This window comes from Schistocerca cancellata, chromosome 4 (genome assembly GCF_023864275.1).
Source record: "Schistocerca cancellata isolate TAMUIC-IGC-003103 chromosome 4, iqSchCanc2.1, whole genome shotgun sequence".
Classification (NCBI taxonomy): domain Eukaryota; kingdom Metazoa; phylum Arthropoda; class Insecta; order Orthoptera; family Acrididae; genus Schistocerca; species Schistocerca cancellata.
The window spans coordinates 810,892,283-811,180,640 of record NC_064629.1 but is presented as its reverse complement, the minus strand read 5'-3'; the positions used below and the strand labels follow the sequence as shown (position 1 = coordinate 811,180,640).

Sequence of the window (288,358 nt, the reverse complement as noted above, 5' to 3'; positions counted from 1 at the left end):
GGTAGATGTTTTGCAATGTGCGGTACGTTGGATGCTCTCTGTCCGGGTACCGTTCTGCATACACCCTGCAGGCGTCAGCTGCTTTTCGCCGACACTCGCCATAGATGAGTATCATCTCCGCCTTTTCAGAGTTCGAATACACCATGGTCACAGTTCCTACAACACTACACTATCACAGACGTCTGGTAACACGGTGTACTACAGTTGGTCTGCGTGCGGAGACGAATGCAGACTAACAATAGCAGCAAGCGCTACATGCGGACACTGCGACAGCTAGACCAAACCACAACAGTGCAATACAGCCACACTCGTAAACACGGTCGTCATCGTAAACATGTCCCTGCAGATGCTGCTCGCCGACCGTGGCCCGTGTTTGTTACAACACACAACTGAACGTCGCAGGTTTCAAGCGTCAACTTTAGGTTACCATATCTCCGGATGTAATTAACATTTTACAATGCAACAAACGGCACTGATTACGTATTTGTTTATATGTTCAGATGTGCTAACAAAACTAACGTGGTTCCATTTTAAAAAACGCAGGTTTGTGTTAAAAAAATACTTCCGTGCATTTTTGTATGGTTTGTATTAAACAATTACACTATCCCCTCTCCTCACATTCGGTCTGTGGAATCGGTTCGTCAGTATTTGATGTGGTTTACGAAATATATCCAGCGGTAACGTTAGGTGACTCACCCTATATATCATCATCATCATTATCATCATCATCATTTAAGACTGATTATGCCTTTCAGCGTTCAGTCTGGAGCATAGCCCCCCTTATACAGTTCCTCCATGATCTCCTATTCAGGGCTAACATTGGTGCCTCTTCTGATGTTAAACCTATTACTTCAAAATCATTCTTAACCGAATCCAGGTACCTTCTCCTCGGTCTGCCCCGACTCCTCCTACCCTCTACTGCTGAATCCATGAGTCTCTTGGGTAACCTTGCTTCTCCCATGCGTGTAACATGACCCCACCATCTAAGCCTGTTCGCCCTGACTGCTACATCTATAGAGTTCATTCCCAGTTTTTCTTTGATTTCCTCATTGTGGACACCCTCCTGCCATTGTTCCCATCTACTAGTACCTGCAATCATCCTAGCTACTTTCATATCCGTAACCTCAACCTTGTTGATAAGGTAACCTGAATCCACCCAGCTTTCGCTCCCATACAACAAAGTTGGTCGAAAGATTGAACAGTGCACAGATAACTTAGTCTTGGTACTGACTTCCTTCTTGCAGAAGAGATTAGATCGTAGCTGAGCGCTCACTGCATTAGCTTTGCTACACCTCGCTTCCAGTTCTTTCACTATGTTGCCATCCTGTGAGAATATGCATCCTAAGTACTTGAAACCGTCCACCTGTTCTAACTTTGTTCCTCCTATTTGGCACTCAATCCGTTTATATTTCTTTCCCACTGACATTACTTTCGTTTTGGAGATGCTAATCTTCATACCATAGTCCTTACAGTTCTGATCTAGCTCTGAAATATTACTTTGCAAACTTTCAATCGAATCTGCCATCACAACTAAGTCATCCGCATATGCAAGACTGCTTATTTTGTGTTCACATATCTTAATCTCACCCAGCCAGTCTATTGTTTTCAACATATGATCCATAAATAATATGAACAACAGTGGAGACAGGTTGCAGCCTTGTCTTACCCCTGAAACTACTCTGAACCATGAACTCAATTTACCGTCAACTCTAACTGCTGCCTGACTATCCATGTAAAGACCTTTAATTGCTTGCAAAAGTTTGCCTCCTATTCCGTAATCTTGTAGAACAGACAATAACTTCCTCCTAGGAACCCGGTCATATGCCTTTTCTAGATCTATAAAGCATAGATACAATTCCCTGTTCCACTCATAACACTTCTCCATTATTTGCCGTAAGCTAAAGATCTGGTCCTGACAACCTCTAAGAGGCCTAAACCCACACTGATTTTCATCCAATTGGTCCTCAACTAATACTCGCACTTTCCTTTCAACAATACCTGCGAAGATTTTACCCACAACGCTGATTAAAGAGATACCTCTGTAGCTGTTACAATCTTTTCTGTTTCCATGTTTAAAGATTGGTGTGATTACTGCTTTTGTCCAGTCTGATGGAACCTGTCCCGACTCCCAGGCCATTTCAATTATCCTGTGTAGCCATTTAAGACCTGACATTCCACTGTATTTGATGAGTTCCGACTTAATTTCATCCACCCCAGCCGCTTTATTGCACTGCAATCTATTGCCCATTTTTCCCACTTCCTCAAATGTGGTCCTATTTCCATCATCATTCCTATCCCATTCTACCTCGAAATCTGAAACATTACTGATCGCATTTTCACTTACATTGAGCAACTCTTCAATATATATATATATATATATATATATATATATATATATATATATATATATATATATATATATATATAAAACTAAAGCAGAGGTACTAGAACGTAATTATAGTATCTTAAAAGGTAAATAATATCACTAGTGAAGTTCCACCGGAAACACTTTTTTAACTAATGGCAAACGTATTTTTAGTTCAAGATAATGGTTCAAATGGCTCTGAGCACTATGGGACTTAACTTCTAAGGTCATCAGTTCCCTAGAACTTAGAACTACTTAAACCTAGCTAACCTAAGGACATCACACACATCCATGCCCGAGGCAGGATTCGAACCTGCGACCATAGCGGCCGCGCGGTTCCAGACTGTAGCGCCTTTAACCGCTTGGCCACCACGGCCGGCTCAAGATAGTGGATCTAAAACATTTTCCACTAGCAATTTAAATTATATTTCATTGAAGTAAGTGGTTCTAGACATTTTCCACTACAACAAGCAGGTTAACACATATTTCTCGGTATAAAGATTTTTTTCCACAGTCAAGTGAATATATATTTGGTGTTTTGCCCTTAAAGAGCGCATTTGGACTAAACTACATGGCCAGTTCCTTTTGCTGCCTTCCTTGCTGCCCAAACTTCACTCATTCGCTCGCTGTGTTTCTGTTTCCAGGCCTCTGTCCATGCTTCTTGTTGGCTTTGTGTCTTCGGCTTCATCTTGATTGCGTTTTTGGTTGCCCATATTTCTTTCATCTTCCGGCTGTGATCTTGCTTGCGTTCTTCGGTCCATTTTACGCCTGTTCGTTTGTCACATTGTATCTCACGTAGTTTACTTTTCTTAATGATGTTTCTGAATTTTATTCTGTCGTTTATTGTGTCTGCTATTATGTTGAGTTGGTTCAGGTCGTTTTTTACCTATGCCACCCATTTGTTGTTTCTAGTGGTTACCCAGTCAATGACCTGTTTGGTCAGTCTGTGTGATGGCATTCTGTATAGTTGTCCATAGAATTGTATATAAAGAATTTAATTGGTGGAACTCACATTCTTAAAAAACTAGTTCTGACTGGATGACTAGTAGCAGGTGAAACTTACACCACAAGAATTGTCAGCAACATAAGAAGACGTGTCGAATTCATTGGCATGGTACCTAATTACTTCATATGGATCGCAGTTCTTCACCCAATAGATGAAACTATCTGTATCTATATAAAGTAATTTAGGATCTGCGAAATGAGTTTTCGCGAACTCATAATGAAAGCGGTGCATGTGGAGTTTGTATAGGTCTAGTATGCACATCCCCACATAGATAGGTTTAGTAAACTCTACTGCAATTTCAGCCATCTCCACAGCAACAAAATTCTTATTGAAAATGGTGACCCGCTCAAAATTTGGTCTGACAATGCATTTTGGTACGCCATAACGCCCATGCCATTGCGTTCTAATAAAAATTTCACGTTGTTCCCTCCAATTCTCCATAGTTTTTCCGAAAATTGAATTATTCATTAATTTATAAAAATCTTTCTCAAAGCCACACGACACGGAAGTTCTCTGTCTCGTCTTCAGATCAATATACTCCTTCAACCAGGGGGACTGCTTGAAGCCGGCCGGTGTGGTCATGCGGTTCTAGGCGCTACAGTCTGGAACCGCGCGACCACTACAGTTGCAGGTTCGAATCCTGCATCGGGCATGGATGTGTGTGATGTCCTTAGTTTAGTTAGGTTTAAGTAGTTCTAGGTTCTAGGGGACTGATGACCTAAGATGTTGAGTCCCATAGTGCTCAGAGCCATTTGAACCATTTTTTGACTGCTTGAAGGAGATGGCTCGGGTGATTTTAACCAGCTCCATACCCAAGCTGAGGCATTGCTGGAGGTTAAGATAGTGAATGATGAACCTCTGCTTGCCCCCAGCGTTGTCATCAGTTTCGGTGTGGAACCTCCTCGCGGAACTAATTGCTGTGGACACAGGGGCAAATCGGCATGCGCGTCATGCAAACTAATAGGGTATTTGAGTTCTGCCTCCACAACATACCGTACATCAGAATCGGCTGCCATACCCCCCCTGATTTTTCCACCTAATCCCTTGCATTCATCTTCGGGCAGCTACGTAAACTCGCCAATGGGCAGACATTGCTTCATAGCATATCCGTATAAGTTATTCACATCGAGATACAATATATAACTTGAATCAAGGGATGCGTTAAACCTGTCCGTGGGTTATTTGCTTTCGCGTGTCTATGAATACATTGGCAGAGCCCCCCACGGATCCCTCGCTCAAAGAAAAGAAGCATGTCAGGATCGGTCAATAATTTCGATACTGCACTTCGTTTTCTTGACATCGCGTCCCAAGACAACCCAGGTGCCGTGTAATAAAAGGCAGGGTTCAGAGAATATGTGGTCATACATAGACTCCGGAACTTCTCGAAAACGTCCGCAAGCATGCGCACACCTGTGTCCATGTAAAGACGTGCGCACTCCCCTAAATTAGAAATATTGAATTCCCGCCAGACATTCACGGCATGCTCATACTCTGCATTCGTTATTGTGTCGCCTGTGAGGTTGCTGGAGAATGCAGTTATGTTGGGTAGCCTGGTTTCGTCGAGTTTGGCCATACTATTCACATACTCGTATGGAAAAACCCCTTTCCTAGACACAAGTTGAAACTTAAACTTTTCCTCGTCGGGAAATGCAGCTCGAGTGATATGCATATCCGCCGGAGGTAGAGTTTCAACAAGTTTCTGTAGTGGTGCCTACATAAAACGTAGTGTATCGAGGAAGCGCAGTGTAATTCTTGGCGTCATTCGTTTGGAGAATGATATATACTTCTCGACGCTCTCAGGTAGGGCACTCACCTGATCTTTCTCCAAACCGAAATCTGACAAGCGCTCAACTAGAAAATGAGCGTCATACCCACTTAAATTATGAAAGAAAACTGGTATGTGCCTAGGTAATTGGTACTTCAAATTCCACGCAATGTGAGCAGCGCCACGGAATTTCCCTGTAAGATGACAGTGGTTCCTACGAGGAGTTTCTGCTTTTCTGTCCAACGGCAGCCCAAAAATATGACACTCGATGGCTTTATTATACAAATCTTCATTCTTCTTCGATTTGGTCATTGGAACGTTGCCGCTGTACAGGTTATCAACTTCCAGTGAAAATTTTTCAAGCTCAGAGAGCAACCAGATGGATTATCGCCGACGTAAGACTTGTATCGGTTAAGGTTGGTGTCATATGACGATACAATTTGGTACGCTGCCATATAAGGTACGTGTTTTTCTGTAAACGTGGTGTGGGTGGTCGTAGGATCACCTTCACAGTGGGTCACAGGAACGAGGAGGCACTCAAAGTCGGCGTACACAACAAACGGAAATCGCTCCTAGTGGTGAGCATTCCTAAACTTTATGAATTTGTTTTCCTGGGTAGGCATAATAACACGTACCGCATCTTTGGAGGTACAGTCTACTAGATGCGTAGATAATAACTGTTCAGAGGAGAAATAATTGAGACACCTTAAACAAATGTTTTTTGCACCGTTTGTCACTTAACTGGGAATAAAGGAGGCGGGACATGTCCTCGATCCAGACATAGTGATAATTATCACCTTCAGAGAAGAGCAGCATATTTACATGCAGCTCACGCTCACCGGCAGATTTGGAGAAATGGAGAGGTCATATAACAACATGCTTGTCTTGCTCGTCTGACTTGCTTTTCTTCATCTCCAGGCCATAAACGTGTACTGATATTCCGGTATTTTGTGCCTCAAATTTAGGTATGTCCTGGATCTTGACGGGGAACTCAATACCATCAAAGTTATAATATGTGTTAATATCACTGACTTTGTATGTACATGGACGACGAGGGCAATCTCTATAATTATACTTTCTTTCACAAGCCAGGATTGACCATGCAAAACAAGTCTGATCTTTTGTATTTTGGACATTAATGCACGCCCTCTTGTTAGCTATATATTTAGGGAGCTTGTTAAAGCTAGACCCTCCATTTAATGGATCGTGGACATGTATGTGGATGTCCAGGTGTAGAATTCTGCTGAGTGCCTTAGCTGAGCCGTTGAATTCCATCTCGGAAAACCGCCCCAATATGACACTCAAGGTGGATTTACGAAACCACTCAGCGATCGATGTGCTCCGCATTATCACACCATTATACTCCTAAAGATAATGGATGCTGGTCTCTCCATCACCAGACTGATCTTTGGGAGGGTGCGATAACTAAATGCAGAGCACTGCACTGCACTTGGGAACGGCGGGATAACGCGGATTATCGACTACCTTGAGGAGCTCGGTTTCTAGGACAGGGAGGCACACGTTAAAAAATCCAACAGGATCGCGGTACCCCCCTGCCACGCTTTCGATCCTAGTGACCGAGATACGCTCCTCGAAGGTGTCGGCAATCGCCGAGTACTGTAACTGTGGTATGGTGTCACCGACCTGACCTACTTCACTAAAAGGGCGGGAGAGAGAACTGCCACTAGCCACATGTTCACTAATACTAGAGCTATAAGTAGGTGAGACGCGCTGTACCTCACACAATGCCTTAAGTGATCTAGAAACAAAGAAAAAAAATAACAAGTACTAAATAAGAAAACAAATGTTTAAATGGTTAATATAAACGATGAACAAGCTAGAATTAAAATTATACTCATAGGGCAATTCCGGCTGTGGCTGGAGCACGGGGGCCTGTTGGACACCAGCCTGCCCCTCAGACTCGATGATAAAGTCCGCGAGTTCAGCTATAACAATGAGATATATAATTAATAAGGGGAATATATAAGATATAAAGGAAGAATGATAATGAAAAATAAAAATTAATCAAAATATCCACGGGTGTGCTGCCGGTCTATAGTGTCCAACGGGCACAATATTTCGGCGATCATAAATGTCGCCATCATCAGGTGAACTGACGGACTGAGCTCCTGTGAACGTGCCGGCACGGAGATCCGTACGCTATGGCTGCTCAGAGGGAACTGGGTTCGGTCGCGGCGGCGGCGATTTTAATACCCTCCGCCCGCGGCGCGCTTCCTCCGCCGTCCGCGCCCCGCGCCACGGTCGCGCGGTGGAACAGATTGCGACGGCGTCTGAGATGACGTCGGTGTGATGGCTCTGTCCGCCGTGGTCGTCACAACTATACGTTTGCTCGATTATTTACTTACTCGATAATGGCGAATCGTGGAGTCTAAGACTCTTCGCAGCAGACTCCTGGGTGTTGATAACGTGCTTCATCTTAACAAAACAGATACAGCACACACACACACACACACACACACACACACACACACACGAGAACAAACGCACGATGCGGCGGACAACTGAAGAGTGAGAAAGATGACCAGGGGGTGACTCCTTATATAAGTGTGATGACGTAGTATCACATGATCTTAGGATGAACGAATCGCTGTTGAGAATTCTGTGGGGGTGGCGAATGAGTTCACTAGCGCCCCTACTAGCTGAAAGCTGAACTAGTGAGTTGGTTCCTGGACATGGTGAAGGGCTGAGCATTTTATAAAATTATCGAAAAATAAGTGATCGTATTTAGACTGGAGAATGAATTGTGGGTTTGAGATAATAAAGTGTGTTAGGATGGGTGATTTATTATTAAAAGTATGTTATATAGGTGTAATTGGATGTTGATGGTATTAAGAATGGCGCTGAAGGAAATGTTTTGGAGATGAATATTGTTAGCTACTGTTAGCTGTTTTTTTTTTCTTGGTAAAGAGAAGGTTAAGTATTTGTGAGCAGATATATAGAATTTGGTTGAGTTCTTATTTTGTGCAGATGAGGATTTGAGTTGCGAACTTCGCATTAGATCGATTTGCAGAGGGGAGTAGCTACGAGCGCGCGATGGATTGCAGTAGTCGCGGTTAACTACATGTGGAGCGAGCGATGTTGTTGGCTTAGGTACTGGAAGGCGTGCTCTTCCATATCCTAGATGGCGTGGATTGAACAACCGTATTCGGTTCATAGTTAGAATATTTACAGAGGAGTATGTCGGACGAGAGTATAAAGGTGGAGACTCGAGCTCGTGGCAAGAGAGAGAGAGGCAAAGGTGACTTAGGTTAGCGTCTTGGTTTGCTAGAAGTGTAGTACACATTAGTACATGTTAGCGAATAAACATGGATCGGTAAGGGGATGTAGTGGTCAGTAGAGAGCTTAACTGTTTCATTCGAAGTCCAGGTAGACGAAAATTGATTCGAGATCGATGTGGACTTTGCATTTTCGTACAAGAGAGGTTAATTAATTGGTCGATTTAATTAAGTAGTGATGGGCAGTTTGTGTTAAATTAAATTGATTGCGCACTCGACTAGGGACGTGCGATCACTCATGTATACAGGAATGTTTTGGTAATGGAAGGATATCGTTTGGATAATAAGAATAGGGTGATCATTTAAGTTGGGGCAGAACACACTTGCTGTTGTGGAAGTTTTCAGTCTTAAGGAAATAGATTTTGGCGCGAAAAGCGTGGCAGTGCGTTCTTTGTCCGAGAAACACACGTGGTTGATGGTGAGCGGTTGGTTTTGGCAGGTACTAACTTGTTAGTGAAAAAGAATTTTGGCGGGAAACGTGTAGACAGCATCTGTGAGCAAAACAAGTTATTACAGGGGCGGTCGTGAGGTAGGTATGGACAGGGTGCAACGTGTCCTGCAGGACGAAAATTGGTGGGAAACGTGTGGGATGGCTTTCTTTCTTTCGTAGAGATGTGCAGGTTTCAACGTGCTGCTTTGGGGAGAGGGTAGACTCACCTGTCCGAGAAAATATGTTGTTGTTGTTGACGAGAACGCTGGACCGGCCGTGACGTGGGGGTATGCGGTCGCTCCCTTACCTGCGGCGACCGTGGCGGGTAGGAGTAGGTCCCTCCGCTGGCGACTAAACCAGTTCTTGTGTGAACATCGCGGTGAGTGCACTGGGTGTAGCTGCCATCTCCAACATGTGTGTACTAAGTGAGATGGAGAACAAGTGATGACCGTACTTATTTAAATAAAGACTTCCATCCTCTTTTCCTGCCAATTCACAGGAGGTGACTTGCGTTAGTACAAGTGCAGTTTATTATTATTTGACGCGATTTTGATAGGTTAGCAGTGAAAAAAAAAATAAGTGATGGGAATGTGGGCTATTTCGTACGTGTAATAGATTACGGTGTTGGAATTTGAAGTTGGGACAGATTTTTGTTGTGGGTGTAAAGGAAATGGTTTTCTGACCGTGGAAATCAGACATCTTGATTCTGTATTAGTGGAGGCAGGTGAATAATAATAATAATAATAATAATAATAAAGAATAGGCCTCCGGTATGTTCTGCCAGTCGTAAAAGGCGACGAAAAGAACAAACCACTAATAGGGCTAACCCCCCTTTTAGTGTGATTACTTGGTTCAGGACAGAACTAAAGAAGCCTCGGACAAGCGCCGTCATGGTCGGTGACGACGCTTGAACCCTATGCCCGCCCACAATGGTAACGACACTGCTAGCCAACTGGAAAATGATTTAAATCCAAATAGAGGTGTTTTGCAGGATATGCTTCCTGCAACCACCCTAGAAGGAAAACAAAGACAGAGGATGAGATGGTCAGATGAAGTTAATCGACACCTCATGTACTGTTATTACCAAGCAACAAACCTAGGAACCAACACAACTGGATACAGATCACAAGTATACACAACATTTATTACCAGATACCCGGAATTAAAATTTTTAACAGAACAACGACTAGCTGATCAGATCTGTGTAATAATAAAAAATAACAGGATACCCCAGTCAGAATTAGAAAACATCAAACAACAAGTACAACAAATACTGGAACAAAATAATGTGCAATCAGAAGAAGAAGAAAATACAGTAATGGACTCAAACATCCCAGAGCAAACAAACAAAGACCAACACGCATCAATTAAACAATCAGAGGAAAACGAAATCTTAAGACAGCCACCAGAACAAGCACAAATAGAACACGAAGAGACACACGTGTTAGATATAGAAGAGAAATTTCAGCTGACATATATAGAACACAAAGACACAAATACAGACATTAGACCATTCTTGCATGGACCACCAAATAACCCACAAGTCGAAACAACAATAAAAACTATCAACACAATCATACACAACAAAATAAATGAAAATACAACTATGGAAGAGTTACAACTACTGGTTTATATAGGAGCACTCACTACACTAAATATACACACTAGGCAGAGATCAGAACAAACCAACACACAGAAGAAACCCACAAAACCAGCATGGTAACACAGGCTACAGATCAGAATAGAAAAACTGAGAAAAGACATCAGACAGCTAACACAATTTATAAGAAATGAAATATCAGACAAAAAACGAAAAAGGTTAGGTAAAATCTCACAACAAGAAGCAATAGAGCAATTGGATGAAAAGAAGCAGAAATTACAAGCATTGGCCAAACGACTTAGAAGATACAAAAAAAGTGAAAATAGAAGGAAACAAAACCAAACATTCAACACAAACCAAAAGAGATTTTACCAAACAATAGATAACACACACATTAAAATAGACAATCCACCAAACATAACAGACATGGAACACTTCTGGAGCAACATATGGTCAAACCCGGTACAACATAACAGGCATGCATGGTGGATACAAGCAGAAACAGACTCATACAAGATGATACCACAAATGCCTGAAGTGATAATTTTGCAACATGAAGTCACCTGAGCAATTAATTCTACACACAATTGGAAAGCCCCTGGAAATGATAATATAGCAAATTACTGGCTAAAGAAGTTCACCTCAACACATTCACATCTAACTAAATTATTTAACAGTTACATTGCAGACCCATACACATTCCCTGATACACTTGCACATGGAATAACCTATCTGAAACCTAAAGATCAAGCAGACACAGCAAACCCAGCTAAATATCGTCCCATAACATGCCTACCAACAATCTACAAAATATTAACTTCAGTCATTACACAGAAATTAATGACACATACAACACAGAACAAAATTATAAATGAAGAACAAAAAGGCTGCTGCAAAGAAGCATGAGGATGTAAAGAGCAACTGATAATAGATACAGAGGTGACATATGAAGCTAAAACTAAACAAAGGTCGCTACACTACACATACATTGATTACCAAAAAGCCTTTGATAGTGTACCCCACTCATGTTTACTACAGATATTGGAAATATACAAAGTAGATCCTAAATTGATACAGTTTCTAAACATAGTAATGAAAAACTGGAAAACCACACTTAATATCCAAACAAATTCAGATAACATCAAATCACAGCCAATACAGATTAAGCGTGGAATATACCAAGGAGACTCATTAAGTCCTTTCTGGTTCTGTCTTGCTCTGAACCCACTATCCAACATGCTAAATAATACAAATTATGGATACAATATTACTGGAACATACCCACACAAAATCACACATTTGCTATACATGGATGATCTAAAACTACTGGCAGCAACAAATCAACAACTCAACCAATTACTAAAGATAACAGAAGTATTCAGCAATGATATAAATATGGCTTTTGGAACAGACAAATGTAAGAAAAATAGCATAGTCAAGGGAAAACACACTAAACATGAAGATTACATATTGGATAACCACAGCGATTGCATAGAAGCGATGGAAAAAAACAGATGCCTATAAATATCTAGGATACAGACAAAAAATAGGAATAGATAATACAAATATTAAAGAAGAACTAAAAGAAAGATATAGACAAAGACTAACAAAAATACTGAAAACAGAATTGACAGCAAGAAACAAGACAAAAGCTATAAATACTTATGCTATACCAGTATTGACCTACTCATTTGGAGTAGTGAAATGGAGTTACACAGACCTAGAAGCACTCAATACACTTACACGATCACAATGCCACAAATATAGAATACATCACATACATTCAGCAACAGAAAGATTCACATTAAGCAGAAAGGAAGGTGGAAGGGGATTTATAGATATAAAAAACCTACATTATGGACAGGTAGACAATTTAAAAAAATTCTTTCTAGAACGAGCAGAAACTAGCAAAATACACAAAGCAATCACTCATATAAATACATCAGCTACACCATTGCAATTTCATAACCACTTCTACAACCCTTTAGATCACATAACATCAACAGATACAAAGAAAGTAAATTGGAAAAAGAAAACACTACATGGGAAGTACCCGTATCATCTAACACAGCCACACATAGATCAAGACGCATCCAACACATGGCTAAGAACAGGCAATATATACAGTGAGATGGAAGGATTCATGATTGCAATACAGGATCAAACAATAAACACCAGATATTACAGCAAGCATATTATTAATGATCCCAATACCACAACAGATAAATGCAGACTTTGCAAACAACAAATAGAAACAGTAGATCACATCACAAGCGGATGTACAATACTAGCAAATACAGAATACCCCAGAAGACATGACAATGTAGCAAAAATAATACATCAACAACTTGCCATACAACATAAACTAATAAAACAACACGTTACCACATACAAGTACACACCACAAAATGTACTGGAGAATGATGAATACAAATTATACTGGAACAGAACCATTATAACAGATAAAACAACACCACATAACAAACCTGACATCATACTCACCAATAAAAAGAAGAAATTAACACAACTAATTGAAATATCCATACCCAACACAACAAATATACAGAAGAAAACAGGAAAAAAAATTGAAAAATACATTCAACTGGCTGAGGAAGTCAAGGACATGTGGCATCAGGATAAAGTTGCCATTATACCAATTATACTATCAACTACAGGAGTCATACCACACAATATCCACCAGTACATCAACGCAATACAGCTACATCCAAACATATATCTACAACTACAAAAATCTGTAATTATTGACACATGTTCAATCACCCGAAAGTTCCTAAATGCAATATAACATATACCGTACAGTTAAAAGGAAGTCACGCTTGATCAAGGTCCGCGTCACTGTCCATTTTTGACCAGACATAACGTCTGAGAATAGAAAGAAATAATAATAATAATAATAATAATAATAAATGATAAATAATAATAAATGACAAGTACGGTTTTGCATGCATTATCCTGTTGGAATTCAAACTTCCCGCCATTTTTTCTTCTGGAGGCGTAGGTTAGTGGAAGTAGCACAGTTGGCCTATTTTCCCGCCAAAATTCAAACTTCCCGCCATTTTTTCTTGAGGTTAGGTTTGTGGACATAGCACAATTGGCCATTTTCCCGCCAAAAGCCGCCATCTTGGATGACGTCATGCGTTGTTGCCAAGTCTACATGCCGCCATCTTGGATGACGTCATCGCCGCCTTCTTGAATAAATTTAGCAACAATGCAGAGTGGTCTGACACCCCCTTGTCCCCCTACTTATATAAGGGGATGCATTAAGCACCCGCCCATCAGTAGAGGCTCAGATGTGATGCCGTATACTCTGACTATAAAAGAACTATCGTCAGTGTCAAGTGTGAATTACTTGAATTACTTCCCACCAATTGATTTAAGCAATGGTGAATGAAGTATTGGACAGATTAGTCTGAAGACTTACAACAGCATTCAGAGTATCACAGAGGCTTCATCTGGAAATTAATGGTGGAAAAGAAATTGTGGAAATAGTACCTGGTGCATACATATGGACGATTTAAACGAATTTTTAAAACAGTCTGGACAAGGGCTTACACTTAAATCTAAAGTAAAGACAACCAGTTCAACGATTGACCTTAACCAGAAAGGCTCAATGAGAAGGCTATTCTGTTTCACAAAACAACAGGTTTTGAAGAAGGATCTTAATAAATTGTACAGATCCAACCAGTCAATGGATGTGCTCCCTGTCAGTGCAATCCGTGTCGATTGAAATATTGCAACAAATTCTTATCTCAGAAACAGATTGATTCATACAATTTACAGATTCTTCCCATCAGTGGGAACAGGGTATAAGGTCATTGAGACCCCTACCAACGCTATTTATCTCCCTATAACAGTTCAGGCTTTATACTATCTGGAGCTACGTATTGTCGATCAGGATAATCAACTTGTCGATTTTCTCGGCGAGGAAATCATTGTATGGCTACATCTAAAGCAGAACCAGCAGCGACTTTGAACGTGCAGAGATCCAGAAGCGGCGGCGGCCTTCAGCCAGCCAGGACCTGTTGAAGGCAGAGCCGACAGCGTTTAACTTGCTGGCCTGGAAGCGCCAGCAGTGAGCTTTCAACCAGTAAGAGATCGCAGTGTCCCCGTATTGTCAAAAAGATAGGATGAGTGTGAGGTATAAAACCATAGTGGACAATGTGCAGTGTGGCACTTTACAACAGAAGAGGAAGGTAATAACAAGTGCAAACTAGAAGTTTCTTAAATCAGTGGGTCTGAAGCCAATCAATGATGTCGTTCATTATAACTAGCCTGGTGGAATATAACTAGTGTATTATATGCCAGGAATACTTCCCACATAAACCCTATGCATCAACCACATTTAAGAAGAATGATGACATTATAATTGTCATCCAACACCAAGACGGTTTAACTCTCCCATGCAAGAGCTTCATATATCTTTATGGATCATTTACAAAAAGGCATGGTACTGCTATAGTGGCATTCATAAGATACGATATGAACTTAACAGGATCGAGGTTGAATGTACACAAAATGTAGGCGTAACATCAACTTTTAAAACATATGTCTCTGCTTCTCCCTCGGATTTGAACGAATTAGAAAATGCTGGATGGTTCATAGATGACCCAGTGGATAGAACAGTGGAAGAGTACAAGTGATTTACTGCGTGTATACCTTTCAAATTGTTTATGGGGTACTTTGAGGACATGCAGAGAATTGTTCTGAATGCTAAACAGGAACTTATTCTGGTACGAAATGCAACCGACTACAACTCATACATTGAAGGAGCTCAAAAGAAGAATAATAAAATCATGTGGAAAATGTCCCACGTCACAGTATCGGATCAACAGCATTTGAAGCTCTAAAACGTTCTGAATGCTGATATATTTCTACCGTTATCGTTCCATTCATGAGAGGTTTTCGAGTACCCAGTGCTACCGACTACAAGCAGACAGACGAGTTTGTTAAAACCTCTGCTCAACTGGACACCCCCGGGTCAATCATACTTGCATTTCACACCAATAGAAGAGGGAATATAGCAAATTTTCCCACCAGATTTGAAAATTGCAAGTTAACTAATGCCAGAGTGTACCTGAACTCTGAATTCTACCCGTATGACAATGTACACCTGCAGTGGATCTAGTCTAGCATATGACATGTATACTATGAAGAGGATAGATGTCTATTGAGAGCACAGAATTCAAGGAGCTATTACCGATCATCGTAATAGACTGCTCGAAACAGAACGAGGTAATTAAATCTGGACCTATAGATGTACGAACTGAGTTTGAATCTTCAGCAAATTTCCTGAAACACATTGCAACATATGCTCTAGTGACTGTGTGATTAACTACTACCTTCTCATTGGTATTGTGCAACGAGCTGTGTAAATGAACAGGTGCTTTGCCGTATTCAGAGCATTCCACAATGGCATCTCAAGGTGTGAACATCATAGCAGCCACTCGTGGTTTCTATGCTGATGAGCATAAACAGTTCATACTTAAAGTCGTTGCGTTCATAGAGAATAAGGAATTTTCTGGAAAAATAGAGACATTATCAGCAAACACTGCATCACTGAACTTTTTCAAGGATGTGAAGTGTGCTAAAACATTTTGGAGTGCAAAGTGATTAACACGTTTCGACCATGGAATTCACTGGGATGGTCCTGGCATACCCTATAAAGATGTGGCAACGTCGCTTCGATTATTCGACCACACGGATACTATCATCTACATAAAGGAGAAGGAGAAGATCTCATGGATGTTCAAGTTTTCCATTATTCAAGACCTGGAGTTCTACCCCAGAAGAAGATGTGTGAAAATAGTGTTGCTTTGTCTGCTTATGAAAATGTAAAATTACTTTTAAGTTCGATGAGAGATAAATAATCTTTTTTACCTCACAATATGTGTATGTTTGCTTTTATTGATTTCACCCTATTCCTCCCCTTTGACAATATACAGATTTGCCCAGATACTATGTCTGTGGTTTTCTTCAAGCACTGGAGATATAATTTTAGACATGTTTGCTATATGTCTTTGGAAGCAGACATGGTCATGCGCCTTCTCCTTCCATAAGCCAATTCGTGCTGCACGATAGGTGTAATCCCATGCAACAGTTCTATGTATTTTGTTGTCTTCCATCTTAAACTTCAACATCTTTATAGCACTCATCTTCAGAAACTTCCACCCCGATAGCTGAGTGGCCAGCATGACAGATTGCCGTCCTACGGACCCAGATTCAATTCCCAGCTGGGTTGGGGATTTTCCCCGCTCAGCGACTGGGTGTTGTGCTGTCTTCATCATTATTTCATCCCCATCCGGAGCGCAGGTCACCCATTGTGGCATCGAATGTAATAAGACCTGCACCAAGGTGGCCAGATCTGTCCCTTAAGGGGCCTCCCATCCAATGACGCCAAATGCTCATTACCATTTTTTTCCATCTTCAGAAAAACTAATGTCATTTGCTTCCTGCACGTCCTTTACATACATTTGTGAGGATAGGAATTTGTGAAGTAACAAAAAAGATATATGGTGACAAATTTCTTCATGTATTCAATTTTCTTCATGTATTCAATTTACACACATAAAATTTGATTTTTGAGACACAGTTCAGTTCTTGAGATACACTTCATTTCTTGAGGTACAGATGTTTGCTTGAGATACAATTAGACTCTGATATTTCAGTTCAAAGATACATTTAAACTACACACTATTACTAATAACTAGAAAAAAAGAATCTCTCAACAGTAACGCTGTTTGAGAACATTTTTACAATTTTCCAGTAGCCCTGGATGACAATATTTTACAATTGTTTATAAATTACGCTAAAAAGTAATGCAGAGATTCTTTTTCACTACAACTACATTCAAAAGACCCAATAGGGATGAAAGGGTACAGTACCACCTGACATTGAAAATAGGTACAACATACTTCATTATTCTTGTCAGTACAACATATTTTTTCTAATAATAACTCAATTTCAATTAATACAGCGAAGCCGGATACCAGTGTGGGAAAGAATGACAATTTATTTATTTAATTGATCACATGTGCATTCCCACAAAATAAATCCCTACATCCAGTTTGGTGAGATCTGTGAAATGAATGAATGATGTGAATATATGATCATCTTTGAGACGTTCTTTTGGTCACCTTTGGTGGAACCAAAGAGATGAAACTTACCGGAGCTTTGAGCACCTGAAATGTCGCTGACCAATACGGTAGCAAGGTGCTCCCCCACTTTGGCAGAGGTGCGAGAGGACCTGAAGAACGGCCATGTTCCAGCACTCTGCTGCTGGATCTAGTGTTGGTAAGACCTGTCTTAGGTGTGCTCCGTAAAGACAAAAGAGTGGAGACATGGTATGCATGTGAAATACTTAAGAGTAGTTTGGAATAATAATTTCTCTATTTCAGGAACTTTTGTGGGGAGAATTAAATGTCAGGCAGGTAATACACTCCTGGAAATGGAAAAAAGAACACATTGACACCGGTGTGTCAGACCCACCATACTTGCTCCGGACACTGCGAGAGGGCTGTACAAGCAATGATCACACGCACGGCACAGCGGACACACCAGGAACCGCGGTGTTGGCCGTCGAATGGCGCTAGCTGCGCAGCATTTGTGCACTGCCGCCGTCAGTGTCAGCCAGTTTGCCGTGGCATACGGAGCTCCATCGCAGTCTTTAACACTGGTAGCATGCCGCGACAGCGTGGACGTGAACCGTATGTGCAGCTGACGGACTTTGAGCGAGGGCGTATAGTGGGCATGCGGGAGGCCGGGTGGACGTACCGCCGAATTGCTCAACACGTGGGGCGTGAGGTCTCCACAGTACATCGATGTTGTCGCCAGTGGTCGGCGGAAGGTGCACGTGCCCGTCGACCTGGGACCGGACCGCAGCGACGCACGGATTCACGCCAAGACCGTAGGATCCTACGCAGTGCCGTAGGGGACCACACCGCCACTTCCCAGCAAATTAGGGACACTGTTGCTCCTGGGGTATCGGCGAGGACCATTCGCAACCGTCTCCATGAAGCTGGGCTACGGTCCCGCACACCGTTAGGCCGTCTTCCGCTCACGCCCCAACATCGTGCAGCCCGCCTCCAGTGGTGTCGCGACAGGCGTGAATGGAGGGACGAATGGAGACGTGTCGTCTTCAGCGATGAGAGTCGCTTCTGCCTTGGTGCCAATGATGGTCGTATGCGTGTTTGGCGCCGTGCAGGTGAGCGCCACAATCAGGACTGCATACGACCGAGGCACACAGGGCCAACACCCGGCATCATGGCGTGGGGAGCGATCTCCTACACTGGCCGTACACCACTGGTGATCGTCGAGGGGACACTGAATAGTGCACGGTACATCCAAACCGTCATCGAACCCATCGTTCTACCATTCCTAGACCGGCAAGGGAACTTGCTGTTCCAACAGGACAATGCACGTCCGCATGTATCCCGTGCCACCCAACGTGCTCTAGAAGGTGTAAGTCAACTACCCTGGCCAGCAAGATCTCCGGATCTGTCCCCCATTGAGCATGTTTGGGACTGGATGAAGCGTCGTCTCACGCGGTCTGCACGTCCAGCATGAACGCTGGTCCAACTGAGGCGCCAGGTGGAAATGGCATGGCAAGCTATTCCACAGGACTACATCCAGCATCTCTACGATCGTCTCCATGGGAGAATAGCAGCCTGCATTGCTGCGAAAGGTGGATATACACTGTACTAGTGCCGACATTGTGCATGCTCTGTTGCCTGTGCTTATGTGCCTGTGGTTCTGTCAGTGTGATCATGTGATGTATCTGACCCCAGGAATGTGTCAATAAAGTTTCCCCTTCCTGGGACAATGAATTCACGGTGTTCTTATTTCAATTTCCAGAAGTGTATTAAGGGGATCGTAGTAATCTTCGGAAGTGACCAACGGTCACAATGAAACCACGTGTAGCAATAAGTTGAAATACTTCAGAGTGCTTAAGTTAAGCTGAATTACTAGCGTGTGTACTATAAGTTGGAAATATTTAAGAAATGGCGTCTGCAGGACTTGAAATTAGAGACGAGTACTTCCACGTGGTGAGTACTGTGTGAGTCTCAATCTGTGTATGAGACAAAGGACAAAGAGAAGTACTCGGTCATAGTATCAGTTGAGGACTTGCGTGTGTGATGAATATGTTCTTAATATTACTTTGCGTGTTATGTTTCCGTGTGACGTTTGATTCAAACTATAATACTCTGAGAGAGAAGCAAGGTGAGTTAACCGTCTATCCAGCAACGCCACTTGGCTTGCATTGCACAGGAAGACGTGCATATATCCTCCAGAGTTCATAGTGGGAGAGAAAAATTACGAAGTGGGGCAGTGTCGTATGAAACTGGGATAAATACTAATTGAAGTGGGAAAGCTGAAAGTGATAATGTTGTGACTATTCCTTGTGTTGTATTCCATGTTGCAGTGTGGTGTATGTCATGTGATTTAAGTATGTGTGGTTTGCATGGGAGAGTAGCAAGGTAGTTTCAGAGGTAGTGGGTTATGCATGTTCCTTTTGTACCGCTCGGTCTGGAGGAAAGTTTCGTGATGATGGTTGTGAGAGTCGAAGTGTGAGATATAGCAAAAGATCCACCATCCTATCCAGAAAGTGCACTGTAGCGTTAAATAATTACGAGACCATAAGATAATCACCAATGTAAAGCCATGCCCACTGGGCGGAATTTCTCATGTGTTATTGTTGTAGGTTATCGAATTTGTGTATTTAGGTTATAGAATTTATCGGAATAAATAAGATAGTGAAAAGAAAAAGACTGGTGGCCTTTTCCTTCGAATAGTGTGTTGCCATGACACCCAGAATTTGTAATGTGTGCGCCATTCATATGCAGTGCGATGGCCACGTGTTGATCAAAGCCGTTGAATAAGAACGAAAATGTGGTATTGCCAGTGCGTAGTGAACAGTCAGAGTTGTGTAAATTACTAATAGTCAGATGTGCGTTTCCGTTGCGCAATATCCAAGCAGGAGAATAACTTTTAACTTAATTGTGAGTACTAGAGTTCATGTTACTTGATAAATAAAAAATGAATCCACTCGCTTGGCAGACCACTCATCTTGCAGGCCTGACCGCTTGATGCCACAGTATGAGCAAGGCATGCGGATGCCTCTCAGGGAGAACAGTAATTCTGATGGGCTGTGAGCTATATACACCAAAAAACTAATTGGTCTTAGACAGCTAGTGGCAGTTGAAAGCCAAAAACTATTCTGTTTACGTGACGCATATGGTGACTAGATATAGTGACATGTGTGTATACAGTACACATACGCTGTGTATGAATAAATAAATATTTCGATGAGATATATTTGTTTATGCAACTTCACAATTTTTTAAAACTTTTTTAAATATTATTTTCACAGCATACTCTCTCTCTCTCTTTCTGTCTCTCTCTCTCTCTATCTCTCTCTCTCACTCACTCATTCTCTCCCTCTCACTCAGTCATAGTCCCCCACCCATCCTCTCACTACAAGTGAATAGTGTGAGTGTGGGAGAGTTTCAAACCTGTCATCACAAATGACCCTTTTATCGTCATCAGCCGACTGGCTGATGTTAGACTGCAGCACAGTGTACACCTTGTGTCCTCTTGCTGGAATACTAGTTTGCCATACCATATGAGGCAACTGTGGTGCAGCATCACGAACACCACTGTCCAGGCACTGATCTCTCCGAAAGAGAGAGATCTCGATGCCACTCGGCACACACCCTTAGTCCATCTTCAGGTGGCACCTTCCAATGTGTGATACGCATGTATTTTTGATCGCAGATCTACAAATTCCACAATTGGCAGCTCGTCTTTCATAAGGCCGGTAACCCTCTCGTTCTGTGGAACAATACAATAAGGATTATTGGCCATGTATAACGATATGTCAAATTCATTACTGTGGTGCCCATTTCTTCATATGGATCGCAGTTCTTCACCCAATAGATGAAGCTATCTGTAACCATAAAAGTAATTTAGGTTCTCCAAAATAAGTTTTTGCAAACTCATAATGAAAGTAGTCAATGTGGAGGTTCGATAGGTCTCGTATGCATATCCCCACATAAATAGGCTTCGTAACTCTACTGCAGTATTCGCCATTTCCACAGCAACAATGTTCTTATTGGATATGGTGACCCATTTATAGTTTGGTCTGGCGTAACGCCTATCGCATTCGGTTCTAAGCAAAATTTCATGTCGTTTCTCAAATTCTCTATCGTTTTACCGAAAATTGAATTATTCATTAATTTATAAAAATCTTTCTCAGAAGTTACACATTATGGTAGCTCTCTGTCCCGTATTCAGATCAATGTAGTCCTTCAACCAGGCGCATTGCTTGAAGGAGATAGTTTTCGTGATTCTAGCTGTCTCCATCTCCAAGGTGAGACACTGCTGGAGATTACGGTAATGAATAATATATCTCAGCTTATTTCCCAGGGTTGTCATCAGTTTTATGTGGAACCTTCTCACGAAACTAGTTGCTTTGGACATAGCGACAAATCAGCGTGCACGTCATGCAAACTAATAGGGTATGTGAGTTTGGCCTCCACCACATACCCTGCATCAGTCAGCCGCCACACCCGCTTGATTTTTCCACCTAATCCCTTGAATTCGTCCTTGGTCACCCATCGAAACTCACCAGTCGGCAGTGATTCTTGCATGGCGTGCCCATATAAGTTATTCACATCCAGGAGCATGATGTACCTCGAATCAAGGGATTAAACCTGTCACCAATCCATAGGTATTTCCCTTGGTATCCCTATGGACACATTGGCAAAGTCCCCCACGGATCCCTTGCTCAAACAAAAGAAGCAGGTCAGCATCAATCAGTAATTCAATTCTGAACTTCGTTTTCTTGAGCATTGCGTCCCAAGACAACCTAGGTGAGATGTAATAAAAGGCAAGATCCAGAGATTATGTCGTCATACAAAGACTTCAGAATTTATCGAAAACATCATCAAGCAAGCGCATGTCTGAGTCCATGTAAAGCTGTGCATGCTCTCCTAAAGTGGCGATGCTGAATTTCAACCAGATATTCATGGCATGCTCATACTCTGCCTCCATTTTGGCATCGCCCGTAAGATTTCTGGAGAATGCAGTTATGTCGAGCAGCCTGGTTTCGTTGAGTTTTGCCATACTATTCAGATACCCGTATGGGAAAACCCCCTTTCTAGTTACAAGTTGAAACTTTTTCTCGTCGGGAAATGTGGCCTGAGTGATGAGCATATCTTCCTGAGGTAGAGTTTCAACGAGCTTCTGAAGTGGTGCCTGCATAGAACATAGCGAGTCGAGGAAGTGGCGCCATTCGTTTGGAGAATGAAAGATATTTCTCAATGCTCTCAAGCAGGACACTGATGTGATTTTTTTCCCATCTGAAATCAGTCAAACGAAAGTGAAAGTTATACCTGCTTAAACTACGGAAGAAAACGGTTATGTCTTGGTAACTGATACTTCAAATTGGACGTATTGTGAGGTAGCCAAAGAACTTCCCCGTAAGGTGACAGTGTTCCCTATGAGGAGTTTACGCTTTTCTGTCCAATGGCAGCCCACAAATATTACAGTGAACCACGTTATTCTCCAAATCTTCATTCTCTTTCGATTTGGTCATGGGAACGTTGTCGCTGTTAAGCTTATTGAACCTCCCATGAAAGTTTTGCAAGCTCAGTGAGAAGCCAAACCACAGGATCATCCTCGACATAAGATTTGTAGCAGTTAAGACTTGAATCGTAGAACGATACAATTTGGTTGGCTGCCGCATATGGTAGGTGTTTTTCTGTGAAAGTAGTGTGTGAGGCTGTGGGGATCACCTTCAGAGCGTGTCACAGGAGTGAGGAGCCATTCAAAGTCAGCGTACACCACAACCTGATGGTGAGCATTTTTAAACATCGTGAATTTTTTATTCCTCAGTAGGCATAATAACACATACCCGGTGCTTGGAAGTACAATCTACTAGATGTTCTGCTAAAAACTTGTCTGAGGAAAAATAATTCATACACCTTAAGCAAATATGCTTTACACAATGATTGTTTGACAGTTGTTAGGAAAGGAGTCGGGACAAGCCTTTGATCCAAACATAATGATAATTGCGTGTATCCTTGTTTTTCTCATCGCCAAATAAGAACATGTTTACATGCATTTTATGCTCACCAGTAAATTTTGAGAAATGGAAGGGGCCGACGATTATACGCCACTTCTAATCATCTGATTTGCGTTTCTCCAGCCCATAAATATGAACCGATTTTCTGGTACTCTGAGCCTCAGATTTAAGTACGTCCTGGGAACTCGATACTATCAAAGTTATAACACATGAATGTCAAGGTATTATACAGGGTGTTACAAAAAGGTACGGCCAAACTTTCAGGAAACATTCCTCACACACAGATAAAGAAAAGATGTTATGTGGACATGTGTCCGGAAACGCTTAATTTCCATGTTAGAGCTCATTTTAGTTTCGTCAGTATGTAAGCTCAATGGAGCACGTTATCATGGTTTCATACGGGATACTGTACCTGTGTTGCTAGAACATGTGCCTTTACAAGTACGACACAACATGTGGTTCATGCACGATGGAACTCCTGCACATTTCATTCGAAGTGGTCGTACGCTTCTCAACAACAGATTCGGTGACCGATGGATTGGTAGAGGTGGATCAATTCCATGGCCTCCACGCTCTCCTGACCTCAACCCTCTTGACTTTCATTTATGGGGGCATTTGAAAGCTCTTGTCTACGCAACCCCGGTACCAAATGTAGAGACTCTTCGTGCTTATATTGCGGGCGGCTGTGATACAATACGCCATTCTCCACGGCTGCATCAGCACATCAGGGATTCCATGCGACGGAGGGTGGATGCATGTATCCTCGCTAACGGAGGACATTTTGAACATTTCCTGTAACAAAGTGTTTGAAGTCACGCTGGTACGTTCTGTTGCTGTGTGTTTCCATTCAATGTTTAATGTGATTTGAAGAGAAGTAATAAAATGGTTCTAACATGGAAAGTAAGCGTTTCCGGACACATGTCCACATAACATCTTTTCTTTCTTTGTGTGTGAGGAATGTTTCCTGAAAGTTTGGCCGACCTTTTTGTAACACCCTGTATATATCGGTAATGACATGTTCTGCAAAGGAAGACGCTAGTTCGATCAATTGTAGAGTGCAATACAAACAGTATATCGAACGAAATCATAGATATCCTGTTAGGATCATAACATTCACGTATAGTCCAGACGAAAGTGTAGCGGTATGACGCAAAATTCACTTCTTTCAGTAAAATTTTCATCGATTTAAGCACAAAGTTGGATGATTTGGCTTGGATGCGTGCTGGACAAGCGAAGGAAGTTTGTGTTGCACATTGTTCTTGCTTCCTGCGTCGCTGTTATAGGTCAATTTGCGATTTTGGCAATTGTGAGGTAGCGTTACTTGTTTGCGGGTGTCAATAGTGTCAATTTAGTATCTAATCATTCTCAATAATGTCTGGCAATAGAGCACCGAACAAACCTCAACCACAGTTCTTTGTACTACTCCACAGGTACATACCAATGTGATAATTTAGTTGTCAAAATTTCCTGACTTCTTCCTAACTGATGGAAGTGGGGCAGTGCTGTGTTCTGGAAAGAGAATAGCGTAGAAAACGTTTTTGTGATCAATATTGTGTGTATGTCCCACACTGCTAGTAGAAATACCACTCCATGTAAATAGCTTATGAGCACAATTTCATAACCACGACTGGTTGTGAGCATGTAGGCGGCAGAAATTGGCCTCCTGCGCTCCATGCCATAGCGTGTGATGCACAGCCCCATTATGCCAGGAGAGTCATTCCCACTCCTTACATGGATGGATTGTAGGTTCCATTGACTTGCATCTCTGGGCCATACCAGGAGAATGTGCTGCAGTCTAGCGCTTGATACTAGCGACAGTTTTTCGAGTTCAGATGCCATGGATAAGAAATGTACCGATCATTACTCCCATAAGATGTCATTGTTTATTCATTAACTATAATTGCCGCATCTTTGATGGTTACAATTTGTGTTGTAAATATGTATCACCAAATACGTATTGGTCAAAAACTGAACAGCAGTCCCTTGGATGCAAAAGTACCATGAGATGAAAGAAAATTCGATCAGCTTACATATGGTGGTGATGCTGGTGGCCAGGCACAAATCTTCTGCACTACACACTGAAGTGTGTATATGAATCCTATAACTATAGTCTTTTTGTAGAAATGCAAAGCTTGCTCCTCATGCTGCGAGAGTGTGGTGGACGTTGTTGACTGCATATTACACTTACGTCATGGATGAGGACCCTGATGGTGACTGCGATTCAGTTTTGTGCCTTGAAATTTATCGTTATTCTCATAGAAAATATCGTATTTTCCTGTATGTGTCTGCCCCATTTTTTGGCTGCAATTCGAGATGTAGGTATGTGTAAACGTGTTTCAATCTCAAATGCTGTTGCTACATACCTGGTAACACATAAACTCATGTATCTGGTGGCTCCGTGATGTTGGTTATGTTATTTTTGATAAATAGTCATTGTCCATTCCACACACAATTTGTTTTTGCGGTCAATTTTGCAAGAATAGCGCATTGTTCTTGTTGTTGTGGTCTTCAGTCCAGAGACTGGTTTGATAGAGCTCTCCATGCTACTCTATCCTGTGCAAGCTTCTTCATCTCCCAGTACCTACTGCAACCTACATCCTTCTGAATCTGTTTAGTGTATTCATCTCTTGGTCTCCCTCTACGATTTTTACCCTCCACACTGCCCTCCAATACTAAATTGGTGATCCCTTGATGCCTCAGAATATGCCCTACCAACCGATCCCTTCTTCTAGTCAGGTTGTGCCACAAATTTTTGTTCTCCCCAATTCTATTCAATACCTCCTCATTAGTTATGTGATCTACCCATCAAATCTTCAGCATTCTTTTAGCACCACATTTCGAAAGCTTCTATTCTCTTCTTGTCTAAACTATTTATCGTCCACGTTTCACTTCCATACATGGGTCCACTCCATACAAATACTTTCAGAAACGACTTCCTGACACATAAATCTATACTCGATGTTAACAAATTTCTCTTCTTAAGAAACGCTTTCTTTGCCATTGCCAGTCTACATTTTATATCTTCTCTACTTCGACCATCATCAGTTATTTTGCTCCCCAAATAGCAAAACTCCTTTACTACTTTAAGCGTCTCATTTCCTATTCTAATTCCCGCGGCATCACCCGATTTAATTCGACTGCATTCCATTATCCTCGTTTTGCTTAATAGCACTTTTTTTTTCCTTCAGAGCCATCACACAAGTGTCCACCGAAGTGTTAGGCCTTCAAATTGGTAGTATGTGCACGATGTCCCTCTCAGCTGCCAGGGCTGTCACTGACAGATGGTGGGTTGGCGACCGGCTGCCGAACTCTTAGGTGACACAGCGATGCTGGTGATTGGCAGCTCTGCCCAACCTTCTGAGAGCATCAGTGGTGTGTGCTGGCGGACTTCTTGACCATAGAAAGGGAGCTCTCTCTGAAAAGGCATTTGTTCAAATAAAGATGCAAGTGTTCCCGCTAAATGGTGTACAGTTTTGACTTTAACGTAGGAGAATAAGTCGAGAAGGACCGTTTCTGGAAAGTCTGTCGCTCCTGGTGTTTGTTTAAATAAGGATATAAGAGGGAGACCCCCAGATTTGGAGTTAGGAGAAGCAGTGACCATACACCTCTGAGTGAATAGTAGCCGAGGAACATGTTTCAAGTAGGTCAGCAGACAGACCTGAACCTGTGCAAACATCCTTTGTCTCTGACATTATAGAGCCAGTGTTCCAGAATCTCAAGAGCCTGTTCCAGTATGCTCTGGTCGCTACGTGCGATCGCCATCTTGTATTCCAAGTTATCTATCTCGGATTTTGATATAGTAGAGTCATGCCAGTATCTCAAGTCAGGACTGGAGTGCCAGAATTCACACTCTTATAAGCAGTGCAACAGGTCTGAGCTAAATTGTGACATCTGAGCTGCACCAGTCACCATCTTGTATTCCAGGTCAGCCGCCTTGGATTTTGACATCCTAGTTAGGCTGGTGCTTGTATTCCAAGTCAGCCAGCGTGCCAACACACCATTTTGAATTTCCCACCAGTTTACACGTGGGAAAAGAACCTCCTTCCACATGAAACACACTAGTGCAAATGGGCTATTTTTTTAAATTTCCCACCAAAATTTCAATTTCCGCCATTTTATTCCTGGGGCAATTCGCATGTGTCATATGGGGTCAGGGTAGGGAAATCCAGTGACTGATCAATGATGCCCTCGGTGACACAAACTGTGCATCAACTCTCCTTACATACCTACTGGTATACTGGTATACTGAGATGCAGAGAGCTATTTACTGGAATTGTAGAGCTTTTTACAACTTCCCAACAAGTTGGTGAGGTGCTGTTACACATGATTTGCCTAGTTGATACTTGTGTTGGTTTACATGTAGAGGAATCTCAGACAACCTCTTTTCCCTAATGTACACATAATGTTTTTAGAAGAAAGGAGGATAGACTGATCGTTCTCATATCCTTAGCCTTGATATGGTCAATTGTCTCTGGCTTCAGAATGAAAGTCGGCCGGGGTGGCCGAGCGGTTCTGGGCGCTACAGTCTGGAACCGCGCGACCACTACGGACGCAGCTTCGCCCCTGCCTCGGGCATGGATGTGTGTGATGTCCTTAGGTTAGTCAGGTTTAAGTAGTTCTAAGTTCTAGGGGACTGATGACCTCAGAAGTTAAGTCTCATAGTGTTCAGAGCCATTTGAACCATTTTTTTTTCAGAATGAAAACAACCCTCACTGTTCTCCAAGCATTAGGAATGATTCCTGCTAATAGGCTGACCCTAAACAATCTACACAGGAATCTAATTAATCTCTCACCTTCTCATTGCAGTAGAGCTGGAAAGATTCCATCTGGGCCTGCTGACCTGAATAGTTGCAACATTGCCACTGCCCCCTGAATTTTTTTTGTAATCGACATATTCTCTAGTAGATTCCCAATTTTCCCTTTGATTACCTGTCAACCAGTGCCTCTCAGGAACTAACATCTGGTCTGTGTTATCTGCCAGAGTACATAAAGGGAAAAACAGTCTTTAGGAGCACATCCAGTATCTTATTCACTGCCCATGTGTACCCACCATCATCCTTCCTCATCTCACCTCTTGCATTAGTTGGTACGCTAGTGAATATTTGATGAAGTTTATAAAAAGTAGGTTTATCTACCACTTCATCACAGACTATCTTCCAGGCTTCATCAGAAGATGGTGTTTGGCAAGGAACTCCCAATACTTCGCCCATTGCCCTTCCTTACTTGCAAGGTCCAATAGTCTTCTTACTTGCTTCCTTTGCAATTCCAGAGTGTTGTTTCACGAAAGTATGTTTTTATTTGTGTACTTCTTGGGGGTTGGGCAGTTTTCTAAATACAAAGTCGTAATGGCAGGTGTCACTGCGTCTGTCATTTCCTCAAAATCTTCTGGGTTCCTCATCGAATTCCTGACTCTAGATAAGTTTGAGTTTAGTTCTTTCCCAACTGAGTCCCAGTCTGTTTTCCTAGGATTCCTATAGGTAATGGTTTGTTTAACACCCATTTTCATCCCAAACTTAATATATATGTGATCAGATAAGGATGGCTTCAAAGCCATATGCCATTGTCTGGCATAACTACCCATTAGAGAGGACTCTAAAGTTATGTCAGTTACTTCTTTCCTTCTATTCCTGAAGGGAGGCTGCCTACCCATATTCAAGATTTTCAAATTACTCTCTATTAGTTATTGGAATAGGTGCTGACCTCTGCTACTGGTGTTGCTGCTTCTCCACACCAGGTTGTGGGCATTGGCATCACAACCAACCAACAGGTGTTCACTCTGCTGTGACCGACTGCCTACCTGTCTCCTCACTTCCTGGGAAGGAGAAATACTGTCCTCATAAGGAAGGTAAGCTGATCCCAATAAAATTTCCCTCATGCTTGCTTCCTCACACTGTTTCATCATGGTGGTCACAAATGCTCATTGGTATTGGTCAGTCAGTCAGGTAGGACAGAAGGCCAAGACACAAGCAGCAGCAGGGAAGTAAACAATTTTTTTACTGTTACGAGTTCCTAACCAGGAGCGAGTTGTACAGTTTCATCTGTGTGCTTTGGTAGTTTAGCTTCTTGAATTTTTTCATGTTAATTTAATATTTAATACACAGTCTCATGTCTTCGTTTGTATCAGAAAATAAACGGGTTTTGTGACATATTAAAAGTTCCTAATCAGGAGCGAGTTATTTAGTCTCGCCAAGTGCATTGATAGTTCAGTTACTGAATCTCTGCATGTTAATCTTATTTACTAGACACAATTCTTACGTTTTTATCAGTGTCTCCAGTAGAGTTCCATAGTGAATGTCAATAGTCCTTTGTGTGTGGAGTTTTCCATGGTCTTTAGTATGGATAGGGATGGTGATTGCTGTGTGTGGATGTGAACTCAGTTGGTGACACGCCGCTTTCAGCTCCAGGCTGTGATGGCTTCGGTTACTCAGTTTGAAGCTGTAGTGGATGGGCATCACTGTTGTGAGATGGCCATGGGGATCCAATGGATGTCCAGCACATCTGGGTCTGCCAATGGATCTGCTCTGGTTGCCAGCCCAGTTACTGCTTGCACTGAGGTTAATCCCTCAGCTGTGGTCGATTGTGAGGTCGCCTCGGGGCATGGCAGGTGACAAATCACTTCCCGGGGGACCGAACATAAGGCCTCCCTGGTTCGTCTGACAAACAGGTTCCAAGTGTGTTTGTGGCTGACACTGTCACTCAGTTGGATGCAGTCGCTTTTCCTCTTTCAGAGAAAACCTCTCAGCGTGCAAGATCTGGGCAATCACAGAGGGTGGGACTATTGGTAGTTGGGAGCTCCAATGTTAGGCACATCTACCAAGGATGGAAAGAAAGCCAATGTGCATTCCATGTGCAGAATGGGTGGAGTTATTCCAGATATGGAATGGGTCCTTCCAGATGCCATGAAGAGCACAGGGTGCAGCCAGCTCACATTGGTACCGATGATGTGTGTCGCTCTGGATTGGAAGAGATTGTCTCTGGTTTTGAGTGGCTATCAGAAGTGGTAAAGGCTGCCAGTCTTGCTTGTGAGAGGAAAGTAGAGCTCACCACCTACAGCATAGTTGGCACGACCAATCTGTGGACCCCTGGTAAGAGCTGAGTGGAGGGTCTGAACAGAGGTTCAGATGGCTCTGCGAGCACGTAGGCTGCAGATTCCTTGACTTGCGCCATAGGATTGTTGGGTTTCGGGTTCCACTAAATAGGCCAGGAGTCCACTGCATACAGGAGGTGGCTACATGGGTAGCAGGGGCTGTGTGACGTGTGCTGGGAAGTTTTTTAGGTTAGAAGGTCTTGGGGAAACACAAAAAAGGGCTTCGGTCGACAGGGGTGCATGTCGAACACAGGAACCATCGGTACAACAGTTGTAAATTGTCGTAGCTGTGTTGGGAAAGTATCAGAGCTTCAAGCACTAATAGAAAGTACTAATGCTCAAATCGTTGTAGGAACTGAAACCTGGCTAAAACCGGAGATAAGTTCAACGGAAATTTTGGCGAAGGACCTAACGCTGTTCAGAAAGGATAGGCTAAACGCAGTTGGCGATGGCGTGTTTGTTGCTGTTAGAAGTAGTTTATCTTGTAGCGAAACTGAAGTAGATAGTTCCTGTGAGTTAGAATGGGTAGAGGTCATTCTTGGCAACCGGAATAAAGTAATAACTGGATCCTTTTACCGACCTCCCAACTCAGATGATACAGTTGCTGAAAGGTTGAAAGAAAACTTGAGTCTAATTTCAAATACATACCGGACTCCCACAATTATAATTGGTGGTGACTTCAATTTACCCTTGATATCTTGGCGAAAATACACGTTTAAATCAGGAGGTACATATAAAACATCGACCGAAATTGTGCTAAACGCATTCTCTGAAAATTATTTCGAGCAGTTAGTTCATGAGTCCTCTCGAATAGTAAAGTTTGTGAAAACACATTGATTTCTTAGCAATAAGTAGTCCTGAGCTAATAACGAGCATCAAAAACGATATAGCGATTAGGGAACACGGGATTGTCATAGCGAAAGTGAATATTGTAACTCCCAAATCCTCCAAAAATTAAACGAAAATATATCTATTCAAAAAAAAAGTAGATAAAAATTCGCTTGACGCCATCCTGTGAGACACGCTCCACTCCTAAATTAACATCGTACCGATAAGTGTAGACCAAATGTGGCTTAAATTATCGACAACAATTGAGATATTTATACCAAATAAAGTAACAAACGATGGAGTTTATCCCCCTTGGTACACAAAACGGGTGAGAATACTGTTGCAGAAACAACGAAAAACGCATGCCAGATTTAAAGGAACGCAAAATCACCTAGATTGGCAATCTTTTACAGAAGCTCGAAATTTAGCGCATGCATAAATGCCAGGCGATTACAATAGTTTCCACAACGGAACTTTATCTCGATCCTAGCAGAAAATCCGAAGAGATTCTGGTCGTATTAAGGTATGCAAGCGACAAGACAGAATCAATGCCTTTTCTGCGCTAAAGCAATGGAAATACTATCGATGACAGTGTTGCTAAAACGGAGTTACTAAACGCAGCCTTCCGAAATTCCTTCACCAAAGAAGACGAAGTAAATATTCTAGAAATCGCGAATTAAGAACAGTTGCCAACATGAGTAACTTGCAACTAGGTATCTTCGGAGTAGTGAAGCGGCTTAAATCACTTAATAAAAGTGTCTTCTGGCCCAGACAGTATACCAGCTAGGTTCCTTTCAGCGTATCCTGATACAATAGTTCCATGTTTAACAATCTCATTCAGCGAAAGATCCGTACCCTAAGACTGGAAAGTTGCACAGGTCACACGAATATTCAAAAAAAGGCTGTACGAGTAATCCACTAAATTACAGGCCAATATCATTAACGTCGATATGCAGCAGGAGTTTGGAACATATATTGTATTCGAACATTATGAATTACCCCAAACAGAACGGTCTACTGCCACACAGTCAACACGGATTCAGAAAAAATCGTTTTTGTGAAACTCAGCTAGCTCCTTAGTTATACGAAGTATTAAGCTCTATTGACAAGGGATTTCAAATTGACTCCGTATTCCTAGATTTCCAGAAGACTTTTTGACTCTGTGCTTCGCAAACGGCTTGCAGTCAGATTGCATGCTTATGGAATATCGTGTCAGTTATGTAACTGGATTTGTGATTTCCTGTCAAAGGGCTCACAGTTCGTAGTAATTGACGAGAAGCCATCGAGTAAAACAGAAGTGATTTCCGGCGTTCCCCAAGGTAATGGTATGGGCCCTATGCTGTTCCTTATCTACACTCCTGGAAATGGAAAAAAGAACACATTGACACCGGTGTGTCAGACCCACCATACTTGCTCCGGACACTGCGAGAGGGCTGTACAAGCAATGATCACACGCACGGCACAGCGGACACACCAGGAACCGCGGTGTTGGCCGTCGAATGGCGCTAGCTGCGCAGCATTTGTGCACCGCCGCCGTCAGTGTCAGCCAGTTTGCCGTGGCATACGGAGCTCCATCGCAGTCTTTAACACTGGTAGCATGCCGCGACAGTGTGGACGTGAACCGTATGTGCAGTTGACGGACTTTGAGCGAGGGCGTATAGTGGGCATGCGGCAGGCCGGGTGGACATACCGCCGAATTGCTCAACACGTGGGGCGTGAGGTCTCCACAGTACATCGATGTTGTCGCCAGTGGTCGGCGGAAGGTGCACGTGCCCGTCGACCTGGGACCGGACCGCAGCGACGCACGGATGCACGCCAAAACCGTAGGATCCTACGCAGTGCCGTAGGGGACCGCACCGCCACTTCCCAGCAAATTGGGGACACTGTTGCTCCTGGGGTATCGGCGAGGACCATTCGCAACCGTCTCCATGAAGCTGGGCTACGGTCCCGCACACCGTTAGGCCGTCTTCCGCTCACGCCCCAACATCGTGCAACCCGCCTCCAGTGGTGTCGCGACAGGCGTGAATGGAGGGACGAATGGAGACGTGTCGTCTTCAGCGATGAGAGTCGCTTCTGCCTTGGTGCCAATGATGGTCGTATGCGTGTTTGGCGCCGTGCAGGTGAGCGCCACAATCAGGACTGCATACGACCGAGGCACACAGGGCCAACACCCGGCATCATGGTGTGGGGAGCGATCTCCTACACTGGCCGTACACCACTGGTGATCGTCGAGGGGACACTGAATAGTGCGCGGTACATCCAAACCGTCATCGAACCCAGCGTTCTACCATTCCTAGACCGGCAAGGGAACTTGCTGTTCCAACAGGACAATGCACGTCCGCATGTATCCCGTGCCACCCAACGTGCTCTAGAAGGTGTAAGTCTACCCTGGCCAGCAAGATCTCCGGATCTGTCCCCCATTGAGCATGTTTGGGACTGGATGAAGCGTCGTCTCACGCGGTCTGCACGTCCAGCACGAACGCTGGTCCAACTGAGGCGCCAGGTGGAAATGGCATGGCAAGCCGTTCCACAGGACTACATCCAGCATCTCTACGATCGTCTCCATGGGAGAATAGCAGCCTGCATTGCTGCGAAAGGTGGATATACACTGTACTAGTGCCGACATTGTGCATGCTCTGTTGCCTGTGTCTATGTGCCTGTGGTTCTGTCAGTGTGATCATGTGATGTATCTGACCCCAGGAATGTGTCAATAAAGTTTCCCCTTCCTGGGACAATGAATTCACGGTGTTCTTATTTCAATTTCCAGGAGTGTATATAAACTTTTTAGGAAACATTCTGGGGAGCCCTCTTAGATTGTTTGCAGATGGTGCTGTCGTTTATCGTCTAGTAAACTAAGCAGAAGATCGAAATAAAATATTTAGAAAAGATATATGTATGGTGGGAAAATTGGCAATTGACCCTAAATAATTAAATAATTAAAAGTGTGACGTCATCCACATGAGTGCTAAAAGGAATTCGTTAAACTTCGATTACACGATAAATCAGTAAAATCTAAAGGCCATACATTCAACTAATTACCTAGGAATTACAATTACGAACAACTTAAACTGGAAAGAACACAGAAAATGTTGTGAGAGAGCGAACTAAAGACTGTGTGTTATTGGCAGAACACTTAGAAAATGTAACAGATCTACTAATGCGAGTGTGTACACTACGCTTGCCCATCTTATTTTGGAGCCCAAATAAATGGTTCAAATGGCTCTGAGCACTATGGGACTTAACATCTGTGGTCATCAGCCCCCTAGAACTTATAACTACTTAAACCTAACTAACCTAAGGACATCACACACATCCATGCCCGAGGCAGGATTCGAACCTGCGACCGTAACGGTCACGCGGCTCCAGACTGAAGTGCCGGCTTTTGGAGCCCAGCTGGACAGTGTAGGGTCCTTACCAGATACGATTAACTAAGTACATCGAGAAAGTTCAAAGAAGAGCAGCGCGTTTTGTATTATGGAGAAGTTAGGGAGAGTGTCACGGCCATGATACAGCATTTGACGCGGACATAATTAAAACAAAGGTTTTTTTGTCGCAACAGTGTCTTCTCATTTGCTTTCAATCACCAACTTTCTCCTTCGAATGCAAAAATATTTTGTTGGCGCCGACGTACACAGGGAGAAACGATCAACATCATAAAATACGGGAAATCAGAGCTTGCACAGAAAGATATAGATGTTTGTTTTATCCGTGCACTGTTCTCGATTGGAATAATAGAGAATTATTGCGAAGGTGGTTGATGCCATGGTCGCTTCTGACGTCTTTTATTACCCTGACAGTAACCTGCGAGAGCCCTAAATACAATTTCTGGTCCCGTTCTAGCATTCCCATTTGGGATTTTTCAGACTGGCACTACAAGTTCTAGGCTATCTACTCCAGTCCAGTCAAAACATTACCTCTCCCATCAAAAGTAGAGAGCTCTCTGTGGAACCCGTGATCTGCAAAGGTAAGCTGCAACCACTGTGCTGTGCTCTACATGGGCATGAGAACCAACAAGCTGTCTGCCCCATGAATGGCCACCGACAAACTGTGGCCAAGTAACAGCTGGGCCACCCAGTTGCTGTGCATGCTGCTCAACAAATCGTTCTTCATTTTAATGACTGCTTCACAGCCTGTGCCATCTGAATCCTTCCTACCAACACAAACTTTTCTGAACTGCACAGATAGGAACTCCCCCTGGAATATATCACATGTTCCCGTAGCCCTCCTGGCCTCTCCCTGTCATTGTCCTTCACCCACCTATCCCCTTTCCTGTTCCCACTCCAGCACTGCACAGCCCTCTGTTCCACCAATGCTCTCACAGTCCTTTTACTTCTCTCCTTTTCTGCGCTCCCCCCACATTCCATCTAAATTTCCCGGCTGCACCTAGCTGCCTTGCCCCGTCTCTATCTTGTTCCTGTATGCTGGCACAATTAGCACTTTACTGTCTCCCACCCCTACACTGCTATCCCTCACCCTCCCTGCCCCAGCTTTGTTATTAACCTCTCCACCCAGACTGCTGCTCCCATCATGCACAGCTGCTTGCAGTATGGCCTTGGCAGCCAGAGACAGTGCTCATGGGGTGTGGTTTGCATTTGTGTATGTGTGTTTTTTTTTGTCTAATTTGGAATAAGGCCTTTTGGCTGAAAGCTTACTTGTTTGACACTGTGACTCAGCATCTCCGCTACATGGTGAGTAGCATAATATTGTCATTATTCCATCCTAGATTTTCCATTGTTTGATACAACCTTTCGGTTGATTACTCTCCAGTATTCTGCCAAGACCACTTCATTCTGTCCCCATATTTTCTCAAAGAGTCTTACAAGGCGTATCCTTAAGAAGTTTCAGTACCCAAATTGAAATCTTAGTAGTCTTTAAGAGCTCACCTGCTGTCTTTACCAGCAACTTAGTCTCCTCACACAGAGACATTTTGGGCATCATCTCCTTGAGCCAATCCACTGTTCCCATCCCATCAAAGACAAAGGTGAGAGCACAGTTGCACAGTTGTCCAGATAGACCATCCTGAATTCAGGGCATGGACTAGCATCCTCCCCAATCTTCTCAAAGACAGCCATTTGAACAAGCTCCATCTGCTGCTATAATGTTGACCAGTGGTTATTCCTGTCGGTAACTGCTGTCCTAAAGGCTAAGCCAACATTACTACGCATCTGTTTTCCCATTTCTTGTCTCAACTTTTTCTCACTCTGTTTATCCCAAGAATTGGGAGTATTGGATCCCTCCCTTGTTCTCTTGTTCCCTGTCTTAGAAGTATAAGACATATGATAGTCTCTTCTTCGCAGGTCTTAGGTTCGAGGCCTTTTAGTTCCCTCCACTTATGTTCAGGAAGCCATACTTCTTTAACAGTATTTCATATTTCATCAAAGAAGAAGAATTCTGTATCATTGTATACATTGATAGTTACGTTATTCTATGTGAGCTACAGAGCTTTAATCGAAACCTGTTTGTTGTTGTCACAATATACGAGGGCTGTCCAAAGTAAGTTCTGATCGGTCGCGAAATGAAAACCACAGTGAAAACCAGAAACGTTTTATTTGCAGCAGTTAGGTACACCTTCCACCTACTTCTCTACATAGCCGCCGTTCCAACTTCAAGTGCTGTCATAGTGTTGTATCAACTTTCCAATATCCTCATCATAGAAAGCAGCCTGCACTTTCGGCCAGTTATCTGCACTGGTCTGCAGCTCGTTGTCTGTCGAAAAATTTTGTCTTCATAGCCAGCGACTCCTGTGAGTAGAGATGACACTCAGGGAGAGCCAATTATGGACTGTATTGTGGGTGATCAAACACTTCTCGTCGGAAACCCTGCAGGAGTATCTTCATTGCCCCTGCAGTGTGCAGCCGATAATTGGCATGAAGAAGCAACTGCTCGACAGTTGCGTTATGTGGGCTGCATGACACAGGCGAAATCTGTAACCAGGCCCTCATACTTGGCGGGAGACACTATTCCCTACGCATTTTTATGTGCTCACTCTTCACTCAAAACTGAAAAGAGCAACGCGACACAATCGACAGGCGTACTAGAGACACTGCCCAACACATCTGTGCAAAGCTTTACCGGATTTTCCCAGTAGTTTCCATTTCGCGACCGATCGGAACTTACTTTCTGGACAACCCTCGTATAACGATTAAGTAACTACATGTTTCAATCATATCAGTTTCCATTGAGACCTTTTGTTTATTTGTAGCCTTTAGGATGCTCTATAGTTACAAGTAATAATTAGCTTGCCAACTAATCCCCCTAGTAATGGTACTGAATTGGTCTTTATACAGAGGTGTCTGATACTCTACTCCAGTTTCCTTTATTGTGTGATACCAAGTACAAGGTATAAACTGCCTGCTACCATCTTCAGGATTCACACAGCACGTAAAACACTTACACCATACTGTACGAGTGTTCCCACTGATCAGTAGTTACATAGGGCCACAATCAGCTTTAATGTGGCCACATAAATTGTGAGGATACAACATTAGATTTGCCACTTGATTGCCAAAATACCAAATATACTTTAGATTAACCTGCATGCTCGAGACAGATAACTAAAAATTGTTTCACATGAAATTAGTGCCTCTTTTGATCAACCAGCATGTGGTTGCAGGATATTTCAAGACTGCAGAAAAAGCTTCTTTGGAGGAAATACTTTAATAGGACAGGAAAAGCCATAATAAATGGTACAATGGGACATACCCCCTGCCATGCACTTTGTAGTGGTTTGCTGGGTATAGATGTAGATGTACATGATGTTCTTGAACAGAATTGGTCAAAATTTCAGACACTGTAATCTGACACAAAAACCGCAAACTGCATCCTCTTAGCACGATAATATGAAATCATCAGAGTGTATCCACTTCGTCACATTGCAGAATGCCCCACACATGTGCACTCACATAGGAAAATTCAACCTCTGGCAGTTTAATATTATGGCATGGTCACCATATTGCATTTGCAACAATTTACTCATGTAGGATGACACGTAAGGTATTGTAGTAGGCACTGCATTGAGTTATCACATTTGCTGTTTCCAGCAATACCTTTTAAAAGTCATTTACCTGGGATATGGTGACATAGGATTCAGAGGAAAATGTTTCCCAACTAAATTTCTTAATAAAAACCTTGGCAGATCATCAGTGGGGCTTGAATGTGGTACTAATAAAATGAGTGGGTATTGGTCACTATCACAGATATTTTTGTGGTCATGTCATTGTATAACAGCATAAACTCTCTACAGTAAACTGTTACCACAATTAATTTAATTCCTGGACTATTTAATTAGTAGTAGAGCTTACATCAATTAGTCATACTTGTTTTTAATAACCATGACTATGTTCCCTAACCAATATGATAAATGTTAAAGTCATTAAAATTGGTATGTACTCTTACTGACTGCAAAAATATTTCATAACAACAGTTCAAGTTTTACAACACCTTTTAAATTTAGCTTTTAAATATCAGTCACTATAATTTCTTTGCTATTATATGCACCCTGTTGACATTATAATTCCACCTTCCACACACAAAAGTGCATTACCCATGATTGTTTTCCCATTGTATTAACTTCAGTAATTTCAACTTAACCATAGACTCACGTCCATGCTATGGCACCTGACTCCACAGACTCCCCTTGAACCTTCAGACTATGTCTACCAACAGTACTTGTCATGCTGTGGTCCCAAGAGAACCAGTGGTGGAATGAAGGGTACATCACTCCTGCCTAAGGTAAGCAGTACACTTTAAGAGATGAGAGATAAATATTGCAGGGCATAAAGTCAATTGCAGGGAAACTGGCACGGGTGTTAGTAAAAAGCATTGGCATCCCTGTATACATCAGACAAAGGTTAAAATCAATGTGCTGCTTGTCTAGTTGACACCTACAATTTATATTCTCGCTGCCCCACAGATAACTGTAGGTGTTGACATCTCCCAGCTGGATAAAGGGGAGGTGTAACTAATGTAATAATTCTTCTGTCTCCTGATAAGCTGTATCGCTACCTGGTGAGAGGTGTAAGTTGCAAATCATTACCAAGGCAGAGTGTTGGATTCGAATGGCAATGGCATAGAGTGTGATATCTACTAGCATGTGCTCACTAAATGGGGTTGACTATACCAGTCTGCAAACACTGCCTGATGTCGTCATAGTATTAGTTCAATTGTTACTAAAAATGTGGTAATTTTGAACTATAGACGGATGGGCTTGTAATGACTATGATTTCTGCAGTACAACACATATGGCAGAGAACAGAGAAATCAAGTGCTTGAGTTCAGACAGGAAGTGCAATAAGCATTAAAATTACACCATGACATCATTTAAGCAGGGGGCATTGGCACAGCAAAAGTGAAAGTTGTTTTGGTTAAGTCAACGGGTTCATGTGTGACTGGTGCAATATCCATACCAAAAGGTAACTATTTCTGCTGTAGGGGAAGATTCAAGGTCACACAGTACTGTCAGAGAGGTTTTTGATTTACATCTGTTCTTTTACTTCTCTCGTGTATTTTATTTTGAAGGTTTTAATTCTTGATGGGGCTTGTAGGGTTGTACATACAATTAAGAGACTTAGCTTACTTCTTTACCCCAATGACTGTTATTTATGTGTGGGTCAGTTAAAATACAAAAGAAAGTCCTAGGTGGGAGCAACCTCTTCTCCATAGACACTGTAGAAGGATAGAGGGCCTCCAGGGTGAGTCAGCATCGGGGTATTCATGTCATGGTACAAGTTATGATCAGAGGAGATGGTAACATCTCTCTGAAATGGTTTACTGAATTAGGAAGGTGTTCATGACTTTGAACAGTGGAGGTGGTAGCAGTAATCTTTGCAAAATATCCACTGAATGAAGCCATTCATATTGTTTCAGACTTTGAAGTATGACAGGCAGTCGAATATCTCATGTTGCTATATTTGCTTTTCCTTTTTAAAAATCGAGTAAACTTTCTGTCAGGAAAGGTAATGATCTGGGCAGTTTGTGAACAGTGGAGGTTCCTCACAAAGGGCAGTCACCGTGTGGAGTTCTGAAACAGTTTCAACACATGGTTTCTAAAGTACAGCAATACAATATGTGACCAGACTGGAAACAGTCAGAAGCACATCATTGGTGGTGGGAAGATGTCTTAACATCACATGTATACCCTATGATTTTCACATTTTACAGATGTGTCCTTAACGTGCCAATATGATGACACCTGAGTGAACTCAGTTTTCTTTTGGACCTCTCTGTATGTGCTCTACAAAATGAACGCCGTAACGTTTCATGTTTGCTCCAAGTTATTTGAAAGATTGTAATATAGGGCTTCTGGCTATCTTCTGCCTTGGTACAAGTTTGGAGTGCTTGCAGTTGTGTTTTAGTTGCTGCTTTGATCAATAAGGAACCCATTCTATATTTTTTCCAGTGTCACTACTTCACCAAACCTATCACTGATTTCACAAAAAACATAAGTTTTGTTGATGTGATGTGTTAGTGGAAACTAGATCTTGAGTAAATTGTTTGTTTCTTTGTTTCGTACACTGTCCCTCATCCAAAGGTATGGCTATGGAAGGGAAGACTTGAGGAATTATCAGTTTCTGCTTCAAATTTTCTTCTTCCTGTAACTAAGACAGCTGGCTCCACAATGCCATTATCTTGTGTAAGTTTGATTCTTTTTATTTAGCCAAGAGCATATATGATAAGCTCACAACAATGAATTGTTTTTTGGGCAGCAGTGGTAGTTGTCATTATACTGAGAATATGTAGCAGATTTTAAACTTCCTGGCAGATTAAAACTGTGTGCCCGACTGAGACTCGAACTCGGGACATTTGCCTTTCGTGGGCAAGTGCTCTACCATCTGAGCTACCAAAGCACGACTGTCCTGCACAGGAAAGCTTCTGTAAAGTTTGGAAGGTAGGAGACGAGATACTGGCAGAAGTGAAGCTGTAAGGACCGGGCGTGGGTCGTGCTTCGGTAGCTCAGATGGTAGAGCACTTGCCCGCGAAAGGCAAAGGTCCCGAGTTCGAGTCTCGATTGGGCACACAGTTTTAATCTGCCAGGAAGTTTCATATCAGCGCACACTCCACTGCAGAGTGAAAATCTCATTCTGGATGTAGCAGATTGTCATAGGCCAAGCATAGGGGGGCCATCTAAAGTCACCTTCTCCAAATAACCTGCACAACTCTCAAAAGTTTGAAAAAATGAAGAAGGTGAGTGAAACTCAGAAGTTGAGACTAAGAATTAATTTGTTGAAAGGCTGACTGTAGAAAGCAAAAGGCGGAATCTTACTCAGAACCTAGGAATTGTCTGAAAAGACATATATGGAAGAGTTGGGTCAGGGAACTGCAGCATGGGAAAGGGAGACAAAATGCTGCAATAGCTCAGGGCCCCATTGTCACCATATACTTACCGACAAAAGAGTTGGGGGAGGGCATGGGGCATCACAAACTGTTCTACAGTGTACACATCTACACAGAGCTTGGTAAACAATGACCAAGAGTTCCTCTACATACTCTTGTGCAGAGCTAAATGTTTCAAGTTTCTCCTTAAGCTTTGATACATACTACTGCCCCTTTATCTAGTTTAATGAGCAATTAAATCTTCCTGTTTGTTTTAGTTGCCCTTTGTGCTTTGGTATTCATTGTTTCTACAGCTGCCTCATGATCACTAACACCAGTTTCAACGTAGATATCCTCACAGATGTAATGTCTACTTTCCATTGGGCCTAATATATTTCTGTCATGACTGGGCTTCTGAACAATCAGTTCTTAGTAGTTTTTAGAAGCATTCAGCACTGCTTTGCATGATGTTTTGTCACACCTACCACTCATTAGACAGTATTTATTCCAATCAATTGTTTGGTTTTCTCCAAAGTTTTGGGTTGCATCTGGGGCGAGTCTCGCAGCTGATAGGACATAATTCTAAGTTTATGGCCACCCTTGATACTGAATTTTGCCCAAAGGATCTCACATACAGCTTCAGTTTCTGTCTCAGTGGATGAGAGTTTTCATGTCTATTACAGGGCTTTGGATTTGAAAAGAAGGTGATAAAAAAGACAAAATTTAGCAAAAAATTAACTAACTTTATTTAAGATGTGACAACATGCATTTCAAAATTAAATCTTTGACTTTTTGTTCACAAATGATGTTATTCAACACTTCTCTTTTATCAACTCTAGATTGGAGATCATCTGCCTCTTCTCTCTGATTCTGAACTTCTTTCTGGTCCTGAAGAGCACCTGTCAGCATTGTCTGGGCAAGCCTTGCTTCTTGAAAGTCTTTTTTCTGTAAGGCAACCTAAAATCTTTCAATAGCTTCAGAGGTCAGCTTAGCAGCTGTCATATTTTTTTCCGTCCCTGTTGTCTTTTTTCTTTAAGTATTTCTTTACATGATTTAATCTCCTTTCCTTCCACTGCAAGTTTTGTCAACTTTCTTCATCCTGAGCTGTTGCTTTTTCCTCTTCATATTTTAATTTTTTCTTCCTTCCTTCCTTCTTTCTTCTTCTAGGTAATTCTGACATTTCTTGTATGTACATTGCACCAAAGGAAGCAGCTCTTTTGGTGTAGTTACCTGTCACCACCACTTTACTTGCCTGGGAATATTTTAGTTCTCCTGTCCCACATTTCACACTGATAAATTGGGTCCAATAACTGTCAATTGGAGTTTGTGTTGTATTCCAACTTATGCTGGTTTCCAAATGGAGAAACTTCCAGTCATCCAATAAATAATCACAAGCAATATCAAGTGATAATGCTTTTGCAGTGCTTACAATATCACTGACACTGTCTGCTGGTATTCTGTTCCATGGATGAAGACACTGGAAATGCTGCAGATTCCTTGACCCTGCCAGGTTGGCTTTAAGAATAATGTATTTACAGAGCAAGATAACTCCTTTTGTTTTGACTTAAGCATTTTTTACATATGAAACATTGTAGTTTCTCATCAGAATTCTGTACTTAATCTCCCACTCCTCAGTGAAAACAAGGTTTTCTGGATTATTTCTTTTCGATATCCTTACTAACCATAGCAGAAAAATGGTAATAACTAGAATCAAAACCAGAATAATAGCCACAGTAATCAACAAAATGACAACCTGACCAATAGCACAATTTTACGGAAAGTAAATCTAAATAAAACATTGCAAGCAAGTTCACTACCGAAACAGCAATGCCTCTTGATGTCTTATGATGAGTGAAGGTGTGAGAGCCTATGCTGTGAGGAAACCATCAAAAAGATGCTGCCCCACTCGACTGCTGATAAACTAACAAACAGCAGGCAGTGCAAGGCAATGGTGACACTGTATGAGTACAGTTGCAGGGGAAGCGCTCATTGGAAGCCTGCAGTACGTTGTTGCAAGAACATAAAGACAACTAGGAAGCCTTATGTCCACTCTCACAAGACCCTGCAATGAAGATATAGCATGTGGTGATGTCTGAATCCACAGAAGTTCCACCTTGACACATTCTGAGTGAGTCTGACCTTCACACAAGAAATGAGTATTTATGGTACTCTGGTTTCAAGGCATCTGTGGAAATGTGGCAACTGGGTGATTAAACTAGTCATGATCAATTTTGACTCAATAATCCAGTAACTTGACTCTGTCCCTAATTGGCACTCAAAGAAAATATGAACAACAAAATGTTTACTACGATTTTGAATGGATAAACTCTGTTTTAATGCAATATGCAGTTCATAACAGACTTGGTGCTTTTCTGATCACCAGTGGCAGTTGTCAGATGTATATTGCATGCAAATCACACAGTTTATGAACATTGATGCACATAAAATTACTATATTAGCTCTGGTATAACCAGGACTACACCAAAAGCATGGCAAGATATGCTACTGGCCAAGGGCACAGCCCCAAACCACAGAACATGCAAAAATTGACCAGAAAAACAAACATGAAATACAATTTAAGAATTAACTGGGAAGGTGTATGAATTCAGCTACTCCTCATGTTTCTATTTTCTGTCTATGAGACGAAGCCTTTCCCTCAGCACGTGACTGTAAATTCAAGTTGCCACAGTGTCAATTTATTGAAGTAGCATTATAAAGAAACAACTACTGAAACAAATGTATTTCTAACATGGTTTACATGACAGGCTACCACCTTGATGTCTCGCTCATCTTCAACAACAGATTTCTTGTTGCTGCTTTGCTATGATATTGTAGCATCCCAACGGTCGGGGAGCGGGTGCTGAAGCACAAGTATCTGGATAGCCCTATGTAATGTGGAGCTGACAACTAGATGCACAAGAGGTGGACCTGCCAGTATAAAATGAGGTAGGAAGCATTGTACTGTACGTAGACAAGCATTACTAGCAGAATGGGTTGGTCAGGAGAGCTCAGTGACTTTGAATGTCGACTAGTCACTGAATGTTACCGGAGTAACAAATCCATCAGAGATATTTTAACCCATCTAAAACTATACAACTCAGCTGCTGCTGATGTGACTGGGAAATCAAAACATGAAGAAACAACCACAACAACCAAGAAGAGGAAGACCTCCATACTGATTGATAGGAACCATTCAACATGGCATTAAATCAATGAAAGGAACCACTTTTGAGTTCAAAAGTGCTATCACCAGTCTAACTAGCACAACGACTATGTGTATGGAGTTGAAAAGAATAGTGTACAATGGTTGAGCAGCTTCCCATAGGCCACACATTTCTGTAGTCAATACTTTGCGACACTTCAAGTGGCATAAAGAGCGATACCTACCACCGGGCAGTGAATGACTGGAAATGAATGATTTTGAGTGATGAACTACCCTATACCGGGGCAATTCAAAAGAAAGGTTTGGGTTTTATGAATGTGTGGAGAACATTACCTGCTATCATAAACAGTGCCAACAGTGAAGTATGGAGGAGGTGCTGTTATGGTATGGTGGTGGTTTTCATAGTTAATGTGTGGTCTCCTTATTGTGCTTAAGAAAACGCGAAATATGAAGGATAAGAATACATTTTATAGCATTTTGTACTGTAGAGGAACAGCTCACAGATAATGGGTGTTCATATCAACATGACAGTTGATCCCATCATTAAGCAGCATCTCTGAGGCAATGGTTGTGGACAACAGCATTCCTGAAATAGACTGGCATGCTCAGAGTCACTCCATGAACCTACAGAACACCTTCGCAATGAGTCAAAATGTTGACTTTGGTCCAGATCCCAGGCTGAACATCATTACCTTCTCTGGTTTCGGCTCTTGAGGAAGATCGGGTGATCATTCCTCCAGACATTCAGACACCTCATGGAAAGTATCCCCAGCAGAGCTCGAACCACTTTAAAGGCAAAGGATGCAAACGCCCCATACTAATGCTCAGTATTAGAAGTTCAAATACTTTTTATCAGATAGTGTACTGTTTGAACAGGCTTCCGATTTTTGCAGATTTCTGCTGACAAAAGACTGGAGCATAATGGTTCTTGCTAGTGTGTTACAAAGTACACTGAGGTGACAAAAATCATGGGATACTTCCCAATGTTGTGTTGGAACCCCTTTTGCCTGGAGCAGTGGAGTAACTCTACGCGGCATGGACTCAGCAAATCACTGGAAGTTCCCTAAACAAATACTACACCATGCTGCCTCTACAGCCATCCATACTTGTGAAATTGTTTCTGGTGCAGGATTTTGTGCACAAACTAAACTGACAATTATGTCCCATAAATAATCAATGGGATTCATGTCAAGTGACCTGGGTGGCCAAATAGTTTGCTCAAACTGTCCAGAATATTCTTCAAACCTATCACAAACAATTGCAGCCCATTGACATGGTGCAGCCTCATCCATAAAAATTCGATCATTGTTTGGGAACATGAAGTTCATGAAAGGCTGCAAATGGTATCTGTGTAGCTCAGCATAACCATTTCCAGTCAATCATCCATTCAGTTTGACCACAGGACCCAGTCAATTCCATGTAAACACAGTCCATGACATTACGGAGCCGCCACCAGCTTGCACAGTGCCTTGTTGACAACTTGTGTCCATGGCTGCATGGAACCTGCACCACACTTAAGCCCTATCACGAGCTCTTACCAACTTACCATTGTTTTCCAGTCATTCAGGATTCAACCAATATGATCATAAGCCTCGTAGAGATGCTATGGGTAACGTCGTACTGTTAGCAAAGGCACACGTCAGTAGTCTGCTGCCACAGCGTCCTAATGAATACAATCATCATACACTCCACATTCATTTCGGCACTTACTTCACAAAGTGTTGATTGTCTGTTTGTACTGAAAACTCCATGCAAACGTCGTCGCTCTCTGTCATTAAATGAAGACCGTCGGCGCTGAGTTGTCTATGGTAGGAGATAATGCCTGAAACGTAGTATTTTTGGCACTTTCTAGACACTGTGAATCTCAGAATATTGAATTCCTTAAGGTCCCGCGCATCTAGCTTCAAGTATCATTCTGTGTTCAAAGTCTCTTAATTGCCATCATGTCACCATAATCATGTAAGAAACCTTTTCACATGAATCACCTGAGTAAAAATGACAGCACTAACAATGCACTGCCCTTTTATACCCTGTGTACACAATACTACCACCATCTGTATATGAGCATATTGGTACCCCATGACTTTTGTCATCTCAGTGTATTTGGTAAAATAATAACAGAAGTGTAATACAGATCTCTCAAATATCGCACCAGTTCATCTGACTTCAGTTTCCTGTTAGGTAATGCATTAAAGGTCTTTATCTTATCCTGAAATGATAATTGTAATAAAATAAGAGAATTCAGAACTCACACTGAAATATTTAAGCGTTCATGTCTCCCCCCCCCCCCCCCCCCCCCACAACCCCCCTACCCACTCTTGATAGAGAATGGAATGGCAGAGAAATAGAGAGAAAGTGGTTTGATGAAGCCTCTGCCAGCCAATTAAGTGTGAATTTCACAGTAGTGATGTAGATGTAGATTCTTATTAGTAATTTATGCTCTGTAAATAAATAAAAGAAAAAGGACTGCAACTAAAACTTGAGTAAAATATCAGTTTCTAGGGACTTTGTTTTTATTATAATTTTACTATGTATATCCTTGCTTTGAGGAAAGCAAACTCATTAATTATAATTATACTGTTGTATCATATTATTGACAGTCTGCTTTCACCCATATGTGAAAGTACTTTTTATCACCTTTAATTAATTAAAACTATGCTCCCAAGATGCCACAGTCACTGGCATTGTCACAAATATTTTCAAAGCTATTTCAATGTTGGGATAAGCATTCTTAATTCATACTTAAAAATATCCAAATGAGAAGCCTAGGCAATACTTCTCATCAGCTCTTTCATCTGGAACTTGAAAACAGCTATTTTGTTAACTAGTTCTGCTGTATCAGATCCAATACCACACAGCAGTAATCTAGAAGAGGGTGGGCAAGTGTAGTATAGGCAGTGTCTTTAGTAGACCTTTCGCATCTTCTAAGTGTTCTGCTAATAAAACGAGGTGTTTGGTTTGCCTTCAACAGTACATTATCCCTGTGATCATTCCAGTTTAAGTTGTTTGTAATTGTAATTCCTACATATTTAGTTGAATTGACAGCCTTTAAATTTGTGTGATTTATGGCATAACCAGAATTTAATAGATTCCTTCTAGTACTTAGATGGATGACATCACATTTTTCATTATTTCGGGTCAATTTCCACTTTTTACACTGTAGAGATATCTTGTCTAAATCATTTTGCAAATTGGTTTTGATCTTCTGGAGACTTTACTAGACTGTGAATAAAAGCATCTGCAAGCTATCTAAGAGGGCTGCCTAGATTGTCTCCTAAATCATTTATATACATTAGGAAAAGCAGAGGGCACATCTACATCTACATCATACACTGAAAGCTACCTAACAGTGTGTGGCGGAGGGTAATTCTGATATCCCTCCTCCCAGTTCCACTTGCTTATGACATATGGGAAGAATGATTGCTAGTGAGCCTCTGTATTAGCTCTAATTTCTCAGATTTTCTTGTCATTGTCATTTTGCGAGATGTGTGTGGGGAACATAATATGTTGTCCAACTCTTCCCAGAAAGTGCTCTCTCAAACTGTCAAGAATAGCTCTCCATGAAGCACAATGCCTCGCTTGTGGTGTCTGCCTCTTCCTTGGGGAATGCCCGTAATAACTTCCATTTTTCTAGATTTTTTTCCATCAATTGCTATTACCTGTGACCTTCCTGACTGGAAATCATGAATTCAATTGCCCAACCAAGACAATACACCATTGACATGTAATTTGATTAGTAGACACTTGACGAACGTAGTTAAAAGCCTTTTGGAAATCTAAAAATATGAAATCAACTTGAGATCCTCTGACAATAGCACTCATAACTTTGTGTCAATAAAGAGTTAGTTTTGTTTCACAAGAACAATATTTTTGGAATCAACACTGTGTGTCAACAGATGGTTCTCCAGCAGTATTCAGAATGTTTGAACACAGTACATGCTCCAAACTCCCACTGCAAATTGAAGTCAGTGATATGGGTCTGTAATTCATTGGATTACTCTTACTTCCTTTCTTGAGTATTAGTGTGACATCTGTAACTTTCCAGTCTTTAGATATGGTTCTTTTGTTGAGTGAGCAGTTTTATGTGATGGTTAAGTACAGAGCTATTTTGTCAGTTTGGTCTGAAAGGAATATAATTGGTACACAGTCTGGACTGGACGACTTGCCTTCATTAAATGATTTAAACTAATTTGCTACACTGAGGAGATCTACTTTCAAGTCACTAACATTGGCAGCAGTTCCTGATTTAAATTCTAGGATATTTACTATGTCTTCTTCAGTAAAGAAATTTTGGAAAACTGTATTAGTAACATTATCATTGTTATCACACAATGAAGGTACTGATTCAGATTTTCTGCCAGATTTCATGACAGAATTTCATTGTGGAGACTATTAAAAGCGACTTGCATTGTGTTGAGTTTCTGTAAAACTTTGCCAATCTTGTGGATTTTGTATTCTTTTAAATGTGGCATACTTTTTTCATCGCTTCTCCAAAAGTGCTCTGACATGTTTTGTACACAATGGGGGAAAGGAGGGGTCGGGGTCAGTTTCTTCTCTTATTAATTTGTTTTGTATATATTTCTCCACCACTGTTGACACCATTTCTTTGAATTTAAGCCATCTCTAATCTACACTTACATAATTCTGAAGGAATGGTGGCAGTTTCCCAGGAAGGCATCAGGAGAATTTTTATCTGCTTTTTTTAAACAGATTTATTTTTGGTAGGTTTAGAATTTATGGTATTCAGTCTAGCTACAACAATCTTTGAAGTCAGTAACCCCTGTATCCATCACAATGCTCCCCATTTGCTCAAGATTATTTGTTGCTAAGAGGTGGAGTATGTTTTCACAACCATTTACAATTTGAGTGAGCTCCTGAACTTATTGTTCAAGATAATTTTCAAAGAAAGCATTTAGCACGATCTCAGACGATGTTTTATGCCTGCCATCAACTTTCAATGTGTGTTTTTTGTCAGCATCAAGGGTACATTGAAGCTACTGTCAAGTATAATTTACGAGTGAGGTACTTCTTTGAAATGATGCTCAAGTCATCTTTGAACTCTTCAGCAACTGTATCATCTAACTTGGGATGTCAGTAAAAAGGAACCAATTATTAATTTATTCTGGATTTCAACTATAACCTCTATCCTTTGTAACTCACAAGGAAATATCTACTTCGGTTTTGCTATAAGAAAGACTACTTCTAACAGTAGCAAATAAACCACCACCAACTGTATATAATGTATGCTTTCTGAACACCAACAGATCCTTTTTTTTTTTTAATTTTGGATGAACTTATTTCTGGCTTTAACCATCTTTCAGGACCTTTAAATGATTTGTGCTTCAGTGCTTCCCATTAGCACCTGGAGCTCTCTTAGTTTCCCACCACAAATATGACAATTTACTGTCATAATACCTATGGTTTCTAGGTCAAGCCTTGTCCTGTGTTTGACCTGCACACTTTGAGAATGAAACCCTTTCTGCTCTTACCCGACACCGTCTAACCTAAAAACTACCCAACCCACACCACACAGCCCCCACTATCCATTTAGCCACCATCTGTGTGTAGTGGACTCCTGACCTACCAAACGGGACTCAATACCCCACCACCCTGTGGCAAAAACGAGGCATCTGCAGCTCACATGGTCACAGAACCATCTGATCCTCTAGTTCAAACCCTCCACTTGGCTCTGTACCAATGGTCTACAATTGGTCCTGCCAAAAATGCTACAGATGATGAGCTCCGACTTCATCTTACAAACAAGACTGGCAGGCTTTACCAATTTGGATAGCCGCCAGAAACCAGAGAGAATCTCTCCTGATATGAAGCATCACCCATCATTAATAATGACAATTTATGAGGAACAAATAAAATTTAAAAAATTAATTTCATGCTAATAACAAACTGAGCGAGATGGCGGAGTAGTTAACATGCTTAACTCACATTCGGGGGAATGGCTGTTCAAACTTCCTCATGCCCATCCTGATTTCGGTTTTCTGTGATTTCCCTAAATTTTTTGAGGCAAATGCTGGGATGATTTATTTGAAATAGCATGGTTGATTTCCTTCCCCATGCTTTAAAAAGTCTGAGCTTGTACTTCACCTCTAATGACACTGATATCAATGGAATGTTCAACTTTTATCTTCATTCCTTCCTAAAACTAATCCACAACAAGATATTGACACGGTTTACTGTCAGTTTTGTTACAAAGCTTATACAACCTGTAATTTATTTATTAAAATGATACATTTAATTTGTTGTGTGCAATATATTAATATATTATAATATTTTATAATAATGCTTCATTTTTATTAAACCTAATTACAAAATTATAACACATGGTTAATCTGTGACGACAAAATCCAAGAAAAGTATTTTTATGGTCAGTGGAAGGAGAGGGGGAGGCCACGACTTTGGCAGTTCTGTTAAGGATGCTGGATCAACTCGGTACAGCTATGGTTACGATATTCATTTTCTCTCTTGTCCATGTGCTAGCCACATTGTTCCATCTGTAGTATACATAATAAAAACTTCAGTACCAATAAACATGGTACAGGGCAAATAAGAAAATCCGGATAAATAAGAAAATTCCATACCGTGTCAATAAGGACATCAGCCTTGAACTTTCATTTGCAATAGTCTTCCATATAAGGTATTTCATCATTCTCATATTTTCGCAACATCCTAAGGTCTTTCTTATGACTTCACTGCTTCTATTCAGCAGCAGAATTTTTAGAACATGTGAAATACAAGACTTCAAACAACAAAGTGCAAAATCTCCTACGTACAAACTGAATTTTTTTTTCCAGATGAGTAAATAAATACTGAACAGCAATTAAATTAAGCAGTGACTTAGGCAATCTGGTAATTCACTGGGCCATGTTCCACGGCATGTTCACAAAATCGAACTCACTCACTGCAGATAGTGAAATCGTATACAGGGATCTTCACAATTCCTGTTACAAACTTCTAGTGGTTGTACAGGTGACTAATTAGATATAGTTTTGATAAGAACCCATGACCAGAAATGTATCATTTGGGTGCAAAATAACTTGGATGATCAGATCACTTAAATCTCACACAGTGGAGACAATGATCACTGACCAGTATGCTCTACAGGAGCTGCTTCAAATGGTGAGCATTCTGGTCATTGTGCAAGGTGTATCTGTGATGTGTGCTTTCATACACATGCTCCACAAAACCCCCACACACGCCCGCGATGCACCACAGTCTACCCATCTAGTTGTTCTAGCAGTAGGGGACACCATAAGATCCTGAGGATAATCTGAGGAGAGGGGTCGAAACGTCAATCATTATAGTAGAAACATGATGTGGCCTCATAACCCAGAAGATTTTAACTTCAGTGACAATGACCACGAAAGCCTGCAGAATTACATAAGTATACAATATGTTTTGAAACAGCATTTATTCATAGGATGTAAGATACATTATAAAACTCACAAAATATAGGCTTCAGCTGTAAATGATATATCCAGTACGGTGGCTTCTAACTTCTGATTCTGATATACCAAGTGATCTTGCATCTCATTTACCACGTTAATCTCAATAAAGCAAAAATCTCACTTGCCTAATTCAGTCTTTCACATCTCAGAATGCTCTGGAATGTGAAATTTCATTTTGTGACATCACGAAACTCTCCCAGCTCCATGTTCACTAACATTATCATGTCCTGTGTGATGACAGCTGCTCAGTTGCCTGAGACCGCAGTCATGCATGTGAGTTGCATTAGAGAGAGAGAGAGAGAGAGAGAGAGAGAGAGAGAGAGAGAGAGAGAGAGAGTGTGTGTGTGTGTGTGTGTGTGTGTGTGTGTGTGTGTGTGTGTGTGTGTGTGTGTGTGTGTGTGTGTGTGTGTGTGTGTGTGTGTGTGTGTGTGCGCGCGCGCGCGCGCGCGCGCGCGCGCGCGCGTGCGTGCGTGCGGGGGGGGGGTGGCATCTTCGAGCACACATCTCTGTCTATTGTTGACGAAGGCCTTAATGGCTGAAAGCTATAATTGTGAGAGTCTTTTTGTTGTGCCTATCTGTGACTAAGCATCTCTGCTACATGGTGAGTAGCAACTTGCCTTCTCATAATACTGTTCACTTTAACTAGTCTTACGTGATTGTCCCATCTTATATTGCTCCAGACAAATACTTATAGATATTTTATGGTTGACATTGATCTCAAGAATTGAATGCCAACAATGGATACACACATAACAAGTCACACCTTTAAATAAATCACCAGCAGCAGCTTTAATATTGTATTGTATCTTTGACATCACAGGCTCACTACTAAGTATAAGAGCTCACTGCCAACTTTAAATCAGGAGGTTTTCAGGCAAACTGTGGACCACGAGTGATGGGGCATTACTCCTTACCATTTTCGGAGCTTGTAATTGTCATATAGTTCAGTTGTACTACTTTATTCCATCTGCCTCCAATATCACCTCAAGCTGCTGGTGTCAGCCTGTAAGGCTTCTTCAACAAAAGTTGTTTATGCATCTACAAGAAAGATAACATCAAAACCATGATCAGTTAAGATCAAACAATATGGAATTGTCCTATGGAGAAGCAGGGAGAGATTATTATGTCACATTGACTGGTACGAGTTGTCAATCAACTTTAGTTTGCTTAAACCAGAGGCAATTTTTAGATAGTTTTCCTCTACATGTCCCCTGTGCTATTAGTGGCAGCATTTCTCATCAATGCAAAATCTGCTATTGACATAAAAGGTTAAGTCGGTTTGGTTGGTCTCATTCATGTGATGCTGCTTCTCATTCATTTCCCTATCAGGTAGGTAGGTAGGTAGGTAGGTAGGTAGGTAGGTAGGCAGGCAGGCAGACGGACAGACAGACAGACTAGGGAATAATATCCTGGTGACGATGGTAATAGTGTATGATGATCAAAAAATTTCTCCTTGCTGCAGATTGTGGATAGCTTGCATACACACACTACATACATCACGAATATGACTGATATGGTATGTGCTCCCACAACCAACCTCATTCCTTCGAGGTGAAAACAATCTTACATTTTCAGGTCACTTACTTAAACTCAGCCACAAATGATGCAGTCATAATGCAACATAGGGTGTAAAAGGTTCCTATAAAATTGCAGCAGAGGAAGGCAGTGTGTATCCTGTGACTAGTTACAGACACTTAAATGTACAGGTCCTTAATATGTGAAAGTCAACTATGGCCAAACAATTTTATTTTCTTTAAATGCAAAGCACAGGATTTCAAGGATGTGAGGAAAGTAACAGTTTTTGGTCCTGGCCAAAAGCACACCTGTGTCAACTTAAATGGTTTTCTGATGTAATAGTTGTTTGTATCTTTCGAAGTTTCAGCACGATGCTATTGCTAATTCTGTACATTTTGGGTGAAACATTGTGTACCTTTATTAACATACAGAAGAACTCTAGAAAATTATAAACAGTACATAAATGGCAACCATGGATAAAAAAAAATCACTGATTCAGCCCCTCTAGACACTGTGAGCTGCAACTGATTTTCAGCAACTTTCAAAGCCATGTTGTCAGAGCATTTCAGGTGACCTGTTATACGTAGTCAGAAAATTTCAGGTAACCTATTATCAGCCACTGTGGAACTGATTAAATTTAGTCTGCATACTCATGAGGGACTTAATTTATTTTGTTAACGTTAGTCTGTATTGACTTTGCTCAAAAGTGGTTACATAGGTAGTCTCAAATTTATCAACTGAGACAGCGTACACAGCCACTGTCATGTCCCCACAAACAGAAATCTAATAATCTTAATCACAACAACTGCATTGTCATACTATACATACAGCTCTCTCAATACCAATCCGCTACTTTCTGCAGGTATTTTTGAGACCACCTCATACAACCAGGGGCAAGGAGTAGGAGTAACTTATTTTGTTTAATAAACGTACAAAAACAAATTTGTTTATCAAACAGATATACCTAACCTACAGAAGATTCACTGACTGGTTTGTTAGAACACATTGTCTTACATGTGGAGAGATCCATAATTCTGCCAGGTTGATTAAAATGTCTTGACTCATGTTATCTACTAACATATACAGCAATCTCTGTGTATATGAAGTAATGAAAAAAGGAAATTAATATTTTTTTACAGCCTTTTTATTTTCAAACACCAATACTCAGAATTAATGTATTAATTTGAAATCACCATTTGCTGTTTTACTTTAAAATAAGATATGTATAATTAATAAAGTATAAATAATACATTTATGAACTCTGTGAGTGAATCCAGTCAGAATGATGGAAGACATGAGTTGTGTGTAACTCAATAATGATGGCAAATACTGAGGAACTGTGTGTGAACAGATTTGGCTGTTATGAAATGCAGCCTCAGTCTCTGCTCACATTACTTCCATGCAGCATTAAGAACAAGAAAGTAATGTTATCTATCATTATACAGAACAAATGTCAGAAGAAATTTTTCTTGTAGTATGAGAAATAGTACAGATACAAAAATACCACATTCAAGAAATAATTGCATGAACTGCAATTAATGAACCATGACTCTACAAAAGAAATGAACTAGTAAAAATTAAACATCTCTTATTTCTTATTAGGTATGTGATAGCAGAACTGACATTTAATGCAAAATTAAAGTCACTGTTTAAAAATATATACAGTAATAGATCATCCCCTCCATTCATACATGTTCATGAGACTGTATTAAGGCACAGCTAGTATAATCACTTAAAAAGGCCACACACTGTCTTCGAAGTTTGCTGTGTGAGACTCACTATAATGGAGCAGGTAATAATGTCTTAGTCTCTGAACACTGGTTTCAGCTGGTACACAAACACAAATGTTGTCACACCCATCACAATCTTTGTTTAAAAGTCACAGCAAAAACACTTCCTTGCAAAATTACACACCTTCAGCCTCACACATGAAAAACGTAAGTAAAGAAATAATGGTAACACAGTTGTTTACTTGTACTTTTACACATGGAAAACATTTGAGTGATGTGAATTCTTGTGAAACAACACAATTCAGCTGCTGATGTAAATGATACCAAAGCAGCCAAATGAAGCTTTATATAGTCACTACCTCCATATATTTTTTAAATGTTCCAAGCTTAATTTTTTCTCTTTATGTGGGAGCATGGGAAATTGTTATTTCAGCATCAGCAATACCAAACACGTTTACTTGTCAGATCTCCATATTTTTTCCCCTGCTGCAAAAGACTATAATAGCTTTGGTTGAACACACTGAGGCTTGCCTCACACTCATTACACACAATAAACATTTTACAGATATAATAATCAGTAATACTTATTTTGAATCCATTTTAGATCTTAGTCTGGCATGAACTTTCATGAATTCTGGCTCACTACCAGAACAACTGTCTGCATCATCATCTTTCTCCATCTGAAAGAAAAATAAAATAAAATGTTACATTATTATTATAATTAACCATATTTTCTTGTACGAAGGTATGATGGATGAATTTAGTCTGGTACCAACACTGGTCTTATCAACACAGTGGTGTTATTTAGTTTCCTCAACCTTTGCCTTAGACAAGGAATTTGCTATTGTTCCACTTTTCATAGAATAAGAACAAAGCCAGTGAGGTCTTGGCTGATAGAGTGCCACGGGAATTTAATCAGATTAAGATCCATGGACCTTACTGCCCGTTTCATTCAGATAATGTGCTCCTCCAAATCTCACCCACTAGCTGACTGCTTCAAGCGGCATTACCATCTTCAAAATCTTCATTGATTCTTTTCAGACAGATTTCCTTCTAATCAAAGACCATGGAGCAACATTGTCTATGGAAATCAATGTACATCTGAAAAATATGAAGTCTACAAAATTACTGCACCTAAAGGATTTAAAGGTCAAATGTCCGATGACATTTACTATATTGAGATCATCAATGATAAAATCCACTTCAGCTGTAAAAATTATTTATTTCTAAAAAGGAAAGTGCAACCCGGTTTCAAGACATGCCCCAGCTTCAGGTGCATATTAAAATGTGAATCCACTAAGGATACATAACTATGGTTAATCTACACTCCTGGAAATGGAAAAAAGACAACATTGACACCGGTGTGTCAGACCCACCATACTTGCTCCGGACACTGCGAGAGGGCTGTACAAGCAATGATCACACGCACGGCACAGCGGACACACCAGGAACCGCGGTGTTGGCCGTCGAATGGCGCTAACTGCGCAGCATTTGTGCACCGCCGCCGTCAGTGTCAGCCAGTTTGCCGTGGCATACGGAGCTCCATCGCAGTCTTTAACACTGGTAGCATGCCGCGACAGCGTGGACGTGAACCGTATGTGCAGTTGACGGACTTTGAGCGAGGGCGTATAGTGGGCATGCGGGAGGCCGGGTGGACGTACCGCCGAATTGCTCAACACGTGGGGCGTGAGGTCTCCACAGTACATCGATGTTGTCGCCAGTGGTCGGCGGAAGGTGCACGTGCCCGTCGACCTGGGACCGGACCGCAGCGACGCACGGATGCACGCCAAGACCGTAGGATCCTACGCAGTGCCGTAGGGGACCGCACCGCCACTTCCCAGCAATTTAGGGACACTGTTGCTCCTGGGGTATCGGCGAGGACCATTCGCAACCGTCTCCATGAAGCTGGGCTACGGTCCCGCACACCGTTAGGCCGTCTTCTGCTCACGCCCCAACATCGTGCAGCCCGCCTCCAGTGGTGTCGCGACAGGCGTGAATGGAGGGACAAATGGAGACGTGTCGTCTTCAGCGATGAGAGTCGCTTCTGCCTTGGTGCCAATGATGGTCGTATGCGTGTTTGGCGCCGTGCAGGTGAGCGCCACAATCAGGACTGCATACGACCAAGGCACACAGGGCCAACACCCGGCATCATGGTGTGGGGAGCGATCTCCTACACTGGCCGTACACCACTGGTGATCGTCGAGGGGACAATGAATAGTGCACGGTACATCCAAACCGTCATCGAACCCATCGTTCTACCATTCCTAGACCGGCAAGGGAACTTGCTGTTCCAACAGGACAATGCACGTCCGCATGTATCCCGTGCCACCCAACGTGCTCTAGAAGGTGTAAGTCAACTACCCTGGCCAGCAAGATCTCCGGATCTGTCCCCATTGAGCATGTTTGGGACTGGATGAAGCGTCGTCTCACGCGGTCTGCACGTCCAGCACGAACGCTGGTCCAACTGAGGCGCCAGGTGGAAATGGCATGGCAAGCCGTTCCACAGGACTACATCCAGCATCTCTACGATCGTCTCCATGGGAGAATAGCAGCCTGCATTGCTGCGAAAGGTGGATATACACTGTACTAGTGCCGACATTGTGCATGCTCTGTTGCCTGTGTCTATGTGCCTGTGGTTCTGTCAGTGTGATCATGTGATGTATCTGACCCAGGAATGTGTCAATAAAGTTTCCCCTTCCTGGGACAATGAATTCACGGTGTTCTTATTTCAATTTCCAGGAGTGTATTTTAACCTCAGTTATGCGTCATTGTGGACTCTCATTTCAATATTTGCCTGAAGATGGGACATGTCCTGGAACCAGATTGTACTTTCCTATTTAGAAATAGTTATTACAACTGTATCAGATTTTCACATTGATGGTGAATAACTGTTGTGGATGTCTAGTCAAGAGAAACATGTATGTTTACATACATCAGCAAAAGTTCATTTGGAGCAGAATGAAAACATCATCTCCACTTCTAGAAGGGTCCTATGTTGTCCCAGGTTGACTATGTATGCTCAGTTTATGGGTCAGCTGGAGGAACATTACTGGAAAATCATGAGTGTTGTTCATCATGAGAAAATTAGGATAGTTGCCACAGCATCTTTCTGGTTCTAAAAACATCAAATATTTCCGACTCATTCGTCAAAATAAGTTTATTATGATTGTCCCATTTGTCCACCATCAGCGCAACTGACTATCATGGGGGGGGGGGGGGGGGGGGGGGGGGGGAGGACTGGGTTTGATTCTCGGTACTGCCAGGTATACTTAGTTGTGGGGGGTCTGGAATGGGGTGCACTCAGCCTTGTGGTTCCAACTGAGGAGCTACTTGACTTAGCATTAGTGGCATCAGGTCTGCTAACCCAACAATGGCCAGGAGTGGTGTGCTGACACCATGTCCCTCCACACCGTATCTTGATGATGCCATTAGCCAAGTAGGACAACAGTTGGTCACACCTGACAGGCCCGTCTGTGGCCAGAATGATGGTGCTTGCTTGCTCGTGATAATTCAGTTTAACTTACAAACATACACTATAGTATATCAGAATTACTGCAGAGGATATTCTTGCATAAATTGGTGGCTGTTAATTGCCTGGTGGCAGTAAAAAAATAAACAAGCACCATATGTTGTTTCTGTTTGTTCGTTTTGTAAAAATCTTGCAAATGATTTGTCTATGGCAAAATAGTTCTAAGCACGTTAACACAACTTTTAACAGATGGTTTAGAGAATTTTTGAGAAAATTATGACTCCTCTCAATTTTCGCTATTTTAGCAGCAAAACATAATTACCATTAGCAATCGCTTCTGTCGTTCTTCAATGAGCCTCTGTAAATCAGACAGGGAGCTGGCCTTCTGTTGCTCCAGTTCTCGTCTCGCTTGCTGCTCACGGTGGCGACCAAATGCTCGCTGCAGTTCTGACTTTTGATTCAAGACATTTTTCCCTCTGGAACATACATTACATCTAACACTGTGTGTTTACTTTGTAACCTACACATTTACTGAAACAGAAAAATATTACCAGTGAAACTAATATAGACAGGGTGGTCCATCTCCCCAGCCCCCACCCTCTTGGGTGGGGGGGGGGGGGGTGGATGGGGATGGGGGGCAACTTTTGAATCTTAAATGGAAACCCGCAGTTTCATTGCAGATTTGGATTCTCCATAAAAAAGTAATCACATTTTGTCTGAAATATTATATCAAACCATTGATATCACTGGCACTGAAATTGAGAAAAATTAAAATTGGGGAAGAACTCAAATTTATTTAGAATGATCTGAGGAGGACACACAAAATCGATACAAAATGTGCTCCATTTCTTTCATTACACCAAATTAAGCTTTTTTTTTTTTACAAAATGTATCCTACCAGCCACAGTTTTTGATGGAGGGAGGTGGAATGGTATTAAAATCTCGTTAGGGAACTCTTCACAATTTCATTACTCACCCGACTGTGGCGCTACCGTGGCCAAACTGCGAACTACAGCTCAGTATAAAGGTCGGTGCAATGCGATCAGACGACACTTCACTAAATTCTTTAGTGAAACATGGCTCACTATCCTCCTACATATATTGTTGATATGATATTAATTTTAGGTGAATGCCATAACAATTACACTGCAGCCGCGAAATTGTATGCAGATCGTTTCCAAACAGACAACATCCAAGTGAAAACATTATTCGAAATTGCACTCAACTAGCTCGAAATGGATACACGCACTGTGCACCTCGTCATCTCTAATACCATGAAAATGACGCTCGTACCCTTACCATTCCCACCTGTGTTCAACTGGATCCCGAAATGAGTAGTCGTATTTTGAAGGCACACAAATATCATGTGTATCATATCACACTGACACAGGCATTAATGCTGAAAGATATGCAAATACACGTGCATTTCTGCCAATGAGCCTTGGAAGTGATAAGAGGTGATGATTGTTTTAGATACGTTATGTTCACCGATGAAGCCATATTCAGAAACAATGGCGAATTAAATCATCATGATTATCACTATTGGTCCCCTGTCAATCCACACTGGCACAGACCTGCTGACAATCAACACAAATGGTCGTTAATGGTCTGGTGTGGAATTTTAAATGGTTACTTGATAGGACCATATTTTTTTGACTGAAATGTTACTGGGGAATCTTATTTACAACTTCTCCGTGATGATTTGTTGGAGCTAATGGAAGATGTTGATTTAGAAACTAGGCAATGAATATGGTTCCAACGGGACAGAGCAGATCCCCATTATGCTAAAAATGTGCGGAATGTTTTAAACTTATGGTACCCTGGTTGGGGGATTGGACATGGCGGACCAATTCAGTGGCCTCCACGTTCACCAGACCTAACATATCCTGATTTTGTCTTGTGGGGTTAGTTAAAAAATATTTTTTATGACAGACAGCCCACAACCCGAAACGATACAGAGCAACGCATTCGAAGTGCGTGTGCAGCCATAACACGGGATGTGCTGCTCAAAACTTTCACACACGATTGACTTTATGCATTGAAGCAGATGTGGATAATTTTGAACAATTTCTTTGTGGCTAATTTCATTAATTAAGCACGCCAAACTGTGATAGGCAAGGGGACTCTCACTAATGAAGCACCTCATGGGAACATCATTCTACTACATCCATGTCGTCATTCCTGGGTAACGCTAAAAGTAGGGTACAGTGCATTTTGTACAAAAACAGCTTAATTTGGTGTAACGAAAGAATCTGTTCACATTTTGTATCGATTTGATGCATCCTTCTTGGATTATTCTAAATAAATCGAAGTTCTTCCCCAATTTTAATTTTTCTCGATTTTAGTGCCATCTGTCAATGGTTTAAAAAATGTTTCAGACAAATCTTGACTACTTTCTTATGGAGAATCCGAATCTGCAATTTTCCAAGACCAGGTATAAACACAATTTCTGGTCTACATACTAATTTCGTACCTTAACTTCTGTTTCAGTTGTAATTACAAAATCCTGAAATAAAACTTTTATTTGTGTTAAGCAATCAAACATGACTGCACTACTTCCTTTATTTACTGTTTCATTATTAAATTGTTATATTCATTCCACAATCTGTTTCATATTAAAATCTCAATAAGGTTTTTATAATCACCCCATTTTTTCCATTTCCTGATCTTTACTGGCTATCACATTGCACTGTGATCCAGTTACAGAAAAACATTTTCCACATAAAATTTATCTAATTGCATACCAGTTTTAATTTACAAAAATAAAATGATTATTTCTATTTTTAATTAAAAGGCTCAGTTACTTCTATAACAAGAACTGGATGATGTTTTCAATACATGGTGTGTTAATACAGACACAATTGTGAGTTTTGGCAGAGTGTACGAACAAAGATTTCACATGAATCTCTTTCACAAATTGTCAATAACATCACAACACAATAAACAAAACACCAAATTCAAAACTTACAGTATATTTGCAGAGACAACCAAATTAATTTAAATAAGCAACATCACATAAAATGATTTCAGAAATGCATATAGCAAACATACAATTGTTGCAATTAGGGCTGTGGCTACATTATGTAAGATGCAGAATCCTGCAGTTCTGGAAGCCAAGGCAGTTTCTTCCACAGCTACCAGAGAAAGAAGCAAGTATAAAAATTGGTCAGAATGCTTGCAGTAATTTACTGGCCCACTACTGTGAACAAATTTGTGGAAAAGCAGTGGGCTTCCTTCTAGGTCACCATCATCTAAGTTCAGAAGGAAACATTTTTAAGAGTATTCAGATACACAAAAGTTTACGGTTTTCCCCCTGGAGGAAAAACTGCCCCTACATTGAAATCTGCTGAGAGCACAAATTAACTCAGAACTTTTTCTCAAGATGAACAAATATTCCTGCTGTTATATAATTTACAGTAGTTACAATTACTCCCTCTGGGAAAGACTGTCCCCTAACAGGTTTTATGTCTCTCCACAGGACTGCCAATACACAATTTTATCTGCATAAGTTTTTTCTGGGTTTAACTCTGTAATTCAGTTGGCCAAATGCCAGATTAGTGAACACAATCAGTAATGGGAGGTGTCTTAATGCAGTTAAAAGTCACTAAGGCCCAGGGAAAACAAGCATCCCCATCAAGTTTATACAAATTTGCAAGCAAATTAACTGTATTCTTGACGAAAATTTACTACAGATATCTTGAGCAGAGAGACATCAGTGCTATGGCTATTGGAAACCAGACTGATTTGGTGTTTCTAAAATTTCAAAAAGCGTTTTACTCAGTACCACAATGACACCGTCTAAAGGAAATACATTTCTTATGGAATATCTAACCAGGTTTTCAACTAGATTGAAGATTTCCTTACAAGCAGGATGCAGCACATAGTACAATATTAGTTCCACCTTCACACTCTTTGCAGATTATGAAGTCATCCACAAGGAAACCCTGTTTGGTAGTAACTGTGGTAATGTCCAGTTACATTTTGACAAAAATCTGTCTGGTGCACATGCTAACTTGCTCTTAATGTAGAGAAATATAGAGCTGTTTGCTTTACAAAATGTAAACACGTGGTATTCTTTGACTACTAGGTTAAGAGGCACACACAGCCACATCCATATCATAAAGACATTTGAAAGTAATAATGTGCAGACACTCAAAGTGGAATGACTACAAAGGCTCAGTTAAAGATAAAGCAAACTGCAGACTAGGATTCATTGGTAGGGAGACAGTAGCTTGCCTACAGAAGATACTGCATACAAAACACCTGCACTTTTCTTCTTGTTAGCTACACAGTGATGAAATAGAAGGGGACAGTAGCTGCAAACTCCCCCACCCTACAACCACTGATTGCACACGATAAGAACTTTTTCTTCCCTTTTCTATTATTTTTATGTCTGAGCAGCTGCAATTATAGTTTTCCACTAATTATAATCTATTTCAAAGCTGAAAGACTTCCTCCTCAGGTACATACTGCAGTCATTTGTGTGTTACACATCTGCAAGTCTATAGTGTAACATGAAGTAACATCTATACATCACCAGGTATAGCTACACCCCAGCTTTGAAATTCACTGCAAGCAGTTGACAACAACAAATACAGTTGGCTGACCACGAATAATAAGAAACAGAATAAACAGTTTGTATTCTCCATATAAAAGCTGTAAGTTCATAATAAAAGAAGAAATTGAATTTATACAAGTAAGGGTAATGCAAATGGCCATAGGCTTCTTTCACTGCTGAGAGACTGTAACAGAAATGTTGGAAAATATTAACTGGCATGCACTTTTAAGGAAGATGCCATCCATCTGCTTATAATACTTTGATAACTGTCTTTCATGGAATAAACTACAAATATTCTCCAGCCCGACACACACGTCCTGTGGAGGTTGTGCAGATAAAACTAGGGACAAAACATGCTGTACTCACGAATAGAAAAGGTGCTAAGTCACAGGTAAGCACAACAAAAAGACTGTTAAATAAGTAAGCTTTCAGCCCTCTTTTTGTTGTGCATCTGAGTGATTCAGCATCTCCACTATATGGTGAGTAGCAATCTATCCTTTTTCATAATATTGTCATAGGGACAAAATAGCTAGCACAGAAGTGTGCAAGAAGTCCCCATTCCCAAACACCATCTGTTAACACTACAGGAAGAAACCTTAACCTACGGTGCAATAAACACTACCCTCTGCCATACATTTCACAGCAATTCACTGAGTGTAGATATAGATTTAGAAAGGATTGAGTGACTACATATTTCTGACTGAAGACAGATCTACCATTATAAACATGAGACTGCATCCCAGTATGGTAACTACTATAGATATCTACAGTAAAATTGAGTTTTATACATTTATGTTTGGCACTCATTGTGGACCTCGAGTATTTGCTCACTGAGAACTGAGATCTCTCTCTGCAGTCTGAATAATGTCTTCTGAATTAGTAAATAAATATCAACTTCGGGGAATTAGTCTATCTGCTGCACAGTATGGCCCACGTACGTTAATTTACAGGCTAATGCATTAAAACGGATGAATACTAGATAAAAAGGATGAAAATTTCAAGATTCCCACTCGTGGACTAAAATAAAATGACATTTGGTATGGAAAAATTCATTAGGATACTGAGAAGTCCATTATTTTATATAATGTTTGTGCAAAAATAAGAAATTTATCATGCACAACTTAATAAGGGACGTGGAGGCCACTCGAAAAATACTGTACGAGGCTGAGAAAAAAATTATACACTACTGGTCATTAAAATTGCTACAGTACGAAGATGACGTGCTACAGATGCAAAATTTAACTGACAGGATGAAGATGCTGTGATATGCAAATGATTAGCTTCTCAGAGGATTGACACAAGGTTGGCGCCAGTGGCGACACCTACAACATGCTGACATGAGGAACGTTTCCAACCGATTTCTCATACACAAACAGCAGTTGACTGGCGTTGACTGGTGAAACGTTGTTGTGATGGCTCGTGTAAGGAGGAGAAATGCGTACCATCATGTTTTGGACTTTCATAAAGGTCAGATTGTAACCTATCGTGATTGCGGTTTATCGTATCGCGACATTGCTGCTCGCGTTGGTCGAGATCCAACGACTGTTATCAGAATATGGAATCGGAGGGTTCAGGAGGGTAATACGGAATGCCGCGCTGGATCCCAATGGCCTCGTATGACTAGCAGTCGAGATGACAGGTATCTTATCCGCATGGCTGTAACGGATCGTGCAGCCACGTCTCGATCCCTGAGTCAACAGATGGGGACGTTTGCAAGGCAACAACCATCTGCACGAACAGCTCGACGACATTTGCAGCAGCATGGACTATCAGCTCGGAGACCATGGCTGTGGTTACCCTTGATGCTGCATCACAGACAGGAGCGCCTGTGATAGTGTACTCAACGATGAACCTGGGTGCACGAATGGCAAAATGTCATTTTTTGGATGAATCCAGGTTCTGTTTACATCATCATGATGGTCACATCAGTGTTTGGCGACATTGCAGAGAACGGACATTGGAAGCGCATATTCGTCATCGCCATACTGGCGTATCACCCGGCGTGATGGTATGGGGTGCCATTGGTTACACGTCTCTGTCACCTCTTCTTCGCATTGACGGCACTTTGAACAATGGACATTATATTTCAGATGTGTTACAACCCATGGCTCTACCCTTCATTCGATCCCTGCGAAACCCTACATTTCAGTAAAATAATCCACGACCGCATGTTGCAGGTCCTGTACGGGCCTTTCTGGATACAGAAAATGTTCGACTGCTGCCCTGGCCAGCACATTCTCCAGATCTCTCACCAATTGAAAGCGTCTGGTCAATGGTGGCCGAGCAATTGGCTCGTCACAATATGCCAGTTACTACTCTTGATGAACTGTGGTATTGTGTTGAAGCTGCATGGGCAGCTGTACCTGTACACGCCATCCAAGCTCTGTTTGACTCAATGCCCAGGCGTATCAAGGCCATTATTACGGCCAGAGGTGGTTGTTCTGGGTACTGATTTCTCAGGATGTATGCACCCAAATTGCGTGAAAATGTAATCACATGTCAGTTCTAGTATAATATATTTGTCCAATGAATACCCGTTTATCATCTGCAGTTCTTCTTGGTGTAGCAATTTTAATGGCCAGTAGTGTACTTACAAAGCTTCAAGAAATAGCATGAAGTGAGGAATCTAGGAATATATTACAACCCCATCTGTCATTCCCATGTGGACCACAACGACAATATTAGCCAAATTAAAGTGTGCACAGAGTCATTCAAGCAAAAACTCTTCTTGCACTCCCTTAAGCGAATGGAATGGCACTAAGTGGTACAATGGGATGTACCCTCTGCCATGCCCTCTGGTTTGAAGAAAGACTGCATGACAAAAAATAAGCTGGTATATGTAACACCAACCAATGGAGAAACAACATCCTGGAATGAAACAATAGAAAAACAAGAACACAACAGGCACAGAAGCCAAATGTTTCTAAGAGCATTAAATGGCTACATACACAATATGTGTGAAGTAATATCAGACTCAGAAGATGCATGCTCTGTCACTATAAAAACTATCCATAATCAGTTGAGAAACGATTAAAGCACCTGACAAATATTTAGAATTTGTTTTAAATTTGTTTCACCCAAATCTAAAACATTTGTTTTACTCAGATGCAAATATAATGAGGACCTCTTACAGAATATGGCTGAAGTTTCCACTTAAAATTGAAGCTAAGGCTCACAGCGGTGCAAAATGGCTGTAATTAATAAAATAAGACAACACGAATTCAAGAAATTACTGACCGAGTCATGATGGGATTTTTTCGCGGCGACATTGGTGGTGGTTATGGTGGTGGTGGGGTGCATCTTGATATTTTAGTGATAAAGTAGAGGTGACTGAATAAAAATATTAAGCTATAAATTTGAACTGCATATTTATTACCAGTTTTTAGAGCTTAGTAACCTGTCTGAGTACATGTCTCAGCCAAAGAAAACACTTCAGCCACTCATATTTCAGTCCTGTGCCCTCCACTTCAAATCGCTTTGCAACTCTTACCAGTAACAGAAAATATACTGTGGTTATGATTAACACCAGATACGGCACTTAAACGGCAAATTTAATGTGGATGATTCTGAGAGGAATCTTAGAAGACACAAGAAGGTATAAAGGTGAGTAAACTATAAAATCCTTTTAGACACCTGCTTTGATACTTTGAATAAATGGTTTATGTATTTTAACACAAAGCTGTAAATGCAAGTGTCATTACTGGTTTGGCACACTGGCAAATCTGACAACAATCACAAGTTTGTTACTGAAATTAAATGAAGTATGATACACAATAATACACTGCCTAAAAAAATGCATCAGCAGTTATGAAAATGATTTAGAGTTGCAATTCTCTGTGAAAAACAGCCACCAGAGTGAATGAGAGTTGATTGTGTTTCGAGTTGTCAGCAAGTCTGATAGGGTACATAAAGGCATGAACAGTGCCAGAATGTGAGCGATCACTGATGTGCCACGTACTCATGTGAGACTGCACCTAACAGAGTTTGAAAAGGACCTCAGTGTGTGTGTGTCTACTTGGCCGGCTTGCCCAATCATAAAATATCCTTATTTATAAGACATTCGGATGTGAAAGTGGGCTGGTGTTGAACTGCATGTGAACATGAGGACAGGTATACTCATTGCCAAGGTTCTGGTAAACCATGTCTGACCACCCCAAGGTAAGGTCATTGTACTGTGCACCAAGTACACTGTAACCTCTTTGCATGTGTGCCTGCCACCTGAGAACAAGTAATGGACTCTGTGCAACATTTTGTGTCATCATGCACCATTGGTCAGAGACTATCACCAACCAGACTAGGTAATTACCACCTCATGCACTGGCTGCCATTAACACAACACAAACAGCCGCATCTGAAATGGTGCGTCACAGCACAACGTACATCACAGATATCCTGCATACTCATACTGTCAAATCTTAGTAAATTTGAGTTAATTTTGTAACATCACATGCCCTCTTAATTCTATTACCATTTTTGTAATAGAATTAACACCCAGAATAAAAATTATAATTTTAGCTGATATAATTTTCTGTGTTCTCGTAGTCAATGTGTCAATTAGGTTGGAAGAATTGTCCTGCTACTTATTTTCACTGAAGTCCATGATGGAAATGTTTATCTTTCAAAAGTATTTAGTATATCGACTGAACTTTTTTCATAGGTTGCAACAGTCATTTCATCCGCAGTAAATAAATATAATTACTATTAGCAGGAGAATCAAAGCATACAATCATCTGTCCGAGGTTGTTAAAGAGAGAGACAAAATCATTGCATTTAAAAATGCAGTTATAAATTTCTCTAAAATATTACATACTACACAGTAAAAGGTTGCCTACTTAACAAAAAGAGAATATTGGTAAAAAGTATTCAGAGAATAATGGAACACCTCAAAATCTACAATATATTCTCACAATATATTTCATGTTACTATTAAATCTTATGATCAGGATCTGTGCCAAAGAATATTAATCTCTCTTCTTCTTCATGAGCTCACCACCACCACCACCACCACCACCACCACCACCACCACCACCACCACCACCACCACGTAGAGATTCGAACACAGTTTTTCAGATTGATATGCCTACATGTATGAATTTATTAAACTGTAATTATGTTTTTTATCATGTTTCACTGGCATGTCTAGAATCATCATAAAATGATCCATAAGCAAATACATAATCAATCAACTAATACATCAATTACACAGTGAAGTCAATAAAGCTAATGTGTAACCCTTACACTACCGGGAATCACTCACGTCTTTTGGTTGAAGAGTAATTCACGGTGGAGACTACGCCTGTCTGCAGATTCCATACAGGGGTTTTGAAGTTTCCGAGGTAAGATGAGCCCATCGTGATCAACTGGCGGCAATGGTGGTGCAGGGGGGGCTGTACCACCTCCACCCCCAGTAGTGTGGCGAGTATTGCGAGTCTCCACTTCTGCTTCTGGGATCATAGCCAAACCAGCAACACCTGTTTGAAATAAACAGGTTATACACTCGTGTGATCTGGGATATCAATACTTACTGCACCTAGACTAACAAATGTTATTACAGTTTGGTATGTCAACACAGATAAAACACATATGAGTACTGAATCACATTTAATGACACACAATGAAAGAACAGAAAATTCACTTGAATTCGAGCAGTTTGCTAGATAAATATGGGTATGCTACAACTTAAGAAATGCATGCTCTGTCACTATAAAAACTATCCATGTCAGTTGAGAAACGATTAAAGCACCTGACAAATATTTAGAATTTGTTTTAAATTTGTTTCACCCACATCTAAAACATTTGTTTTGCTCAGATGCAAATATAATGAGGACCTCTTACAGATATGTAACACAAATTGAATTAAATGATGATGTACTGAAACTGAAACATAGCAGCAAATGGTGTATTTTACATGCCACAGTTGGATCAGTGCAACATTTTTGCATTCTTAATGCTATATACAATTACCAACACAATAAATCAATAAGTCAGTTACAACCTGGGGAGAATTTAGCGTCTGGGACTGTTTTGAATAAAGCTGCTCAGCATTACTACAGCACAAACAGGGTCTTACTTTCAAACAATAAGAAGGGACCAAATGGAAAAAAAGATCGTAACATATACTGACAATGAGGCCTTTAGAAATAGAGCAGTAGTTCAGTTGCAAAGTTGACAGGGTGTGAAAATGTCAAAGGGAGCATGCTGACATATTCCTGAAGTCATTCAGGCAAACAGAAAATCAAAAACAGTATAGCTGGACACAGTTTTGAATCCAATCCCTCCCACAACAACTGAATGGCACCTCACTTGATGCACCAAATCAGTCTTTTCTTCTCTGCCCTGCCACACTTTAATATTATGCATGACAAATGACATGTTTGTATACAGGGAGAATTACCCCAGAAACCACAGTTCACTCAGGGGACTATATTTATGCTAGTAATTCATCAGTCTGTCCTTCAAAATCTATTCCATTAGTTTCAGAATGACATTTTTAATGTGCGTTGCTGCAGAACATCTATATACAGAAAACTTACTAGACAAAAAAACGTCTCAAAACATGTCACAGGACTGCAAAAAATTGGACACATACAAAAAACTCCAACATTTTTCGTTGTTGGTTAATACAGATGAAACACAATGTGTCAATTTCATTCGCACACCATGCGATCTATTAGTATGTTGCAAAATGGAAAAAGTTATGAAGTACAGTCAGTACTCGACCTCTGATTCCATAAAAGTCTGTAGAGTAATGGGGTTTATTGTCATAATACTAAAAAAGTGGCAGAATATTTACACTCTTTACAGACAGGTGGTTTTTCAGTTGAGGTTGTAATTCACGTAGTTGCGTGATATAGTTCAAAATGACGTGTATGTTGATCCTCAGTCAAGAAAACAACAATTAGAGTGAGAGAGAGATTTCTGTGTTAATGTATTACACATGATGATGAATAGCTTCTTTCAACAGGGTTAATGACACTGAATAACCACTGTCCATGTGTGACTTCATGTATCCTCATATTCAATAGTCAAAAGGTGTGAGGTCTAAGGTCCTCGAGGCCACGCATGCAGAAAAGAATGGCTGGGCGTACCGTTGTGTTGTGGAGTACTTCTTTATGCAGCATAGAGGAGATAACACTCTTAAAAGTGCTGCATAACCCTCACCTGAGGAAGTTTAAACGTATCACTTTGGATTTCCTCAAAGTGGAAACGACTATTAATGGTGTAGTAGGCACGCACCACACTGTCAACGTTTGCTGTTTCTTAAATAGTTCTGTCGCTCAGATGCGACAGTTGTGTGGATTTTGATTTTTTACTGAGTGAAAAGTTTTCACCTGTCCATAGAATTCTTAACAGCAGCTCGGAATTATTTTCTATTTTTAGAAACAAGTCGTAAATTCTTGACATCTTACAATATAGACTTGTTTCAGCTCCAGTAGCGGAGGGATTTTATTAGTTGCTCTCTCGAAGACACTGTGTCATCAGGCAGTTCCGTACAAAATGCCAGCTTGCCCTGATATTTCGCGTGCACTGCATTATCCTTGGGTGACTTGTTTGTTTGCCATGTGTTCGATGTAGCGTAGATGTTTCCAGTCTTCCGATGTGGAGCAGTGATTAGCACACTGGGCTTAACATTCGGGAGGACAACGTTTCAAATCCGCGTCCGGCCATCGAGATTTAGGTTTCCTGCGATTTCCCTAATCACTGGATAAAATTGCTGGGATGGTACCTTTGGAAGGGCAGGGTCGATTTCCTGTCCCCATACTCGAAATATTCCGAGCGTGTGCTTTGTCTCTGATGACCTCCATGACGACGGTACGTGGAATCCTAATCTACCTTTTTTCGTTCTTCCGACTTTCCAATACTGTTACGCCACATTGGACGATAAGAGTGCGAATTTGCACTTTTTGATTTGACGGTTCAAATGGCTCTGAGCACTATGGGACTTAACTTCTAAGGTCATCAGTCCCCTAGAACTTAGAACTACTTAAACCTAACTAACCTAAGGACATCACACACATCCATGCCCGAGGCAGGATACGAACCTGCGACCGTAGCGGTCGCGCGGTTCCAGACTGTAGCGCCTTTAACCGCTTGGCCACCACGGCCGGCTTTTGTTTTGAAATTTTTGTAATACAACTCACTGTAATAGCATTCTTTCTTCCCTCAGTCTAACAGAACTTCAATACTTTTTATAGAAAAATTTCACCACTGATAGTGAAACCTGAATCATCCTCGTTCATACTGCTAGGCACAATGTCAAACATGTCTGTTTACACAATAACGAACGAAGACACCGGGACTGCTGCAACTCTACCTGCCTTGAAGAATTTAAGTACACTGACAATTTTAAAAAGCTCCTGTCTTCTGTCAAATGCTACTGTTTTCATCTTATTTAACGTTGCTGACTGATCGATTATTCGAACAAGATACGTAGTAGCCGAAGGATCAAATATTTAATATTTACCCAGTGTGAACTTATTTGATGTGTCCATTTTTGTTATCTAAATAAGATTTCATCAAAGTGACATGTTTATGCCGTTGTGTGGGCTTTCGCAATTATGTATTATGGCTTACATAGCTGAAAGCCGTGACAAGGTTTCGGAATTTAATTCACTAATGACCGACAGCTTTCTCTATTGCCACTCGTAGTAGTAGTAGTAGTAGTAGTAGTAGTAGTAGTTGTTGTTGTTGTTGACAATGTAGTAAATGCGAAAAGGTAAAGTAGATTACGAAATTTAATATTTACAGAGAGAGAATCTATAATTTTCGTTCCACAAAAACTTTCACTTGAATAAATTTTGTTCGCAAAGCTACAAAGTACAGTAAGCAACTTGTTTCTTATCGTTGGTATGTAAGAAATTTTCAGGGACTGCGTAAGTTTAAAAAGCTTGTGCCTGGAATGGTCTTAAACTTGAAAAGTTTGGGTGTGTGTGTGTCTCCTACATTACTCCTTCCACATTTAGCACCGAAATAAATTCCATTTTCTAGTGATTTCTTCTAACAGACTTACTTTATATTTTCTCAATAGGAAAGTGGGTACAATATACAAACAAAAGTGTCCACACACAGCCACTTGGTCAGCACATGCGTGGGAAGAGTAAGAATCTCACTCCGCTGTAACCAGAAGGAAGGAAGAGTAGGGTTTAACATTCCGTCGACATCGAGGTCATTAGTGGCAGAGGGCAAGCTCGGAATGAGGCGGGAAGAATCAGCCGTGCTCTTTCAAAGGAACCATCCCGGTATATGCCTTAAGCGATTAAGAAAAATCATGGAAAACCTAAGTTTGGATGGTCGGACGGGGATTTGAACCGTCGTCCCTACGAATACAAGTCGATTGTCTTACAATGCGTCACCTTTCTCGGTATCCCATGTAAATGCTATTGTTGCGAAAGCATCTGCAGTCGCATTTTCTGAGATGAGTGGTTAAGTTGAAACCAGTTTTATGCGCATAAGCATATTAGTGTAATTTTAATAGTAGATTCGTGCTTCGTCTGAAGTATCGTAGATGCACGTCATTATACTACAGCTTAATTGAAAGTAAAAGAGTGTTCGTTTGGAATGATTTTGGTGCACCAGAAAGAACAGAAGCAAGATGGTACGCCCGAAATTATGATCCAACTCTTGATCATTAGTGCAGCGTTTTATCGATGCAACTTTTCGTTCGTTTGCCGTCGTTGAAGCAGCACAGTGAAATAACGCAAAATGAAATACTGAGCATCAACCCAATGATCCTCAATGAGTCACGTAAATTAATGACTTTATAAAGTTCAGGTCACAGAGAATCCTGTACCCATCTTCTGAATCCTAGTACAAAATGTTGATTCTAGTTCATTGTACACGCTCCATTTCCGAGAACCCAACATATACATGCAACAGTGAAATTTTCGTTAGGATGTTCTCAAAGGAACTGCACTCGATTCGTGTCTTTCGGGACTTTTATTTGGCTGTAGTTATGTTCACATTATTTTCTCTCTCTTCTTTTCAGCGTTTATGTAAACATTCAACACAAAGACTAAAGTGGGGTGCGGGGCGTTGAGAAACTGCTCAAGAGTTACTATCACATCTGCAACGATTTCATTGTCTGCGAGATTCAGACCTACGACGGAAAAGAACGAAAAATGTACACACATCGTGCATCAGACTTTAACAGAAATGGCGACAGGCACAAGATATACAACTTTTACAGAAAATTACTGATAAGAAAGACGCAGGCGTTGCTATACACACGGAAAAAATAAAGTGAATGGTCATCCTCACTTCAGGGATTCAGCACACCGCAGTATTTTCTTTTACGTTTTCTTTCGAAACTGATTCCGCATTCGCTTCCAAGTAATGTAATTACATACGGTCACATCATTACCTGATCGGAAATATGTGCACGGCTCCTGTTGACTTCTACCCAGTCTGTCACTTTGGTCTTCAAAAACATTCATTTTTTGCAGAATACTCGGCGCCGGACGGGGCAACATGGTGTTCAGCCACGAACTGCACACCGGAGACTGATCGCTAGCAAATTCTGCCAACATGTTGTCGCCGTGCGTCACAACAGTTTGAAGACTTACAAAGGCTGTTGGGCAGGTCGGGTCACAAGAGATTTCCCCAATCCATTTACAAGCAGGAAAAGAGAGTCGCCCACAATGGCACATCGATTCTACCGCGTTTACACGAGCAAACGACACATGCACGTACGTCCTGCCTCAGAGCCTCATTTCCATTCGTTTACTGTCCACACTACGCTTGACAAGTTACTTGCGATCCGGTAGGGAGGTTATCCCACACATCCGCAACCGTTAAAATATTGTATCACTGGAAAGAGTATTTTCCTAGTGATTTTCTATCTCCAGACCGACAAATGTCATTATGGTCAATATTTTCGGGGACAAGGCTTAGGATATACTTGCATCATACACACATGTACTTTATCATATATGCTTATCTGCAAAAAAATTTCGAACACTGAACTTCTGTCACAACTAATTGCATAAAGAATATGGAGGAATACAAAAATGTGACTGCAATACACGGAAGTCTTAACTATGCTAGCACGACACTACAATTCCCAAGAGTCGATGTTTTCAATTACTTTCGCTTTTTAAGCAGGAGGATGAAAAGGGTGGAAGAAGTCAGCAGCTGCAAAAATGATATGAAAACACTCGCAGCGGCTCTTTTTGTAACAGTCAACAGTGTAACAATCTCAGTAACTTCTTAGCATCACGTTCTTTTTTTTTTATACATGGTAATGTCCATTTCTTAAAAGATTAGTCTCTGGGAAGCCCTTTCAAGATGCGGCAAAGAAAGTCCCAATCGCACAGAGAAACAGAGCAGTTTGAGAACCGATTTTAGAGATTAACAACACTTAGAAGATGCAAGTCCACTAAAGAGACAGCTTATACTACACTCGTTCGTCCTCTGTTAGAATATTGCTGCGCGGTGTGGGATCCTTACCAGGTGGGATTGACGGAGGACATCAAAAGGGTGCAAAAAATGGCAGCTCGTTTCGTATTATCACGTAATAGGGGAGAGAGTGTGGCAGATATGATACGCGAGTTGGGATGGAAGTCATTAAAGCAAAGACTTTTTCGTCGCGGCGAGATCTATTTACGAAATTTCGGTCACCAACTCTCTCTTCCGAATGCGAAAATATTTTGTTGAGCCCAACCTACATAGGTAGGAATGATCATCAAAATAAAATAAGAGAAATCGGAGCTCGAACAGAAAGGTTTAGGTGTTCGTTTTTCCCGCGCGCTGTTCGGGAGTGGAATGGTAGAGAGATAGTATGATTGTGGTTCGATGAACCCTCTGCCAAGCACTTAAATGTGAATTGCAGAGTAATCATATAGATGTAGACCCACACAAGTTCAATACATGTCAGCATTGGAGAAAACACAAGACGATATGAACTGTGTGCCCAGAAGTCTACGCAAGTTCATTGCATTTCGTACCAAACACGCCATCCACATAACTAATAGACTATAGGATGCATCTGTTTTACCATTATAGTCATTAATACTAGGGGAAGCAAACTGAATTATGAAACACTGAAGGTAGATTTTTTCCCCTTTGGCATGGTGACAAGTTGCTGCAGTGTTTTTGGCATGAAAAGGAGGCTGAAACGTATTGCAAAGTTGCTAGATAGGGTTCAGATTGGGACTTTCAGTAGACCATGCTAGCAAGAACACCTGATTTTCTTCGAATCGGGATACGATGGGCTCATCTGTGGGAAGGGCTGTTATCAGTTGTAAAGAGAAAGGTCTGAATCCAATCTGTTGCTTGCTGTTGTCGATCCTCGTACATACCTGCGTTTACTTTTCTACCGAGGAAAATTTTTAGCCCTGCCACAGACCATGACTCCACCGAATCCCACTATCTCTACAACGAACTCAGTTACGTATAATTCGCCAGGCATTGGCCAGCTGCATCATGTAGCGGGATTCACCACTCCGCAGTATCAGTTTCCAAGTGCACCCTGGACCAATGATTGCATTGTCTGCACAATTCTAAGATCAAAGTTTAAAAGACTAAACTACGACACTGTCTTATCTGGTGTGTAATGGTCAATGGGCACGCAGCTCATGATACGACTGTATGCCATTGACCAGTTTAGGTGTCTAGTAGAATATCCATCTGTTCAATCGTTATCACGTTTGTTGTTCGTGAATTATGGTGGAGAGTGCGTTCGGTCCTGCGATCGGTCGCTTCCGGGCGACAGCACGACTAGGAAACTATGCTTTTTAGTCTTAGCTGCAACGTGAATCTTTTGTGAGAGCTGATAAGGGCGACTGACGACTGCTTAGCACAGTAGGGTTACGCTTTTAAGCTCGGCTGTTCGTGTTGCCTAATTTCTTAGGCCTATCAAGCTAGCATTTCGTGGTCTTGTGGTTAGCGCAGCTGACTACGGTCACCGGGCCCCTTGTTCGATTTTCGGTCGGATCGGAGATTTTCTACGCTCGGGACTGTGTGTGTGTGTGTGTGTGTGTGTGTGTGTGTGTCTCGTTATCACCATCATCGACGCGCGCCCGACCCAAAGGGGTTCTCCCGGGCAATAATACCAAAACGATGGTTGAGTCGAGTGCTTCTTTGACGCGTCCCACGTGACACTAATATTGTTAACAGCATATTCTGACGCAGGTAACAAATGTGTAATTTCTGACTTCGTTTCATTACGTCCTGTTCGAAATCTTTCTGTTGACTCACTCTGACAAACTTCGTCTACTATGATGAATTAATGAACCTGTACCTTTATTAATATGTCTTACATCCAACAGAACAACTTTACGCAGTCCATTCACATTAACGCGCCCAACGCTCACGCTCGAAGCCATCGTGCAATAATCACTTACAGACGGCAGGCGGCAGCACTAGCACTGGAGTACATACAAATCATGTAGGGGGAGGGGGAAGGACGGAACCGGAGAATCACGGAAACGGAGCGAGTTATCTGACTTCAAAAGGGAATGATCATTGGATTTCGGGCCAAGGGTGGAAGCATTTCCGAAAGGGGTATGATTTTAAACTGATTGCAGGGTGATTATAATTAAAGCTAAACTTTCAAAACGCTGTAGAAATAACATCACTGGTCAGAATGACGTCAAATTACAACGGAATATTATCGGAGAACGGGGGAAAACTTATGGCAGAAGAAAAATATAACGTGAAAATTGATCAATAGACGGCGCTTTACGTGTCAGAATACGTAAATGAAACACCTATCATGCGAAGCAGTTACAAACACGCCGGGTACGCGGCTTTTCCTCCTTTCGCGTCTGCGACGTTCGCCACGACTGTCTCAATGCAGGATTGCGCTCTGCTTGAAAAGCTGTATTAAAAAAATGATGACTGTGCACACGTCGCTCTGCAGAAGTTCCGGACACTGCAGGGTTTGAATAAAGGCGTTGGTCCGATGAGTGCCGTGGGTCTGGAGAAAATTCGAAAAGGCAGCTTCTTTTGGTGTGCAACCTGGTAGAGGGAGGAAACGAATTGATGCGACGTCAGTGGAAGCAGTGGCCACAGCAATGCAGGAGGAGACGAGTGGTGGTATGCAAACGCGTAGCGCACGGAGAATTGCCCGAACATTGGACATACCCGTGAGCACGGCGCGTAAAATCCTATGAAACATCCTTCTTTGCTATCCATTCAAAATTACCCATGTGTAAGAGTTGCTTCCTGTTGAGCTGCCAGCAAGAGAGACCTTTGCTTCAGAATTTCTTGCTCGCATGCAAGTGGACTATGATTGGCGGTGGAAGATTTTGTTGACAGACAAAGCCCACTTCCATCTGACAGGATATGTCAATACACAGAATTGTCGAATATGGGCAACAGAAAATCCACACGCAAATCAACCATTACCACTGCATCCTGAAAATTTATCATAGGGCCATATTTTTTCGAAGACACAAGTGCTTCCGGGACCTGTTACCTGGACAGTCACTGGTAAGCGCTATGAGTGTCTTTTGCGCAACCATGTCAATCCAACTCTCCAAAAGCGTGGCTGTGTGGATGGGATCATTTTTATGCAAGATGGCGCACCTCCGCACATTGCAAATCCAGGTAAGCAGCTGCTGAATAGCCATTTCGGAAATGCTAGAACTATCAGCCGCCATTTCCCTACAGCCTGGCCGTTCCGATCACCTGATCTTAATCCGTGTGACTTCTGGCTGTGGGTCTGTCTGAAAGATGTTGCGTTCAGTGTTCCGATTGCGAACTTAGCTGCACTGAAGGCACGCAATGCGCAACACATTCTGAACGTGACCCCGGAAACACTTCGATCAGTTGTGGAAAATGCTGTTTCTCGATTTCAACTCGTCGCAGAAGACGGTGGACAGCATATTGAACATGTTTTGCGCCAGTCACACGGAAATTAATAATCCAGTCTGATTCTGTTTGATGCTTTTTATGCGGTTTTTGGCCTAAGGACAATCAAAAACCGATTTCTTGCAATCCGATGTGATATGACCTTGCAGTGGTGGATGGGCATATGTAACTGACAGTATCACACCTGTACACCTATGCAAACTGAGCAGTACAGTTTGTTTAACGTCAAACGCACAGTTTAGGCATTGTTGTATGATTCGTTTGTCATTTGTAGTCGACCACTATTAAATGATGATGCTTACAGCGCCATCTATTGCTACATTTTTTAACTATATTTTTTTTCTGCCATACGTTTTCCCCCTTCTCCGATAACATTCGCCGGCCGGAGTGGCCGAGCGGTTCTACGCACTACAGTCTGGAACCGCGCGACCGCTACGTTCGCAGGTTCGAATCCTGGCTCGGGCATGGATGTCTGATGTCCTTAGGTTAGTTAGGTTTAAGTAGTTCTAAGTTCTAGGGGACTGATGACCTCAGATGTTAAGCCCCATAGTGCTCAGAGCCATTTGAACAATTTTTGATAATATTCAGTTTTTGACGTCGTTCTGACTAGTGGTTCTGACCAGCGGTTTCAAATGTTAACTTTAATAAACACACCCTGTATATCGTGCATGGCAAAATGGCGCTACCCAAAACCACAGCCGAGGCAAAAAAAATATGGCTGTGAGCACTATGGACTTAACTGCTGTGGTCATCAGTCCCCTAGAACTTAGAACTAGTTAAACCTAACTAACCTAAGGACATCACACACATCCATGCCCGAGGCAGGATTTGAACCTGCGACCGTAGCGGTCTCGCGGTTCCAGACTGTAGCGCCTAGAACCGCTCGGCCACTCCGGCCAGAGCCGAGGTAACTTGTGTATCACAGGCCATAGATAATAGCAATAAACGACGGCCGCGGATGTGTGTACGGGCGAAGAGATGTGCAACTGACCGCCCAGATGAAACATGGGGCTAGTAACAGTGTCTCCTTATCGACCGTACACCGGACGTTGCTGCATACGGGCCTCCGCAGCAGGCGCCTGGTTCATGCACCCATGCTGACTGCTGTTCATTGGCCACGAAGGCTCGAATTTGTACGCCAATATAGCAACTAGGCGTCTACTGAGTGGCGACAGAAGGCCTTTTCAGAAGAATCATGTTTTATGAAATCACAATGAAATGAATACCCCTAGCTGCATACAGGTGTTGATATAAGTCAATGGAGACAGTTAAAAATGTGTGACCCTACCGAGACTCGAACCCGGGATCTCCTGCTTACATGGCAGACGCTCTATCCATCTGAACCACTGAGGACACACAGGATAGTGCGACTCAGGGACTTATCTCTGGCACGCCTCCCGTGAGACCCACATTTGCAACTTATTGTCCCGCACTATATTCATAGTGCCCCTGCCCATTATACTCATTACTCGCGCTTTTTGACGATTCCCGTAAGAGTTCGGGCACTGTTTGTGCATCCGCACAGAAGAAGATGGTAAAATTGCCGGTGAGCCTTAACTTATATATACATGCAGGGTGTTACAAAAAGGTACGGCCAAACTTTCAGGAAACATTTCTCACACACAAAGAAAGAAAATATAATATGTGGACATGTGTCCGGAAACGCTTACTTTCCATGTTAGGGCTCATTTTATCACTTCTCTTCAAATCACATTAATCATGGAATGGAAACACACAGCAACAGAACGTACCAGCGTGACTTCAAACACTTTGTTACAGGAGATGTTCAAAATGTCCGTTAGCGAGGATACATGCATCCACCCTCCGTCGCATGGAATCCCTGATGCAGCCCTGGAGAATGGCGTATTGTATCACAGCCGTCCACAATAAAAGCACGAAAGATCTCTACATTTGGTACCGGGGTTGCGTAAACAAGAGCTTTCAAATGCCCCCATAAATGAAAGTCAAGAGGGTTGAGGTCAGGAGAGCGTGGAGGCCATGGAATTGGTCATTTACGTATTCTGACACGTAAAGCGCCGTCTATTGATCGATTTCCACACTATATTTTTCTTCTGCCATAAGTTTTCCGCCTCTCCCAATCCATCGGTCACCGAATCTGTTGTTGAGAAGCGTACGAACACTTCGACTGAAATGTGCAGGAGCGCCATCGTGCATGAACCACATGTTGTGTCGTACTAGTAAAGGCACATGTTCTAGCAGCACAGGTAGAGTATCCCGTATGAAATCATGATAACATGCTCCATTGAGCGTAGGTGGAAGAACATGGGGCCCAATCAAGACATCACCAACAATGCCTGCCCATACGTTCACAGAAAATTGTGTTGATGACGTGACTGCACAATTGCGTGCGGATTCTCGTCAGCCCACACATGTTGATTGTGAAAATTTACAATTTGATCACGTTGGAATGAAGCCTCATCCGTAAAGAGAACATTTGCACTGAAATGAGGATTGACACATCCTTGGATGAACCATTCGCAGAAGTGTACCTGTGGAGGCCAATCAGCTGCTAATAGTGCCTGCACACGCTGTACATGGTACGGAAACAACTGGTTCTCCTGCAGCACTCTCCATACAGTGACGTGGTCAACGATACCTTGTACAGCAGCAACTTCTCTGACGCTGACATTATGGTTATCGTCAACTGCACGAAGAATTGCCTCGTCCATTGCAAGTGTCCTCGTCGTTCTAGGTCTTCCCCAGTCGCGAGTAATAGGCTGGAATGTTCCTTGCTCCATAAGACGCCGATCAATTGCTTCGAACGTCTTCCTGTCGGGACACCTTCGTTCTGGAAATCTGTCTCGATACAAACGTACCGCGCCACGGCTATTGCCCCGTGCTAATCCATACATCAAATGGGTATCTGCCAACTCCGCATTTGTAAACATTGCACTGACTGCAAAACCACGTTCGTGATGAACACTAACCTGGTGATGCTACGTACTGATGTGCTTGATGCTAGTACTGTAGAGCAATGAGTCGCATGTCAACACAAGCACCGAAGTCAACATTACCTTCCTTCAATTGGGCCAACTGGCGGTGAATCGAGGATGTACAGCACATACTGAAGAAACTAAAATGAGCTCTAATATGGAAATTAAGCGTTTCCGGACACATGTCCACATAACATCTTTTCTTTATTTGTGTGTGAGGAATGTTTCTTGAAAGTTTGGCCGTAGCTTTTTGTAACACACACACACACACAGATTATATATATAATCATGTTTTATGCTCCGTCGGACAGATGGCCATTGGCGTGTACGGCATGAAACGTAGGAAAGCAAATACCCAGGCCAGAGAAGGGAGCTTTATGGTCTGGACAATGTTTCCGTGACATTCCCCGGGTGATCTCGTCATTCCGTAAGACAATAGATAAACACAAGTACGCATCTATCCTTGGTGACCATGTCCGCCCCAACAAGCAGTTTGTTTCTCCTCGGCACGATTGCATCTACCAGCACGACGATGCAACGTGCCACACAGTTGGCAGTGCGCATACGTGGCTCGAAGAGCAACACGATGCGTTTTACCGTACTCTCCCGGCCACCAGACTCCCCGGATTTACCAATACAGAATCTGTGGGGGCCACCTAGATCACGCTGTTCGGGGCATGGATCCTCGACCGAGAAATCTAATGCAGCTGGCCACGTCACTGGAGTCGGCATGGCTCCACATCTCTGCCGGTATCTTCCTGACTCCTCACTGATTCTCTCCCTGCAATAGATAGTTATTCAGGCTTCTGACAGGTGGCCACGATGATGTGACTGGACCGTATAGAAGGTTGTCAACAGATATCTAGCAACAAAATGGATGTTTAGGCGGTGTATGGATACTTTCTTCCAGAATCATCAGGATAAACTGCACAAATTGCTAACAAAATTTCCATCTGAATGATCACTGATGTCAGAGTTCTCAAACGCAGAAGCCCAAAGGTGTACGGCGATTAGTCATATTTTAGTTTAATCCGTTTCGACAAAATGCTTATTCGGGAGATTCATCAACTTTTCACGAAAAGCATGACGACAACTGTTTTGGAAAAATCTCTGCCATTCTACACTACCGGTCATTAAAATTTCTACACCACGAAGATGACGTGGTGCTACAGACGTGAAATTTAACCGACACGAAGATGATGCTGTGGTATGCAAATGATTAGCTTTTCAGAGCATTCACACAAGGATGGCGCCAGTGGCGACGCCTACAACGTGCTGACATGAGGAAAGTTTCCAACCGATTTCTCATACACAAACAGCAGTTGACCGGCGTTGCCTCGTGAAACGTTGTGATGCCTCGTGTAAGGAGGAGAAATGCGTACCATCACGTTTCCGACTTTGATAAAGGTCGGATTGTAGATCACGATTGCGGTTTATCGTATCGTGACATTGCTGCTCGCGTTGGTCGAGATCCAGTGACTGTTAGCAGAATATGGAACCGGTGGGTTCAGGAGGTTAATACGGAACGCCGTGTTGGATCCCAACGGCCTCGTATCCCTAGCAGTCGAGATGACAGGCATCTTATCCGCATGGCTGTAACGGATCGTGCAGCCACGTCTCGATCCCCGAGTCAACAGTTGGGGAAGTTTGCAAGACGACAACCATCAGCACGAACAGTTCGACGACGTTTGCAGCAGCATGGACTATCAGCTCGGAGACCATGGCTGCGGTTACCCTTGACGCTGACAAAACGTCATTGTTTTGGATGAATCCAGGTTCTGTTTACAGTATCATGACGGTCGCATCCGTGTTTGGCGACATCGCGATGAACGCACATTCGAAGCGTGTATTCGTCATCGTCAAACTGGCGTATCACCCGGCGTGATGGTATGGGGTGCCATTGGTTACACGTCCCGGTCACCTCTTCTTCGCATTGACGGCACTTTGAACAGTGGGCGTTACATTTCACATGTGTTACGACCTGTGTCTCAGCCCTTCATTCGATCCCTGCGAAACCCTACATTTCAGCAGGATAATGCGCAACCGCATGTTGCAGGTCTTGTACGGGCCTTTCTGGATACAGAAAATGTTCGACTGCTGCCCTGGCCAGCACATTCTCCAGATCTCTCACCAATTGAAAACGTCTGGTCAATGGTGGCCGAGCAACTGGCTCGTCTCAATACGTACGCCAGTCACTACTCTTGATGAACTATGGTATCTTGTTGAAGCTGCATGTGCAGCTGTTCCTCTACACGTCATCCAAGTTCTGTTTGAATCAATGCCCAAGCGTATCAAGGCCGTTATTACGGCCAGAGGTGGTTGTTCTGAGTACTGATTTCTCAGGATCTATGCACACAAATTACGTGAAAATGTAATCAAAAATGGTTCAAATGGCTCTGAGCACTATGGGACTTAACATCTTAGGTCATCAGTCCCCTAGAACTTAGAACTACTTGAATCTAACTAACCTAAGGACAACACACACATCCATGCCCAAGGCAGGATTCGAACCTGCGACCGTAGCGGTCTCGCGGTTCCAGACTGTAGCGCCTAGAACCGCTCGGCCACTCTGGCCGGCAAATGTAATCACATGTCAGTTCTAGTATAATATATTTGTCCAGTGAACGCCCGTTTATCATCTGCATTTCTTCTTGGTGTAACAATTTTAATGGCCAGTACTGTACTAACAGCACTGGAGCGCTCATGCAAACCAAAGAGCGGTGTAGCAAATACACAGATTTTCGCAGATCAGCGAAGGGTGATAACCGTTTCTAAAGGTAGTGAGGCATCAGCAATGCAGAAATAATAAACAAGACGGCACACTAACAAGGCAGTCATCTTCGAATAATTCGGAATGTTTGTGCTGATGACGTCTACTGAAGTTCTTCGTACTAGATAACGTAATATACACTACACCAGGAGGACGATATTTATGAAGTTATTACACATACCTCAAACCTTGGCTCCCACAGAGCGTGAAAACGGGAGATGAGACGCAGACGGATGCGAGGCGCGAGAAACTGAGGCGCGCATATTATAGTGGACGCAAGCAGTGTTTACAGGAACTAAGTTAATCCCTACGCAATCTTAAATTAAGTGATACAGACGCTCGCCCCCACCAACCATTGTGCTTTGCGAACGCGCACTGGAATGATAAGCTATGGCGTGTCGACGTCGTCGTTTTCGCGTTAAATTTCGGCGCATGAAAAAGTCTATTTCACATACAGTTAACAATGTCGCTGCTGATTCATTACGTCTCGCGCCGCACATTCCCAGCCAAGAGCAGCATTCTACGTCACTGCCAGCGTTCTTTCCTGCAGACGTGGCTCTTTGGGATCTAATTTCTTGGAAAGTCGAGAGTAACACATGCCGCATGAGGCGTGAGAACTACAATTCATTCCAAAATAACTTTTGCAGAAGTACTTTGGCTTACGAGGAAGGCCTAACGTGTGTCACGCACTTTATCTTTGTGAAAAATCAAACATGAATCGCAGAGGGGTCATCAACATTGAAGAAAGTGCTAAAATATTACAGATTCTTCTGACAACATTTAAATCAAAACTTTTAAGGAGTTAAGCTGGTACGAGTACAGAAACAGATTAACGACGTACGTACGTATATATATATATATATATATATATATATATATATATAGAGAGAGAGAGAGAGAGAGAGAGAGAGAGAGAGAGAGAGAGAGACGCAACGTACCGAGCGATGTGATGCAGAAATTACGGCATTGGATTCTAAATGGAGAGGACCGAAGTTCAATTCCACGTCTGGATATCACTCTAGGCAAAAGCGAAGATGATCTTTTTCAACAGGATACCGCCTATTCCTTCCTTATCCTTGCAAAATTGCGTTGGTGCAGTAAGTGAAATAAACAGGATGTTAAGGATAAATGTTTACAACGTACCACCGTGATGTAGGGGAAGTCGAGACTTACTGTCTCATGTAGGACACTTATTGCCTATAAAGTATCAGAAACGAAATTTCTATGGTATTTGAAAGGCCGCACTAAGAAACACAAAATTAGAAATGAAGTGATAAGAGAAGAATTAGGGATGCAACCAATAACCCAAAAGACAATCCAGTAAAAAGAAAAATGATAACACGTACTTCGTATGCCACCACAGAGACTTACTAAACTAGCAACGGATTATAAATCGAAGGGCAAAAGTAGTATGGAAAATGACCAAGGAGGAAGTGACGAGACCAGAATAAGCCTTAGGTCTAACCCTGAAGTGGAAGAAGAGGAAGTACGTCTATCAAGTCTGAAACAATCTCAAATTGCTCTACAAAGGCCACCTAAACTACAGATCTGATTTTTGTCACAAACTTTTGCTGTAAAATTTACACAAAAGGCAGTCTTACAATATGTAAGTGCAAGAACAAGGACGATTTTGGCAAGAGAGAGAGAGAGAGAGAGAGAGAGAGAGAGAGAGAGAGAAAAAGAAGAAGAAGAAGAAGAAGAAGAGCTCGAAACGGTTAAGACATACTAAGCCAGTTTGAGGCTGTTTACTAGATTCACAGACCACAAGTGTTCCATCCATACCAACTTGCTCGTAGTTACCACTCTGTATGTTAAGAATGATAATATGTAGCTGAGACTGATGGCTTCCTGAGATTGCTAAATTTCGATTTATAAAGGGGGGAAAAATAAAACACTGAGTCATCTCGCTCAGTGGGAGGGACCGACTTTTGCAGGAAAGCAGTAGGAAAATAATGGCGGGCTGACGATTTCAGTCGCCCCGACGCTTGCTCGGATGCCAGCGTGTTGCCAGCGAAAGGCAAACATCCGGTTCCAGTCCTGGCCCGATACACAATGTTGATCAGACGAGAAAGTTCATTCTGTTATAGTCTGCATCTATTTTTGCTTACCACAACCGCTCGTTCACAATAATGATGTAGCCAGCAGAGCCTAATTACATGCGTAGCCGGCAAAGTAAGTACACAAGTACTGCCTAGATTTTACACGAAATCAACTTGCCAGTATTATACAGTGTGTGCGTTAGAGAGCAAGCCATGTGTGATTCCCTCAAATAGGGAACAATGGCAACGTGCTAGGAATACGTAAACAGTGCTGCTTGTTAAACTAAAAGAGTGAACGGAAATCTGATTATACAAGTCAACGAGACAACATATTCGAAAATTCTTTTTCACATGAATTATCAAAACTTTTGACCAACTGAATTCCAAGTATAGGTATGTACCAGCGCGTAGCTAGGTAGTGGTGACAAACTGACATGGACTTCACGGGACACCGATAGCACTGGGGCGTCATCCTGAATAATGACCGTTCAACCACTGCCAACAGCTCACGAAAATCGGTTATAGCTAGTTCGAAGGCGACTTCACTTTGCTAGACTGTGTCCCAGATGTAATCAGCAGGATTGAAGTCAGATGACACGGGTGTCATGAACCCCCCCCCCCCCCCCCCCATATCCGTGGCATGTTCACCAAACCAGGAGGTTGTGTATTTTCGTGCTGAAGGCACAGGTCACCTATGTGGTGCTGTAAACGAACAAATCGTCGTGTGCCAACGAGTACTGCAACTTAGTGGTCCATGGTTTTTTTCCCCATGCTTCTAGCTTTCAATTGCCGTGATCCTCCCCCTATGCTACTTTATGTGCACTGTGACGTGTGGTGGCGGCGGCTTCTGTGCCTCCACAGAGTCCACATGTTTTTGGATGGTGTCAATGCTGACGGCTAGCCATCGTCGACCAGCATTGAACTGGCGAGTGATTCGCTACACTGCGGCCAATCCATCCGTTGTCACAATCCACGGTAAGTGACACTAACTGGCTGCTGTAATTCTCCATGAGTCGACATACAGCATTACCTGGATGCAGTGGCACGTGGAAAGTCCTGTGCGTGCATGTCCCGTGAGATGGAGAGTCCCATAAATTGGGCACCCACAATCCAGCCGCGATCAAATGCGCTGAAATTCACTTATTTCGCATCCTGCACACGATTGTCACGTTGACGGTCGTACACGATCTCTTTCCAACATAGCCCCCCCCCCCCCCTCTCTCTCTCTCTCTCTCTCTCTCTCTCTCTCTCTCTCTCTCTCTGTGTGTGTGTGTGTGTGTGTGTGTGTGTGTGTGTGTGTGTGTGTGTGTGTGTGTTTATATATAAATAAATAAATGTCGTGTAGGTCCTAGCCTGGTGCAACGCTTTCGACTTGACGCCATTTCGGTAACTTGCGTGCCAGTTTCGCTGCTTATTTAATAAAGCACATCCCCGCAAGGCTAAGTGCTTCCCGTTCTAGACCTATCTATCACAGAACCGTGAGGCTACTGAGAATCGAACCCGGGACCTCCACGTCACTAGCCACCAGCACTAACTACTTCTTTCCTATCTGTTTCTTCGTGGTTTTTTCCTCAGTTCTGTGTGGATGTCGCATGACATCTCTCAATTTCCAAAGATGAGAACTTAACTTTCATTACTACTACTACTACTACTACTACTACTACTACTACGGAGGGTGGCCAGTCCTCTGACCAAACACACTGTGCTGCCGTGCCGCGCTTTAAATTCGTGATTTGTTTGTAACTGAACAAAAATTAGGATAAAACACCATTTTTAAGGAAAGCCTTGCTATCAAAGTTTCACGTCTGGAAGATCAACGCAAGAATGTTATAGAAAAGCTCTAGTACGGAAACGCACATAAATTGATGTAGGCAGCACACTGGCAGGAATGGACAGAGAGGAACCGGTGCGATAATGGTTCGGGTCTTTGTGGATATTACATTCCTTCAAGCAGTTTCAAATAGTGTGAGTCCTGTGAAAGGGTTCACCACCACCACCACCACCACCACGTACAAGGACGTCGTCTTAAGTGTGTAGCTCATCTAGCAGGACAAAAAAAATTACAGGACGGACGGAAGAGTAGGATTTGACGTTACATCGACATCTAGATCATTAGACGCTCCGCACACGCTGCAGTTGGTCACGGATGGGGAAGGAAATCGGCAGGGTCCTTTCCAAAGGAACTAAAACAGTATTCCCTGAAGCGATTCAGAAATAGTCACGAAAAAGCTAAATCACGATTTTCCGACAGGGTTTTAAACGCAATTTCCCATGATGGTGATAAGTACTGCGTCACATCGTTCGGTCGCCCGGTTGGCTGTGGCACGCCTATTTATTCGAGCACTCGGGCTAATGTTTCGATCATTAGTAACTGATGTGACTCGCGGCCGGCCTTCACGATTTCGCAAGGCATCCGGAGTTAATTGCAACTGCTTACTCTCTGGCCACCACATAAGGATTACTGTGCCATATCGCATCCGCCGTTTCACTCTGGGCTCTTTCATACCCGATAAAGGTAGTTCTTATGAATTATTGTGGGTGCAATCATCAACGCACTGGACGCGCAGTGTGTACGTGAGATATACAAAACAGTATCAACCCTAATTAATATTATGTAGAGCTACCTTTGACATCTAGAAAAGCCTGAATCGTTGGGGAGATGCGATCATCGTGTTTTTGGTGTTTCAGTATTTTTCTCCAACCCCTGAACAACTATCCACTATCACAAAGTGCGACGTCAGGCTATGCATCCCCGACACAATTCCCTGGCATCCTAGACGCGTTTTATGTCACAAGAAGTCAACAGAAAGAATTGCGTTCAATAGGAAAAACTATGTTGCCCAAACAATTCAGATATTCCATCAGAGAGATTTCAAGACAGCTACATAGGTTGAGGTCCTCTGTAAGCAATATTCTGAATTGGAAACTGTAGGAAGGTACCTGACCCAATAATCTCTCCGGTAGTTCTAAGAAATTAACTGAAACCCTGCTGAACTGTAAGGGCAACTGTAAGAAGCAGACCTCCACGTCAACAATTATATGGGTCACTGCTCTAGCTCAGGGACAGGCATTAATACCAGAACGATCCGCCGAATGATGATACGGATTGGTTATTACGGTAGTGCTGCTACCAACAAGCCCGTGACGAACGGTACGAATTAACGAAGACGGTTGGTGAGGAGCAAACGTCGTCGTTATGACTACGGAGCAATGGAAAAATGTTATATGCTGTGAGGGGTACAGGACTTGGCACTCGAGCGATGTGTGTGGACCTAGTGGACGCTTGCTTGGCGAACGGGATTAACCTGTGTGTTTTGTGGCGACAGTGAAATTTTACAACGACAGTCTGAGCTGTTTTCCCTGGTATGGGCTCCGACCAGGAGAGCTTTGGTCGCTGGGAAAATGGAAGCAAGTGTTTATGAAAACAGTTTACTAAATAAGAAGCTTGTAAATTTGTAGCAACAGTTTGGAATATTACTTTTTCTTTGTCAGCGTGGCAACACCTCTGAGCACTAAACAAGGGCGATTTAATTGCGGTTCGAAGGAATTACGATGTATTTCTTACATCAGCCTACTTAGAGCCCCGACCTGACTCCCAATGAACATCTAGGGTGTGAACTAGCGCGTCAGTTGCGTGCCCCAGAATGCCTGAGAACTACTCACCAGACTTATAGAAGAATGGTGGCAAATTTCCATCTTCAGTCTATCATACGTTTAGTGGAAACTTTCTCCTGAAGTTTAAAAGCTGTAATAGTGGCAAAGTAGGTTTTACAAGCTGTTAGGAATTCGAGTGACGTCTTTGGAACGAACAGCAATGGACGTCTGGAGCCTTTCAGCCATTTATGGTCCAAACCATTATACTAAAACTACTTTCTCTCCGGAACTGAATAGCATGCATGCATCTCCAGTAACGCTGTTATAAAGGGTTGGGCAGATACGACAGCCCACCCAAAATATTTTCAGAATGAATAAATATATCGGGGTGCGGTTTACGCCAATTTATAGCGGACAATATAGCGAATTTCCTTACGTAATGCCAGATTAGGGCACTGACGTTTTTTTGCTAATGGAACTATGCTTTTTCCTGTGACAGCTGAAAGAAGCTTTTGAGAGAACGTCAACGACGTAACATGTCAGACTTGATCAAATGCTATCAAGGTAATATCGCTGCAAACTACTGTCCCGCTGTCAGGAGAAGAGGTTCCACAAACGTCTGTCCTATTATACCAAATGTAAGCAAACACGTAACTTAGGTATGGTTCTTGTGTTTACCTCGCTTGAAATCCATCAGTCTGTGTTCTAGCAATCAGGTAACTTTCTCGCAAAGTCATTGAGATAGTCACAATGTATACGACGGTCGAAAAAGTGGCCGGCCGCGGTGGCCGTGCGGTTCTAGGCGCTCCAGTCCGGAGCCGCGCTGCTGCTACGGTCGCAGGTTCGAATCCTGCCTCGGGCATGGGTGTGTGTGATGTCCTTAGGTTACTTAGGTTTAAGTAGTTCTAAGTTCTAGGGGACTGATGACCACAGCAATTGAGTCCCATAGTGCTCAGAGCCATTTGAACCATTCGAAAAAGTGAATATCATTTATGGCGAGTGTCACGAAACTATAAGAGCAGCGGTGCGACTGCATGCTGAAGAGTATCTAGATAGTGCCAAGCATTCACGATCTATCTTTGCAAACTTTTTTTCATGTTCTACAAATTGGAAGTTTGGAAAATGAAACACCAAGGAAAAAGAACTGCAACTCATGAAAGAAACGAAACTAAAATTTTGGCAGCAGTAACACAATGCAAGTGTAACTGAGAGGCGTCTCGGAATTACGCGAGGGATGAACAAAACGAGTGTTCTGCGAACACTACTTTCCATGGAATTTCATCTTGCTGCATCTAGAGCCTCATGGCTATGACTTCCGAAATTGTTTACAGTTCTCCGAATGTTGCCTATGAAAAATGTATTGCATAATTTGATTTAAGGGAGAAGCATCGTTTACACACAATGGGCAAGTCAATCTTCACAATATACACTAGTCGTCAATTGAAAATCCACGCTGAGTCAAAATAGTGGATAAAAACAACGCTCTTTGTCTATCAACGTTTGGTGTGCGTTTTTCAAGAGCCGCAAGATTGGTCCATGTTTTATTACTGGGACTCTTAAATACAATCTACTGTCTCGAGTTCCTAAGATATGCTGCTGCCGCAGTTACTGAAAGCATCTCACTGGACATAAGCTAATCAGTGCGGTATCGACAAGACGGATGTTACTCCCATTCCGCACATGTAATAATAGACCTTCTTAAGAGAGCATTTGGAGAGCAATGAAACGGGCGTTCAGGAAACGCAAAATGGCCTGCACACTCACCAAACTTAACACTTCTATCCTTTTATCTATGGCAAAAACTAAAACAAGAGGTCTGTTAGGAAATACCGACACAGTATTGTTTCTCCGAAATCACTTCATAGCGTGTACCAATGCTAGGGCCAGTATTTTGAACACACACACACACACACACACACACACACACACACACACACACACACACACACACACACACAATCTGAGTTACATGTCAGCTCAGCTTGCATTAGGTATGATAGGGCAGACGTCCATTGGAACGAAATAAATTTAATTTCAATGTTTTGGATGTAGGAGGTTTATTCATAGCCCGGGGTCAGGGATTTTCTCTGCCTCGTGATGGCTGGGTGTTGTGTGCTGTCCTTAGGTTAGTTAGGTTTAAGTAGTTCTAAGCTCTAGGGGACTTATGACCACAGCAGTTGAGTCCCATAGTGCTCAGAGCCATTTAAACCATTTTTTATTCATAGCCTACACTAGGAAACAACCACGAATTTCCACCAAGTTAATTGTATGTGAAGATTTCATCTATAATAATATTTTGCGTAACTGTTTCGTTGCTGCTATGTTTCTTCAAAATACATTTTTGTCTAAAAACGGCGACGGCATCTGCGGTAGCCCATTTCGTTACTAAACTTGAATTGGTGTGCTCGGCATGTACCTCCTAAGCAGTAACTAGCAGTGGCACTGGTCCCAGTTGCGGCTTGAAAGAGGGGGAGAACCATCACGTGTCCCGGGCTGTGGTACTTTTTCTTGCTGCCTGCCCCGGAACCCCACAGTTGTTATGCGTTAAGACTTCTGGTGCGTCTTTTTTGTAGGTTTTCTGTGGACCTGGAAAGAGGCACCTGAAAAAAACCGGTACTCTGTAATAATAGCACCATGATCGTGGAAGTTACTCTCCCTGAATTTGTGAACTCGCTTTTTGGTCTTCACACAGCAAAGTGTAGGAGAAAGGGTATCATACTATCAGGGAGTACCTATTTATCTGTCTGTAGCCAATCAAGTGTACACTTACAAATATAAAGAGAAAGAGAAAGAGAAAGAGAGAGAGAGAGAGAGAACATTGCCCAATAATCCACCAGGCAATGTTCCATAGGGGGTTATGCGTTACGGCACTGAAGTCTCATTCAAGAGGAACGGGACCTAAATTATCCTTTAAGCTATCCAGCTTCAGGTTTTCCACTGTTTACTTAAATCCTTTCAGGTACCGCTCTTTACAGAGGAGACGGCGATTTCCTTCCCCGTGCTTATCTTTCTGGACTCGCGTTCCGTTTCTAACAACCTTACCGTCAATGAGACATTAAAACTTTTACGCTCCTTGAACAATCTGTTTGAACTCAAACGACAGTAACTGTATTTATGATTCGCCAATGGTAGACACTAATCATGCTTGTGACTTCCTTAGTTTAGTTATGTCAGTAATAATCGTAAATCGGAACACCTATTACTGTGAAATTGTAGAATTATCTTCAAGAGGCCATATTAGTAACGAAATGGCAGCAAATGTGGAAGAATGGGCACCCAAAAAATTTCAAAGAAGAGGGCTGTATTCTACGACCGCTGCACAGGAATTTTCCTCTTCTTTAAACGCTACAAATATTCCAGACAGGAACATAGACAGCTGCCAATTTTCAGAGACATAGCTGCACATTAAACTTCGGATCGATAAATGGGCGTGCTGGCACGATTACATTATAAGAGTTCTGAGCACGTAACAGTGCGATCAGGTCTTAATTCCTAGCAGGGTATTAGGGCTGAAATAACCTACGAATACTTTCAAAGAAGGGCGCTAACTTTTAAATACGAACGAAAATTTAGCGGCATTAAAGAACACAAAGCTTTGCAGAAACTGAGATTTTTTAAACTAGCTTTAAGAACTGTAGTGTCTGTACATTATAATTCCAGAATGTAACTGGACCTAAAGACGGGCGCAAGTCAAATTAGCAACACAGCACTAAAATTATCGACAGGTAATGAGAACAGCAAATTTCTCATAAATTTGCGTATTTCGATTCAGCCATCGCCACAAACAAACAGTACATGACTAAAGAAAGAGCCTTTTATGAATGTCCTGTATTTTCAGGCCATTAACAACGCTTCTGGAAAATTTAGAGCTTAATGCTTTCGGCGTATAGACTAGGATAAACTTCGGGAATTATATTTTCCGTCCCGAGCTATTTCTCAGTCCAGTTCCTGTGGTTCGAGACCCCCGACATCCAAGGACTTATGGTTGACTTGCTCAGTACGAATCGTGACCCAGACCACACACATGGCAGACGTGACGATGTGATTGTGCGACCAAGGTGATCGCTTTGAGTGTACACCTTATCTTCAGCCATTATACGTGCTGTAGCTTTTGACAGTTCACTGCCACGTTGAAGCGGACTGAAGGTCAAATTTTTCTTACCCTGCAACTTACAGAGTCCACGAGCAACTGATTTCTGCTGCTAATTTACAACCATCCAGTTCTCTTAATTCGCCTTACCAGATTTCTTTCTATACGCCCGGATAGCTGCTGGAAACAACTGTTTCATGTCAAGGAAGTTCACATTGCGGATAGGACTATTATACAGACTACGTTAGGGAAGTTCAAATTACGGTTAGGACAGATTTTTTTTGTTTGTTTTGAAACGCCTGTTCTACCAACTATTAACTCAAGGAGGGATTCGAGCAATTTTTTTTCGCAACCGCAAATTCGGCATTCAATATTTTACACACTAAGGATAAACTGATCCTATAATTTTTATTACGAATCCCAAGCGGCATAATTGAAACTGACATACTACATAGTAAGGAGAATTTTACAGCGGCAAGGTATAATTTTCATTATCTGGCAACAATAGACTGGATTTTCACGTCGCGGATGTAGTTACTTTTTACTCGTAGTCCGTGTTTTAGATAATACAGTTTTGCAGTTGGTCGGTTCCTCCCAGGATTGAAATTCTGGAAGGTCTGCAAACCACCCACAAGTTCCTTTGATTTGGGAGCAGCAAGTCACATCCCTCAGTTTATCCATTGTCAAAACACTTTTGTAGGCAGTTAACATTGTCTCCATGAAATATTTTATTTATTTTATTTATTTATTTATTTATTTATTTATTTTTGGAAGCGGAAAGGCGAAATGGGATTTAACCGTCACGTCATGCATAATTAATCCAAGTCGGTCCAGATGATCTGCGCAATATTCACAATTTTCTCTATTATTGTCTGTCAGTCAGTAAAGAGGAAACCAATTGCGTCCCAGAAAACATTGGTCATCACCTTTCCGGCAAAATAAATCAACTTCGAATGAAGGAGGAAGATGACGTATGAGCACAAGCACACATTTGGCAAGAAAATCAACCCTACGCTTTCAAAAGAACCATTCGCGTGAAGCCATTTTGGGAAATCCACCTTAAGCAATTTAGGAAAATCACGGAAAACCTGAATCTTGATAGAAAGATAGGGATTTGAACTGCAGTCATTCCGAATACGAATCTTACCTCTGCACCGACTCACTCAAAAAAATCAACTTGAAACTGACCGAGTACGAAGATGAGAGTGGCATACACTAGAAATCAAGGTACCGCTGTTACGGCAGTTCTATGCTGATATAAAGAAGCACTGACAGGAACAAAGTATCGGCTATCGGGATCATACGGCCTATTACGAATTTTAGTTTTTTTTTTGCGAGTATGTGGAGGGTGTAAGTCGAGAATTAAATCATACAGTTTATTCAGTTGAAAATGAGCCCCATTATAGAAAGATGGATGCTTTAGTCCACGCTTAAGCCGGAAAAAAGGGTCGTCCAATGCATACTAAATGGTAGTATTCCTAATTATTCCACCTTCACCATGAGAAAACACATGCTTCGCGAAACGATAACTGGGCCCAGAACAGAGTCACTTATATTCCTGTGACCAAAATGCGCACTATTTGTGTGTTCTTTTGGTCATGACAACCTGCGCTTCTCGGCTAATAGCATCTTGTGTTGCTTCTCAGTCATTTCCGTAACTTTTTCGAAGCCTGCTGTAAATTCGGTAACGTGTCGAATGTGTGTACATGTCAATGTAATTGTTGGGCACACTCTGAAGAGAAATTAAATTTACAGTAGTCTGCAAAAATGAATGTAGAAATAGAACAATATTCACTGCTAATGATAATACATTGAATTGGTATATGATAATCGTGACGCCAGACGGTTGCGTATGTAGCCCAAATCCTCTGCTATACTTGTGAATTCGTGTACTAGCTCTCCTTTCTACGTTGGCACAGTCCGCTTGTACCAGAGAACAGATCAGGTGACGAGTTTTCAGTTAAATGGGCGGCGGAGGAGACTTGCGAGCCAAGTCTCCGAGTGTACGGAAACGACGAGTTCGCCAGGCCTACTAGAAAGACAGGCCGCGACGCGTACTTCACGAAGGTAGGCCTGAGTTAGCTCGCTCAACTCAGCAAACTAACTACGTTTCTACGCCTGTTAACTCGTAGCTAGGTGTGTACGAAACAAACCAGAATTGCATCCTCTACTGGAATCCGCTATTATGAAGTCTTACTGTTCTTAGTCCTACAATTATCGGAAGTCCATAGGCCTACTTATAATTTGATACGGCTGTACTGGGGTGCAACAAAATTAATATCATGCCAGAATGATTATCAGTGGCATAAGGCACCACTTCTTGTATGAAATAAGGAATTTTAAGGAGAAGAGATTATATGCTATAAACAGGCCGTTATATATTAATATAGTATATACCAGTAGAAGATGCCATTCTCGATAGTATGTACAAGCCCAGCTGAGAGTTAACAGGTTTAAAGCGCATTTTGTCTGCTGAACTGAGCGAGCGAGTTAGTTAAGTTAGTTAGTTCAGGCCTACCTTCGTGACGTACGCGCCGCGGCCTGTTTTTCTCGTGGGCCTCACGAGTTTGGAGATAACGTCACAGGACTCACTGGTGAGTTTCAAGCAAGTATGCGGAGCTCATTTCTGATTTCCAATAGAATAACAGTCTTTTACCCACTGACTGACGGGGGAGGAGGGAGGGAGGGGGTGGTGGAGGGAGTGGGGGGGAGGGAGTTGGAGGGAGTGAGGGGGAGGGGGGGAGGGGGGGAGGGAGGGGGGAGGGGGGAGGGAGGGAGTGCAAATTAAGGGTGTTTCAATTCCTATTCTTAAGTCACAGGTCGTCCCATATAAAATGTTCGCAATCAAATGTGAGTTTCGTCTGGAAATATTATGTGCGTGTAAAGTAGCGTCGCAATAAGTATGCCACGGGTTTTGGCTGGATTAGGTGGCTCTCGAGTGTAAGTAAAACAATTGCGTAACTCCTCTACGACTAAGTCTGGGGCCTGTTTCTTTTTGCCAAGACAAGGAAAGACATCTCGTAAACATATGGCCGGAAATTATTACTTTCAGAACTGTTAGTTACGAACGGTGTTCAATTTTACGGTATCTACTCAATTGCTACGTCGTAAGAATTATTAACAATGTTACCAATTCGTAAGGTACAGATCTGCTGACCCAAAGATTGGTTTGAAAACCGCAGTGCTTCACTACGCACAGTCCTACTGGAGGTAGTGTGCCCCTGTCTTCCCAACAGTTAAACGTGAACTGCAATCCACGGTACAACAAATAATCTTCCACATTAACCAAACTCTCCAGAGCTAAAAGAACCAATAAGAGGCACAAAAATCTTAGGACTCACTGGAAAACGAACCCCGTACACTTTAATTTGTAATCTGCACTTACCCACTGAACCATCGAGCCACACATTAAATCACAGGAAATGGCAAAAGCGGATGAACTCGTTTAAGTCCAAAAGACATCTACAGGTATTGCAGGTCTTCGTGCCACATTGATAAATAGTCTCTAGATTTGGAAAGCCTGTTACATAAAACGAAATTCTCTCAGCTGTACCCACAGATAAAAATAAACGATTGAGGTGGGGAGAAAACGCAGGCAGTCGAAATGGCAGATTTCAATCGATATCAACACACAATCATTTTTCACTTTCAATTCAAAAACTCAGCGTTTCTGAACACACGCTTACACTTTCTTCCTTTGTTTAGGAAAAAATCTTGCATACAAACACAACAGTACCGATAACATCACTAATGTCTTGCTTCTTAAAAGCTCGTGGAAAGCTCTAAGATGACTGATAACGTGCGAGGAGTACAGGACGATCTGCATTAAAGAGCACTCGTAATTACGTAAGAAGAAAGAGCGTTTTTCAGAGATTGCGACGGATAAGGTGGGAGCAGAGGCACGGCCAGGCGCTGGCAGAGTTGCGGCCGGCGCCCGAATCGATCGCGACCTTTAGGAAAGGCCGCTGCTCGTTTGCAGTTATTTGGGACGAGCCAACACCTACGCGGAAATCTTCCTCCGCGGAAACGCACGCCTCCAGTCTTTTGACACACGACAAAACCAAATTCAGTTCTATAGCATAGTAAAGTAGAATCAAGTATACGGACCACAGCCATGGTGTGACGTTTTATTTATCTCACCAGCTGAACTCTAGTCAGTCGCAAATACAGTACCCACACTCAAAAACAAACCTCTTCATCTTTATAGACTAGAATTTTAAACTAACAACTGCGTCGGGCGAGATCGCACACTGATGAAACCACGAACATCTTCCGTCCAGAAAGTTCTGAGACTGATTTTATTCTTGGCCTTCAAGCAACGTCAGCGCCGTAACTACTGTGGTAAATCGCAACAGAGCACCATCTATAAATCAAGTGTTCAAGACATTCTCCAGATTGTTGTGAAGAAAATCGTGTGCAAAATTTGTCCTGCAGACCTTCCTCCCGAACAAAAACAACGAAGCAAGGACGTTAGCCAGGACTTCACTGAAATGCAAAATACGGACAATTCTTCAAAGGAAAAGCTCATCACTGGTGACGAGATTTGGTGTTATCAATACGGATCTTACACAAAAACGACAAAGTGCATACAGTCACATGGCAGGTCTATGCTTTTAAACATAAACGACATTCAAACCAATGTGACGCGCGAGTTTAACAACATTCCAAAGGAGGACTTTTCACATGGTAGTATGAACGTCCTGTGCTTTATACTCAAGTGGGGGGAAGACTATGTAGAGCATCTGAAACATTAAAACCACCATCGTAACTCTTCTCTATCTTTTATTCTTCCTTTTTGCACTGACAGGGGTGTACACCTCTTAAGGTTGTCCCGAGTCAGACATTAACGCAAACGTTATTCTACATCACGTCACACAAATGCTACATCGGTTCTTTACTCACCTGTAACTATTCCTTCTCTAATACAAGATGTACAGAACAAGAATAGTGGCCCATCTCCAGTGACGTATCCGCTAACAGGATCTCCAAACTTAAATCTAACATTCATACGAGCAGTGGCTGGTTGTTGCCTTCCGTCCGACGACTCATTTGGTACAGCTCTCCACGCTCTTTAATCCTGTGCACGCCTTTTCAGCTCCGAGTAACTACTGCAACCCACAGCCATTTGAACCCGCCTATTGTACTCTTCTCTGGTCTCCTCCTGCAAGTTTTGCACCCCAAACTTCCTTCCAATATTAAATTGAAGATTCCTTGATATCTCAGAATGTGTTCTATAAACCGACACTTTTTAGTCAAGTTATGCCACATCCCCAAAATTCTATGCAGTAGCTCCTCATTAGTTACGCAATCTACCCGTTTAATCTGCAGCGTTCCTCCGTGGCACCGAATTTCAAAAGCTGAACTGCTTATCGTCCACGTCTCGCTTCCGTATAAAGTTACACTGCAAACAAATGCATTCAGAACAGACTTCCTAAAACTATGTTCCATGTTCAAATTGTCTTCTTCAGAAACAGTTTTCGTGCCATACCCCGTCTACATTTTATATCCTACATATTTCGGCCATCATGAGTTATTCGACTGCGAAACAACGAAACTCGTCTACTACTTTTAGTGTGTCTATTATTAATCTCATTTTCTCAGCATCGCCTGACTTAATTCGACTATATTCCATTACCTTTATTTTGCTTTTGTTAATTTTCATCATACATCCTCCATTCAACACACTATCCATTTCGTTCAACTGTTCTTCCGACTACCTTGTTGTCTCTGAGGATTACAATGTAATCGACAAATCGGAAACTTTTTGTTTCTTTTCCCTGAACTTTAATTCCTTCAATTTTTTTTTCTTTGGCTACCTTTACTGTTTGCTTAGTGAGCAGATTGAATAACATCAGGATAGATTACGACTGGGTCTCACTTCCTTCTCAAACCACTGCTTTCCTTTCATCCATTTGATTCTTATGGCTGCGTCTGGTTTCTGTACAAGTTGTACGAGTACATAACCTTTCGGATCCTGTATTTTATCTCTGCTACCTTCAGAATTTCAAAGTGTTAATTCCAGTCAACATTGTCAAAAGCTTTCCCTATGTCTACTAAAGCTGCAAACCTAGGTTTGTCTTCCCTTAACCTGTCTTCTAAGAGAAGTCGTAGTGTCAGTACTGCGTCGCGTGTTCCATCATTTTTCTGGAATCCAAACTGATCTTCCCCAAGGTCGGCTTCTACCAGTTTTTCGACACATTCGTAAATAATTCATGTCAGTATTTTGCCACCATGAATTAGTTTACTAACAGTTCGTTAATATTTACACACCGGCAAGCATCTGCTGTCTTTGCTGCTTCTTATGTAACGCAAAAGGCGATGAACGGAGCTTAGTATGTACGTTTCGGTAGAAATCGTTGTTTCAAGATTTTAAACATGGCTGAAACAGGAACTGTTGAAATTTTTCACGGTAAATGATGACAGCTACAACAGTTGCAGGATAAAGATTTATTAAAATTCTTGACCACGGTTTCGGTATATCTAAATATACCTTCATCAGAAGTAAAATACACTAAAATCACATCCTGCAATGGAGATTCATAAAACAATTGTGCCAAAGGCGTCGTCAGTAGTTAAAACATCATCTCCATTTATACAACAATTATGGACAGAGGGTCGATGCGAACACAGCTTAGCTAGCATCAGCACTTCGGCTATAAGCTGGAGTTCATAGGCGAAGTACTGATGCTAAGCTGTGTTCGCATCGACCCTCTGTCCATAATTATGTTGTATAAATGGAGATGATGTTTTAACTACTGACGACGCCTTTGGCACAATTGTTTTATGAATCTCCATTGCAGGATGTGATTTTAGTGTATTTTACTTCTGATGAAGGTATATTTAGATATACCGAAACCGTGGTCAAGAATTTTAATAAATCTTTATCCTGCAACTGTTTTGGCTGTCATCATTTACCGTGAAGAAATCTTTGTTATTGGTGGTCGTCGTCGATGTCTTCAGTCGGAAGACTGACGCCGCTGCCACGCGACTATGCAGCTCCATGTCTTCGGGAATTACACTGCCTGGCAAAAATTGAAACACACAGAGGATATAGTCGGATGTCAATGTAGCTTCGTACATGTATCGGCGGGTATGTGGATAATTCGAGTTGCCATTCTCTGTGACAGGTAGAACGGCCACCAGGGTGCATTAATGTTGTTCTTGTTTAGCATCGTTATCAAGCCTGGTAGGATATATAAAGGGCGTGAAAAGTGTTAGATGCTGAGTGTTCACTGAAGGACACGGAGGGGCCGCGAACTCGTGTGAGAAAGCGTTACCAGCACCTGGTTGCTTGACAGGTTCCAGTTGCAAGTGTCTATTTGGCCGGCTGGTCGAATCTTGCAACATCGCGATCTTTGGTGCGATCGGATGTGAAAGTGTTTGACCACATGGGAAGGTGAGGGCAGGCGTACTCGCCGTCAAAGTTCCAGCCGACCACATCTGACCACAAGAGAGGTTCGCCGTATTGTACAACAAGCACATCGTAAGCCCTGCACATCTGCGCCTGCCATCCGAGAACAGCAACATTCTGTGTCACCCCGCACCATTGGCTGGAGACCAGCAGCAGCCGGACTAGATAATTACCGCCCCGTGCGTACGCTGCCGTTAATACCAATACACAAACAGCTGCGTTTAGAGTCGTGTCGTGAACAGAAAGCATGGATGGCTAATGAATGGCGTTGTATTGTGTTCAGCGATGAATCGTGGTTCTGCTCTACCGCGGGTGACCCCTCGTACGGTGACAGTCTGGGGAGAGCGCCCATTGTCAAGTTTTGGAGAGGCACAGCGATGTTACCCCTGACGGCATGGCATGACTTCAGGTCACGGCTGGTAGTGGCTTGTGGAACTCTGACGTCACAACGGTACGTCACTAGCATCCTGTGTCCTCATATGTTACCTCTCACGTCATAGTATTGTGATCCCATTTTTCAACATGACAACGATCGTCCACACGATGAGTGTGTCTATGAATTGTTCGCGTAATATTAAGGTACTCCTTTAACCAGTAAGATCCTCATATCTGTCCCGAATAGAACATATGTTGGAGCAGCTTGGATATCAACTCCGTACCACTGTCAGTACCCACCATATTAAGAACCATTTACGACAGATGAGATATTGCCTCAATAGAAGATGTAAGGATGGTATCACACCCATTCCAAGTCGTCCGCCCCGGTAGCTGAATGGTCAGCGCGACAGAATGTCAATCCAAAGGGCCCTGGTTCGATTCCCGGCTGGGTCAGAGATTTTCTTCGCACAGGGACTGGGTGTTGTGTTGTCCTAATCATTATCATTTCATCCCCATCGACGCGCAAGTCGCCGAAGTGGCGTCAGATCGAAAGACTTTCACCAGGCGAACGGTCTACCGACGGGAGGCCCTAGTCACACGACTTTTTTTTTTTTACCCATTCCAAGTCATGTATCCAGGCCACAGTGGATGCAAACACATGCTGATAAGTGAGCTCTTACTGCCAAGATCTTTGTAAATTTGACCCAAATCCTTGAAATATCATCGTCCAACCGTGAAGTTTCATTTAGCTTCCCCCTCCCCTTTCTAGATGCTTCGCTATTTTTGTTAGTGTATAACAGCTGTAGTTTCCCCTTTCTTTCAGCCATTCACAGTACCAACATACCAATGACATACTGGTTAATGTTACCAATGCCAGGTCAGTCAATCATCCAGACTGCTGGTCCTGCAACAACTGAGAAGGTTGCCGTCCCTCCTCTGGAGCCACAGGTCAGCCTGGCCTCTCCACAGATACCACTCAGATGTGATTGCATTAATGATACGGCTGTCGTTATCGTTGAGGCATTAAAGCCACCCCAACGTGGCAATGACCATGGTCCGTGAGAAATCTTACTTTTTCTTAATTCCGATCACAAAAAGAAGGCGTTCTAATTTCCTTAAGAACGGCACACTTGTTTATTCTGTATTCAAATACGAAATTTAATAAAGACGTAATTTGCTGACAGTGTACTTACAAATTCAGAAAAAAATCCAGAAACTGGCCTTATCTTTACTAGGAATAAAACCAGCTTCGCGCCTATATATATATATATATATATATATATATATATATATTTACACGATAATTTCTTTGTTTCCCGCAACGGAGGAAACACCAGCTCTTCAAATAGTTAGTCTTTCCTAGTGGTAGTCTAAACTGCAGGCTCCAAAAAATTGCACCTACCGCAATAGAACGAAGGGTGAAATCTTATATGCAAATTCTGTGGATAACTGTTCCACTTCTAATTAGGATGCCCAAATGTGTGCATAACTGGTTATGTTCTCGCGACCCGGTAGCTGAAGAAAAATGGAACAAGCAAGTAGTATAGCCTAAATTGTCAACAGACAGTGCACCTGGCGAAATCTGTACCATCGCTTGCTGAAACAGCTCATAATGAGATGTTATTTGAAGAAAACCATAATATGTTGGAAAACTGGCAGCCGACATAATTAAAATTAGTGATCAAGGTGAGAGCAGCTCCGTCAGCTACGAAAACACAAAAGCACAACATATTTGTTCTTTTAGATACCCGTCAATTGGCATATTAGTAAGCGTTTGATATCCAATGGCGCTAATTTGAAACTACTGGCTGTATTTACGAAAATATGTTCCTACTATTTCAGCATTTCATCTTTTAATGAAGCTACCCACTGAATTCTAATACACTAAAGACAAAACTGGTTTCATTATTCTTTCCTGTGGCATGGAGAATAGTTGCTACAAGGGTCTGAAGCGAATTTACTTGACACACAGCAAACGCTCCAGTTAATGTCAAATGGTATCCGACGGTGTTCAGGTGGGGCTTTGAGAAGGTCAGTCAGCAAATCAACAAATTTTCCTCAGACCAGCATAAAATGGTTCTCGCTATGTGTACAGGGGCGTTATGTTGATACACAGGGTAGGAAGCACGCTACAGCCTAAAGTACTTTCGTAAACGTCTGCGTTCCTTCAGTCATCGATCAAATTACTGATAAAACTGAGTGACAGCGCAAGACTATACTTACGCCTCTAGCGAACTTCGCTGTACCCGTAACACACACTAACACAATGCGCCCACCCCATGACCCCCATCCCCACACACACTCTTCAGTTCATAAAAACTAACTGTTCCAAAGGTCAAGTGCAGCATTGCTTACACCACCTGAAGTAAGATCACGCCCTCGTTTTTTGCGATTAGTGGTTCCTAGGCACTAGTTGCACTATCATGATAGCAGTCCCGTCGCAGACCTTGTAAAGAATCATCAGCGCTGAAACTTCCTGGCAGATTAAAACTGTGTGCCGGACCGAGACTCGAACTCGGACCTTTGCCTTTCGCAGGCAAGTGCTCTACCAACTGAGCTACCCAAGCACGACTCACGCCCCGTCCTTCTGCCAGTATCTCGTCTCTTACCTTCCAAACTTTACAGAAGCTCTCTTGCGAACCTTGCAGAACTAGCACTCCTGAAAGCTGTGAGGACGGCGCGTGAGTCGTGCTTGGGCAGCTCAGTTGGTAGAGCACTTGCCCGCGAAAGGCAAAGATCTCGAGTTCGAGTCTCGGTCCGGCACACAGTTTTAATCTGCCAGGAAGTTTCATATCAGCGCACACTCCGCTGCAGAGTGAAAATCTCCTTCTGGAATCATCAGCGCTATTTGAGAAGGGTATATGTCGATTGGTTCTTAAGGTACGTATTCGTGATCGATGGTTCCTGTCGATTTATTAGGGTTTTGAAAAGAGAGAAGGTGAACGTAAATAAAAGTGGAGCAAGTGCAATAGAGAGTAGTCGATTTAAGTCAGGTGATACTGAGGAAATTAGATTAGGAAATAAGAGACTAGAGGTAGTGCATTACACCTGCTATTTGGACCTCAAAATAGCTTATGATAACCGAAGTAAAGAGGTTATAAAATGCAGACTATCAATAGCAACAAAACCTTACTGGAAAAGAAAGCGAAAGAACTAAATGTATAAATGTAGGTGTTAGAAATTCTTTGCTGAAAGCATTCGTCTGCAGTGTAGCCTTAAATGGAATGGAAACGTAAAGGACAAACAGTGGATACGAAAAAAATAGAAGCTTCTGAAACGTAGCTCTGCCGAGTGTGCTCAGGATTAGATGGATAATCTGAGTAACTAATGGTGTCGAACCGAATGGGGACAAAATACTTTTGTTAAACAACCTGCACAAAAGAGATCGGTTATAGCACGTATCACACAATAAGAAGATTCGAATAGATGTAGGGTGCAGTATTTACGGAGATATAAAAAGATACCTGCACAGGATAGACTAACGTGAAGAGCAGCAGCAAACCAGTCCTCGGGCTGACGATTACAATTTATTATACCAACTAGAGCGATGATTTTCCTGGTAATATCGCAAGACAACAGTATAACGGTATAACACGTTATTTTATGTAATACTTTCCCGCAGATGACTTAATATTAACTCACAATTATAAAACACATATAACCAGTTAACTTAGCGGTACTTCTGGGTCAAACGGAACTGTCGTGTTATCTCGTGAGCCGCAGAGTCCGACGCTTACAAGTAACTCTCACTGGCAATGAATTGCAAAAAGCATCACAGCACAAAACTATTTAATTTTTATATCACGTAACTAGGAACTACTTACACTCTTACAACGATAGTGTACAACAGTCACCAGCAACACGGTACCAGACGTGCCCGTGGATCGCGCTCCGGTATCGAATACTGACTTGAGTTGCACAGTGCTTACTTTCCCGCGCATACTGTCATCACACGGCTCTGTTGTTCCCTATGTGGCCACGTCAGTTCAAATCCTACCACGCCAAGAGCTCGGAAGTGTCTCATCTTCGAGTGGCATCTCCCACGAAGCGGAGACCTGCCAGCCACGCGACATATGACGTTCGCTGAGAGCCTCTGGACCCTCAAGAATCTCATCATCTCCCGCCGCAGGGCTCTACCGATCCGGGTATCTGCGAGATCGAAAAGCAGATATTCTGCATACACCAAATATATATCGCCCTTATCTCTAGATTTTTTAGTGTTCTACCTTACATATGCATTTTTAGACGGTTAAATCATGTCGCTCAACCTGTAATTCGTATTACTCATGTATTCCTAATATGCTAATTGCTTAATACTGTTAAAACTGCCTTCATATTCCCCCTCCTCAGTTGTTTGAATCCTGTCTTTGAAGATAATTATATCTATTTTTGTACTCTGACGTTTATGTACGTTTTCAGTACGAGCGTGTCACATGTATGTGTTATCAACAAGCTATAGAACATACGACGACAAAAAGCTGGAAAAATCGGTCTACGTCCAAATGGTTCAAATGGCTCTGAGCACTATGGGACTTAACTGCTGTGGTCATCAGTCCCCTAGAACTTAGAACTACTTAAACCTAACTAACCTAAGGACATCACACACATCCATGCCCGAGGCAGGATTCGAACCTGCGACCGTAGCGGTCGCGCGGTTCCAGACTGTAGCGCCTAGAACCGCTCAGCCACTCCGGCCGGCTCTGTCTACGCGTAGGTCCTGAATCACAAATAATGAAAATGACATTTCTTGTTAGTTTTCCACTTATCTGCAATGACCGTGTTACGTACACCTATATTATAAATTAATGCCTTATGACTCGATTAACTATAATAGGCAAAAAATGTTGGCACATGAAGATCACAGGCTTGAAACCACGAAGTATGTAGATTGTGTTAATTTTGTATAATTTGATTCATCTCAAATAACTTTTCATATTCATGAAAATGTACAACAAAAACAATTACGATCATAAAAAAAATCATTCGATACGTCTTTTTTTTTCAAATCGCTTTCTGAAATTCGGTTTTTCTTCTAAAGGCAACTCACATAATTACTGAATCGTTCGTGTGCCGCATTCTACTAAACATTCCACTCGCAATCATCACGTCAATGCCATTGTGTAGATCTCTCCCTAAACCGTTTTTCCTCAATCAAACCTTCACTCTTAGTAGCCACTGCTACCTCACAAACAAACTAAACAAAAAATATTTTTGTTTCATTTATTTATTGAGAATTTAATGCCTACTTACATCGAAAGCTAAAACACAACCGCTCAATGATCAAGTTTCCCACTCAATGTCGCAATTACATGGCATTCTGACACTTAGAGGAGCATATACAATACTGCGCGACCAAAGCTGATAAAAACCATGATCAGAAACAGAATGATATTTCGGTGACCCTAGGATGTGTACCGAGTGGGAGAAATATGCCTTACACCACGGACTAATCCCCCATAAAACAATCATGAAGGACGCAAATACCTTACGTGAAAGCCTGGGTTGTACGAATGAATGAAATCTGTGCTGAACTACTGGTGATATTGAACACGATACTTAGACAATAAGATAGAACGTGATTCGTCAGATAAAACACAGACATGAGCAGGAACATAGCTGGTTAAGTGTAGCGCCCACTTTGGATCTTATGACGGCAGCGACGTGTCAAAGTCTGAGTCATCGAGATCAATCAAAGAGAGTGGTCGCAGCTGGGTCCACAGCGCGCCCATCTCTCTCGTGACGGGTTCTCTGTTCTCAATAGGATTTTGGCCAAGTGACGATGATGGTTCGAGGGGGGGGGGGGGGGAGGAGGGGCACATAAGCTCCCTTTTATGTGTGAAGGGATTCTCAAAACACTGACATTTCGGAAGTGGCGAGGTGTTGCACTGTTTTCTTTCTTTCCTCCTCCGAACGTACAGATCGCCTCTGTGATAACGTACATGAACAGGTAGGTGCACATGATAGTACGTACGTTTCTGTATCCTTTGCCAGCGTGAAACGATGATAAAAATATCTGGGGCTCCATTCTATACACTTTTCCATCTTGGGCTCGACTGTTCCGATGAAAAGTACAAGGTCTGTCAACATTCAAGAGACGTTACACGTATGCCGAACTATTTAATACACTAAACTGACATGGTATCGACATGTAACTAACACAGGTGGATTGAAACTTCTATCTTCGTTAGACTCTCCGCAGATGTACCTGGAAACATCAGTTCACTAATACCTATGTTCCCAAGCAATGGACCCACCTTTGTAGTCGACGTCGATAACATAGGCCTGTGCGAAGACACTGATCTCGGAGGTAGCCAGATCGAATCCCGGTGATGGGGCAACTGCACACAGGAAGAAGTTTGCACAGGATACACTAGATGGAGGGCTGCCTCAAACCAGTCTTCGGATTGAAGACAACAACAACAACAACAACAACAACAACAACTACTACTACTACTACTACTACTACTACTACTACTTCTTCTTCTCACTACTACTACTACACAGTCTTTCCAAATATTCGTACGTATGGACTTCCACTGTGCAAACGATCTGGTCCACTGCAAGTAGCAAGGATCCGATAGCACAGATCGTCGGAATTCAACTACGCGTCCTTCGCACATGGTACCCAAAGCGCCACGAGTAGAGCTACACAAATGGATTCCGTGCTTCTTAAATTTAGACGAGTTGCTGATGAAATATATTTTATGCCAGAGCCAGATTTGCGACTGCATTGCTGAACTGAAAACCCCTTGAAAGGCAGGATGTGTGGCATTACTTTGAACAGCCGGACAAAGAAATCGTTTTTGTTGCACTAAGGACGTCACCATAACTTGGCCTTTTAACGGCGCACTTCACAATATTCTTCAACCCCTTGCAGTCGGCTCCAGTAAGAGCTAGGATGATTGTTCTGATCTCAGCTGTGAGTGCTCTACCAAAGGTCGTTGAACCAAGCACTTTACAGTTGTTTATAGAGTATACAAACGGAGCGCTCGCTGGTTGGTTTAATGGGCCGGCGCGGCGAATGGCCCGATACAGCACAGATGTTGCATATTTTTACAGCACACTGATTTGCAGAGCCTGCCGATCCAGTGGTCGGTCAGCTTTACGGAACCTCACAACAAATACTAAGCAAACATAAGTTGATGTGATCTACAGCAATTACTCTCATTCTTCGGTCTAATGGACATGATAGCAGTCGTACCACCTGAAAGCCTGACTAACTTACACTTCTGACAACCATTGAGGACACGAAACACTGTCATTTTAGTATCATGGTAAATAGACATATCTCTTTTTTTCAAAAACGATAGTCATTTTTTACTTTAGTAAGTATTTTTTTAAAAGCTGGGATTTATTTCACGGAATATACGGGGGCCTATCAGAATCTCTAAACATTCGCAGAAGGTAGTACGATCTAAAACAGCATTTTTCAGACTGAGTTTGATCACAACTTACTGGTGACAAGATCTGTAGAAATTTACGGTACGTCGTGATTTAAATTGCAAAATGTATTGACTGCGAAATCACGTGATTTCCCATCCAAAGTAAATCTTTTATGTTCAAAGTATAGATACAATAAAGAGGGAGAGAGAGCGAGCGCGCGCGTGTGTACACACACACACACACACACACACACACACACACACACACACACACACACACACACGGGAAAAAGCAAGGTGACGAGAAGCAGGTTAAAAGGCTGAGATGCTACCCTCATCTAGTCTTTTATTTAACAAAATTAACTTTTTCATATCGGGGTGGCAACATTTAAGATTTTACTACCGGGTATGATGCGGGGTCCTCTGAACGTAAATAAAACATCTACCTGTTGTCCCGAGCTCGCCAGCCGATCTCCATCATTATTAAGAAACAGTGACAACAGTCGTAGGGGCAGAAAGTTTTCGGCCAGCTTGTTCCGACAATTCCAGACCGTGAGCTCGGCTGGCGCGCTGCCTGGAATGTTCTCCGGGGCCGTTGACACACAAACGCAGCCCGCACGTTACGGACCCTACAAGAATCAACTCTGCGCCTAACGATACAAACGCCACGTTTATATCCAAAATAAAATAAAAACAGACCCCATAGCCTTGCAACGCTCCGTTGAGTAGAAGGCAACACGTCTGCTTTCCGTTACATCAAATACCGTGTTCCATGTGAATTGTGACTCTGACTCTGACGAGAGCATGTAGAATATGGATAGCGTAATTACTGAGTCCCCGCTTTGTTGAAATTAATGGAGGCAAAAGAATTTGCAACCCAGTTCCTGCACACAGCCTACTACTATGGAACAACAAATAAAGGAGCTGCCGATCTTAATGTTTCAATCTAAAGGGCGGATTACATTAGCGGCTGTTATTCCAATGAGACACCCGTTCGTGGAAAATGCTGCCCCTCTCTTCCTCAATGTAGATCACACGGCCTCACTCCTCACTCCAGTTCACAGTATGGGAGGTTTAGGATTCTATCCGAGGCAGAGGCGCAAAGTCTGTTGTTAAGAAAATGAACAACACATTACCCCTACCCAGTCAAATACTGGAATGAAAATGTCATGTTACCAAGAAACCAACCAGATACACAAGTGCTGTGGCGCTCGATCTCTAGGTATGTCCGTTACCTCGACTACGAAGACGAATTCCTTAGACACCTGTCGCCAAATTCCCATGGCCGTAAAACTAGAGTACATGCATACCTACACGGAGAAAACAATCTTGTTCTCCGTGATGTCGCTGATATGTAAAATTACATTTTTTGCACCATTGACGAGAATTAACAATTCCACATCACAATGTTATTAGCGCCGCTACTCTGTTTAAAAAACAATACACACTACAAATTGCGAACATAATTTTGTGCGTCATCTTGCTAATGAATCGCAGTAGCTGTACACCTAAAAAGTCGAGTTCTTTTAAAATTTAGTTTGCCCATTTTCTGTATATTGTTCCTTTATGGAAAAATGGCTCTGGCACTGTATTTATGATGTGTGTGTTTGCATGAGGTCTCTGCTATTCGTTGTAAGGAATACGTTTTAGATATTTGGAGGTTATGTTTTCACATTCCTATAGGGTGTTAAAAAGATTTAGGGCAAAATCACACAGGCGGTAGAAGATCATAAGTGAGTACTTTGGAGTAAGAAAGTAACTGTTGAGAATGATTTAGCCTTTTTACTTAATTAACAACTTACCTGTTATAGCAACCGTTTAAACTGACGACCATCAGCCTCACTGCAAACGTTACAGTATAATCCATTGACAGTACCAAACTCAGGGTTCAAAATTATTTTCCCCATTGCATACACACGTTACTTGTGATAGCGGTGAAAATGCTGCTCCAACTATCTCTCCATACCATATTATTCAAAATGTGCTTTGAACGGGCAGCATGACGAGACTCAGAGATTCTCCCGCGCGATCCAAGACAACCTCTTCAAATTCTAACGCTCGAATCATATTTTTCCCCCCTTGAGAACCTTGGGCAGCTCTATGTGGTTTGGCCGATCCAGTCTCTGCACGCACTCCTCATTTAAGACCACCTACTGTCTAGAATATTCATCTAAAACCTTTGATTGCTCACTCCATAATGCAGAATTTACGATCCTCTACCGCTTGTCTAATTTTTGTTCCGATAGACTTGAGACATCAAGCACCAAGCTTTTTAACCCGTAAACACTTTTAATCTTTTAAAAACATCCTCCCCCCTCTCTCCATCGAGTTAACGCGTGGTAGATACTTTGCTTTTGACTTCCAAGTACATACTTGCCGACGATGCGCAGACTCGCAATTGACACAAAATTTAGGAGTTGGAACTTTAATAGTGGCAACTAGTTATTTACAGCTCGTACAAAATAGATAAGTGTTTCAAATTTTTACTGACCTTCAAAGTAGTCACCAGCACTGTGTATAACCCGTTGCCAGCGATGTGGAAGTCTTAGGATACTGTTAGCAGTGCCAGTTGTGTTGACAGTTCGAGCGACGCGGTCTATTGCCAGATGAATTTGTAGCAGTTCTGAAGTGAATGCAGTGAAGTGTTTCCTTCAGTTTCGAAATCGAATTGAACTCATGAGGGTTTAAGTCAGGGGAGTGCAGTAGGTGGTATAGCAGCCCCATCAGTTGAACAAATCAGTAGCAGTTTGCACAGTACGTGCTTGAGCATTGTCCTGCAAAATGATGGTCAGGTACTGCAGAAAGTATCATCACTTTTGTCTCTATGCTGTTCATTTTTGGAGCACAACCTACGACCAGTTTAGAGATAGACACTCCTAGACCTGTCATGGAAACTTATGTTCTTCCAAATTCCTTTGACGAGAAATGACTATAGGGATAAAATTCGGCCTTATACGGAGACACATTACCGGTCTTCCCACGTACCAGCTACGAATGAAATAGGAATGGTAGGCGGACGTACTTAAAACGAGTTTACATGAGAGAAAAAAATCACAATTTTTGACATTTTACAAACCAAGTCTTACAATATTATTTACTCTTTCCTGCACAAAATGGTATATAAATTATCTTTTTGTGCCTTTTAAAAGTATTTTATTTTTATTATATTACTCGTGTATATGAGAAACTGCGTAAATTCGGACATGCATTTCTCTACAGGTTATTCTAAAGCCTGTAAGTCAGTAGTTGAATAAAATCCATATAAAAACGTTGAGATGAAGAAACTGGAATGCAAAGGACACGTACAAAAAGGGTATGGGCACGCGCCTCAGAGTTAAAGCAAACTGTTCGCGGCACCACGTTGGTGAGGAGGCAAGCCACTAAGGAGTCGACTGACAAAGCAACAAATGGTTCAAATGGCTCTGAGCAACTATGGGACTCAACTTCTGAGGTCATTAGTCCCCTAGAACTTAGAACTAGTTAAACCTAAGTAACCTAAGTAACCTAAGTACATCACACACATCCATGCCCGAGGCAGGATTCGAACCTGCGACCGTAGTGGTCTCGCGGTTCCAGACTCTAGCGCCTAGAACCGCATGGTCACTTCGGCCGGCTGACAAAGCAACAGATCAGATTCGGTAGTGTTATGGAACGGCCATCAGGAATAACGGAAATGGTTGTCAAACTCTCAATAGAAAACCGATACATTCACTTTGCCCACCTTGATCTGAATCACGGTGTGAATTCTGGAAGGCTGAAGTTTCAGGATATTTTGAACATAAGAACACATTTCCTGAAGCTTTTATGGAAGCCATCAGCGAATTTATAGAAATCTAGCTCACCATGACCATCTCCGAAAGTGTCTATATGAGTAGACTCAGAATCCGAATGAGTCTATAATATTGTCTGAACAAGAGTGCCCAAAAAGGGGGTTTGTAGGGTTAAATACGCTGAAAAGGGGAGTTAGTAATGCCGTATTAACATTCAATAACAGAACCACGGGGAGAAAATAGTTTTGGCCCAACTTCACATCACCCCAGGCTGTCTTACTGTAAAGAGGTTGAAATTATTAAACTAGTCGAGGTGCAGCGTGCAGCCGGGTTCACCATGAAAGAAGAAAGGTCAGACAGAAGGAAGAAGCTTTTCAGGAAGGAAGGTGGCAAAGGAGATTATCCTGACTGTGCTGCTGGGTGCTTTTGAGTCTTAATTTACAAATGAGTGATTTTTTTATCATTTTAAACTTTAAACACTATTTTCTCAAAATGCCTTTTTTATATTTTATGTACGTATATATAAAGTACTACTTGTGATGGTTGCATGAAAGTTTGTAACCTGTTTTATTATAACATACTGTGCCTACTGAAGCACAATCATGGCAGTGATTTGAATAGGTATGAATCTAGAAGCTTAGGGAGAGTCTTACAGTAACGATCATGACTAGTTATCGTTTCTGGTACTAGGTGGCAGCTCATACAAGGGGGTGAGCTGAAAGATGCCATGATACCACACACAAATACGTCGGGCAGTTTGTCCTGCGATCAGTTGTTTGCGAGTTGCGAGGGTTTAATGTTGTTTGTGTGAGAGCAGCGCGCAAGAACTTCGCTTCAAGACGGTTATGACGTGAGTAACTGAATTTATTTTTACAATTATTTTAACCATATTGTTTAAGGACACTGTAGCCGTAACTTTCAAGACATCGTTTATTAAATAATACGCTGTCGGTATAGTTTTAATTACGTGATCGTCGTACAGTACCGGCCGGCCAGTTGTCTTCCAGTACCTTCCAGTCTGAACGTTAGGGGAAGTATAACAACTCTTTCTCTTTACTTTCGAGAGTGAAAGGGTTGAGAATAAGGGGAAAATAAAAGGACAGTGGACTGAAGAGAATATGACGATGGCAATAAATGAAGTAATATCGGGGAAAATGACAAAGGCCAGCAGCTGAGTCTTTTCATGTCCCGAGGAGCATTCTAGGTGATCGAATAAAAGACAAGGAGCAGAGGAAAGGAAGTCAGAAAGAGACTAATTGTTCAAATGGCTCTGAGCACTATGGGACTTAACTTTTGAGGTCATCAGTTCCCTAGAACTTAGAACTACTTAAACCTAACTAACCTAAGGACATCACAAACATCCATACCCGAGGCAGGATTCGAACCTGCGACCGTAGCGGTCGCGCGGTTCCAGACAGAGTGGGCACATGTTGGTTGTGTACACCAAGAAAGTACATCGTAGTATTTGTAATCATTGACTATGGTTTTTAAAATTACTGAATTTTGTTCATATAATAATGTGTGTGATGGTCTTCTTTACTTGTGTACTGTTATTTACCAATAAAGCCTCAAAAACTTCCTATAGAGGCACTGGCCGATACTGGAAGATAATTTTTGTAATGACTGAAACCAGTCTGGCTTTACTTCTACATGACCTGTCCTTTTGTAAAATGTCAGGGACATCATACATTAGTTTAAGTACAAGATTAGTGTGTCGAATTCCGAAATTTTTAAATATTTCACACTTTACAAGTGAAAAGGTTAAGGTGGCCGGTGCTGTAGGACTCATCCACACATATGCTAAAATTCACAATAAAAAGGGCATAATTTTAGAAAAATGTGTCGTATCTCTACATTCTGCGTCAGCAGACTTAAAATTTTTAGATTTCTACCTTCATTGTTTCCAGAGCTACAGGTACATAAACGTGGCTTATTTAACAATGACCGCATAGGCCCTGCAAACTCCCCTTAACCACCAAACATGGTACAGTGGTTCCGCCAGGGTCAAAATACTCAGCCTCGTGTTGGGAGTTTGTGACATTCTGCTCGGTTTGCACAACTCTGGCGCCGTGGCTGCTGCGGGCCTAGACTTATCAGATGGACACACGGGAAGGAAGTGCCGGCCAGCCAGCGCGGAAAAGGGGACAGCAGGGCGCTCCGAGCAGCCGGAAAGCGCGCCATGCCTGCAGGTCAGACGCCACTTGTTCCCCAGGTACAACTTACAAACCTAGTAAATATCATTGTAATCAATAAAAAAGTTCGCTTGATGCTGGGGAAAGTGATGCGGGTGCCACTATGTGCTGGCTATATGTAAATTCAAGTCAGATTTACTGAGGTAGAAAACAGAATTAATGATACGGGAACTTGGCCTGAAGATCTGCTTATGACCGTTCAACAAAGAAGAGCGAAATAAACTGGTATATCTGCCCCCGCGAGCACGCAGAAGTGCGGCAACATGACGTGGCATTGACTCGACTAATGTCTGGAGGGAAATGACATCATGAACCCTGCAGGTACGTCCACAAATTGTAACAGTACGACGGGGGTGGAGATCTCTTCTGAACAGCACGCTGCAACACATCCCAGATACGCTCAATAATGTTCAAGTCTCGAGAGTTTGGTGGCCAGCGGAAGTGTTTAAATCCAGAAGAGTGTTCCTCGAGTCACTCTGCAGCAATCCTGGACATGTGAGTTGTCGCACTGTCCTGCTGGAATTGCAAAGGCCGTCGGAATGCATAATGGACACGAATGGATGCAGGTGATCAGACAGGAAGCTTACGTACGTGGCACCTGCCAGAGTCGTATCTGGACGTATCAGGGGTCCCATATCACTTCAACTGCACACGCCCCACACCATTACAGAGGCTCCATCAGTTTGAACAGTCCCCTGACGACGAGAAGTGTCCATGGCTCCACGAGGTTGTCTCCATACCCATACACGTCCATCCGCTCGATACCATTTCAAACGAGACTCGTCCGACCAGGCAACACATTTCCATTCATCAACAGTCCAATGTCGGTGTTGAGAGGCCCAGGCGTGGTGTAAAGCTTTGTGTCGTGCAGTCACGAGTGGGAATCCGCTCTGAAAGCCCATATCGATGATGTTTCGTTGAATTGTTCGCACACTGACACTTGTTGATAGCCCAGCATTGAAATCTGCAGCAATTTGGGGGAAGGGTTGCACTTCTGTCATGTTGAACGATTCTCTTCAGTCGTCGTTGGTCCCACTCTTGCAGGATCTTTTTCCGGCCACAGCGATGTCTGAGACTTTATGTTTAACCGGATTCCTGATATTTACGGTACACTCATGAAATGGTCGTACGGGAAAATCCCCCCCTTCATCGCTGCCTCGGAGATGCTGTGTCCCATCGCTTGTGCGCCGATTATAACACCACGTTCAAACTCACTTAAATCTTGATAATCTGCTACTGTAGCAGCAGTAACCGATCTAACAACTGCGCCAGACCTTTGTCTCATATAGGCGTTGCCGACCGCAGCGCCGTCTTCTTCCTGTTTACCGTAGTGTTGCATCGCGGCGTCTTTCGTTTGAGCTTAACTCCACGTTTTCAATGGCCAGATGGCAATGTACCAAGATTGCTGTCCGTATGAAAACGCCAGGTAATTACAATATAAATTATACTTGCGTGTATGGACCACGGCCATACAACCAGGAAGAATTCTCGGCAGCTGAACTATCCGGTCGTGAAAGTCTTCACTATATGATTGAACAGACATTGTTGACGAAAAACAGCCGATCGAAATTATTTCAAAATCAACACGCTGGCTTCAGCTGAGTTAGGTGTTTATGTACTACCTACTGGCGACATGAGAATATGTGCCGGTCCGGGATTCTAACCCGGATTTCCCCGCTTATCGCGAGCTGTCGCCTTACAATTAGGCTATCCGTGAAGGCCTGCCGGACCGACCCAAACTGTGATGATTTTTGGATGGAGGCCGTGGTATAAGGATGTAGACAGTGTGACATATGGAAGTCCGAGTCGGTCCGGGAAGCGTGTACGGAGAGCCTCATGGTAAGGCGACCGCTCGCGATAAGCGGGAAATCCGGGTTCGAGTCCCGGTCCGACAAATTTTCACACGTCACGGACAGGTAGTCCATCGACACATAACACAGTTTACGCAAAGTTATTCAACGAATTTCTTTCGAAATATAAATTATACTATTGTGCACAAACATTGATGAGTCAAAAAAATAATGATCACAGCCATAAGGCAAGACTGAATGCCGCCTGCTCGCGCTGCGGGCTCGTGACACGCTAACGAATGTATTTAAGCAGATCAAAGACGAATGGGGAATCATTCTAGCGACTACTCGGATAGAAAATGGGGACGTCCACTGGCATAAGAGAGTCTAAAAAAGAAAGATTGTTGTGGGCGGCGCCTGGGTACGAGCGTCTCTGATTCGGTGAAGCAGGTCGGCTGTTGGCATGCTACTGCAGTAAGCCTCTATTGAAAGTGGTGAAAGGAAGGTGAAATCAGGAGTAAGCGACGACATGTTGAACGTGCACGTCTCATCACAGAACATGGAGGTTGGAGCTTGTTCGCTCTGTAAAGCGGGATACGTGGAGACCTGTGGCAGATCAGATGACAGAGTGTTCCGGGGAAAACAGTTCACAGCGTATTGCGGAACATGAGGATCCGCCGCAGACGACCCCTACGAGTTCCCAAGATGACTCAATGACATCCTCAGTAATGACTGCAGTGACCGCGGAGTCATCGAAGTTAGAATCGTGCATCAATGAAAGCGTCTCGCCTGGTCGGATGAATCACGTTTTTTATTACACCAGATCGATGGTGATGTCAGGATAGGCTTTCATCCAGGAGAATGGCTGCTCGAAACATGCACCACGCCACTTGGTTTCAGGCCTGTGGAGGCAGTATTATGCTACTTGGGGACATTCACCTGGGCTTCCATCGGACCTGTTGTAGAAATCGAGGGCACCATGATAGCTGTGGACTATGTGAACATTACTGTGGGCCACCTGCATCCCTTCACGGTTGATGTCTTCCCAGACGGCGGTGGCATCTTGAGGCAGCATAAATGTCCGTCTCGCAAGGCCAGAATCGCGTTACACTGATCTGGGGAGCATGACAGTAATCTCAAGTTGATGTCTTGGTTACCAAATTCGCCTGTTCTGAACACGATGGAACGCATCTGGGACGCTATGGAGCGCCAGCTCCGCGCCCACAAATCACAGTCTAGTAATTTACGGGGATCGCGTGACCTGTGCGTAGACATCTGGCGTCACTTACCTCCGGAAACCTACCAAGGACTTGACTAATCCATGTCACGCAGAATCCTTGTTGTCTTTCGTACCAAAGGTGAATCGACACGCTATTAAGCAGGTGGTCATAATAGTTTGCCTCATTCGTGTAATTTATAGCCGTACGATCGGCAGTGTCCGTTGCGAAGGTGGCAGGGTTTGGCAGTAGTTAGTTAAGTTTCAGATTCTGATAGATAGTAACCGAAATTATCACGAGGTGCCCAAAAGAGTACTACCCGAAGAACACACTTTCAGTATTGTTCATCCGTTACTTTCTTTTAACAAGAGCTACCGACGCCTACAACACAGCTCAGTTATTAAGTGCCGCATCCTACACTCCTGGAAATGGAAAAAAGAACACATTGACACCGGTGTGTCAGACCCACCATACTTGCTCCGGACACTGCGAGAGGGCTGTACAAGCAATTATCACACGCACGGCACAGCGGACACACCAGGAACCGCGGTGTTGGCCGTCGAATGGCGCTAGCTGCGCAGCATTTGTGCACCGCCGCCGTCAGTGTCAGCCAGTTTGCCGTGGCATACGGAGTTCCATCGCAGTCTTTAACACTGGTAGCATGCCGCGACAGCGTGGACGTGAACCGTATGTGCAGTTGACGGACTTTGAGCGAGGGCGTATAGTGGGCATGCGGGAGGCCGGGTGGACGTACCGCCGAAATGCTCAACACGTGGGGCGTGAGGTCTCCACAGTACATCGATGTTGTCGCCAGTGGTCGGCGGAAGGTGCACGTGCCCGTCGACCTGGGACCGGACCGCAGCGACGCACGGATGCACGCCAAGACCGTAGGATCCTACGCAGTGCCGTAGGGGACCGCACCGCCACTTCCCAGCAAATTAGGGACACTGTTGCTCCTGGGGTATCGGCGAGGACCATTCGCAACCGTCTCCATGAAGCTGGGCTACGGTCCCGCACACCGTTAGGCCGTCTTCCGCTCACGCTCCAACATCGTGCAGCCCGCCTCAAGTGGTGTCGCGACAGGCGTGAATGGAGGGACGAATGGAGACGTGTCGTCTTCAGCGATGAGAGTCGCTTCTGCCTTGGTGCCAATGATGGTCGTATGCGTGTTTGGCGCCGTGCAGGTGAGCGCCACAATCAGGACTGCATACGACCGAGTCACACAGGGCCAACACCCGGCATCATGGTGTGGGGAGCGATCTCCTACACTGGCCGTACACCACTGGTGATCGTCGAGGGGACACTGAATAGTGCACGGTACATCCAAACCGTCATCGAACCCATCGTTCTACCATTCCTAGACCGGCAAGGGAACTTGCTGTTCCAACAGGACAATGCACGTCCGCATGTATCCCGTGCCACCCAACGTGCTCTAGAAGGTGTAAGTCAACTACCCTGGCCAGCAAGATCTCCGGATCTGTCCCCCATTGAGCATGTTTGGGACTGGATGAAGCGTCGTCTCACGCGGTCTGCACGTCCAGCACGAACGCTGGTCCAACTGAGGCGCCAGGTGGAAATGGCATGGCAAGCCGTTCCACAGGACTACATCCAGCATCTCTACGATCGTCTCCATGGGAGAATAGCAGCCTGCATTGCTGCGAAAGGTGGATATACACTGTACTAGTGCCGACATTGTGCATGCTCTGTTGCCTGTGTCTATGTGCCTGTGGTTCTGTCAGTGTGATCATGTGATGTATCTGACCCCAGGAATGTGTCAATAAAGTTTCCCCTTCCTGGGACAATGAATTCACGGTGTTCTTATTTCAATTTCCAGGAGTGTATATTCATCGCTAAACTTGCTTATCCTCTCAAATCATTTGCAAATAAGTAATCAAAAAATTTCGAAGAATAAGCTGCGTCGGATTTTACAGCCTAATGATCTGGAATGCGTTTATGATTCACGACAGCTTGACGCTGCTTAGGTACTGAGAACGTTTTATTAACGGTGACCGTGCGAAAAACCCAGAAAGAAATCCCAAGTGCAAAGAAGGGTAGAATTAAATGTCCCGTCGACACCTAGGTCATTTGAGATAAGGGTTGTTCAGATTCATATAAACTACAGTACGAGGTTGTTCCGAACTTACGTAAGCTATTGTGCTGTTGAGCACAATTTACTGCTGTTTGTCTAGACCGATGAGAAAACAATGCGTAACACGTGCAAGCGCGCGTCCGTTACTCACGCATCTTTGTTAAATTACTCCACTAGTATTTTCAATGACACGGCAATTTTCGACAGCTTACAGAAGAGCAGTTTGTAGACAAGTAAAAGGGTCCGTGCTCTTCTTTGTGATCACCATGGACGTAGAACCATGCTGAGACTCACTTTAGCAATAATGCGAAACAATCTTACATTTCTACGAAAACAGTTTCAAGATTGCGGCAGCGAGCCTGAACAGGAATTAACATTTGCGATCGTAAGATCATCACGTCATCCCAAATAGTATTTTGAGACAAAATCCTCTTTAAACTTTCTCTGTCATATGTTGGTACCTTCGGTGAATATTCTCTCTCTATGAATGGCAACCGCGGTGTCCACGAAACTCGGCTAATGGGAGACACGGTACAAAACGAGGGTCTACACTGGATGCTGCCTTTTTTGAAGAGCATCAAAACTTTCTTCAAGTTTTCATCCATAATTACATTCAAGCAATCAACCGTATGGAGCCACAACGCTGGTTTAGGTATAGAAAAATTTTTTCTACGTGGCACACCACGGCTGAGATCTGGAGAAACTCTAGAATTTCGCTGCATATAAAAGTGATGTAGGGTGGTAATTTTGAGATGTTTTCTCTGTTTTAGTCTCCAGTGACGTTTCTGCTGCAGGGATCCACGTTAACGCATGGTTAAGGATGAAGGTAATGCGGTGGAAACTACGGATTACATCAATCACTGGGACTTGTCTCTGATTTTATCTGCTTATCATCATTCGTATTGTTTTGTATCTTGTATCTATACAATAATACGGGGAAAAGCTACCAATTTTCATTCAGGAGAGAGAGCATCTCCTTTAAAACCACGCTGAGGTTGGCCGGTGTATGAGACCAACAATCGTTAATATGGCGTACGGATCTAATTTGGTATGCCTCATCTGCCAGAATCACGAGCTTGAGCGCTTCGCATTAACCCATACGAGCAGGTAAATGTAACTGTGAGCGGGGCTAGGCCCTCCCGCCGGGTAGACTGGTCGCCGGGCGCAAGTCTTTTTAGTTAATGCCACTTCGGCGACTTGCGTGTCGATGAGGACGAAATGATGAACACAACACAACAGCGAGTCCGAGAGCGGAGGAGAAAATCTCCGACCCGGCCGGGAATCGAATTCAGGTCCATCGCATGACATTCTGTTCAAAAATAGTTCAAATGGCTCTGAGCACTATGGGACTTAACAGCTGTGGTCATCAGTCCCCTAGAACTTAGAACTACCTAAACCTAACTAACCTAAGGACATCACACACATCCATGCCCGAGGCAGGATTCGAACCTGCGACCGTAGCGGTCGCACGGTTCCAGACTGTAGCGTCTAGAACCGCTTGGCCACTCCGGCCGGCTGACATTCTGTCCCACCGCCTACTCAGCTATGGAGGCGGACTACGGAGCAGGTAAAATTGACGAACACTGCTTTACGAAAAATGGGCTGGAGTATGGGCACTGATTTTTGTTTCACTGCCAACCTTAACATATGACCAAATTTCTTGGAGCTTTGGAAGAGATTTGTATGATTTTTACAGAAGGTTTCGTGTGATGTCCTTATGATATGAAAAACAGTAAATAATAGCTTTCTGACGCAAACAGAAATTTTACATATGTAATTCCTGCCTTACCGGTGCCGCAGGTCCCCTGCTAAAGTCATCAGCATGCTTGGCATTGGTGGTGAGATACAGCGGTGTGTTCACTTTCTTTCAGAACAGTTCTAGCTGTTTTGAACGTAAATCATTTACGTTATTGTTTTAATATCTACGTCAACATCGAATATTCATTAAATACAGGTTTCAGGGTTCCTTGAATCACTATTGGAACAACTCTTTTGCCGTCATTTTTTCTGTTTTCCGTAGTTCCTTAATTGCTTCAAAATTCATGGAGGTATGTTCCGTCTATGCAACTAATTGTAGGCAGTTTGTTTATTGCCATACGCCTTTCACTTCTTTTATTTGTGTAGCATCTTTACTGTCCTATAATACGTTTCTTTTTATACGAATAATAAATGTATTATGTGATGGTTACAGTATGTTACTATGTTACATTTTGTGGTTTTTTTCTCTTGTTTGTCCAGTTAGAATCAACTTTTGTAACATAAATTTCTTGATGTGAAATTATTGTAACACCGAACGATAATTTCAAATCATACTTCCGTATTTATTCTTAGAGGTAACAATTCAATACTGTTCCCCGTGCCACTAAAAAGTTAAATTTTTCTTGACGTATTGAGTTTAGTGCACGAAGTTATCCTAAGAACACTATGAGTGCTGCCATAACAGTAGACTGGTAGGTGTTCGTCTATCATCTTGTCACCAACTAAGTGGGCACAGTTTGCTCTGATTTTAAGTCCGTAAAGTTTGACATGGCAGTACATCAACTCAACACCATAGCGGTTGTAGGTATACAGAACGTTCTGAACATTCCCATGTGAAAAGCGCAAGACAACGTCGGTGCGTTACAGGTAAGTCAGAAAACAAGATCCTCGAGTGAAGTGCTTACATAAGGATGCTCACATTGTTTTGTGGATTTGCTGCACACATTTACACTTATATTCCGCAATAAAATATGGAGTGCACGAAGGGGAAAACTTCGCACCAATATTTGCGATTTCTGTGTTATTTAGTTCGTGTACCGAGTGAGGGGATGAGGACTTTATATGCCTCGCTACGCGAACTAATATGTCCTACCTTACTCCCTTCATCCCTCCGCGAGTTTGTTAGAAGCAGCCAATTGTCACTCAGTCTTTTTCGAACAGCAGTTCTCCACATTAGCCAAGACGAGAACAACGTCGTATATCTTCGGAAGCTTTCTATTTACGTTCTCGTACGGGCTGTACCGACTGTAACATCCTAACAGTAGGTTTCTGGGTCTATTCGATGTCTACTATCACTCTTACTATATAGAGATTTCAAACACTCGTACAGTACTATAGAATTGTTGCAATAGCGTCTTTCAAGTAACTTAAAAGACGCACTGAATTTTTCCATAATCTTTTCAACAAATGTAAGTCTTCTATTCGCTACCCCTGTAACTGATTATACGTGCGCATCCCATTTTCTCTTGCTTATTAGTATTAGTACAAATGTAAACGATGTGACAGGCGTACCTAACTGGCAAATTCTACGACTCTTACATAGCCCTTCCTTTTGATTTCTTCTCTTTGAGGTGTTAAACAGCTCTTAAATCGTTGTATCTACTTTGTGATTGCATGTTCCAGTCTTGCAACGACCTTGCACAGATATGATTCATCCAGTCAGCAAACACTTGGAAGAAGAGCGCGTGAGAATCTGCAGGAACTGGAATACGGCCTTCCAGTACTCGCCTTGGGCCCGTTCCCACAACCGTTACACAAGCCCTCTAGTCAAAACAATGCTACCATGCCGAAAAATTAACAATTAATGTCGGAAGCGATTATAGGCGTTTTCTCAGAGCCTCTAACGCATAAACATTTCATCGCTAGCCCTGAGTAATGAACAGAGGGGCCTTTTCCCGGTTGGGGTAGGTTAGGGGCACGTTACCAAAATGGCGTCCTACTGTAAGACTAGCACCAGGCCGTTGAGCCACACCTTTTTATTATTAATAATACAGGGACAAAGGCTCTGAGCACTATGGGACTTAACATCTGTGGTCATCAGTCTCCTAGAACTTAGAACTACTTTAACCTAACTGACCTAAGGGCATCACACACATCCATGCCCGAGGCAGGATTCGAACCTGCGACCGTAGCGGTCGCGCGGTTCCAGACTGAAGCGTCTAGAACCGCAAGACCACACCGGCCGGCAATACAGGGACAATTAGAGTAATTTTATTTGGGATTTTTAGTGTAATTTTTTGTTGCTTGGTAATTTTAGTATAATTTTACATTTCGTCTTAGAGTGCTGTAAGCCCCCACCCCCTCCCCCCAGTACGGTGCGTATTAAATACATACAGTCTGTGACATAAATGATTGTGGGTTAACAGTACAAATTCAGGAACCGATTAAATGGTCGCCGATTGGACTCAGACGGAGGCTGTATGTACAATTTCTTCCATTTTTTTTTTTTTTTTAATATCAGTACCGCTTGGTTATAATTAAAGTGCAGCTACCAACGGAGGTCCAATGTGGGCTGTAATTATCGTATAGCAGTGAAACTTAGTAGATATGCTAATGCGTTAATGTGGAACCGATTTACGCTGGAAAAATACGAGGGGAGAGACCGTACGCTGTTAGTGAAACTTTTATGTGAACAGCAGCAATTACAGTGCTGCACTGAAAGAGTATCGCAGACTGAAAGGTCCGATGTCATTAAATGGTTTAAGATGATAATGAAATTCAAAAACACGGGTGAGCCTGGTGTGGCATCTGGAAGAGGAAGGCGGGTTGCTGTTGCTGTAACCGACCATGCAGCACGTGCCCCGGGTAGTGCCAGGGTTTGTGCAGCGTCACGAGAATTGGCCATCCCATGGTCAACAGCGGGGAAAGTTCTGCGTTCTATATTACACTGGTACCTGTTACGAGATCGATACGGCACAGCATCTGGAACATCATGAACCAAAACAACACACTGAATTTGCTTTTCGTTTGCTGGCAAGGACCGTAGTTGGTAACATGGGGCCAGGCAACATTCTATGGAGTGGCGAAGCACATTTCACACTAAGGGGTGCAGTGAATACACAGAACTGCCGAATTTGGGGTAATGTTAAAACGCGTGTTGCGCACGGAGAGCCACTATACGCGCCGTATGTGACTGTGTTGTGGATTCACAAGCAGCTTTATTCTCGGTCCATTCTTCTTTGAAGAGAATACATCCAGGGGAGTGGTATCGTGGCTACAGGACGTTATCAAGACCTCCTTGCATAGAATGGGATTCCTGCTTTGGAAGAGCGCAACCGTATGAAAGCCACTGTTTTCATGCAAGAAGGGACAACATCTCATATCGCTCGCCCAGTGAAAGATCATATTAATGCAATCTTCAAAAATGGCTCTGAGCACTATGGGACTTAACAGCGGAGGTCATCAGTCCCCTAGAACTTAGAACTACGTAAACCTCACTAACCTAAGGACATAACACACATCCATGCCCGAGGCAGGATTCGAACCTGCGACCGTAGCGGTCGCGCGGTTCCAGACTGAAGCGCCTAGAAGCGCTCGGCCACTCCGAATGCAATCTTCCACGAACGTGTTCCCTCCAGAGGTTTTCCAGATGCACGACCTACAAGATCACCTGTTCATAACCCACGTGACGTTTGGCTCCGCGGATATCTAAAAGAACACGTTTACCAGAGGCGCATCAGGTCTCTACATGATCTGAAGGCCAGTATAGAGGAACATGTTGCTCAGATTCCACTTGAAATGCTGGGAGCAACTACTGATCACGTCGTTTTACTGATGCAAGATCACGTCGATGTATGGAACAAACTGTAAGCGGCGGTTAATAATAAATTCAACATCACGCCTTTCTCACTTGTCTGACACTTTCTACCCACGTCCTGTTCCTAACCAATTACACATGCAAACATTTCTATACGTCTTTCCTGCCTTCACAGCGCCAGATTTGCACCTGATGGCCCAAACAAACTAATTTTTTTCCAGCGTAAATCGTCTCCGCATTAACGCATTAGCATATCTACCAAGTTACGCTGCCATACGATAATTATAGCCCACACTGGGAGTCTGAGTGTAGCTGCACGTTAATTATCACCACCCGGTCCGTAAAGTACATTTACTTCTCAGGTACACACCTTAAATACTATGTAAACACGTAGTGGCGTAGCAAAGGTTTGTTAGTACAAGATTGAAATATAATATTTATTACGCAGTACTACTGCCATAGCCCACTGTATTTGGGGATGGGCTATGATCGCGCTCGAGAAACGCGCGACGCGAAGGCAATTTCTCGAGAATTTCTCGGGTACGCTCGAGAAGTTGACAGTGCTGCGCTCTCTGAGAAATTGCGCAAACCTTCGGTACACGAAGCACTGAGCCGCAGCGGTCGTAGTCGTCGTACGTACGTGTTCGGAAAACTTTGAAATTCTATGATTGATGTCAACTATACTACCGTTATTAATGTTTACTGAAGTATTAGTATATGTCTCATAAGACAAAAATCATAGAATTGTTGTTTAAAACAAAGCACAGAATTCGCATAAAACAAGCTTTATTCTTACAAAATAAATTACCTTGTACATTCTGCATGTATGCATGCATGCTTAAACGTAAAAGATGAGTGCTATAGCCTTTTATATATAGAAACTGCGTACATGGGTTTACTTACTGAAGAAAGGAAACAAAAGTTGTTCAGCAGAAGGCATTTTTACATCGCACTGCTACAATGCCGTCGATTTTTGTTTAGAAATATGATTTTATTAACCAATTGGCCATTTAGTCCGCTTCCTTGTTTGTTTATAAGTAGTCCTGTTTTCGAAAATACTCTTTCACTGGGAACAGAAGTTGCAAGTATTGCAAGATATTTTTTTTGCCACGACAGCTAGACCTGGGTAACTGTTTTCATTTTTTTCCAGTAGTGTAAAGGATTATCCTTGCGTTGTAGGTACGGTTCTTCCAAATATCGTTGCACCTCCAAGTCTATGTTATCACAACCGCTTTTCATTAGATTTTTATTGGAAACCTCTTCATCGAAAGAAGCCCATAAGGAACTACTGGCGTTTTGTACGACATGGTACTCGTGGCTAGTGTCGTCAGCAGCCGAATGAGTAGATCGTACGGTCTCTATCACGTTTGTGCACTCTGCAATTAGGCTTGCAACGGCATGTTTTGAATGAATGGGATTCGTAAATGGTAACGTTTCGAATCTTGGGTCGAGAACTGTGGCAACGGCATGTACTTTGTTTGTTTCTATTAAGCCTAGCCGGGCTATTAGTGAGTTGTGCAGATGTTGCTGTAGCTCTTGCGCTGTCGTGGTAGTCCACTTCCCATTGCATACGGTTATGATTAGCTGTCTGATTATTGGAATAGCTTTCGAAAGAGAGGTTGAGATTTCACTTGTTACCACTTCAAATGGCTCTAGCGCACAAACATTCGCTCAAAATTCGCCACTCGTCAGCTGTGAGGTTCTCTACACCTGAATACAAAGTTGATAAACAGGCTGCAATGCACTCCTTTTGCTCCACTAGACGTTGTAGCATATAAAATATAAAACGTACTGTTCCATCGAGTTTCGGTTTCCTGAATCAATTTATGAGCAGGTTTTTTCATTAGATCCTGGATCCCATGGAGTTTTTCATTAGCATTGCAACTTGTTTTAAAATAGCTAACAGTTTTTCTGACCTTTTCCCGCATTATGCAGAGCTCACTGTTGCTGTTCAAATAACTTTTCACAACTAAATTTATAGTGTGTGCTAAACAAGGCACATGTTGCATATCTATGTTGCCACTGTGAATAAGTTGTACGGCCGCCGTCATGTTACTGGCGTTGTCAGTTGTGATATTTACAACTTTGTTTTCAATGTTCCATTTTGAAATCACGTTATCTAACGCCTCACTAATATTCAGCGCTGTATGCTTTTCCGGGAAACGGAATGTCTCGAGAGCTAAAGCTTTCAGGCGCCAATTAGTGTTAATGAAATGACCAGTTACAGCAATATATGCCTCACTATTGAGTGAGGTCCAAATATCGGTCGTTAAAGAAACACAAGTAGAGTCTTCCAAGGCCAAGTTTACAGCCTCTTTCTGTTCATGGTAATCGTCCTCAATCATGAGGCGCAACTTTTTTCGATTTGGTATCGAGTATTGTGGGTCCAACAAAAGGTCGAAAACCAGTGTCCTCGACGATTGAAAGCGGTTGAAAATCGTCTGTTATCATGGCCACTAGTGCTTCATCTAGCTGTTGTTGCCGTTTACTTCCCTCTATGGAGAGAAACGTAAGATTTAGATCAGTGCTCCTGCGAGGGGATACGTTATGCTCGACAACTAGTCCAATAAAATTACATATCGTATCGTGCAAAAACTAGGATAGTATAGGTTTGATTTTGGGGTGTGTTGTAGATTATCGGAGTACGATTAAAAACTCAATTTTTTTTTTAAGCGTGGCGGAGGTACCTGGATATTTTGTCTGCCTCGCACTATTGGAGGAGGAGGAGGAGATTAGTGTTTAACGTCCCGTCGACAACGAGGTCATTAGAGACGGAGCGCAAGCTCGGGTGAGGGAAGGGTGGGGAAGAAAATCGGCCGTGCCCTTTCGAAGGAACCATCCCGGGATTTGCCTGAAGCGATTTAGGGAAATCACGGAAAACCTAAATCAGGATGGCCGGAGACGGGATTGAACCGTCGTCCTCCCGAATGCGAGTCCAGTGTGCTAACTCGCACTATTGGAAGAATGAGCCTCTGTATCCACGGACGTCGCTGTTTTATTGCTCGATAAATTGTACAGTTGAAGATGTCTAATCATGTCCGTTGTATTTTTTGATACATTACGAAGATTTTTACGACAAATGTTGCAAGTAACGTTATCTCCATCCTCCGTAAAGTATTGCCAACACCATGACGTTGGTTTTCGAGTGTCCATATTGATTTGAATAACAACTTTACTCGAATGAAACCTGAGACATACTAGTTGCGAGCAGCGAGCGTGTTTATCTAGCGGCGGCATTCAATTCATAAAACAACAGCGGCGCGGCGTATGTTGTCGCAGCCAACTGGTGCGCAGCGGCACACGCCGCCGAGCCATTTCTCGTGAGCTTCTCGAGAATTGCTTGAGAGCTAGAGGCTCGAGAAATTCTCGGTGCGCTCGAGTCGCCGCGCCTCGCCATCTCATCACTGACTGTATTCAGTCCATTAATCTCACAATGTAGTACGCATTATCTTATAAAAAATTCTAGCAATGTTTTTATATTAAGCCTACTTCCATAACACAAGGTTTTCTAAAATTTTAATGGGCAAAATTCAACAAATAGGCTTACAGCTTTTGGAAATTAATGAAATCCATTATTTTAATGATGGTTTTTAACTGGGAAAACATAATCTTTCTTATCAGCCTTGCGTTACTAACACTATGATTCTTTTTACTTCGGGAGAAAATTTTTGTGAAATGAGGCCATTTTCATGAAAAATTACACTAATTGCAGACTATTTACCTACAATAGTAAAAACGGTTACTTTCACATTTAGGAAAATGTGAGATTACAAGAAATTAACTTTAGTGTTATCTCTCATCACACTGCAGATTTTCATTTGTATTTTCTTCACAACCGTACAACATCACGGACACTTTTTTAAGAAAGTGAACCGTAGCGGTCGCGCGGTTCCAGACTGTAGCGCCTAGAACCGCTCGCCCATTCCGGCTGGCCATCGCGGACAGTAAAACATAATAGATCAGCAGTAAATATATAGAAAGTGTCATAATACTAGCTAAAATAATCAAGATCTGTCTTACTGTGCTTGCAGTCCAACTCGAGTAAGCAAGTAAATCTGTAGCACCAAGATCACAAACTGAACTATTAGTTGAAACATTTATTCAACGTCAACTTGATGGAGAGTCATTTCCACTCAATCGTTACCAGTTCAACAATAACGCTTTACAGACTCTACGTATTCACCTTAAAAATTCCCTTACACATATGAAGTTTTGAGACTCAATTTTATTAATTTCGAGCCATAATGTATTTTCGTGTACCACACAACTACAGTTCATCCAAGACACACACAAAAAAGTGTGTGAAATCTTATGGGACTTAACCGCTAAGGTCATCAGTCCCTAAGCTTACACGCTACTGAACCTAAATTATCCTAAGGACAAACACACACACACACACACACACACACGCACACGCACACGCACACATGCCCGAGGGAGGACTCTAACCTCCGCCGGGACCAGCCGCACAGCAAGACAAGAACACTTCGAACGGATTCGAGAAGGCACTGGTGTTATTTCAACAAATCTCATTATGCTATAAGGGCCGCGAATCGCCACGCACGTTTCTAAAACTACTGACGCTATTAACACACATACTGACGGCCGAGGCGGAGGCGCCGGCGGAGCAGCTATTATCCAACTGGTTGGTGTGGAGTGGCTGCGAGGTGCGTGCGGGAGACGGGAGACGGCACGTTTGTCACGCGCGGCGGGCCCGGAGGTAAACACCGCTCTCCACACACAGCGCAAGCCACAAGGCACCACTGTGCTCCCGCGTCCCACCGCTCGGCCGTTCACAGCTGCCACGAGGCCAACCAGCGTACACACTGCTCAAAAAAATCTTTTCGCACTAGCTTCACTACTCTTGTTATTTGTCAGGTTTTTAATGCGAAACCTCTTTCGCTACACTTTTTTGGCAACAGGAAATCTCTACGTGAGGCCACCTGTGTAAAGGTACGTTTACACAAGCAATAAAAATTGTATACTGTCGACAATAATCCGGCAATGTTCGCTGACAACATTGCTGAGGACAAGAATTTCAGCCGTATTTTCAACCAATCTGCCGACCATTGTTTCCCGACAATAGTTTCCCGGCCAGAAGTACCTACATGGGCCCCATTACGGCCTCTAAACGGCCGAAAGCTGGCTAGTGGAAGTGGGTGCGCCTCTCCCGCACAAGCATTTCACAAAGGAAAAAGTTAGAAAGGAAAAGAGAAATCGAGCTTCGTGGGTGCGTCTATTTATTTCTTTTCTTTTTTTTAAGAAAGCGAACTGCTTCCGAAACTAACTCGTGAACTGATACTGGATGTGTACCTTTTCAAGAATGCTGAAACACGGTTCTGAATATACCATTTAAACGCAGTTTCTTCCGAGAACTTTAAAGATAAATAAAAATAAGAAGGACTGTATACCAGTTTTAACAAAACTGTCGCTTAACGCTCAGTTTTTTGCTACTGGAGATTGATACAAAAGTTTGATGTTTCTCTTTAAAGTGCACTCCTTATCAATATGCCACTTAGTACCATGCGTTAGCAACACTTTAGTGGAACAACCTAAGGCATCCATTAAAATAGTTTGAAATAACAATCAAATCTTTAGGTTAATATTTTATTGTGGTTCGACACTGCAGTGACAGAACCATAAACTGCAAAATGCAACACATCTACGACGAGAGTTAGAGGACGTCAAATGTAATGTATACAAAGACCATAACGAAAAAAAATTACGGTTCGCAACTTGGTGACGATGAACATGGAAACTCACGTAACGAAGCTTCGTCCCGCCGGAGTGGCCGAGCGGTTCTAGGCGCTACAGTCTGGAACCGCGCGACCGCTGCTGTCGCATGTTCGAATCCTGCCTCGGGCATGGATGTGTGTGATGTCCTTAGGTTAGTTAGGTTTAAGTAGTTCTAAGTTCTAGGGGACTGATGACCACAGCAGTTAAGTCCCATAGTGCTCAGAACCATTTGAACGAAGCTTCAGACAAGTTCAACAGTCTTCAGAATCTAATGGATCACTGCAGCACATCGCCTATGATAGCAGCATGTCCTTTTTCAAATTTTGGCCTCTGTCTATATTACCTTTTGCGTTCCATACTTCTGGTCGTAAATGCACGCACCACATTTATGGAATTCATGGTTGGGTCTTTCGCCCACTTCTACAATTCTGTAGACGAAGAACAGATCGAGTTCTCAGCATCCTTCGAACTGAAGTAAACTGATATTTTTTTGAAACTTCCTGGCAGATTAAAACTGTGTGCCGGACCGAGACTTGAACTCCGGACCTTTGCCATTGGCGGGCAAGTGCTCTGCAGTGTTCTGCAGGTTCGCAGGAGAGCTTCTGTAAAGTTTGGAAGGTAGGAGACGCGGTACTGGCACGAGCAAAGCTGTGAGGACGGGGCGTGAGTCAAGCTTGGGTAGCTCAGATGGTAGAGAACTTGCCCGCGAAAGGCAAAGGTACCGAGTTCGAGTCTCGGTCCGGCACACAGCTTTAATCTGCCAGGAAGTTTCGTATCAGCGCACACTCCGCTGCAGAGTGAAAATTTCATTCTGATATCTTTTTAAATGTTCGGATTTCGTAACTCCAGCGCTGTCAGCTTGAGAAAGAGATATAGGCATATTATACGAAATATTCTCCACACTTGATGGGCAACACCGGCAGAACTTCGACAATATTTCGGCAGCTACCTAAAATAGCCATCAGCAATACTGTAAGGTCATGCCGCAATATTGCCGTGTATTACAACTATACTGCACGACCCCACACAAATGTTTCCGTGCATTGCAGCCATAATGCAGAAATGTTGACGGCATCGATATTGCGGTCACATATTGCCTTAAATGAACGCATCTTAATTGGAGCAGGTTCCTACAGAGGGAACAGTGCGCTTGGTTCACACAGCTGGCACGTACACAGATCGCCCATGTTCAACAATAATCAGACTTCTTGCTGCTACCTTGCTATGGTATTATAGCAGTAGTTCCTCACCAGAGGCTAATTATCCCCTGAGGGGTATAATGAAATTTCCTGAGGGGATTCTGATTCAGTCACGAAACTACATATTTTCAAAAGATCATTACTATTATCACAATTTGGTAATACTCTAATACTGATCACGTAAGTTATCTACCATTACTTTTTCTCAGTTAGTTGCATTAATGTGCTGTACGTTAGCCCGCATCTCGTGGTCGTGCGGTAGCGTTCTCGCTTCCCACGCCCGGGTTGTCGGGTTCGATTCCCGACGGGGTCAGGGATTTTCTCTGCCTCGTGATGGCTGGGTGTTGTGTGCTGTCCTTAGGTTAGTTAGGTTTAAGTAGTTCTAAGTTCTAGGGGACTTATGACCACAGCAGTTGAGTCCCATAGTGCGCAGAGCCATTTTTTTTGCTGTACGTTACAGATCCCTCACTTAGTCCACCCACGACACATACATGTTGTGCTTTGTGCCGTACATCGCTGATGATAAAAGTGAGACATGTACGTAACAAATGCTAAATACACACATCAAAAAAAGTTTTGCATCACCTCGGTTCCGAGAGTTCCGGAAGCCGTACAGAAAATTGGAATAGAGGTCAAAATAAACATTTCCGCCCTTTTTATTGCCCATGAATATCATACATTGCATATTGTACCACAATACAGCGAGACCTTCAGAGGTGGTGGTCCAGACTGCTGTACAAACCGGTACCTCAAATACCCAGTAGCACGTCCTCTTTGCCTGTATTCGTCACGGCATACTATCCCCAAGTTCATCAAGGCATTGTTAGTCCAAATTGTCCCACTTCTCAACGGCGATTCGGCGTAGATCCCTCAGAGTGGATGTTGGGTCACGTCGTCCATGAACAGCACTTTTCAATCTATCCCAGGCATGTTCGGCAGGATTCACGTCTGGAGAACATCCTGGCCACTAGTCGAGTGATGTCGTTATCCTGAAGGAAGTCATTCACAAGATGTGCACGATGGGGGCGCGAATTGTCGTCCATGAAGAGGAATGCCTCGCCAATATGCTGCCGATATGGTTGCACTATCGCTCAGAGGATGGTAGTTACATATCGTACAGTCGTTACAGCCCCTCCATGAAACCAGTGGCGTACGTCAGCCCCACATAATGCCACACTAAACCATCAGGGAACCTCCACCTTGCTGCAGTTGTGTGTCTAAGGCGTTCAGCCTGACCGGGTTGCCTCCAAACACGTCTCCGACGATTGTCTGGTTGAAGGCATATGTGACACTCATCGGTGAAGAGAACGTGAACGTGATGCCAATCCTGAGCGGTCCATTCGGCACGTTGTTAGGCCCATCTTTACAGAGCTGCATCGTGTCGTGGTAGCAAAGATGGATCTCACCATGGAAATCGGGAGCCAATTGCGCACAGTTTGAGTCGTAACACGGCGTCCTGTGGCTGCACGAAAAGCATTATTCAACATGGTGGAGTTGCTGTCTGGGTTCCTCCAAGCCATAATCCGTAGGTAGCGGTCATCCACTGCAATAGTAACACTTGGGCGGCCCGAGCGAGGCATGATCGACAGTTCCTGTCTCTCTGTATCTCCTCCACTCCCGAACAACATCGCTTTGGTTCATTCCGAGACGCCTGGACACTTCCCTTGTTGAGAGCCATTCCTGGTACAAAGTAACAATGCGGACGCGATCGAACCATGGTATTGACCGTCTAGGCATGGTTGAACTACAGACAACACGGGTCGTGTACCTGTTTTCTGGTGGAATGTCTGCCATTGATTGGCTGTTGGAACCCTTCGTCTAATAGGCGCTGTTCATGCATGGTTGTTTACATCTTTGGGCGGGTTTAGTGACATCTCTGAACAGTCAAAGGGACTGTGTCTGTGATAGAATATACACAGTCAACGTCTATCTTCAGGAGTTCTGTGAACCGGGGTGATGCAAAACTTTTTTTGATGTATGCATACAAAAAAAAAGTCTTCTCCAAGTTGTACCTGCGATAGTCCAGATATTGCTTCATTACTCGCTTAGAAACACATAAATGAAGTAACTTACCGCACAACACAGCAGTCACTACATAAAGGATACTATAGTGTTTTACACATTATTATTATTATTATTATTATTATTATTATTATTAATAGCTATGGTCAGACACAAAGCATTAACCGCCTGAAGTATTCCAGTTTCTACCACTCTAGAAGTAAGGAGTGCAGCATTCAAGTCATTTACGAACAGTAAGTACAATGCAGTTGGTTGGATTTAAACGGAGTTGCAGTGTGCAGATGTAGCAGGTGCCGTAATGGAGTGGAATAATACGGAGGAAGTATGTTTTGCAACAAGTATCTACCCTCACTGTTGATAGTTAGCTTTCTTATCTGAGGAGGAGTTGTGGGAAGCACTTCCGATGCACCACGAATTCCTTCGTCATTCATTCTAAAACACACACACAAACTAAGTATCATTCATCCTTCATCACCTAAAAAATAAAAGTGCTCCCAGCGAAAGTCTTTCATTCTACAGTTTAGTTAGGTGCTAAAGTTGGTGATAATGGTGGGGGAGGGGAGGGGAGGGGGGGAACAGACGGCAAGGGGGGGGGGAAGAGGGCCAGGGTACTAGATAAAGTGTAATTGCACTCACGGGTAATAGTCTAAGAAAGGTTAGGTTCAAATGGCTCTAAGCACTATGGGACTTGGCATCTGAGGTCATCAGTCCCCTAGACTTAGAACTACTTAAACGTACCTAACCTAAGGACGTCACACACATCCATGCCCGAGGCAGGATTCGAACCTGCGACCATAACAGCAGAGCGGTTCCGGACTGAAGGGCCTAGAACCTCTCGGCCACAGCAGCCGGCTAAGAAAGGTTAAGGAACCACTGTATTATAGGATCTCGAAGGCAGGCCTACGATAGCTGAAGCGAATACGCTACTTGACCGAAGGCTTCCGATTGTTGTCGATTTCTGCCGAATGAGGGCTGGAGCAAGACCGATGGTGGAGGCAGGAAGGATGCAAGCAAGCAGGAAAGTTGGAGGGAATATGTAATTTACTTCCCCTCTATCCAGCAGTTTTGCAGCTCGCAGGTTTCGGTTTTAACAACCTGCTGTGTAAATACAAAGAATTAAAGAACGATTCTTCTATAGTTAAAAAATAATATCACAGGAGTTGTTAGTCGTCGTGCATACATACAGTTACACTCTGGTCCCTTAAGTTGAACCCTTCGGTTCTGCCATTGGTCATAGCCGAAGCCATTATCAATGACTGACTTTGCTTCGTTCAAAACAAGAAAATACAAAGTAAAATTATAATAAAAGCACTATTTTTATCGTGTCAGAGCATCAGTTGCACCAAAATTTATATACATCCAGTTTCAAGTTGTTACAACTGACCAACAGGAATCTCTCTGCTCTCCAAGTGACAGTCGTTCCTGCTGTTTAGTTACAACCACTTGAAAACGGCCAAAGGGCCGAAAGCAGTAGTGGAGAGATTTTGGTGCAACTGGTGCTGTGACTGAATAAAAACTGACAGTTGCGGATGTTCTGTGCCCAAAGAAAAATGTTGGACAAAATAAGAAAAAACTATTACTGGAAAGGGACATTTTCTAAACTTTTAATTATAGGGCTTTTCCTTTTATTTCTAATTAACACTGTATGAGCTATTAATAATTTACAAGGAGCAAATAAAATCCGTTCATTATAATACAGCATCAACCAAAACCAATGTTCAGTAGCAACCATAAACAATAAGTTAACAGAGTCTGTTTTACTTTCAATGTTTTCAAAAGTTTAAGCAATTTGAAATTTATTTACTATAATGACATATTCAATATCTTGTCTGCACTACTTATCATAATGATTCAAATGGCTCTGAGCACTATGGCACTTAACTTCTCAGGTCATCAGTCCCCTAGAACTTAGAACTACTCAAACCTAACTAACCTAAGGACATCACACACATCCATGCCCGAGGCAGGATTCGAACCTGCGACCGTAGCGGTCGCGCAGTTTCAGACTGAAGCGCCTAGAACCGCTCGGCCACATCGGCCGGCACTTATCAATATAGTTTTTTTAAGTAATACTTTTCAATAATGCTTCAGTCTACTTCCAAAATAATAAAATCTGCTACATCTGTGCACGGAAAATGCAGGAAGGCATTTCCATGGGAAGGGGGATGGAGCAACTGAAAGTTTTGCCACTGACGTAGGGTCACCTCTATACGATAACAGGAAGGTGTCTTTAATTCAATGGCTCGTGAGCATATTTCAACAGCAATATCGCGCAATGACATATTTCAAATCTGCTAATCTAATGAACGTACATCTTACATTAAATATATCATGTCATGATCTGTACTTTCGTTTGCGATGATTCACTGCTCTGCCATGAGTCATTCGGTTATAAAATACCGGACGGTTCTGTTGCCTCACACAGTTCTCTGCATTTATCCGCCAATAACAGCGGTCGCTGAAAATAGAAGGCACAACATAAAAGCGGCTTAGGAAACAAATAGCAGATGACCACCAGAGAACGCGGACAGCCCTGGAGTATGTATCAACAATCTGCAAGCAAAACACACACACACACACACACACACACACACACACACACACACACACACACACGGCGGAAAGTTTATAATCTTCATGTTTAAGATAGCTAGATGTTTATGTTTGTCATACAGGATGTCGAAGGTATACAAACTGTGTAACTCAAATATTACTGGCGACAAAAGGAAAGTCTAGTAAATGACGAAGTTTGGGAAAACGGGTAACAGAGAACTATGAGGGACATTAGAACTGCTCGGGTAACGGTGGTAGAAAGCACTTCCTGAGAAAGATAACGACGTCCACGCATAGGTTTCTTTCAATTTCGCGAACAAGTCTACGTCTGGCGTACTCACATCCGGGCTGTAGGGAGGATGCAGCAAAACTTTTCATCCGTATTCACATAGATTGTGGGCTACAAAATTTGCGTATATGCGGGCGACCATGGTCGAGGAGAATGAGTGGCCCAGGCTCAAGCAACTGAGGTTGTGTTGTGCATTTTTCTGCACAGGTTTTGAATGAAATTATGATAATACATTGCTGTTACTTTCTTTTCACATGGGACTATCTGTCATGATGAGCCGGCCGGAGTGGCCGAGCGGTTCTAGGCGCTACTGGCCGGAGCTGCGCTACCGCTACGGTCGCAGGTTCGAATCCTGCCTCGGGCATGGATGTGTGCGATGTCCTTAGGTAGTTCTAAGTTCTGGGGAACTGATGATCTCAGAAGTTAAGTCCCATAGTGCTCAGAGCCATGTGAACCATTTTTGTCATGATTTCTTGGTGATCATAAGCGAAAATCACCATTTGCTTGAGCTTAGACTGAGCGCGTCTAAAATTTTTTGGACGTGGAGAATCTTAAGCTCTCTACTCACTGGACCGTGATTTCAACTCCGACCCAAAGTCTCTAATCTACGTTTCATCAATAGTGGTAACTCTACACAAGAATCCTTGACCTTCACAGTCGAATCGTTGTTTGAGCAAGGTTGCAATGCATGTTTCCGCTTCTCTTCAGAAGTCAAACAGTGTAGGACTCATCTCGCAGAAATTTCTCTCTTCTTCAAATCACTTGTCAGAATACGGTATACTAATCTTGGGGGAATTGGATACACTAGCAGCAACTAAAATTTCCCACGGTAACGCGTACACTGCTTTCCATGTTCGTTTGCAGATGATCTGTTTGTGTACTTTGGCCGCAGACAACGTGAATGCCTGAATAGAAGCATGTGCGAGCCAAGGTTTGTGGAGGGCTTTAAGGACTTTTAGCGAATTGACAAATCCAGGAAGAACAGATTCGACTTTAGTTATAAACGTCCCTGTCCACATCTATATTATAGACGGAGCATTAGGAGATTTCGACAGGGATAGATAATGAAACCGGACGTACACTTGTTACAAGAGTTCCATGCTCTCTAACAGCAATCTGTAACCAAAACATCACCTCGATGCATTCGATGTCTATCTCATTTCGAAAACTAATAGTGACGAAATCTTCCCTATTATCTCCTCATGAACCTATAATAGAAGCCCAATTAAGGTACCATTTGCTTCCCTGATACCATAAAGGGGAAGCATGGTTCCGAGTTCTGCGGAGATGGTAGGAGTGAACCTAACTTCCTAATACGGTGCAATGATTTACGAGGTATCAGTATGTCCCCCTTCACACAAAGAGTTATTGGAGCCTTATGTACTTGTTTTGAAGACCAGACTGAAAACGACAAATGAAAATGCGCCGAATTGCATACATCTTCAAGGTACCACACTCCAGTAATAAAAGCCTTCCTGATTGGCTGTTGATATACTCTCCGGGATGTGAGGTCGTGGTCCAAGAACTTTTCTGCTCCTTACGTTTCGTCCAGGACTGCGCTGGACGAAACGTAAGGAGCAGAAAAGATCTTGGACCACGACCTCACATCCCGGAAAGTATATCAACAGCCATGTCACCCGGTCGTGAAAGCCTTCAGCCTTCCTGATTGTCAAACTATATTGAGCCAAAATGACCCTCAAAATAAGCCGCACCCTTCATATAACCTAATACTGTGTGTGTGTGTGTGTGTGTGTGTGTGTGTGTGTGTGTGTGTGTGTGTGTGTTTTTATTCAACATTTCATTACGAATCACAGAATATTGATAGGGTGTAATTGATCTCGTATTTAATCGACGAACAAAAACCTAATTTGACAATTACGATTATCTGACGATGTGATACGAAACTGATTCAACTTGTCAGCATCTTGTGACCTGGACTTTAGTGCAGCTGTCTTAGAAGTTATAAATTTGTCATCAAATGTAAATATTACATTGAGATTTCAGTCATTCATGTCTAGTGCCGAAACATACGTCTTGGATACCGGAAACCACGTACAGACCGTAACGGAAGCAACTATTAAAATAATTTCGAATGGGCGATAGGGGTAGAACTCATCAAATGGTTACTAACCAGACACGTTTACATCAGCTTTTTTCGGTCATCTACGGACACTTTCCCTTCACACGAGTCTAACTCTCCTGTAAACCCACTGTGTTTCCGAAATCATACAGATACCCAACTATGCACAATGTGCGCAAAAAGTGAATCTTATTTTGAGGAGGAAGTGAGAGTAAGCGCGCTTGTTACAAAACTGAGGTGTTCCTCGTAGCGTGTCTTCCTCTAGTTTTGTCCGAGTGGCTCACGTCAGACGTCTTCTCGCACGTAACCACCACCTGGCAATTAACAGCCAGCTTCTTCACTTTCGAAACCTACGCTCCCACTCATTATCTTGATAATGAATACAGACATCAATGGCTGATGAATTTGGAAACTCGTTGGTTCCTTTGTTTACCAGTTCCAGGTAAAGATCGTGGCAAACTGGTCAGCGTTCGTATGAGACTGACAGAGTCATCAACATTTTGTCTTGACTATGTTAATAACAAAACTATATCGCAACAGAAATTTTTCATATAGTACCGTAATAATAATTAACCTCTCTAAAAATCTAATTGGATTCGTATATTCTTTATGAAAAAGAAGATATTTTACGAGAAATCTGTACCAGAAGGCCGCGTACGCAAAATACGTCACCATGTCTTGTTATGCTGTGACACAATGCCTCGGAATGTGTAGGAATCCAAAAAAAGCATCGGAATGTACGTAAGTACACAGCTTACGCTATAATTATTATTATCATCTGTCACCGCCTATTCCACACACACTTGTTTGCTTACTGTTATCTAAAATTACCAAGTTTCACAGCGTTAGGATATCACTCATTTTGACCGAAATTTAATTTTCCTTTATGACGATCACTTCACAGTAGAAATTGTCGCGGTAATTCAAACAGTGGTGGACGAACTACGACTGGAAAACACATCAAGAAATAGATGACTATGTAGAAGCACGGGCTGGTATTCGCAGTACAGTTATTTTAGATCCTGTCTACTGCAAGGTCTTCACAACTGGAACTCGTGTCTAGACATGAGAAGGATAAGAGTGAACTATTCCTGGGATTTCCTAACGACGTATCTATACGATCGCATGAGAGATTTGGTGAAATCTTAGAAAAGTTAAAGAGGTACAACAAAGTAGTGGAAACACCGCACTACTGGGAAGATTTATCTTCTGATTAGTACAACTGAAAAACAAACCACTAAGTCTGTATTTTATAACTATGTATTTCGTAATAAACCTAGAATCCTGCTTCTAGCCATAGTGGCTGTTTTTCGGTTATGACTTTTTGAAACAGTAGCCGTTACCAGTCAGTTTCTTCGTGTCTTCATTATATTTTTCCAGGTATGAACATTACTCACTTTGTCACCGAGCAAACCAAACGTTAAAAAGTACGGCAATGAATATTTCAGTATTCCTGGTCGGACCATTCATTCACCCTCAGTGTTATTTTCTTACCAGCGTCCACTGCAGGGACAGGGGGAAGAAGTAAATTTCCTTTTCCGACGCTGAGTCAAATTTTTCATTAAGAATACCGCAGAATTTGACCGGAGGCATATGCGGGGTATAGAATAGTGAAAAGACAATCCAGTACTAAATAAATATCAATTACAAGTGGTTTTTAGATTTCATGAAAGCTCTACGCAATATAGACAGACCGGACATCAAACCAGGTACTTTTCGATTAGGATCGTAGCCTCAAGTTGCAGTTGCCGTACTTGTGCAAGGTTACAAAGAAAGGATAATTAACTGTATTTCTTATTTACGTAAGGTATGGGAGCTGAGAGCGGAATTTCTCACAGTGGGAACACCCAGACGTGCCAAAAAGTACTTACGTCTAGACAGTGATGTACTGATGTAGAATGCGCAGGAGGGAAAGCTAGTGCCCCCCTCCCCCCCCCCTCTCTCTCCCCCCCCCCCCTATCTCTCCAAGTTCAAAGTTTCCTAGTCCCACTGCCATGAAAAGTATCATAGGGAACTAGAACAGCAGACTGTGCAGGAACATGGGATTAATTTTGGGTATATTTTTCCTTTTACTTTTTTTGTCATATGAGGTTCCCAACATCATTTTCTCCAGATATCAGAAGATAAATACCGCACTACTAATGGTTGTGGTCTAGCTAACAGCTATACATTACTCTCCGGTAGTAACAGACCACCCGTCGCGATTGAGTTGGGTTGAATTAAACAGAGAATATTTTATACATCTTTTAAACTTGACTCCATAGATCTAAACGACGAATTTAACGAAAATCGTATAATATCGATAGCAATCCTTCAGCCCCATTCGAGAGAGCCTAGTTCCTACTACGATCAATCTCATACTCACAGTCCGTATCATACTCTGCACATGTAGAAAATCGAAAATACCACACAGTAATTTATTTTGAGAAGGAACGCAAAACAGCATAATTACACAAGACGCGACTCGTGAGAGAGTTGGAGCAAGTGAGATTGTTGCAGCACTCAAGTCGCTGCCGAAAAAAAACGCCCGAGTTCGCCATCGGAAAAAGACGTCATCTGCGTGCGACCTATTTTTGTGACGGTTTCCTATGAATAACAAGTAGGTCCTCTGCTCTTGCCAAACAGCCTGTCACTCCATAGTCAACACTCTGCGTCCTCTCTGTTCCACATACTTCACTCGCGTAGTTACGAAGTTATTTCAGTTCCTTCGCAAACACATTTCTCAAACCAACGTTGCGGAGATGTCTTGAGTATATAACAGACTAAATTAAGTTACATGTTAATACATGAGGAGTAACACCGGTTTAGCTGTGCAAGTATTCATCAGAGTGATGAATTTCTAGAATGTCTGGCTTCTCAACTCCTTATAAGCTAACTCAGCTCGCGTAACTTAAATTGTATGACACATGTATTACATTGCATTATGTCCCGATGTTTCGCGATAATTCAGATTATGCGTTTTCCTTCCTTATTAGAAAAGTATTAATGAACTATACAAGGTGACTCAGTGATGATATTGCAAACTTTCAGGGATGAGGAGAAAGGTGAATGTATCAGTTTGATGTAAAGGATCCTAGTCAGGAAACGACCGAGTCGAACAGTATAAGCGAAAATCTACTCAAGTTCCGCCTTTGCTTCACGCAGTGCTCAAACTAAGAGCTCCAGCTTTCGAACCCTGATCATGACGTACAGAATTCCTGCTGAATACTACCCGATACCCTCAGATGATTTCCCCCGGTTGGCGGACTAGTAACGGTGCACGTAACCCGATGCCACGCCGAAAATCCGAAGTCTGCGGTGCAGTAACAATGAATTACATTTACCTACACAAGTTTCACTAGCTGCTACATTTACAGCAGTTGTTCAAAATGGCGTCCCCCAGCGTCAATGCAGGCACGGCACTGTCACACGAAGTTCTGTCAAACCCGTACTCATATCACCACTGTCACTGGAACAGGGTCGCAGGCAACGAGAATTCTTGCTAGATCACCTTCAGCCTCGACAGGCGCCTGTACAGAAGACTTTTCACATGGCCCCACAGGAAGAAAGCAAGTGGGGTGAGATCAGGTGAACGCGCTGGCCACGAAACAGGACCTCCTCTGCCTATCCACTTTTCAGAGTGTCTGATCCAGATGTTCACGAACCTTCTATCCACAGCGAGTGCTCCATCACATTATCCCAAAATCTACACTTCAGTGCTCGCCGGGATTGCCTACCCTACAATCTTAGCAACAGTACCGGTACATGTATTCCACTGCCAGAGGTATCACAACGAGTTTCCGGATCAGGGTCCCTTATTCAAACTGATACGCTTATACTTCTCCATCATCCCTGAAAGTTTACAACACGGCCACAGAATCACCCCGTATTTAGGAATCACAATGCGAAATGATTAAGAGAAATGAGAATATTCTGGCTCTTCTTTCTCAGCTGCTTTTAGATCAAGAGGTACAGGCGTAACGGAAAGCTTTTATCTGAGTTCACCGTTGCATGGACACGAAACCCATCATTACCTCACTACGACCAACTTCCATGTAAACACGAAATATCAGCACCGTGGAAAGGATTTTTCTGTGATGTTCACTGGAAATAGAGGAGGTACATACGAGCGCTATTTCAGTTGAAGCAAAATAGGAGAAAATAACTTTATGGCATTCAAGAGACTCTCCTTCCATTCACCGGAAGTGATTTGCAGAGACTGAACTGAAAACTACGGACAGTCTTCCTGCCGAATACGGGTCCCGTGTCTTTGGTAAACAACATAGTATGGAGGTAGTAATTACTATAGTTATACGAGGTTAAACATAACTTTTTATTGTAACCTCTAAAAAAGTTAGGTAATTACTTTGTTTGCAGGTACATGTATTCAGTCCTGGTACACAAAGGAATCCCCTGCGCCTCAGTATCTTAGTACAACGCTATAGTAGCCACAACAAAATGGCGCACGCGAGTGATAACGTGGAGAGGGAAAAGCTGGTGTTACTCGACGCTTACATCGATAACAATCGAGGCGACCACGATACACCATGGCGGTCGACAAATGAACTCTGGAGACGCCGTATTGGATTTTGTCGTTTTTACTTCAGAGCTATGAATATCTGCTGTCACAAACACACCATTCTTGATACGAATAGTTATAATTTAACCTCACTTAACCACATATCAGTGGTAAAAGCCTTCAGGAGATCCTAAGGTGAAAGTGTAAGATGAAATCGCAAGATGAAAGTTAGAAGTTGTAAGACTTCACCAACGTGTTGTTGTGGAAGCTGGACAAAAATTTGAAAATACCGCGAAAAATGCATGCTTGAACATAGACGCAGATGTTAGCCAAGCCTGCTGGTGGCGCTGTTGTATTTGGCCACGAACGACATCTGTCCTCAATATGCTGCAAGTGTCAGTCATGGTCACAACAGTGTTCTGTGTAGTTGTGTGTTATGTCAGAGCTAAGTGAATTCGAACATGGGAAATTTGGTAGTGTCCGTATGGTGCGTGTTTCCGTAACCAAGGCAGCCGAAGTGTTTGGTGTTTCAAGAGGCACCATATTGTAGATTCATACGGCATACAGAGAAATCGGAAAACATCACGCACGAAGTTAAAACGCTGACGAAAGTGTGTGTTGAGTGGTCGTGACAGACGGTCACTGAAGGGATTGTGACGTAAAATAAGATGACTGAAAAGTCACTGCAAAACTGCATGTCGCATTCACGAACCCTGTAAGCACCAAAATAACACGAAGGTAGCTCGTAAGCGGGGAAATGCAGGGCGAACTGGAATTCCAAAACGAGTCATCAGTGACGTAAATGCCCGTATCAAGAAAACGTGGTGCCGAAGCTACACACATCAAAAAAACGTTTTCCATCACTCCGGCATCCATAAATCCTCAAGAAAGACGTTGACTGTAAATACTGTATCACAGACACAGTTTCTTTGACTGTTCAGAGATGTCACTAAACTCGCCCAAAGATGAAAACAACCATGCATGAGCAGCGCCTATTAGACGGATGGGGTCCGATAGCCGATCAGTTCCAGACATTCCACCAGGAAGGAGGTACACGGCTCGTGTTGTCTGTAGTTCAATCATGCCTACATGGTCAATACCGAGGTCCGATCGCGTCCGCATTGTTACTTTGGGTCAGGAAGGGCTCTCAACAAGTGAAGTGTCCAGGCGTCTAGAAGTAAATCAAAGCGATGTTGCTCGGACATGGAGATGTTGAATAATGCTTTTCATGCAGCTACAGGACGCCGCGTTACGACTCAAACTGTGCGCAATAGGCTGCATGATGCGCAACTTCACTCCTGACGCCCATGGACAGGTCCATCTTTGCAACCACAACACCATGCAGCGCGGTACAGATGGGCCCAACAACGTGCCGAATGGACTGCTCAGGATTGGCGTCACGTTCGCTTCACCCATGAGTGTCACATATGCCTTCAACCAGACAATCGTCGGAGACGTGTTTGGAAGCAACCCTGTCAGGCTGAACGCTTTACACATAATGTCCAGTGAGTGCAACAAGGTGGAGGTTACCTGCTGTTTTGGGGTGGCATTATGTGGGGCCGACGTACGCCACTGGTTTCATGGAGGGGCTGTAAAGGCTGTACGATATGTAACTACCATCCTCTGAGCAACCATATCGGCAGCATATTGGCGAGGCATTCCTCTTCATGGACGACAATTCGCGCCCCCATCGTACACATCTGGCGAATGACTTCCTTCAGGATAACGACATCGCTCGACTAGAGTAGCCAGCATGTTCTCGTGACATGAACCATATCGAACATGCCTGGGATAGATTGAAAAGGGCTGTTTAGGGACGACGTGACCCACCAACCACTCTGAGGGATCTACGCCGAATCACTGTTGACGAGTGGGACAATCTGGAGCAACAATGTCTTGGTGAACTTGTGGATAGTACGCCATGACGAATATAGGCATACATCAATACAAGAGGACGTGCTACTGGGTATTAGAGGTATTGGTGTGTACAGCAATTTGGACCACCACCTCTGAAGGTCTCGCTGTATGGTGGTACAACGTGTAATGTGTGGTTTTCATGAGCAATAAAAAGGGCGAAAATGCTGTTTATGTTGATCTCCATTCCGATTTTCTGTGCAAGTTCCGGAACTCTCGGAACCGAGGTGATGCAAAACTTTTTTTTTTATGTGTGTGTAAAGCCTGCACTATGGTGCAATGAAAGATAGTAATTTGTCGCGTAAGTCTTGTCGCACACTGCTTACAACTTCTGGCCGAGCTCACGTCCCAAGATAGCAACATGACGGGTGTTCGGTGTGATTTAGGTATCAATATTTTGGTGTTCCATGGGCCGCATGGTTACTTTCAAATGTCGCATTACTGCCAGAGATTTTGTAACCATTTTACTGATGAGGTCCATGCCATGGCACAATGTTTATTGCGCAAAGGTGATGCTGTGTTTCCAGACGGCAAGGCCCCCGCTCACACAGCTCGCATCGTCCAGGACTGGTTTTGTGAAGACGTGGATGAATTGTCATACCTCTCCTGGCCAACACAGATATCAATATTACACTACTGGCCACTAAAATTGCTACACCACGAAGATGACGTGCTACACACGCGAAATTTAAACAACAGGAAGAAGATGCTGTGATATGCAAATGATTAGCTTTTCAGAGCATTCACACAAGGTTGCCGCCGGAGGCGACACCTACAACGTGCTAACATGAAGAAAGTTTCCAACCGATTTCTCATACACAAACAGCAGTTGACCGTCGTTGCCTGGTGAAACGTTGTTGTGATGCCGCGTGTAAGGAGGAGAAATGCGTACCATCACGTTTCCGACTTTGATAAAGGTCGGCTTATAGCCTTTCGCGATTGCGGTTTATCGTATCGCGACATTGCTGCTCGCGTTGGTCGAGATCCAATGACTTTCAGCAGAATACGGAATCGGTTGGTTCAGGAGGGTAATACGGAACATCGGGCTGGATCCCAACGGTCTCGTATCACTAGCAGGCATCTTATCCGCATGGCTGTAACGGATCGTGCAGCCACGTCTCGATCCCTGAGTCAGCAGATGGGGACGTTTGCAAGACAACAACCTTCTGCACGAACAGTTCGACGACGTTCGCAGCAGCATGGACTATCAGCTCTGAGACCATGGCTGCGGTTACCCTTGACGCTGCATCACAGACAGGAGCGCCTGCGATGGTGCACTCAACGACGAACCTGGGTGCACGAATGGCAAAACGTCATTTATTCTGATGAATCCAGGTTCTGTTTACAGCATCATGATGGTCGTATCCGTGTTTGGCGACATCGCGGTGAACGCACACTGGAAACGTGTATTCGTCATCGCCATACTGGCGTATCACCCGGCGTGATGGTATGGGGTGCCATTGGTTACACGTCTCGGTTGCCTCTTGTTCGCATTGACGGCACTTTGAACAGTGGACGTTACATTTCATTTCAGATGTGTTACGACCCATGGCTCTATCCTTCATTTGATTCCTGCGAAACCCTACATTTCAGCAGGATAATGCACGACCGCATGTTGCAGGTCCTGTGGGGGCCTTTCTGGATACAGAAAATGTTCGACAGCTGCCCTGGCCAGCACATTCTCCAGATCTCTCACCAATTGAAAATGTCTGGTCAATGGTGGCCGAGCAACTGGCTCGTCACAATACGCCAGTCACTACTCTTGGTGAACTGTGGTATCGTGTTGAAGCTGAATGGGCAGCTGGACCAGTACACGCGATCCAAGCTCTGTTTGACTCAATGACCAGGCGTACCAAGGCCATTATTACGGCCAGAGGTGGTTGTTCTGGGTACTGATTTCTCAGGATCTATGACCCAAATTGCGTGAAAATGTAATCACATGTCAGTTCTAGTATAATATACTTATCCAATGAATACCAGTTTATCATCATGCGCTTCTTCTTGGTGTAGCAATTTTAATGGCCAGTAGTGTATTAAGCGTTTGTGCTCTACTTTGCAGAGAAGGTTCGATCGCTATCCATCTCAATCACCGTTACCTGAAGTTGCCTTTTTTTCTTTTCTTTTCTTTTTTTTGTAGCAAGAATGGTAGAAGATCCCCATGAAAACCATACAGGACACATATTTACCCATTTCGAGACGACTGGAGTCAACTTTGAACGCCAACGTGTTTCGTGCTCCGTAGTGGGCATGGTAATGTGTTTTAGGTGTTCCCATATTTTGTCCAACCCCTGAATAACACACAATAACAGCTGTTGTCACAATATCCACCAGAAGACCAATGTACGGAGGCACCATTCAGGCGAGAACGCGGAAGTGTGTGCGTTGAAGCTAATTTACCTCGGATTATACCTGTTATGCCAAATGGCTCTGAGCACTATGGGACTTAACATCTGTGGTCATCAGTCCCCTAGAACTTAAAACTACTTAAACCTAACTAACCTAAGGACATCACACACATCCAAGCCCGAGGCAGGATTCGAACCTGCGACCGTAGCGGTCACGCGGTTCCAGACTGAAGCGCCTAGAACCGCACGGCCACACCGGCCGGTTATGCCAAATATTGCAGTTACCAATTACAATAGTTTAATATAATTGTTTCAGCTGGAAGTAAAAGTTAGGCTAACTATAAATTCCCACTCATGGCTGGTTACGATAGACGCGAACTTTTTGTGGTGTTTACTGGGTTATGTTTTACTATCAAATTAACTACTCTAGAAGTACAACATAGCACAGCAGCAGCTTCACCGTGCAAAACAGCATTGCTAGGCACTCGGACAAGAATGTTCGCTTACAGGACAAACTTCTGTATGCTCATCGCTGAATGGCTGTCGTTTCAAGATCTTAGTTCCACAACGCTGCGTTTCCGACCAATGGACATTTTGGAAAATTTTCTTCTATTCAATGTCGCCTAGTATATAATGACGTAGTTTCTCTCCATCCGGCATAGGCAGATAACGGACTCTATAAACTGCAATTAAATGAATAATAGTAACAACCATACCTGATCCTACAAGAGAGATTCTATCCGCACATTAAGGTACAAGACAAACGACAAACATAGGAAAGGCGAAGTCAGACTGATTCAGAAGCGAACGCGAGAGATGTGATGAGGTGCATGTCCACGGGGGTCGCACGCGCATCGCGCGAGCAATGTAGCCTATGATATAGCCTTAAGGCATGTCTTTGACGGCGGTCAAATACTTCCGCTCGATTTTCGCAGAGTACAAGAATTTGAAATATTATCTGACTTATGACCAGTACGAGCAGCTAGCTCGTGTTCATGCAGTACATATGGAGGATGATGGTTACAGTGTCATGCTGGACTCCGTAGCAAACGACGGTTTAACACTACAGCCTTGAAGACGGCATTTAAATCTACGTACATACTCTGCAAACCACTGTGAAGGGATTGGCAGAGAAGACATCGGACTGTATCGTTTCTTACAGTTCCAACTCCGTATGGACGACGGGAAGATTGACTACTTACATTCCTTTCTGCAAGCTGTAGTTAGTCTAATTTTGTGTTCTCAGTCGCTACGTGAGCGATACGTTAGCAGCTGAAGAATCCTACACATTACATTTTTGCTTGTTGTCTATAATTTGAGCACAGGTTGTATTCATTCTAACGCAAATTATTACTATCAATAGCAATTTTTTTCTCTACTTCGGCAATTAATGAAGCTGAAGAATATCCCCACATTCTTCACTTAATACTAGTTCTTGAAATTTTGTTAAGTAGGCTTATGATGATGATGAGTTTGTGGCACGCTCAACTGCGCGGTTATCAGCGCCCGTACAAAGTCCCAATTTTTACACAGTCCAATCTCGCTACGTTCACGAATGATGATGAGGAAAACACAAACACCCAGTCCCCGGGCGAAGAAAATCCCCGACCCGGCCGGGAATCGAACCCTGGACCCCATGATCCGGAGGCAGTAACGCTAGCCACTAGACCACGAGCTGCGGACATAAGCTTTCGAGTGACACTTTGCTTCTGTCTTCAACTATGCTCACCTGCGAGTTAAAAAAAAAAAGACATGTGACCATTCGCGCCGCCTTTATTTGTATACATCGTATATATTTTTCCAAATTTCCTCCAATGAACCGAAGTCTGCCAGCTGCCTTACCTCCGACTAAGAATATGTGATCATTCCCCAGTCCATATCCTTATAAATTGTTACAACCAGGTATTTGTATTAGTTGACTGATTCTAACTGTGAATCGCTGTTACTGTAATCGTTATATACTACTATTTCATTTTGTGAAGTGCATAATTTTACATTTCTGTACATTTGAAGTTGGTTGCCAACCACATCAACCCTTTGAAATCTTATCAAAATCTGTTGAATATTTCTGTACCGTTTTTCAGAGAGTACTACATCCCAGACAAGGCCAAAATCTGTAAAAGTCTGAGGTGGTTTGCCACGTCGTTAATACACAACATTAACAACAAGGGTCCCAACACACCTTTCTCTCAGGTTACTTCTACTTTTGTTGATGCCTATCTATCCAAGATAACATGGTTAACGGTGACTATCAAGAAATACTCAAGGCCAGTCAAATTCTGTACGATACCCCATAACGATTGCGCTTTAGTTAATAAACGTTGGTGTAGTACAGAGTCAAATGCTTTTCGGGAGTCAAGAAATACTTTTACCCGATTTCCTTGATCCACGGCTTTCAAGATGTCATGTGAGAAAGGCGGAAGTTGTGTGTTGCATGATCGATGTTTTCAGAAGCCGTGTTGGTTGGCCGGAGGAGATCATTCCGTTCTAGATACGGACGAAGTATTTCTGTTGGAACGCCACACAGGTCAGAGCCGGTGGCAAGGTAACCAGTATGGTGACAGTTGTTTACGTAATTGAGTATAGTGAAGCTGCAGCTGAAAGCGCAGAGTGGAGTGATGAATGAAGCAAGAAAGAAAAGCCATAGCGAGAAGAAGAGGGGAGAGCCGGGCCGCGTGAGAACTTTTCCCTGGCGACGAGCTTTCACCCGACTGGCCGGCCGCGCTTCCATCACAACTTTCCCGCTCCCATTCTCCCTTTCAGCCACAGAAGCGCGCGACGGCTTTCTGCTTGACCGGACTCCGTTCCCGAGCATCGAAATGGGGCTCCTCAAAACCTGTGACGGAGGAGCCGGCAGCGACACCGCCGAAGCAAACCACAACTTGTCAACAGCAGGAGAAACTTCTGCTTCACGGTTCCTGTCTCTATCTCCAAAGAATCTGGTAGTACTCAATTGATAGTGATTATTTTTGCAAGTTTTAAGTTTTACTCAGTCTTTTTTTTCCAATCGCCAACCATGAGGTCGCAATATATACAGTAATAAAAGCATTTGATGCAGCCAACTTTGACACACTGCTACGAAAATGTGGCAGCTAAAATTTTCAGATAGTATACTGAAGTGGTTTGAAAGCTACTTGAGAAACAGAAAGTAGCGTGTTGTTTGAAGGACTGAAGAGTCGTCCTGGAAGCTTGAGATTCTATTTAAGGCATTGGCCCAAAACTTTATCTAAACTGTATTTAACAATGAATGACTACATAGAACCAATTCGACAAATAAAAATTTAACCGTCTACAACTGTTAAGCCAAACATTCCATCTGTGCGTAAGGAGTAGGCATTAACAAACAGTATATACGTTTGCAATTATTACTAAATTTTTTGGAGTAGTTAAGATTGCAGAGGACCAAAACGATTTTTTAAAGGGTCGACTATGGGAAGTTGGGAATGTTTGATCTCTAACTACGCAGTGCCTAACAGAGTGACAATCAGAACCTTGAGTTTCAGCATGAAGATTATGCAGGGGAAAAGCAGTATTAAAATGGACGACTAGACAATAAGAATGGCCCAGACCGGCCACTTTTCACGAACAACAATTGGCAAATGCATGAAATGTGTTCGCAGTTGCGAATATGGACAACCGTCAGCTGTTAAATGGGAAGACGACAATGAAAATTTGTGCCGGACCTGGACCCGAACCCGAATTTCCCGCTAATCCGCATATCCGAAGGAATATTGCATCGTACTTTGGAGCGACACAGGAACTGCAATATCGTAAATTGGAAAAGGTGGGCTAAAATGTTTTGTAGACTCCGTGTCTTGCAGTCAATATAAATTGTTTAAAGGACACCATCTTCAGACACCTTGGAAATACGTACTTTTAACAGTCTAATAGCAAGGAGAGGCCCCATGGTTTTCAGATGTAATATACATATAGGAAAAAGTGGCAGCAATGAAGATGATAATGAATCTAAGCACGAACAAGTCATCATACAAAGTCACAAACTTGCTATAGTTTCTCATACCTTTGTTGAAAATGGACTTTGGTCCGAAACATGTGGGAAATAAAAATTTATAGTGTAGTTACAGGTGTTTGAGGATAGCGTAATTTAAACAATTATCTAATAAAGTGTTCGCTTCTGGACGGAAATTCAGCTTATATTTTAGTCCCAACAAACGATAAGTAACAGACTGCGTCAAAAACATCCCGAAACAGTTAAAGTTTTTTTTTTCACCCGGGGTATTGTTCACATGATAATTTTACTTGGTTCGTGTAGAGCAGGGAGACTGACGTAATTTGTCCCCAGCGATACAGCTGTATCAAACGACAGACGCACGGTCAGATTCATTCGTAATCCTGAAAGTTTATACACCACGCACTAATAACTGAGAAGAATTGACAAACTGCTGCCTCCTAAATCAGTCGAATTACCAGTATAAAATTAGTTACCTTTAAAGTCTTCATATACTGTTTCGATCCTAGTTCACCGTATGTTGGTATCGATAAATGAATGATAAAAATAAGGTGGTTACCGGGGGACTATACACCACACAACAACTTCAGATTTAACTACGGAGCCAGAGTAGAATAGACACACGTCGCAGTTACTTCTACAGACGTCAGGCACTTAAATAGCTGGTGGCACGTCTTTCTGCTGTTATTACAGTGTTTTCTCCTTGGGGATGGATTTCCAGAAAGTCTGGATAGAATGAAAATGAGATTTGCTAATGGCTTGAGTCCAAAGCAGGAACACTAGCCCAAGAACATCACACCAAGCTGATGGAATTCCACTTTCGCTAGACACGCAGGTTAACACCATCCGCCAGGCGCCTACCAGTTCCACACGCGAGTTTCAGAGTGCCAAATCATGTCGCGTGACTCATCAGTCCACGAAGCCTCTTCCTACTGCTCTACTGACCAATGACGGCGTTGTTACATCACTAGATACGACGTCGTGTATTCTTCATTGCGAACGGCATTATTACTGTGAAATCGAGTCACTACCCGAATTTGACAGTCCTCTCACATTCCTAAGGCTACATCAGATCGATGATTGGGATTCATTATCGTAACATGTCCGATTCATACTATAACCTCAACTAAAGTAGACCTCGTTATATACGAGGGTTGGAACTTCAATAGTGAAGTATTTATTTACAGCTCGTACAAAATAGATACGTGTTCCAAAGTTTTACTGACCTTCAAAGTAGTCACCAGCATTGCGTATAACCCGTTGCCAGCGATATGCAAGTCGTAGGATACTCTTAACAGTGCCAGTTGTGTTGACAGTTCGAGGGGCGCGGTCTATTGCCCGACGAATTTGTAGCAGTTCTGAAGCGAATGCCGTGAAGTGTTTCCTTCAATTTAAAAATCGAGTTGAACTCACAAGGGCTTAAGTCAGGGGAGTGCAGTAGTGGTATAGCTCTTAGCAGCCCCATCAGTCAAACAAATCAGTAACAGCTTGCACTGTACGTGCTTCAGCATTGTCCTGCAAAATGATGGTCAGGTCATGCAGAAAGGGTCATCACTTATGTCTCTATGCTGTTCGTTTTTGGAACACAACCTACGACCAGCTTAGAGACAGAAGTGACGACCCTTTCCGCAAGACCTGACCATTTTGCAGGACAATGCTGAAGCACGTGCAGTGCAAGCTGTTACTGATTTGTTTGACTGATGGGGCCGCTAAATGCACTCCCCAGACATAAGCCCTCGTGAGTTCAACTCGAGTTTTAAACTGAAGGAAACACTTCACGGCATTTCCGCGCCGCTCGAATGTCAACACAACTGACACTGCTAAGAGTATCCTACGACTTCCACATCGCTGGCAACGGGTTATACATAATGCTGGTGACTACTTTGAAGGTCAGTAAAACTTTGAAACACGTATCTATTTTGTACGAGCTGTAAATAAATAGTTGCCACTATTTAACTTCCAACCCTCGTATAACTAGGGTAAACTTTCATAATGGGAAAACTTGAGGAACCTTGCAAGTATTCCCCGTTCGAACTTAATTCTTTTCGTTGTCTTTTTCTGACAGGAAACAAAACAGCACTTATTGTTCGGCCAGCAATGTGAGCGCAAGGAAACCGACCGAGCCGTTTATATAGCAAGGTACATCATGACTGCAGCACGGCGTATAATTTTTTATAGTTCTTTATATTCTTCTCTCCCAAGACGCAAAATTAAAAAGAGAGGGCCGTGGAGGAATGCGACATTTGCATATCGTATTTCATGTAGCTTCTAAACGAACTGTTGCCCTGTTGGGTACACACTTTGTTTGGTTAAGCTACATACCCTCGAATATTAACGAAGCGCCTTCAGTCGGATACCTCGGGACTTTTGGCCAAACCACTATCACAAGTGTCAACTGAAATTCCGAAAATATTTGGAAGTCGTATGTTATTTATATCTAAAAACATTTCATATGCAAGATCAGCTAACACACACTGAAGAGTTCGACAGCAGCACATTTAAATATTTGTGATTAATGGTTCACAGCGCTACAACCAACGGGAAAATAAAAAGACGATTGAAAGGAGACAACTACCGGAAAGTTATAAATGTATGTGACACGATACAGGATACAAATATTTCGTTCTGCTATCACTCTGATGACCTTAATATCAATGTTCATGTTTTTATGTAACACAACAGCCTCTCACTTGGTACTTTAAGCTGTTTTCTAGTACGTTCTAATTGCGAAAGCGGGACAGTCCAAGTACGTCAAGTACGTCGCACATCGAATCCTAGTGTCGGTGGTGAGCTACCTTACTTGCCACGCACTGCCAAGGTTCAGTCTAATATCAAAACAGAATGCTTACAAGCATTAGCATAACAACCACAACAGAACTCTGACAATGCCGAGGAAACACTGGCAAGGTAACGAAGATCAAATTTTTTTTGGAGAAACTGGCCTTACGGCTATCAACTGCATAAGACAATTTCAAGCAATCAGCGCAGAAAACAGGCAGGAAGACAATAGGAATACACTGAAGAAAAATTTCTGTTTTCCACAGTAATAGATTAGCACTAAGGTGTTGCTTCAGGGAGCTTTAAAAGACAGACCAGATAGAAAATCTGAAAGAAATACTTCCTTCATATAAATGAACGAAACTGATTGCGTTACCACGGATTTATTCTGATGAAACTGGTCACAACACAATTTCACAGCTCGAAGTGGAAAACCATTCACGCCCTAATACACCACAGCACGTAGTAATTCTAACGGTGTGGATGTTTCTGCCTAAACATAGTAATAAGAGTAGACACGTACAGCTTTTAGTTTACGTGAGGAAAGTTGTAATTTCACCACAAACCGAAACCGAAATTCTGGACAATGACCGGTGAACGCATCGTACTGACAATGTTCCCAGAAGAATATCCAGGAGGAGGTTAGAAGCGTTAAGGAAGGCAGTACAAATAAAGCGTTAAAAATCACGTGGCTATATCAGAGGCGAAATAAGATTTCAGTCTGTGTTACCATCTACACTCCTGGAAATGGAAAAAAGAACACATTGACACCGGTGTGTCAGACCCACCATACTTGCTCCGGACACTGCGAGAGGGCTGTACAAGCAATGATCACACGCACGGCACAGCGGACAACCCAGGAACCGCGGTGTTGGCCGTCGAATGGCGCTAGCTGCGCAGCATTTGTGCACCGCCGCAGTCAGTGTCAGCCAGTTTGCCGTGGCATACGGAGCTCCATCGCAGTCTTTAACACTGGTAGCATGCCGCGACAGCGTGGACGTGAACCGTATGTGCAGTTGACGGACTTTGAGCGAGGGCGTATAGTGGGCATGCGGGAGGCCGGGTGGACGTACCGCCGAATTGCTCAACACGTGGGGCGTGAGGTCTCCACAGTACATCGATGTTGTCGCCAGTGGTCGGCGGAAGGTGCACGTGCCCGTCGACCTGGGACCGGACCGCAGCGACGCACGGATGCACGCCAAGACCGTAGGATCCTACACAGTGCCGTAGGGGACCGCACCGCCACTTCCCAGCAAATTAGGGACACTGTTGCTCCTGGGGTATCGGCGAGGACCATTCGCAACCGTCTCCATGAAGCTGGGCTACGGTCCCGCACACCGTTAGGCCGTCTTCCGCTCACGCCCCAACATCGTGCAGCCCACCTCCAGTGGTGTCGCGACAGGCGTGAATGGAAGGACGAATGGAGACGTGTCGTCTTCAGCGATGAGAGTCGCTTCTGCCTTGGTGCCAATGATGGTCGTATGCGTGTTTGGCGCCGTGCAGGTGAGCGCCACAATCAGGACTGCATACGACCGAGGCACACAGGGCCAACACCCAGCATCATGTTGTGGGGAGCGATCTCCTACACTGGCCGTACACCATTGGTGATCGTCGAGGGGACACTGAATAGTGCACGGTACATCCAAACCGTCATCGAACCCATCGTTCTACCATTCCTAGACCGGCAAGGGAACTTGCTGTTCCAACAGGACAATGCACGTCCGCATGTATCCCGTGCCACCCAACGTGCTCTAGAAGGTGTAAGTCAACTACCCTGGCCAGCAAGATCTCCGGATCTGTCCCCCATTGAGCATGTTTGGGACTGGATGAAGCGTCGTCTCACGCGGTCTGCACGTCCAGCACGAGCGCTGGTCCAACTGAGTCGCCAGGTGGAAATGGCATGGCAAGCCGTTCCACAGGACTACATCCAGCATGTCTACGATCGTCTCCATGGGAGAATAGCAGCCTGCATTGCTGCGAAATGTGGATATACACTGTACTAGTGCCGACATTGTGCATGCTCTGTTGCCTGTGTCTATGTGCCTGTGGTTCTGTCAGTGTGATCATGTGATGTATCTAACCCCAGGAATGTGTCAATAAAGTTTCCGCTTCCTGGGACAATGAATTCACGGTGTTCTTATTTCAATTTCCAGGAGTGTAATACTTCCGAGACGGCAAAACTAGGACCTATACTTGTATCGTTAAATGTATCATAAATTATGAGCAACACCAACTGCATGAACACGTGCGCTGTAAATCAGTACATGACAAAGTTACATTAAAGCGTGTACAGCTGTGATGAACCCGGAAGTTTGTTTTGAACACCACACAAATTAGGCGTAGTTCTACTGGAGGTGGTATGCTCCTGCCTTTCTACTCAGCCAATTATAGCGAGACTTAGTTTAAGGTGGACTCCGAACCACAGTTCAACTCGTTATTTTTCACAATAATAAACATTTCCAGAGGTGAAAGATATCATGAGCGACAGACAAAAATCCTAGGACTAACCTTAGATTGAACCTTAGATCTACAGTCCGCTACTATCCCTCTGAGCCACACCAGTTAACATTAACAACACAATTAGGGTCTGATTGAGTAAGCACTATCGGAATGCAGTATCGTGTTTTTCTTGAGACTAACAATGACTACCGTATTAGCTCCATTTTAAATGCAACAGTATAAAATGAAATCGCACAAACTAATGTGTCCGATTTTTATAGAGTTAAGGACAATGCGGAAACTCTTAGTGAAACGACATGTCCGTAAAACCACCCTGATGAGAAGCTGAATTAGACAATGAGCTAGTACCAGCTTTCGTCCTGATTACGAAAATCACTTATCTACGAGATAAGTTTTGTGCAGCCTTTTTGATCCATGAGCGCTCAACTACTGCCTAGAATTCGAGAAGACTGGTCGTGCCTAGGGCCAAGGCAAGCAAATGTCGCGTCGTTTCATAGGAATTGTGCTCAGTGGGCGACCTAGCTGGACAAACAAGCATTCTCATACCTATGGACCGTTCCTCAAAACAATTTAGAAAATTCGGGAGCGACAGGGTAGGGAAGTGTTTTGCTGAAGGTATAGGCAGCTTGTAGCACGCAGTAGGCGTAAATCCAGATGCACGTGATCGTAGGTTCCGGTTTCGTTCGCCACTGCGCGATAACGACGTACTATCAGAGGCCCCATTTCATGCCGTGTGGACATCCCTTAGACGAGGATACCCACGCTACGACTGCCCAATGGCGATGCTCCTTCCTGTTGATCCTCGGTGACGTAGAGGTGATCAAAGCCATATATACTGCCCCCCCCCCCCCAAATATATACTACTTTGGGGTCAGTTTCTATACGCCAAAACAAGAAAAAAGTCTAGTAAACACAAGCTCTAAAGCGTATACTTTAAGAGATAAGTGTACATTTCACACTAGCCAAGATGAAGAACAAGGGCTCATATCCCTTAAGGTATGCATTTTAGACACCACGTTTACTGGACTTTTTACTTATTTCTTTATACGGAACCTGTCCCTAAAGTTTGTCGTTCTTTTTTGGGCACTACATACATATGCGCGTTTTTTAGGTGCGAAAAATTAAGAAATTATTTATTTTTTATGTTTTTAAAATAATTGAAATATGTGACGAAAAGAAAAAATATTTAACTATAATTCTATTTATTAATGTGAATATGAACAATATGCAATACTCACGAATGCAATTTACGCTCCGCCTCTCTGATTGTTGAAGAGCTACTACCTCAAGTTGTACATCACAAATGACAGGCGATTATCCTGAGAGACTACCTTATACTGGGAAAACGAGCGTTCCTGGTCACAAGATGACAGTCTGGCAAATTTATAGCAGAGCACGTCGTTCATACTCACATCGAGATCCTCTTCTCGACGGCTATCCCAGACATTGAAATTTTGCACACAGTTTGAAATCCACTATTGTTTCCAAACACATGTCCGAATTTATTGTGTAACATTTGCGCTGTAGATCCACTAAGACTTAAGTTTTCTTTAGACATCATGGAAATGCTGAATTGTTTCTGACAGGAGGATCCCTCCCTTTTCAAGTTTGATGCCAGGTAATTTTTTAAGACTGTCACTAAACATCTCCTAGAGGATTTCAGACAGAGCGAGGTGGTGTAGCCGTCAGCACACTGTAATCGCATTCGGGAGGACGACGGTTCAGTTCTGCGTCCGACCATCCAGATTTAAGTTTTCCGTGATTTCCCTGAGTCACTCCAGGAAAATGCCCGGGTGGTTCCTGTGCCGCGTCTCTAACCTCTTCAAGTTGCACACTCTTTGTCCAGAACATTAAGTACTGAAAACCAGCGAAATTTTCAGCATAGTACTGGCCTGCACTGGGTCAAGTTCCCACTGTGTTATTACTAGGGTGGGTGGTTATAGTACGTTGGGACTTTTAGTCTTCAATACGTCAATTCTTCTCGGCTATTTAACGAACACACTTTTCCCATTAGAAATCAATTTATCCACATTAGGATACACAGCTCTAATTTCTTCACACAGTTCGTGTAAACGATGCTCAAAGCACTTAACATTGATCCTTTTTGAATAACTAACAACAAGACCTGCCGCTGCCTTCTTCACATATATGCTGCAACGTCTGTTATTAGCAGTGAAGCATTTCAAGCTTTACACCACCTGGCAACAAAATTTGCATTGCTCCAATAAATAATATTGCAACGGTCGCATGGTTAGTAGAAGGGATTTCGTGACTTGTTAGCAGGAAACATTTCTTCGAAATCACTTAATCATTTTTAATAGCCTAACAACGACGCTCCCAATTTTCTTCTTAGTTGAGTCTGAACTTTCGTTAAACATAACCCAAGTTTTCTCATTTCCACATAAGAAACGAATTTGTTGTAAAGTTTGTTAGTAGCACTTCAGAAGATACGTTTTTTTCTTCGCGGAGAGTCTTCAGGAGTGTTAATATTTGAATATTTGGAAAGAAACTTCGTTAACACTGGATTATTTACCTTAGAAAGAGGTATGTCAGCTGACAAACTCCTTACATAAATTTTCATAATAAACTAAAATGTTTAAGGTGCTGCAGAAGAACCTGGAACTGCGGCGCTAATTAGAGGTTGCTTTTTCCATCAGGAGCGAAACTGTAGAGATATATTTATTGCCCTACAGGTGGTAACTTGAGATCGCTGTTCAGCCTTTATTGCTTTCCCTCATGGTTGGCAGAACAGGAGGCGCTCATGCGGACTAAAATTATCCATAAATGGCTCCAGACGGTAACTTCTTGTTGCTTTCACTTTTGGCATTGTAGTATTGCCTTGCATTTTACGAGACAGATGGAAAAAAGTAAGTAGACTGTTTATTATTCCAAAAGTAATCGCCGTAACTCTTAATACATGTATCTCACTATGAGACAAACGGGCAATGCCTTCATGGAACAATGTCTGCGGTTGTCTACGGGACCGTGATTTTACCCAGGCGCGCACCTCTTCGTCCGAAGGAAATCGACGGCCACGAATGTCTTTCTTCAGGGCTCCAAAAATGTGGAAATCGCTTTAGGAGACATCGCAACTGTATGAAGGATGCGTAAGGACTTCCCAGCGAACTTCTGCAGCGGAGTCGAAACAAGCTTGGCAACATGTGCACAGGTATTATCCTGCAGCAGTATGATGCTGTCCATAAACATTACTAGGCTTTTGAACTTGGCGAGCTTCATTTTTGCGCAGTGTCCGCGTACCGCTGTGCGTAACTGTGGCGATCTCTTCCAGTGTTTTTAGAAGCGTGACGATAGAGATTCGTGGCTGTCCATTTGCTTCGGACGAAGAGGTGCACGACTGGATACAAACATCGTTCCGTAGGCAACCGCAAACATTTTTCCATGAAGGCTCTGGCCGTCTTGTCTCGCAGTGGGATAAATGTATCAACGCATGGCGATTACTTTTTAAATAACAAATAATTTATTATACATATGAGTTAGGAGGAAGATGAGACATGTTGGGCAACATGGCTATCGACAAGGAAATCCTCGGCTTCTATGGCGAGTGTGACCGGTAAGATGATAAACAACTGCAAGCTGATATGCAGAAAAATAACACACATCAACATACAGGGTGTCGGAGGAAGGCAACGGCAAACCACCTCTGCTAGGACCTTGCCTAGTCGGCGGTGCGGTCTCCCGCATCGTCCCCTACGCTCCTCTCATCACCACCACCATCATCATCATCATAACATCATCAGAAAATCATCATCACCACATACAAGGTAAGAATTATTGAACTATATGAAATAAAATCGTCATAACTTCTGAACAGTTTGAGTTAGGACGTTCAAACTGCACGGTTGGCCGACGGGCATGATGGGAATTAGTATGCGCTGTATGGTATGGTTTAGCAACGAAGCCCCACTTTCATTTGGATACGTTCGTTAATAAGCAAAACTGGCGCATGCTGGGGACTGAGAATCCGCATTTCGCATCCACAACGGGTGACTGTGAGGTGTGCAGTGTCCAGTCACGGAATAATCTGTGCGATATTTCTTGGTGGCACCTTGACTACCGAACGGTACGTGGAGGTTTTGGAAGATGATTTCATCCCATTATCCAAAGTGACTGATATCGACAAGATGTGGTTCATGAAAGACTGAGCTCGACCCCATCGAAGCAGGACAGTGTTTGATGTCCTGGGGCAGCACTTTTGGGGACCGCTTTCTGGCTATGGGGCACCCAGGGGCCTATGGCGTGGGCCTCGATTCGCCGCCATATTCTCCGGATCTGAACACGTGCGACTTCTTTTTATGGGGCTGTATTAAAGACAGGGTGTACGCCAATAACCTCAAAACTATTTCTGAGCTGAAAACAGCCATTCAGGAGGTCATCGACAGCATCTATATTCCGACAATTCAGCGGGTCATGCAGAATTTCGCTGTTTGCGCCACATCATCGCCAACGACGACAGGCATATCGAACATGTCATAACCTAAATCCGAATATCTGTAGTGACGTTTACATGATGAATAAAGAGTGTGCACGCCGTAGTTTGTAAATGATTTACGTTTTTTTCATATAGTTCAATAACTGTCACCCTATACACACTCTGCAAGCCACCGTAACATGCGTGGCGCATGGTACACTGCGCAACTAATAGTCATTCACTTTTGCGTACCCTCGCAAATAGATGGAGGAGAAGAGAACTGTCTATTTGCCTCTGTACGAGCCCTAATCTATCTAATCTTATCCTCATGATCCTTATGCGAGATGTACATTGGCGGCAGTAGAATCGTTCTGCAGTCAGCATGAAATGTTGGTTCTCTAAATTTTCTCCATAGTGCTCCTCGAAAAGAACGTATCATTACCTCCAGAGATTCCCATTTGAGTTCCCGAAGCATCTCCGTAATACTAGCGTGTATTTCAAACCTACCCGATACAAATCTAGCAGCCCGCTTCTGGCCTTTCTTTCATCCTACATGGTGCGGATCCTAAACACGCTAACAATGCTCAACAATGGGTTGCACTAATGTCCTATATGCGGTCTCCTTTACAGATGAATCACACTCTCCTAAAATTCTCCCAATACATCGAAGTTGACTGTTCGCCTTCACCACCACAACCCTTACACGCTCATTTCATTTCGCTTTGAAACGTTACCCCTATACATCTAATCGTCTTGACAGTTTCAAACAGCACATTTCTAATACCATATTCGAATATTATGGGTCTGTTTTTCCTATTCAACTGCATTAACTTACATTTTTCTACATTTAGAGCTAGCTGCCATTCACCACACCAGCTAGAAATATTGTCTGAGTCATCGTGTATCCTCTTACAGGCACTCAACGACGACACCTTCCCATACACCATCAGTAAATAGCCGTATACACACTATTTGATCAAAAGTATCCGGACACCTGGCTGAAAATCACTTACACGTTCGTGGGGCCCTCCATCGGTAATGCTGGAATTCAGTACGATGTTTGCCCACCCTTAGCCTTGATGGCGGCTTCCCCTAGCAGGCATACGTTCAATCAGGTGCTGGGAGGTTTCTTGGGGAGCAAGTGACACCCAATCAGCTGGCCACGTTCGAAGTCCGCGAGTTCCGCGGAACGCCCCATTCTGCGCTCTCACGATGTCTAACGCCTACTGAAGTCGCTGATATGGAGTACCTGGCAGTAGGTGGCATCACAATGCACCTGATATAAAGAACGTATGTTTTTCGGGGTGTCCGGATACTTTTGATCACATTATATTGAAATTAACAGCAGTCCTACCACATTTCCCTGGGACATCCCTGTCTCTGATGAACCCTCGCAGTTCAGGATGTAAACTCCGCATTTAGGGCAGCGGATGTGTATAGCTCACAGGCTCTTTCCCGCTTTAGTACCATAAATAGTAATGAAATAAACTGAAAGATCTAGCATACTGAGAAAAAATATCAATATGTGCTAATAACTGAAATACTGGAATTTACGTAATTATAGAAAAAATGTTTAAAATATCCATTTGGATAAAAAATTATTTGTGATTCTTGAAGTTTTCCTGGCTTACTGAATATTCTATGAGGTTCTGGGATTGCAGTAGGACCATGTTGACTTCTTGCCACAATATTTCGGCTGGCGGTTGTTCAGGCATCTGTCCCCCACGGAACACATGAAGGTGGCTGAACGGTTGACAGCCGAAATGTATTGCCAAGAAGTCAACATGATCCGTCTGCGCGAAACAGCATAAAATAAAAAAGCCCTAGTTGTTATTATTATTATTATTATTATTATTATTATTATTATTAGTAGTAGTAGTAGTAGTAGTATTAATAGTATTAATATTAAATGTTGTATGATGAGTTACACAGCTATTTTGGTACAGGAGATTAAAAAAATTAAGTAATTCTCATTCGAACTCTTGGAAGCATTTACTGAGGCCTTATCTGTATGATCAGGCAATTGGCTGTGGACTGACATTTCTGGCATGCTTCCACTGATGATTCTGCCGTTAATTAGGTCGAAGTGAAAAATCGTTGGCAGTAGCTTCTGTTCTTCCATCACTTACCTGTAATTTAAATGTTGCAGGTACCAATGTGAAAAATGCCTAGCGCCGTCGTACGTTCTGTAGGAGGTTGGGTAAGTCAGTTGAAAGGTCGGAGGAAGGCAATATCAAGCGACCTCCAATACAGCCATGCTCAGAAAAGCACTGTTGAAATAAACCTTCGGGTTAACGACATCTTTTCGTTTTAGGATATAAGTGATAAACTGCTTGCTGGATCACTCACTATCTGCCGTTTAGCTCCTTGGTCTCCGCTATCTCATTTTTTCTTTTTTCATTGTATGTAACGCGAACTCTAAAAATCCATGCTACGTTAAATACGCTCCAGCTTGAAGTCAAAATCGTGGCCTTACAAAGTGTACACTGGCATTACGGAAAAGAGAAATCTCGAACATTTCAACTTTACAGTTGACAAGGTATTTAAAGAGCCTTTCAATCGTTGTACACATATACTGTGGATCCTTGAAAGCCAAGTCGTAACAGCCTAAAATAGGAGTGCCGTATGGCAGGGTGATGCTTGTTAATGCCGGTCAAGGCGGCGAGCGTATGGCGCAACACATCCTGGCCAGATGCCCCTACATGGTGGCTCCCCGTTGCTGCTTTAGCAACCGGCGCGCAGCTCCGTGCTGTGATTCGGATAGCACAACACAGCTGGAGGTAAAGATTAAAAATATTCCACAGCAACAATAGTAACACTTCTCAGATAACTGAACTACCGTTTGAAATTCAGATAATTTCTTTTTTGAGCAACAGTTTCTCATTTTAGGTTAGCAGGAGATTTGACTACAGGGAAATCGTCTGTCTTTTTAACTAGTTAGCTTCTCACATAAACTGTACCTTCTGGCTTATATTCCAGCTTAACTATCGGTAATGTTTCGGCACGGGATCAGTTGATACGTTTGATCAATTATTTTGGAACTGACATTACACCTATTACTAAAAATAAAGCTTTGTGTTCCCAATATTACATTATCGCCAACGTCAAGTATGGACCATTAACATTCAGTCGTGCCTAATTTTAAAAATGAACGATCTGCGAAACAATCAGCCGGCACAATGACCGCTACTGAAGCGCAGATCTTTGGGGTTCTATATTTATCTCTGCGTTTATGTCACAAATCTGAAACAAAGGCTTTAGGCTTAGATATTTTTATTGTCCATGGGTCCGCGCCTTGATGAAATTACCATAGAAAACCAATTTTGCTGCAAAGCCGTTTCCTTGAACAGGAACATTTACTACGGCTGTACGTGTTTTACTATGCTCCACCAAAATTTTGCATGTACTTCATTTAATGTTATGTTGGGGCTATGTTTTAGTAGCCTTCTCGAACTAGACTTTTTTTAAATGTAACTTCCGACAGTAATTTCGATTCGTATAATGCCTGAATTTTAGGAAATTAGAAGAATTTATTGCTCATAGGAGAGAAGCATGGTAATCCAGTTCATGTATGTTCTAACAAGCAAGGACTTAGTTTCAAGTATCTGTCATTTGAAAGCACTAAAATGTTCAAATATTCTGCTAGAAACAGTTTATGCACAGTGTATATTTTTTATCATACACTCATTTACGCAAACATTTATTTCCACAGCATTTTTCGGTCTTTACTAAGACATGTTTGTATTTGTACCCTAACTGGTCTTGCTGGGATTTCATCTACGGATACTGACAATTAACTGTTTGAATTAACGCCATCTTTAGGTATTACCAGAAGCTGTTCGCTTTTGATTACAAAATTAATTATTATATTGGAGATAATACGAATTCAGCGCCTTATATCGCCCTAGTTTTGACTTTCGCATTTTATGCAACTCCAGTAATACTTTTCTTTGGAGAAAACAAACAAAAAAATGAAAAAGAAACGGTTGCGTGTGTATAACTATGCGGCAGTAGAAATATGAGTACGTTGACGAAAATGGAAAGCACCAGTCCGATATTTGCCAAACTTTGTGGAGATGTACATCACACAACTGGCATTAAATGTGTGGACTTATATTGGATTCGGAACTGATATCCATCATCATCATCATCATCATCATCATCATCATCATCATCATCATCATCAAACAACACGAAGTGTGATCCCTACATGCTAGGATACGCTCTTTTATTCCTTGTGACATCGAAGCAAACAGCCTGCGAATACTGGCATGAAATAACGTCTCCCCATCGCACCCCAAATATGCTCCACGGCTGAAAAATCAAAGTACCATTCACTCAAGAAACCGTGCACTCAAGAAGGAATATGGGGTTTTGCATTATCCTACTGGAAGACGCAATTTCATACCCTGCTCATCAAGGATATGACAAAAGGGTCTGGTATCTTTTCCCCCCACATGCTGGCTAGTATTCAGGCTCCTTACGTCAATTGCCGAATAAGACCTAGATCACATCCTATAGGTCCCTACATCATGATTACAGGAGTTAGAGATGTATGGGTGAAGATAACAGCTGTTTCCTGCGACCTTTCACCAGGTAGTCTACAAACACATTGACATCGATCTGACCGGCGCATAAACTAAACACCTAAACACCAAAAAATTGCCTTCAGTGTCCCATTTGACTGACTCTACACCATCCAAGCCCGTGTTGTCTGTGATATGTCAGTGATAAACGATGCGTGCTAACTAGATATTCCAACCAGCTTCCAGTAATCTGTTTCCCACGGTTCGTAGTGACACGCTGGCTGTAACCTCTTTCCGAATTTCACCTACTGTCACCTGTCTATCAGTCAGAGCCAGTCGAAGACTCCTACGATCTTGTCGTGCTGTAGTCCTTCCAGAAGTACCAATGCTTATTCTTCTTTCCGCACTGTTACCCGGAGTCAATCTCATCAATACGCGTTCTGCAGTCACTGTACTACAACGAAATGTCTGCGCGATCTGTCGGCATAATACGCCCGTGTGTCTCAAACCAATGATTCAACACTCCTCAAAGTCTGAAAAATGGAAAAAAAGTCGCACGTGCGCGTCATCTCAGCATCTTGTGTTGCTATCTCCATCGAAAACGTTCCATCGGTCATGGTGTCCATTTCTGACAGGACCAATCTTAGATTACACCTGCTCCAGATATTCAATAACACAACTTGTAAAACAATGGTTGGACACAGAGCACGCTTAATTTGTGTAAAAGACTGTTTATCAGTCTTCTAAATGTGGGCGCAGCATTGTATAATTTTGACTGGATCTTTCGTACGCTCCTACTGAAGCAACTGTCCAGTCAGCAACGTATCTCGTCAGCCCAATTGTTTCGCGACTGAATTAATAAAAAATTGAGAAAGGTTAAGATAGTGATTTTAATGCTTCAAGTGTTCTGCATAGCATAGCATAGTAAAGCACAGCACAGCGCACAGAACATTCACGTAACCACGTGAAACTGTCAGAAATGTCCTCCTCTGCGGTGTTGTTCAACTCGCACGTCACACTGGCTTGCATGTCAGCTACGTTGCCAAAGCGTTGACCCTTCATGGGAATTTCTGCACTTTGTCGTTTTGTGGTATGTTCGTACTGATAACACAAAGTCTCATCACCCATTATGATTTTTTTCAAGAAAAGAACTGTCCGTGTTTCGCATTTCAATCAAGTTGTTTTTGTTCGGGAGTCAAGGCGTGCGGGACAAACCTTGCACACACTTCTCTCTTATTCAAAAGATTTTGGAGCATATCTCGAACACTTGATTTAAAGATGACGTTAAAATGGTTCAAATGGCTCTGAGCACTATGGGACTTAACTTCTAAGGTCATCAGTCCCATAGAACTTAGAACTACTTAAACCTAACTAACCTAAGGACATCACACACATCCATGCCCGTGGCAGGATTCGAACCTGCGACCGTAGCGATCGCGCGGTTCCAGACTGTAGCGCCTAGAACCGCTCGGCCACCTCGGCCGGCAAAGATGATTTTCAATTGCGATTTGTGGCCCAACAACATTAAACATTAGGGTCGCATGTCCACTAGTTAACAGTGCTTGCTCACAAGTGACTGGTCGAATACATATCGGTTGTTTACAGTTAGTTTATCTACCACCGTTGTTACTGCTCTGACATCGCTTTTACGCCAGGAATAAAATCAGCCTCTGAATTTTTTAGACGGAGATGATGTATTTCAGTTTGCCAGTAGCAAGACTATAAACCTCTAGACGAAAAAATTGGCTTTTTGTTTTAAGAAAGTCTGAGTAGCAATATCCTTTTCCTATCTCTTACTGAGTACTTTGTAACAGAGCCGGCCGATGTGGCCGGGCGGTTCTAGGCTACTGTCGCAGGTTCGAATCCTGCCTCGGACATGGATGTGTGTGATGTCCTCAGGTTAGTTAGGTTTAAGTAGTTCTAACGTCTAGGGGAATGCTGACCTCAGATGTTAAGTACCATAGTGCTCAGAGCCATTTGAACCTTTTTTTTTTTTGGTAACAGACAGAAATGCTGACGACCTGCCAGAACCACAGACAAACAGTACCCGCTCTGAATTGGTCTAACAGAACAAGAAACCTAGCAAATTAGGACCCTGCCGAAACAACATGTCTGCTTTGACCCAATCATCATCAATATCGCGGAAATATCTCATCAAAATCCATTACACGTAACATATGCGCCATAACATTCACTTGACATTATATTCGTTAGTTTCGCCAACTCAGACCCAACTGTGTTGCCACGCGTATGATGTATGCCACACCATAAGGTCACAGATTAAAGACGACGTCTAGTATCGGTAGGTTCTGCTGACCGACTGGCGAGAGGCTGCTGTAGTTTTGCCTTGTCATCTTAGATGGTCTTACCTTCCTTTAGTGTCTAATTTGAAGCATTCTGAGAAATTCTGAAGAATAACAAACAGATGGCTCTGAGCACTATGGGACTTAACTTCTGAGGTCATCAATCCCCTAGAACTTAGAACTACTTAAACCTAACTAACCTAAGGACACCACACACATCCATGTTCGAGGCAGGATTCGAACCTGCAACCTTAGCGGTCGCGCGGTTCCAGAATGTAGCGCCTAGAACCGCTCGACCACCCCGACCGGCAATATCAAACAGACTATTCCGTTGTTCTGGAAATATGGCATAAATGTTTGACGATAATTAGGATTCAACGTACCATTGACGATGTGGTCACAGGCAGACCAGATGGCCGGATTTAGAAACGATAAGAAAGGAAATAGGCCGTGTCTTGTTCAAATGACATTTGCCTTAAACCATTTAAGGGAAATCACGAAAACCCTAAATGCAGATGGGCGGAATGCACGTCCAGTGTGTTACCACGGTGACACTTCTCTCGATCGGGTAGTAGAACGACAGGAGTCATCAGCACGTGATGTGCTTCACTGATGGCGCTTGTGCGACACCAGACGATTTTATCACATTTACTGTGTTCCTAGATATTTACCTATCCCATATGCATCCCTTTGGGAAGAAATCGCCATCGCGGGTGGCTGTAGATTGCCGCAGTCCACGAAGGCCAAAGGAAAAGAAAATTAATATTCAACGTCTCACTGAGAGGAATTTCCTTCATTTGCCTGCAATTACTGACTTACTCGTGTGGCTCTCAGTTTCCTGAAAGTTTTTCTAGTTGTCGCCACGTGGGCGACTTGCACGCCAGTGTCTTATATGCAGCTGCTGTTTGTATGTGACAGGTGAGTGTGTTTACAATGCATTGTCGTCGTGCTGTAGTGGCGTCGTCACCTAGCCTACTCCTTTCGAATAACAGCTAAGGAGGTCCCCATGCGACGTTCGGGATCATCATCAATAGTGTAACATGCCCTCACTCCATAACACATTGTAACAGGTCTCGAATGTAATTGATGACCTTTGCACAAAGTCCGGTAATGATGAATTTTAACCGAGCGGTCTGAGGCGCTGCAGTCATGGACTGTGCGGCTGGTTCCGGCGGAGGTTCGAGTCCTGCCTCGTGTGTGTGTGTGTGTGTGTGTGTGTGTGTGTGTGTGTGTGTGTGTGTGTGTCCTTAGGATAATTTAGATTAAGTAGTGTGTAAGCTTAAGGAATGATGACCTTAGCAGTTAGGTTCCATAAGATTTCACCCACATTTGAACATTTTGATTAATTTTACGCACTGCTTCCCTCCATTGAATGCGTCCTCAAAAGAATGTTTCAACTCGGCACCTCTCTGTCATCCTCAGGTGAGCCATCGAAGACTGGTGAGGATTAGATTTTGTTTTAAAACCCCATTACTTCTTCAGCGATCTCCGCTTCTTGGTGACAGGGTAAGGTTTAGTTTTCACCTCTTTATTGCACTTGGGGAGGACTTTTAACGGCCACATGTCCGTAAGTCTCTCCTCCGAGGATTTGTTTCTTTATTTATAGTGTCTCTCTTCCTATTCAACTAATGCCCTAGGCCAGGGATTCTGTACCGATGCCAGTCAGGGTTTTCGGATGTGTCGAATGACATGTCGAAATTGGTGTAATTCCTCTTTTTTTTTTACCTGTGGTTCCATATTGAGCTCCTCATGCAGTATTTGGGTGCCCGTCTATCGTAAAGCCCTAAGTTTTCACCCAAGTTGCCTTGTAGAGAGGCACGGTTGTTAAATACTGAGCTCCCTACAGCGGAATAGTTGCATCAGTACCCTCGCTATGCCGAAGGCTTTAAGCTTTAGGTCTTGCATGTGTCTATTAAAAAAGTTGAGTTCCATGGTACCTCTTGCCCCTGGATAGTAATGCTTCTGTCTAGATGGCGTCCACTCGTATAAGTACGTAGTATCATCAGCGAATTGTGCAAGTTGAACGTATGCAACAGTCGGAATGTCATTGACGAAAACGTCCTCCGTTCAACAACATACAGCGCGCTGTGAGTATTCTGCGCATGCGTCATAATCAAGTTGACAGTCGGAGCACAGTACCCGGCGACAGCGCCCTCGCTGGACCAATCGCGGAGCTCAGCTGTTCTCTTCAATACCGCTCGCCGCAGCCGTCGGCGCACTCTGTTGACTTCGATTAGAGCTAATCGCGGAGATAATAGGGTTCCACACACAGTCCAGCTGGTAGCGGCTATCGCGGTTCATCAGATTTTCCACCAGGCGTATTCCCACGGTTTCTTTAATAGTGGAACCCCAAAAAGATGCTGATGTGGTCAGAATCATTGTTTTATCATACTCCATTGAATATCCAGAGGTATACAATGCTCGCTAATAGCGGACGTTCTTGGTTGCAAAAGGCGAGTGCAGCGTTTATGTTCAATGTAGCGTCCTTTCAACGTGCGGGTGGTCTGACCTACGTAAGCCATACCACACTGGTAAGGTATTTTATAAATTCTGGCCTTCCGCCAACCATCTACGATTGCAGACCTTTTGGGGGCAGTGAAGGGCGATTTGTTACGGCTAAAGGCCGGAATTTACAAAATATCTTGTCACTACGGTATGGCTTACATAGGTTAGGCAACACGCACCGTGATAGAACGCTGCAATGATCGTCAGCGCTGCACTCGCCTTCTGCAGCCTAGCAAGACCGCTAGTGCCGAACACATTATTTCCACTGGCCTATAATGGAGTATGATACAACAATGATTCTGACCACAGCAACATCTTTTTACCCGTATCACCTCCAACATTAGCTCTGACCGAATACGACAGAGTGCGCTGACGGTCGCGGCGAGCGGTAATACAAACAGCTGAGTTTCGCGGTCCCACCATTGAGGGCTCTGTGGCAGGTAATGTGGTCCGTCTGTCAACTTGATTTTGACACAGCACGCTATACGTGTATTGATGGCGTACCTGAGCGTGACTGACAGGTGACCAGTTGAAACATCGTGGAATGTGTTGAACGACGACCGACTGCAAGCCCAAAATTTGTTTGGACGTTCAATTCGCCGGGAAAACTTTAAAATACACAGTTTATCTGTTTCGAACGATTTCGGGAAAAAAATCCGAAAATCAGCAGTTCACATGGTAGCAATTATTTATCTGGTGGTGCACAGTTTAGCTCTGCAGTAGTATATTTACTATAGGAGAAAACGCCCTGCTAGAATTCATTGTCACGGACTTAATAACCGCAACCGGGCAACATCGTGTGTCCTAAAACTTCCAGTGTATCTTGTGATATAATTTCATATATGTTTATCGAAGCAAAATCTATCATGACACCTGACAACACGCACTGACCCTAATCAAGGTTGACAAAAGTGAATTCGATTTTTGCGTATACAGAAGACATTAATGAAAACAGCACTGATTGCTTACAGATTCCACTGATACTATACAATCCTTTCGAAATTGCACTTTACAATTCCTGTAGGAAAACCGAATGTTGAAACCATTTTAATACCTTTCGCCACATTTTGCTATCACGAATTTAGGGTCGATAACAACTAAAGACCATAATAGGATAGTAGATTTCATGGAGGACCAACTATTTGGCTAATTCCAAAATTTTATCACATATTAACTAGGAAAGCAGATGCGACATATTCCGATTCGATTGAAAGACTGTTCGAAAAGTAACAGTTATTCAGCAGATGATGGACGATTTTTACGTATACAACTGTCAGCCTAATGCATCAGTTAAATTAAGAATACTAAAAAAACCATTATATTAAATTCTCCGTAAATTCAGAAATACTACAGACTCGAGAAATCTAACATCAGTTTTGAAATCGCACAAAATTCTTTTAAGATGAAATATTTTATACATAATTCAGCAATAGTTTCAAATTTCGAAAAAAAATTCTCTTATTTTATTCTGCAAAGAAAGCGGAGAGTTTCGTGGAAATAACAGTGGACTCACGTATGGTTCCTGCCATATTAATATACATTCATATATATTTAATATACTACAGTTAAACGCTCAAGTTAATACTAAAATAAATTAAAATATAGCGAGCCTTCAGGCAGCTTAATTCTATTATTACACACACTTTTGTGCTTCGTTTTGTGTCATCAAATCCCTTAAACTGTTGGGGAGAGGGATGTCTTTAAATACATTTTGCGTAGACGGCAAGCGTCACTTGAGAGTGAGTTGATGATGTGGTGGGTCATATGGACTTGCGATACTTTTATTAATACCAACCAAATCTCGGTTGGCAACAGTGTATAAACATGTATGATGTCAGTCATGAACATTTTTTGCGAGTTATTTACAAAATAAACACTGAGTTATGAAGACATGTTTTAATTTGTCAATATTTACATTGCACATAGTTACAAAAGAAACTGACAGCACAAGTACAATTCGGAGGCAGAGACCTGGACTCGCTCGCAGTCATCAAATTCGTTCGTATTACATTCCACAAGGCGCATCTGTGGCATGCTATACTGAATGTGGGTTTATACTATTTTTATTGATCCCGAGCAGAGGTAACGGCACAACCTTATCACGAACTCAACACAAGACTGCAGCTTTGTGGAGGCGGCGGAGAGATTGAGCCCCGCAAGAAGTGAGAGGTAGCTTTCTAACATTCGTCTTCATCGATTTTTCATTTCCGTCGCGCTTTCGAATCTGCAGCAGAAGTTGGTGGGTCCTGCAGCCAGCTGGTCAGCCGATTGCATCACACCACCGCCTGCCAGCCATGTCACGGGGCGCTTACTTAACACACCGCATTTGAGTGCATTACTTTCATAGCTCAGCCACGCATATGTCTGATGTGGTTCAAGGAAACCTATGGGAATGGGAATTTTAAGTCCTCTCCTGAATGATAGTATATTGTTTTAACTGTACTCGGTTTCACGACTCCGATTTTGATTACAATAACCTTTTAAAGCTGGAACCATTTGGAGGTAGGTTCTCGGGACTTCGAAGTGTTACAAAAACCGTATGTTCTCCAAGGATATCTAGAAATAAATGTGAGCGGAGCGTAAAGCCAAGATAACAAGTAAAAGGAAAAATCTCGAACAACATGACTTCTTCAAATTTCTTTCTGTTACTGTTGCACAAAGGCAACTGCTGTCCGACAATACCTCCGACGGTACCTCAATTAGACAGAAAAACATCAACAGTTAGTTGAAAGATGCCAGCATTAGTATTTGGCATGATACGGGCAGTTACATGTAAAGGTGCTCAAACATGCACCGCATACTTCAAAGGTTCAAATGGCTCTGAGCACTATGGGACTCAACTGCTGAGGTCATTAGTCCCCTAGAACTTAGAACTAGTTAAACCTAACTAACCCAAGGACATCACAAACATCCATGCCCGAGGCAGGATTCGAACCTGCGACCGTAGCGGTCTTGCGGTTCCAGACTGCAGCGCCTTTAACCGCATACTTCTCATGCGTTTGAAAACATCTCGCACCGACTAAAATCCTAAGTCAACATATTCTGCAAAAAGATTCTCGAGAAAGTAACAAGCAAGGTTAATATTTCTCTGACAAGCAAACATCACTAGCTTGACCTCATATGTTAAGGAGAAAAAAGTACACATGCCAGATCCAGCCCCAGCAAATCCATCTCGCGAGAAAATTTTGCCCCAAATTCTGATAGTACGCAGTTATGACCTTCTGTAAGTACAGCTTTGAAACTTTAGCTTGCATCGGTTGTGTCTCGCTCCGCCCTGCTGCATCCGCTTATGCACGAGCGCGCGTACTGTACAGCAGAATGAATAAGAAGCTTGTGAAACACTGTTTTGCACTAGTGATATGATGCGTTCATTGTGCCAAACTGAGCGGTTTCTAACCTACGCCAGAGATATCTTTGGTTTGAATACGTTTAATGTTGCAATACGCAAATGCAGAGCAAATGAATGAAACGAATGAGTGTGTCACTAAAGAAGTAGCGTAGCGCTACGTAATTATTAACGTCGCTATTGTGCGTTATTTTCTTTGCATTTTAAAGCTTACAAAGTGAAGTACATTTGCAGGAGATGCGCTATTCTTCAACGTAATTAGCATGATTTAATTATAATCGAAAATCATTAACACCGTTTCATAATAATTCTTCAGTTGCTAACGCTTACTCATTTTGATTTTGAGGCGTATATATAGCCGCATAATATCAATACGAAATAGTTTTAAAATAATATTGACTTTATATCTGCGTGAGGTTGACGTATTACGTACACATATGAGGGTGTCACATGAAAACCTTACATTTCTAACAACAAATCGAAATTTTGCGCCGTTATCCTGCAAGTTGGTAAGCGTGCTACAAACAGCGTGCAGAATGTCCTGTAGATGGCAGCATAGTGCAGATGCACACATACCGTCGCAGTATCAGTATAAAGATGGCCGCCCCACTTGCGACTTGCACCAGGGAAGAACAGCATTCTGTTATTCGATTTTTGCGTAGTGAAGGTGTGAAACCTATTGAAATTCATCGACGAATGAAGGTTCAGTACGGTGATGCATATTTGCCACAGCAGCAAGTCTACGAATGGAGTAGGAAGTTTGCAAATGTTGTGACTTCAGTGGAAGATGCTCCTCGTCCAGGTCAGGCACAACGAGTTGTGACTCCACAGAACATTGCAGAAGTTGAAGCCATAGTGATGGAAAACCGCCGAGTGACACTGAATGACACTGCAGCATGTTTACAGATTAGTCATGGGTCAGCACACCACATTGTGCGTGATGTGCTCCAGTTACACAAAGTGTCTGCAAGATGGGTGCCACGGCAGCTGACTCCTGAAACGAGAGAACGACGTGTTGATGCTTGTGGAGAACTACTTCTGCGCTTTGAACGAGGTGATGGCTTCCTTGCAAGAATCGTTACTGAGGACGAAACCTGGGTTCACTTCCACCGACCAGAAACAAAGAGAGCGAGCAAGGAATGGCGCCATTCCTCATCACCAAAACCAAAGAAGTTTCGAACAGAACCATCAGCAGGGAAGGTTATACTGACTCTTTTGGGACGAAAAAGGCGTCACTTTGGAGCATTACATGCCTAGAGGGACCACTGTCACCAGTGCATCATACACAGATCTCCTAAAGAATCATCTGCTGCCTGCAATCAAATCAAAGCAACAATCACAGACCTGCATTGTGAGTGTCTTCCTCATCCACCATTTCACCAGACCTTGCCCCAAGTGATTTCCATATGTTTGGACCACTCAAAGACGCAATGGGGGGAAAGAAGTTCCGTTCTGATGAAGAAGTACGCCACGTTGTGCATGAGTGGTTGCGCGGACTACCAAACGAATTTTTTTCTAAAGGAATTTATGCACTTTGTAAGCACTGGAGGACTTGCATTGAGCGTGGGGGAGATTATGTTGAAAAGTGATACAGCTTTGTACCACTTCTGCACAATAAATAATATTTTAAAAAAATATTTAATGTTTTCATTTGACTCACCCTCGTATTACATACCTACACTGTCCAGTCACATTAATGTGACTACCTGTCCTAAGCCTGAATAACCACCTTTTGCAGCGCAGACCGTTCTAGATGTGCAGGAAGAGAGGCAGTGAGGTTCTGGAACTACCAACAGGGATGAGGAGCCATGCCGAATCCAGTTCCTTGGCCAGATGCACTAGGTTTCTCGGTTGAGGATCCACGGCGCGTACAGCCCGATCGAGGTGGTCCCATTCTGGAATGGGTTTAAATCCTGTGAGTGTGGTAGCAAGGCGGGTACGGTAAACTCATCCTGGTGCTCTTGGATCCACGGACGTACGCTGCAAGCTGTGACACATATTGCACTGTCCTGCTGCTAGAAGCCGTTGTGCCGGTGATAAACAACCTGCGTGCAGAGGCGGACATTATTCCCAGGGATAGATGCATACTTGTGTTTATGTATTGTTATCTTCCTGAGTTGATCCACGGTGCCTTTCAGAATAACGAGATCACACAGGGAATGCCTCTGGCCTCCCGGTGATTGCTGCAGGGGGGTTTGCTTTCAGACGTTTCATCCATCACGCGCCGACGGCCATTTGTCCCATAAAGCATAAAATATGATTCATTTGAAGGCGCCACCTTCGCCACTCGGTGAACGTCCAGTTATGGTACTGGCGTGCAAACCCCAGCCTTCGTCACCAGTGAACAACAGTCAGCACGGGTGCACGAGCCACGTGCCTTCTGCGGAGGCGGATACGCAGCAACGTTCGCTGAACGGTCGTTGAGGAGAAACTGATGGTAGCCCCTTGGTTCATGTGGACGGTCAGTTACTCAACAGGCAAGTGCTCTACCATCTGAGCTACCGAAGCACGACTCACGCCCGGTATTCACAGCTTTACTTCTGCCAGTATCTCGTCTCCTACCTTCCAAACTTTACAGAAGCTCTCCTGCGAACCTTGCAGAACTAGCACTCCTGAAAGAAAGGATATTGCGGAGACATGGTTTAGCCACAGCCTGGGGGCAGGAGTGCTAGTTCTGCAAGGTTCGCAGGAGAGCTTCTGTAAAGTTTGGAAGGTAGGAGACGAGATACTGGCAGAAGTAAAGCTGTGAATACCGGGCGTGAGTCGTGCTTCGGTAGCTCAGATGGTAGAGCACTTGCCCGCGAAAGGCAAAGGTCCCGAGTTCGAGTCTCGTTCGGGTACACAGTTTTAATCTGCCAGGAAGTTTCATATCAGCGCACACTCCGCTGCAGAGTGAAAATCTCATTCTGGAGTTACTCAACAGTTGCACGTCTATTCGCCCGTACACATCTCCGCACCCGCCGTTCACCCTTATCTGTGGCCCGTTGTATAATACAGTTGCCTCGGCACTGGTTTTGGATAGCGCCATTTTGCCATGTACGGTATCCTTTAGCTAAGGCGGCAAGCGAACAGTTTATACACTTAGCAGTTTTGGAAATTATTCTACCCTTGACCCGAAAGCCGATGATCATGCCCTTTCGGACGTCAGATAAATCGCTCCTTTTCCGCATTACGACAAGGACTGCGCTACTTCTCATGTCTCCCCAACACCCTTAGTGTATCATTGTACGACACAAAGTTCAGGAAAAATGACGTCATAAACATTTACATGCGTGGGAAACTAGCTTTTGCTTTAAAATGGAGCGAAAATTACCCAGACTATATTCATCCAGTGTTTCACAATGAGAGCACCTGGCGATTCCCGTTAACTGTAAGCTTGATTACAATCGTTTTCTAAGCTTTTTCTCACTTACATGATTAACGTCAAATATTTAACACATTCATCTACATGGATACTCTGCAAATCACGCTTAAGTGGCTGGCAGGAGGTTAATCGAACCACCTTCACAATAAATCTCTATTATTCCAAAAAAGCGCGGAAAAAGCAAACACCTATATCTTTCCGTGCGACCTGATTTCCCCTATTTTTATAAAATGATCGTTTCTACCTATGTAGGTCAGCGTCAACAAAATATTTTCGCATTCTGAGGAGAAAATTTTCGCCGCAACGAAAAACTTATTTGTTTTAATGATATCCACTACAAATCCTGCATCATGACAGTGACACTCTCTCTCGTATTTCTCAATAATACAAAACGTGCTGCTCTTCTTTGAAATTTCTCGATGTACTCTGTTAATCTTATCTAGTAAGGGTCCCAGACCGCACAGCAGTACTCCAAAAGAGGACGGACAAGCGTTGTGCAGGCAGTCTCTTTAGAAGAGCAGTGTTCTGCCAGTAAAACGCAGTCTTTGGTTTGCCTTCCCCACATTTCTGTGTGTTCTTCCCAATTTCAGTTGTTCGTAACTGTAATTTCTAGGTATTAAGTTGAATTTACGGCCTTTAGATTTGACTGATTTGCCGTGTAACCAAAGTTCATTTGTAAAGTAACCAGACTTTACAAAGTGTTTTATACATGGGAGTTCCATTCATTACAGAGCGGGGGTTTATTCGTTCATTCTAAGGGCATGATACTGGGTACTGGAGGTTTCTTCATTATGACAAAAAGATACAAAATAAAACGATTCGAGAACTAGCTGATGTAAGTAAAGGAGGCTGAAGCTATTCGTAGGTATATTTCATTTAATATACAGTTACGGTGTACTGCTATATCCATACTGAATAGTATGGAGTATCTTCCATGTTTGTGGTTGCTATATTTAGTCATACTTGCACATTTTCATTGATTCGCATGTTTCACGAAATATTTGCTGTATAAGCACAAAAATGTGCGAATTATACGCAACACTTGCAGTGCGTTTGTAGCATCCAGCAAGCAACAGATCACCAGTTACAGTGACCTGTTAATTTCCGTCATCTCTATCCTATAATACTCATGTGTTTATAGAGAGCAACGTAAGAACTGGGCAAATATGGGTTAAAGTATGAGAGATGGCAAAAATTACTCTTATCAACACTGTATTATCTCGAGTTTACTTAAGCTGTGGACAGTAATCGATCTTAATCGATCTTTAAAAAATCCTGCTGAATCAACAAGACACGAGATATGCTGGAGACATCTCAGTGAGTTTTACTTTTAGAAATACTACCAAGCTACGAAAGAGTGCATTTTCTACCAAACATTGGTGCAATGAACATCAGCTTCAAGGAAAAATTTACTTTCTAGTCTACTCACAGTGCCCAGATGTTGAGTCTTCTGCACATTCACTTCTACGCGCGTCTTCTAAATCTTAATATTAACGTAGCCGAACGATACGTAAAGAAAACATTTCCAACTATAGCATCTCTAAGCAACAATGGCTGTACGAGGGTTATCCGTAAAAAAAAAAAACAAGTCCATGGGACAAAAAATGAACTCCGTCCGAACAGGCCTCTGGAAGCCCAACGATACCGACCGACCGCCGCGTCATCCTCAGACGTTAGACGTCACTGGGTGCGCATACGGAGGGGCAGTGGTCAGCACTCCGCTCTCCCAGCCGTTGTCAGTTTTCGTAACCGGAGCCGCTACCTCTCAGTCACGTAGCTCCCCAATTGTCCTCACAAGGGCTGAGTGCCCAGCGCTTGCCAACAGCGCTCGGAAGACGCGGATGGCCGAGCGCTCCAGTGCTTAACTTCGGTGATCTGACTGGAACTGGTGTTACCACAGTGGCAAGGCCGTTTGCTATCGGATAAAAATTATTCAGATCTAAAACTGTGCAACATACACTCCTGGAAATTGAAATAAGAACACCGTGAATTCATTTTCCCAGGAAGGGGAAACTTTATTGACACATTCCTGGGGTCAGATACATCACATGATCACACTGACAGAACCACAGGCACATAGACACAGGCAACAGAGCATGCACAATGTCGGCACTAGTACAGTGTATATCCACCTTTCGCAGCAATGCAGGCTGCTATTCTCCCATGGAGACGATCGTAGAGATGCTGGATGTAGTCCTGTGGAACGGCTTGCCATGCCATTTCCACCTGGCGCCTCAGTTGGACCAGCGTTCGTGCTGGACGTGCAGACCGCGTGAGACGACACTTCATACAGTCGCAAACATGCTCAATGGGGGACAGATCCGGAGATCTTGCTGGCCAGGGTAGTTGACTTACACCTTCTAGAGCACGTTGGGTGGCACGGGATACATGCGGACGTGCATTGTCCTGTTGGAACAGCAAGTTCCCTTGCCGGTCTAGGAATGGTAGAACGATGGGTTCGATGACGGTTTGGATGTACCGTGCACTATTCAGTGTCCCCTCGACGATCACCAGTGGTGTACGGCCAGTGTAGGAGAACGCTCCCCACACCATGATGCCGGGTGTTGGCCCTGTGTGCCTCGGTCGTATGCAGTCCTGATTGTGGCGCTCACCTGCACGGCGCCAAACACGCATACGACCATCATTGGCACCAAGGCAGAAGCGACTCTCATCGCTGAAGACGACACGTCTCCATTCGTCCCTCCATTCACGCCTGTCGCGACACCACTGAAGGCGGGCTGCACGATGTTGGGGCGTGAACGGAAGACGGCCTAACGGTGTGCGGGACCATAGCCCAGCTTCATGGAGACGGTTGAGAATGTTCCTCGCCGATACCCCAGGAGCAACAGTGTCCCTAATTTGCTGGGAAGTGGCGGTGCGGTCCCCTACGGCACTGCGTAGGATCCTACGGTCTTGGCGTGCATCCGTGCGTCGCTGCGGTCCGGTCCCAGGTCGACGGGCACGTGCACCTTCCGCCGACCACTGGCGACAACATCGATGTACTGTGGAGACCTCACGCCCCACGTGTTGAGCAATTCGGCGGTACGTCCACCCGGCCTCCCGCATGCCCACTATACGCCCTCGCTCAAAGTCCGTCAACTGCACATACGGTTCACGTCCACGCTGTCGCGGCATGCTACCAGTGTTAAAGACTGCGATGGAGCTCCGTATGCCACGGCAAACTGGCTGACACTGACGGCGGCGGTGCACAAATGCTGCGCAGCTAGCGCCATTCGACGGCCAACACCGCGGTTCCTGGTGTGTCCGCTGTGCCGTGCGTGTGATCATTGCTTGTACAGCCCTCTCGCAGTGTCCGGAGCAAGTATGGTGGGTCTGACACACCGGTGTCAATGTGTTCTTTTTTCCATTTCCAGGAGTGTATTTTATAACAGCTGCGATTTGCATAAAGTTCTGGGAGTAGAAGACAAAGTCCTGACATTTCTACAGCAACAACTTGGGTTAAGCTGTCCGTAGTAGCATCCATCCTTGACGTTTGACGCACTGTTACGAGCGGTCGCGGAGACTTTCATTGGAGTTCAAATCTGGGAGCTTTGATGGCCAATCAAGACCTGCAATTGCTCCAGGACGTACCACGCGTCATACAAATACGATGTTAGAGCAGTGAATGCGATAATGGTATCTTTGAAGGCTGGGCTGGCAATGTCTCATTTAAGGCGAGGAGGCAAAAGTTAAGCCTAGTTATCCATCATCTTAAGGTAGCGGTTTTATCCCCTAGGCACATGTCTTTACCTTACGCAGAGCAACCGTTTCAGCGTAATTAAAATATCTGACAACCCCTCCAGCTTCACCACACGTCGCATGCAGTTTCGTGGAAGGTTTACTGTCTACGATGCACGCGGCGTCGCACATCATTCACGTACAGACAGAAATATGATTCATCTGATTACATTGCACAATTGCAGTTCTTTACGCTCTGCTGGTCTCTCTTCATTCACTCATCTCTGACAACTGTAAGTGCAGGACTAACTGTCGTCTATTTCGCACGACTCCAGTACAAATATCCATGTAATACGACTCCTTCCCGAGTAATCACTCGGCTGCTGACTTAGCATTGTGGCCCTGCAGGAGTTTTTACCATGTAACACAGAAATTTTTAGCGATCACCTTTCGTTCGCAAATGAATTCCTTCTCGGTCATGTCTGCCACACGGGTAAACCGATGTGACAGTCGGTACACTAAGTTACTTCCCCACGTCACCTTTAATACCATCCATTTTTACCACTGTGTCGTAACAGAATTGCACCCGTGTTAAACGCTGAGAACAAGACGGCATTGCGCAGTATTAACACCGTGTACGTACTAACCAGTATTCTGCACTCATTAACCTGACAAATGTGCAATTGCGTTCCACGATAATTTCAAACGGAAAGGAAGTTGTGTGTTCAACGTCTTATCGACTACTAGGTTATTAGAGGCCAGAGCACAGCCTCTGTTAGGAAAAGCAGAGGACAGGAAATCGGCCACTCCTTTGACAGGAAGCATTCCGACGTTTGCATTTCAGCGATTTACGAAAACCAAGGCGGGTAGCCAGACGTGGATTTATCCCTGCTCCTACCGAATGCGAGTCCAAAGAGCTAATCGCTGCGCCAGGGGTTTCACGTTTACTGGTTCAACAGGTAAGCAGCTTACCAAGGCCAGAAAAGTAGCTCAAGGACAAAATATTAGTCTTCCCCTTTCAAGAGCGCACTGGTCGCTTTGGAGAGGTGTACATTGTGCAGAGTGTCATGTGACAGTCTTCCGCTGACGTGAGCCATAGAAGTGAAGTGGAATGATTGGATTCAGCGCAAAGCAGACGCCTATACTTGACCAACACACAAGGGCAAAAACCGTCGATTCTCTTACTGTATCAGTGGTTAGTGGATACGAGAAATTTTCTCTGCAGACTGTTAGCCCTAACACGGTCAGGAAGTCAACTGCGCGAATTCGTTTCGCAACTGCAGGGCACGCTAATATTACAACGCATATGATCAACTTTCTTGTAGATCCACTGCTGCCCACAACAACGTACATTTTTAACAATTCTTTAACCTCTTACACCTTCTCATCAGACTTGAGGAAAGGACTCATAAAACATTTACCAAATAAGCAATCTTCCACACAACCCTCCGACTACAGACCGATTTGAATTCCGCTCACTAATTATTTAACATCACATAATCTTTTAGATTAATACCAGTCTGGTTTCAGGCAGAATCGCAGCACGACAACTGCTTTTACAAAAGTGACTAACGATTTAAAGCAAGCCACGGACAAACAGCAGGCGACTATTATGTGCTTATTAGATTTCAGCAGAGCATTCGAGACTGTTGACTTTGATATTAAACTTGCTGAACTCGAGTGCTTTAGAATAATTCCACTCACACCTTACATCGCACCAGTAATGTGTAAAGATTGGAACAAAATGATCACAATGGTGGAATGCAGTATCAGGACTCCCCCAAGGATAAGTATTGGGCCCGCTACTATTCTCATTATATGTTAATGACGTCTCAACTGTTCTCTTCCACTGGAAGTATCACTTATGCGCTGATGATCTCCAGCTATATCTAAGTGCAAACCCAACAAACTTGTGATGATGATGTTTGGTTTGTGGGGCTTTCAACTGCGCAGTAATCAGCGCTCGTACAAATTCCCAAACTTTACTCAGCACAATCTCGCCACTTTCATGAATGATTATGAAATGATGAGGACAACACAAACACCCAGTCATCTCCAGGCAGCTGAAAATCCCTGACCCTCCGGAAATCGAACCCGAGACCCCGTGCTCGGGAAGCGAGAACGCGACCGCGAGACTATGAGCTGCGAACAACAAACTTGTGCTCAGCCATCCGTCATGTAAATGCTGATTTACTTGCCTTGTCAGACTGAGCGCAGAAATTAGGTTTGAAACTTACTCCATCTAAAACACAAGCAGTCTTAGTCGCTCATAAACGACTCATTGCCCCTCAATGCCCGCCAGGTTAGCAGTGCGTTCTTACGCACTGCTTTCCGGGCGGGAAGGCGTGCCGGTTCCTGGTACGAATTCGTCCGGCGGATTAGTGTCGAGGTCCGGTGTGCCGGCCAGCCTGTGGATGGGTTTAAGGAGGTTTTCCATCTGCTTAGGCGAATGCAGGCTTGTTCCCCTTATTCTGCCTCAGACTACGTCGGCGATTGCTGCGGAAACACTGTCTCCACGTACCGGTACGCGTAGACCATAAATACTCTACCACGCAAACATTTGGGGTTTACACTCGTCTGGTGTGAGACGTTCCCTGGAATGGGGAGCGGGGGGTGGGGTCCAGTGGGGGCCGAACCGCCGCACAATAACCCTGGGTTCGGTGTGGGGCGGCGATGGGGTGAGTGAAATGCTGTAGCCTGTTGTGGGGTTGTGAATCACTGAGGGCTGCAGCGGAAACGAAGCCTCTCCGTCGTTTCTAGGTCTCCAGTTCAATACAATACCCCTCAATACAGAGAATCTCTTTTACCATTAATCCTAAACGGCACAGAAATAACCTTTTCTTCTTCTGCAAAGAACATGGGAATAATTCTGGACCATCATGTAGACTGGACTGAACACGCAATTGCAAATCTGTAAGAAGGCGTCAGCGTCACTTCACTCACTACAGAAATATAAAAAAGTGTTTCCTTTTGAGGTTAAAAAGAAGCTCGTAGAGTCGCTTACACATCCTATACTCGACTACGGTGATGCTATTCTCCACGGACTTTCGTACGAAAGCTCACGCAGGTTGGAACTGGCGATGTGCGCGACACATTTGTGACATTCACTTTTTCGACCGTATCACTCCTGCCTACAAACAATTATCATGGTTACGTGCCAATATGCGTAGAGACACTCTTACCCTATGCTTGCTCTACCTTCTCAATCACTGCATCCCTTCTATTTATCGTCAACTTTTACACCACTATCTGAACAGCACAGCGGAAACACCCGCTCTAAACACAATAAAATCCTCTCTGTGCAGCACATAACAATGCCATATTCTCCAAATCATTCTCTGTATTAGGAACCCGATTCTCGAACAATCTTCCACAAAATATCAGAGAAACCAAATCCCTTACAAGCTTCAAAAGACAGCTAATGGCCCACCTATCACAATAGCCATCTATCTCATACTCAGCTCTGCAGCTTTGTGTCGCAAATTCCCTCTACCCCACAACTCTCCCTCCCCCTCCCCCTCCCCCACCCCACCATCTTGCCAAGCATAGTTTGCATTTTGTTTTCTATATTCCACTGTCATTGTCACTTCAATATTCTTCTTCATCTATATTCTTTTCACTCCTGATAACTCTAATCATAGACTCAAATGTACAAAAAGTAATTTATATAATTCCTTATGCCATTCACTATTATTATTATTAGTGTCAACTATTACTATTATTATTAATATTATTTATTTATTTATCGTATCCAAGACATCACCATTTTACAAACAAAAAAAATTATATTACAATGCAAGAGAAGCAGTTATAATACAATAATACATGGTTATAAGGTAAATTAACTACAATAATATAGGAAAGTATGTAACATATAATGATAAGCGCTAAGGATGCGAAACAGAGCGATTTTCATATCCCACGTGAAGCCCAATACACTGCAGCTTGAATAGCCTTGTCATTTGCTTCAAATAGGTCTCGAGTCGAACACGGGTTGTTTAGTTTCCTGCAGACCAGTAGGTGTTGTGGGTCTTGCTGTTCTCCACACTCGCAGGGATCGTCTGCACTGATGTAGCCCCATTTTTCCAAGTTTGCTCTGCATCTTGATACGCCTGTTCGTAGTCTATTCAGGGCTTTCCAGGTCGTATATTTAATATTATTATGACTATTATTACTGCGAACTTATTTGTGAAATCTTTGGTAACTGTTGTTCGTCAGATGTGAGAGAAGCCCTAAGGCCTTAATCTGGTCAGGCTAAATAAGCAATATATAAATAAATAAAATGGGTGGACGTGGAGACGCCACAGAATGGCAGGAAGGAGCATTAGTTTTTAGACTTGCCCACGACCAACCCAGGAATGATGATGGCCGATTTGTTGATGTATCAAAGCAGAAAGTCCACCGTGTCTCCGGAATTATGTATCACTCAAAGCCATCAAACATGGCTTAAGAACAGCGTTCGTCGAAAGATCGTATCCGCCAGGAGCTGGAGACTAGTGTCATGCCGTGTTAATGACAATCCGTTTCAACCGCAACAAGAACTGCTACCCGCTTGAATTTTCGCACGCAAAGGCCTGGTTAGTTAACTCGGAAACGGCGCAACGTATCGATTTTTTTCCCTTAACGTTATTTCTCAGCACAGCCTACCCTGCAACACACGCTGTTTCTGACCATCCTGTATAATAATAATAATACCGGAAAGCTGTAGGCCCTACTCCAATGCCCGGCTGTCAGCCTATGTAATTAAGTGTTGGACAGGCAGTTCTTAAAGAATGAAGGCAAAATAGATAAAGAAAAGAACTAGTCTTGGCTGACCAACGGTACCCAAAAGAAGGAAACTGAAGGACTGATGTTTTCTGCACTGGAACAAGCCACCAGAACTGATGCTATAAAATCCAGAATCAAGAAATCAGCGAAAACCCAAAGTGTAGACTCTGCAAAGAAGCTAACGAAACAACTGACTATAACTTGAGTTGCGCCTACATCTACATGATTACTCTGCAGTTCACAATTAAGTGCATGGCAGAGGGTTCGTCCAACCACCTTTAAGCTATTTCTCTAGCGCTGCACACACTAAGAGCGCTCGGGAAAAACGAACACTTAACCCTTTCCGCGCAAGCTCTGATTAATTCTATTATGATGATCATTTCTCCCTATGTAGGGGAGAGCCAACAAAATATTTTCACACACTGAGGAGAAAGTTGGTGATTGAAATTTCATGAGAAAGTCCTGCCGTAGCGGAAAACGCCTTAGTTTTAATGACTGCCACCCCAAATTCGTGTATCATATCCGTGGCACTCTCTTCCCTATTTCGCGATAATACGACGGTAATCCCGAAAGTAAAGCCTCCTATTTTTTTATAAGTACATAGACCTGTTTATTTCTACAGTGGTTTACATCAGTTCACAGCTTGAACATATAGCTATTTTTCGACATAATCACCATTTCTGTAGACGCTGTGGCAGTTTTTATATGCCCATGTCATACCAGATCGCCGCCATGCTGTTCTGAAAGTTATGAACCTCTTCTTTCACCTCGTCGTCGGAGCTGAATCGCTTTCCGGTCAAATGTTCTTTTAACCTAGGAAACAGGTGGTAGTCACTGGACGCCAAGTCAGGACTATAGGATGGGTGGGTGATTATGTTCCACTGAAACTGTTGCAGCAGAGCAACGGTTTGCCGAGCGAAGTGTGGGCGAGCGTTGTCATGGAGAATGTGTACGCCCTTGCTCAACATTCCTCTTCACCGGTTCTGAATTGTCCGTATGAGTTTTTTCAGAGTCTCGAAGTACCTGTCAGTGCTAATTGTGGTCCCTGCGATTTAGCTCCGACGACGAGCTGAAAGAAGAGGCATGGTGGCGAGCTGGTATGACATGGGCAAACAAAAACTGCCACAGCGTCTACAAAAATGCATCGACAGAAATGGTAATGATGTCGAAAAATACCTAAATGTTCAAGCTGTAAACTGATGTAAACCATTGTACAAACAAAACTGCCCTTCTTTGAACTTTTTCGATGTCCTCCGTCAATTTTATCTGATGGGGATCCCTAAGTATTTAGTTGTTGCAAAAAGATCGCTTAGACTGATTACAAGCATAAGCATAATGATGTGGAACTAATTATACACTTGAACTTAAGCCAAAATTATGATCTGCCGGCAGAAAGGAACTTGTGGGACCACAAGCCAGAAAAAAGTTGTCGAGAACAAACACGCCCATTTACTGTGGGACTGCTGACTTCACAGAAATCGAATGCTCGAACACAATACACCAGACATCACAACTGCGAAGAAAATGAGCATGTGAACCATTGACATTGCCTTCCCAGGCGACAGCGCAATCGACAAGAAGCAACCTGAAAAACTTGCCAGATACAAGGACTTGAAAATCGAACTACAGCGACTCTGGCGTAAACCAGTGAAAAAGTGATCTCGCCACAATGGGAGCAGAGGGAAAAGATTTTAATGGTGGTGGTGGTTAGTGTTTAACGTCCCGTCGACAACGAGGTCATTAGAGACGGAGCGCAAGCTCGGGTTAGGGAAGGATTGGGAAGGAAATCGGCCGTGCCCTTTCAAAGGAACCATCCCGGCATTTGCCTGAAACGATTTAGGGAAATCACGGAAAACTTAAATCAGGATGGCCGGAGACGGGATTGAACCGTCGTCCTCCCGAATGCGAGTCCAGTGAGATTTTAATGGGCACGTTAAGACGACTAGCATAGATAAAATATCCATATGCCAACTACAAAATGCTACTTTACTGGAATCTGCACGCATTATCCGCCGATATATCGGGCAGTACACGCTTAGGAAGTGTCCAACTAGCGATAAAATGCTAAATCCAGTGAATGTATTTGCCGTTTTTACTATTAAAGTAATAATAATAACAATAATAATAAAAAAAATGAATTTAGCATAGAAACTATGAACATCTGCAATAAGAACAATATTTCTATCAATGCAAAATTGAGATATTATTAGACAGGCATCCGCCGTGAAGCCTATTACACAGCAGAAACTCTTAACTTATTAAGAACAGTAGTGTTTACGAGACTAGAACTGGTGGGACGAAAGATTCTCAGGTGGATATTGGGATTATGAGGAAGAGAAGATGGTCAATTTAGGAGACGACCGAACGAAGAGCTGTATACCAAGATCGAGAGAATCTCTGAAATAATCAGGAAAAGGAGCGTGTTTTCGAACACATCCTTAGAATAGACCAGGTGAGATTAATACATGAAACAATACAATTTCTGGTGAACAAAAAAGCAAAGTACGTTGGACCAAAGATGAACAAAGGGATCTGGATGAAATGGGAATACACGAACCGGAGATACGCAACAAGGTGATTTTTAAATAAAAAAATTTCAGGCTTTCACAGGTTTCGAGGACAGAACTAGGTCCAGAACAAAATAATCATGGGCAGTGGTTCTCAGAGGGTCAAAGCGCAAAGAACAGTAGTAGCAGTAGTAGTAATTATAATAAATAATAAAAAAAACACTGGGTTATTGAACATGAAGAGAGCCTTATACAGAACACAGGGTATTTACAACAAGAAATATCTATCTACCTGTACCAAAATTCGTCACTATAACACTGTAATCAAACCTGAGGTGTTATACGGCAGTGAGACACTGGTGTTACACACAAAAGCCGACCTCGAGAACATTCTCACACAGGAAAGAAAAATCATTAGGAAAATTATTGGACCAATACTCACGGACGAAGGATATAGGCTTCACTGCAGGGACACCACAGAGTTCTCCAACATCGCAGCGGACATTAGAAAGAGGCGACTAATATTTTATGGACGCATCAGCAGACTCCCACAGACCGAACTCACCAACAGAATCATCAGGTACATCCAGGGACTCAAGACCATTACACTCTGGATGACACAAGTCAAAATTGATCTCGAAAGAGCTCAGATAGATTCAGCGGACGTTATGGACAAAGGCGTCTATAGACACAAGACGTACAAGTGGGAAAAGACGTCAGAGAACGGCTCTGAGCACTATGGGACTTAACTTCTGAGGTCATCAGTCCCCTAGAACTTAGAACTACTCCTGGCTAACCTAAGGACAACACACACATCCATGCCCGAGGCAGGATCCGAAACTGCGACCGTAGCGGTCGCGCGGTTCCAGACTGTAGCGCCTAGAGCCGCTCGGCCACAAAGGCCGGCGACGTCACAGATAACAGCACCTAAAGCCCAAAGGCTAAAGTGGACTGAAGAAAGGAAGAGAGCCTTTAGTGAACGAATGAAGGAGTACTGGAAGAACAAGTAGTCATGAATGCCTCGCGTGGTCTGATAAAAGGCCTGTAAGGTATGTAATAGTAATAATAATATCCCTTAAATATACTTTTCTGCTACAATAATAATCTCGTGTTACGTTCTCGTTTTGATAGTGAAGATATTTAATATAAAGCTACAATGTGAACTGAAACTCATGGTAAATAATGTTTGTTGCACAACTTCACGGCTTCATGATAAGACTATCGCAGAAAGCCCTCACTATCTTCTGGAGAAAGAAAAAAGTTCCAACATGATATTTTACTGAACCTCGTACCACACCTAAAATGAAAGCTACCACGCCTGTCGGACACAAGATCAAACCGCAAAAACGACATTAAAATGTGAGAATACAACCATGCAGTTATCTAAATTTGAAAGTGACTCGACCAAGTGAATCAAGTTTCTTGCTTCGCAATTTATGCGGGTCTTTTCCTTATGCATCCCTTTCTCTTTTGGCATTTATGCCATGCAGACTGACTTGCTCGCCCTTGTTGGAGGACTTGTCTTACACAGGTACAGTCGGAAATGAGAAAAATGTAGGTGAGGAGAGGATGCTAAGGAAGGAACTCGGCCGCATACAAAAGGATGGCACGTACGAAGAAAACCCTTTGAGAGTTTTAACCAGGTTACTGCGGAAGGAGTGCGTTGACACGCAATAAAGAGAAGTTGGCAGCGGCAGGTGAAGGCACGGAGACAGCACTTTCTTCGAACCGGTTTGCCGGACAGCGGCGGGCCGCTACAAAGGCCTACATTCCTACGCAGCGCTGGCGCACGCGAGAACACGCAGCTGCGACAGCTTCAGTTCGGCTGTCACATGTTTCCTGTCTGCGGCACCTCATTGCGGACCAGTACGGTCCCGGCGCAACGTGGCTAGCGACAGAGACTCACTTCCTGTACTGGAGAGCTTTCCTGAACGCTGACTTGAACAGCACAGTGCTTCACGTGCATGTCCTTAACAGACGTAGCATGACCTCACCCTTCTCTGACCTGTGAAGCAACCTAGGCCATTGGCTACTCGATGTGACGAAACATCTAGTCATCTCCTGTTCCTTCCTTGTATAGTGGGGTGACACAGAGGCTAAGGCACTGGAAGCATATTCGGGACGAGCGGGTTTCAAATCCTCTTACGATCATACAACTTTAAATTTTCTCTGGTTACCCTAAACGGATTGCCGGCCGGGGTGACCGAGCGTTCTAGGCGCTACATTCTGGAACCGTGCGACTGCTACGGTCGCAGGTTCGAATCCTGCCTCGGGCATGGATGTGTGTGATGTCCTTAGGTTAGTTAGGTTTAAGTAGTTCTAAGTACTAGGGGACTGTTGACCTTAGAAGTTAAGTCCCATAGTGCTCAGAGCCATTTGAACCTAAATGGATTACGTGAATGTTGGAATGATTCCCATGGACCTTAAAGAGGAGGGGGGAGGGGGAGGGGGAGGAGGAGATTGGTGTTTAATGTCCCGTCGACAACGGGGTCGTCACAGACGGAGCACAAGCTCGGATTAGCGAGGATGGGGAAAGAAATCGGCCGTGCCCTTTCAAAGGAACCATCCCGGCATTCGCCTGAAACGATTTCGGGACATCACTGTAAATCTGAATCAGGATGGCCGGACGCGTGTTTGAACCGTCGTCCTTCCGCACGCGAGTCCAGTGTGCTAACCACTGCGCAATCTCGCTCGGTGCCATGACATCTACATTTATACTCCGCAAGCCACCCAACGGTGTGTGGCGGAGGGCACGATACGTGCCACTGTCATTACCTCCCTTTCCTGTTCCAGTCGCGTATGGTTCGCGGGAAGAACGACTGCCGGAAAGCCTCCGTGTGCGCTCGAATCTCTCTAATTTTACATTCGTGATCTCCTCGGGAGGTATAAGTAGGGGGAAGCAATATATTCGATAACTCATCCAGAAACGTACCCTCTCGAAACCTGGACAGCAAGCTACACCGCGATGCAGAGCGCCTCTCTTGCAGAGTCTGCCACTTGAGTTTGATAAACATCTCCGTAACGCTATCACGCTTACCAAATAACCCTGTGACGAAACGCGCCGCTCTTCTTTGGATCTTCTCTATCTCCTGCGTCAACCCGATCTGGTACGAATCCCACACTGATGAGCAATACTCAAGTATAGGTCGAACGAGTGTTTTGTAAGCCACCTCCTTTGTTGATGGACTACATTTTCCAAGGACTCTCCCAATGAATCTCAACCTGGTACCCGCCTTACCAACAATTAATTTTATATGATCATTCCACTTCAAATCGTTCCGCACGCATACTCCCAGATATTTTACAGAAGTAACTGCTACGAGTGTTTGTTCCGCTATCATATAATCATACAATAAAGGATCCTTCTTTCTATGTATTCGCAATACATTACATTTGTCTATGTTAAGGGTCAGTTGCCACTCCTTGCACCAAGTGCCTGTCTGCTGCAGATCTTCCTGCATTTCGCTACAATTTTCTAATGCTGCAACTTCTCTGTGTACTACATCATCATCCGCGAAAAGCCGCATGGAACTTCTGACACTATCTACTAGGTCATTTGTATATATTGTGAAAAGCAATGGTCGCATAACACTCCCCTGTGGCACGCCAGAGGTTACTTTAACGTCTGTAGACGTCTCTCCATTGATAACAACATGCTGTGTTCTGCTTGCTAAAAACTCTTCAATCCAGGCACACAGCTGGTCTGATATTCTGTAGGCTCTTACTTTGGTTATCAGGCGACAGTGCGGAACTGTATCGAACGCCTTCCGGAAGTCAAGGAAAATAGCATCTACCTGGGAGCCTGTATCTAATATTTTCTGGGTCTCATGAACAAATAAAGCGAATTGGGTCTCTCACGATCGCTGTTTCCGGAATCCATGTTGATTCCTACAGAGTAGATTCTGGGTTTCCAGAAACGAAATGATACGCGAGCAAAAAACATGTTCTAAAATTCTACAACAGATCGACGTCAGAGATATAGGTGTATAGTTTTGCGCATCTGCTCGACGACCCTTCTTGAAGACTGGGACTACCTGTGATCTTTTCCAATCATTTGGAACCTTCCGTTTCTCTAGAGACTTGCGGTACACGGCTGTAGAACACTTTAAGTGTCACTGTAAATACAAGGCGATTCCGTGATGACATTACAAACTTTCAGGGATGATGGAGATGGGTAAATGTATCAATATGAGGTGAGGGATCCCTGTCCGGAATCGACCGAGTCGTTCTGATACCACTGACAGCAGAATATATGAACTGGTACTGCCGTTGCTAAGACTATTGGCAAGGCAACTTTCAGAGATGGTAGTATGGACCAAAAAAAGGAAGAAAGTCTAGAAAAACATGGACTCTAAAATGCATACCTTAAAAGCTATGGTCATTATTCAGCAGAAGAGATGTGTTTCACTGTAGCCAAGACGAATAAGTGCTCATAGCTCATAAGAAGTGCGTTTTAGAGCCCATAGTTACAGGTAATTTTTTTCTTTGTTTAGTCTATACTACCTTTACCAAAAATATGGAAACCAAAGAGCTTGCAGCAGAAGACATTTATTTCACAGTGATCATTGTACAACAGTCCCGGCTCATGTATTCCACTGTCAGAGGCATCAGAACGATTCTCGGTTGTAACTTTCGACTCTGTAGTTTCCCGACAAGGGTTCCTTACCTCAGATTGACACATTCACCCATCTCCAACATCCCTGAAAGTTTGTAACATCATGAGGGATCACCTGTACGTATATAACACTAGTCTTAAATGTTGTTTGTTTCTTTATTTACAACAGACAATCGATTTTCACAATTGTTTCTCTGTAATCACCACTACCTTCTGCCATTTATATTTCTAGGTGGGTAGGCTTCAGATACCACAGAAAAAATGAATAACGATATGAATATTTACCAAAGGTCTTTGAGGCACCCGTCTTCAGAGCTGGTTTTGAGTTCAACTAGCATTTGTCGCCTGTGGATTTACTCACCTGACATAAACGACAGTACGTGTAATTTACAGGAACATTTTCTACATTATAAAGCATAAAATCAATATAGAAGTCGTATGTAAGCGTATCTACATATGGCTCTCTTCCCCGTCGTACATGGAAGCAAATTCCTAGTTACATCCAACTGTACTGATTATATGCTGGGAAATGCTGCTTCTAACGAAGAATGAACATTGCAGGTAATATTATTTCACAAATTAATTCGAAAACGTTAGCCGATGAGGTAATATAAATTATTCCCGCTGGCAGTGCACATGCAGGACAATTAATAGAAATAAATAGCACGATGAAAACAGTTTACGTACACACTCGAATCCAATAGATATACTATTTGCGAATTTTTAATAGTTTGTTTAGTTGGAGCGATCATACTAACATTCGTGGACGTTTCTTTTAGATCTACAATAATTTCACGGAGGTGGCTCAGGACCATGGTGGAGGAAGTTCTAGCTGATCATGTAATGGAGTGCTGGGAAGAGTTTACAGAAGAGCACGCAGAAGATTCAGTATTTTCAGGAGACACTGATGCAGACGATGTAGCTACAATCACTACAGTTTCAAACACTACTACAGCAACTGATGGTAGAGTCTGGGTAACACAGTGTCAAATGGACCTATGGGCGAAATGTCTTGTTTAGATTCAGTAAGTAGCACAGACTGACTGGCTGCGCTCGAAGAAACATTTTATGAAAGTCGTGAAACTGACTCTGATACTAAATTGCCTGCAAATTTAGATTTATACGCATGGTCTAAAGTTGGCTGTGAACACCTTTTCTCAGGGATACATGTTCTTGCTGAGGTCATGTGTGTGCTTACAGAAACTGATGTTGATAATTCCCTGCAGATGTTTTCAAACTTACCACTGAAACTATCCTGTATGATTTTGGCTCCTGATTAATTGGTGTGAATATTTACCACCCCAGAACTCTTGATGACCTTGCAAATACGCAATAAATTGAGCAGTTTTACGGCTTACTATTCCGAAAGAGAACATACCGACATATTTCATTATTCTACTAGCTACGCCATTTTGTTACTTAAAGGGTCAGAAAAAAAAATCCTTCGCAATGCCCGTCCGATTCAAGACTGTGCACAGCCTCTGATGCCCACGACGCTGACGATACGTTAAACGTAAAATTTCCTTCTTTCCCGTTGTTGTTCGTTGCAGTTTCTCCATTCACTTAATAACTTTCAGGAGCACTTTTGCTAACATTACAGAATTTAGTCTCGGGGGAAGCGTTTAAATTAAGTTCTGATAAGTACGGCAAAACCATCATTGCCAGGCTTCGAGGCGATTGGAATAGCGAATGAATGGTTCGAATGGCTCTTAGCACTATGGGACTTAACTTCTGATGTCACGAGTCCCCTAGGCTTAGAACTACTTAAACCCAACAAACCTAAGGACACCACACACATCCATGCCCGAGGCAGGATTCGAACCTGCGACTGTAGCAGCAGCACAGTTCCGGACAGAAGCGCCCAGAACCGCTCGGCCACGAGGCCGGCCGAATTGGAGTAGCATGTAGCACTAAAAAATGTTTGCCTCAGTTAAGGTCTGGGCATTGAGCAAGGAGGGCCAACAAATCAAAATGATTTCCTTTGAATCATGAAGTTGGTTTGTGGACGCGAGCATCATCACAGTTATAAATGAAAGGCCAAATTCCAACGAGAGGGTGAGAAGTATAATATTTCATGAAATGTTTATAAAAACAGCGTTTATTCTAGCGTCAACCAAGACTTACGGTCCGAGCGAAAACTAGGCGGAACATCCCCAAACCATGTGAACACGTTCGCCGTAGCAACGAACCCCGGAAACAAACGTTCACTAAACATCTTCTAGGTTCACATACCCTCATCTTAGTGAGTGCCATATCATGTAGCTTGGCTCTTCGCTATCTATGACAACCCGCAGCTGTCACACAGAAAAATGAAATGATCGTATACAGCACTCCTGACGATGTCACGCATTCGTTCGTTAGGTGAGTTGCTTATGGACTGCAGCAAAATCATGAAAATCGAGTCACATGATCCACAGATGGTTGTTTTTGGCGTGAAGCTCAGAACTAGAATTGTAACGAGTATCCTCTGCACTATTTGTCAAGGATGCCTAGCGTTTGGACCCTATTGATAAGTACACTATTCCTAACAAAGCGACAGTTGGTTTCAGTGCTCCCTTGAAGTTTCTGCTTCGCAGAACGTGGATGTGTATACGTGTATCTCGCATGGAAACACTGACTGAACGGCCCAATAAATATGCCCAGTTGTAAAAACTTATCTCTATTGACTCTTTATCATTCCGCCAGAAAGCACGTTCAATGGCGCTAACAAGTTGTGTCCAGTCCGATGCAAATCGTAGATACCAGATGGCCATCAGTGGTGTGTGTGTGTGTGTGTGTGTGTGTGTGTGTGTGTGTGTGTGTGACCTTGTCCATGTGGTACGAGAATGAATCTACGGTTTAACGCAAATCAAAACGGAGGTGCCACAGATGATCATCACTTTACGAGAGAAAAAATTCTCTTAGCCTAGGCGCGCCATACTCTGCGCCAATCGTACCAGGAAACAAATTGTAGGTAAAGAAGATGCAAGGCTGAGATTCAGGCTGAGATTCATTGACAGAATGTTAAGGAAATGTATTTCATCCACTACAGAATGGTTTACAAAACACTTGTAACTCACACTTTTGAGTACTGGTCGTCGGTGTGGGATCCTTACCAGGTTGAAGACAAGATCCAAGGAAGAGCGGAACATTTGGTCACGGGATGGTTTAGTGAGCGCGAGAGCTATACTTGGAAGCTCAACAAACTCGATAGACGTTACAAGAGAGGCGTTGTGCAGCACCGAGAAGTGATAAAATTCAGGGAAAGTACGCGTACGTTACAAGAAGAATCGAGCAAACATATTACTTCCACCCACACAAGTCTCGCGAAATGATGATAAAATCAGAAAGCTTAGAGCTCATACGGAGGTTACTTACAGCGGTTCTTCCCACATATAATTCGCGAACAGAACACGGAAAAGAACGAGCTGTATGTGGAGGGGGAGGGGGGGGGGGGGAATGCTACTGGCAGCACAAGTAGCCTCTGCAACACACTGTATGTCGCTTTGCGGAGTAACGATGTAGTGGTATCTTTGTGGATAATGTTCTTCAGATTGAACCAGTTATGCGCATCTCGCGTAATGACTCGAAAGCTTCAGTTTGCCCCTGGGTTAACCTCTGCTCCCTACTAGTTTCGCAGAAGTCATCCCACTATTCTACGTACGTCTCGTAGCCCCAAGTGAATATTCAACTTCACTAACCCCTCGGGGTTTTAACCGATAAGGAGTTATTTTGAAGCAGAGTGAAATCTATGAAATCTGGAATTAATGGGGAAGATCAGGGGTAAGTTAGAGATGTAAGTCGATCCGATGAGCATGTCTGGACCACTCAGTTATGTTACGTGGTAGAGGCCCGAAAGTTTTCTAACTGAGCCATCATGTCACATTTACTGTACATCTGTGACTAGAAACTTACTGGTTTCATCGTTCCGCAGTTCTAGTACAGAATTTGCACAAAATATTTCTTATTATTTAAAAATATTCAGGCTCAGGTTTTTAACCATGCTAGAAATTTGTTTTTCCTGGTGGTCCAGAGTAGCGAATGAAGGAAACAAAATAATTCGTCAGTTTCTCGTCACTTACCTAGATACCTCTGGCGCATCAACTAGCGTGTGTTCCAGTTGCAACTTTCCCGGTTGATCGAGACGTTGCAGCTTTAATCACCTCCATGACCTACTCGGCGTTACACGTTCGTAGAATAGCCTGGTAACAAGGACAAGGTGAGGTGGCCAGAGAGCCTTCGGGCTGAGAAAGTATAGTGGCGATTCCATCAAGCTACAAGGGGTGGTCAAATGAAAACGAGGCAGAAGGAAAAAAAGTAAGTTAACTTTTTATTACTTCGAAAGTAATAACTATAACTGTTCATAAATTTATTGCACTGTGAGACAAGACGGTCAATGTCTTCATGGAAAAATGTTTGCGGTTCGCTATGGAACAATGATCGTATCCAGGCGTGAACCTCTTCTTTCTAAGCAAACCAACGACCACGAATGTCTTTATATTCAGAGCTCCAAAACTACGGAAATTGCATGGGGACAGATCGGGATTACCTGGTGGATGTGTAAGTGCTTCCCAGCGAAACTTCTGCAGCGTTGTCGAAACAATCTTGGCATTGGGCGTGCATTATCCTACGACAGAATGGTGCCGTCCGACAACCCGCTGCTCACTGATTTTATGGAGCACGGCGCCACTATTAACGCACAGAGGTACGTGGACACACAGCAAAAGTTGAAGCGCTCCATGAAATCCAAAGGCCCAGAAAATTTGTCGGGCGGTCCCTTCTGTTGCAGGACAATGCCTGCAACATGTTGCCAAGAATGTTTTGAGTTCGCTGCGGAAGTTTCGCTGGGAAGCCCTGACACATCCTCCATACAGTCTCGATCCCTTCCCACGAGATTTCCATATTTTTGGAGTCCTGAAAAAAGACATCCGTGGCCGTCTATTTGCTTCGGACGAAGGAGTGCACGCCTGGGTAGTCATGGTTCCGTGGGTAGCCGCAATCATTTTTCCTTGAAGGCACTGACCGCCTTGTCTCACAGTGGGGTAACTGTATTAACATATATGCCGATTATTTATGAAACAATAAGTAGTTTACTTACTTTTATGCACCTGTCTCTTCTTCATTTGGCTGCCCCTTATATTAGGATTAAAAATGTGTGTTACACGTGTCACAGAAATTACGTATCATAGTTTGCTTGCAGTACACAAGACGGATCTACTGCTGATAGCAAGAGCAGTCGTGTAGTCTATTATAAGCACTCGTATATTAGAGCCATCCCACGAGGTTATATCTTAGATCCAAATAAAAAAAATTAACTTAGTCAAGAAGTTTAGGTGTACTACAAAATAGAGAACAGAGAGGAAAAAATTGAGAATGTTGGGGTAACAGTACTCTGCGCTCTTTCAAAGATTTAGAAAATAAAACTGCTCACACAGTTACATAAGACTATTTAAATACTCAACAACACGTTTTACTAAAATATACGACAGACTGCGACACCTGCGCTTCGATTATAGAATTCAGATTGAAAAGTCGGGATAATGTGTCATCGTCGTTGAGGTCTACAGAGATGTATCACAAGTTTGGACTGGACAATTCGGGCAAGAACGAGAATAAACAAACATGCCGTGGCCTTGCCTCTCAATTTATTTACGGAAATCATGGAAAACCTATATTATGACTGCTGAACTGTGATATGAAACCACCATGTCAGTCTGAGTTCATTGTGCGATGAATTTTACCTTTCTGCTGTGTTTAGATCGTGTTGACTTCAACAATATAAGTTTTCAGAGGTTTTGTATTCATTGGAAAAGCATAAATTGGAGTATGAAATATTTCACCTTTAAGCAGCTGCATTTCCATTTATCTATTTACATATTTGGGGGATTTTTCAAATGTCCGGAAATGCATGAATTTGGCATTACCTTTTCAAATTTTAACATAAGTTAATGCAATGTCTAATTGCATAAAGGCTTCATAAAAATATGGCGTTCGAAAATAACGGTGACAGAACTGAATTGCAGCAGTGACCATATTATTAAATTGTGCGAACTACCTGAAATTTGGAACAAATAATGGTTTTTAAGTCACCGTGGATAGATATATAGCTACTTGAGAACTTCCAGATCCTTTTTGCTGCGTTCCAACTAGAAACTAAATGCTGACGCAGAATGCACAAAACTAAAACAGCCGTCTGCAGAGACGCGTCTTTTGCTCCATCGTGTACAGAATTTACAAAACCTGCTAACCCATTGTTACTATTTGTGAACGAATGACCTGTCGCAAACAGAAAAAGGAGAAAAATTCGACAATTCTGAATATTCGCTGGTTTCTGCATAACCCTACTGTGGTCTGCCCCAGTAGTAAGAGTCCGGAGAAGACAAGCGGCGGTACCTCCCCTACGAGAAAGACGTTAAAGTAAATGCCAAGTCAAATGAATTATTAAAACGGTCTTAAAATAGCGTAGTTTTACTCGCTGTTATGAATTTCGAAGTAAATCGTAGCCGTCGGGTGTTTAGCTTACTACTGAGGGACCTCCTCCACAATATCACCTTGTATCGACGAATGGTTTGTTGCTTCCTCGCAAGTGTCATTTTACTTTTATACATAGTAAACGTACTGTTTTGTACACAACACTGGAGCGTAAGGAAGCACACAAAACACTACACATGCAGAGTATGTATGTTAAATAGCACCGGCATATGCGATGAAGCAGAGCGTCACTCATAAAATAAGCCACTACCACGTTGACACGGCAATAAAGGTCTCTCAATAGAAATATGAGGCCTTAATGATCTTGCTTCGTAATGAACATTGCGAATAATAATACTTTAAAATACTTACAAAATATTCCCCACTCCCCACATACGCAGACAAAGAAAACAATTTTACAATCATCAGTTTAATTTTATAAATATATCATGCACAACAATAGAGTACATCTGTCTCTAGGCTGTAATAGCGTACTTGTGAATGAGTGAATGACAGGATCTTTTACTGAATCAAAGTCTGAAAGACAATGCATTTGAAATAAATCGAATATATTAAGTTTCGTCCTCACCTTTGGAGCTGTAGTTAAAAATGAACAACGAAACATACTTACAAAACATGCAAAACAATTATATTTGGTTAAATGTATTCACAGTTTTCATAATGATAATTGAGACTTCCATAAGGCTCTGTATTTTACTGATCTCTATTCTTTTAAACACTTGGCTGTGTACCGTTTAGCACAGGAATAAAGGAGTACATATCGGAGAAGACCTTTGTCGCCGTTGTGCAATGAGGCTGTGGTTTCAACAAGCACAAGTTTTATGTTGGGAGTACTATAAAAAACTGCACACACGACAGTCATCTATTTATAGTTTTGTAAGAACGCATTCGGGAGTCTGGAAGTATTTTGTGTTTCTGGCGAAGATTTCAACGTAGATTATCTGTATAGAAGAAAACATCTTAAACTTCATTTTCTTTGACCTTGTCAATGGTAGAGAAATCGCAATTTAAGTTGTGCAATAAGTTAACCTAGGTTTTCGGGGCTTTTGGTCGGGTATCGTTACTATTATTTTACTAAAACAGTGGTACGCACATTACAAAGTTTTTAAGCACACGAACCGTTACAGAAATCATGCCACCGATCCGATACGACTCCTGGGAATTTATAACCACCAGCACGGGAAAATAAATCCAGCATTGATTTCGCGTTTCTGCTAAAACGCTCACATCAGCTGGTAAAACAAATATAGCAGACTGCGTATGAATGGCTCCCAGTACCCTGTCCAGTGGATTTCATTTCACGAACTGTCTTCAACAAACATTTCAAGTATGAAACTTTCTAAACTTAATATATGGCACATTTTTCCATGGTGTAGTGATTAACGTAGCTGACTAATGACATAAAAGTCCAGGTTCGATTCCTGGTGATCAACACGGACTTTTCTGACTTAGGAATTCTGGTACGAGAGGGTCTACAACGGGATTCACCTAGATTCTTGAAGCCAACTCAGACGCTGCTTTAATAAATAAGCACTTGCACCGAAACAATCCGATGAAGAGGCGTAAAATCTAGCTCTTGCCCTTGGTTGGGAGTCACACGAAATTTGTCGAACGACATCGTTTCGAAACACACAAAACAATGCTACGTCTATCCGCTACATCAAAGATACGAGGGTTGGAACTTTAATAGCGGCAACTATTTATTTACAGCTCGTACAAAATAGATACATGTTTCAAAGTTTTACTGACCTCCAAAGTAGTCACCATCATTGTGTATAACCCGTTGCCAGCGATGTGCCAGTTGTGATGACAGTTCGAGCGGTGCTAGGTTGTGTTCTAAAAATGAACAGCACATAGACAGAAGTGATGACCCTTTCTGCAGGACCTGGCCATCATTTTGCAGGGCAATGATCAAGTCCAAGCTGTTACTGATTTGTTTGACTGATGGGGCTGCTAAGTGCTATACCACCAACTGCACTCCCCTGACTCAAGCCCTCGTGAGTTCAACTCGATTTTTAAACTGAAGGAAACTCTTCACGGCATTCGCTTCAGAACTGCTACAAATTCGTCGGGCAATAGACCGCGCCGCTCCAACTGTCAACACAACTGGCACTGCTAAGACTCCCACATCTCTGGCAACGGGTTATACACAATGCTGGTGACTACTTTGAAGGTCTGTAAAGCTTTGAAACACGTATCTATTATGTATGAGCTGTAAGTAAATAGTTGCCACTATTGAAGTTCCAACCCTCGTAGTAAGGGTGCCTCGTCAAGAAATATAACGTGTTTGACAGCTATTCCCATCCTCTGCAAATGATGGAGTTTCAATTGCACAGCCATACCAAAGCGTGGCGTCGTTAGGGAATAGGACCCGAACTTTATGAGCGTCGAACAAACGAAATAACTAACGTTCGCTTAACATATTAAGTAAAACACTTTTTCGGGCTTTTAATTTACCCATACCCTACGAAGTAATTTCTTGGTATCTCTACAAAAGGAAGGGCACTGCCACGAAAGGTAAGGGTTTGAGTCGCGAAACAGTACACGCTTTGAAACACGTATCTATTATGTATGAGCTGTAAGTAAATAGTTGCCACTATTGAAGTTCCAACCCTCGTAGTAAGGGTGCCTCGTCAAGAAATATAACGTGTTTGACTTAGCTATTCCCATCCTCTGCAAATGATGGAGTTTCAATTGCACAGCCATACCAAAGCGTGGCGTCGTTAGGGAATAGGACCCGAACTTTATGAGCGTCGAACAAACGAAATAACTAACGTTCGCTTAACATATTAAGTAAAACACTTTTTCGGGCTTTTAATTTACCCATACCCTACGAAGTAATTTCTTGGTATCTCTACAAAAGGAAGGGCACTGCCACGAAAGGTAAGGGTTTGAGTCGCGAAACAGTACACAATTGTTGTTTGTCACAATGTTTCATTAATTCTGGAAGAATGTACTGAAATTAAATCGTTGACAGCAACACTGATCTACCAGTGGAAAACTTGGAAATACGGCTCATCGGTGGTGAAAAGCAACGGAAACTTGACAGCTAAAGCACCAGGCTCTGACAATTTCAGTCGTGCTTTCACCAAATATGCTGCAGCATTTGTTTCTTTCTTACCTAACACTTAGCGTGAATCCTTCTCACAACGAACAGGGAAAATAACTGGGAACAAGCACAGGCTAGAAGATCTGAAAAAAATTTAGACCCAGCATCATTAACGGAAGTACGATGCAGGATTCTAGAACATATTCTGTATTCTAATACATATCCTCTAACAGCAAAACGTTTCACTCCAAGACGATACAGAACATATTTTTGAGACCTATTTCTGGAAGATGTCGCATCACTCTAATACAGCGTGTTCTGTCTTGACATTCTAGAGGATATTTTCGCGTAACTGCAGCAAAATTTTACGGTCTTTAAGTACGACGAGACGTTTATAAAAATTGTTATGTACGGAAATCAAGTAGACCAGAGCGGTTCCTCTCAAATGTGAGCCTACGATGTCACTACTGCGCTATAATCATCTTTGAGAGCATTATGGTGTACAGTGAAACATCCAAGACCCTGGAAGAGATGCACAAACGCTTATGAACGAGGGCTCAGAACAGGCCAATACCTGTACCATCTTCACAAAGGCTCATTTGACCGTGGAAAGAAATTCCGTTCTCAGGGAGAGGCTGTGACAAACTAGCAACGCCCACAAACGCAACCACTGCGTAGTAAGTCACGTTGCGAAGTAGAATTAATGAAGCCGAACGAACGCGATATGTAATACAAATCCATTATTCCAGTTCTTGATGTTCGAAACTTCGTGCGACTACCTGAAACAGACTCGCCATTACCTCCCCCGTCCACATGCGTTCTAAAAAAAGTACACAAATGACTGTTAGTACCTTGCTCACCGGCCAATCCACGATAAGGACTGAAGTAACCATTAAACCTTTCAAGTCCAATACGCCCTATCTGTGCGAAAGCTTGTTGAGCATTCTGAGATAGTACGACAGATAACAACTAAAAGTGTCTTTTGTGTAGTAACACTAGCTTTGGGAGAAAGAAGGATCGAGAGCTTCGTCAAATCTTCAGCATATCTGAAACATCTATCGTTGTTGCCACACCTAAAACTGCTATTGTTGTCAAAAGGCCGGAATGTCTGTAGAGCGGTTACGAGGCCACGGTCCTTATCTTGCTTCTTCACACCATTCTCATTCGCGTCTTTCACAATCTCTTCCGGACGTTCAAACAAATAGGTATTTACTTAGCCTTGTTTCAACACACGATGCTCCTCGTAAGCAAAGGCTTGCCAGGGAAGTGACGGTGCAAAACAGCGCCGCTGCGTCAACGCGTTCTCTCTGGTATACCTAAGAACATCGACTGAATTGTCAACGAGAAAATGAGAATGTTAGAACCTAGCGTCCCGTTGAGGACGAGATCATTAAAGCCGGAGGAACAGTTGAGTATGACTAGGATGCAGTAGCAAATCGGCCATTTACAAACTACCCATCTAACACAGTTATAACCTCTTCACTGGCCTGGAAACGTTTTCCAGCCACTAAAACTTTTAGATGTGGGAGTAGGTAAGAGCCAATGGGTGAGAAATATGGTGAATAGGTTGGATGTTACAACAATTCGTACATCAAATTCGCCAGTTTTTTCCTTTGCCATAGCATCTGCGCGAGAATGCGCGTCCTCCTGAGCATATAGAATACCTTCTTTGCACTCAAGCAAGTTCCTTGCATAGTTTTTCCATCCAGATGGTAAATAAAACTAGTATATTAGCAGCCAGTTATAGTTTTTTGCTTTGCGACAAATTGCAAGAAAAATCTGTTTTACATCTCAGAAAACACTGACCATAACCACTACAGCAGATGAAAACGATTTCGCGTTATGTTTTGTGAGCTGTCACAGTCATGCACCTACCGCTTTGATTGCTGTTTCGTTTCTGTTATGCGGAGAAGCTATGTCTCCAAAACAGTAACAAATCTAGGCACAGTATCAGTTGGATTCTTTTTGAAATTGTCCGAACGACGCTGAGAGATTCGTTTACGCTTGTGAATTGCGTCAGGGTTCAATAAATGCGACAACCATCTTGCAAAAAACTTTCTCATAGATAATTCTTTGTGTAAAATACGCTGTACTCTTTTTCCTGATATGCCTATACTGTCAGATTCCACATACCTTTAAACTGCTGCTCGTCCAATTCCGTGTTATGTACTTTCGGGAAGTTTTCATCCGCGATTGCAGTTTTGGGAATGTCCTTTACATGGATTACATTTATGAGAAGGATGTCCACGCAGGAACTCGGTTTACAAATTCTAAACTGTTTAAAATGACGGTGCAGACTGCTTAGAAACTTTCATCATCATATAAATTTCCCTTGCCGATAAAGACTTACGACGGTACGGTATTTCAGTTCATCCATTGGAACGAAACAAACGCAAATAACCGCTACAAACAACCGTAAAAAAAGGACGACCAAAAATCGGTTAATAGCAACTCCAGCTCTGAGCCAAGTCAAGAGATTTATTCCTTGACCTTCCAGGTGAAATGCCTAGTGAAATTAAAGAAACACTGTACAAAAATTATATCGAGCGGAGGGCCACACACAGAAGAATATGTCTAGCATAATGTACAGTCACGCATTCGATGCCTCAACCACAGTAGTTTGCAATCTTGGCAATACGAAGCAAACTGTTAACAAAGGAATAGTTCATAAGTTTTGTGTTCCCCAGAGAGGGTGCATATTTTTCTAATAATAGGCGCGGAGAGGACCAACCAACTAAACTAAGCAGGGACTAAATTCACAAATATTAGTTAAAACTTTTTCTTTGTTTAAAAATATCTTAATAGTTCCAACCATAGGCGTCCGCAAGGTGGTGGGGGGTGAAGAGCAGGCACTTGGCCTCTCTCGGAGTCTAGGGAGACCGACTTTTATACGTTACAAAATTCTCACATATTTCTGGCAGTGGTTGTTTGCGATTCTACTAAATCACAGAGTTTAGCATTTCGGAGCGAAGTGGAAAATACTGTGGCTTTAAGAACCCCAACTTCGATTTGATTGTCACCTGGTTAACAGGAAATTGCAGTTCTCTTGGTGCAGTGGCGGGTTTGGAGCTGCCAAGGAGTCAAGGTGAATATGATCCTGTACTAAACAGAGTCAAGAAAATGTGTCCTATGTTTTCTCTGTTGCGTACTGTTACAGCAATTATGGAGTTGCCTAAAAGGACCGGTCCGAGAGCATTGCGCAGTTTCCAGCACAACGTAAGTGTGCAGTGTACTTGCCCGACGTCCGTCCACAACTCGCACAAGGACATCCCCTCCCACTACTGCACAACTTAATCACCACAGTAGTTTATCATTTGTTGCGGACAGAAGAAGATCCGTAGCAACTTCCTATTTTACACTGCAAAGCTGTTGTAGCACACTGAAGAACTGAGCCGTACTACATAATGTCAGTCTTTACGTACATTCAACTATGGGACCAAACGCATCAACAAGAGAGGGCTAAAGCGTAAAAATTTTAAGCTCTCAAAAACTCTCCTCTCCTGTAAATGAAACCTTCCCACCATTTGTACGTGGTGCAGCATGCAGTCACACGTACGAACCCTGCAATTCATTTAACATTACAGCACAATAATGTAAATAATGTATCGAACTGGGAAGGAGGAGTGGTTCGTTTCGCCTCATGCTTGACTATTAAAAGTTGATACCACTAGCTATTTAAGGGCGGCTGTAGGAGGTTTTCCACCTCATCTAATATAATGCTGGCTCTGGGATAAGCTTTACTCAAACAAGCCATAAAACACATCTCCCAAAACACATCTTACTCATGCTATCTTGTCAAAAACTGACATATTGAGCCCGTGGCTGTGTACAAAATATAGATTGACTCTTACACAGAAGATTATAGAAACCAGCCACTTTTTAAAATGCTATTTATTTGCTTAATCAGCGCCGTTAGCAGTTTCGAACCGATAGGTTCATCTTCAGACGGCTAGTTCAAGTTTTACATTACATTTCGTGTTTTGTTTCACCACTTGACAAAACTCCCTTGGGGTGGCAATGCCCTATAACCAAAACAAGATGTGAGACGTCCTTTTAATTGAAATTGTGCCTCAAGACGATTTTAAGTGATTTAAATAAATTATATGTACATAAATGCAAATCACCACAAAATCTCCTCAATGAACAAACCGAGCTAGCCAATGCAGCCTTTCTTCAAAATTTCATTAACTTGCTTTCCAATTTAAAGTAAAAAAATAAAGAAGTCCACTTTTGTAACATTTACATACGCACATCCATCCCAACCTATTTACTATGCTTTCAACGTATGACATAATATGTCCATATTTGTAACATTTATTGATGTACGACTGGCCATTATCATTTACTTTCGTTCCAATGTATACCATAATATTTACGTAATATCACTACAGTAACACTTTATGACTGACTGCTTTATTTATTTATCTTAATTTTAAACAGTTCTCTTTGAATGTAAATAAAAAGTAACGTAACATTAGCAATTTGTAAATTTCTAGTCACATACATGTACATAATGAAATATCTCTGAGAGTGGAAGCCTTTGGCATTGTTATGGTTGTAATATCGCCATCTTTGTATACATACCTCCATGTGACGAAACTTCTAAGTACGAGTGTGGTGTGTTACATTATGTGCATAAATATACACAAAAAGTGCATTACACAGTTTTGGATGTTGCAAGATGATAAGCAACCTGCACTGGAACGTAATGGCGCGGATTCTTCATTATAACTAACTGAAACATCTTCCATTCAATAATAATAATTTGTTTACATCACTTAAAATCGTCGCGAAGCACAGTTACAATTAAAAAGACGTTGTCTCGCATCTTGTTTTGGTTGTAGGGTATCGCCATCCCAAGGAAGTTTCGTCAAGTGGGGAAACAAAACACGAAATGTAATGTAAAACGTAAACTAGCCGTCTGAGGATGAACCTATCGGTTCGAAACCGGTAACGGCGCTGTTTGAACAAATAAATAGCATTTTAAAAAGTGGCTGGTTGCTGTAATTTTCTGTGTAAGAGTCAACCTATACATTTGACTAAACTTCAGTCATGGCTGTCGACATCACATAATAGAGGACATGAAAATATTGAAATAAAGCCATTAACATGCTCATATGTCAAATTTGGTAAGCGAAAGCAGTATCATACTTGTCATGTTTCGAAACTGCAATTGCAATAAATAATATTTTAACAGCCTAAAGTGGAATAACTTCATTTAACAACGAAACTTGATGGAAACATTTGTAAAGACAAGCGAAATTGAAATAACGAATAAACCACTGAAAGAAACACATTTTAATTTCCACATGTTGATTGATGTATACGTTCCAGGTTACAAACGTTGCACAATGTGACGACCATCTGCATCCACTACAACCTGGAACCGCACTAGAGACACTTCCACAGCTGCCCGAAATATCTCAGGAGGAATGTTGGTTACCTCCCTCGCTCTGCTCATCTTCAATCTCCAACACGTGTCAGTGTCCCGTTGATAAACCCTGTTCTTCAGGTAACCCCATATCCAGAAATGAAACGGTTCCTAATCGCGTGATATTCGTGGCCACGCAGCTTGGAATGACCAGTAATTTGAACTTCCGAATCGTGTTCTTCAGCCTTCTTCGTATTCTTTTAATGTGTCGATACTCATTAAGAGCAGCAGCATTATTGCTGTTGTTTTGATACAACAGCTTTATGAGTAAAACCCTGTTCAGACAGATGATGAGTGAATGCAACTGCAAAGCACACTGATGCTTGTGTTACAAGCCTATGTCGCCATACCATTACAGGCGCCTAACGGTAAGTCATGTCACTAAGAACGCAAATCCTGCAACGTACAGTCTGACCATCATTCCTCTAAAACTGGGTACCCATACTGTAAATACTTTCCCGTTTATACTGACTCAATTAGCGAAAATTTAATTATAACTACGCTGTATTGTGCGCAAAATGGAATCGTCAATTAGGATACGAGCTCCAAATCATACCATCAACATTAGTTCTCACAAGGTTTGTAAAAATTAAACGTAATCCTTAAGCACACCTGATAGCACACAAAATGGTCGAGGATTAAATATGAGCTACAGTCATGTTACCGAAGGAAAATTAATTGCTAAATTAGATCGTCCGAAAAACAACAGCGCAGGAAAAGTTACGATCTGAAGAAAGACGATCCACGTGCAGTGTTATAGGAGTAACATTTTATGGTTATCGGGGAAAAGTGAAAATAAGGTGAAGAAAAGATGTATAAAGAAACTAAGTTAACAAAGAATTTCACGTCATTAACATTCATTCAAACTGAATTTTCACAAAAACAAACTGAGAACTGCTGACTGATGTGGATACGTATGAATGTGTTTCTTCAGTACTTTTTACATGTTTTCTCTACGGATTCACACAGAAAATTGATACTAATCATTCCATTATTTGTTTCCATAATGTGTCCCTATTGTTTGGTTACTAAATGATTAAAAACAAATTTGTATCTTTTTTGGGTTTCCGTTCCTCAAAGAGTAAAAACTGAGCTTTTATAGTATCCTTCCTTGTCTGTCTGGTGTCTGCTGTCTGTCCGACTGTGAAGATCCCTTTTCCTCAGAAAATAGTAGAGGTATGAAGTTGAAATCGATTTCACATACGGAGGTCTACGGTATCTCGAAAGTGTAATAACTAAATAAAAAAAGAAGAAGCTTCTAAGGCCTAAGTCAATGCAATCAAAGTATACGGCCATTGTTACATACTTCAATACTCTCAAACTCACTCATCAAAACCTATAGGGTATTTCCCGTTGATCTAGAATCATTAATTTTGGTAAGAAGCAAGGATTCACAGTACTTGTAGTTATATAAAAATATTTTTGCCGTTTGTTGACCATCAGGTCAGTCAACAGGTAGTGGTTTCAAGTTGACATTTATGTCGAATACTAACGTCAACAGTTTCTTTGCGGTGTAAAAAATTTAAGCTTCTAAGTCAGTGCAGTCAAAAGATATGACTGTCTGTAAAGAGTCCTTTTTCTTAGGAACAGACAGAGGTATCAAAGGAACGATCGGCTGCAAAATAGAAACCACAGTAAAAATCAAAACTGTTTTCTTTGCACATTTAGCTGCACCTTCCAGGTATTTCTCTGCACAGTCCCCGCTCCGACTTAGACATTTGTCGGAGCGTTATACCAAATTTCCAACACCATCGTCATAGAAGGCAGCCGCCTGTGCTTTCCGATAATTCTCTACGCTGGTCTATAGTGGGTAGCCTGCGCCCAAGTGTTGTCTTCATATCCAGCGTTTCATGTGAACAGAGATGATACTCAGGACGAGCCAATGAGGGCTGTGTTGTGGGTGATCGAACACTTCCCATCGAAAAGGCTAAAGGAGCGTCATCACTGCCCCTGCAGAGTGTGGCTGCGAACTGCCATGAAGAAGAAAGTGCGTGGCAGTTGTGTTAGGTGGGCTGCATTCATTAAGGCGAAGCCTCTCAGCGGGCCCTCCTACATGGCGGGAGACATTGTTGTTCTAGCCACCTTTACTCGCTCACAGTGCACTCAACTGAAAAGAGCGTCTTGATGCGATCGACAGGCATACTACAGACACTGCCCAAAACTTCTGTGAAAAGCCTCGTCGGATTTTCACAGTGGTTTCCATTTCGCGACCGATCGTTCCTCACTTTCCGAATAGCCCTCGTAATTTAAGCTTCTGAGTCTATGCAGTCAAAAGATATATATGTGACATATATTTTGCTACTCGCAACTCACTCATCAAAACCTACAGATGAACTATCCATTTACGTGCCAGGCCTGGTGATGTAGCGATAAAGCGCGAGGTTGGAGACAGAGAGGTCGCGGGATCGAATCTCTGTCGGACCACGGACTTTTCAGTCTTCATTAGAAACCAGCCTTCACCTTTCAACGATGTGAGGCGTCGCCAGAAACAACAAGTGGTTAGTATTCTATGCTCAACTGTATGTCCCTTTTCCCATTTGGATAACGGGGGTAGGTTAGGGACATGCTAGTCACCCCCAATAAAGACTTGCATCTGGCCACAGAGCCACACCAACTTGTCTTTATTATTTATATACATCTTTATTACCTATATACATAATTAAGTTTGCACAGAACCTACAGAGCGAGAGTACTCGCAATTGCCCGTTTTTTTTTTTTTTTTTTTTAATTACTGAAATGGCTAGGTGTTCCATAAACAGATACCTATGAATACTCATGAAAGATATGGAAACAAGGTCAAAGCATTGTTTTGGACCAGGAGCGGGTTTATAGTACATACAAAAAGAGAAAAATTATTTATGATTTGCTTATGTAATTTTCTTGTCCAGCTGGCCGCAATGACCGAGCGGTTCTAGGCGCTTCAGTCGGGAACCGTGCGACTGCTACAGTCGCAGGTTCGAATCCTGCCTCGGGCATGGATGTGTGTGATGTCCTTAGGTTAGTTAGGTTTAATTAGTTCTAAGTTCTAGGAGACTGATGACCTCAGATGTTAAGTCCCATAGTGCTCAGAGCCATTTGAACCATTTTCTTGTCCACTGCCTAATTGCTTCCGAGAAATGGAAAAATTAGTGACTTCGATCCATCGCATATATTCCCACCTGGGAAGCTACGCCGCCATTTATCAGCACATTGGCCGACACCCCCCCCTCGGCGCCCGATCTCGCCTGGTTAGAATGGCCCAAGGTACGTGACGGACCCATCTAGCATCGACTAAAGCTATGGACACGTGTTCTTACTGCTGCTAATAAACTAGTAGCAACATCGTAAGAGACGTTTGGCAACCCTGACTGTCCACTTATTTCTGGGTGTGGCCCCAAATTATGCTAAGATTAATTTTCATCTTAGATGTGATACTGAGGTAGTAAATTTGATTTTGTGTCCCCAGAAATGTCGTCCTTAAGAAAAGTTACGGCTGTTCTTAATCTTAACGGTCGAGAGATATTTCACCATTAAAGCAATGAAAGTGTTCCCAGGTAACACAGACTCGCTGGCTTAGTGCTCTTACACGTCAAACGAAGGTTGCGCAGTCAGTCCATAATTCATTGGAGAACTACCATATTTTGTGTCAGTTGCTTTCAGTCATTTTTGATTCAGTCGCAAACGACCAGAACGAAATTCATTAACATAACCATAAGAAGATCTGGTGTTGTGTATATACAAAATAATGAGTTTTTGTATGTCCATCCTTGTGATTGGAAATGTGAGGGACTTTGTCCGCTCACTTATTAAATAAAATGGAACACCTACAACCGTGAGTCAGTTGATAGTTGGAAAGACATCACTGTTGCAGGTAGTCTATAAAGCCAGTTGTATATGTTGGCCACTGATGGATCGTGCACACGGGTGGCGTTAACCCCCTCTGCGTCAGTTACGACCTGAAGATGGTGCACAGAAGCGCCGGAACTGGAAGCATACAATAAATAACATCGTAAAGACGGCTGTAGGTGTTCCATTTTATTACATCATGAGTTTCTGTTATCTTCAACTTTGTACTATTGTCGCGAGCTTATTATTTTGCAGAAGTCAGAGCAATCCCATATGGGTGGTCTAATAGCAAAACCAACCGCCAGTTTTATTACATCTGCCACTGGAAGTGACCGTCTTTGACTTGCAGTCCAGACACCGCCTAATTTACTGCTGGAAATAACGGCGTATCATCGTAAACGAGGTATGTTTCCGTCTGATATCATCGTCGTCGTCGTTGTTGTTGTTGTTGTTGTTGTTGTTGTTGTTGTCTTCAGTCCTGAGACTGGTTTGATGCAGCTCTCCATGCTATTCTATCCTGTGCAAGCTTCATCTCCCAGTACCTACTGCAACCTACATCCTTTTGAATATGTTTAGTGTATTCATCTCTTGGTCTCCCTCTACGATTTTTACCCTCCACGCTGCCCTCCAATACTAAATTGGTGATCCCTTGATGGTTCACAATATGCCCCACCAACCGATCCCTTCTCCTAGTGAAGTTGTGTCACAAATTTCTCTTCTCTCCAATTCTACTTTATACCTCCTCATTAGTTGTGTGATCTACCCATCTAATCTTCAGCATTCTTCTGTAGCACCACATTTCGAAAGCTTCTATTCTCTTCTAGTCTAAACTATTTATCGTTCACGTTTCACTTCCATACATGGCTACACTCCATACAAATACTTTCAGAAACGTCTTCCTGACACTTAAATCTATACTCAACGTTAACAAATTTCTCTTCTTCAGAAAGGCTTTCCTTGCCATTGCCAGTCTACATTTTATATCCTCTCTACTTCGACCATCATCAGTTATTTTGCTCCCCAAATAGCAAAACTCATTTACTACTTTAAGCGTCTCATTTCCTAATCTATTCCAGCAGCATCACCCGATTGAATTCGACTACATTCCATTAACCTCGTTTTGCTTTTGTTGATGTTCATCTTATACCCTCCTTTCAAGACACTGTCCATTCCGTTCAGCTGCTCTTCCAGGTCTGATATCATGGACACCCAATACTCCACCCACGGGTATCTGTCTGTTGACCATTCAGCAAACAACATTAGCGCATATCACTTTATGAAAAGTATTTGTTATCCTCTTAAGAGGAGGTATAGAATACTGAAAAAATTCGTACTGAGAAATTTTTAAGCAATTATTTCCTCTTCCGCAGGTTCCCAATGTACATGGAAAAACTGAGATATAAATTTGTATTCGTGTCAGAGCTGTAAATATACTTTTGCTGCAACTGCCGACGACCAATTTTTATGCTCTCAAGTGTACAAGAACAAGCTACTTCTGCAACAAATGTCATTCTATGGCAAAGACCCAACCCACCGAGAACACTGGAAAGTAAATGTGGGCCATCGGCTGCTCGTGCAGTCGTCGTCTGGAATGTAGGCGCCGAGTTTCGCTCACCGTCCAGGCAGTGAAGAATTCAAGGCGGTCTCTTCCGGCGGCAGTTGCGAAAGCGGGAGGCGGCCTCGACGGTACCAGCCACCAACTTCCTCCCGACAGCGCGCTGCCGAGTCACTTGATTGCACAGGCTACCCCGGATCTCCACTTCTCACTACCATCGAGTGTTTATGTAAGAATCTCAACTATTTAGTTACAAGATCTCAAGTTGGTACTGTATCTTGAGTGTAAACTGGTCAATAGATAGCCGGTTGCTTAAAAGAGCCTGCGAGCCGATTGCCTTATGTATACACCAGTTTTGTACTCAGCTGCGGCGGTCTACTCGATCGTTCATTCCAATTTGCTAAAAGGGCTACCTCTTTCAGCACATCAGGTTTTGCTCAGATCAGGATAACAAGCGTGTTACCAACACTGTCATGCAGTGTGTTAAGGAGATTGGCTGTGTCTTACCGAGATTACTGCTGCAGAAACTGCTACTCTGGCTACTAAAAAAAAGTCTAGAACGTGAAAGATGGTTTACACATCATTGAGCATTACTACTCATCTTTGCACTGCATGTGGTGTGACCTGGACTTATTCCAACCTCAGAACCCTCTCTCCAAGCCTCCTACAAGGGCCTAAAATCCAGCGATAAATCTGAACCCCCTGCAACATTGGAGCTATTCACATACACGGGTTGGACAAAAATATGGAAACACCGTGACAATTTTCAAATAACTTACGGGTTTGCTGCCGGGTGACGTCGTAGAACACCGCGGATATTTTGACAGGAGCACATCCTGCCATTCTCAAGGCACAATTGCAAGGAAGAAAAAAATGTGCAAGCAAATTTAATACCTCAGTTCAGATGTTCAATCCACCCGAATATTCAGTTCACTATGGAGGTGGAAAAGAATGGATACCTTCCCTTCCTTGATGTGTTGGTCAAAAGGAAGACTGACGGTACGTTGGGACATTCTATTTATAGGTAGCCCACCCACACTGATTTGTATCTGCGAGCTGATAGTTGTCACCATCCAGCTCAGTGTGAAGGAGTACTTCGCACCTTGGTTCACAGGGCCTACGTTATCTCAGACCCTGAAAGTTTGGCAGCTGAGCTAGCACATCTCGAAGTCACCTTTCGTCAGAATGGTTATAGTGAGAGGTAGATTGAACGTGCGTTGGGCCATCAGCCTTCTGTGCAACGGGTGAGTGACAATAGCAACGAAGTGGCACCTAAGTCTACGGCCTTTTTGCCTTACGCAGGAAGCATTTCCAACAGGATTGGCCGTATTTTGCGGAAATATGATGTGAAATGTGTTTTTCGACCACCTTCTAAGATTAAGGCCCTGTTGAAGTCCGTAAAAGATGATCTTGGTTTGCGTAAGGCTGGGGTCTATCGTATTCCTTGCAGTATTGGTCAGACAATCAGGACTGGAGAAGACCGGTGTATTGAACATAGGCGTCACACACGCTTACAACAGCCGAGCAAATCCGCTATTGCAGAACATTGCCTTGACACCGGTCATCCTATGGAACACAACAACACGGAGATTCTGGCTTGCACGTCCAGCTATTGGGATAGTGTTATTAAAGAAGCTGTTGAAATCAGACTATCAAGCAACCTTATTAACAGAGATGGTGGATTTTGTTTAAATGCTGCTTGGAATCCGGCTCTGTCTCTCATCAAAAAACAGAGGGACAGAATTAGTGCTACCTCACCTGTTGATTAATAGTAACTATCGATATTTCTGATGTTGGTTATCTTTGGTTGTGTTGACACTTGTTCTGTGTGTGGTGTCTTCCTTGTTTCTCCTCTGTGAACCGAGGTATTAAATTTGCTTGCACATTTTTTCTTCCTTGCATTTGTGCCTTGAGAATGGCAGGGTGTGCTCCTGTCGAAATATCGGCGGTGTTCGACGACGTCATCCGGCAGCAAACCTGTAAGTTATTTGAACATTCGATTCGCCGGGAAGAGTTAAGGTCTCACCGTGAGAATTGCTTGTCTGAACATAAATGCAGATCCTAGAATAGCCTGCAGGTTGCGCTGTTGTGTTTGACAACGAACGGCACCTTTGCAATGTCCTCAATACTTTGTAAGTGTCAGACGTTATCACAACACTATACTGTGTTGTGAGTGCAATTAAAAATGGTTCATCAAATGGCTCTGAGCACTATGGGACATCTGAGGTCATCAGAACTACATAACCTAACTAATCTACAGACACCACACACAGCCGTGTCCGAGGCAGGATTCGAACCTGCGACCGTAGCAGTCGCGCGGTTCCACGCTGAAGTGCCGAGAACCGCTCGGCCACTGCGGCCGGCTGAGTGCAATTATGTCGGAGTTAAGTGAATTTGAACGTGACCAAATTGTTTGTTCTCCTATGGTCTGTGCTGAAGTAATCAAGGTAGCCAATGTATTTTGTGTTCCAAGAGGCACCGTATCGAAGGTCCGTACCGCATATAGGGAGAACGGAAAAACATCATCCACTACGTCAGAGTTTCCCCAAACTGTATTAGACAGAACACAGACGTCCCGCGGAAGTTGGTAAGTGCTCCGTGAAACAATTAATAACATGGCGTTTTTTCGACATTTTGACGATAATATGTTTTAAAATTTTATTATGATTTCTGTGTTATTAGTTATGATTTAAATTTTAATAATCACTGAATAAGACAAGTTTTCCTCTTTTTTAAAAAAATTATTAATCTTCGAAATAAACAAGGTCTTCCATCAAAGTACTAGGATTCTCTAAGTGTTCCGTTGGAGAAAAAGTTTGGGACCCCTGTACTAAGTAACAACGCGCATGAAAGTGTTGAGTGATGGTGACAGACGGTCAATGAAGACGATTAATAAAATAAGAGGACGACAGCTGCAAAAGTCACTGCAGAACTAAACATCGCACTATCAGCACCAAAACGCCACTTAGGGAGCGCCAAAAGCAGGGAATTGCACGGCGAGCTGGAGTTCCAAAATCACTCGTCAGTAATGCAAATGCCCGTGGCAAACAAACCTGGTGTCGAAACCATAAAACCAGCACTATGGAGCAATCGAAAAAAGTCATTTAGTCGAATGGATCTTGTTTCACACTATTTCCAGCTTCCGGCCGAGTTTATGTCCCAAGAGTGAAACATGGCGGAGATTCAATGATGTTATGGGCAGCCATATCGTGGTGTTTCAAGGTCGCATTACTGCCAAGGATTATGTGGTCATTTTGGCTGGTCACGTCCATCCCATGGTACAATGTTTATTACACAACAGTGATGCTGTGTTGCGAGACGACAGTACCTCTGTTCACACAGCTCGCATCATACAGGACTGGTTTGTGAGCACGCGGAAGAATTGTCGAATCTTCCTTGATTACCAGATCGGGATGTTATTGAGGCTTTGTGGGCTACTGTCAAGAGAAAGGTGCGTGATCGCTAACCATCTCCATCATCGTTACCTGACCTTCCACTATTTTGTAGGAAAAATGGTGTAAGATTCCCTTGATAGCCGTACAGGACCTACATTTGTCCATTACGAGATGACTAAAAGCCGTTTTGAATGCCAACGGTCTTCCTACTCCGTATTAAGCACGGTAATATGTTATATTTTTGGTTACATATTTGTCCAACCCCTGTATCCAAAGCACTACTAGAATTGAAAGAAGTATAACATGCGAGAAAAAAATCCTACAATAACCAGCATCAAACCTCGTACATTTAGGCTTAGCTTCATGACTTACATGACCTACAACACTGTTTCCAATGTCATGTGGCGGGCTTAGGACGTAAGACCAGTAAGGTTCTACATTGAGTTTCCATAATATGAGTGTAGATTTTTTTGTGATAAGAACAAGTAGTCTGAAACTGCCTGTACGCATGATATGCCTGTGAGTTGATTTTACTTCATACTGAGTCTTACGGTTTGGATCTATTTAGTACATCTACTTAAATATTCCGTAAACTACTGTATAATCCAATGCGTAGGATACTTCGTACCCAAATTAACGACTTTTCCCTATTCACTCGCGTGTGAAGCGAGGGAAAAATGAGTCGCTACGCCTCAGTAGCCACCCAAATCTTTTATTTTATTCTCGTGGTTCAAATGGCTCTGAACACTAGGGTACTTAACATCTGAGGTCATCAGTCCCAGCCGGCCGGTGTGGCCGTGCTGTTCTAGGCGCTACAGTCTGGAACCGTGGGACCGCTACGGTCGCAGGTTCGAATCCTGCCTCGGGCATGGATGTGTGTAATGTCCTTAGGTCAGTTAGGTTTAAGTAGTTCTAAGTTCTAGGGGACTGATGACCTCAGATGTTAAGTCCCATAGTGCTCAGAGCCATTTTTTTCATCAGTCCCCTAGAACTTAGAACTACTTAAACCTAACCAACCTAAGGACATCACACACATCCACGTCCGAGACAGAATTCGAACCTGCGACCGTAGCAGTCGCGCGGTTCCGGACTGAAGCGCCTAGAACCGCTCGGCCACCGCGGCCGGCATTCTCGTGCTCTCTACGCGCAATATACAGGGTGTCCGCGAACTCTCGCTATCATTTCAAAAAATAATAACTTGGAAACTATTAGAGATATAGAATAGCGATATTTTTAAAACGTTTAGCAACTCTCATAGTTCTTTTTCTTTGTTCTTTGTAGCATAACTGACTTCGATTGCATCAAAATGTGCAATGTGTCATGATGAATCTAAATCTGTGACTACGGTACTACGGAACTAATGACGACAGTATCGATAGGCACCGCTGGCAAAAACAAGCATACTGAGGTGGTTCAAAAACTTTTAAATGACGGCTGCTTCGAAGACCTTCCTCGAAGTGGAAGTCCCCGTTTGCCTCAAGTGCGTGTTGCGTGAGTGAATTTCAACCCCCTCCCCCTCCCCCCCTCCGAAACCAATCCGTCGCACATCACGCAAATTGCAGGAAGCATGATGAATTCCCCATAAAGTAATCTCCACATTGCAGTGCCAGCAACGTGATATAGGTCACCGTATGACATTTTAATGAATAGTTAATTCCTGTTGGATGCTTAAAGTTTATTATTCTTTCGTACTATAAGCTTATTTCGGCGTTATTGCCATTTTCTATTACAACCTGCAACCATTATACATAGTATAAATGTCGTCAATCAGATAGTATTTTACGTAGAATATATACGAAGGGACACTTACTTTAAGTTGTTCATAAGGTATGTACATACTGCATCTGTGTCTGGTCACTATGTCCTTGCTCTCTCAGATTATGAACAAGTGTGTATTTTTCAAAATACTTGACAGTGGTTTCTATTTTGACAGCTTATTAACTTGATCCAGGTTTACATACGTTAAGTAGTTGTAATAATGGATTTGTATATGGTTGTAATTTTCTTGCTGTCATATTATGAATAATTACGTATTTTTCGTAAGAAAGAATATAAGCAGCTAACAGGGATTAACTATTCATTAAAATCTCCATAAAGTGTTAAATTAGCGGTTACGCCTTTTTGTGTACAAAGTACAAATTATCCAAGCGTTGCCTTCGAACAATCGTCCTCTGCGGTATGCATTCACGTGCTTCATGCTAGACACCGTAGAGGGTGACAATGACGACCTGAAAAAGTGCCATTTTCAGTCGATGCAACGTTCCACATTTCTGAAGACACGAACCGGCACAACACTGAGATTTGCGGCTCTGAAAACACCGCACAATATATGTGGAGATATCCGTGACAACACGAATCCCAATATCTGTTATGACCCAATTTCTTTGGTGAGAAAACAATAACGGGAAAGTTTACCTTTTCATGCTCGAATAGTTCCTGCAACCATAGACCGCTGGGTTGCAGCCGTCCATCATCATCCAGAGCGATGGTGCACCCCCGCACTAGAGTTTAAACGTGTGGGATGTGCTAAATGACACATTTCCTGAGAGGGGCATGGGTCGTGATGGTACTAATGCTCTCCCAATGTCACGCGTTTATATTTCTTTTTGTGGGGCTACGTCAAGGATACCGTATACACAACACCGGTCACTAACATTGCTATCCTTCGTGCACAAATCAATGAAGCAATCAGCACTGTTCATGCTGCAATGCTGATCCGTACATGGGTGGGAAGGGAGTAAGACAGGGTTGTAGCCTCTCCCCGATGTTATTCAATGTGTATATTGAACAAGCAGTAAAGGAAACAAAAGAAAAATTCGGAGTAGGTATTAAAATCCATGGAGAAGAAATAAAAACGTTGAGGTTCGCCGATGACATTGTAATTCTGTCAGAGACAGCAAAGGACTTGGAAGAGCAGTTGAACGGAATGGATGGTGTCTTGAAGGGAGGATATAAGACGAACATCAACAAAAGCAAAACGAGGATAATGGAATGTAGTCGAATTAAGTCGGGTGATGTTGAGGGTATTAGATTAGGAAATGAGACACTTAAAGTAGTAAAGGAGTTTTGCTATTTGGGGAGCAAAATAACTGATGATGGTCGAAGTAGAGAGAATATAAAATGTAGACTGGCAATGGCAAGGAAAGCGTTTCTGAAGAAGAGAAATTAGTTAACATTGAGTATAGATTTAAGTGTCAGGAAGTCATTTCTGAAAGTATTTGTATGGAGTGTAGCCATGTATGGAAGTGAAACATGGACGGTAAATAGTTTGGACAAGAAGAGAATAGAAGCTTTCGAAATGTGGTGCTACAGAAGAATGCTGAAGATTAGATGGGTAGATCACATAACTAATGAGGAAGTATTGAATAGGATTGGGGAGAAGAGAAGTTTGTGGCACAACTTGACCAGAAGAAGGGATCGGTTGGTAGGACATGTTCTGAGGCATCAAGGGATCACCAATTTAGTATTGGAGGGCAGCGTGGAGGGTATAAATCGTAGGGGGAGACCAAGAGATGAATACACTAAGCAGATTCAGAAGGATGTAGGTTGCAGTAGGTACTGGGAGATGAAGAAGCTTGCACAGGATAGAGTAGCATGGAGAGCTGCATCAAACCAGTCTCAGGACTGAAGACCACAACAACAAGAGAAAACTCTGATAGCTGTTAAACATTTTACACCATATCACGATACTTCGTCTCTAATAGTTCCTAAGTTATGAATTTCCTTAAATAATAGCGAGGCTTTATGGACACCCAGTATGACTGGATGCAGCATAACTGTTCCGCAGTCTTCCCCGAATCCTGACTCTATATAATTACCCAACAGGGTTTCACGAGAAGCATGTCTTCCTATTTTAGCCTGAGCTCACTGCTACACTTTTGTTTGGGATATACTGGTTGTTACAACCAGAGCAGTGTGGTTCTGAATTCGACGTCTGCTGACGTGTCAACTTCGAGTGGATTCCAAAAGCTTCCGCTTGGCCGCATTAACGTCTTGTGTGTGGCTTCCTTTATAAACCAACTCATGTACCTCACCCTCACTGTTCAGTTTCAAATCACTTATTAGTACCGGGTGGTTACAATTAACCCTTTCAGACCCTGGCTATAATTGTGTAGATTAACTTCTACTGTGTCTAAGCTGCAACGGAAGTATTTTTTTCCCAATAGCAACCTGAGGTACACATGTGTGAATGAACAACCCTTTAAAACTGCGCAAGCGCTGCCAACTGTTGGAGGTCATTATGAAAATATCAGCAAGTCACTGTAGCAGTACGCAGCAGCTCGTAACTGCCAGACTACATGGATATGTGTGGTTAGCTATATTCCACTGTATAATTGGATATTGTTATTTTGCACGGTAATTATTGAAAATTCATTTTACTATTTATTACAATACAGAATATTTCGTAATTGGTTATTTTAATCTATGAAATAAAGTCAAATGTACAAAGTATGTTTTGGAAATGGGTACATATTTTCTTATAAATCTTGCATCTAAAATAATTTTTTTTTAAATCACCTAAGAGCATTAACAAAGAAAAATTTTCCTTCTTTTTTTAAAAAAAAAAAGACATTGAGGTCAGAAAACTTTAACTCACACATGTCCAGGGTGGGTTGTAATTATCATATGGCAGCGACACTTAGTAGACACGCTAATGTGTTAATGCGGAACCAATTTACACTGGAAAAAAATTAGTTCCAATTTTGGCCAAATAAAATCAAATTATGCCTTTTTCTCACTTGTTTGACGTTTTCAGCCCACATGCCGTTCGTAATCCATTACATACGGAAACATTTCTATACGTCTTTCTTGCATTCACAGCACCATATTTGCACCTGGTGGCCAAAATTGGAATTAAATTTTTTGCAGCGTGAATCGGTTCCGTATGAACGCATCAGAATATCTACCAAGTTTCGCGGTCATACGATAATTGCAGCCCACAGCGGACCTATGTGAGTAACTGAACTTTAATTATAACCACCTGGTATTATTATTAGGTATTTCAACTGTGTGACACGCTCCGGAAGTTTGCCACTAATATTGCAAACAGTTACTATACGACTGCTTCTCGATGTTATGATATTTTGAATTGCACCTTACTTGTAGAGTGGTGACATTCATTCAGCGTGGAAAAACCGTCTAAGACTCCAAGACGTCTTACATTTCCTCACAATATTCTAGGGACGATACGTTTTTGTAAGCAAAAGGAATGAAGGATGATTAGGGTTTAAAGGCCTGTCTACGGCGACGGCATCACACACAGAGCACAAGATCGGACTGGAGGAGGAGATGGAAGGAATACGGCCCTTCCCTTTTCAAAGATATCGTTTCAACAATTGCCTAAAGTGAACAGTTTCCTCGGAGAACAATCCGAGAACGCTGCTGACATTACCTGATGAATCATCCACACGATTGTATCTTAGTTACCAGTTGACAGTGTGGGACTGCACTGAACGCTTTCGTAAATCTAGGAATCTACATGTTTGTTTGAATCTACTATTTGCATTTCATCATGGGAAAAAACTGGTCTTGTTTCATTTGAGAATTTTTTTTGAACGAACGCTAATTCTTTGAGAGCTTCCTCTAAAAAACGTCATAATGGTTCATATAAGGTATACTCTAGGATCCTGGAACAGACAAATGTTAGCAACAGCGGTCTGTAGCTATATGATTATGTTGTTTTAACTTCCAACAAACAGGAATGTTACTGCGTCTTTCTCAGTCACACGGGGCTATTCTCTGTACGACAGATCAGAGAAAAATAAGAGCTAGTAAAACGGGCTCATTACGCACCGTATTAAATGTAAAATCTGACAAGCCTGATGATTTGTCCGTTCTAAGTCGTCACTCATTTGTGGGAGTGTGCAAAAATCAAACAGTAGTACGGTAGTAGCAGTATCGTCCTACTAGCTGGTTCGACTGCAATTGAGAACGTACTGTGGGGTTTTATGAGTCGGAGCCTCCTGCTTCAGACATAATCCATTCTTTATGACGGCTAGTTTCGGACTATTGTCACCAATGTGACGGATATTGGAAAAAACTAAAAATATTTCATACTCAAGTTGCTAGTCCTATTATCCATTATGTTGGAGCTTCTTAATCGTCTCTCTTCTGGCCGTGAATTGACCCATTTCTAACGTAACGCCTTTAAAGACGTGATAATCTCCACTTGCAAAGACAGGGATAGAAATAATTGCAGGGTCGAGTAAAACCCTTATTTACGAGTACTGCTTTCCAACTTCCTCTTTCTCAAACGTCTAGAAAATGGATCGCTGGAGGAAAGTTATTCAGCGCGAAGAATTATTCCAATCATTTCGTCTAGTTCCACCAGCCACATTCCAGTCGGTCACATTACGCCCAGTCACGTTTCTGAAGAAGAGAAATTTGTTAACATCGAGTATAGATTTAAGTGTCAGGAAGTCGTTTCTGAAAGTATTTGTATGGAGTGTAGCCATGTATGGAAGTGAAACACGGACGATAAATAGTTTAGACAAGAAGAGAATAGAAGCTTTCGAAATGTGGTGCTACAGAAGAATGCTGAAGATTAGATGGGTAGATCACATTACTAATGAGGAGGTATTGAATAGAATTGGGGAGGAGTTTGTGGCACAACTTGAGTAGAAGAAGGGATCGGTTGGTAGGACATGTTCTGAGGCATCAAGGGATCACCAATTTAGTACTGGAGGGCAGCGTGGAGGGTAAAAATCGTAGGGGGAGACCAAGAGATGAATACACTAAGCAGATTCAAAAGGATGTAGGTTGCAGTAGGTACTGGGAGATGAAGAGGCTTGCACAGGATAGAGTAGCATGGAGAGCTGCATCAAACCAGTCTCAGGACTGAAGACCACAACAACAACACGTTAGTTGGGTCTGTAAACATACTGTGACAAGCGGCATATTTGGCATTATTTCTTCTTGCAGTGAAAATATCGAAATTTGTTTAGAGAGCCATACTCCCGTGTTTAAGTAAATCAGTTACCCCAGCAATAACTTACCGTGTTTCATTCAAATGTGGTCGTATTGAGGAACGGTGGTTTACTCCACTACAAGCTACGTCGTGCATTCCTTCTTATGACCAGTGGCTTGTAGCTAGTAGCACGACCAAGAAAACTGTTTAGTCGCCTTCTGCAACAGCTGATACGGGTGCCTGGAGATTCGTTCCTATTGTACGCTTCACAGTGCGGAGTTCTCTATCCGCTAATTCACTAGATTTCCAATAGTGAGGTGCCTAGCAATTGTTTCCTACTGTAGACTTTATAGTTTGTCTTTCCCTATCATTATATTTCTTGGGTCTTCGAAAGCGTGGTCTATGATAGGTGTTTGTCTAACATTTCCACTACACAATAACTTCTTTAAACAGTATAATCCCTTTGACGAGTTGTTCCATCTACGAGGGCGTGCTGAAAAGTAATACCTCCAAGAACTCTTAGTATTTTTGAGTAAAAACTTCATTAACATTCTTCATGTCTACATATTTTTTTCTCAATATAGTCACCCTGGTGACGAGCGTATTTTCTGCCAACGAATGACCAGTATGTTGTTACTCTCACCGTAGAACGTCTGACTTTATTAACGAAGCCACAACCTCACCTGTACTTGCACAGCTTCATCACAATCAAAGTGAAGTCCTCGAAGATGCTTTTAAAGTTTAGGAAACAGATGAAAATCGGATGGGGCCAAATCGGGGTGACAGTGAACCCAAAAGGTCGGATTGTTGCAGATGTCGCAGCGCTCGTATATGGTCTGGCATTGTTATGCTGAAGGAGAGGGTGCTGCAAGTGTGCTCATGAGTGGTCTGGCATTTTCATCCTGAAGGAGAGAGTGCTCCATATGTGGACGAACTCTTCGAATTCGAAACTCGATTACAGCGCGCTTTTTCTTACGCACCGACATACGCTGTCACACCAAAAAACAATTACTGTAGAGGAATGAAATTTCGGGGACACATTTGTCTAGGTTGCGTATTTAAGTGGTTAACATTGCAAGATCACAGGTTAATATAAGCCCGACATTAGCCATTGTAAATATGAAATGATGGTACAGTAATAACCGGTGGAACCAACAGAATGTTGAATGAAAGAATGCAAGCGTGTATGCAGTGTGTTGCACAGATGCCGAAGTCAGCTTGTGGGATGGAGTTCCACGCCTGTTGCACTTGGTCGGTCAATACAGGAAACGGCTAATGCTGTCTGTGGATGACGCTGGAGTTGTCCCATGATGTCCTATACATGCTCGACTGGAGACAGATATACCGATCAAGCAGGCGACACTCTGTACAGCATGTTGGGTTACAATAGCGATATGTGGGCGAGTGTTACCCTGTTGGAAAACAGCCCCTGGAGTAATGTTCATGAATGGCAGCACAACAGGTCGAATCACCAAACTGACGTACATATCCGCAGTCAGAGTGCGTAGAATAACCACGAGAGTTCTCCTGCTATCATACGAAATCGCACCCCAGACTATAACCCCAGGTACAGGTCCAGTGTGTCTAGCAAGCAGACAGGTTAGTTGCACGACCTCAATTGGCCTCCTCCTAATCAACACGGCCATCACTGGCTCCGAGGGAGAAATTATATATATATATATATATATATATATATATATATATATATATATATAAAACCAGACTACACCCTCCAACGAGTTCTCGCTTGAGAACACTGAAGTCGAAAATGGCACTGGTTTTGGGTCAGTGGAAGGCACGCTATAGGGCCTCTGGCTCTGAGATGTCCTTGAAGTAACCGATTTGTAGCAGTTTGTTGTGTCACTGTGGTCCAAACTGCTGCTGCTGCAGTACGATGCGCCAAAGCCACACACCGAACACGATGGTCTTCCCTCTCGGTAGTGCCACATGGCCATCCGAAGTCGGGACTTATTGCGACCGCACATTCCCGTGATCACTGCTGCCAGCCATTACGTACAGTGGCTACAGTCCTGCCAAGTCTTTCTGCAGTATCGCAGAAGGAACACCCAGCTTGTCGTAGCCCTATTACACGACCTCGTCCAAACTCAGCGAGGTGTCAATAATGGCGGTTTTGTGACCTTGAGGGGGGCAGGACGTCAAACGGGCCGACTTGGAGCAGGAGAGGCATCACAGGACAATTTAATTTCCACTGTCTATACTTTTACAGATAAATTCATAAAACTTTGTCAGCATGACCAGGAAGGATTCAGAATTTACACTCACAACAGTGGAAGTTCTAAAACATAACAAAATAATTTTTTTTACATGTGAAATTTCATCATTTTTTCACTTACTAATGGCAGCATTTGTTGCTATAGGTACACTTTTCTTCATAAGTAAGAGAGATTTTTCGATGAATTTTGCGCAGCATACAAACCATACTCAAAGGTGTATGAAACTCTACAATTTTACAAATCTATTAAAAACTGCGGTAAAGATTGAGGTAATTAACTAGAAAATTTGTGTTTTTTCTAAACATGAAGTTTAAAATAAACCAGCTCATTTGTTTTTTCATAAATTAAATAAATTCTAGAGTTTCATACACCTGTAAGTGTGGTTTGTATGCTGTGCAAAATTCATCGAAGAATCTCCCTAACTTATGAAGAAAAGTGTACCTATAGCAACAAATGCAACCATTAGTAAGTGAAAGAATGATGAAATTTCACACGTAAAAAAAATTTATTTTGTTATGTTTTCGATCTTCCACTGCAATGAGTGTGAATCCTGAATCCTTCCTGGTGATGCTGACAAAGTTTTATGAATTTATTTGTAAAAGTATAGACAGTGTAAATTAAAATGTCCTGCGATGCCTCTCCTGCTCCAAGTCGGCCCGTTTGACGTCCTGCCCCCCTTAAAGCGAGTTCGGTGGAGTTTCCGCATCGGTATTCCTTTCGGAGCCACATCACCAGATCATCACTCCATACTTCGGTTTCCACAAGTGCTCGTGAAAGCTAAGCTCCGCTAGCGCCGCTTCCGTCTCCGTCAAATTCACAGGCTACCAGCCGCCAGCCCGTTCACCGCACTTCTTTCACTACTTCTATGCGCTTCCGCTACTGCGCCACATGCGTTTCCTGCAGCATGGGCAGTGGGCACTCATTTCCGGCGGTGCGGTCAACCACTTTCGGTCGGCACCGTTACGCCAGTTATTCACGACGTGTCCACACAACAATGTAGGCTGGCGCCATCGATACCGCGGACTGCCCCAATGATGTTTGCTGAGTGCCTGCAGCCTATTGAGATGTACTGCGCGACACTTAACCGTGTGGATACGCCTGTATCTTTCATGAATGATATGACAATTTCAGCTTAGTAACATGGATTCACAAAATTAAATTACAACACTTACGTTACAGACTGGCCCACGAGTTGTAACAAAAACTAATGTACAACTGAGCGGCAGCAACAAGGAACACTTAATGTGTCTCGACATGTTCGAAAATTTAACAAAACCATGTTACCGAGGACATCGGAATGTATAGGCCCACGGCCACGTAGTTCAGGATGTCGCACACGTTTACGATGATAATGATACACACGACAGAAGATCCTTAAGTGGCAAGGGGGCCCCGCCTAATCGTCATCACCGGTTTCTTCCAAATTTATGTTATATGCAGGGCTTCGCCAGAAATAAAAGTGACAGAAGTGGGAGGCCGGCCGAACTGGCCGAGCGGTTAAAGGCGCTACAGTCTGGAACCGCACGACCGCTACGGTCGCAGGTTCGAATCCTGCCTCGGGCATGGATGTGTGTGATGTCCTTAGGTTAGTTAGGTTTAAGTAGTTCTAAGTTCTAGGGGACTGATGACCTCAGATGTTAAGTCCCATAGTGCTCAGAGCCATTTGAACCATTTTTTTGACAGAAGTGGGAACTGCAGATGGCCAAGAATGATTTTTGGAGCGGGCCACGAGACACATTAGCCGTTTATATTAGCGTCGTTTCCAGACAGCGGTTAGCAGAGTCGAAAGAGTACAGAGCGGTAATCTGAAGGTTGTGGGATCGGGTCCCTAGCGGAAATTCTTTTTGATTTCCAATTTTTACGTTACTTACACAGCAAATAAACCGAGATAATGCTCAGCATATTGTTTTGATATGATGAAATCCTATGTGCAGGAGAACAGATTTCTTCTGTTAATTGACTCGTGGGGAGCACAAACAAATAACCAAGCATATAGCGATATTTTTTAAAATAATGGATTGCCATCGTGCAATATTAAAGTGACTCACTCAAATGGAAACCGCTAGTGCAGCCGTACGATGTCTGTTTTTATCGTCAGCTACGGAATTCGATCAAGAAGCTTCAAAACTACTATTATCTCCTCAGGAGAGAGAGAAAAGAAAATCACATCAAGAGAAGACTGGAAAAAAATACATTCTATTATACATCGCACGCTGTCCTCCCAATATTTGGCGAAATGATGCGTTACTCGTGGTTTACTGCCAGACTTACGATGAGAAAGGGCGTTTTCCGAATGTAAACCAAGCTTGTTTTATAAAGAAAATTTTTCACAAAGCATGTAATTTGAAAATTCTGCGTTTACAGTGTGTGCTAGATGCCTATAACACCACTGCTTCCCCTGTTTTTACGATGAATACTACCTCAGCACGCGTAAGTAATCAACTGTAAAATAACAATAGTATCTAATTTTATACACGAAGTTCTCGTGTACGCTTTACAATCCCTTCCTCGAAATTTATTTGCAATTCCAAAGTTTCTTTTGCCTTCCCTTTTCACGCGTTTCATGAAAATATTAACAAATACAATAGATTTAACACTGTTTCGGTTCATTTGCAGTTCAAGTGACGTAGAAATGGAAAATAAAAATAATTTTCTATGTAGAGACCGCCAGGGAGACCCAAGAAGCGTTGGAGGGATGGACTCCATGAAGATTTAAACCAAGTGTCAATAGATGTGAACGGCTGGCGGATAGCAGCAATGGACAGAACAGTGGAGAAGGAAACTTGTAGATGCGTGCGGTCCACTGGGCCTGATCACGTAGTAGTAGTAGTAGTAGTAGTTAGAGACTAGACTCCGCAACCCTCTGATTACCATTCTGCAACCTTCCGCTGCGCCAACCGCCGCTTCGATACTATGCTAGCATAAATGGCTCATGCTTCGCGCCAAAAATGCTATTTTTTTCCCAAACGCTGGGCCACCTGGGGCTTCTGTCACTTTCATTTCTGGCCAAACCCTGTACATACCATAAATCTGGTCGAAATCTGATGAGGTGCAGGCGCGGTCCCCTTATGAGTACTTCAAGATAAGGAACTGGAGGTCGGAAATGAACATTTCGTTATTTTTTTATTAACATACAGAATTTACATCTTACAGCAGCTGCTCGAAGTGACGACTGCCAGTATCGGCTCAAGAATTACAACACAATCCGCTGACAGCATTTTAATTCTGGTTTCAAAATGATTTTGCTCCATTGCTCACACGGTTTATGACAGAGGTGTAATTGCTGCTCCCATCGATTCTCTTCACACTGCGTTTCATGGAAACGTTGATGGGTGATTACTAATTAATCCTTTGCCACATGTTCCAACATTCCAAATTCTACTGCGTGGGCAATTCTCTGACGGAAACAACGTCTAGCGTTTCGTGGTTCGACCGATCCAGTTTCTCTTAACTTTCTATGCATGGCGAAAATACCTTTCCAGTAGTATGACGCCTGTTGCGAAACTTTTTTCTGTACATTGTCTCTGCACTACATCTTTCAGCACAGTGCATGTTGCTTTAACGAATAATACTCCGTCTTCAGCAACCAGTGGTAAAAACCACGGACACCTGAAAAAGATTGAGTATTTTTCTCCAAGGTGGTGCTACCAACATGTAGCGTTTAGGTATAAAATAATGTAAAAGATCGGATCACTTTCAAATCTCCCGCTTTACTGTACGCACGCCGATTGAATTGAGGGCGCTGTCGTCCGTCCATGTTATAATTATGACATCACACACCATTTTCGTCCGACTACAACAACGACTGCCAGAAACTGGCAAGTTCGCAACTGGGAGGGCTGATTAGTACACCACGGACGCGCCATACTCTCGACTGAAGAGGACGTCCTTCGTCACAGGAAAGAATCTAGGAACGAGTACTCTAAACATTTCCCATGCCGTGGGTTCCTGCAGAGTACACAAGTCAGATAACATTATCTCTGATATGTGCGTACAGTGATGCGGGAGATTTCAAAGTGACCCAATCTTCAGACTTATTTTTTATCCAAACGGTACCTTTTGCGGACATGGGGTCCCTATGAAAACTGTATCCCCTCCACAACTCCTAGAAGCCTGTAGTGAAATTGTGAAACACACTGTACAATTTTGATTGTAAAGATGCGACACGCCCTGTTCATACTGTACCTCAAGCGTATACACGGTCTACCACGAAACCTGAAACACCGCTGAATATTGTATCATACCTGCCTAAGCAGTTCAGATTTTGTTAACAGATCGGTGTACACTTTAACGGCTTTAAGCCGCTTAGAAGATGAAAGAGTACAATATCATAGCACAGGTCACAATATTCACGGTGAAGCTTTTCGATGAGCTATCCGAGAAATGTTATAACTACATGGCCAAAGACTGACGGAACAGCACAGTTTCAGCATTCTTATACTGACTTAACAGCGAAATGGGGGAAAAAAATTCATGGTGCCGACAGAAGTTGATCTCTGATTTTGCACATTTACCGGCTATTTTTGACGACAAGTGTCACTATGGATAGTGAATTGTTCTTTATCGCAGTACTTCCTTACATACGAGATAGGGCCGGCCGATGTGGCCGTGCGGCTAAAGGCGCTTCAGTCTGGAACCGCGTGACCGTTACGGTCGCAGGTTCGAATCCTGCCTCGGGCATGGATGTGTGTGATGTCCTTAGGTTAGTTAGGTTTAATTAGTTCTAAGTTCTAGGCGACTGATGACCTCAGAAGTTAAATCGCATAGTGCTCAGAACCATTTGAACCTACGAGATACTGATTGTCACAGAACTAGTTGGTTACATATTTCACAGATATAAATGTAAAACAACTGACAGCACTGGTCAGTTCAAGACGAATATAGCAATTACAAACGGCTTAATACCTAACACTTTCCTTGCCATTGGGACGAATGTGTCCCACTGTAGATTCATTAGACAACTGTGCGAAAACTACTTCGCTTACAGAAAAATAACACACATATCAGCTTTAAATTCGCATTCCGCTCCATGCCGTAGTTGTACTGAGGGGAGACTGTGTCAGAACATGCCGTCAAATCAACTGCAACGTACTGTCGCATCGATTTCGTTGGCGCCTGCAGATAGGTAACCAAATAAACAGATATGCAAAGCGGGCTGCTGTGACGCCATCCCGGATAATTCGTGCCAACGAATTCCAGTACGTACTGATATTTGCCGCTTGAAAAACGGCACCCATAGCGAGCACCTATAGTGTGAGTTAACAACTTTGAGATATACACTGAGGTATCAAAAGTCATGGGATAGCAATATGCATTTATACACATGGCGGTAGTATCGCGTGTACAAGATAAAAAAAAAAGGCAGTGCATTGGTGGAGCTGTCTTCTGTACTCAGGTGATTCACGTGAAACGGTTTTCGACGTGCTTATTGCCACACGACGAGAATTAGCAGACTCTGAATGCAGAATGGTAGTTGGAGCTAGACACACGGGACATTCCATTTCGCCGGCCGAAGTGGCCGAGCGGTTCTAGGCGCTTGAGACCGGAACCGCGCGACTGCTACGGTTTCAGGTTCGAATCCTGCCTCGGGCATGGATGTGTGTGATGTCCTTAGGTTACTTAGGTTTAAGTAGTTCTAAGTTCTAGGGGACTGATGACCACGGATGTTAAGTCCCATAGTATCCCATGGTACTCAGAGCCATTTGAACCATTCCATTTCGGAAATCGGTAGGAAATTCAATACAGCGATCCATGGTGCCAAGAGTGTGCCGAGAATAGCGCATTTCCGACATTACCTCTCATCACGGACAACGCATTGGCCGATGGCCTTCATGTAATGACCGAGAGCAGCGGCGTTTGCGTAAAATCGTAAGTGCTAACAGACAAGCAACACTGCGTGAAATAAATGCAGAAATCAATGTGGGGCATACGACGAACGTATCCGTTAGCACAGGGCGACGAAATTTGGCGTTAATGGGCTATCGCGGCAGATGACCGACTCGAGTGCCTTTGCAAACAGCACAATATCGCCTGCAGCGTCTGATGTGGGCTAGTGACCATATCGGTTGGGCCCTAGACGACCGCAAAACCATAGCCTGGTCAGGTGAGTCCCGATTCCAGTCGGTAAGCGCTGGTGGTAGGGTTTGAGTGTTGCGCAGATCCCACGAAGCCATGGACACAAGTAGTAAACAAGGTACTGCGCAAGCTAGTGGTGGCCCCATAATGGTATGGGCTGGATCCTCTGGTCTGTCTGGAAATGGTTATGTTCGGCTACTTTGAGACCATTGGCAGCAATTCATGGACTTCACGTTCACAAATAACGATAGAATTTTTGTAGATGACAATGCGCCACGTCACCGGGCCACAAATGATCGCGATTGGTTTGAAGAACATTCTGGACAATTCGAGCAAATCATTTGGCCACCCAGATCACCTGACATAAATCCCATCGAACATTTATGGGACCTAATCAAGAGGTCAGTTCGTGCAAAAGCTAGTGCACGGGCAACACTTTCGCAATTATGGACGGCTACAGAGGCAGCAAGGCTCAATATTTCTTCAGAGGAATTCCAACGACTTGTTGAGGTTATGCAACGTCAAGTTGCTCCGCTACGTCGGGTAAAAGGCGGTCCGACAGATACGATATTAGGAGGTATCACCTCAGTATACTCTATCCACTGATGTTTGTGTGCAGTTTCTGCACAGACGTCTTCTGAAACCTCCGAGGTATCTATGAATAACCCTGTATGTCCCACTCCTCCTTGGACTAGAAAACTAAACAGCGGGAAATATCTTTCATATTATTACTTCAGACTACAACTTTTTAATTAAAATAATGATACGCTGACGTCTTTCAGTACGAAAAAAAGGTAGTGGAAGGGTTAATGAAAAGCGATACATCGTTAATAATTACAGAGAATGTAAAAGAAAATCCAAATTTCGATCATCGTACTAGACCAGTTAACTGCAAGAGGCACATGTGCTGCGATGCATAAGAGAAAAGTTCTGTGTCATAAGTGAAAATGGAAAATCGTGTACAGAAGGCATTTTGCGGGTTATAATTTAATAACTGTCGTTCTGTTGTCACAGTGCAGAGATTTCACCAGCGATAAAATCAAGCACCTCCAAATACCAACAACTTTCGCAGATGGTATCGGCAGTTTGAAGAAAAAGGATGTTTGCGCAAAGGGAAAAGTACCACGTGTACTAGAACAGAGTTCGCCATTTGTTTAAAAGGAGTCAACGGAAATCGACGGACGAAGCTGGTAGGGAGCAATGTTACAGGGATTGAAACAGGAAGAGTACCTCAAAAGTATGGATTAATGCTGGGACAAGGCTGGAAGCCATGGAGGAAGAAATATTTGCTGCTTGTTACATGTTTAGCAACGAGACAACTTTCCAAGCAAGTGGCAAATTTAACCGGCACCATCCTTCGAATATGGCGTGCAGAAAAGTCTTCGTATACAACTAAACATCAGTGTGATTAACTGAAACTAAATGTGTTCTCTGCGATGTCAGGACAAGAACTGCACGGTCCATTTTTCGTCACTGAGCTAAGTCATACAATGAAGGCTTTCACGACCGGATGGTACCGTTGTTGATAATTCTTCCGGGTTATATGGCCGTGGTCCATGGAATTCTTCTATTCCTTACGTGAAACTTCCAGAAGTCTAACTGATTTCGAGACACTCTCCTCGTAGAGTCTTCTAATCATACAATGAAGGCTTTCTCGACCGGATGGTACTGTTGTTGATAATTCTTCACGTAAGGAATAGAAGAATTCCATGGACCACGGCCATATAACCCGGAAGAATTATCAACAACACTGAGCTAAGTGTTTCATTGTATAATTGCCACGACATTCTTGAACAATGGCTGATGATACAGCATGATACAGATCCCACGGATTACATCTTTCAAAAAGATGGAGCAGCCCCACATTGCGGGGGAGGGGGGCATGATTATTATTGTTGTTGTTGTTTTTATCAACACCTTCCAAACCGTTGGCTTGGTCGTACTGGATATGAGGACACTGTTTCTGCTCTTGGCCATCTAGATCTTCGGACCTGACATCCACGGATTTCTTTTAATGGGGTTACGTGAAGCACCTTGTGCATGTGCCTCCTCTGCCGGAAACAATTCCAGAACTCAAACTGCGGATTTATCAGCGCTTGCGCCTGTGACTCCACAAATGTTTCCGAATGTGTGTCGTGAAATGGACTAACGGTTACATATAGTCCATGTTACCAAGGGGAGTCATAATGTAGAATACCTATAAAGTACTTTTTTTTGGTGGTGGGAGGGGGGGGCTTTCTTTCATATTCTCTGTAATTCATACGGACATATCGAATGGTTCAAATGGCTCTAAGCACTATGGGACTTAACATGTGAGGTCATCAGTCCCCCAGACTTACAACTACTTAAATCTAACTAACCTAAGGACACCACACACATCCATGCCCGAAGCACAATTCGATCCTGCGACCGTAGCAGCAGCGCCTAGAACCGCTCGGCCACAGCCGCCGGTCCGAAATATCGCTATGCATCAAATAGTTATAGCCATTTGTAGTAGCTGTATTCAATTTGGATTGCCGAATGTTTCAAATTTCTCGCCACTAAGCGTGTGCCGTAAATGGTAGTTGTAACCTACAGCAAACAGAGCAAACTAAGAAGGAATTGCTCGTTTGCATTTTAAATTACAGTGCGTACACTAAAAGAGAACGCAGACAACAGCCGCGATTAACGTCATATCTGTATACACGAACTGAAAATTCATTTACGTGATCAGTAGAACATAAGTTGCGAAGGAAAATTAACTATTAAATACAACTGACTAGCTGTTTCACAAATTGCTGCATCTCGGGAGACGTCAAGAACGGAGTATTTGTTTACTAGACCTCTTCTCTTCAGAACGGTCCACGCAATCACGTCTCAATTTCCACCTGAAACAACATATGCGTGTCTGAGCACAAGTGCAAGAGTGTAACTTGAGTCGGGGTTTACAAGACGCCTAGGCTCTCAAGTCGAGATCAGATTCACTGCAGTGGGAACCATAACACAGTCAGAGTGCGGCAGGTTTTTGCGCAATACAAGTACCAGAACTGTTGCCAGACAGCAGACAGGCGGTGTGGAAGCGTCCGCCCCTGCAAGAGCGCACGGCGGCCGCTCCCTGCGTGACGCAAACGGACGACGCTGCAATTTTTATAGCTTTTCACACGGCGCTCGCTCTTGGCACCAATTACGGAAAAAATTCCAGAAATGCTTCCCTCCGCTTCCAGCTGGATTCTCACCCTAAACACCCTCTGCACCGGGGATTCAGCAACCGCCTTCTTTATGATACCAAGATGGCATTTGCTGGAACTCCCTCAAAGAAAATAACTAATTGGAAACTTCGGCAGTCTGCTGAAGAACGCTAACGCTATTTGAACAAGTGGAATAATGAGACTGGTTTTACTTATGCTGCTATGTAACACTTTCAAATAGTTCTGAATCTCAAAACTAGAGTAACGAATACGCACGAGGAAAGCATTTATGTGCCTCAGTCGTGATACACGTACAGACGGGCGGCCAAACCAGCTGCATCGTCCAATCAATAAAAATTCGCCCGTCGCTCCACTACCTACTATTCGGTGCAGAGAGAGAGAGAGAGAGAGAGAGAGAGAGGGTGTATTTGTAGGCTCTTGACATATGATCCTCTAGCATCCATTCTTAGAGGGGAGTGTGCTTAAGAATGGTTAAAGCTACCAGAATGAACTGTACATGCTCCTCACGCCATGAGAAGTTACCACCTGACCGAGCGAGGTGGCGCAGTGGTTAGACACTGGACTCGCATTCGGAAGGACGACGGTTCAATCCCGCGTCCGGCCATCCTGATTTAGGTTTTCCGTGATTTCCCTAAATCATTCCAGGCAAATGCCGGGATGGTTCCTCTGAAAGGGCACGGCCGACTTCCATCCCTAATCCGATGAGACCGATGACCACGCTGTCTGGTCTCCTTCCCCCAAACAACCAACCAACCAAGTTACCACCTGATGGAAAGTGGCTGATCTGGACGCCCATCTCTTAGTTGCAACTGACGTGTGGTTGCTGCAAAAATTTATGTACTATTAGCAGTGAACAAGGCTCCTTACTGTAGATTTTCGACTTGCTAGAGCGTCATAGAGTCAATATCTAAAACATCGTAGAAAAAAAGGGAAAATAAGGATGAAACCAGAAAGATGACCCCGGAAACTCCATGCATGGTGTTGGGGTTGGGTTCTTTGGGGGAAGAGAGCAGACAGCGAGGTCATCGGTCTCATCGGATTAGGGAAGGTCAGGGAAGGAAGTCGGCCGTGCCCTTTCAAAGGAACCATCCAGGCATTTGCCTGGAGCGATTTAGGGAAATCACAGAAAACCTAAATCAGGATGGCCGGACGCGGGATTGAACCGTCATCCTCCGGAGTGCGAGTCCAGTGTGCTAACCATCCATGCATGGTTTTGTCTCCCAGTTGTAATGGAAGAAACTAATCTTCTGGTGAAATCTGTGCAGGACAGCTTTTAGTATAACAGTCTACAAGTTCTAGGTGCGAGTAAAGACGACAACGAAGCGGCTGATCATGTGTTCCTACGCCTCTCCTACGTCGCTATTGAGGGCAATGCTATTTTAGCTACTCGGGCAAGCACAGTCCTTGCCTGGCTTGAGTAATCAAAACAGTTTCATTCAATATGTTGGGAATGCTTTTGTTTCTTATATGAAGTTAGAAAGACCTTGGAGGGTTTCTTCCTCACTTCCGGTGAGTGCCGTCTACGAGTTCTAACTGATCTTGCCGTGACCTGACGACCTCTCTCATGCTGCAGACACGACGGAATCCGTTCCCATACTGAGAAAGGGTGGCTGTAAGTTCGTCATTGACAGAAATTCAGTTCCAACGGCCGCTCTCAGCGACCACTCAGTGACTACGGAAAGCCGGATCTTGGCCAGTGGCGACAGTAATTCAAATGGTAAGCTCCGCTAATGGTTTTTAATACTATTTCACAACCCAGGTTGATAAGCCATGATAGGTGCTCTCTGTGACACAAGCTTAACGATGTCGCTGGCGCATGCCGAGTGTTTACGGTAATAGTGGACTGTCGGCACTGACTATTCCACAGTTCTAGAACCCTTAGTGCACGTAGCCCGTACCCAGCCAAAAGCGTGCCGAGTTCCTGGAGATGCTTGCCATTTGGCACGACCGAGACTGCACGTTCAGCTTACGGAATGCTACGGACGTGGCGAGCATTGCCTGCCATGTGTTTTGGAGGATTATCGGCGCAATGGGTGACCCCATTCTGCTCCCCTCCATGCTTTTCACTGGCCGCAGGACTGGTTGCAACGTTCATCCTTTGTATTCTCTTTAGCAGCTACCGGGGCATAAAATGTTATTGTGCACCTATTAGCAACACTTCACCAACAGCTTTATCACTAACAACAGCTTGTAAATTAAGTTAAATGTCGCCAGGATGCATGTGTTAGGCTGTTAGAAGGCCAACCGATGCTCGTAATTTTACACTAGAACACAAGACATGCCTTACGGCGAAAGATAAAGGAACGTACCGACCGAACTAAATTATTGCAGCCAAGTTTCTTGTGGGGCACATTGGCGGGAAAACTTAAGGTTCAGTGCCAAGGACTTCGACTACTATCTGTTGTGTGCCTTATTTGAGGTTATCCACCTCCTATTCATCATCATTCCTGCGCATCTCTCCGTCGTCGTCTAGGTACGGGTAACCATAGAGGGAAAGTTCGAACATAAGGCGCGTGATTGGGTTTCTCTTAGGGCAATAGCGACACGAGAGGGAAAAGGATTCACTGTGCATTCAGTCTGCATCCCTGGAGGAATCACGTCTGGTGAAGAGATCAGCCCCGGAAAGGGTTGCAGCCGAATGAAACATTTGCCTCACTTTGAGGCCAAAGTCGTCTCTCTGAGCCTATCCTCGTGTCGTTTTGAAGACTAGCGAAAGTGGCAAAGACAGAGAGCCTCATTTGTGGGGTCTCAGCACAGCAGTTGATTTGTAGCCTCGTTTCGAGGACTGACTGGGGTCATCTGCTTTGGAATCGACTGAAGAGAGTAAAGCAGACGCTTCGTTGGTTATGTGAATCTTCGACTTGCGCTATAGGGTAGAGCTGCACTAGATAGGTCAAGCGTGCATTTCATACTGGAAGCGGGCCATCGGGTGGAACTTGTTAACGTGACTTGCGTTCTCAGCACTCTCCAGTGGCCGTTGGTTTTATTTGCCTCGCAAACTACACTGTTTCTTTACGGAAATAGACGAGAGAAAAATATCTGCGTTAGCTCTGTTAACGACGGTCGATGACGAGCGGAGAAAATCGCCACGAACATACTGGATTCGTCGCTGCCTTGAAGAGCGAACTGTTAGTACAAGAACACTACATAATTCTGTACAACAAGCTGAGATACATATTAGTAGAAGTTATTCTAATTGCATTTTCATCCCATTGTCGGTTTTAAATTGAATCTAGTCAAAGTACAGTGCCTAATATGTCAGCTTGCGCACGAACTTCATCTGTATTCTCGATGTTTATTGAATACCAACACTCTGAAACAACGTACTCCATGACACAGATTTCGAGATGCGATTCTTAATATCATTCGAATGGAAGAGGCGACTGTTTTCGAAGCTGCGCACCATCAATGAAAAGAATACAAACATTAGCCAATTCATAGATACAGACATGCACTGAAGAGCCAAACAAACTAGCACGCCTGCCTAATATCCTGTAGGGCCCCCGCCAGCACGCAGAAGTGACGCAACATGACGCGCTGCAGGGAACTGACACCATGAATCCTGGAGGGTTGTCCATAAATCCGTATGAGTACGAGGGGATGGAGATCTCTTCAGAACAGTACGTTGCAAGGCATCCCAGATATGCTGAATAATGTTCATATCTGGGGAGTTTGGTGGCCAGCGGAAGTATTTATACTCAGAAGAGTCATTCTGTAGCAATTCTGGACGTGTGAGGTGTCCCATTGTTCTGCTGGAATTGCCCAAGTCCGTCGCAATGCACAATGGACATGAATGGATGCAGGTGATCAGACAGGATGCTTACGTACGTGTCACCTGCCAGAGTCGTATCTAGACGTATCAGGGGTCCCATATCACTGCACACGCCCCATCAGCTTGAACAGTCTCCTGCTGACATGCATGGTCCATGGATTCACTAGGTTGTCTACACTTGAAACGAGACTCGCCCGACCAGGCAACATCTTTCCAGACATCGACAGTCTAATGTCGCTGTTGACGGACACAGGCGAGGCGTAAAGAGCTTTGTGTCGTGCAACCATCAAGGGTACACGAGTGGGCCTTCGACTCCGAAAGCCCATATCGATGATGTTTCGTTGAATGGTTCGCACGCTGCCACTTGTTGATGGCCCAACACTGAAATCTGCAGCAATTTGTGGAAGGGTTGCACTTCTGTCACGTTGAACGATTCTCTTCAGTTGTCATTGGTCTCACTCTTGCAGGATCTTTTTCTGGCCGCAGCGATGTCGCAGATTTGATGTTTTACCGGATTCCTGATATTCACGGTACACTCGTGAAATGGTCGTACGGAAAAATCCCCACTTCATCGCTATCTCGGAGATGCTGTGTCCCTTCGCTCGTGCGCCGACTATAATACCACGCTCAACCTTGATAACCTGCCATTGTAGCAGCACTAACCGATCTAACAACTGTGCCAGACATTTGTTGTGTTATATAGGCGTTGCCGACCGCAGCGCCGTATCCTCCCTGTTTACATGCGTCTGTATTTCAATACGCATGCCTATACCAGAGTCTTTGGAGCTTCAGTGTATATATTTTACAGAATGTTTCATAATAGCAAATACGTCCACTTTGTATTGCAGCAAATACAGTACTTATAATAAACAATATCGACTTTTGAGATAAAACTGTTATTAAAGGTGTAAGAGTGACCCAGAATCTTTTCGAAAATAAAAGATGAAAAAACTTTGAAGAACGTGGACGCGAACCCGCTACCTTTCTCTTCACTAACTGGACCTCACAATGCTAAAAACTACGCTACTGCTTCGGCGTTAATACTGCTCCTCCGTGTATGACATACACTGCCTAAAGACTGTACTTACAAATGTTAGTATTTGATACTTAATATGCCGATTCTTCCAAAAAGAAGCGCTTTTGATCATCATTGTGCAGTAGCACTGAAACAGCACACTTTCGTTGCACACAATCTATGACACTAAATTAACTATTATCGATATGTATTTTCCTATCATTTTATAACAACAAATCATAGCTAAAAAGACGCGTTTTCGAGAGATTTGCTGATGCTTTGAAACAGCTTATATTCACACCACGTACTCTACCAGGAAAAAAAAAAAACATCAAATAGGCCTACAATGTTTAACGCCATACGATATGGCGGTTCTTATGTTCTGTTTCTGACGTGAAGCAATGTCGAACCTCATTGGCTATATTCCTCTTCAACGAGGTGAATATCTAACATGCCAGATTCTGTATTCCACGCTGAGCAGTATAGTGGAAAAGAATTCGACGTTGTAACGCCACCAGCTCTTCGTCAACGTTTCTCTGTGCAAGGTGTTCCAAACATTGGAACATACGGACGGTAAAGGATCCAAACTGAGTCTTCTGAGAAGAGGAACTAATGGCGGAAATTAATATTTCAGGTGAAAAAGGTCTTGAATGGCACATGTTTGTAATCTGCCAACACTGTCCGTCCAAAAAGCTCCGAGAAAGATTTTATTCCCGGCGCTTAAGCGACGGCTGCACAATAAGAACGGTGGCAGCTTGAACTAACAATTGCAAACGGCAGATGTGCATTCGACCAGTCAGTTGTGAGCAGGCACTGTTACGTAGCGGACGTTCGGCCGTAATGTGCCAGTCTTGGGTCACAATTCGCAATGGAACAACATTTCTAAATCAAGTGTTCGAGGCATTCTCCAGAATGTTTTGAAGAAGAGAGAAGTGCGTGTAAAGTTCGTCCCACACACCATGACTCCCGAACAAAAACGCCTGGCGCGACATGATTGAAATGCAAAATGTGGGCAATTCTTTTTGGAAATAATCATCACGGGTGACAAGACTCGGTACTGTCAATACGTACCTACCACAAAACGATAAAATGTAGAAATGCACGTGAAGGGTCAACCTTTTGACGACATAATCGACATTCAAGTCAATGTGACGCGCGAGTTGAACAACATCCCAAAGCTCTTTTCTGACAGTTTCATATGTTCGTATGAGATTCTGTGCATTGTGCTCATACTCAAGAGGTGGGAGACAATGTAGAACACCTGAAGCATTAAATCGCCATCTTAACTATTCTCTATTTTTTATTAGTCCAGTTTTGGAACTTCATGGACTGACGACGTATGTTTCATAACAAACAACTGCCTGCCGTATCTACGTGTTACCTTTAAAACAACACACCAACGTCTGTGACGTGGCCACGGCGGAGTTAAACCCTGTTTACAGCTAATAGCTTATTGTCTAAAATGGAGCATCGCCCATTACAAGAACTTGTGTAGACATGTATTGTGTGCTACAGCAGGATGTAGTACATGGAAAACAGAACGAAAGTACAGAGAAAAATTCATCCCACTGGAAGTAATTATCTCCGCGGAAAGAACTTGCAAGAAACTAGGTTGTTCAAGCCCACAGAAAGCTGGTCAGGGTTCTCGACAAACCATAGGAATCTTTGACGAGATTGTGCTGGATCGTGGAGCAGAATTCAGTCAATAAATACCCGCTAACTAGACCATGAAACACTTGCTTCGAAGAATATAGTGTGGAAAGTACTGGCACGGCTGTTTGTCTGTCATAACCAACGTTTGGAAGGAATGGGCTCAAATAATTGTGAACACAATTTTCAGAGTGGAACTTCCTGGTATATTAAAACTATGTGCTGGACCGAGAATCGAACTAGGAACCTCTGCCCTTCGCGGGCAAGTGCTCTACTAATTGAGCTGCCCGAGCACGACTCACGGCATGTCATCACAGCTTCAATTCTGCCAGTACCTCGTCTCCTACCTTCCTAAGTTCACACAAGCTTTTCTGAAGTCGTGCTTGGGTAGCTCAGTTGGTAGAGCACTTGCCCGCAAGGGCAAATGTCCCAAGTTTGAGTCTCGGTACGGCACACAGTTTTAATTTTCCATGAAGTTTCACATCAACTCACACTCTGCTGCAGAGTGAAAACTTTCATTCTCGAATTTTCAGAGAATTTCGATGGAGTATGTTGCAATTCAGAGCGCGGTCGTCGCTTTGAACAGCTGCTATACGCGGAAGTTGTTGCTATAGGAGGTAAGTTGTTTACGACAATAAAAACTAATAACCTTTTTTTCGACCTTCAGTTACTTATCTCAAAAACATTCAATTTAGGATGCTCTGGAATCTGTATAAACGTAGCCCTAAAAATCTTGGGTCACGCGGTATGAAACATTTTCCAGATTTTTCAGCAAAATTATCAGGTTGTTCGTTGACGATGGTGCTATCCGTAGGAAAGTAATGTTGCTGGATGACCTTGTGACAATATTGAACGACCCGGCCAATATTTCCACTTAGTGTTTCCCATGGCAGTTCTCATCGAATGAGCACAAATGCAAGTAAAAAGCATTCAAACAGGAGAATGAACCAGACAGTATTCAACTGAAACTTACCAGTGGTAAACATCTGACTCCTGACACACAATTTTACAAATCTAATGGTAATATTACGAACCTATATGGCATTGAACAGAAACGTTAAATCTGTGGTAAGAAAACTGAATGGAAGATCCAGGTTTTTGTGGCGAGGATTCCGGGAACTTACGGTTCATTTGTTAAGTAAACCACACACAAGTGGCTAACGCGAACTACTGAAGTGTGCCGCTCAAGTATTTGAAGTCCTTATCAAGTTGGCCAGACGGCAGGCATTGTTAGGCTTCACTGTCACTTCAGTGATACATGTCACAACAAGTTGCTCGGTGAAGTTAAACGAAATTGGTTATACGGGAAAGAAAATGTGTGTACGCCTGATTTATGCCATAAGGATAGCCGGCGGCTCTACTCACATGTGACTCATGACTCGCTTCTGCCTGTTTCAGTCGTCATTTGCCTGAGGCTGTCTACAATATAAGCTTGTCTGTAAATGTTAGTTGCAGCGATAGGGCACGTAAATGCATGCGAAATAAATGGAAAATGGATATTTGTGCTCTGGAGTATAGTCTTATGCCGACAGCAGTTCTCGAAGAAGAGTTGGTTAAGACACACTGTGAATATGGCCAGCATTTGGGTCTCGTCGGAAAAACTCGAAACTAAGTGACATTATGGGCTGACTACACAGGCAGTCATTAAAAGCTAGAGCCAACAACTAGGATGATGGGTTAGGGTGCAGCCAAATGACGAAACACAAGACTATCCAGGAGCACTTTTAACAATGCTTCGGGAAAAAGCAAAGGAAAATGAAAATATACGCTCTAGTAAAGGAAAGAAATAATAGTTACAAATACTTATAGAAGTTAAGGATACTATTTACGCCTCTTGGCTCATGCACGAGGCTTGGTTCCATCTGTGAAGATATACCTTCACTCAAATGTTGCTTAAGGAAAGTCCAATCGTGATACATTGCGTTAAAATAATTACAGAGGAGTGAAATGTCACAGCCGTGCATATCTACTTCTACCTAATTGCATATGTGAGAATATTTAGTATCCTTATACATCAAATCAACGACAAAAAAATGCCGAGTAGTAAGAAAGTGGTGAGATGTCTCTTACATCAAGCGCTAGGATGGAGAGAAGGCGGAACCCTGTCACAGCATCATTTCAGAGAGATTTTGGCCAGTGGACTCCTTGAGACGTCGTCCTATGATTCTATGTGAAGGTAAATATTGAGAATGATCTTGAATACGTTGTAGCGGCTTCATCATCATCTCAATATAAATGGTTGCGACTTCCAGTATAATACAAAATTTCGTTTAGATATTTACATCGATGTTACAACCAGTATTTGTGATTAATAAGGAGAGTCAACTCTCCAGTAAAAAGATTATTACGTGAAAACACTGTATCTTGTGAAATAATTATCACCTGAAAAGATATCGCTAATAGTATACTTTCCATGTGTCCAAAGACAGAAAAAAATCATGAATATAATTTCCGCAAAGAAAAAATATGAGATTGCCTAAGCATGAATGCTTTGTCAGCGAACAGCACTGAGGAAATCTTCGATTTATCAGACATGAAGCACCGTTTCGTCAAATTTCGCACTCGTCATATCAGGGAATCTGTCAAAACGTGGTTTCAAGCTGGCACTGTTACTCGGCTGATGACTCGAGGAGATTTCGCGGTGAACCTTATTTACTAAGGCAACGAAGGAAATTATTCTGCCGAACCGCACGCAATAGGAACTCAATTGACCATACGCAAGAAAATGGAAGCTCCTCACATTTTCCAATGGAACGGAGCGGAGCTCCTTGTTATTAAAGGGCAGTTATTTTTTATTTACAAATTTTTCGGTTTATTTAGCTTGACCAGATTAGGAACTTCAAGCTCTCGTGGATCGTACCAGGAACTGTGGGTGTCAAAATCTTAATTTCTCAAGCTTCCCAGTTTATATTAATCTTTGTAACTCAATCTGGGGAAGGTAAACACTACAGTGCCAATTGCCAGAATACATATAATCACATAATTAATTAATTGTACAGTAAGTGCCAGACTGAAAATTCAGACGTTTGAGGTTAGATCCTCAGATGGTCTCAGGATATTTTTCTGTCACTTGTTGCTTCTTTCACCACTGACAATTTGTGAGAAAATTGCCAAACTGCGCCGTTGTTAGAAGCTAAACCATAATAATAATGACCAGAACCTGTTCCATAACACAGGCGACGTATGTCCTCCTCCCTCCTCCAGTATACTTTTACCTGTGTTAGTTTTCCTTACTAACGATACGCCTTGTACAGAAATTTTGCACACGCTCAGCTTGGCGCCCAAAGCGGTCGTTTGTGTCGCTTGGGCCCTAGCCAACCGACTAATAACATACCAGCACTGACAAAACGCAGTCTGAGAAGGGATTGAGACAGGATTGTAGCCTATCCATAATGTTATTCAATTATTTGATGAAGAAGTAAAGGACCACCAAGGCAAAATTTGGAAGGGGAATTAAGAATCATGGAGAAGAAATGAAAATTTTGTGGTTTGTCGATGACATTCTAATTCCATCAGAGACGGCATATGACTGAGGAGCGTGCACGGAAAGGATATTTTCTTCAAAAGAGGTAATATTATGAATATCTACAAAAAAGTAAAACAAGAGTAATTGAATGTAGTCGAATTAAATCGGGCGATGTCGAGGCAATCAGATTAGAAAATTATGCACTAAAAGTAGTCTACGAGTTTTGTTATTTTGGCAGCGAAATAACTGACGATGGCTGAAGCTGGAGAGGATATAAAATGAATAGTGACAATAGCAAGGCAAACTTTTCTGAAAAAGAGAACTTTTGAGAGGAAGTATTTTCTCGAGGTATTTGTCTGGAACATAGCCTTGTACGGATGTGAAACGTGGATGGTAAAGAATTCAGACAAGAAGAAAATTGAAGCTTTTGATACGTGGTTTAACACCAGAATGATGAATATCTCAGGGACGCATCGAGGAACTAAGGAAGAAAAAAGAAATTTATAGGATAATCAGACAAAGAAGGTATCGGTTGAAAGGATACATCCTGGGACGTCAAGGAATTGTCACTTGGATAATGGCTGGAAATGTGTATGTGTGTGTGTGTGGGGGGGGGGGGGAAGAATTTTAGAAGGCGTTAATATGACTACAGTAAGTAGTTTCAAATGGGTGCAGGTTGCAGTAGTTACGCGGAGATGAAGAGGCTATACATGATAGACTACCTACATCAAGGCATTCTTAATACTGAACACAACAGGTCTACAAAGAAATGTCCAGATGTAACTAAGGAAGATTTAAATCAGCTAGACTATCGCAACCTCTACGGTATAAATGAGGGATTACAGGATCGGATTGTAGTAACAAAAGAGTTTCATGTTCCAAAACGCATATAGTACAAACAAATTGCGATTTTTTGTTTTAGTAATTATTTGTTGTAAGACAAGGAAGCAAACAATCATCCACAGACAATATTTTTGTGCGAGACATCAGTATTCACAAAGCTGATATGTGAGGTTCAAATTTTATGCGCAGTCCCGTTCGCATGCAAGAATTGACACTGACATGCATTTTAACACCCTTAATAGGATCTCATTTCTTCTTTGTGGGCTGCTTTTATTGAGTTTCGTCATACAACTGTGGCGATAAATGCTTTATCCATGTTACTTCTTGTGTCAAACTGGATTAAAAAAAAAAAAATGTTCCGGGAAAGTCTCTGCAGTCCAGAGAACTTAAAATGATAGCACGTACCTTCGACCATAAATATAATAGATTGGCCCTGACGTCATTTTCGTGGCTCCAACATCTCTGGGCTAAAGTCACATGAATGTTGGCAAAACATGGTTGTTTCGTGTTGCGCTTATGGCTGTACTCAGCGTTTTGTCGGGGGACATGGCATTACATTTCACGTGTAAGTGTTTCTATGATGGTGCAGATGCGTTTATTGAAATCTGCTGAAGTGACTTTTATATGTTTTTTACACTTGGAATAGAGTATCACGTAAATTTAAGTGTTGAAAGTGATGCCTGTAAAGTCAGACTCATATTACATTTTGGAAAGTATCTGTGATAATTCGGTTACAGAAGTAAGCATAACTGTTTCTCGTTCCTACTCATAGATTCCCTAAGGATTAAACCGAAGGCAACTTTGGATACAGGCCTTGAAACGTAAAAACTTTAAGCCATCTGCACATACGCGCCTTTTTGTATACACAAGTGAGATTATAATAAGGTAAGAGCACCTATAGTCGACACATGAAGAGAATTTTTTTCTACCTTCTAATACTATTAAATAAATGTAGGCTCCAAAATTATTTTCTGAAACTTCAAAGTCTCACCTTTCATCTAAAATATTTTTTAAAACTGATAGTTTAAACTTTTGTAAAAATAGTAGGAACTGAACTTTTGAAGTGCACCTAAAATTGATACTCTAAAATGGACCTGCTCCTAAAGTCGACAATTTTGGCACCTATAGTTGACATAATTCCCATATCCCATTTTCTTTTATAAGTGACTAGAGCTCAAAACGCGGGGAATCCAATATTTAAAGTTTAGACACGAGCCCACTCTTACTGTTTAAAAGAATTTTAACGACATTTTACTTTAATTGACAGTTTATAGTAATTTCGTCCCGCTGCCTACCAGAGGGGCGTTCGATGTATTTGTTATTTGATTTTATAAATGGTGCTATGAACAAATCCAGGTCAAATGCAGTTCTGACATAATTTTTCGCAAATAAAAATGTAATTTTTGTTGGAGGCGTTTGGCAGTCAATTGTTAAATGTGGGTAAAATACGATACATACAGACCGCTGAATTGAAATCCCGCCATGTTTTGCCAACAGTCACGTGGTTTATGTTGGAACCACACCAGCCCTATAGCTTCTGCACAGCAAGGCCAGTCTACTAGTATCTATGGTCGAAGGCACGTACTTTAATTTAAAGCATCTTTAAAGAGCTCCCTCTCGTTGTACTTTCTGCAGTAGATCTAAACACTGAACATGAAAATAATAAATAGACTACATAGATAACCCAGTTTCTTCAGAACATTTCATTAGGAAACTTGTGCAGGCAACATTATTGTCTGCACGCACAAGTTGATTCTCTGTCTTGGATTTCTCACCGCGCTTACTTCAGCATCCCGCCGTAAGGTGAGATCACACGCTACTACGCTGATTCTGGATATTCCACGGAGGAGCGTTCTCGGATCACTATCGGAAAGATAAAAAGATCTGTCAGAATTTAAGAAGGAACACCAAAACGTCACAGACCAACGGAAACGAGAGCAAACATATTCTTACACCATTATCACCACCAGTATCAGCTTCTTGAGTGTGCAGCTATGGGATGCCACCAATGTACCGTACCGCAGTCAGTCACTGGCAGAGTCTTCTAACAATACTCAAACGGGCTGAACAAACGCATAGGGATGTTTTTGAAACTAACAGTCATAAGTGTAGAGTATAATTTCAGTAATGCTAGCGTCTCGAAATTTCGTTATGTGAAGGTCGTAAGTCACTGGTAAAAGTAGCATACTAACTATACAACTTCTTATCGATATCGCAAGTTTAATTTTAATTCGTGAAATTAGTACACCAAATATCCAAAACTTCACCGTACCTGACGAGAACTATAGTGGCGTATTTGCCGACGAAAAACGCAGCTAGCAAACTTAAAGGTCATGTATCAACTCCCCCATGCATGGAAAATATTCTTAACACTCTCTCCACTTTCCCTTAGAGATAAAAGTATTTTAATTAACTCTTCTAAGCAATATTGTAACAGGGCGTGCGTGCTTGTTACGTTGGGGGGAGGGGGGGCGGAGGAGAGAGGGGCAACAGAAGTACATACCTGGTGAACCAGAACACCGGCAGACTTTCAGATGTGGTAATATGGACCAATAAAACAAAAAAGTCTAGTAAACTTGGGTTCTGACCTGCATACCGTATGAGAGATGAGTACTTGCTAACCTTCGGTACAGCGAAACGCATCCCTTCTAATGAACAGGTGCCCATAGCTCTTAAGATATTAATTTTACAGCCCGTGACCACTAGACTTCGTTCAGACAACCGTAAACATGAAATTGCAGGTAACAAAGGAGGTACATTGGAAATTAATGTTAGATTCAGTCACTGGCGACAAAAGATTGGAGGAAGTTAGAAGAGATTGTTGCTAAATATAATATTTATACGAACGGATTACTAGCACTCATGTCCGTAACTGAGGACGCCAGCTTTATGGTGGGTGTAAATCCATCACCAATATACAAAGGGAGCAAAATCTTTAATCACGAGACGGGCTATAACACCTGACTTAAATCTCAAGCCATGCCGCAGTATGGTGAGCGCATTGATATAGTCTATGATGATCCGTCAGTCGAATCGGGACTTTAATCTCGGTGGTCCCCTTGAGCTGTTAGAGATCAAATAGGCTACGTGCTGGCACTTCTCGAGCTGTTATGCTGAAATGTAACTCCAGAATTGTGATGAATAGAGTGTATGAATCTGGAAACTAAAATGCCACTGATTTAGTAGTTGCTTGGAAACCAAACGCAATACTCGTAGCAGCATCATTGCTCGTATAGCAAAAAGCTTTAAAAATGCTCGCTGGAACACGGTCCTGAGCCGTCGATAACTAAACAAGGAACGAAGGAGTACGGCGATTGCGTACGAGTCGGAAAATGGACCCCTTTCTGAAAGGCTTACAGTTTGCTAAGGTTATGGCAAAATATACATTAGGCAGCAACTTATGTTTCTACATTCACTGTAAAGCATCATAGCATACAGAGAATAGAACACTGACAATATTTTAGTCTTTAGAAAGGACTCGTTTCGTTAAAAGTGTTGAAAATCGGCTTTACGACTAATGTCCCATCAAGTTGGAAAACAACACGTCTATATTTAACGGCGAAAATAACATGCACATTTTTTTTCTTTTTCTTCGCCGTAGAGTCGCTTCTGAAACTAGTAGTGCTCGAATCTAAAGCCACTGTCACTGGAAAATGGTGCGCAGAATAATGCTTGCCACAAGTCGTGTAAAGCTTTCCAAGAGAAAAGTCCAATAGCTGCTTTCTTCCTTAGCAATAATGCTCCACCAGATGAGTAAAAACACTTGTACTAAGAAACTACAGAACTGAAGAATAATGTTACTGTCCCGTCGACGGCGAGGCCATTTAGCTAGTAGCTGCACCTTTCGAGCACATTTCCTGCTGCCACAATCTTGCGCCGTCTTTGTATTACTTCCACAAGGAAAGAGAGAACTGAATGGATATTCTGTCTATGGATGAAGACCTCTTACTGGCGTAGAATGATGGACGTCTCTAGCTGCTGGACGACAATTGTTTCAAAAGACAAAGTAAATGAGCAAGTGTCGAGGAAATTGTTTTGAAAAGTATTACAACATATTTGTGGAAAATCATCCTTTTTTTTCTTCTTCAAACTAAATGAACATACTGAGACCTCCTCCTCTACTTTTCTACTCTTCCTCTCAGTTTCGCATCCCAGCACCGGAGAGATAATTAGATTTACACTAAACTTCGCCCAACAATATTTCAAATATCTAATCTTAATTCAAAATAATATATTCTGCAGTTGTCAAAACTAAACTGGGTGAATGCTGGGTATTTATAAAAATTCGACTGTAAGATAAAGATTACAAACCTGTTTCAGATGAGCTTTCCCAATAATCTTTCAAGAAAGTGAACATGACTTATAACTTCCTTAACAGAAACAATCTGCTAGTTTTATCCATATTTTGCAGTTGCGGATGTGACAGCATTCAAAATACAGAACGTATAAATAATGTCTTCAGTCACCATTTTTCGTGTTTTACTGAATCACACGATGCTTTCTCACCATGAGAGTCCATCCTCCCCCATGAACCGTGGACCATGCCGTGTTGGGGGTGGCTTGTACAGTAACCAGATGGCAGTTCCAAAGGTCGAGATTCATGAAAAGGAAGCAGTGGTTGAGAAAAGGGTGAGACGTTATTCAATCTGTAGACTGAGCAAGCAGCCAAGAAATCCAAAGCAAAATTTGGAGAAGAAAAGTTCAGGGAAAAAGAATAAAAACTTGGTGGTTTGCCGATGATATTGCAATTCTGTCAGAGACAGAAAAGGAAATAGAAGAGCAGTTGAAAGGAATAGGTAGTCACTTCAAAGCAGGATATACGATTAAGATAAAAAAACCAAAGCAAGGGAAATGGAATGTAGTCGAATTAAGTCAGGAGGAGATGAGGGAATGAGATTTGGAAATGAGACATTAAAAGTAGTAGATGAGCTTTGGTAGTTGGCCAGCCAAACAACTGATGGGGAACGAAATGGAGAGGATATAAATTGCCGAGTGGCAATAGCAAGTAAGGCGTTTCTGAGGAGGCAAAATTTGTCAGCATGGAATATAGATGTAAGCGTAGGCTTTCGCGGCCGTTGACACTATCAATAAAACTCTTCTAGGCTGCTGACCGCATTGTCAATCTACAAAATCTACGTTTCGGTCACTTGCAATAATGACAGACACGTGTCGGACAATTTTATATATTGACAATGCGGTCAACAGCCCAGAAGACTTTATTGACCGTAGAATATATAGTTGTACGGAAGTGAAACATGGACGATCAACAGTAGACAAGAATGGAATAGCTTTTGAAATGTGGCGCTACAGAAAAATAATGAAGATTACACAGGTAGATGATATAACAAATGACGAGATACTGAACAGAATTGGGGCGGACAGAAATTTGTGGCACTGCTTGACTAAAAGAAGGTATCGATTGATAGAATAAATTCTGAGACGTCAAGGAAACGTCCGTTTAGTACTGGGGATATATATATATATATATATATATATATATATATATATATATATAGAGAGAGAGAGAGAGAGAGAGAGAGAGAGAGAGAAGGGGGTGTAAAAATTGAAAAGTGAGACAAATACAGAAACCATCTTCAAATGGATGTAGGTTGCAGTAGTTATTCGGGAATGATGAGGCCCTTGCAGGATAGAGTACCATGGAGGCCTCCATCAAATCAACCTTTGGACTGAAGATGACAACAATGGGTCCAGCGTCAGGCGCAAATCGTTTTAACACATTATTTTCTTCTGATCTTGAGTGAGGTTGTGCGAAATGTATATCCCTGTTGCGAGAAGGATGGATGACACGTTTCGAAATTCGCGGATCAAATAATGGAATATGCGATGAGAAACTGAAAAGCTTACCAAAAAATAAAAGAAGAACAAAGTTGACGTTTTAATATTCTTCCTGAACTTTTCGGTAAGTTTTTGATTGTTTGTCATCACATTTTCCGTTGTTTGATCGGCGAATTTCAAAACTTAACATATAACTTCCTCTCAATAGGAACATACATTTCGCATCACCTGATTATGGATCCATAGGGTCCAAAATGCATCGGGCGATTCAATAACACATGAAAAAATTGTGACAGAACGCATTATTATCAATACTTTCTGCAAATATTGAACCGTAACTGACTCCATGACGCACGAGTACATTTTGACACTCTTCGGCAAATGATAGTTGCCTCCATAAGGTGAGAGGGTCAGTACCGGTATATTAAAATGCCATGGGAAAGGTGAACGTGAAGCCACAAAACATTTTGTTTATTTGGGTTGGAAAATTTATCTGGATACTCACCCAGCTAAAATTTTATTGCTGCTCAAAATGAGTGATCTGACTACTCAAGTGAAATGAATAAAAATGCTACACCACAAATTTCATTATTCAACTTCTGGGTTGATTCAAATGTATCACCAAAACTAATGCGCCAAACAGCACTAAAAATTTAGACTAAGATCTAAACTACAGAAAACTTTAGTAGGTTTAAACTGAAGGATATAATATACCGCCATGGGAAATAAATACTCCAGAAGCAAAGGGATAACATTCACACGTAAGTATTTAACTCATTGTGAAGGACGAGGCAACCATTTTCTGGTCTAACTACTTCAGGAACTACCCCAACATCTGCGTTATTGATAGTGCTCGGAAAGGTAATGGGTTGTGCATTGTTGAACGAGCCAAATCAGTTCTTTTCTGAAAATATTTACAGAATCTGCGGAAAACCTAAACCAGGAACTCCAGGCGAGGATTTAAACAACACACTTCGTACAGACATGTGCAGTGTCTTAACCAACGAGTCAACTCATTCGGCATGAAATGTCACGCATCTCACTGGTAAATGAAATAAAATCAGAGTTGTATGACTACATTTGCATCTTTTAACCGCAGACATAAGCAAGCATCAAACTGGACAAAGGAGTTTGTATGATAGGAGATGCTAATACATGAATTTATTTATTTGTACTCATCCATTTTCTTACTGCTTGTTACACAATACCCAAAAAATTCAGATGTATCAGAATGTGAGACGAGAATACAGACAAGTCACAAGAAGCAAACAGGTGCTAAGAAATGCGTTACATATGTGAACTCCCAGTTGCATTATTAGCTACAGATTTTTAAAGAAGAGTGCAGGCAAAAGAAACAAGCAACAGGATAGAATTGTCAAACAAGATAGTGATTCTGCCTACAATGCCAATCGACAGCATCGTTTAGAAAGAGAGCAGATCACTTTACATCAACCGATCACAATATTCTGCAAGCAACACCAAATAGTTGATCATAAACCAAGCGCCGAAGTTCACATAGGAAGTTCTTAACGCAGCATATTCCTGGTGGTCAAGGCAATACTGTATCTGACTATTGCGCTACATTTTATCATGTCATATTGGTTGCTAAATGTATACAGTCACACTTCATGTTGCATATGGCCAGTTCGAAATGCCAACAATGTAGTTCCATAAATACTTTCCATAATGTTTCTGGTAAGAAAGCTGTCTACGACAATTCATAAACATAATATTTTTCGTCACTATACAAGTATACATGTCATTTTATAAACAAAGCACGATTATATTCAGTTTCTAAATTTAACGGAATTTGACCAAACAAAAATTCGAATAAAATGCTTGTCTCAGAGTTATAATGGACTGCTGATTCCAATGATTTCACAGAAAATCTGTAACAGATTCCAGTGACTAAACGGTAATCAGAAGTCTCACTTTTGCCGTATAAATATTGAATACAAAGATTACAGTGAAAACTTGAATTTGTATTCAAATGCGTAAGTGCAAAGTAAAGCCTCTCATTGAGGCTCAATTCCGTAATATATTGTGTCAAGAAAATATATGCCATTTTTAAAACAATGTTACGTTCTAGCCCGACGCTTCATCCTTGCCGGCGAAATTTTACGTCAGGAGTTAAACAAAGAGTCGAATTTCGGAAGCTGCGTGTCAAAATATGTGTTTGCTCCCTATTTCATTAATGAGCAGCGACGATTTACTTATTTTGGTGGCTAAGAGTGATCAAAATGTATTTCAAGCAGACAACGAATGCACAGAGTCACATCAAGCCGTCACATATCATTCGCTTTTTGAGAATAATTATATGTAACGTACCTCACAAACTGCTGTTCAGGAACGACATTCCTGGCCTAATTTCGTACGCTAGTACACTGGTTATTAAAGCGATACGCAGAAGCCACAGGATCAGAGTAACTGACTAATTCATACAGAGCGAGTGAACGAGCGTTCCCACTGACCAAATCAAAACACACGCTCCCTCTCCTCCAGGTACAGTAAACAACACAAACACAAATGCGCCCTCTTCAGTGTTGATCGAGAGTACGTTTCGAGCGTCGACACAATCTTCGACTTTACTATCGAACCATGGATATTCACATCTGTCGTTGCGATAGTAATCACAAACGCTGTTAAAAAAAGATAAAAAGTCATTAGTCAAGCAAATATACTTTTGGATTTAATTTTAAATCAACGCTAGTTAATCCCGATTGATTAAGAAATATTCTCTTCAAGGATTAACTGACTCGCATACTTCAGTCCTCGAGAATGCAACTATCGACATATATCGAAACTATGGTTGTCTTTGTTTTGTATGAATTTTCAAAACGATCAAAATGATGTATAATTAAGCGAAACGCTGTGTAACTGAAAACATCGCCAAATAGTTGCTCTAGAATTGCTCATGTTATAGGATTAATAGTTGTATAATTAGGTAGGTTATCCTAGATAGGTAATACTAGTAAGCTACAAATAGGAAACTTCAAAGCATAATGACAAATATATGAGCCAACTACCAATAATAAACGCAACTGTTGGGGCAAAATTGCGAAGAAACAGTTACATTGTTGTCTACTGTGCGACAGACGTGTTTGGAGATCTTTCATCTACCTTAATATACATGTACATTGAAGTCAAAGTCGCGAAGAAGCGCCTTTAGCGTCAAAGAATTCTAGAATGCATTTTACAATTGCAGGTGTTTTTCACTTTTCGCAGCAGCCATGATATAGTTAAAAATATTCATCCTGCTCTTTACTTTTCGCACTATCCCCACCGAATTCGCCCCTACACGTCCGTCGCCAATTTTTTTGTTAACATTTTCCATTGATTTTTTTTTACTTCGAGCGTTTGACGTAATCGGCATTCGTTGTAGCATTTTACAAATGTCTTGTTAACTACACACACACAAAACTTTGCTGTGATTGGAGATGATGTAAAGATGTTATCAAGCATTCTCATGACATTTTTAATTCAGATTTTGTGATTTTGGAATAACAGCTTCGTAAAAAAGTCGTGTTAGGTGCAGTTTCAGTTTGACTTGCAATTGGTTCCCCATTTTATCACAGTGCGCCAACGTGTCTATATAAAGTTATTGCAGTTTTGATAGTGTTTTTGCTGTGACACTTCATGTAGTAACATTACCCCAGCCAATAAGGGATAGGGAGAAACTTTATTTTACTTGTCTTTCATATTAATCCTGTCAAGAGGTTTTGTTTGCAGAATGTGCAGTTTAGCTACATAGTAATACTGAACAAGCTGTGGTGTTGGCATAAAAACAGCCATAGAAAATCTTTCAAAAGCCAGTCAGGATTTATAATACACAAGGATATCAGCTATTGATCTGTTAATCAGATCTCATCTCTTTCTGGCTTACCTTACATTCCTGAAAAACAAGGTCACTGTGCACACTGTTAAAGAACAATAGGTTTAGTGCTATGTTAGTTATGATCAGCAACATAGTTTTTTGTGTGACTTGTTGCCCACCAAAATTCATCTACCTCCAGTTTGGTCATTTTATATCTATAAATAACAACTTATATATGGATGACAAAAAAAACAAACCTTCAAAACTAGAGATGTGCAGTTATGTACCGCAACATATAACAACAATAGTGGTATGGCAGAAAAGTGTAATGTACTGTTTTCAGATGAAGTAGTATTGTAGAAACACAGTCTTCTCCCCCCCCCCCCCTTTCTCCAACCCCATCCCCGATCTCCTCCTCAACTTTTGGTAAGACAGTAAATTTTTAGGAGAATATAAGAAGTTGAAAGAATCAAATAAGAGACACCATGAGATAATGATACGAGCATCATCAATTACAGATGCAATGCACAGAAGTAGTATAACAAAGCCTTAGCTCTATAGCAAAGTATTTTTTGACTCGTTTTTCACCCCAAACGGTTATCTTTCATCATGATATCTACAGTCCATGAAGAAAGAAATATGAAGGACAGAACTTAAACTTTTAAAAGATTAAGAAACTAAAACATAGTATTAACTTACACTTTGCATGAAACACAACAATAACACCTACTCATAAGAGGTTTGGAGAATTTATTGCAAATGGTGTTTCTTTTCCCCCTCTGTCTAGTTTAGAAGAAATAGTGTGTCAGTAAACTGTGTTCGGTCTACTGTCATTATTTTATTTAGAACTATGATACTGAAATTCTAATTATGAATGAATTGATGAGATTTATGATAAGAAAAGAAAAATGGATAATTTATCCTCAAATTTATGTCCTGCTTGTACCCCACTGCCATGACAACCTCCATAATTAATGAGTCTTTGCTTCTTGTGAATATGGCCCTTAACTTTGTAGTTGATGCTAATCCTCCCTGATGTCCCAATTTCATCTAAATATAAGGGGAGAACCTATGCATACAAACTGTCTGCCAATCATGCCAACCAAGTTCAGTGCCTCACTGTTTGTGTGTGATATTGAATTCATATAATCTTTTTAATGTAGTAAGCTCAGACACTAAAGTAATGCAAATATTCTTCTTTAGAATAGACTATGCTATAATCTGCAGAAATGTTATAGATAAATTACAGTAGCATAAATTTTCAATATTCCCTCTACTACTCATTGTCACCCACTTGTTGTCCATTGTTTTGAAGCTGTTACGACTATGTTTTGTATTTCTTTCTCTGTTATCTAATTATTACATGTTTATCTATTTGTTGTATCTGGTCCAGGCGGGCAACAATTCATGTGCAATTGGCGAACAGTGTGTACTCAGAGCCGGTTGGTCATGCACCACTGTGTACTACAGAAGTTGTTCTGTACATAAAAACTCTTGAATAGATCAAACAGTAATGCTGTTAAATACAAAGTAGAGAAGAGGAGACATGGGATTATGCGTACCAGGTGAAAGAAACTGAAGACAAATAGAATGAGTTTAATTCAACTCTTTTGACACATTATGTCTGTTGCTGTTCTGTTGGAGAAATCCATAAGATACTTAAATGTTGCCAAAATAGAAGTAATCCTGTACTGAGTCCTACACTGAAATCCCAACAAAATCTGATTGGGCTCAGAATTAGTGTACATTATCTAAACCTGAGTTCTGAAACTGCTTCTCTGCAGATTTTTAAGGAAAAGTATAAGCAGGCAAAATTTTTAAAATTGAGATTGCTACCCTTAGAAAACAGGTTAACAGCAAGGCAGTAGAGCAGCCTGATAATACAGTTGTGCCCCAAGGAAGTGTTATAGAACCGCTGTTGTTCTCTATATACATAAATGATTGGGCAGACAGGGTGGGCAGCAATCTGCGGTTGTTTGCTGATGATGCTGTGGTGTATGGTAAGGTGTCAAAGCTGAGTGACTGTAGGAAGATACAAGATGACTGAGACAAAATTTCTAGTTGGTGTAATGAATGGCAGCTAGCTCTAAATGCGGAAGAATGGAATTTAATGCAGATGAATAGGAAGAACAAACCTGTAATGTTCATATACAGCATTACTAGTGTCCTGCTGGACGCAGTCAAGTCGTTTAAACATCTGGGCTAAAGGAACTCAAATCAGAATAACTGTAGGGAAGGCGATGTTCTTTTTAAGAAAACTGAAATACTACAACTTTGGAATAGGAACTTATGGCCTTGGAAGTAAACCTCAGCCAGTGTAAGCTTTGGAATGTCCAGAACAACAACAACAGTCTGTCCACCCTTGCTTTCATTGCAGCAAAGATAATGTACTGTTTACTCAACAATGTTGTACATAACAGAAGGTGTTACAAATGGGAACCACCATTTTCAGTACAGGCAAAGCATCTTTATAGAACATTCTTGTGCTCTCTACAAAGTACTGCAGGCATCACACGAACCTACTCAGATCCAGCAAATATCCACATGACAGGCATTTCTATGTCAGAAACTGGAGTCACATACATGAGGCTTTTGCTATGCCCTCACAAGCAGCTGTATGTACACAGAAAGAGTACATTTTCTTTGATGACCTTACAATGTGTGCATTGATTGTCTTTGTTGTTCCTGACATTTCAAAGCTTTCACTGGTTCAGGATTACATGCATGACCATAAGTTCATATTCCAAAGTTCTATTTTGACTCCTCTATCAGGTCCTTGAGTTTGTGTGCAGCTTTTTAAATCATGCTGTATAAGTAAAGCATCTGGGCAGTTAACTGACAGACACCATAAAGGCCCAAGAAGATGGACTTTTAACCATTCTACATGACATGATGATAACATTGTGAGAAACTGAAGTGTGCATGTACTATTTTTATAACAATTTTACGCATTCTACTGACCAACCAACTCATATTATAGGTGAAGGATGTACAGACTTGCTAGTACAGAGAGCTACAAACCCCTCACAGTGACACTGGCCTCGCATTCGGGAGGACGACGGTTCAATCCCGCGTCCGGCCATCCTGATTTAGGTTTTCCGTGATTTCCCTAAATCGCTCCAGGCAAATGCCGGAATGGTTCCTTTGAAAGGGCATGGCCGACTTCCTTCCCTATCCTTCCCTAATCCAATGAGACCGATGACCTCACTGTCTGGTCTCCTTCCCCAAACAACCCAACCCCACCACCCCCTCACAGTGACTATGTAGGAGTTGCAAAGAAAAGAACATAATTAGTTCATATCATTTTCTTCACAAATATTCATGTTATTTAGGAACTATAATTACAACAGTGTAATTTTACAGAAACATTGTTTACACAATTTAATTTGAAACATGATACTCCACTGATTTCACAAATGCTTAGGTGTTCGGCTCAATTTTTGTTTTAGACAAGAGCAAAATCGACTCTACATTGTCATTTGTCAAGTGGTTCCTATTTTTTGATTTGTTAACATTTATTATGGAACACAGTTGTTCATATATAAGGTGACCAGAAAAGGCTAGCATACCAAAAAAGGCTAGCACATTTTAATGCATTATCTACTGATAACCTATAATTGTTTCTATCACACCAACATTAGAAACTTAACAGATTTGTTTCTCTGGATTTAATTTGCAGTGTTCTCATCATTTAGCATGTTGATGAGTTCCAGCTGTACTACTTCTAGTGCATTTTCCAGGAGGAAATGAAAGATGAGTGAAAAAAATTCACAAGAGCAAACAGCAAGTGGTAGGCTGCCATTAGATTCATGGCAGGTTATGGCCTGTGCATCCCTGTTATAGATGCACAGGTTGAAACTCCATATCACCTTACTCAGTGTAGTGTTCTTGAACTTATGGAGATGAATCAGCAGGAAGTATGATTAAGAAAACAAATTCATGTAGATAATATGGCATATCCAATAGAATTATTAAGGTGTGCTTGAAAGCAGTCTCAAAACCTCTTACCTGCATGATTAATTGCAGCATTAGAGAATACATGTATCAAACTGTCTTTAAATGACAGTGGTGAAATCAGTGTATGAAAAGGAAAGCAAGGAACATCTATCTAACTATCAGCTTAGTGCCTTTTTCACAAAATACGAACTGCATATAGTTTCTCAGCATGGCCTTGGAAAAGAGCTAAGCATGATCACAGCAGTTACACAGTTCATCTATGAAGTGTAATTTCTGTTGGATCAGAGGATGCAGACTGAAGATATAGTTTTATACCTGACAGAATCTGTCTACATCTGCATCTACCACTATGAAGTGCATGACAGAGGGTACATCTCATAGTACCAGTTATTAGGGTTTTTTCCCATTCCATTCACATATGGGGTGCAGGAAGAATGATTGAATGCTCTGTGCATGCAGTAATTAGTCTAATCTTATCCTCACAATCCCTATGCGAGCAATACATAGAGGATTTTGTATATTCCTAGAGTCACCATTTAAAGCTGGTTCTTGAAAATTTGTTAATAGACTTTTTCAGGATAGTTTACATCTATCTTCGAGAGTGTTCCAGTTCAGTTCCTACAGTATCTCTGTGACATTTTCCTATGGGTCAGACAAACCTGTGACCATTTGTGCTGCTTTTCTCTGTATACAGTCAATACCCCCATCAGTCCTATTTGGTATGGGTCCCACACACTTGAGCAATATTCTAGAATGGGTTGCACGAGTGATTTGTAAGCAGTCTCCTTTATAGACTGATTGTACTTTCCAGGATTCTACCAGTAAAACTGAAGTCTGCCACACTGTTTTAGCCACAACTGGGTGTATGTGATCATCCCATTTCATGTCCCTACAAAGTTTCACATCCGGGTATATAAATGAGTTGGCTGATTCCAACAGCAACTCATTTATATTATAGTCATAGGATACTATGTTTTTTCATTTTGTGAAGTGCATAATTTTACATTTCTGAATATCTAAAGCAAGTTGCCAATCTTTGCACCACTTTGAAATCTTATCAAGCTCCAATTAGATACACAGTAAACCTTAGGTTACTGCAATGAGGACCTCAAGGTAATTGTCACCATGTCTCGATCACTGGAAATTAAAACAGGCAGTTCTTACCACACCAATGTAAACAACATATTTAACATCTCGGCAACTGAAACTGGTAGCTGTAAATTTCTGGGTGCATATGTTGGTGAAAATATGCAGTGGACAAAAACCACATTAATTTTATTTGTGGGAAAGTCAATAGCGGTAGCTCACAAAGATGGTTATAGCCAAAGATTAAGAAAGTATACTGTGGAACGACTTATCCCTTTTTTAACTATGGGACTGAATTATAGGCTGTGCAGCTAATGTCTACTTAATAAACATATTGCTGTTACAGAAAAGAGCAATAAGACTTAAACATGGGATAGGCCATGAGAATCATGTTGTGAAACGTGTGCAGCACAAATACTTATTTTTTATATATCTTTAAATCAGTTACTCTTTTATGACTCACTCAACTGAAGTTGTCAAGCACAGTGACATACTTGAGTACAACACCAGGACAAAATATAACTACGTCCAAAAAAGAACAAAGTTAAAAATGACAGATTGAAGCCCATACATGAGTGGTCTAATGTGGTTTAACATACTATCAATCCCTCTACGAATATTTTTTTTTAATGTAAAATTAAGATATTTTCTGATAGAAAAATGTTTATATTTGTTCAATTAATTTTAAGATACTGCTTGTAATACAAATCAGAAGTGTATCAGATGTAAAGGAATAAGTGTATAAAATAGATATAACATGCAAAAACTGTAGTATGCAATGTATTTTGTAGGTGTAATTATTGTCATGTTGTTATTTCCTATGTTTGCAAAAGCCATCATTGTAATGATTCTGTGCAAAGAAAATGTAAATGAATAACTATATGTTTGAGGTAGCTTAGTTCAGTAGATAACAATCACAATAAACACTATGACATGGAACATGCAGTTTAACAGCAGATTTATGAGTTTGTAAGTAACTAACTATTTTTGTGAGATGGAGGAGCACTTAATGATAAACAATTTAAACCTTAAGTTGAAAACATTTCTGTTGTCTGTCAGACATTTTACATATTTCAAGGGGCAGATTATCATAGAGCATTGCACTATTTTCTATCCCAAAATTAGCATCATTTATTATTTTCCCTGTTAATGTTTCCTTTCTAGGTTTGACAATGATACAATAAGGACTAACTCTGACGAATAAAATCTTAGATTGTTGACATAGAGAAAAAACAGTACTGGGTTTTCATCAAATCCTGCTGAGTGTCGATTATGATTTCTCCCCATGAAAATGATGTATTACTAAAATGTAAATTTCATCTCTCCCAGGAGGCACTGCCATATTGTAGCACTCTTCATTCAGGCGAGAGAGATTGTGTGTTCTTGTGAAGCTGAGAAAAGTTCTAACCTAGCTGGACAGGTCTCTGAAGACGAGCCACCTTCCTTTACAATCTATCCCTTCCATTCTTAGATATGTTTTCTTTGGTGTTTCATTATCTGTATTCTGTAGCCAGAACCCATGTGCTTGCTTCCTTATCTTACCTGCATCTCCTCCTTCCTTACAAAACCGTCTTCTTTTCCTATGTTTTTTCTTTCCATTCAGAACTTTATTCACAGCATCTGTCCAAACTGTTCAACTACTGACAATATGTTTGCTCTTAGGCAAATTATTGAGAAATACTGGAAAAGAGATAGAAAAGTTCAGGTAATGCAAATGGATTTTCAAAGAGTTTACAAAAGTATTAATTGACATAGCCTATGTAAAACGTTGAAAGAGTTGTAAATCCCAAATAAACTCATTGAAATGACTGCAGTATGTAGATGATCTGATGGTTAATATCTGGAACCCCTGTGGAATGTGGAATTGGCCACTTGATAGCATGAGAGGTGGACCAGCCAGTATAAAAGGAGATGGAGAGTATAGTGTTGTCAGTAAAGAAGGCGGTTGGCTCTGTCGGGAGACCTCACTGACTTTGAATATGGACTAGTCATTGAGTATCACCTAAGTAACAAATCCATCAGGGATGTTCCAATGCTTCTAAAATCGACTTTTGGTTATGTGACTGTGAAGTGGAAATGCAGAGGAGGAACCACAGTTAAATCAAAACCAGACAGATGTTATGTATTGATGGAGAGAGACTCTGAAGCAATGCAGATATAGGTTGTAAAAGATAACATGAAATCAATGGAAGGAATCACTCACGAGTTCCAAAGTGGTTGTGCATAGGGAGCTAGAAAGAATGGGGTACAATGGTCGAGGAGCTCATCATAAACCACATATATTTGTAAACAGAGCTAACGAGAGGTTCCCAGTGGTGGGACTGACTTTTTGAAATCATCTGTATGATAATGAAGGTTGAGGTCCCAGTTATCAGACTCAGCTGCCATTTGCCTTGGTGGCCCACATTTGCGAGTAATTGAAAAAAACAAAAAAAAGAGAATTTCAAGTAAGCTCTTTCCTTTTGTGAAAGACACACACCGAAATTGGGTTTTGCAGTGTAATGGTAAAGTTACAGGTCTCGTGTACAAGAGGTCGTGTGTGTGAATCTTGACAGGTGCCCTGCAATTTTTAATTTTGAAATTGTCGAAATGACTTTAATCAGCTTTTTCAGTTGACTAGCTTAAAAGTACTTTTATTTATATTTCTGTGTCACGTCATTTAAATCAACATAAATTTTGTGTGTGATAATGATATATTTTTTCAAATTGCCCTCATTTTTTCTTCCTCTCCTGCATTTTCCATTAAGATCTTCGTGCATGTGAATTTAATTATTTTTATTTATCTATCATAATACTGAAACATTTGAAACCACGGATTTATTGGTTAAAAAACTAAAGATGACATAATATATTTACATTGACTGTACAACTGTGTCAAAAATGTAGTTTTCGTTACAAGATGTACATATTTTGTATGGTCATTGTAATAAAACATTAATAATTATTCCAGTATGGAAAAAGTAAATCAGATGGAGATTTTATAATAAGAAAAGATCATGAATAAAACGAAATTCAAGTAAAATGAGCAACAGAAGTAATGAATGCAAAAACATGGACAAAAATATAGGATGATAAAATGGAAGAAATAAATTGAAGTTAATACAGAAAAATAGTTAAAACCACATGCACAAAGTTTCCAAGAGGAAAACACGTAATAGGAAGAAAAAAATGAAAACAGTTTGAAAACACAAATATGCTGATTAAGATGAAGCGACAAAGAAATGGAATTAAAAAAATGCATTTAACCCAAGTGAGTGAATAAAAATAATTATTGAAATCATTTAAATGAAGATTTAAAAATAAAAAAATTTCGAAGCAGTTGACAAGATATGAACCTCTTGTGCACAAGTTCTGTACCTTTCTCCCCTTCTTTTGTTCCCTGCATTTGGTCTGGGCAGATGACATATGACCAGGATACAGATTAGCTGTCTGTTTTTCAAGGAGTTCCTTACGGGATGGGGGAGTGGCTATGTACATAAAAAACAATATTCCATTTGAGTCCATAGCCCTTCACGCCACTGCACTGAGCAGATATTTGAATGTTGTGCAGGAGCAGTTGAATTTAGTGAAACTAAGCTTCTAATTGTTGTTGTTTATAGGTCCCCTAACTCTGACTTCAGAGCATTTCTGTTCAATCTAGAGAGGGCTCTTGACTCTCTTTGTAGGAGGTACCAGAAATTAGTTATATGTGGTGACTTCAATATAAATTTTGTGTATGATGGTGCAAGAAAAAGGATGTTGGTAGATCTCCTAAATTCATATGATGTAGGGTGCAGGGGAACAGTAGCACAGCCATAGACAATATTTTTATTCATTCTTCATTACTAGATGGGCATTCTGTTAGTAAAAGGGTGAATGGCCTTTCAGACCATGATGCACTAATTTTAACACTAAATGGATTTTGTACTCAAACAAATGTCACATGTAATTACAAACTATGTAGGAAAGTTAATCCAACAGCAATAGAGAGTTTTTTAAACCTTGTCAAGGAACAAGAGTGACGGGCGTTTATCGTGCCGATAACATAGATGATAAATATAATGCTTTCCTTAACACATTTCTCATGCTCTTTGAGAGTTGATTTCCATTAGAACATTCTCAACGGGGTACTAGCAGTAATAGACAGCCCGGGTGGCTAACTAGTAGGATAAGGATATCATGTAGAACAAAGCGGGAATTATATCAAAATGTTAGAAGTAGTCACAATAAAGCTGCAGTAGTCCACTATAAGCAGTATTGTAAGGTGCTTAAAATGTTATTAGGAAGGCAAAGAGTATGTGGTATGCAAATAGAATAGCTAATTTGCAGGATAAAGTTAAAACCATATGGTTAGTTGTGAAGAAGTGTCTGGTCAGCAGCATAAGGGTGATGATATAAAATCAGTTCACAGTAAAAATATTTCTGTTACTGATAAATCAGATATGTGTACAGTATTTTAACAATCATTTTCTGAGCATTGCTGGTGAATTAAATAAAAACTTAGCTTATACGGTGAATCATATAACTCTCGTGGCAAATGCCTTTCCGAGATTGATGTCTGAAATGACACAGACAAGGGGGAGATTGAGTCAATAATTAAATCACTGAAGACTAAGGACTTTCATGTTTTATGATGTGATGGAGTGCCTACAAGAATATTAAAGTACTCTGCTGTACATGTTAGCCCTGTTTTTAGTCATATTTGTAATTTTTCCTTTAGGAATGGCCAATTTCCTGAACGATTCAAGTACACAGTAGTAAAGTCACTTTATAAGAAGGGAGAAAGGGATAATACACACAATTTTAGACCTATTTCTATGCCATCAGTGGTTACTAAAGTTGTTGAAAAGGCTGTGTAAGAATAATTGATCATTTTATATTATATCACACGATTTGCTATCTAATGTACAGTTCAGCTTTAGAAGTAATTTAACAACTAAGAATGCTATATTCTCTTTTCTCTGTAAGGTACCGGACAAGTTAAGCAAAAGGTTTCAAACGCTAGACATATGTTTTGATTTAACTAAGGCATTTGATTGTGTTGATCACAGAATATTGCTCCAGAAGTTGGACCATTACGGAATACGGGGAGTAGCTCACAATTGGTTCACCTCTTACTTTAGCAACAGACAGCAAAAGGTCATTATTCACAGTGTTGAGAATGGCTGTGATGTGTGGTCTGAGTGGGGTACGGTCAAGTGGGGGCTACCCCAGGGAGCAGTGTTGGGGCCATTCCTGTTCCTTATTTATATAAATGACATATCCTCTAGTATTATGGGTAACTCTAAAATATTTCTCTTTGCTGATGACACTAGCTTGGTAGTAAAGGATTTTGTGTGCAACATTGGCTCAGTTTCAAATAGTGCAGTTCATGACATAAGTTCATGGCTTGCAGAAAATAAACTAACCCTAAATCACAGTAAGATTCAATTTTTACAGTTTCTAACACACAATTCAACAAAACCTGACGTTTTAATTTCACAGAATGGGCATATGACTAGTGAAACTGAACAGTTCAAATTTCTAGGTGTTCAGATAGATAGTAAACTGTCTTGCAAAATCCACTTTCAGGATCTTGTTCAGACTTAATGCTGCCACTTTTACTATTCGAACGGTATCTGAAGTGAGTGATAGTTCGAAACGAAAATTAATGTACTTTGCTTATTTTCATTCTCTTAGGTCATGTGTTATTATATTCTGGGGTAACTCTTCCCATTCTAAAAAGTATAGTTTTGGCTCTGAAACGGGTGGTTTGGGCAATAAGTGGTGTAAGTCCACGAACCTCTTGTCGACCACTATTCACGAGTCTGGGTATTTTGACATTGGCTTCTCAAGATATATATTCCTTACTGTCATTTCTTGTTAGCAATATTAGCTTATTCCCAAGAATAAGCAGCTTTCACTCAGTTAATACTCGGCAGAAATCAAACCTGCATTGTGGTCGAGCGATTATAGGCTCAGTCTGGAGCCCCGCTGCTACTACGGTCGCAGGTTCAAATCCTGCCTCAGGCATGGATGTGTGTGATGTCCTTAGGTTAGTTAGGTTCAAGTAGTTCTAAGTTCTAGGGGACTAATGACCTCAGATGTTAAGTCTCATAGTGCTCAGAGCCATTTGAACCCTTTTCAGACGTGCATTTGGATCGGACTTCCTTAACTCTTGTGCAGAAAGGTGTGAAGTATACTGCTGCATCCCTTTTCAGTAAGCTACTACTCAAATTAAAAAATCTTAGCAGTAATCCACGTGCTTTCAGATCGAAACTGAAGAGTTTCCTCATGGGTCACTCCTTCTATCCTGTTGAGGAGTTCCTTGAAAATGTAAGCTGATTCTTGTTGTATTGTTGATTGCTTTTGCTTAAACTTATGGATTGACTTTTTTCAGCTTTGTAAACATTTTATATTTATCTGTTATTACTCTTATGTTGTAATTTCATATACTGACACTTTCCATGACCTGGGAGATTTGCTCCTCAATTTGGTCTTACAGAACTTGGCGTGTAAAATGCTGAGCTACTGTGGTGGCTGACCCAATTAACTGAATAAAGATAATGATTAAAATAATTTTGATGAAGATTTAAAAAGTAAAAAAAAATTTCTGTGTTTCTGTGCGACTGGCAAGATATGAACGCATGATCTCTAGGATGCAAGTCCTGTACCTTGACCATTAAGGATGCAGGATCGTTGTGCTTGAAAGTATTGTTTTAAAGGCTAAAGGGAAGATGCAAAGTTACATTTTTTTTTTTTTTTTTTTTTTTTTTTTTTTTTCATTGATTACTTGCAAACGAGGACCCACCAGAGTGAATAGCTGCAGGGTATGAAACTTGGGATCTTTACCTACGGTACCTCACAGTGTAAATGGTTTCCAAAAGTCAGTCCCATTGTTGGGTACCTCTCCCTGTAAGTGTTACGTGAGGGGTGGTGTGAAGAACGACACCGTTGAACAGTGGATAACTGGAAACAAGTTATTTGGAGTGATGTATCACGTTATACCTAGTGGAAATCCAATGGAAGTGTTTGGGTTTAGATAATGCATGAAAAATATTACCTGCTATCATGTCTAGTGCCAACAGTGACATATGGAGAAGCTGATGTTACAGTATTGGGTATGTTTTTTGTGGTTAGTTCTTCTGTGGATAACAGTAAAACACTGTCAAAAACAGAGAGGCAACACTGTAAGGAAAAATAGGTGCACAGGGGGTCCAAAGCCCAACCCAGTGATGTATCTGGCTAGCCCTGTTGAACAAACCGAACCACCTGGTGGAGAACCATGTCAGCAGCAATGGCAGCTGCTATACACAAACTCATAATTGGGAAATCCTCGACAGCGACCTGTGTTTTAGTATCAAGATGGAAGCAAAGAAATTCTTCATGATAAAAGTTGGGATCAGAACCCACAGGAAGGTAGGACAAGGTGCCTGCACTGGCATGTTTAGACGTGATTTGTAATCTAGTGCATAGAACTGATATATGTATTATCTGTGTTCTGCAAGCTAATGCTTTATGCATGATTATATGTGTGAGTTATCCATCATATCATTCCATAGGAAGGATGAACCTCTCATGGCATATCTTTGATCCCTAGAAGTTTGAACTGAAAGGTAGCTGATATCTCAATGTGATTATGAACTATGGCTCTTCCTGATGTGAAGAAAAGCGAGGTACTGAAAGGTGAAAAATATCAATGCAGACTTTTTTAAAGTCATCTATTATAAGGGGCGATCAAAAAGTTTCAGTTTGAGGGTATTGGTGCAGCATATATGCAACGTAGTGCAACTCCAGTGTGAGTAAATAAGCACCAACATGTAGGCGAGGGGTTAGTGTGGCATTCGTGTCTTTCTGATGTGTGTGCAGTAATCATGAACTATGGTGACATTATTACCAAATTTGCTGAAACAGGACAAGCGTACTGTTATTCTTTTCTTGGCTGCCAAAGGGAAAACACTGTTAGACATCCATTGGAGAAGGAAGATGTGTGTGGGACAGCATATCTGTCAAAAACCACCATAGTGGAATGGTGCAACAAATCCCATGCAGGTCGTGATTTGACACAAGACACACGTCGATCTGAGAGTCCAGACTCATCCATTATGGACAGTAACCGTGTGTCTCCATCACTGTTTTACATACTTTAGTCTTTATATTCCCATACAATTCTTCCTAGCTGCTGCTTTATTCAGTACCAAATTTATTAATGTCAATATCTTGGAATGTACTCTTTTGACAAATTCCAGCTGCAGTCACCTGTTTCATATACCTCTCCATTGTGTGTTTTGTTATTAACATTAATCATCAATATGGTTGGACTTACATATGGTTTCTCGAGAAGGGCAGCAAAATTAAAAATGAAAAATAATTAGGTGGAAGTTAGATATAGAGGAAATTAGTGGCAGGAAGAACAGAACTTTTGGTCATATGAGTACAGGCTTATCGACACAAAATTGAACACATGTAATATAGAAGCAGGTCTAATAACGAACAAGAAAATAGAAATGCGGAAGTAGGCTTTTCCTGGATAGTTTATGTCTATCTTCAAGTGTCTGCCTGTTCAGTTTCTTGAGCATCCCTTTGACACTCTCCCATGGTTCAAACAAACCTGGGAGCATTCATGCTGTCCTTCTCTGTATATGTTCTATATCCCCTGTTAGTTCTACTTAGTGTGGGTCCCACTTATTTGAACAGTATTTTGGAATGAGTCAAATAAATGATTTTTAAGCCATCTCCTTTGCAGACTGATAGTGTTTTCCTAGTATTCTACCAGTAAACTGAAGTTGGCCACAAGCTTTACCTACAACTGAGCATATGTGATTGTCCCATTTCATCCTCCTACAAAGTGTTATGCCCAGGTCTTTGTACAAGTAGGCTGATTCCAACTGTAACTCAAAAAACCAACACCATACGGGCCACAACGGTACCGATTGGCCACCGTGTCATCCTAAGCCCTAAGCCCTTAGGCCTCACCGGATGTGGATACAGAGGGGCATGTGGTCAGCACACTGCTCTCCTGGCCTTAGTCAGTTTTCATGATGGGTGCTACTACATCTCAATCAAGTAGCCCCTCAAATGGCCTCATAACAACTGAGTGCATCCTGTTTGCCAACAGTGCTTGGCAGATCTGTACGGTATCCCATCCAAGTGCTAGACAAGCCCAAAAGTGCTTAACTTTGGTGATCTGACTGGAACTGGTGGTACCACTGTTGCAAGGCCATTGGCTAACTGTGACTCATTGACATTATATAATTAGATACTATGTTTATTCTTTCTGTGAAGTGCACAGTTTTACATTTCTGAACATTTAAAGTAAGTTGCCACTCTTTGCACCACTTTGAAATCTTATCTGACTTGATATTTGTGCAGCTTCTCTCAGACACTAGTTCATGACAGATAACTGTGTCATGTAGGTAAACTCTGAAGCTATTATTCACACTATCCACAGTGTCATTGATATACAACACGAATAGCAAGGGTCCAAACAGACTTCATTGGGGCACATGTGAAGTTACTTCAACATTTGTTGATGACTGTCTATCCAACAAAACTTGCTGCAGCCTCCCTACCAATAAATCCTCAAGCCAGTCACAAATTTTGCTTGATACCCCATTTGATCATACTTCTGATAATAAGCCTAGGTCCAGTACTGAATCAAATGCTTTTTGGAAATTTAGAAAGTCTGCATCTGCCTGAATGCCTCGATCTGTGGCTTCCAGTATGACACATGAGAAAAGTGGAGTTGGGTTTCACATGATTGATGTTTTCAGAATCCACACTGTTTGACATGGAGGAGGTCATTCTGTTCATGATACCTCACTATGTTTGAGTTCAGAATATGTTCTAAGATTTTGCAACAAATGGATGTTGAGGATATTGGGTGGTAGTTTTGTGGATCACTTCTACTATCCCTCTTATAGACAGGTGTGACTTGTGCTTTCTACCAACCACTGGGCACAGATATTTGTTTGAGTGATCTCTGATAGATTATAGTTAAAAGAGGAACTAACTCATCCACAAATTCAGTGTAGGATCTGACAGAGATTCCATTGGGCCTAGAAGTTTTGTTCAGTTTTAATGAGTCCAGTTGTTCCTCAATGCCACTGGCACTAAAATCTATTTGATTGGCACAAAATTTAAACTGGGCAATACTCCTGGGGTTTCCTTTGTAAAGGAACGTTAGAAAATTGAGTGACGCATTTCTTCTTTTGTGTTGTTACCTGCAGTTTTAAATCCTGCCTCATCCATGAGCAACTGGACACTAACTTTGTATCACCTGCAGCCTTTAAATATGGCCAGAATGTCTTTTGCTTTTATGGGAGATCTTTTGAAAATATTCTGCTAAGGTAGTCACTGAATGCTTTCTGGAGGGAAGGTGACATCGTTTTCAAGGAATGCTATTGAGAAAAATTGAGAGAACCGGCATTTGAAGCTGACTGCAGAATGATTCTACTGCCACCAATGCACATTTCGCTGACAGGATCATGAAGATAAGATAAAGAGAAATTAGGGCTCATACTGAGGCATATAGACATTTGACAGTTGTTTCTCCTTCTCTCTATTTATGAGAGGAACAAGAAAGGTAATGGCTAGTGGCGATACAAGGTACCCTTTGCCATGCACCATTCACTGGCTTACAGAGTATGTATGTAGATGTAGAAGGCTTCATGAATTGCTCTGTCAACAGCTAAATGCACTTAATTCAGCATCTATCTGTCTATAGATCTATACTTTGTTTTACACCTGTTATGCAGTAATCTCTGTTTCTGTAGAAGTTTTTTTTTAACAGTGACTGTATACCATGTAGGGTCCTTCTCATCATGAACTGTTCCATTGGGTACATATGTATCCAGTGCAAGGTCAACTATTCTTTTAAACGTGAACCATTGTTCCCGTACATGCTTGTGTTAAGCCGAAAGTTTCAAGTTCCTCTTTGGGATATGCCACTACTGCCTCTTTTATCTAATTTAGTAACATTTTAAATCTTTCTGTTGGTTTTAAGTGCCCTTTGTAATTTGGCAATCATTATTGCTACAACTGTTTCATGGTCACTGGTACCAGTTTCGATGTGGAAATCCTCAAAGATGTTAGGTCTATTTGTTGCTGTTGGATCCAAAATATTTCCATTATGAGTGGGCTTCTAAACGATGCATTTAGTAAAGTTTTGCAGGATGTCTTGTCACACTCACCACTTAACAAATATGTAATTTTCCAAATTGATTGTTGGATGATCAAAGTCTCCTCCAATAATTGCAGTATGATTGGTAAATTTATGTACAAGCAAACTGAGGTTTTCTCTAAGTATTTTGGATACGTCAGGAGGTGGGTCTGAAGGTCAGTAGAAGGATGCAGTTATATTTTTAAGCCCACACTTGACATTGAGTCCTACCCAAACAATCTCACATGCAGCTCCGTTTTCTGTCTCAGTGGATTTGAGTTTGTTGTCTACTGTGACAAATACCCAACCTTCATTTCCCTTTAGCGTATCCTTTCGATAAATGGTTAAATTTACCCAAAAATCTCACTGCCCTCAACTTCAGGTTTCAACCAGCTTTCTGTACATGCTATTATGTGAACTTCATGCTTTTTAGGAGTGTTTCAAACTCTGCCACTTTCTTGTGAATACTTCGGCAGCCTGTTGGGGGGAGGAGGCATTTCTTTGCATATTACACCAATACTTCCAGGTAATTGCTTTACAATCATTATCTGCATTGGACTAAGTGTCATCTAGTCTAAGAGACAAAAACCCTTGTTTGAACCCCACACACAGTCATATACCTGGGTGCCTCTGAAGTGTAGTGCACACCTGACCCATTTAGAGGGAGGGGGGGCTACATTATCAACCATGTGGTGCAAGTTTAGGAAGTCACAGCCTAGCTTCTCACAGAAACTTTGCAGTGTCTTGTTCAAGCCTTCTAATCAATGCAGAACTACGGGCCACTGTCTCTTCTGGGGGCAATACTACAGAGTGTGAGCTTCACCAAAACACTGTGAGCAAGGCTGTTGAATGAGGCGCCCATGCATAAATGTTGTGTGCACATGACTGCCATTTCTGTAAAGGGTTCCATTATTCATCATATATCTGAACTGCCGATAACTGATAGACCCCTACCCTTTTGTATTTGTCTCCTCTTGACCTGTAACACGGTATATTTCCAAACAGGTGAAGTGAGTGTCACTGGCTCAATTTTTGTTCCAGTGGAAGACAGCACTTCAAACTTATTTGTTAGGAGGATGGAAGTAAAATCTTCAGTTCTCCTTGGTCCCTGTCTCCCATGTACAACATGCGTAGACCTACCATTGACATGCCACTCAGTCACGTGGATGAGTAGTAATAAATGCTGAATTTCCTGCAGAAAAGACAGTATCCACAGGAAAGGATAGTACTTGAGATACCACTGGTACATGACTCTCAGTACTCAGTAGTCCTCCTAACACAGCCATCTGCAGCAGCTTACAATTACTTGGCAGTAGCCAGGGTGATTTTCAGCTGCTTACAAACAGCAACTAATGCATCCTGGGCTTGAGAATGGCAGACACAGTGGGGTTGCATTGTTCCTTATGCAAAATTTTACACAAAAATAAACAAATAACTTTAAACTAAGCTTGCTGATTCTCTTTTAATTTATGAATTTGATATGCTACAAGTACTACCAATAGCCTTTTAGAACTGAAGTGATTAGCAGCCAAAATGAGATATCTATTGCTGTTTCTCTGAAAGTTTTTTGGATTATGGTCACTAACAAATTTGACAATAGCAGTAGTTTACAATAAATTCAACCAGTATACTATACACTCCTGTGTATGTGCCTGCTAGGTCTGTGGATGATGAAGAGGTTGGAAAAATGTATGACAAGATAAATTAAATTATTAAGTGGATTAAAAGACATGAAAATAGAGTTTTGACAAGGGACCAGAAGGCTATACCAGCAAAAGGAAGAGAAGGAAAAGTAGTTGACAGGGATCTACTGGGAGAAAAGAATCAAAGGGGAAGCCAACTGGTAGAATTATGTACAGAGCACAATTTAAGCATTTCTAACACTTGGTGTAAGAATCATGAAAGAATATTGTGCATGTGGAAGAGATGAAGAGCCACCAGACTGTTACATTTATATTATGTAATGATAAGACAGATAATCAGAAACCAGCTTTTAATGTTTCAAACATTTCCAGGGGCATATGTGGACTCTGACCATGTGTTACTGCTTATGACCTATAGATAAAAACTGAAGAAATTGCAAAAGTGTGGGGAATTAAGAAGATGGGATTAATGAGAAGAACCAGGGGTTGTGGAGAGTTTGAAAAAGAGCATTAAGCAACAACTAACTGAAAAAGGTAAACGAAATATAAATAAAAAATAAATGGGTAACTTTGGGAGATTAAACTGTAAAGGCAATAGGTGAAAAACAAGGCAGAAAGGCAAATCCCAGGAGCAATTCTTGGATAACATACACGTTACTACATTTAGATGTTGAAAGACGAAAACATAAAAATACAGCAAATGACACAGACAAATTGGAGTACAGAAGTCTAAAATAAGTGACTAACTTAAAATGCAAATTTGCAAACAGGAGTGACTAGAGGATAAATGAAAATATGTAGAAGCATGATGACTATAATAAATGTAGATGTTACTTATAAATGGTTGGAGAAAGAGAACTAGCCGTATGAAGTTAAGGGGACCACACCGTGGTTCAGGTAAAAAAAAATCAATTTTCGGTTTTCATCATGTTTCAATGGATTAAGGTTTTATTTAAGTACTCTGAAAAGAATTTTGCTGAAAAATATTTTTTTCGAGCATTTAAAGAGCATTTTCCCACCATGTGTGCTTATGTGCCATGCCCACTTTTCTGTCACCCACTTTCAACCCACCCACTGTCAACTCTGAGCCAAATGGAGATGCCATTTCTTGGCTTGTAAATGTCGTCGGAACTTCTTGTCACTCCCCATTCCAAGGAAACATGGGAGCAGTTGTAACATTAATAAATAAACAGACTTACCATCAGCATGAAGCATGACTACTGGCCCTCACATAATATAGACTAATGTAATTTAGTATATAAAAATCCAGGTCAACAGTAAATTTATAGTAAATGATAGGTACAAGAGTCAGGAACTTCAGCCAACACAATGTGAATACATTCGTCTCAAGACTAAATGAAATGTCCTGGTTGTTCAGCGAGTGGTACTCAGTAAACACAGACTACAATGCTTTTGTATCAGAGTTGATGAGTATTTTCAATGAATGCTTCCCCTTCATAACAGCACATGACAAAAACTGTTGGAAAAACTCATGGATAACTGAAGACATCAGGATCTATAGTATTAGAAAGAGAAAACTGCACATGGAAACAAAGGACAACCATGATGCAGAGTTTGTCAGCTATGTAAACAAATACAAAAGAATATTTGGTAGAGTAGTTAAACAGGCAAAACAAATGGTTAACAGCGAATACATATCAGATGCCACAAATAAATCAAAAGCTGTATGGCAGATTGTCAGGACTGAAATAGGAGCTAAAAAAACAAAAAGTTTTAATCATAAATTAGAAATATATGGGGAAATGATTACAAACGCCAGACATATTTGCGAAGAATTCGACAGGTATTTCATAAATTCTAACAAAATTGACAATCTTCCTCCAATATAATGTGGCACAGATCAGTAGAATTCAAACTCGCTCATGTATCCCGCTATGAAGTAGCTAATATTAGAAAATCCCTAAAAAATCTCAAATCTGTGGGCTGGGATGAAGTTCCAACAAAAATAATAAAGGTAGGATGTGATAATATTGCACCCCAACTCTGTCACATAATAAATCAATCATTTGATGAGGGCTGCTTTCCGGGCAGGCTGAAGTATGCGGAAGTTCGACCTATCCACAAAAAGGGCAGACATGAGGAAATAGGAAATTTTTGCTCAGTATCAATATTACCAATTATTTATAAAATATTTGAGTGAGTAGTGCATAACCAACTAGAAAAATATAACGAAAAACATAACATTATTCTTAATAATCAGTATGTATTTAGGAAGGGCCGAAGCACTGTGCATGCTATAAACGAACTAATCACTAAAATAAACAAATGTCTTGATAACAAGGAGAGCATATCCAGTATCTTCTGCGACCTCAGTAAGGCATTTGATATGGTAAACCATAAGCAGCTGCTTCTCAATTTAAGTTCTTATGGCTTCCATGAAAAATGTTTCTAGTTGGTTCACACCGTATCGCAAAAATGGGGAAACAGATGGTAGTTATACAACATAAGGGTGAGAAAGCTTGTTGTAGTTGGAAGGAAATACAAGCAGGTGTACCCCAGTGGTCCATACTAGGCCCATTACTATTTCTATATTATATAAATGACATGCCAGGTAAGCTAACTTCAGATACGATTCTGTATGCAGATGACTCAACAGCAGTAGTCTGCCGTAAAAACACTGAAGTATTGGCTCAGAAAACAAAACAGACTCTTCAAGAACTAGAAAATTGGATAAATAATAATGCTATGAAACTAAATCTAACAAAAACACAAACTGTACACTTCAGGACCAAACAAATTTTGAAAAGCCTAAGTCTAAAATTGTATAACAAACTGCCACAATCAGTGAAAATCCTCTCTCCCTTTAAATTTAGGGAGGTATTAGACATGTGGTTTAAAAATAAAGTGTACTACTCAATTGAAGGATGCACTAAGTGCTGGGAGCGATGAAGTGAAGTAATTTGGAAGGAATGTATAAACAATGAAATGATCTAACTATCATTAACTAAATGTTTAAAACTGTACAATTAATTCTGGAATGAAATAAACAATGAAATAGTGTAACTATAATTAACTGAATGTGTAAAGCTGTGTAATTAATTCTTGAATGTAAACTGTATAGTAATTATGATGTGTGTAAAATGTAAAAATTACTAATTACTAAAAATATGTATGTATATATGTATAATGTAAAATTAGTAACAACTATACTTTTATGAATATATAAAATGTATTTTGACAAAACCAATTGCTTAGTAAACATGCTGAATGGCTAATAAATGAACATATGAACATACAAATATACAGGGTGTCCCATTTCTCTTGACCATCCTAAATAACTGTTTGTCTAGATGCAAATTACAGAATGTTTCAAGCATATGTTCTTTAGCCGTCAGGGGGACATCAATCGGCATGATTGCCTTCGTTGTAGCTTTGTGTTTTACAAAGATATAAACAGTGGTATGACTTTTTTTAATGGCACCCTGTATTTTTTTTTGGTAATTCATTTCCTCTCCTAAAGACCTATTCAAAAATGTATCACAGTGTACCGTTCACTGACACACAATATTATTAATTACATAACACAATATTGACGTTGACGCTCCCAGCGCTTAGTGCAGGTACTGGGGTTAATGGAACACATTCATCTGCTGACGTTGACAGAGGACAAATGTAAACAGAAGTAGTATGCACACCTGTCATTCTGTCAACCATCGTCAGTTGAAGAGGTGTGTTAGTAGAATGTACACCAACATAGAGAAGGTAGAAATGCTACTCATCTATGGGGAATGTAATACTTTTTTATTATGTACGGGTACATTTAGTACAGTAGTTTAGTCCTTTTAAATACTATTGTGTAGAGTAGGCAAAACTGTATAGAGAGTGATATCCTGACAAGAACCCACCTTTCCGATGGATATTTTATCATCTTGTTGTGATGCTTCAGGAAACGGGAAGTTTCAACCCATGACAATGCAATTGTTGTAGCACTCACACAGACAAAGCTGCCGAAGTTACTGTTTTCGCTTTCATTGCTATGAATCTACATGTGAGTACATGGCAGCTTGAACACAAGATTGGCATTCCTAAAACCAATGTAGATCGTATTCTTACATGTCAGTGGTTCCATCCTTAACATGTACACCTACATCAAGAATTGCATGGGAATGATTTCCAGAATCGTGTACAGTTCTGTCAGTGGGCACAGCAGCAAATCATCGCCAACCTGAACTACTTCTCCAATTTTCTATTTACCATGAATATTCCTTCTCGAACAAAGGACAGGTAAATACAAGGAACATGCATTATTGGTCCAGCGACAACCCACGATGGGTTAGACAGCTGGAACATCCTTTGATGTAGGATGCTTGGTACTACAATTATTTGCTCTTATTTCATCAATGGTAGTCTAAACGGCACAGTGTATGCCAACTTCCTCAGATAAATTCTTCCTCCTCTTCTGGATGAAGTGCCGCTAAGTACCAGAATGCTTATGTGGTATCAACATGATGGATGCTCAGCATAAAATGTCTTGCATGCACGTCACGTTCTGAACCGAAGGTATCCTGCCAGATGGATTGGTCAAGGAGGAACAGTTACTTGGCCTGCTAGACCTCCTGATTTAAATCCTCTGAACTTTTTTCTTTGGGGATGCATTAAAGACGTTGTCTACCGTGATATTCCAACAACTCCAGAGGACATGCAGGAATGCATCATGCTTGCTTTTAATTCTCTTGAGGAGGTAACACTGGAAGCAGTAAATAATTCTTTCATCCAATGGGTGCACCAGTGTATCGGTGTCCAGGGTCACCACTTTGAGCACTTTGAATGTTCTACTCTTGGCAATGGTACAGGAGAAAGTCAATTTTGTGTTATGTTTTTCTTGGTTTCCATTTGTTTTCTAACAACTCCAGCAAGTGGACAAGTTTGTGATCCCAGGCTCAAAGTCAATGTTGTGTTATGTAATTAATAATGTTGTGTTTCAGTGAATGGTACACTGTGATACATTTTTGAATAGGTCATTAGGAGGGGGAATGAATTACCAAATAAAAAATATAGGGTGACATATAAAAAAAGTCATACCGTTGTACATATCTTTGTAAAAAAACAAAGCTACAACAAAGGCAATCATGCTGATTGCTGTCCCCCTGACGGCTAAAGAACATTTGTTTGAAACATTTTGTAATTTGCATCTGCACAATCAGTTATTTAGGGTGGTCAAGATAAATGGGACACCATGCATAACACAGTTAAGATATGAAGGCAGAGAACTGATAACTGCAAATCTGTTGAATTTCTGGGAGTGACCAGAAACAAAAACTTGTCAGGGACGATCATGCGGATTGCTTACTGAAGCGGTTAAATAGTTTTGTTTACGCAATGAGGGTTCTAAATAAAGTAACTGATGTAGCTGTTAGGAAAATTGTGTATCATGCATATTTTATATCAGTTGTAAGATATGGCATAATTTTTTGGGGAGTTGAAAAAGGATGCCTCCTCAGAGTGTTCAAGCTACAGAAAAAAATTGTCAGAGCTATGACTGGAACAAACAATAGACAATCATGCAAACCTTTATTTGCAAGCCTTGACTTACTGACAATTCTTTCCAAGTTTATATGTGAAACACTTCTCTTTGAGTTAAAAAAACCCACATCTTTTTAGGGAAATTCATTTACACATGCTTATGAAACAAGCACAAACAAGATTACATCTTACCTTGCCAAAGACTAACATTAATTGAAAATACTCCATATTACATGGCTTTGAAGCTTAGCAATAAAACACGTTCAAAGTTGAAGGACTGCAAGCTAGAACCCACAGGTGCAAACATTGAAAAATATTTAAAAATGTAATGCTACTTCAGTGTGGATAATTTTATAAATGAGGAAGACAAGTAGGAGATATTACATTTGTTCTGTTTTCCTGTTTTTGTACATTATGCTTATGTTCCATTTTAATGGAGGTATATGTTCTTTTTATGTGTGTCCATAAGTATAAACTATGTATTGTGTAAACTATGTATCTAAATATTTAGATTTATAAATATATACTGCTTTTATGAAAGTATGTGCTCTTTGAAGTATGTCCATATTTATAAACTAGAGAAACAAACCTGAGAAATACTTTAAAAAAATGATTTTAAACCACTGTGGAAATTTTAAGAAACAGGAAGAAATGTAACATGTAATTATCTTTTTATGTTGTAATGTGCTTCTGGGAGCATCCATATGTTTTATTTTAATGTATCTTGTTTTACGGTATTCCTAGGTAGGCATAGAATTATTCATTGATAAGTCACCAATGTTTCAATCAAATGTTTGTATATAACATGTCATGTGACAATAAAGATTAGATTCTATTCTACTACAACTGTCTGAATCACTTGCTGTTATACCTGTACCACATGCAACCAATATTTTCATATTGCACGCATCCACTGTGTTTGGCTTTAAGGGAGTTCGGGACTCGATCAAACTAATTTCATCAGTTGAACCCTATGATACAGTTGAGAATGTCCAGAATGTTTGGACCTAATCACATCAGAACTTAGTTGTGCAGTAAATTTTCAGCTCTGTGTGAGCAAAATGTAGTTCCAAATATTTTTTACTGCAAGGCTTGTACCCTTTCACAGTCAAGAAGCAGCTCATAGCAGACTTAGACAAGGTATGAGAGAGAGGAGTTATTATTCCTATCTCAAGTACCAAATGAAACACCTCATGATAGCTGTAAAAATGTGCACTGCTGTTAATGCATGCTCTGTTATTGACTCTTAGCCAATCCTGGATACAGTTAACTCATCACAAAATTAACTGGGAGCAGCACTATACGAAAATTGATCTCACCATACATACTTGGAGCTTCCACTTCACATTCCAACAGATAAGTACTGCACACTCAAGTCCACATGTGTAAGTGTAATATATTGCAGTCTGAAATAAGTGCAGTTGCAATCATCCAAATATGTTTAGAACAATTAACACAACCAGTTTCTGAATTTGCTAATTACCTCCTCGTTATTATCATCAATGATATAGAACAGCGGGATTGCTTAAATTGTTTAGGGACCATCATTTCAAAACTGTTGGAAGCTGAATGCCACTATAAGTTAGAACAAAAGGTAGTTTTTTCCAGATAGAGATTAAAAACTTAGGTAACATTAACCAAAAAGGTACGTGAAGCCACTAGGAGGCTGTCAGTGTCCAAGAACATTACAAATTTCAAATGGTCCATGGGAAGATTCACTAATACTGGATAGATATAATTAAACTTCAACTACTCACAGAGGTCCAGTGTGGGCTGTAATTATCATAGATAGATATGCCAGTGTGTTAATGCAGAAACAATTTATGCTGGAAAAATATTAATTTCAGTTTTGCCCACCAGATGCGTATCTGACAAGCCATAATCTACATCTACACTCCTGGAAATGGAAAAAAGAACACATTGACACCGGTGTGTCAGACCCACCGTACTTGCTCCGGACACTGCGAGAGGGCTGTACAAGCAATGATCACACGCACGGCACAGCGGACACACCAGGAACCGCGGTGTTGGCCGTCGAATGGCGCTAGCTGCACAGCATTTGTGCACCGCCGCCGTCAGTGTCAGCCAGTTTGCCGTGGCATACGGAGCTCCATCGCAGTCTTTAACACTGGTAGCATGCCGCGACAGCGTGGACGTGAACCGTATGTGCAGTTGACGGACTTTGAGCGAGGGCGTATAGTGGGCATGCGGGAGGCCGGGTGGACGTACCGCCGAATTGCTCAACACGTGGGGCGTGAGGTCTCCACAGTACATCGATGTTGTGGCCATTGGTCGGCGGAAGATGCACGTGCCCGTCGACCTGGGACCGGACCACAGCGACGCACGGATGCACGCCAAGACCGTAGGATCCTACGCAGTGCCATAGGGGACCGCACCGCCACTTCCCAGCAAATTAGGGACACTGTTGCTCCTGGGGTATCGGCGAGAACCATTCGCAACCGTCTCCATGAAGCTGGGCTACGGTCCCGCACACCGTTAGGCCGTCTTCCGCTCACGCCCCAACATCGTGCAGCCCGCCTCCAGTGGTGTCGCGACAGGCGTGAATGGAGGGACGAATGGAGACGTGTCGTCTTCAGCGACGAGAGTCGCTTCTGCCTTGGTGCCAATGATGGTCGTATGCGTGTTTGGCGCTGTGCAGGTGAGCGCCACAATCAGGACTGCATACGACCGAGGCACACAGGGCCAACACCCGGCATCATGGTGTGGGGAGCGATCTCCTACACTGGCCGTACACCACTGGTGATCGTCGAGGGGACACTGAATAGTGCACGGTACATCCAAACCGTCATCGAACCCATCGTTCTACCATTCCTAGACCGGCAAGGGAACTTGCTGTTCCAACAGGACAATGCACGTCCGCATGTATCCCGTGCCACCCAACGTGCTCTAGAAGGTGTAAGTCAACTACCCTGGCCAACAAGATCTCCGGATCTGTCCCCCATTGAGCATGTTTGGGACTGGATGAAGCGTCGTCTCATGCGGTCTGCACGTCCAGCACGAACGCTGGTCCAACTGAGGCGCCAGGTGGAAATGGCATGGCAAGCCGTTCCACAGGACTACATCCAGCATCTCTACGATCATCTCCATGGGAGAATAGCAGCCTGCATTGCTGCGAAAGGTGGATATACACTGTACTAGTGCCGACATTGTGCATGCTCTGTTGCCTGTGTCTATGTGCCTGTGGTTCTGTCAGTGTGATCATGTGATGTATCTGACCCCAGGAATGTGTCAATAAAGTTTCCCCTTCCTGGGACAATGAATTCACGGTGTTCTTATTTCAATTTCCAGGAGTGTACATTTATACTCTGCAAGCCACACAACGGTGTGTGGTGGAGGACACTTTATGTGCCACTGTCATTACCTCCCTTTCCTGTTCCAGTCGCGTATGGTTTGCGGGAAGAACGGCTGCCGGAAAGTTTCCATGCGTGCTTGAATCTCTCTAATTTTACATTCATGATCTCCTTGGGAGGTATAAGTAGGGGGAAGCAATATATTCGATACCTCATCCACAAACGCACCCTCTCGAAACCTGGACAGCAAGCTACACCGCGATGCAGAGCGCCTCTCTTGCAGAGTCTGGCACTTGAGTTTGCTAAACATCTCCGTAACGCTATCACGCTTACCAAATAAGCTTGTGACGAAACGTGCCACTCTTCTTTGCATCTTCTCTATCTCCTCTGTCAACCCAACCTGGTACGGATCCCACACTGATGAGCAATACTCAAGTATAGGTCGAATGAGTGTTTTGTAAGCCACCTCCTTTGTTGATGGACTACATTTTCTAAGGACTCTCCCAATGAATCTCAACCTGGCACCTGCCTTACAAACAACTAATTTTATATGATCATTCCACTTCAAATCATTCCGTATGCATACTCCAAGATATTTTACGGAAGTAACTGCTACCAGTGTTTGTTTCACTATCATATAATCATACAATAAAGGATCCTTCTTTCTATGTATTTGCAATACATTACATTTGTCTGTGTTAAGGGTCAGTTGCCACTCCCTGCACCAAGTGCCTATCCACTGCAGATCTTCTTGCATTTCGCTGCAATTTTCTAATGCTGTAAGTTCTCTGTATACTACAGCATCATCTGCAAAAAGCCGCATGGAACTTCCAACACTATCTACTAGGTCATTTATATATATTGTGAAAAACAGTGGTCCCATAACATTCCCCTGTGGCATGCCAAAGGTTACTTTAACGTCTGTAGAAGTCTCTCCATTGAGAACAACATGCTGTGTTCTGTTTGCTAAAAACTCTTCAATCCAGCCACACGGCTGGTCTTATATTCCGTAGGCTCTTACTTTGTTTATCAGGCAACAGTGTGGAACTGTATTGAACGCCTTCCAGAAGTCGAGGAAAATGGCATCTACCTGGGGAGCCTGTATCTAATATTTTCTGGGTCTCATGAACAAATAAAGTGAGTTGGGTCTCACAAGATTGCTGTTTCCGGAATCCGTGTTGATTCCCACAGAGTGGATTCTGGGTTTCCAGAAATGACATCATACGCGAGCAAAAAACATGTTCTAAAATTCTACAACAGATCAATGTCAGAGATGTAAGCCTATAGTTTCGAACATCTGCTCGACGACCCTTCTTGAAAACTGGGACTATCTGTGCTCTTTTCCAATCATTTGGAACCTTACGTTTTGCTAGAGACTTGCAGTACATGGCTGTTAGAAGGGGGGCAAGTTCTTTCGCATACTCTGTGTAAAATCGAATTGGTATCCTGTCAGTCCAGTGCACTTTCCTCTGTTGAGTTATTTCAGTCGCTTTTCTATTCCTTGGACACTTATTTCGATGTCAGCCATTTTTTCATTCGTACGAGGATTTAGAGAAGGATCTGCAGTGCGATATTCCTCTGTGAAACAGCTTTGGAAAAAGGTGTTTAGTATTTCAGCTTTACGCGTGTCATCCTCTGTTTCAATGCCATCATCCCAGAGTGTCTGGATATGCTGTTTCGATCCACTTACTGATTTAACGTAAGACCAGAACTTCCTAGGATTTTGTGTCAAGTCGGTACATAGAATTTTCCTTTCAAATGCACTGAATGCTTCACACATAGACCTCCTTATGTTAACTTTGACATCGTTTAGCTTCTGTTTGTCTGAGAGGTTTTGGCTGTGTTTAAATTTGCAGTGAAGCTCTCTTTGCTTTCGCAGTAGTTTCCTAACTTTGTTGTTGAACCACAGTGAGTTTTTCCCATCCCTCACAGTTTTACTCAGCACGTACCTGTCTAAAACACATTTTATGATTGCCTTGAACCTTTTCCATAAACACTCAACATCGTCAGTGTCGGAACAGAAATTTTGGTTTTGATCTGTTAGGTAGTCTGAAATCTGCCTCCTATTACTCTTGCTAAACAGATAAACCTTCCTCCCTTTTTTTATGATCCTATTTACTTCCATATTCAGGGATACTGCCTTATGATCACTGATTTCCTGTTCTGCGCTTACAGAGTCGAAACGTTCGGGTCTGTTTGTTATCAGTAGGTCCAAGATGTTATCTCCACGAGTCAGTTCTCTGTTTAATTGCTCGAGGTAATTTTCGGATAGTGCACTCAGTATAATGTCACTTGATGCTCTGTCCGTCCTAAACATCTGAGTGTCCCAGTCTATATCTGGTAAATTGAAATCTACATCTAAGATTATAACATGCTGAGGAAATTTATGTGAAATGTATTCCAGATTTTCTCTCAGTTGTTCTGCCACTAACGCTGCTGAGTTGGGAGGATGGTAAAAGGAGCCAATTATTAACCTAGCTCGGTTGTTGAGTATAACCTCCATGCATAATAATTCACAGGAACTATCCACTTCTATCTAACAGTGACAAACACGCCACCACCGGTTGCACGCAATCTATCCTTTCTAAACACCGTCTGTGCCTTTGTAAAAATTTCAGCAGATTTTATCGCTGGCTTCAGCCAGCTTTCTGTACCTATAACGATTTCAGCTTCGGTGCTTTCTATCAGCACTTGAAGTTCCGGTACTTTACCAATGCAACTTCGACAGTTTACAATTACAATACCGACTGCTGCTTGGTCCCTGCATGTCCTGACTTTGCCCTGCACCCTTTGAGGCTGTTGCCCTTTCTGTACTTGCCCGAGGCCATCTAACCTAAAAAACCGCCCAGTGAGTGAACAGAATGGCTATTGAGAAGAGAGACTATGTACCATTAGTGAAGCTGTTTTATGTGAATGGCAGCAATTACAGTGCTGCATTGAGAGAGTATTGGTGACTGAAAGATCTTGAGAGAGGCACAGTGTCATTTAATGGTTTAAAGAAGATGATAATGAAATTTGAAAACATGGGCGAACTCGGTGTGGCACCATGAAGAGGAAGGCATCCTATCTCAGGGGAGGTTATTAACAAGGTTGATGTTGCTGTAACTGAGCATGGAGCACATGCCCCAGGTAGTGCTAGTGTTCATGCAGTTTCATAAGAATTGTCCATCCCATGGTCAACATGTAGGGAAGCAGCCTACTTACTCCATATAGAAGTCATATGATTTCTGTTGTGTGCCAGCCCAGTCTGCTGTAACTAGCTATGACATCACGAATGTTGCACAATACCTTAAAAGTAAAGTAAATAATCTGAAAAGTTGATAGCATGTCAGTAATGATGCTAAAATAATAATATGTTAAGTTTCAGTTTGGTAACTTAAACAGTTTTCAAAATTTGGACATTTTACGTAACAATAATCGGCGGAACAGGAAGGAGCTAGAAACTTCAAAATTTATATTCAGATTCCTTTTTCATTGTAATTTGATGGAAACAGCATGCTGGATCTCACAAAGTAATATTTTGGTTGAAATTCATGATTTTCTGTTTTTGTGTCCTAAAAGTTCGAAAGTAAGATAGATTAATTAAGTGATTGGATAAAGCTAGGATGTTTAGATTTAGTTACAATGGAGATACACTATAATAAAAGAGATGTGAGAAGTTTAAAAAAGGTAGCTATAAAACTATAGCTGTAGTGTCTCTCCAAAGGGCAAGTTCAGAGCTCATCTATTGGGTGCAGTACAACTAAAATAATTCTCTCACCAAAAGTATTTAACCTAGCCACATCAGAATTTTATTATAGATACCTGTGTGCTGATATCACAATTAAATTGAGACTTCATTGGCCTTCAGCGAATGAAGCAATTAATTATTTAGTAACTTGAAGTGGTATACTGCTAGCCCCAGAGGCTAGTCAGTAAGGCAAATGTGTGGTGTCACCACCAGACACCACACTTGCTAGGTGGTAGCCTTTAAATCGGCCGCGGTCCGTTAGTATATGTCAGACCCGCGTGTCACCACTATCAGTGATTGCAGACCGAGCGCCGCCACACAGCAGGTCTAGAGAGACTTCCTAGCACTCGCCCCAGTTGTACAACCGACTTTACTAACGATGGTTCACTGACAAAATACGCTCTCATTTGCCGAGACGATAGTTAGCATAGCCTTCAGCTACGTCATTTGCTACGACCTAGCAAGGCGCCATTACCAGTTACTATTGATAATGTGCATAATGTACCATCAAGAGCGACATTCACCATTAAGGGATTAAAGTTAAGTATTCCACCAGCTACGTCCGTTTTTTCTAAATTCTAATTTCCTTGTCCTGTTCCAGACCTCACGCCAGCCTGCGTGAGCTAAAACGCGTGCCTTTCGGCTTTCTCTAGTAACACGGTGTCGGCTCTCCTGCCTACCACAACAAAATGTTGTCGGCTGTGCCTTTGGCGGTCTGCACCACGGCTATATAAATAAGAGTGTACAAGAGAGAGTAAGGCCCCAGTTCTCTTCTAGATTCATATCAGTGCGCACTCTGTGTCGGAAGCTGCGTCGTGTTCGCGCAGTCGCCAGGAACAGCCTTGGATGCCATATTACGTAACTTGATATGCACTTAACAATGAGTTCGCATTGTGGTAAGGAGTTAATTGCAGAATGACTCCAGTGATTTATTCTCAGTTTTGCGTATGTCGTATTTTCACGTGTCGCCACAGGACAGACTTTCTACCATTACTAGCATGGCGTTTGATGAGTATTAACATCAAATTTTGACAAGCATTCAATTTGAACATTGACATCAACAATGATTATTTAACAATTTCGTTATATAGGGATAATAGTATCCATGCAATAGACTCTGAACAGCTCTGATAGTACAATAGCTGATATGGGTAATCATTTGTCTGGAATTTTACACTTTATCATTTTCAGAATATAGTGAAAATTGTTCTAGTAAACTGCATTTTCTATGGGTCCTAATCATCCTAAATCCTCAGAGTAATGAACTTCAATAATCAATAACTATAATTCTCCATCAGAGTGGGCACAGTGAACTCTAATTACAGGCATCACATTTTTGCTAATCACTTTCTGGTTGCCAACATTGTAGTTAGAGAGCTTGTGTTGAGAATGGCACATACAATAGAAATAAATTCTTTATTTTTCCACCTGCCACCCCACAAACAAAATGGAAATTTTTGCAGTCTGTTTTACACTGTTGCCTATATGAGATCCATATGTTGCAAAGCAGCTGAAACCACATGATCCACAGCAACATTCTGAATTTACTGTTCTGTTTCTGGCATTAATGAGAGCTGATGATGCGTGGCTGGGCAATAATCAATGGAGCGACAAGGCACATTTTGCACTACAGGGTGCAGTGAGTACACAGAACTGCCAAATTTGGGGTTCTGTTGAACCATATGTTGTGCACAAAGAGTCATTACATTCACCATATGTGACTGTGTGGTATGGACTCACAAGCACCTTTATTCTCAGTCTGTTCTAGAAGAAAGTACATGTACAGGTCCTATCAGGTGGGCTGTGACATATGCACATTATAGAGATCTCCTTGTACAACACGTGGTTCCTGCTTTGGAAGAGCACAACTTTGTAGAAACCCCTGTTTTCATGCAAGATGGGGCAATACCTCATGTTGCTCACCCAGTAATCATAAAAGATCTGCTTAATGCAGCCTTCCATCAAAGT

The 288,358-nt window shown here is 42.3% G+C and overlaps 1 protein-coding gene across 3 annotated transcripts; it reads right to left on the bottom strand.

The window, feature by feature from the left end:
* Positions 1-54,473: 54,473 nt before the first annotated feature.
* Positions 54,474-254,781, bottom strand: LOC126184778 (protein FAM107B). Of its 3 annotated transcripts, none has more exons than XM_049927334.1 (4): positions 74,049-74,174; positions 68,946-69,159; positions 59,453-59,606; positions 54,474-56,341 (listed from the first exon to the last, which is right to left on the bottom strand). In XM_049927334.1, the coding sequence occupies exons 1-4, from the start codon at positions 74,155-74,157 to the stop codon at positions 56,246-56,248; spliced, it is 573 nt and encodes a 190-aa protein (XP_049783291.1). In that variant the 5' UTR covers positions 74,158-74,174; the 3' UTR covers positions 54,474-56,245. The 3 variants fall into 3 exon arrangements, with proteins under 3 accessions (XP_049783291.1, XP_049783292.1, XP_049783293.1); XM_049927335.1 differs by lacking the exon at positions 74,049-74,174 and adding an exon at positions 197,636-197,669 and having other exon boundaries at positions 54,475-56,341; XM_049927336.1 differs by lacking the exon at positions 74,049-74,174 and adding an exon at positions 254,575-254,781 and having other exon boundaries at positions 55,042-56,341.
* Between the last annotated feature and the right edge of the window lie 33,577 nt (positions 254,782-288,358).

Excerpts from the sequence above, each read along its gene's own strand:
- LOC126184778 (XM_049927334.1), bottom strand. The coding sequence starts at position 74,157 with ATGTTGCCCCGTCCGGCGCCGAGTATTCTGCAAAAAATGAATGTTTTT. Across the intron at positions 69,160-74,048 it reads GTGCACATATTTCCGATCAG|GTGTTGCTGGTTTGGCTATG; the intron begins GTAATGATGTGA and ends TATTTCAAACAG. Across the intron at positions 56,342-59,452 it reads GACAGAAGCGATTGCTAATG|ATGGAGAAAGATGATGATGC; the intron begins GTAATTATGTTT and ends TTTTTCTTTCAG.